The following is a 283,006-nucleotide window of genomic DNA, read 5'->3' as shown; positions in this document are numbered from 1 at the left end:
GCCCCTAAACTTTCCTGTGTGTCGTTCTCAAGTTTTAAAGTTGGCGATGCTGGAAAGTAAGACACACCGAGCACCCCACCGAGGGCCCTCACCTTAGCTCCATCCATCCCACAGCCCGATACTTCCCAGCCATCTGGATGGGTTGACAAGGGTGCTTGGGTTCCACCCAGCTCCTCTCCGCCCGGTTTTGCTCCCGTCTCCATTACTAGACCAGAATGTGGTCAGGGTACCAAAGGGGTGCAGGAGGCTTCTGAAAAAAGGAAGCAACATGGGGGATGCTCCAGACGGAGCAGGAGCACAGCAGCCAAGATGGAGAACCGGCTGAGCTGACGACGCTCAGAGGTCCAAGCTCCAGCTCCGCGGAAGCACCCCAGTCTGGGTTCGCATTCGAATTTTCCACGCGGTTCGCGGCTGACAATTGCGAAGCCCCGCCCATCACGATCGCCCTTCCCCTCCCCGTGACGCAAGGAGGAGGAGCCTCTGGGGCTCGCTTCGCCTCTGGGCAGATGACTTCCTGAGCTCCTCCTACGCACGCGCCGCTCGGGCACTCGCGCCGGCGCAGTTCGGCACCAGCCGGGCGGTCCCCTCCCCCCCCATCCCCTCCCTAGCAACGGCCTCCCGCTCCCTCCTCCGCCCCTCGGCCTGGTGTGCGCACGCGCATTCCTTCCGGGGTTCGCCCCTCCCTCCCCGTCACCCGTAACAACCACTCGAGCCCTCGCCGCGCCCCTCGGCGCTCCCGCCCCGGCCCCCGTCCCCGGAACCGGCGGTCTAGCGGCGGCAGCCGAGCCTCTGGCACGGCTCTCTCCCCGCGGAGCCGCCGGCATGAACGCATCCCGCCGCCCCGTGTCCCCGACCCGGTCCTTTTGACAAGAGGTAAGCGCGCGTCGTCGTGGAGAGCTAGGAGCGCGCCCGGGTTCCCGCCCCCGTCCGGATCCCTTTGCCGAGGTGGCCGCGGGCGCTCGCCCTCTCCGGGACGGCAGAGCCGGCCGGGTCTTCAGCCGCCGCCGCCCCGATCTGGCCCGCCCCCTCCTCCGTCCAGCCCCGGCCTGCTGGGAGGCGCTCCCCCGGGGCCGACCCTGGGCTGATTTTCAAACACCAATCATCATGCAATAGAGGCAGCCCGGGCCTCCCGTGCCATTTGGCGGTGGTCAACTCCGGATGCCCGCTTGGGGAGCGGATCTGGACCAGGCTCCCCAAACCGAGAACCTGCCCGAATTCAGGGAGCTGGCGAGCAAGCTGGTCTTTCAGTGTAGTCACTTTGGGTAAGAGTTTCTTAATACAGGCATCACGCAGTGCTTGCATCCTCTCCCCTAACCGTCTGCACCTGGTAATCATCCTCCTTTTATTTGGGAGATAACCCGAAAACTAATTTTCTCAATTAAAAAAATGTAAACGATGATTAGATTCCCCAGCGAGCGACAGCATCGTAAGGTTTACGAGAGTGAGTGGAACGCGGTCTCCGCGCTCCAGGACGCGTCAGCGCCTGAATCAAGATTAATGAAGGCTTGAGTTTGGAGGAGAACCGAGGAGTTTGGCTCACGGCCTTATGGTTTGAAAGCTGGGAGTGTATGATCATCTCACAGAGATGGAATCAGGAAAGGCGAATCGGGCATGCTTGAGGTCACCCAGAGACACTAGCCTTTGTAGTTTTCCAACTGTTGGAAGGGTGGTTTTCCAGCTTAACCTGCTTGCTTCTTCCTAGTGCTGTGCCAAGCAAACACGGAGTAGAGAAAGTTCCAGACCTGTTTAAAGCGTGTAAACATTGTAGAAGTGCAGCTATATCGATTGCAATTCTCTGAAATATATCAGCGTAGGCTTGTTGTTCTTTTTTTTTTTTTTTTTTAACAGCTGGAAGTTGGGATAGTTAGATGCTCGGTTTTGAACTTTTGAAGGTCTTTACACCGTGTTTAGATAAAATAGCATCTTTACTGATTGAACCTTAGCAGGACTGGCAGTCTCTCTGGGTTTTTCTTTCTTTTTCTTTTCTCCCTCTCTTTTAAGTAGGTGAGCAAAACGCTCCAGCTGACTCTGAACACAAGGGTGTTTACTGAGAAAGTCACCCTTGCCAAGCCCTGGAGTGATTTTGTATGCAAAGGAGGGTTCCTTGACCTCAGGCTGGAGCCTGTAATTGATTACCTTTGCAGGGCCAAGGCTTTAGGAGGATGGAGGTTTTTGGAGCCCCTTCAGCTGAAGCTGGGCAGCTTCCCTGCTGATTGAAGAGAGACTCTGAAATTGGATCATAGGGTTAGGAAACAGGAAGCAACAGAAGTTCCCTTTAAAACCAGTTCTTAAGTATTCCAAAATTTGAGAAACAGTGGTCCTGCCCAGTGTCTGGTGTCATCCCCCCCACAGGCCCGTGTCAGCTGCTTCCCCCACACCCCACTTTTTGTGTCATCCCCAAAGCTTATGTCTTAATATGTTACTATTTTTGTTTGGGTCCTTGTAGAAGTTGTTCAAGAGAACATAGTTAAATAATCGAATCCTTGAATCCTAGGATTTCATTGGTGTGGAGGACTAGATGCGGGGGACAGAGGGCCCCCCTCAGACCAGGGTGGCTCCATCCTTCCATGTGGGCTTCCTCTGCATTTTCTTAATGCCTTGTTACTCCCCCCACCCCCCGCCCCGTCAGACTGTTTTGGCATACCGACTTTAGTCTTTGTAGTGTGTTCTTAGGATTATAACCTGTGGTGGTCTCTTTAGGATGTGGCGTGATACGCGAGTTCCGACTCTCTTACTTTCTGTAATGTAGATATTTATTACACATATTTTTGTTTTTCAGGAGTAAGAAGATTGCTATTGAATTACAACCATGGTGCAGAAATACCAGTCCCCAGTGAGGGTGTATAAGCACCCCTTTGAGTTAATTATGGCTGTAAGTACCCCACGTTTCAGTTTACTCTGGCTTCTTTTTAAGATTAAATGTGGATGATCTGCAAATCTCTTCTTTGTTATCATTGTTTCCTTTGCTCTGCTCTTTCTGTGTTTGTGACTTGTGCCCAGATTCTTCTATGGTTTTTAAAATACAAGCCTCTGAAGCTGCAGATCTATGCGTTTGTGCTGTTGCAATGTTTCTGGGGTGATGGCTGAGAGCTTTCCTTGTTCCCCTTGGAGAACACAGAAGTGGGATCCTGACCCAGCACTTCCTGTGGATTTTGCTGGTTTTTCTTTGTTCAAGTAGCTGCAGACAGGGAGCATGGTTTCTTCCATGTGATGCTTGTTTGGGTGAGAACTCTGGTCCTGAGGGAAGTCACCTCTGGCGGTCTCAGGATTGAGTACTGTGTGATGAAGTTTTCCCTATGTGTTAGTAAGCGGCGCTGCTACCTAAGTTTTTCCACCAAATAATAAGTCCATGATCCAAACCCAGTTCCACAATGAGGTAGCTAAAGTGTTTATTTGTCATCTATCTGAGCTGGGCTGACAACATTCACTAGGTTAAGAGGCCGAGCCCTGCTTTCAGTCTCTTGTAAATGACCGCAGAGCGTTCATGTCGTTCTTTGATGTCACAGTTAAGATATGAGCCCCATATGGCCATACATGGCATACTCAGGAGAGTGCACCTACCGTGGAAATCACACACGAGGGTGTACCTGTGCCTTTGGCACCAAGCTCAGAGCATGCACCACCCAGTAGGGGATGAACTCTGCTCCAGTTGGGGCCCTGTGCCCATTCCTGTCAGAATGAGTATCCCAGGTTGGCCTGGAACTTATGATCTTGCTGCCTCAGGCTTCCAAGTGCTGGGAACTCTAACTGTGCACTGATATTCCTGGCTGCTGCCCTCCTTCCTGCCCCTGGGTGACTGTTACCTGTTTCTGCTCTGTATGTGGAAACGCTCAGGAGTTCCTGTTCTTGGAGCTTCTCCTCTGCAGTGTGCTCTGAGATCAGTTAGATCAATAGCCTTGAAATGCAAAAGAAAAACTAACATCCTCTCAAGGGAACATTGCTTGCTCTTTTCCCGATTGAAGTATTACCTGTGCACAGCGAAAGGGCCTCAATAGCTGTGCAGTTGATGAGTTTTAACAGTAGTCTCCGCCCACGCCTGTCGGGGTAGGACATTTGCATCCTTGACCACAGACGGCTCCTTGTACAGCTTTGTCAGGTGTGGGCCTTGCTTGTTGTTATGTGTGGGAGCTTTGTATCCTAAAAATAGTTTTGTATTTCCCCTAAATATTTTACGTGAATGATTAGACAGAAAGACACTCTTCTGTTCACATGCTGGCTTGGCCTCTTGCCCCCCTCCCCCCTTTCTTCTGTTTGCATGCAACTCCCCCCCCCCCCTGGACTTGAAGGGAGTTTTGTTAGAGGATGCATGCATGTGGTAGGAATCATACAGAAGTTCAGGAATTCCTGCTGGGACAGGCTGGAGCCTGGTGCTGGAGGGTGGCTCTTGGCAGCAGTTGGCTGTCGCTGGAACTTCTCCCTGTGGGACCACCTAGCTCCACCCGCCACTGACTCTGTCTACTCCTTTCCCTCCCTTGTGGCCTGCTGAACTGGCTTTCTTGTTGCAGTGGCCAGTTTGTGTCTCGTTTCCTTCTTCACATGCGGGAGAGAGGGACTGGACAGAGGCTGGGTTGTTCAGTGGGAAGTCACCTGACTTTGTTCAGTCCGCAAGGCTGCTGAAATCAGGGAGCACCTGTGTGGGGAGGCACCAAAATGGAGCTGGCAGGCTATGTTGGCCAAAACTTGGTGTGTGAAAAAACTTGATGTGGGCTGATAAGCTGGCTCCAGGGAGCGCTGGGGAGGCACTTGCTGCCTAGTTCAGTGATTTGACCCAAGTGGCGGAGAGAGACCTGGTGTGAGTTGTCTCTGACCTCCACACCCGCGCTCTGGCAGCATACTGCCCTTCTCCTAATAAATGTAAAGAGTTTGTTTTTTGAAAATCTCTGTGTGAGTCTGTGGTGAGAGGCAGAGGTTAGCCTCTTCTAGCCCTGGATTTCATAAAAAGGTGTGTGGGTTGCTCAGTGTCCAGACTTCCTGATTTCCTTTATTGCTTTCAAAATTAGGAAGTTTGCTTTGCAAATTCTATGCATGACTTTTGCATAAACTCAAGTTGGTAGCCACCCCAGTTTTAAAATCAAGCCGCTTGTAAACTGCTTATGTTTTTGGCAGTGGCTAACTTCCTCTGGGGTTAATTTTTTTCTTAGGTGTGAAAATAAAATATATTTCCTTCTTCCTTCCAGAACTGGGATTCTCTGTTATCCAGTCTTACACAATGCCACTCTCCCTTTCCTGCTGCGACTTGGAGCATAAGAGCCTCAGCATTTGCTGTGCTTTATTTGTTTATTACTATTATTAATATCATTAATTGGTTTTTCGAGACAGCGCTGGCTGTCCTGGAACTCACTCTATAGACCAGGCTGCCTGCCTTACGCAAAGATCTGCCTGCCTCTTCCACCCAAGTGCTGGGACTAAAGGTGTGTGCCCCATGCCCAGCTTTTTTTTTTTTTTTTCCCCACTGTAGCTCAAGGGGGAGGGGAGCGCTACCCAGGTGTGTTGTGGTCTCCCAGGCAAAGGCTGGGAGTAAGGAAGTACACCAGTTACAACTTTGTTCCTGTGAAGCCCGCATTTGTGACTGAGGGAGCATCGCCTAGTGAGACAGGAGCACACTTTTTAACTGCATCTCTATAGAGTTAATGAAAATTCACTGCTGGCTTGAGCGTCAACAACAAACAGAGCTGAAGTGACGGTCTTGACATTCTGAGGTGTTTTAGTCAGCTGTTAGCCTAGAAATGGCTGCAGAGAAAGGGCCAGCTTCCTACTGCGGGGCTGAGGGCAGTTAGTGGGGGAGAGGTAAGAGTTGAGTTCAGCTTTCTTTTCAGCTCCCACGCCCCTGATAGTGCGCATCCCAGCGCATTTTGTGACGGCTCTGCTCCTTGATGATGTCCACATCCTTAGGGCTCAGCCAGACACATTTCCTAGACTGGCTTTGTTCTTGCTTGGCTCCCTTGCCTGCACAAAGGGTTAATAGTCTCCTGGGAGGACCTGTGTGCTCCACAGATGAGGGGTCAGGACCAGGCAAAGGTTGACATTCTGCGGGGGTGGGGGGTGTGGGGAGGCGGGGGCGGCAATGTTTTGCTTAGAAATTTTAGGACAAAGCACAGGTTTTAAAGCTCGGCCAGGTATAGCAATGTGTGAAGAGAATCTCAAATTCAGCCTGGACTGGGTGCAGAGTGAGACCCTGACTCAGAGACTTAGGTTCTTCCTGAGCTGTGTTAAAGACCGCTGGCTGAGCCGGGCAGTGGTGGCGCACGCCTTTAATCCCAGCACTCGGGAGGCAGAGACAGGCGGATCTCTGTGAGTTCGAGACCAGCCTGGTCTACAAAGGGAGTTCCAGGACAGGCTCCAAAGCTACAGAGAAACCCTGTCTCGAAAAAAAAAAACAAAACAAAAAAAAAAAAAAAAGACCGCTGGCTGGACGGCTGGACTTGTGGAGGGAACTCTGAGGGCCAGGGTGTGAGGCCCTGCTGACTGGATATGGAAGAGGGAACTCTGAGGGCCAGGGTGTGAGGCCCTGCTGACTGGATATGGAAGAGGGAACTCTGAGGGCCAGGGTGTGAGGCCCTGCTGACTGGGTATGTAAGAGGGGAACTCTGAGGCCAGAGTGTGAGAGCCTGGTCTGTTTTTCTGTCAAGGACAGCTGTCCCCGTGGACAGCTGAGATGTGTAATGGAAGGGCTCTGATGGCTTCTGCGCACCCCGCACTCACACATGTCCAGTCCTGCTCCTGCCCCAGCCTCCCTCCCCCTTTCCCTCCTGTCCACACTCCAGCTTCTCTGTCCCTGGTAGGACTGCTTGCCACTGAGCGCAGACACGCTGAAGATGGTGCCTTTGGGTCACACAGTTGATCCCCTCTGCCTCTCAGTCCCAGCACCTGCCCAGCCTGAGCCTTTGTCCCTTAAGTAGCAGTGACCCAGTTATTCGTTCATTTTCCTCCTCAGCGGTTGAGCCCTTCAGGGCTCCTGTGGACCCCACCACTGTGGGTTCAAGAGGCGATTTCCCGCTGCCTGCTGCTCCTTCAGGGCCCTGCCTGCCTGTGTCCGGCCCTTTAAGATCAGTCTGTTCTGGCATGGTCTGTGAGCCTGGTGTCTCTGCCCCTCTATGTCTTTTTATATTCCCTTGCCTCACGTGTTTGCCTTCCCCATCTGTCTCTTCAGATCTTGTTCAGCGTGTCCTGCCCTGCTTCCCTGAAGCCTCTCAAGGCATGCCTCCTGTTCCCTTCCCTTTCCTTCCCCCAGATTCTTTTTTCTCCCGTTTGCTGCTGAGGGATGAACCCAGGCCGCACGCACCCTGGGCACGTGCCGCACTGCCTGCTGAGTCTCACCCACACTTCCGACTTGTTCTTAGTGTTATGTCAGCATTAGGCGCTTGGCTTGTGATTGCATTTGCTTTGCAAAGCTGCTGAGTGTTCCTCAGAGAGGGGTGTCGCCAATGTTTCCCTTGTCTGAAAGCACAGGCATGTGGGGCCTGAGTAGCAGATTTCTGCTTGTTCCCCTGTACCCCGAGGACGGGCTCTGTCTGGATTTGGTAAGAACTCAGATCTGAACTGCAACTGTGACCTGTTCTCATAGGCGTTTGTTTTCTCCGTGAGAGAGGCACAGTATCCTGGTCCTTAGGTTGTCCAGGGTGTCCCTAAAGGAGGCCCCTCTGTGACGATGAAGTGCTGTGCTTCTTTATTGTGTGAGATGCAGAGCCATTGGTACCCACAGGAGTGCAGTTGGAGAACAAGAAGCCTCCCTTGCAGGGTGGTTGTTGATCATATAGCCCACCAGACACATCCGCGGCTGCCCTCCTCCGTTTCTTCCCATCTCCCTTCCCATCTCACAGCCTCTCTCTAAAACAGCTGAAAGGAGGAGAAAGGTTGGCACAAGTCTCCATGCAAATTCTGCCTGCCCCAACTAATTTGTGAATAGCCAGTGATGGACAGCCACACCTCCTCGGCCTTTTTCTGTTACCCCTTCACCCACCTCCGCATACCAGACAAAAATGAGCCTCTCTTCAGTGAATCTTCTAGATCAAATGGCATTTATATTTAAGCTTTGTTATTCCAGCCATATGTAAACAAGACAAGGGGGAGCCCATGTTTCCTATTAGTCCCTGTGGACTCTGGGGCTGCTGGGCAGAATCTTAAGCTAGAGTGCGTCCTGAGGAGGTGGCTCTGCTCCCTGAAGGTGAGTAGCGTGGGCTGCCTGCTGGGGTCTGCAGATCAGTTGTAGTGTTGAGTGTGCAATGTTATCATCCAACGTTTTATTTTATTGTTTCTTAACATTTGTTTTTTTTTTTAATAAGACAGCTTTTTTTCTTTTTTCTTTTTTTTTCTTTTTTTTTATTTATTATGTATACAATATTCTGTCTGTGTGCATGCCTGCAGGCCACAAGAGGGGACCAGACCTCATTACAGATGGTTGTGAGCCACCATGTGGTTGCTGGGAATTGAACTCAGGACCTTTGGCAGAGTACACAATGCTCTTAACCTCTGAGCCATCTCTCCAGCCCTTAACATTTGTTTTTAATGTGTGTGTTTGCCTGCATAGATGTAGGTGCAGATGTGTGTGCTTGGTATACTCATATGTCAGAAGAGGGCATCAGATCCACTCAGATCTGGAGTTCAGATGGTTGTGAGCTGCCATGTGGTGATGGGAATTGAACTTGGATTCTCTGCAAGAACAGCCAGTGCTCTTAACTGCTGAACCACCTCTCCGGTCCCCTTTTGTCTTCTTGAGCTGCGTTTTCTTCCCTTCACTTTAGGTTTCATCCTTGGGTCTTTTTCTGTTTCTGATCCAGTTTCCAGTTTTGTGGTAATTAGACCCCATACTGCAGCTGGCTGCTGTTTGACCTTCAGATGGCCTGGTGTAGCGAGTTCCTCTCTCCTTTTTCTGTGGATTTAGACTCTCGATCTCCCTGCCTCCATCTCCAGAGGAGCTGAGATTATAGGGCTGCATCCCCATGCCTAGCTAGAGTTAATTTCTACTCTCACAAATGAGCACATTGCTCCAGAGGGGACCGCCTTAAATCACCCATGCAGCCCAGTTCTGGAGAACGGTCCCTTCCCTCTGGTGATGTCGAGGGTCCCAGTGGGTTGTGTGGAGGGTGTACTGTGCTCTCTGGTGAGGTTGCTGTTAAAAGTGGGCCATTCTAGTTTGCATTTGGGGAGCTAGGCCTTCCCCGCCTTGACCCCACCCCTTTGCGCTCTAAGTCATGTTTACTGTGGGGGCACATTGTGGGTGCTAGTATTTTTGTAGAGAAATGAGACAGGATCAGGTTTAACTCTGACAACAACAACAATGAAACAAAACAATAAACCTGCCAAACATTGCATTATGGGAACTGTCAGGAATACACAAATAAAGAGAATCGTAGGCTGCCATGTACCCATCACCCAGTTCCTAAGTGTCATCATCTTCAGTGATTTTCTACTGTTCTCTTTGTATTCAAAATCAGATTGCTTGTGTATTAGTAAGTATTTCTCCAGCTTTAAATAGACCATGTTTTGTCACTGCACTCAGTAGCCTTCCTTCCTCAGTATCACGGGTTCCATCTCCTCTTCAGTCAGTACCCATCTTTTCTTGGTCACAGGTTCTACCTCCTTTTTAGTTACCTAAAAAGAAAAGGTTTAGGGCTTACTTCAGTGGGTCTCAACCCCTTTGGGGTCTCTATCAGCTATCCTTCATATCAGATATTTACATTATGATTCATAATATCAGAATAACAGTTATGAAGTAGCAATGGAGTAATTTTATGATTGGGGGCCACCACAACATAAAGAACCATATTAAAGGGTCGTAGCCCTAGGAAGGTTGAGAATCACTGGCTTACTTGCCTCCTGTTTCCAGTAGAATGGTTTGCATTTGGGTGCCTGTCTCTCGGTCCCTATATGTTCCCTGTTCACAGCTCCTTTCCACCTTGTTTTCATTCTGCCTCTGATTTGCTAGAGAAACTGGGTCTTAACCCAGGAGGCAAAGGGGGCCCAGTCTGAATCCAGTCATTTAACATTTAAACATGTTTTCCGTCCTCCAAAGATGGGGCGGGGGCGGTTAAAACGTGCATTAAAATCACCGTTCCTGTTCATTCCCTTGCTGCATGCAGGTGCTATGGAGGTGCACGCCAGGCGCCCGGTCTTCAGGGTAAACTGGGCCGTCCTATTTTTAGTTTCTTTCTGACCCAGTGACTTGGGTGCACGCGTGTGCTCAGTGCCATGGCTTTATTGGCACAGTTTCCATGCAGTGTATTCTGGAAGCTCTTGGGGAAAGGCTGGTCTATGGGAGGTGGGTGTGACCAGGTGTCCGCTTGTGCTGGTCACTTGGACTCTGCCACTTTCTACACTTCTTTCCTTCCAGCCCTTCCTGGATCTGACTCTTGAATAGAGAGCCAGGTTAGAGTGGGCTGGCTGCTGTTACAATCGGCCTGGACTTCTTGTGTGTTTCTGTGGTACTATGGTAAATGTAACATGGCAGATACTGCCTGTCCCCCTTGGAAAGGGCTGCTTGGAGCCTGGGGTGGCAGTCTTCATTTAAGGGAAATTGTATGCAGTTCCTGAAAGTCCCAGCTGCTGAGGAAGCTGATGCAGGATGCTGGCGATGTCCTGCTGATGCAGGATGCAGGGATACCAAGTAGGATCTCTTGAGGCTAGAATTTGAGACCAGCCTGGGCAACATAGTGAGAGCTTGCTTGGAGGAGGGGAGGAAAGGAAGGGAAAAAGCTGCTTTTTGTCCATCTGTCTGTCTTTCACAGATGTATGCTGCTCTGTTTGCATCTAGGGGTTTGGACAGTTACTAAGGTCATCTTGCTCTTTATCCTGGAATGTACTAAACAGCCTTGTCTTAAGAATGAGTGAGTCCTGGGAAGGGTGCTGGTGTCTCGACGGAACAGGCGACTTTATCTTTTTCTTGAGAAATTGAACTGCACTAAGCTGCATCCCAGGCCTTGGTCCTGAAAGTTGTGACAGGGGTCACCTTGGAGCATCTTTTGGTCAGATGTGTTTGTGATTTACACTTGGGTCATGTCCCAAGAGAAGGATGCAGATCGAAGTTTGTGTTCAGGCTGAGATTGGTGGTTTCTGTCGCTGCCTGAGGAGCATGCTCGCCACACAACACACTGCTTCTCTGTGTCCTGCTGGGCACAAGGTTTGTTTTAAGTAACATTCTTGACTCAGTGAGTGGTAATCTGATCTTTATGAAAAGATCTGAATCTGAGAAGTTATTAGTGACTCTGTTTCCTCGGTAGCTGTTATTCTGTGATGCCAATCACAAAATGCGCGTTTCTCTTCTTGCCTGTGCATATATTAAAGCCAAGGCCTGAACTAAAAGTTGCAGGTGCATATATTCAGAAGTAAGTTGATAAGAGAATAATGGGATGCTGCAGCATTGCGTCCAGACCCCGCCACCTGCGTTTTCACTGGTTAACAGCACTGTTTAGAACACGGTCCCTCCCTCCCTCCCTGCCTCCCTCCCTCCCTTTCTTTCTGATTTTTCCAGACAGGGTTTCTCTGTAACTTTGGAGCCTGTCCTGGAACTTGCTCTGTAGACCAGGCTGGCCTTGAACTCACAGAGATCCACCTGCCTCTACTTCTACTAGTATTGGGATTAAAGGCATGCACCACCACTACCCAGCTTAATTTCATTCAAGACTGGATAAAATAATCCATTGTGTATATACACATCCATTTATTCATTGATGAACATTTTGGTTGCTTCTTTCTTTTGGCTATGAAGTATAATGTACATTTTAAACATTTTAAAAAATTCACCCGTGTCTGATGTGTGGAAGTGAGAAGACAACTGGCAGGAGTTTATTTCTTCCTTACACCGCGAGGTCCCAGGGAGCATCACCACGTTCACATCCTTTACCCTCTGAGTTATCTCGCTAGCCCTGACACTGTTCTTTTTGGTTTTGTTAGATTTATTGTTACTTTATGTGTATGAGTGTTCATCTACATGTATGTATGTGTACCACGTGTGTGCCTGGTGCCTGCAGAGTCCTAGAGTGTCAGATCCCTTGAAATGGAGTTGTGGCTCTTGTGAGCCACTGTGTGGGTACTGGGAACCAAACCAGGTCCTCTACAAGACAGCAAGTGTTCTTGCCCACTGAACATCTCTCCAGCCCACATTGTACATTTTAAAGACAACTTTTACTGTAATAATAACCAAAAAATAGTAATAATTGCATTCCTCCCCAGGTGTGTTGTTTGTTTGAGGACAGGGTCTTTCTCTGCAACCCAGTCTGACCTCAAGTTCATGATTCTCCTGCCATGGTTTCTTGAGCTCTGGTGTTATAGTGTGCAAGCAAGCCCAGCCCCAGCCCGGGCTTCACCTCGGGTGGACTCAGACCTCGGTCAGTCATTCCAAGGGCAGGTGTGATCATATCTCAGCTCATCTTTTTGTAGTGGATACTCAAACCCAGGGCCTTTTCCCTGTGGTACTGCTTCCCCGTTCAGCCAGACCCCTAGCGTGCTGTGGAAGTCGATGACAGCTGTCCTCCATAAGGAGAACTGGGGACCACAGTGACCAAACAGTGGCTTTCCACAGGTGGCCCTGCCCCTCGAGGGTTGGCGACTTCCTGTCTTTGAGACTTAAGCCTGAGCCCAGCAGGCTCTGCGATCAGCAGAATGGATGGATAGCAATGTCTGTAGGAACTTTGCCTCACTTCTACCAGCCCTGTCCCTGGCCTGCTGACTCTACACGGCTTTGATTCTGGTTCATGACACCAGATAATATTTCCATAGCTCACTGCATTCTTTTATGTGGGCAAACACATGACATTTTTAAAGCTGACAGCTGCAATTCCCTGGAACAGCAAATGCTTTTCTGAAGGCCACGGATTATCTTTTACACTGTGAAAAGTCAAGCAGCTCTGCCAAGTGAATGGGCTGGAACTTGACCTGAAGGACTGCGGAACTGTTGGAGGTGCATTTATATTGGTTTGTTCTGTTTGTTCCATTTCATCTTCTTTTTTGACACAGGCTCTCTCACCCATGCTGACCTCCATCTCAGCATAGGAGAGAATGACCTTTAGATTCCCATTGAACTTCCTGCCTCCTCTCAATACTAAAATTATAAAATTATAGGCATGTGCCATGCACCTGGTGTATGAGGCTCTGGACTGAGGCCAGGGCTTCCTACAGGCTCGGAAGCTAGGAGAGTAACCTCCCAACTGAGCTGCCCCCAGCCCCAGTGGCCTTTTGGTCTCTAATGGGAACTGGCTAGTGCTGGGCTTTTACTTTGATAATCGAGGAATGTGCATCAACACACAGAGATCTTCCGCTTTCCACGTGTGGCAGGCGCCGTCAGGCAGCAGCGGTTGCTTCATTGAATTTTCTATGAGCAGCAGATAATGCTCTTGCCATAGCCAAGCGCTAACACAAGGTGGGTTAGCATGCTGCTGCTGTGTTAGAGCCAGTACAGCGCAGGCTACTTTGTGGGCCTGAGCTGCAGGAGTGAGGGTTTAGACAGAGGGAAGGGGAGGGAGTAGTAATCTGTAGCCTGCTGAGCAAAGAGAGCCAGGGAGAGTGTCTTCTATCAAGGAGCAGCTGGGCCTGCATGGGTCTGTGTCCCAGTTATCATGTTCAGCTGAATGAGTGTTGCTACTTCAAGTTTGTCCTTGTGTAAGGTGCCCCTGCCCCCCAGTTTCCTTGCGTGATTGTTTTTGATGCCGCCTCTGGCTCTGTTGGCCAGCTTGACTCAAACTCCTGGCTGAAGCCATCCTCCCACCCCAGTCTCCTTGAGTGACTGGGAGCGCAGGTGCTGGTACACTGGGCTTCTGGTACACGGTACCCATTTAAACGACATCATAATAAAACAACCGCTCAGCACGCGGGATCGAAGGACTAGTCTATCTACAAGGGGTTGTTATCTGGGAGTAAGGGTGACATGCACCTGTAATCTCAGCTCATGGCATGTAAAGATGGAGCATCTGAAACCAGTCTGGGCACACTCTAAGACTCCCATCAGCAGGAACATGCCCCGGGCAACTCTAAGACTCCCATCAGTAGGAACATGCCCCGGGCACACTCTTAAGACTCCCATCAGCAGGAGCATGCCCGGGCACAGAGGTGTTGCTTTACTCTCAGGAACCCACATCGGCCAGTGTAATGACCCTTCTCTCCCTTTGGTGCAGCACTGGCTGCTGTGGCCCTCTGAGGTTGCTGTACCAGGAAGTTGGCCTCTCAAGAGCATGTAGCCCAGGCTGGCTTCAACCTTGTGGCCTTCCTGCTTCAGCTTCCAGAGTGCTGGGGTTACAGGTGCGAGCCAGCACGCATGGCTCAAACGCTTAGAACTTGAAGTAACTTAGAGAATATCAGTTCTGTAGCAGTAAGGCCAAGGAGGACCGTGTGTCGTGGGGGGGTGGGAAGTGGTTCTGTGCAGCCCAATAAACCACCTTCTGGAGAGGTGACACAGCTCATTTGCTCTGTGCTGGCTCGCAGGTGTGCAGTGGGCAGCAGAGCCATCGCCACAGGCTGTCTGAGAGGCCATCTGTCTTGGCCTAGAGACCAGCCTGGCCTCTTGTGTGGCTGACAGGGAGCCTGCTGCTGAACCAGCTTTTGCAAAGCAAAGAGAAAAGGTCCGGGAATATGAGGCAGCATGCGCGACATTACTGCCCAGGCTGCGCACACATGTAAGATTTGAAACTGCCCTCTGAGGGGCTGCCCCAGCCTTCTGTGGGCTGACGGTGTGCTGCAGACCAGAGTGAGCCCTTTGTGCACACAGCCTGAGCCCTCCTCCAGCCCTTTAGATGTTGGGCAGCATTCAGTTGTCCAGGGGCCAGTCTGCAGTCTTGCTTTGGGAAACTTGAGCTGGGCATTGGTGGCGCACACCTTTAATCTCAGCACTGGGGAGGGCGAGGTGGATCTCTTAAGTTCAAGGCCAGCCTGGTCTACAGAGCGAATTCCAGGACAGCCAGGGCTACACAGAGAAATCTTGTCTCGAAAAACAGAGAGCGTTCCCCACTTTTCTTCCCTTGGTCTCTTTCCCCCAGATCCCTCCGGGCTTACCTGTGCCCTGCTGTGCCAGTCAGTGCCCTCCTTCCTCAGTGTTTCATGGCCCCCTGGGTTTCTGTCTTCTAGGTGGCACAGCATGTGCCAGTCAAGGGCATTCGGAAGTTTCAGGCTCTGATTTGTCTGTCATTACCTTCCAGTTCGTCTTCAAGTGGCAGGCCTTGGAGGAGGGCCGCTGAGTGGCTTCCGTGCCAGTAGAGGGGGAGGGACGGAAGTAGAATTCATGGAGTCAGCGGGAGCCATAATGCTGCTGCTGGGGTCGAGTCTCTAGTACCAAGTCATGCAAGATTGTCCAGAAGGCGTTGTCTTGAGAACAGTTGCAGACTTGATGCAGCTCTGGGAACCCAGGCTAATGTTGACACTTATTCAGCCATCCCAGAGCCCAGTTCCCGACATGAGTCCAGATTGTGTTTCTTCATTGTGTGGGGAAATGTTAGTACCATCAGCAACAGGCCTGCTTCAGGGTGGTCTGTATTAGGGGCACATTCTAGAGGGCACCTCATCACTCAGAGCCCCGGGCTGTGTATCCTGAAAGCTCTCCCTGTCATCTCCACCGTCAGCAACAGTGACGTGCGCTAGCTCATTGTCCAGCGCAGTCCTTGCTGCCTTCACTGCTATGAAGACAATGTTTCAGTGTTTTGGTCTCAGTGCCGAATGAACAGGATAATGTGTCTGGCTTCTTCTTCTGATAGGGTAGAGACCAAGATGCTGATGTTGACGTCTGGTTTCTTTTCTTACAGTTGGCCAATTACATATTAAAGTAACGGTTTCCAATAAAGCCTCATGGGTTTTACATCTTACACTTAGGGTCATAGGGAGATCATTGCCATGTGAATTTGGTGACCACAGGTTTTTTATATGGTGTATTTTCAGAGAACAGCTGAGTGAAATCCTTAGTTTGGCCAGGCCCAGTGTTTTTAGCCTGAAATATCAGCTACTCTGGAGACTGAGGCAGGAGATTTGCAAATTCCAGGTTATCGTAGGAAACTTACGGAGACCTGGTTTCCAAATAAACAATAGAAAAAGAGTGGGGATATAGTGCCATAATGAAGTGTTTGCCTGGCGTGTGGGAAACCTGTCCAACATGCAACACTCCAGGGAGGGACCCACAAAGCAGAGCCTTAGCTTGTGAGCTGTCAGCAGACTTTGAAAGGCTCTCCTGGCTCTGCAGAGCTCTGCTGGCCCCCTGCTTCCTTTCCTGCGGAAGTTAGTGCAGTCATGGCATACTGTGCTGTGACCCTTTCCTGGGGCAGGCTCAGAAACACCAAGCATTTTCTTATCTGTCAGCAGTGCTTTGAACTGAGGAAGATAAATCGGCAGCTCATGAGCAGGTCACCTTTCCCAAGACACTGTGGGTGTCCCCCTCATGTGGGCATGCGCACACGTGTGTATGTGTGTGTCCCTTGATGCCAAGCCTTCTCTTGTGGTTTGAAATGGTGTCTCTCTATCCTGGGGAGAATTGAGCAGGGTCCAAATCCCAGAAGAAATTGCTGTAGTTTCTCACTTTAAAACGTGGAGGTGGTCGGAGCTCACCTTTAATCCCAGCACTCAGGAGGCCGAGGCATGTGGGTTTCTGAGTTCGAGGCCAGCTGATCTACGATTCATAACAACAAAATTAAGTTATGAAGTAGCAACGAAACAATTTTATGATTAGGGAGTCACTATACCATGAGGAACAGTATTGAAGGGTCCCAGCGTTAGGAAGGTTGAGAACCCGGCCCTGGAGCCTCCATTGAGCCTCTCTCCTGATCCTGTGCTTTCCCCACTAGTGTCCTGTGTGGTGTGGTTCTTGCTGTTGAAGCCTGATGACTTCCAGTCTGCTCAGACCCGGACTCCCCGCCCCAGGCACTCTGCTGTGTGTCTCTGGGCCTGGTGCATACTTGACTGTCAGCAATCTGCCATTCAAACTGTCCTGGTCATTTAAAGTGAACATTTCTTGGTGGTCTTACCTGGGAATTCTTTTTTATAAGATTAAAAAAAAAATACTCTGGGGCTGGGGAGATGACTCAGAGGTTAAGAGCATTTCATTGACTGCTCTTCCAGGGGTCCTGAGTTCCATTCCCAGCAACCACATGATGGTCCACAGCCAGCTATAATGGGATCTGATGCCCTTATCTGGTGTTCAGGCAAAAACATGCAGACAGAGCACTGTATACATAATAAGTAAATCTTTTTGGAAAATTATGCCTCTGTGTGATCGCCTACATGAATACATGCACACATATGTAGGTGCCTGGTGCCAGCGGCCAGACCCTCTGAAACTGAAGTTATTGATGGCTGTGAGCTGCCATGTTGGAGCTGGGAACTGACCCTAGGTCCTCTGAAGAGCAGCAACGCTCTTCATTATGGAGCCATCTTTGGCCCTTGCCAGAACTATTTCTGGGTGTGAGGTCGGTCCGGCTGCAGCACCTGTCACCCTGTTGCGAGCTAAGGTTGGTTTGGCTGTTGTGGCTCGCTAGTCTGATGTCCCCTTCCTACTACACTGCTGCATGCTGGAGAGGACAGTCTTCCTCAAACAGGGGAGGACTGGTCTTCCATCAGGGGCATAGCTGCACTCCCCTGCTAGAACTGCCTAACAAGCTCTCAGGAATGCAAGTAGTTCACGATGGACTATCTATCTAGACACCCTTGTTAAATAAGGCTTTAGCTGTCGAGTTAACTGGTCCTTATTCGGTTCAACCAGAAACTGCAGAGCAGTCTCCTGCACACAACCGTCCTAAGGAGATCTGAGTGGTGCTTGTCACCTGGACGCAGGGTGGGCAGGAGGTCGGGCTTGGCTGCATTGCAATTCTGTCCCCTTCCCCCCCAAAAAAAACAGGCACAGTGACTTTGTAATCCCAACACTCAGGAGGCTAAAGCAGGAGGATTGCCATAAGTTTGAGATCAGACTGGGTTTTTCTGTGTAACGGCTCTAGCGTCCAGGACTTCGAGTTATGAACCAGACTGGCCTCGAACTCACAGAGATCTGCCTGTCTCTGTCCCTGTTCCCGTCCTTCCATCCTGTCCCTGCGCCCCCTCCAGCACCCCCTCCAGTTAGTGCTGTGAGCCACCAAGCCCCCTGACCCCCAGCACATTCACATTTTAGTGGAAACTTTGGAGGGGGGGGCGTGCCCTGGAAAGCCCCTGCCTTCCCAGGCGGCCTTGTAGGTTGAGCATAGGACTTTTCTGAACTGGATCTCCTGGAGGTGTGCTTGTCAGCACCATAGCCTCTGTGTTTCTCTAGGATGAAGCTCATATTTAAACTTCACATAGGTTTCATTTTAGAGAAAATGGTTTGGGGTAATGGCTTGGTTTCTGTCAAGGTTTTATATGCATGTCTTAGTTTTCGTCTAGGACTGATGATGGCGCGAGGGGCCACTGTAGTCACCTAGCCAACTCCATATGCGTTTTATAGTTGTGAGGTCGGCCATGTAGAGTTGAGCTCGAAAATACGGCTGTTCAGACTGGGCTGCGTAGTGAGGTGTGCCGTAACTAATTAGGTTATGCCTTTCAAAGAGGCTCAAGTTTTTTAGAATTTTAGTTTCTTTAAATGTATTATTAAGTATGAACACAATTTGAGCGTGGGCTCAGCAGTCTGTCACAAGAGAATCAAGAGTTTGAGGCAAGCCTGGGCTACATGGTGAGCTTGAGTGTGAGCAGTCGGCAGCCCTGTGACTTGGAACCTGATTTGTTAGCACGTAGAGGTTCCACAGGGTCTTGACGTGAAGTCCTGGCTGGCCCAGCACTCTGTGTAGATTAGACAGACTGCCCTCAGAGATCTCCTGCCTCTGTCTCCCAAGTGCCACTGAGCCTGGAAAGAGGTACATTTTTCTAGTGGCTTTCTGTCAGGGACCACACAAGCCTATAGAAGAATGAGGTGTGACATAAAGCAGTTTTCCCTGGGGAGCTATCTAGACTTAGGTGGCCATAAGCCTTCAACCCTCCCCAGTGGCGCTGGGGTCAAACCCACAGCCTCGCTCTTAGGCAAGCTCTGCTTCTGAAACATTTGTGGTCCCTCAGGAAACCGTGTTTGGCGCAGGAATCAGAAAGTCTTCTCTGGAGTCCACCAGCCGCCTGCCGCTGTATTGTCTTTCCCGACAGGTGGGACTGGGTCTTTGGTCAGTCTGCCTCACAGTCTTGAATGTGTCCAGTGTTTCTTTGTTGGTGGCATTGGGTAGGTTATGGTGTAGATTATTTACTTACTGGGTTCCCCCCCCCAGGGTTAACCTGTCTGATAGTCAGTTTTTGTTCATATCAGGTGCCCGAGAACATCTCAGCTGTTCAGAAAACAGCTAGCTTGGTTTGTTAGCCAAACTGGGTGTGAACACAGTTCTTTTTGGGGTGGAGTGGAGCTGTTCTTTAAACAGAATTTCTTTGAAATAAGTTTCCTGGCACCGTGCAGCACTCAGCTCATTAATTCCAAGTCGATCCGCCTTCACTAAGCGCGGTTTTCTTTAGCACAGTGCTAGCTTTTCATATGTCAGCATCGGATCCAGAAGTTGGTTAAGGGCTGAAAGCTCTGTACCACCTCCTGAGCTGCCTCAGAACCCTGTGAGAGGGGAAGAGTGGGTGTGGAGGTGGGAGGGAGAATTCCCCAGGAGGCAGCTCCTTCTGGGCCAGGCAAGCTGATAAGGCCCCGGTGTTTTTATTATTGCTGCTTTAAACACAGTGTGCAAATGGTCGCAATAGCTTCCTCTTTCCCAAGCCAGTCTTCCTTTAAAGGAGCCTCAGAGAATTTCTTCTCTCTGCAGAAGTGATCTGTGTTAGCGAGGTTCTTCCCAGCCGTCCTGACTTTCATGTTGTTAAATGCTGGGTGTGCCATGGAGACTGGTAGGGGCAGCTCTGTGGCCTGCCGATGCCCCCTGGCTCCTATGTGGCCCTTGGGGTAGAATGGAGCTTTGGCAGTAGGAGGCTTCCTGTGCAGCCTCCATGTCCAGCCTGTGAACTGGAGTGCGGATGGAGACGTTGAGAGGTTCTGCCCTGCTGTCCTGCTGGGGCTGGGATTCTGACAAGCACAGGTGTGTTTTCATGTGTACTGTGTGGGATTGCTGCGTTTAACCAGTCACATGAAAGACAGGGGCCTCCTGGGTAGTGACTTTTCCTCCCTCCCTCCCTTCCTCCCTCCCTTTCTCCTCCCTTTTTTCTTTCTTTCCTTAAGAAAAGAAAAAAAAAAAAAGACAAGCAATGCCCAGGCTGGAGCCCTATGCCCTGGCCCTGGTGTCTGGGATTTTTGTTTTTGAGATGCTGGCGAATAGGACCTAGGGCCTCGTGTTTACTGTGAAGGTACTTTCCTCTAAACTGTACCCTCAGACCCGTTTTTTATGTTTAATTTTACCTTAGGGTCTCACTGAGTTGCCCAGGCTCACCCTGGACTTGTGATCCTCCTGCCTCAGCCTCCTGAGTGCCTGGTGTTACCTAGCAGGCAGGCTCCTGACTCCCCATTCGTATCAGCACGTGCACAGTGCACACGCTGGCTTGGTGTGATACAGTTTCCCTCTATAGCCACCAATCTGTTTTAGACATGTCTGTTGTCTTTTAAGACGTTGACATTTTGTTTCATTTTTATGTTTTATTTTATGTGTCTTAGTGTTTTGCCTACATATATATCTGTGTACCACATGTGTAAAGTCCCTGCAGAGATTAGAAGAAGGTACCAGATCCCCTGGAACTGGAGTTACAGATGGTTGTGAGCTTCCTTGTGGGTTCTGGGACCCAAACTGAGGTCCTCTGTAAAAGCAGCCAGTGCTCTTAACCACTGGGCCAGCTCTCTAGCCCCATGTTTTTTCCCTTAAAAAAATATAGAATTTTTTAGAATTAGGATTTTGTTAAGTATTTTTCTTAAATGAACCTCTCCGCTGACGCAAATAATCCCAGTCAGACCGAATTAAAAGACACCCATGTTTAATAGATGACCTTACTCCTGGGTGGCCCCAGGAAAACATGGAGAGGGGAAGAAAGAGAAGGGGAGACCATGTGTTCATTCTCTGGGGGCAGTTTAAATAGCCTGTGGGAGTGGTCTTGACCTTCCCTAGGAAGGGGTCACCCTTTAGTGGGCTTTCTCGGAGGTGGAGTTTGGACTGAGGCAACTTCCAGGGGAGGAAGCTTATGCCAGAAGCTGGGGTAAAGCCCCCAGACAAACATCCAGACTCTTTGTATAAGGGGGTGTTAGGGAGCTGAGGTGATGCTTCCCACCAAACAGATTTCTCTTGATTTCCTCAGGGTAGTGGCGGGTTTAACTGTTGTTTTGAGTACTGCCTGGGTCCTGCACTTACGATTGTATCCCGTTGCTCTTGCCTCCCTTAGGATAGAGGTAAGATGCCTGCTTGCGTCTGTCTTCAGGGGCCGCTTATCCACTAGGGTGAGAGCTAGCTAGGAGCCTCATCGGCTGCAGCTGCTGCTGAACGCTAGATGTTGGTGTCCCCAGAGAGACCAATTTCACACAACCTTCCCAGTCTCCTTTCCCTTAGCCCTCCCAGAAGTCAGTTTCCTGTGCTCAGTGTTGGGGACTCATTGGCCATGCTGAGTGAGAAACAAAGGCAGGAGCTGTTGGCTTGTGTGGGAAACTCTTATTCCATAATGTAGAAGTCTGGTTATTAAAGAGACCTCGTTTCAGGCATGGAGGTTCTTATTTTCATGGGAATGAAAAGAGAAGCAGGATTTGGTCCCTGCCCTGTGGCTGGTATTGCCATCTGTCAGGATGGAAGGAGCTGGCTGAGGGGGAGGAGCTCGGACTAGCACACAGAGAGAAGCTCTGCACCTTTTAGCCTCTTCTGAGCCTGAGAGCCTAGGTGCCACCTGGTTGGTCACCTAACGGTACAAGGGAGGGTCTCTGCCACGTGAGACTGCACAGGTGGGGGAGGGTCTCTGCCACGTGTGACTGCACAGGTGGGGGAGGGTCTCTACCACATGAGACTGCACAGGTGGGTGACCTAGGAATGGAAGGGCTTCAGTGTGGTTTCTGTTCCAGGCTCCATCGTGTGGAGTACACTCAGCTTCAAGACGGCAGTGGTAAGGCCAGGCGTATGGTACACACCTCAGAGCCCAGCACTCAGAAGACAGGCAGGCAGGCGGGTCTCTATGAGTCTTGCCATGTAGAAAGACCCTGTATCAAAATAAAATAGAAGAAAATAGAAGAAAGACCTTGTCTCAACTGCCACCTACTCAAGAAAAAAAAAGGTGTGTTTTGAAAGTGGCTATTTAGATATTGACAAAGAGCCTCCTCCCTCTGCCGTTTCTGGGTAGGTTCCTAGTTTGCTCTTTAAGAAGAGCTGTAGTTTGACAGAGAAACCCTGTCTCAAAAAACAATAAAGGAAAAACAAAAAAGAAGAGCTGTAGTTTGGAGCCTCATGTCCTTAGTTTCTTGGTGTGTCAGTGATAGAATGTGCAAGGCCCGCTCCCAGCCCTTCCTCCCTCCCTCCCTCCCTTCCTTTCTTTTTTCACTTTTTTGAGACAGGGTTTCTCTGTGTCTCCCTGGCTATCCTGGAACTCGCTCTGTAGATCAGACTGGCCTTGAACTCACAGAGATCCACCTGCCTCTGCCTCCCTAGTGCTGGGAAGAGAGGTGTGTGCTGACACTGCACAGCCCCAGCCCCATTTCTAGAGCAAGGCTTTTAGTATCACTGGGAGCCGAGCATGGCAGCTCTTCCCTAAACCCCTCGCTCACTCACTCGGGGCCTCCTGAGGTATGTCTGCGGAGTGATCTGAGCAGGTAAACGAACTTCTAGACACTGTTTGTGGTGACATGTGCATTCTGGGTGACATGTGAGATTCTGGCTGTCACGGAGCTCAGGATGCATTTGAGTGGAGGAGAGAATGAGCCCATGGGAAGCTAGACCTGTAAGCACCGCAGTGCCACATGCAGGCTCCCTTCCTGCCAAGCCGTCCTCACATGACTCCCTGGGTTTCTGAACACGGGACTCATTGCTATCGGCACTTCCTCCTCCCACCGTTCCTCAGCAGGCTGCCTTGTCCCTAAGGAGGACTTCACCAGCGATAAGGACCTATGTGTCCTTGTGTCCCTGCTCATTGCGGGCTCCCCTCCATTCTCAGACCCTTGGGATACCTCGCAGTTCCCTGTCTTTTCAGAGCGTGCTATTCCTCACTGCTGACTGTAAACAGCTCTCTGGGTCCCTGAACTAGTGAACCAAGGCCTGTCCTGTGTGTCTGCACACCACTGCACCACCAGGCTGGTGTCCTGGACCCTCTGCAGGGTGCTGCTCACTCCCTGCCTGCTCTTCCCGCTGACCACGCTTTCAGATGGAAATGACCTGCAGTTTCACAAAGAGCAAAACAAACGTCATGATCCAGGAAAGCCAGGACTGAGTCGAGCTGTAGCCATACCCAGGCAGAGGGGTTGATCTGCTGTGTTCAGGGCTGAGGTCCCCAGCATTCAGGTGGGTGGGCCTGGCGGGGTGAGTGGCCTTTGCTTCCCAGCACGCTGGTGCTTTGGGGGCTGCACTTGGTTGCAGAAAGTCTAAGCAGCAAATGTATTTTCGTAACCAGTGTCATATGTTTCCTCCTGAAATCTGCTTTGGTTGTGGTTAATTAGAGACATTGCCATAACTCCCTTTCCCTATTTTTAGTTAAATCTTACAGAGGCTTGGCACCTGCCAGTCTTGTGTGTTATCTGTAATACCTTCTTCATAGAGGGCGGACGGCAGAGTAAGTGTGGGCTATCCCGAGCCTGGTTATTACCTCCAGCAGTGTCCGTAGTTCTCCAGTCTCTGATGTAGCTGCAAACATTTTCAGTCCCCTGGTCCCCTGGACTGGGTTTTTTCCGCCCGCCTGTTCCTGAAGTGGGTTAATTTAAGATGTAAGAGCTAGCTAGAGATACGCCTGAACAATGGGCCAAATAGTGTCTAATTAATATAGTTTCTGTGTGATAATTTGGGTCTCGGTGGCTGGGAAACAAAAGTATAGTTTCTGTTTACACTCTAGATTGCTGCAGAGTCAATGACATATGGTGCTTAGATACTTTTGTAGAGTTCATAAGTGATGTACAAGTCTTTCCCTGAATTTTTGTTTTGAGATCATTGTTGATTCATAAGATATTAAAATAATACTATGGTGAGCTCCTATGAGCTCTTCAGACATGTTTCCACCGTGGGAATGCCTTGCAGAATTACGGTCCATCAGTAATGTCAGGTCCCGCTTAATGTGCACGGGCAGCGGGCAGCGGCACCCTGACAGCCACGCCTTCTTCTCCACTTCCTAAAGCCCCTCCCAACCTTTGGTTTTCCGTTGCTGTAAGTTTATCTTTTCATGAGTGGTACAGGGCCATCATTAGTTACATAGTTAGTTTGAGGCCAGCCTGGGATACACGAGAGCCCAGTCTCAGCTCAAAGCAAACAGTTCAAGTGGATTCCTGTGGGTGTGGCTGTTTAGATTGTGGACAGTGTGTGTGCAACCGTAGGGCCATTCCTTTTCATGCGTGTGTGCTTTCTAGAGGACGTGGTAGTTGCTGCTTTGAGCTTGTATGTATATGGCCCTACTGGGCTGCTTCTGGGTCATATGGTGACTTCATGTTCAGGGTTCGGTTTTGAGAAACATGTCTGCTCTCCAGATTGGTGGCATCAATTTACATTCCTACCAGCGGTGTCTGAAGGTTCTTCTCTCCATGGCTTTCTTAGTATTAGCGTGTGCTGTTTGTGTCCATCTGATGGCACACAGTGTACGGCACGGTGGTGGTGGCCTGTGTCTTCCAGTGACTAATCTCTTTGCTTCCCGTTTTTGTGTGGGGCTGTCTGCATGTGTCTACGCTCCTTGCTAGCGCCTGCTTTTCCCTGTTTTTGAGATGATGTTGTCACTGCTTAGCCCAGTCTGTACAAGAACTCATAATCCTCCTGCCTCCACCTTTTATATGTTGGGATTCCTGGCATACAACATAATGCCTAGCTTTTGCTCATGTTCTGATTGGATTTTGATTATTGAGAGGATTTTTCTTTTGTTTTAGATCATGGAAAATATTTAACAAAAAAAGAGCATCCTAATTTTTTCCTTCCTTAGAATTTCCACACTTGTCAAAAATGGTTTAGGCAGAACCTGAGGCGCAGTTCAGTCAACCCTGAGGTGCTCAGCATGCGCTGCCCTGGGCTCATCCTCTCACCCAGAAGGAAGAGGGAGCGAGCTGGTGTGTCTGGGTCTGTCTGCCCACTGGTCTTCTGTCTCTCCCAGCAGCGCTGCATGACCCTGATGCCGGGCCGAGTAAATCCTCCCCGTCTGTTGTTAGCTGTGATGGTTCTTTTGCCTTCCACATAGATTCGAAAGTTGTCTTTCATTTAATAACTACAAAAAGAGCCTGCTGGGGCTTGGCACTGTGTTGGACTTGCATACCCATGTGGGCAGAATTGCCATCCTCACTCCGCCAAGGCTTCTAGTCCATGAACTTGGATCTTTCCCCGCTTCCAGAAGATCTGGTGTGCTGCAGGCTGTGAACAAAATGCTTTCTGTCTGAGGGCGCAGCAGTGACGGCTGCCATTTCTTTTCTATCACTGCCGTTTGTCCACAGGCCTATGAGAGGAGGTTCCCTACATGTCCTTTGATCCCAATGTTCGTGGACAGCGACACCGTGAGCGAATTCAAGAGTGAAGATGGGGCTATTCATGTCATCGAGAGGCGCTGCAAGCTGGATATCGACGCTCCCAGGCTGCTGAAGAAGGTACTGGTGACGGACACTTTACAGGCGGGTGGACCCATGCTCACCCAGAGCTGTTAGTAAACGCTTTTTCTTCTTGTCTCTTCTTAAAGATTGCAGGAGTCGATTATGTTTATTTTGTCCAGAAAAACTCCCTGAATTCTCGAGAGCGCACTTTGCACATCGAGGCGCACAACGAGACGTTTTCTAACCGGGTCATCATCCACGAGCACTGCTGCTACACGGTGAGTCGCGACCCCAGTCTCGGGCTCCGAGGCCATGTGCGACCACTGTTGAAACAGGACGGCTCTTGGTGTTTTCACCAGCTGCTGCTTCTCCTTTGGGATGAGCAGCACAGTTGAGGAGTGGTGTAGCATGCTGTATCCTTGTGACAGTCAGGGCTGCCAGCTGATGCCGTGACTGTTGTTTCTAAGGCAGGGACTCACTCTGTGCCTCTGTCTTGAAAGTTGCCAGGTAGACCAGAGTAGCCTTAACTTGCCACTCTCCTCTTGCCTTGTCTCCTGAGTGCTGGGTTATAAGTGTGCACCGTCGCACTCGGCTGAGTGCCGGATTGTAAGTGTGCACCATCGCACTCAGCTCTGGATTAGATTGTATTTTCTGAAGCAGGGTCTCACCGAGCAGCCCAGGCTGGCCTGAATTCATCCTGTAGCCCAGGCTGGACTGGGATTCACAGAGGCCTACCTGCCTCTGCCTCCCAAGAGCTCAGACTAAAGGCAAGTGAGTAGTACAAGGCCAGCTTCCTGACTGGTTTTAAGTATGAAGTTGTTTGTCTTTTTCCTGGCCCAGCTTCTTGACTCTAGGTGTGTGTTTGAAGCCAGGGTTTGAGTATCCTTGCGTGTAGGGCTCTGACCATCTGTCCGTTGTGGTCCTCACTGCATATACTTACTTCAGGAACTTTTTTCTCAGAGTGTGAGAGACGCCCTTCCTGGTCCTTGCTTTAGGGGTTAGCCTCCTGCCCTGTCCTCCACACAGGGTCCACGCATGTCACACTTGTCTTCCCTTGGTTCAAGCCCACAACCTCCTCTTGTGCAGAGGAGCCCAGAGCCCTCACAGTCACCTGTCTGTCCCTCCTTCCCACTCCATCATCGCACACTTACAATCCCTGCAGCCAGCCCTGTCCCTTCTCTAGCCTTCAGCCCCACAGGCCTTTCTCCATAGTGCTCCTGTGACCTTCCCACCTGTCTGTGGCTTATCTGTCTCTCCGGGAGCCCGAGCAGCACACAGTGTGGCTCTTTTTCTTTCTTTCTGTTTTTTTTTTTTTTTTTTGGTTTTTCGAGACAGGGTTTCTCTGTGGTTTTGGAGCCTGTCCTGGAACTAGTTCTTGTAGACCAGGCTGGTCTCGAACTCACAGAGATCCGCCTGCCTCTGCCTCCCAAGTGCTGGGATTAAAGGCGTGCGCCACCACCGCCCGGCGTGTGGCTCTTTTTCTGTCCATGTTCAGCATCACAGGAGCTGGGTGAGTGGATGAAGGGCTGGAGCTGAAAGGCTCTGTGTGTGTTTGTCACTTCCAGAAAGTTGTGAGGTTGTGATGAGGGCCTTGGAGTGTCCGAGTCCATCTGGGCAGTTTTCTGCCCTGCCTTTCTCCTTCCCCACGACAGTGACACCATTAAACTTGCTTCTTCTGGGTCCTGGTCAGCTAGCTGGGGAGCGGATGTGATGTCTCCATTGCTAGCGCGGTAATGGGATTGGGTTCTCTGCCTGCAGGTTCACCCTGAGAACGAAGACTGGACCTGCTTCGAACAGTCTGCAAGTTTAGATATCAAATCCTTCTTTGGTTTTGAAAGTACAGTAGAAAAAATTGCCATGAAACAATATACCAGCAACATTAAAAAAGTGAGTGTCTTTGTTGGGATTTTATGGAAAAGGAGGCGGCAGTCTCTGAGAGAGTGACCACAGTCTGGTTGACTTTTAGCTTACTGTTTGCTTGTTGAGACAAGATCTCCCTAGTTCACGCAAATTCCCAATTCTCTTGCTTCAGCCTCCCATGTGTCCGGGTTACGGGTGTTTCCACTGCTCTCAGAATTATTTGGGGGTGAACAGGTGAGGGGTTGGGGGATTGAACTCACTTGGGGTCATGTGTGTGCTAAGTTAGCATTCCGCCACAGAGCTGTGTCCACAGCCCCCAGATTCTGGTTTGGGGAATGTCTTAGAAGCTGGTGAGGGTAAGATGTCTGGGTGGTGGACGCATGCTCACAGGATACCTGTCTTGTCTCGAAGGGGAAAGAAATCATTGAATACTACCTGCGGCAGCTGGAGGAGGAGGGCATCACCTTTGTGCCCCGGTGGACCCCGCCCTCTCTGCAGCCCTCGTCAGAAACACTGTCGTCAAGCAAGAGTCAAGCCACATCTTCCGCTGTCCTTGTCCCAGATGCTGCTGCCCTCAAGGAGGGGCTGAGTGGGGAAGGCATCAGCAGCCCAGGCCCAGCATCTGAGCCTGTGGTAGGAACCCCTGACGGTGAGCCTGGCACAGTCTGGGGACACGGGACCTCTCTCCTCCCCACGGCTCTGTCCGTGACTGTGTTTCCTGAGCCTCCCACTTAGAGAGCACATCTGTTTTATTCTTGTTCGTTAAATGGAAGTTATTTCTAGTTGTCCACTGATTTGGACCAGGAAGTGTTTTCCTTGTGTTTTGATTGATGATAGTGACAGCGTTTTCGTCACTCAGGTCCTGTGCCTCCTCTGCGCAGCTCCCACTCTCAGCCCCAGGGACCAGTTGGCTGCCTCAGTTCATGTCTACATTTGCTGGGCACAGCGCAGTTGAGTGGTCACACAGCTAGTGACAGGGCTGGGCCAGGGTTTGTGTGCAGTTTTCTGTGTGCTAAGCACATATATAAAAACACAAGTTTTTAATTTCTAGTTATAGAAAGTTTAGAAAATAGGGGAGGAATCAGAAAACATTGTTAAGATAATGGTGTCTATCATTCTTTCGTTCTGCTTGCCTTTGGACAGTCAGCTGGGGAGAGAGTCGGGGCTGTGCGTTTGAACTTAGGCCCTGTGTTGAAGATGAGTGTACATTGTATCTATTAAGCCATCAGCCTGTCCTTGTAGTACTGAAATTACAGGCGGAGGAGGCTCGGAACCTGCCTGTGTTTATCGGGGATCTGATCTTAAAGACTGCTTACTTACCTGTGGTTATCAGTGATGCCTCCCTAAAGGCTGCCCAGGACAGTTGCTGCCTTGCCCCGCCCCCACTCCAGCCTCACTGAGAGAAGGGTTCTTTCTCTGTGGAAATAACGCCATGTACCTTAAATTCCAGACAAGCTGGATGCCGACTACATCAAGAGATATTTGGGTGACCTGACCCCGCTCCAGGAGAGCTGCCTCATCCGACTGCGCCAGTGGCTCCAGGAGACGCACAAGGGCAAAGTGAGTGCTGGCTGCCGTCAGCACTGCTGACTGCGGATCCTGCAGTCTCTGGTCTCACTGGAGGCTACAGAGTAAAGATCTTGCCATGTCTGTTGACCTGTTCCTCCCACCCGAAATACCACGAGTGTGTCTGTGGCACCAGATCCTCATGGCAGGCTTAAGATGCCTTTCACAAGCCGGGCGGTGGTGGCGCACGCCTTTAATCCCAGCACTCGGGAGGCAGAGGCAGGCGGATCTCTGTGAGTTCAAGACCAGCCTGGTCTACAGAGCTAGTTCCAGGACAGGCTCCAAAGCCACAGAGAAACCCTGTCTCGAAAAACCAAAAAAAAAAAAAAAAGATGCCTTTCACACGCGGGTAGCTATGTTCCTTGCGTTTCACAGAGAAAGGTCTAGCTTAGAACCCATGACATGCCAATCAGTAGAACATAGTGTCTGTCTGTGTTGAGGAGCTGGAGCGTGTTTTAAAGTGCTGGCCTTGGGGCTGGAGAGATGGCTCAGTGGTTAAGATCATTGCCTGTTCTTCCAAAGGTTCTGAGTTCAATTCCCGGCAACCACATGGTGGCTCACAACCATCTGTAATGAGGTCTGGTGCAGAGTATTGTATACATAATAAATAAAAAAAAAAAGTGCTGGCCTTATCATACAAAGAAATCCTCTTCTCCGTGACACTCTAATACACGCATGTCATTATACTTAGTTATTCAGGAGAATGTCGCCTGCCCTCCCATCACAGTGGAGCTTTGATTCTGAGATTGGGGGAGACCCTAGCCCCACAGGAGTGAGGTTTATGAAAAACAGGCCAGATAAAAGGAGCTGGGCATCATGTGTGGCTCGCTTGGTCCCGTGGGCCTGGTTGCCTGGGTTTACAGCTGCATATCGCCAGTTGTTATGGAAGCAGCCACAGAGGAGCAGCTGCCCTGGACAGCTGTGTAGTGGCTGCTCCAGCTCCTACTGCCCTGTGGTCTAAGCAGCCAGGCAGTGGAGGGCTCAGGCAAGTAACTGAGGCCTTGGGGCTGCTTCCACCTTACTTTGCTCAGCTGAAGTCGGGACAGATTTTCCCAGTTCTGCTTTTTTATGGCACCAGTGATGACTTTTCTGGCACCTTTTTTGGTGGCACAAGGGATGGACCTGCTAGAAAAGCTTTCTACTCCAAGCTGTGCTCAACCGAGGAATGCTGCTTCTTGGCATTGTGGACAGTGTGGCTCACTGTTGGCAGTAGGTAGGTGTCTTAAGTAGGGTTTCTGTTGCTCAGAAGAGACACCATAACCATGGCAACTCTTATAAAGGAAAAACATTTAATTAGGTGGCTTATAGTTTCAAAGGTTTAGTCCATTATCATCATGGTATCACATGGAGTTCAGGCAGACATGGTGCTGGAGAAGGAGCTGAGCTGAGAGTCCTACATCTTGATCCATAGACAACAGGAAGTGAACTGTCTCACTGGGTGTGGCTTGAGCATATATGAGACCTCAAAGTCCATCTCCACAGTGACACACTTCCTCCAACAAGGCCACACCTCCCAGTAGTGCCACTCTCTATAAACTTATGGGGCCAATTACATTCAGACTACCACAGTAGGTAGACTTTCCCCCAGCACCTCCCACATAGCCTGGAAATATCTCTTCTCCTAGATCCCGAAGGATGAGCATATTCTCCGGTTTCTGCGTGCCCGGGATTTTAATATTGACAAAGCCAGAGAGATCATGTGCCAGTCTCTAACTTGGCGGAAGCAGCACCAGGTGGATTACATCCTGGACACCTGGACTCCACCCCAGGTCCTTCAGGATTACTACGCTGGAGGCTGGCATCACCATGACAAAGGTGGGGCGAACCTGACATGGTCACAGCTCTGTGCTTGTGTCACCCTATACCACGGGACTGGCTGGTGTAGTTAGAAGCCCATTCACCCAAGTCTGGACAGCCAGATTGGGACGTGGTGTGAGGGCCTTACCTTCCATTCTCAGGAGAGCACTGCAGGATATGGCACAGCTCAGTAGCACAGTAGACAGAGCTGCCTGCCCAGTCTCCTGCTGCAGACGGTGCAGAAGGGCTCACTGAGGGCCGAGGCCCAGCACCAGGGCATGCCAGCCACCCCTGGAACCTCCCCCAGCCCCTCACTCGCCTCAGCCTTGTGGGAGGATACGCTGTGTCGACTGACCTCTGGTTGCTGACCTAGAGCCTGCCAGCTGTGCAGGGTGGCACTGTGCTCACGCAGATGTGACAGGATACTAGAAAATGTGCCCCTCCCTCCGCTGAACATGTCCTTTCAGATCAGCAAGTCCTAAAAACTTGTTTTTTACTTTGGGAATGTAGGTCTCCAGATTAATTGTAGCTTTATTAATTTTTGCTTTTGTTTTTATTTTTTGGGATAAGGTCTTGTACTGTAGCCCAGGCTAGCCTTAAACTCTCTTAAATAGCTAATAGGAGCTTTTAACTCACCTTTTGATTTTGTTTTCAATATTGTATATAATTGAGTAACTTCTGGGTTTGACATTGGGTCTCTTTATGTAGCATAGGCTAACCATGAACTCTAGATCCTCTTACATTAGGATCCTGAGTACAGAGACACAATACTGTGTACTTTGATGTCCATTACTTTATTAATTTTTGCTGAAAATGTAATATTTATTTTTATTCCACTTTGTGGCTCAACTCTTGAAGGTTAAAAAGTTTTGGTAATAAGATCTTGACAGACCAGCTGTGATGCCTCATGCCTCTAGTCCATCATTTAGGAGACAGGCAGGCAGGCAGTGAATCCAGTCTGGACAACACAGTGAGTTCCAGGTTAGCCAGAGTTACAGCTGAGACCCTGTCTCAAACAAAAGATTTTTTTTTTTTTTTAAAAAAAAAGTGTTTTACTAAATGTCAGTAGAGTCAGGTGTGGTGAGGTTTGTAATCCCACCCCTTGAGAGGCAGAGGCAGGCTGATCTCTGTGAGTTCGAGGTCAGCCTCATCTCTGGAGCAAGTTCCAAGCCAGCCAGAGCTACAGGTAATGGGCTGCAGGTGATGTTCCCCAGGGGTCAGGTGTTGGTCCCAGGCAGGATGACAGCCGACCTGGTGTGTTGAGGTTGCTGGCCTGGGTCCAGGGTCACGAGTGTAGGATGTGCTCTGGCCTGCGGTTGTCTCTGCTCTGGTGGGTGATGACAGATTCTATCATGAGTTAGGTGGTCTGTTCACTGACCCTCTGGGCTAGGGAGCCATACACCCAGCACGTGTTGGTTGTGGTACTTAGTGGGTTTCCAGATGTGTGTCCTTAGGAAGGAAGGCTGACTTTATAAAAATCTTGACAATAACTTCTTAATAATTTATGGAAAAATTGTTTCATAATTTAAAAAAGCCTCTGTGTTCATAGAAAATATGTGGCTATGCTGACATCCCCTGCGGTGAACACTGAACTCAGCAGCAGCCATGGTCATTCATGTCGGGGAGCCAGGCGGCTGCACCCAGCTCAGTCCCACTTGGCCTGGCCCAGCCCAGCCGTGTGGGCCCAGGTCCTGTCCGTTGCTATCAGCTGACTTGGTTGCCCCTCCCCGTGGCATCCTTACACAGAAGCTAGTCTCCCTTTGCTCCTCAGAGTAGGCTAGGGCTCCACGTGTTTTCTTGCTTATCTCAAGCAGGAGCACAGAGCACGCTTCCCTGGGCAGCCTTTTTGTGCTATGCCAGGGACAAATACAAGGTCTCACAGGAGGAACCTCTGGTATGGAGCTGCTCCTTGGCCCTTGTGAATCCTCTCAGAGCCATGCCCTGCCACTCACCCCAGCCTCCTCCTTGCCTCTCTGCAGACGGGCGACCGCTGTATGTGCTCAGACTGGGGCAGATGGACACCAAGGGCTTGGTGCGAGCCCTCGGAGAGGAGGCCCTGCTGCGATACGTGAGTGTTATGGGGAACACTGGGCTGCATGCTGGCTTCATGCTTGCTACCAGCAGGACTGGGGCGTTGTAGCTGGCTACTGGGACAAGTACGCATGCTCTACGCTTAGGGAGATGTGTTCTGCACAAAGGCTTCTGAGGAGGACGCACAGCGCAAACCCCAGGAGACAGTTCCCACTTCACACCTCCTGCCAGATCTCTTTCTGTTGACCCTTCCCTTTTACAGGCTGATGGCCTCTCTCTTAGGCTGCTGAGCCATCAGCTGATTCCAGGCCACCCCTGTATCTCCCCAAATCTGCTGCACCCCTGGCCCAGAGAAGAATCTGTTTTTTCAGTTTGAAAACAAACTAAGACATAAAAAACCAAATCCCATCTCCCCCAGTATTTATACCTCTTGTTTTGATGTGTATTCTTTTAGGTGCCTGTGCCCCAGCCATGTGTGTTTTTATGTGTGTGTGTGTGTGTGCGCGCACACACACACACAGACACACACACACACTTACTGCTCTACCCAAGAATTCTTATACCCCCCCCCCCCAGCAGCTGTTTTCCCTGCCTCTGTCTTGGCTGATATGGGGAGACTAGGGTGTACCCACACTCCTCACCCATCTCCTCCTGTCCAGAATAAGTCTGTCTGCAAACACCCCCATGTCAGTTCTCCCTGCTCAGGTGACTCTGAACTGGTGTTTTCTTTGGCCTGCCTGCTTTCTCCTGTTGATGCTGCTGTTTACTCTGCAAGTGAAGCAGTCATTGTTGCCTTGTGAGGTGTGAAGAGGTGCCGTGGCCGTGTGTGGCTGTGTCTTGCTGCCTTAACCCCTCTGTTAAGTTTGATGTTTCTTTGCCTTTGGACTGACCCTGGCCATCGTCATTTGCTTACAGGTTCTTTCCATAAACGAAGAAGGCCTAAGACGATGTGAAGAAAATACCAAAGTCTTCGGCCGGCCGATCAGGTTGGTGGGGCCTTATCTCCGTCCATATAAAGAACAGGAACTAAGTTCTTTTAGTTGATCTTTGGCACCACAGCCTGATAGCTGACTGTTTCCAAGCAGTCTGGAAGGTTGGAAAACAAGTGATAAGGTCAGTCCCAGGGACAGTGCCAGGATCTCATATCTGTCAGCCCTGAGTTGCCGCTCTGTGGTCCTAGGAGTCAGGACCACGTGTGGTTTGCCCGTTGGACTTCTTCCTCCCACCCCCAGTTCTTCCTGATGAACCAGCTTCTAATTGTGGAATACTATTCTGAAAACGGGCAGAGAAAACTTTTAAAAGAAAAACACTTAGAAAAGCCAGGCATGATAGGTCACTCCTGTAATCCCAGCACTTGGGAAATGAGGCAGGAGGATAAGAGTTCAAGGCCAGCTTCAGCTTTGTACAATTCAACACCAGCCAGAGCTTCATGAGATCCTGTCTCGGGTTGAACAGCGTCGGTTCTGCCGGGCCAGGGTGTTCAGGGTCCTGTTCACAGTGCCTGTCAGTTCCGGAGGCGGCGCTGTACCTGCGAGTACGGTCGTCCTTGCAGTTTACACTCCGTGTGTCAGTGCCAAGTGTCTGCCTTGGTGACAGGCTGGGGAGGCAGCATCAGGATGCTCAGCACTGAGCAGGTCTGAGGGGGCCTTTTCAGAGCTGGGGTCTCATTAGCCAGGCTGTCCTTGAACTCCTGATCCTCCTGCCTCTGCTTCCTGAGCCTTGGGGTGTCAGCGGTTCATAGACTCACTATGCTCTGTCAGGACTTGACCTTGTGGGTCAGGCTTTGCTCCTGTCACTGCCAGTCTGTGCTTCATGCTCGCAGATAAGAGTGTGTGGTTATATCAAAAGAAGAAAATGAAATAGGACGCCATTTGCCAAGTTACCATCTGTTACTAAGACACATCTTGGTATTATCTAGCTCCTGGACCTGCCTGGTAGACCTTGAAGGACTGAACATGCGCCATCTGTGGAGACCTGGAGTCAAAGCTTTGCTGCGCATCATCGAGGTGGTGGAGGCCAACTACCCGGAGACGCTGGGCCGCCTGCTCATCCTCCGAGCCCCCAGGGTCTTCCCTGTCCTCTGGACACTGGTGGGTTTAGATGCTGTTCTGTAGCCATCGGGGCATACTCAGTACCTGCTTCCCACTGAGGTCTCAGCTAGGCAGGAGAAAGCAAATAAACCCAGATATAAAGTGCTTCTGATTCTTTAAGAGGGAAACAGGGGCGGGATTTCCCCGAGGGTCCTAGTGCTTTGCCAGGGATGTCACAGAGTGTCTGAGAGCTGCGACCCACCCACTACCTCACCCATGCGTGCTGTTGTGGTGCAGGCTTGATCCCCTGAACCGCGCAGCAGATGACGTCACTGTTTTGTCTGATTGGTTTCAGGTTAGTCCATTTATTGACGACAACACAAGAAGGAAATTCCTCATTTATGCGGGAAATGACTACCAGGGCCCTGGAGGCCTGCTGGATTACATCGATAAAGAGATAATTCCAGATTTCCTGAGCGGGGAGTGCATGGTACGTATTGGGCAAGCACCCATGCCAGGGCCAAACACTTGTTTGCACTGAAGGTTTTCTGAACTGGGTGGCTGCTGGTTTTGCTTGGTTGAAATAGACTAGGCCGCTGAGGAGTCTGTTGCTGACGTGGTACATTAACATTCAGGAGCATGTTACAGGGTCCGATGCCCTGCAGCTGCCTTTATTCACGCAGCCTGTGTAAAACACATCTTGACTCTTCAGAGAAGCTGTACGTGTTTCAGAACTACATTTTTTTTTTTAACTTATCTCTGTGTGATGTGAGCATGTAGGCCCGAGATTGACCCAGTTGGTCTCCGTCTTGTTAACTGAGGCAGGGCCTCTCATTTGAACCCAGGACGCACTAATCAGGTGAGTCTGTCTAGCCAGCATGCTCCAGGGTCCCTCCCTCCCACCTCTCAGGAAGTGGAGTCCAGCAGAGACGCTGGGCATCCAGACTCGGTCCTCAGTTGCATGACAACTGCCTCACCTATTGGCCATCTGCTCAGCCTTAAAACACCTGTGAGATGGAGAATCGACTCCCAAGACTGTTTCTCCTTTCCTTAAGTAAACCCACATAATACTCAAAGTTGAAAATAGAGGAATTGCTTCTCTCCTTTGTAGGTTGGAGTGTTAAGGGAATGAGGTATGGATAGTTAAGCAGACACTGCTGGCCTGCCCTGTGCTGGGTGCAGGAGTTTGATGCCAGAACATGGAGGTCGCGCCCAGAAGCCTGACGTGAGGGTTCAGGGAACAGAAGCCACAGAGACAAGTGCCTGGCTCCATGACACACAGTAGCAATGGAAGCAGCGGGGGTCAAGTTCTTAGCAGGCTCTTGTCATACTTGACCCCAATGGGGGTCTTCTGAGGTGTGTGTCCTGGAATTGTCTGGCTGTGAAGAGTTGAGCTTTCAGTGTGGTTTTTCCAAATGGCCGGAGGAATTTAGGAAACAGAAGGGCTGAGCTTTGGCTTTGAGGGAGATTGACGGTGCCATCGCAGTACAAAGAGCACGTAGTTGCGACCAGAGTGATCCCAAGCAAGGTTAAAGCATGAGCCAGGCTGTGGTAGCCATGAGTGCTGTCAGGACAAGAATTGAATTGGGGCAGAAGGCTCAGCGCCCTACTGTCAGTATTTACTGGTGCTGTGATGTGCTCAGAGTCAGGCTAAGGCCTCCCGAGGCCCGCTCTCAACTCTCCCCAGTGGCTCCTCAGGCTGCCTGTCAAGAGTCGTTCATGAATTCTGTTGACTTCCCTGTGGGCAGGGGTATTGAACTTTGGGCCAGGCTAGTGTGTGTTTGTTTTCCTTTGTAGTCTCATTAGGTAGCTACGCTGGCCCTGAACTCACAACCCTCCCGTCTCCACTCCCTCAGTGCTTTAGAGCAGGCCTCACTAGTAGCCTGTCCACACCACCGTCTGTGACCTTGGGTGACTGCAGGGACCTCCCTGCTGCTGCTGCTGTGCTACAGGCTGAGAGCTGCAGTTTTGCTCTCTGTGGAGTTACTTCCGGGTTGATCATCTTGGAAGCGCTTAGATTTCATGCACTTGTATGCGAGTTTGCTCTATTAAGGTCAGCTAGAGAATCTACAGTGAGAGTAGCTTCAGAGTCAGCCCAGCTTTTTCAAGTCAGTTCAGGTAATGGTCTTTTGTCAAGTTTTGGCTGATTCATTAATTGTTTGACCAAGGTTACATAGGGAGCTTGCTTTAGCGTATCTTGATTTCCTTCCTTCCCTTTTTGTGGTGGTGAGGATGAACCCTGGAGCCTGGTGTGCATTAGGCTGTGCCGCTGGGCTGTGCCCCGAGTGACTGTGGTTTCTGTGGGTGGCTGTTGGGAATGGATCTCTGCTCAACTGTTCGCGCTTCTTTTCCAGGGCGCTGTAAAGTCTAATACTCGAGTTCTGTCCCTCACGCATGTTAGTGTGAATCCCGTGCTAAACCAGCTGCAGCTAGTTCTCATTTATCCAAAGTAAAAACACTTGGATCTAAGTGGGCTGCACAAATATTTTGCTAAGTACTACAGAGTATTTGATAACATTGCCAGTGTCCTCCATAACCCAGCTGCCTCAGGAGGTGGGCATGTGGGATGAGGGGCTGCCTGGCCTCTACACGTCTCTCACTGCCATATTTTCCTTTCTAGTGTGATGTACCAGAGGGTGGACTGGTCCCCAAATCTCTGTACAGGACTGCAGAGGAGCTGGAAAATGAGGATCTGAAGCTCTGGACAGAGACCATCTACCAGTCTGCCAGCGTGTTCAAAGGAGCCCCGCATGAGGTGCCCACCTTCAGCTTCTCCCACCTACCACCGGACAGGCAGCACTTCCCTTAGGGTCCTTGGCTCCTTTGTCTGGTCTTGGCTTTAGGTTTTGTTGGCACTGGTGTTGGGAAATGGCAGCACTGAAGGGCAGAGCTGCCTCAGGATGCTGCTGTCTGACCAGAGTGAACCTTGAAAGCTCATTAGCCCATCGACTGCTATTTCCCTGAGATCCTTGACCCCGTGCAGAACAGGTCTTGCCTGGGGAGGGCTGTTTCCAGCTCCTGGATTTGGTTTGATGGTTTCATGGGACAAGTTTTGCTCGATAGTTTTTCTTGACTGGGTTCTGGTCATTTGTCTTTCTTGCAGTCTTTGCTGGCTTTTGTTGCTCTGAAGGGACTGCCAGGAATGAGAAATGAGCGCATCTTCTTTCCCTTCTTTCCAGCATGGGGTGTGGTGGCTAGGGTAGAAGCAGCAAAGCTCCTGTTTGGCAGGCCCTCCCCGTCCCTGTGGCGTGAGCATGGCTCCCCCGTCCCTGTGGCGTGAGCATGGCTCCCCCGTCCCTGTGGCGTGAGCATGGCTCCCCCGTCCCTGTGGCGTGAGCATGGCTCCCCCGTCCCTGTGGCGTGAGCATGGCTCCTCCGTCCCTGTGGCGTGAGCATGGCTCTCCCTGTCCGTTGGCATGAGCATGGCTGGCCCACCCTTTGCTTAGCTCTAGGCACGCATGTTGCTGTGTTCTTGGTGGGAGGCAGCACTTATACAGAACAGACCCCTCCGTCCATGGAGTGCTGGCTCCATGGATGGCTTTCTGCTGTGGCAAGCCTCTGTTCAGCTGCCGGGTGCTGTCCAGACAGCCGACTGATAGATACATAGAGGCACACTGAGAGTGAGCCTGGGGCTGTGCTGTGAACGAGCAGGCACAAATCCAGTGTGCCTCCCTCCCTCATGATCCCATGCAGGGGACCTTGGATGTTTGGCTGTCCCAAGAATCATTTGCCTTCATCTCTCATGTGGTGGGCAGGCTGGGGTGGATGAGCTGTTTACCAGGCAGCTGTCAGTCTTGTCTTTGTTGCAAGGCTCAGGGACTCACTGTGGCTTGAGTCGCATAGCACCTGTCAGTGTTGACAGTAAAAGCTCCATTCTGCCTTGGGGTGTAAAGAATACTGCTTAGAGTGTCCCCATTGCCGGTCGGCACAGGGCCCACGGTCTCTTGAAAGAGTGCTCTTGACAGCCACTCTGACGAGGAGAATATGCTGCCCTCTTTAGTGCAGCCTCTGCTTTGACTGGGGCCCTGTGCCTTCAGAGGGTCATGGACGGGTTGGAGGAGCAAGGCAGCAGACTGCATGGCTGCTTCTGCTTTGTAGCCTCACACCTTCCTCCCAGACCTGCCTCTTCCCTCTGGGACTTGAGATGAAGGATAGATGTCAGGCTTGGGATTGGCACTCTGTACCGACGGCAGTCACCCCCAGAGCACATCTGATCTCTCCACCCCATTGCATGCCTTGCGCCGGCATGAGGCTCTACCAGGGCGTCCTTCTGCCCATGTCCTCTTCTGTAGGGCCTGCCATGTCTCCCTAGCTGGAGGCAGTTCATGGAATCCCATGTCCGTGCTCACGAGCGTCCCTAAGCTGTGTTGGAAGATGAGGAGTGGGACTCTTCAGAGTCCACATGGAACTAGCCATTTGCCTCATCGGTTACACATAGTCGGAACTAGAGAGAGCAGTGGGTAGGCTGGTGGTGGGCATCTGGATGCCTAAGTGCCCTGAGGCAAAGAGAACTGCCCACTTGATCTGTCCTGCCCCTTTGCCAGCTCACACATCTGAGCCATAGAGCCAGCCCCTAGAGCCATTCCTGCTCCAGCTGAGGCCAGGCCTCGTGCTGTGGATTGCTGACTGATGGGATCTCTTTCTCCAGATTCTCATTCAGATTGTGGACGCCGCCTCAGTAATCACCTGGGATTTTGACGTGTGCAAAGGGGACATTGTTTTTAATATTTATCACTCCAAGAGGTCTCCCCAGCCACCCAAGAAGGACGCGCTGGGGGCCCACAGCATCACCTCTCCGGGTGGGAACAACGTGCAGCTCATAGACAAAGTGTGGCAGCTGGGCCGGGACTACAGCACGGTGGAGTCGCCGCTGATCTGCAAAGAAGGAGAGAGTGTGCAGGTGAGCCGCCATCTGCCGCCCCGCGTCACTGTCCGCCCAGCTGGGCCTGCTCAGTCAGACCCTGTAAGGTGCCCGGGCACAGTGGAAGGTCTGAGACCAGAGCAGTGAACCTAGTGAAATGAGTGGATTTCCCAGGACTGTCTGCACCCAGGTGCCACGAGAAACTCAGGAAAGAAATACTTTGTAGGCACACATCCAGGTCTCAGTGACCTCACTGAGTGGACTCGGCATGGCTTTGCCTCAGAGGAAGAGACCAGGCAGAAGCAAGAGAGGAGCGAGGCCACTACAGCTCTTGCTAGGACACACGACAGCTCTGTACTGTGCTGGGCTGGTTCCTGTTGTCCCTGGCGGGCCTCTCCCTTCCTGCTGGCTCCCGCAGCGCCTCTCGTAGTAAATGCCTGCCTTCCTCCCACACTCCCACAATGCCTCTGCCTCACACCGTGGCTGCCTGCTTTCCATCCCTGTATGGTTTGCAAATGCAAGCTGCCTGCACATCCGTGGTCTTGAGGCAGCTTGGAAGGGAATCCTCCCCCATCTTAAGGTAGGGAGCCTTTGAAGCTGGCTCTCTGAGTCTCCATCCGGAATGGAAGGAGTCACTGGAACAGATTGCCGGGTGTGACTGGAGTGTGGCCTTGACATCTCTGTCCAAAACACAGGCCCACCTGACAGCCACCGCCCTGTCAAGCACCTGCTGCCTAGTGGTCTCAAGAGGCTGCAGGTTGCTGAGGGCAGCAAACGTGTTGTGTGCTGCCTTCCCAGCACCTGGCAAAGGCCTCAGCACAGGCTGCATCCAGTAGGTAGAAGGACGTTGCCAGGCTGTTTCCTGATGGCGAGCTCTCAGGACAACCCTCCCCTTGAAGCTTGTCAGACCTGTTTGAAGGTTGGCAGGATGTCCTGAGCTCCCCTGCTCTCTGCTGCAGGGCTCCCATGTGACCAGGTGGCCGGGTTTCTACATCCTGCAGTGGAAGTTCCACAGCATGCCAGCGTGTTCCGCCACCAACCTCCCCCGAGTGGACGACGTGCTGGCCTCCCTGCAGGTCTCCTCCCACAAGTGCAAAGTGATGTACTACACAGAAGTGATCGGGTCCGAGGATTTCAGGTGTGTGTGTTGGGGTGGGGGTGGGGGGCTGCCTGGTCCCTATCTGGGCTCTGTGGGACTGTCGGAGAGGAGTGCAGTGGCGTCTGGACAAACCACAAGGCGTGCATTCCTCCCATGGGACATTCATGCCCCATTCCTACTTGGCAGGTGCTAGTGCAGAAAAGCAGATAGAGATGAGCCTGGGTCCAGCAGGCATTGTGGGCATCTGGGTGGCTCAGGGCAGTTCCTCACTCCTTGTTCTTTCTTGGTTTCTTTGCAGAGGCTCCATGACCAGCCTGGAGTCCAGCCACAGTGGGTTCTCACAGCTGAGTGCCGCCACCACCTCCTCCAGCCAATCACACTCCAGCTCCATGATTTCCAGGTAGTGCTGCGAAGCCAGTGCCTAGTGCGGAGGGACGGAGGACACCTCGGCCTCCTCGGCTGCTGTGCTCCACCCACCCCAGGATGCGCAGACTCCTCACCCTCTAGATAGCAGCTAGCTCTCCAGATGGTATACTAGCACTTGGTCCCAGACTATCATGGCAGGTAGCTTTAATTCTACCCTAAGTTTAACTCAGTAGCCATAGATTTTGTATGCAGTGTGCACAAAATCAAACCAGAGCACAAGGGCTCTCGAGAGAAAGGTAGTTTATCTACAGTAAGAGACTGACTGGTCTCACATGTCGATGCAAAACGTTTTTCCAACAAACTCCACCTTGTCCACTAGCGAATGACTTGTATGACATCCTGCAGAGACGAGCCGCCTCCTCCACGGAACTGAAGCTGCAGCAGGCAGCCCTTACACTGCGCCGGAGTCCTCGTGGCTCACTGTTAGTGGAGGTGGCCTGTGGATTCAGGACAGCCCTTGAGGTCCCTTTCCTCTGAGGACTCAGCAGCCTACAGGAGCACCCGGTCCTGGGGTGGAGCCAGCCCACTCCTAAGCAGACACGCTGCCCAGGAGGGGCTCTCAGACTCCCGACAACACCGCCATCATTAAACATTGCTTTCTTTTTCCTCCTCTTCAAATCTTTTGATATTTTTCAGAGCAAAATTTTTCTGTCCATGAACTTGGGGAAGGGGAGGGTTCTATTCTCCGCTGAATGCTGTTTTTCCTCCCGCAGGTGGGCAGCTCTGTGCCCGCCAGTACCTAGGGTCCTCAGCCCTCAGCACCCAGGATCCCTAGTCCTTAGCACCCACCCAGGGCCTTCAGCCCTCAGCACCCAGGGCCTTCAGCCCTCAGCACCCAGTGTCCTCAGCCCTCAGCACCCAGGGCCTTCAGCCCTCAGCACCCAGGATCCTCAGCCCTCAGCACCCAGGGCCTTCAGCCCTCAGCACCCAGGGCCTTCAGCCCTCAGCACCCAGGGCCTTCAGCCCTCAGCACCCAGGGTCCTCAGCCCTCAGCACCCAGGATCCTCAGCCCTCAGCACCCAGTGTCCTCAGCCCTCAGCACCCAGGGTCCCTACCCCCATAGCTCCCAGGATCCTCAGCTCTCAGCGGGTGTTGGAAGTAGTGGGTGACACTTCCTTCTGGAAGTGTGGCAAAAGAGACTCCAAGAATGCTCTCCAGGGTGGCGCATGGCTTGTAGTGGCCTTGGGCATGTGATGGGTGTTGGGGTGTGTGCAGGTGCCATTTGTGTGCATGAGGGACAGGGGGTGGGGTGGGGGAGCATGGTGGGACTTAATTTGTTTTATCAGCATTTTATAGAAGCAGACCAGAGGCTGGCTGGCTTTGTCTTTTTCTTTCTGATCCCCACTTCCCAAAGCCTGCTGTCTGAGCAGGCCCTGACTTCACAGCTTTTATGGGAAAGCTTATTGCTTACAGAGCTGTCTGGAAGTTGCAGGTGGCTGATCTCCATGAGAAGGGCCTGGGGTGTGTGTGTGTGTGTGTGTGTTAAACGTGTCTAAAGATGGGTGCCAAACCCACATGGCCGTGAATGTGTACGACAGGTGTGGAATCATGTGTTGATGCCGCTCGGAGGCATAGATGGATGTCTGTGAGCTTTGTAGAGGCTGTGGCATGTCAGCAAGCACGAGGAGAGTCTCCACAGCAGCCTGGCTTGGCCAGTGAGCCTGCTGGCTCCCAGCACTCGTGTTGCTGGCCTCTGTGGCCCTTCGCCATGCATTCCCTGTGCATGGGGCAGCCATTTCTAGACAGCATAGTAGGGCTATAGTTACTACGTCCACGCTGCTTCCAGTTAGGGCTTCCCAGCTCCAAGTTAAAGGACCTGAAGATGGCCCTGCTCTCTCTTTCTCTCCTGTCTCCCTCTCCCTTTCCCTCTCTCTGTGTCTCAGATGGCGATTTTGCTGACAGCCTCCAAGAAAACGCTTCACGCGACAGTCCACATGTGCCCAGAGATGCTTGTGGGACTGTTTGAGTTGCAGCCATGTCTCAGGCTGAAGATCTGTCCCCTTAGTCCGTTCAGAAGTGGCCCTGCTCAGCGCCTCAGAACTGAGCTGAACGCATGACCACACACTCACAGGCCTCTAGCCCCAGGCCACAGGGCACTGGCTGCCTTGGGAGGGTGACTGGGTGTGTGAGTGTGTGCCGTTCACGTGTCCTAAAATGCTGCTGTCTCGCCCTCCCACCCAGTCCCAGCTCTCTGGGTTCTCCCTCTGTTACTAGTGTCTTAATTCTCTCTCCTTCCTGAACCCACTATTTGCATATCAGATTCTGTAAATGTTTTATAAACATATTACCTCACTCTTGGTAATACAATATTGATAGTCTTTAAAAGATTTTTTATTGTTACAGTAATAAATGTGAACTGTTTAAGAGGAGCGTCCTTTTCTTCTTGGAAGTCTTTGCAGGGTATTAAGATTTGGGGCGAGAAGAGGCTCGCTGATGCCCACAAGCAAGGGAGGCCAAGCTGCTGAGTGGATGCAGCGGTCACTCTGTGCCCCTCAAGGTCCTGCTGTGCCCTTTGCAGTTCAGCATATCAGATGTGACTGGCACAGCCTGGCTCCCTCTGTCCTCACACTTGTTAGTGGCAAATGGATTTCTCGGGGCAGTACCTGGGGGGGCCTGGGTGACCTAATCTTTACTCTCCTGTCTCAGGTCTGCAGAGGCAGCAGAGCTCCGGACAGCAGGGCACACACAGCTCAGGAGGTCATCACAGGCATGCCAGGGTGAAAACTGGAACCTCCCCAAAGGGAGGGCGAGTTCTGGCCTACTCGGGTCCTTCTACATGGGATACAAGGCAGGAGGCTTCCAAGTGTGGTTCATAGCCTGGCATGGGGGTCCTGCTGGGGAATGATTTCCCTGGGCAGTGCCCTGATAATCCAACCCTCATGGCTGAACTTACAACCTGAGGTTCCCATGGTTGCTCAAGGCAAACCTGTCTCTCCTAGCCCTGGCTCCAGGCTCACGTTCTTGGAGAAATGAGACGACCTGAGGATAAGCAGGACTTCCAGGTGTTTGACCCAGGTCTTACCTGTACAGGGAGGACCACCCTCAAGTGGCCTGCCCTAAACTAGGCCAGATTGCCAGCCTGTTCTCATCCTGAATGAGAGCTGTGTAGCCTAGTGTAACCTGAAACTCATTCTGCAATCTGGGCTGGCCTGAAACTCCCAAGTGCTAGCATTACAGTATTTACCGCCATACCCAGCACCATGTTTTCTTTGATGCCAGATCCCTGAGGAACTCTGACCAAACCTAGACCTCGGGGTACCTGCAGTTCTGAAGGGACAAGGGAGGCACTCTTGTCAATAGATCTCGGGGTACCTGCAGTTCTCAGGGCTAGAGGAGACATTCATGTCGTGAAGCAAGCCAGCTGAGCTCGGCTCTGCTTGGAGTAAGGTCTTTGGCGAGACGGCTCTGGTGCAGTTGTGAGCTCCATTGTGGGGACCCATCTGGTGTAAGGGAAGAATGAACTCCCTCAGGCTGTCCCTGACCTCCATGCTTGTGCTGTGTCCTGCGTGCGCCCACACACAGCACATACAAATGTCATTTTGAAAACTGAAAACAGGATTTTGAGAGCTAGGCATTCTGGGAAGACAGAAACGGTGTTCCCACATAAATACAGTGAAGGTAAAACCTACCGCTGGCGGAGAACTAACTCTATGCTCCAAATGCTAGAACGACGGGTGTTTTTGTTTTTGTCTTTTTGTTTTACTTTCCCACAGTAATAGCTCCTGTGACTATCACTCTGCCACAAAACTGTATAGTAAGGTATGCTAGAATGCCCAAAACAACCGTGTCACGGGCAAATCACTAGTCAGGAGACTCCCCTGCACTCAGGAGAAAGCAGAGGCAGATGCTGTAACAGGAATGTCTCTGTAGCCCGGGGTCTTGCTGGACAGGTCCAGGGGCAGCAGCGGACTGGCCTACCTGGCCTGTTGTCCACTGAACAGCCAGGGGTGTGGGTAGCTGCGAGGCAGCTCTAGGAGCAGATGGGCCTACCGTTGTGAACTTCACCAAAACAGCAGGAAAGGGATCCGCGTGAACTGTGAGCGCCTAGAACACTCACATAAAAACAGGCGTCAGAAGGCACCCGCCAACCCCAACCACCAAGCAGATGACCCCACATTAAAAACTGAACCCTAAACAAGATGGGGGCACACACCTTTAATCCCAGCACTTGGGAGGCAGAGGTGCATGGATCTCTTGAGTTCAAGGCCAGCATGGTCTACAAAGCAAATTCTAGGAAAGCCAGAGCTGCACAGTGAAACTCTGTCTTGAAAAAATGAACAAAAACCCCAAACAAACAAACAAAAACCATTGAATTTTAGGCCTGGGATGTGGGTTGGCTCAAGGAGTGCTGGCCTAGCCTGTTGGAAGCCCTGGCTTCCATCCACGGCACCAGATGGAACAGGTGAGGTGGTACATGCCTGTGATCTCAGTACTGGGTGCCTGGCTACAGAAGACCTTGACTCAAGAAATAGCACACACCAAATTGTTTTTCTTCCCTCCGTCCCTCCTTCTCCTTCCCCCCCTTCCTTCCTTCCTTCCTTCCTCCCTCCCTCCCCTTCCTTCCTCCTTTCCCCCTTCCTTCCTTTTTTTTTAAACAGCTAACCACACAAACCAGGAAAGGAAGGAAACCTCTCCTTCCTGCTAGAGGACTGTAGTGATATTTCATTTGTAATTTTAGTAAATAAAGCTTGCCTGAAGATCAGAGAGTAAAACAGTCTCACTGGTCAGCTTTACAGACCAGGCAGTGGTGACACACGCCTTTAATCCCAGTGGCCACACTAGTTTGCCATAGAAACCGGTGCACACCTTTAATCTCAGCCCTCGAGAGGAATATAAAACAGGAGGAGTCAGCTCTCACACTGAGTCTCATTCTGAGGTTTCCTGGAGGCAGAATCACCATTTCAGACTGAGATAGAGGTAAGAGCCAGTGGCTGACTGTTTTGCTTTTCTGTCCTTCAGGTTGACCCCCATATCTGTCTCCGGGTTTTTATTGATTGTGCTACAGAGGGCATTCCAGTGAATAGCACATTTTTCTAAAGCTTTATTTATTTGTTATGTATACAGTGTTCTGCCTGCATGTCTGCCTACAGATCTCATTATAAATTGATCTCAGAACCTCTGGAAGAACAGCCAGTGCTCTTAACCACTGAGCCATCTCTCCAGCCCCTTGTTTTTCAATACAGGGTTTCTATGGAACTCCCTCTGTAGACCAGGCTGGCCTTGAACTTAGAGATATACATGCCTCTCCTTGAGTGCTGAGATTAAAGGCGTGTGCTCTCCCTCACCACCACCCCCACTAAAAAAGTAAACTAGAACATGAGAACATTAGGAATTGAGATAATCAGTAAATGAAAATATGAGGCGCTCAGAAGTGGGATATGAGACACTGGAAATGAAGTTATTTCACGCTGAGACACTTAACTCGCCAGGAGCACACGGTGAGGAGGAAAAACAGATAATCCCAAGCGAAGAGTGATTGACAGCTGAGAAGATGGAAGTGGGGGTGGGGATGGAGCCAGGACATCAAACAACCGAAGTCAAGAAATACTTCCCGGAAAGTACAGAATGAAGAATATCCTTGGAGGGCCGTTGAGAAAACTCAGCAGACAGGGCTTGTCACCAAGCCTGAGTTCCATCCCCAGAAGGAGACATCAACTCCTGACCTCCACACGTACTCTGTTACACGTATGTAGGCACCTACACACACACACTTTAAATATTAACAAAAGGCCTTGGTGCACGTGGGTGGGAGTTTGGTGTTTTTGAGGGCTGAACTTAGGCCGGAAGCAAATGAAAGACAATTTCTTAAGGAAAGAGAGAACTGCACACTTTATGGCCAGCACGCTGACTTTGGTACCTAAGGGCCCTGGGGAAGCAGGCCACGGGCCTGACTGGGGAATCCTGCACCCAGGGCCTTTCCAGGGCTCTGGAGAAGCTGCTGGTATCTCCTTGGAGCACTATATGGCTGGAGAAGTGGGTGGGATGCTTGGTGGCAGGTGTGTCTCACAACAGCCTTTTAGAATGTGGGTGTATGTGTGTGTGTGTGTGTGTGTGTGTGTGCAAACACTGTGTTTAGTAATGTTCTGAGCTTCTGCGGTGTCCTGATTAGATAATAAGGCAACCACAGGAAAACCTCTAATGTTTTGTTTTGGGATAGGGTCTGGTTCTAACCTGGGCTTGCCTGGAACTCAGCATGTGAACCAAGCTTTAAGCTCACAGCAATCCTCCTGCCTCAGCCTCCTGAGTTGCTCAGCTAATGATGGGCTATTTTAAAGTCAGGTTCCCTCTGCTCTTAGCACAGTTTTCAATGTGGAGGCACAGCAGGGAGAGGCTAGCTAAGGGCTCTGTAGGCACGATGTGTACTAGACAGTTAAGAGGGAGTCATGAGCTGTGGGGCAGGGAGTTCTTGTAAGTCAAATAGACTTACCAACGGTTTAACAAATGGCCCAGACTGGATTGTTTCATCTACACACACACACACACACCAAAACAAAACCCCACCACTTTAAAACAGGAAGAAGGGGCTGGGCGTGTGGCTTGGTGGGCAGAGCTTGCCTAGCGTGAAGGAAGCTCTGGGTTTTGTCCCCAGCACCACTAAAGCCATGTATAACTTCATAGTCTCAGCTCTTGGAAGACAGGCAGGAGGGTCACAAGGTCAGGGTCATCTCCTCCATGAATCTAGTTTGAGGCCAGCCTGGGCCATGTGAGACCCTGTCTTCTTAAAAACAACCAAAACCCACAAAGTGGCCGCCTATGGTAACCAGGACAAGTGCCTCCATCCAGCCCCCGCTGTGATTGGCACAAGGTGGATCCGCCACACCGTGTCTTGTCTCTTCAACGATGCAGAGCCTATTTCCCTTCTTACCTTATAGTGAGGGTGGGTTTCTCGTGCCTGTTTCATATGAGCTTTGGACAGGTCAGTGTGTCTTGAAGGAGGAACACAGCTTTTGTCTTCCAGTCCCGCGATCCAGGTGTTCAGGACAGACAGGAGCTGCTCTGAAACAACCCACTGTGGCCCCAACATACGTCCCAACCATGCCGAGGACAGCAGTGTAGGGCAGGAGCTGGGGTGGGAGCATCGAGCCATCCCTCATTTTTGTTCCCGAGGGCATCAGGCTGCCCCAGTTAGAGCTGGGCCTCACTGCCGCGTGCTGTTCATGGCTGTCCTTTCTTCACAGGGGAGGCTTGGACCGTTGCTCACCCTGACCTTGCCTTCGGGCTTAACCAGGAACAGCCAACCATGAGCTTTCTGAGTCTGTGCGAGCCTTTAGGAGGTAGGGCCTCCTGAGAAGTCTTTAGGTGATGGAGATCTGCTCCAGAAGATGGTGGGGTCTCCACCCCGACTCTTGCTTCCCGGCCATCAATGAGTGCTTTTGCATCTTGCCATAAAAGGAATGGGGCCTGTCAGCTCTGGGCCAAGTCTCCACAACTCTGAGCCAAAATGAAACTTGCCTCTTTCTGGGGTTGCTACCACAGGTCTTTCAGGATCATGACCCAAATCCCACCGGCAACAGGGGGATCTGTGAAGGAGAACTAATCTCTCTTGGTAGATTGTGTAAATCAGATATCCTCCCATGCCATCAGGCCAAGATCTAACTAAAAAGCTGGCATGACCCCCCCACCCTGCCTCCCTTGTGATTTTCCTGACCCTTCCCAACCAGAGCTCAGTCCTGCCTTTGGACTGGAATGCCAGCTCCTCTTAGCTTCCAAGCCGTCAGACACAGCACAGGAAAGCCATGTTTTTTCCTTTCTCTTCAGGGGAAGACATGAGATGGCCATGGGGAGTGGCTCTTTGGTTCCGGAGCCCCTGGGAATGAGAGGGCAGGCCATTTATTGGGGTGAGCACCAGGTCCAGAGCTGGGGGAGCTTACAGGAAGATGGTGGGGTGGCCAGGGAAAGCCGTACCCCGGCTTCGGGCTCTGCCTCTCTTGTCTCCCCCAGACTGGGCATCAGCCCCCTGAGGAGTGTGCGTCTCACCAAGCTGGGGTGTCTGCTTTGTTCGTGGCTCTGTCCCCATCTAGAGCTGGAGATGCTCTGCCCTGGGGAAGCAGCTCTGACATTCCAATGGAATCAAGTTGAATGATTTCTTGCAGGCCCTAGCCTTGTAAGCAGGAGGTGGTCTGACCTCGGGCCCAGGTACCTCTGCCTTCCAGGGCTCCTCCTTCCATCAGCATGTGTGAGCAAGTGTGTTTTACTGGTGTCTGTAGAGGGCCCTGTCACCCAGGCTGAACTCATGACACACTGGGCATTCAACAAACTTAAGTTTTTCTTCTGACTTGAAAAGAAATGAATATATTTCATGGACTCCTAAGAAAACCATGGGCCCCACGGAGAGGGCAGGCGAATCCCAGAGGCTGGGGAAGGAAGGCCCAGCACCCTGGAGGCCCCCTGGAGGGAAGGTGGGGGCACCTGCCAGTCTGCATCAGGATCAGCAGCAGGTGCCATGGGGAGGGTGTTATTTTCTTGCTGTGACCAAGTGCCTGGCAAATGTGACTTGAGGCAGGAAGAGTTTACCCGGGCTCACAGTTTGAGGTGCAGTCCGTAATGACGGGGAACCATAGTAACGGGCGTGAGGTGGCTGCTCACACGGTAATGGGCATGAGGCAGTTGCTCACGAGGCATCCATAGTCGGGAGGCAGAGAGATGAAGGCAGATGCTCAGCTCACTTTCTCCTTCTGATGCAATTCAGGACCCCAGCCTGTGGGACGGTGCCATGTAAGTTCAAGATGGGTCTTCTCCCCTCAGTTTGCACAGTCTAGAAAGTTCCTTGAAGACATACCCATCTCCTAGGTCACTCTGGATTCTGTCAAATTGGCTATATCTACCACTATGGGGAACAAGGTTGAACTGTTCCTGCCTGCTACCCACACATACCCTCAGCTCTAGGCAAGGACAGGGTGGAAAGAGACTCTTCCATGAGAGAGGCACCCCCTCTTCATGTCTCCTTCACCTCAGGTGTTGGCAGGGCTTCTTGTTCACCTGTAGCTACCTGGGTGGGAGCAAAGTTTGGCACCATGCCTCTTTACGGGAACGGTGCCCAGTGGCTGGCTGCATGGGGAAGACGGAGAGAGTAGGGCTTCCCCACCAGTGGGGCAGGGTGGCTAGTAAGCAGCTTCTCTCTGAGACCCGATCACCCTTGCACCTCTGGCCACAGACTTAGTACTCCCTAGAGCAGAGGTTCTCAACCTGTGGGTCACGACCCTTTTGGGAGGGTTTCAGATGATCCTTTCATGGGAGTCACCTTAGACCATCGGAAAACACAGATGTTTATGTTAAAATACGTGACAGTAGCAAAATTACAGTTATGAAGTAACAACATAAATAATTACACGTAAATAATTGTATACAAGGAACTGTATTAAAGGGTTGCAGCATTAGGAAGGTTCAGGACCATCGTCTTAGAGGGAAACCCAGGCCCCAGCCTACTGTGAGCATCTGAAGGACCCAAGACTGCTTCTAGAAGGCTTTAGAGACTTACACGGGGTTGAGCTTCACCCTCCAAATGGCTGGGTATAGCTGCAAGCCAGGGAAATTGGGTGGTGGGCCTGTGCTGGTGGTCCACAGACTCTTCAGTGGAGCTGGGGCTGGCGAGGCCACCTTATGAAGTGTTGAAGACCGGATGCACTCCCTTCCTAGCCAGTGTCCACCTGGTTCCTCCGTATCTCCTTCAATGTCCCACTTCTGTCTACATAAGATGCCCAACACATCAGGGCTTCCAGTCAGGACTCAGGGACCAGATTGGAGAGGAGGCTGGTCAGGGAAGAGGGATTGGGGGCAGTGATCATGGCTTGCCTCTCACAGCTGTCCCTGCCAGCCTGGCTCAAGGCTTCCTAGGGTCACTGCTGCCCACTGTTGGCACACAGGGGACCTCTGCAACACCATCTGTGTAAGATGCACACTGGCTGCTCAGCCACTCCCTTTCGTTCCTCAGTCCCCCCAAAGGAGCAATGGATAAGTTCATTTCTGTTGACTGCCCGGCATCTCAGAGGACTGCCACTAATCTCTGCTGTCTGTGAAGGCTTCGTGGTGTTTGTAAAAGGATTTGAGCTGGATCAGCGCTGACTCCAGCTCAGACAGTCCAGTGCTCACCCCTTCCCTGCAGGGGCCTTGCCCTGCGCCTGGGGAGCCACCATAACGCTGTAAGTCACTGGCCAGTGTCTTTTCATGTCCCCCGTGCCTTGCACAGACTTATGTGCAGCCCAAAGGTACTTGGGAAATTGGCTTGTCAAAGTGTCACCTGGAGCACCACCTTGCTCAGCCTGGCTGTCCCCAGGCCCCTGTCAGGACATGGCCTATTAGACAACCTAACCTACCAGCTTATTAGAGTCTTTCTCCAGGCCTGTCCTAAACTCATTGTTCCGGATCCAGCCTTATTACACATTAGGGAAACTGAGGCTCCAAGGGCCTGGGGACTATGCCCATTGTCTCAGCTAATAAAAGAGAAAGCAAGAACTGACCAGGAAGTGCCTTGGGACTGCTGGCCATGGCATTCTGCTCCACCAAGGTCCAAGAAACTAGATACCAGAGCTGGAGAGATGGCTCAGTGGTTAAGAGCACTGACTGCTCTTCCAGAGGTCCTGAGTTCAATTCCCAGCAACCACATGGTGGCTCACAGCCATCTATAATGAGACCTGGCGCCCCCTTCTGGCATGCGGGCACACATGGAAGGAATGCTGTACACATAATATAATAGATAAATAAATATTTAAAAAAAAAAGAAAAAAAGAAAGAAACTAGATACCCCCGAAGGCCAGCACAGATCCTAGTAGGGGACAAGGCTGCTCGGGAGGCAGGAGCCCAGCCCTGTCCCCCCCCGGCTAACATGGTTGCTCACCTCAGGACAGTCTCCACTTCAGGCAAATGAAGGGCTGACTTCATTTTCCCTCAGATTCTAAACACAAACACCCCTCGACCCCTCCCACCCCCTCGACTCCTCCCATCCCCCCTCGACCCCTCCTCCACCCCCCCTCCTCCACCCCCCCTTTGTTCCTTGTGCTCAGCAAGTGTAGGCACTGAGTGCTAACCAGTGCTTACCCCCCAGTGCTTACCCAGAAGAGCAAGATGGAGGGAAGACTGTCACCCACGGTACTGGCTGGGGAGGAGGAAGCAAAGCGGAAAGGCAGGACGTGCCTCGTGAGGAGAGTTTGACTGTGGCCTCACCCCTGCACCCCCTCAGCCAGTCCCCAAGCTTTGCCTAAGAGCCAACCTTGCTCTTCTTCCCTAGGACACGGCACAGTCCTTTGCCTGGGATCTAGAACAGTCCAGAAACAGCCGGTAGTGATGGTGCCCTGCCTGTCCCTGCCTGGGGCCACAGAAACAGCTGGTATGGACCAGGCCAGAGGAGCAGGTTTCTGTGTGGTCCCAGCTGGCTTCGGCTTGGAGGAGAAGCCTGTCTTTAGTGATCAGGATCCCAACGGAGAGCCCAGGCTAGCCTTGACCTTGTGACCCTGTGACCCACAGTGGTGGAACACCTGTCGTGCAAGGGGCCTCTTTTCCAAGCGGTCTTCGCACTAACGTTGCGGCCGCCCTGTGGGTCCTGTGCCAGTGTTTGTTTAGTCAGCAAGCGACACCATACCATCTCCGGGAACAAATGATTTATTTTGACTTCCTTTTTAAATGCGCCAGCATGCCTCCAGAGAACTGTGTGGTTTGAAATTCTCTAAAGAAAAACGGGAAAGAACACACTTTGACAGTGGGTTTTGTGGAGCCCCAGCTTAGCCCTGCTGCCGCCTGCTCTGAAGGAGGAGCTCCACCCTGCAGACTTGAAGAGGCTAGTGAGCTTTTATTTTAAATCCAGAGCCTGGAGAGATGGCGCAGCCGTTAAAAGTGTTTGCTGCTCTTTGAGAGGACTGGCGTTTGGCTTCTGTGTCTACGTCGTTCTGCTCACGACTGCCTGGTACTCTAGCTCCAGAGGATCAAACACCCTCTTCTCCATGGGTGCACACACACATGCATGCACATGCACACACACATGCACACGATTTAATTAGAAGCAAAACCAAATCAGGCATGCTGTTAATCCCAGCTCTCAAGAGGCAGAGGCAGACAAATCTCTTGTTTGAGGCCAGCCTGGTCTAAATAGTGAAACCCTGCCTCAAAAAGTAAAAATAGAGATACATAAACAGAAAATCACACCAGGGAAGGGGGTGTGTACCAGCACTGAAGAAATGGAGGCTAGGGATGACAAGATGGCTTACCAGGTAGACATGTGCCACCAAGCTTGATGACCTGAGTTTAATCCTAGGATTCCACATGGTGGAAAGAGAGAACCAACTCCCCCAAGCTGTCCTTCACATGTATGTCATAAAATGTGCACCCCACCCCACTCCACTACACAAAAAATAAAGTAAAATGAAATGGAGGTAGGTGGAACGAGGGGCACAAAGCCAACCTCAGATACATAATATGTTCAAGTCTAGCCTGGGCTATGTGAGACCCTGTCTCAGAAACACAGAACTCTCTCTTTTTCTGTGTATGTGTGTGTAGAAATCATGACTGTTGCTTCCTCTATTAATAGAGACATGTAAAGAGCCAGAGAGATGGCTCAGTAGTAAAGAACGCTCATTGTTCTAGACCCTAATCCACTCGGTAGCTCACAGCTTTCTGTAACTCCAGTCCCAGGGATCTAACACCCTCTTCTGGCCTCTGCAAGCATCAGGCATGCATACAGTGTAGAGGCCTCAGGCACACATGTGGTGTGGAGGCCTCAGGCATGCATGCAGTTTGTAGAGGCATCAGGTATGCATGCAGTATGGAGGCCTCAGGTACACATGTGGTAAGGAGGCCTCAGGCATGCGTGCAGTGTAGAGGCACCAGACATGCATGCTGGGTGGAGGCATGGGCATGCATGGTGTGTAGAGATCTCAGGCAGGCATGTGATGTGGAGGCCTCAGGCACACATGTGGGGTGGAGGCCTCAGGCATGCATGCATGCAGTGTAGAGGCCTCAGGCATGCATGTGGGGTGGAGGCATGGGCATGCATGTGGGGTGGAGGCATCAAGCATGCATGCAGTGCAGAGGCATACGTGCAAGCGAAACATCCTCACACATAAACTTTAAAGTGTAGGAAAAGCATAAATGAGCACTTCTGTAGCTGGCCAGCTTTACCAAGGAAACGGAAGAGGGAGAGAGAGGAGGTGGATGCAGGACGTAGTCACCTGGACATTTGGGGGAGCCCCTGTTAGCCCTCTCATTGGTGCACTGAGTTCCCAGTGTCCACTGTCTGAGCTCCAGGTTGGCCAGCACCTCCTTCCATCCTCCCTAAGGTCCCCAGAGGCAGGCTGAGTTCCCCACTGGAATGTCACTGCCCCTCAGGATCACCATCTGGCTCCCCAGTTGGTGGGTGGGGTTTATGTCCTTTCTAGTTTTCTCAGCTTGGAGCTGCTGGAACCCTGGGCACCATCACCTGGGGTACAGGGCAACCCTGGGCACCATCACCTGGGGTACAGGGCAGCCGTGGGTCCTGTGGGCTGCTCTTAAGTAGACAAACCTGCCCCTGAATTGAGACTCACTTATGAAATCCAACACCCTTGTCACTGTGAGGTAGAAAGTACAGCCTAAGGAGGTTGAGACATTTGCCCAGAGGAAGACGATGAGTCCAGGACTGTGGCATCGGCTCTGGGCCCCTGGTTCTGGGCTTGCAGACTGCTCTCCATCCTTAGCAAAGACTGAGGCAGGTGTGATGCGCCTGATTTTGAGGACCCTTCAAAGGCAAGTTCCCACGCAGCAATTTCTGAGACTGCAGGTGTTCACAGAGGCCCTGCACGAATCTCTTTCGCTCTAGAAAAGACACCCACAATTAAGTACCAGCTACCCCCACCCTCCCACCCCCGCAGAAGCTGAAGAAAGCTGGGCGTGGTGGCGCAGCCTGTTGTTCCCGCACTCAGGATGCTGAAACAGAAGAGTCACAACAGGTTTGATGCCAGTTTGAGCTACACAGTTTTGGGGTAGCCTGGGCTACAGGGTGAGCTCATGGGTTTCCATTTCTTTCCTTGTTGCCGTGATAAATACCCTGAGTAAAAGCAGCCCAGAGGGCCAAGGGTTTATTTCAGCCATGGTTCAATGTGCAGTAGTCCGTCACGGCGGGAAGTCAAGCCGCTGGCCACATCACGCTCACCCTCAGAGAGCAGGTGGCAGCAGGCGGCAGCAGAGTGCCCTTTCTGAATTTATACAGTCCAGGATCCTAGCTCGGGAGTGGCCCTGCCGCAGTCATAACCGGGCTCCTCGCAGCTGTTGAGGTGGTCAGGATGATCCCAGCCAGGCACGTGCAGAGGCATCGCCTGGGGGAGTCTAGATTCTGTAAAGTTGACAGTTATCTACGGTGTCTCAAACACAAACATTTTGTTTGTGCTTTCTGTGCCTACATTGACTCTGTCCCACCCAGCGACCCATCATTGGTGGAACTCCAGGGGCTCCTGAGACAAAAGTCCAAGCAAATGGGGACCAGAAGCAAAGGTCCCGCCTCCAACCATGCAGAGCCAGCGCTGCTTCCGACCGGCTGCTATGCTTTTTCCAGCACCTGTATTATCAGTGTTAACAGCAAATACTCAAACCTGGAAACCGTCGGACGCATGGCCAGCGCCTGTGGACCAAGCCAGCTGTGGTCTACTCATCCATCCCCGCCAGGTGTCTTTCCTTGTCTTCCGGGGGGAAACCATTGAACACCCTGCAGTGAGAGCCCTTTCGTGATGGCAGATCTCACTCCTGGTTACTTCTTTTTTTAAGAAAAAAAATCTATCTATCTCTCTCTCTCTCTCTCTCTCTCTCTCTATTTATTTATTTTACAATATTCTGTCTGTGTGTATGTCTGCAGGCCAGAAGAGGGCACCAGACCCCATTACAGATGGTTGTGAGCCACCATGTGGTTGCTGGGAATTGAACTCAGGTCCTCTGGAAGAGCAGCCAGTGCTCTTAACCACTGAGCCATCTCTCCAGCCCTCATGGTTACTTCTTGACTCTCAGTTTAATGATGGAAGTGATGCATGCTGGGAATTTTCTTTCTTGATTTTTTTCTTGTGTGTGAGAGAGAGTGCATGCGTGTAGCCGGAGATCAGCCTCGGGTGCCTTTCCTCGGGAACCACCCGCCCTGTTCTTTGAGTCTGGGTCTCTCACTGGGGCTGCCAGCGAGCCCCAGGGCTTCTCCTGGGTAATGTGTGGCCTTTTATGTGGCTTCTGGGACCCAACTCAGGTGCACCTTACCCCAGGAGTCACCTTCCCATCCCTGGGGAATTTTATTTAAAGCAAGAGCACATTTAGTTGGGAGTTCTGGAGGAGAGCGAGCGAGCGCCCAAGCCCCAAGGATGCGGTGTGTCTATTCTAGGAAGGGCACAGGAATTCATTCACGCATTTGATTTTATAATTGTACGCTTAGTGGCTCTGGAGCAGAAGATGCAAATCAGAGCGAAATTACATGCTAATGGGCAGCACATTGGTTCTATTTTCAGCCCCTCCTCCTGCCTCCTTGGGGGTCCATCCAGCCAAGCAGATGGGTGCTCTTCTCTCCGCTATTACCGCAGCCCTCGGGTCAGACCGAGTCCTGCCTTTTGACTGCAGATCGTGGCAAGCTGAACCAGTCATCTGTGGACCAAGTCACGGGAGCCTCAGTCTGGTCCCTTTCCCTCCAGTCCTCTGCTCTGCCTGTGACCACCGAGTGACCTTGAAGCTGCACGGGACCCTCCTTGGATCCCCAGCGTGTTTGTGTTCTCACTCAGGGAGCCCTCAGCCTCCAGCCTGGCATACACACAGCGGCACTCTGTGGTTAATAGCTGCAGCTGGAACCCGTGAGTCATTGCTGACATTAGCATTAGCTCAGGGAGAGTTGTCACAGGCTGTCACAGCCTGTCCTGAAGGGAAAGGACGGGGGGGGGGGGGGGGGATGCAGGGAGAAGGCCAGATCTGATGGCCCAGCCTCCACAATCATTCCGGTCAGCAAACTCCTGGTCCCAGGATGCACAGGCATGGTGACAAGCAAGGGTAAGCGGCGTTAGCCCGGCCACGTGTAGCTTTGTATTCCTGGAGGCCCAGTGAGGAAGTCCCTCCAGGGACACCAGAGACCAAGGAACACCATTCCCACAGAGGAGCTCCAGGGTGTGCAATGCCCACAGCTGGGCAGACCCCCACCCAGCTAACCGTACCTGCTCCCTGTATCTCCCACTGTGAGAGGTCTGTGCTTCAGCCTGGAGCTCCTTCTTCCTGTGCCAGGCCCCCAGGAATCCAACCCACCACCCTGAGCAGGTCCCATGGCCTCCCTTATAGACTGGTTTTACTTTTATTCGTGTGTGGCTATGTGCACATTGAGTGTAGGTGTTCCCAGAGGCCAGAAGGGGGCACCAGATCCCCTGCAGTTCAAGTTACAGAAGATTGTGATGGGCTATGTGGGTGCTGGGAATTGAACTCAGATCCTCTGGAAGAGCATTTAGTGCCCTTAACTGGTGAGCCATTTCTCCAACCCTTCACTGCCCCCATGGCCCTCTTTACCTGAGCTATGCTGAGCAGCTGTGGCTCGTCTCCATGGAAATGGGGCTATCACAGTGCGTGGAGATGGATAAGTTGTTTCCCCGGGTAGGTTGAGTCAGGGAGGCTGCTGAACGGCTCTGAGAGGTTGACAGACCACTGTGACGGAACGGATCCACCCAATATTAGCCGTGCTTCAGGCTCAAATTCTCGTTCTCTTCATAAAGGACAACGTGGGTCCTGTTCTTAGCTCCATGTTTCAGACTGAGTTAGTCATGGTGATTCCACGGGACTGCTAGTGCTGGGGACAGCGGTGAGATGGTGTCCACTCAGCTGACCAGGGAGACTGATTTTCTACTTCTGACCTTTGGAGGCAGGGGAGAGTGAGTGAGCCTTGCTCAGCCGATGCAGGCTGGCCATGTGCCCCTGCCATTCCCCGTCATTCCCTGCTCAGTTCAGCCTCAAAGAGAAGCAACCTATTACTCACTAAGGAGATTTTATTGTCTTTAAAGAAAAGTGTGTGTGTGTGTGTGGGGGGGGTGACAAGATGGTTATGGGTAAAGGCGTTTGCTGCCAAGACTTATGGCAAGAGTTCAATCCCTGGCCCCACATGGTCAAGGAGGGCACTCACTCCTTTCAGCCGGCTGTCAGCCAGTCGGGGCTCACAAAATACGTAAATGGAATGTAAGCTAACAAATACTAATCTCCCCTCCTTGAAATGGGAAGACACGCTGGGCAGTGGTGGCGCACGCACGCCTTCAAGTCTTTAATCCCAACAGTTGGGAGAAAGAGGCCCACGGATCTCTGAGTTCCAGAACAGCCAGGGCTATACAGAGAAACCCTGTCTCAAAAAGAAAAAAGAAAGAAGAAGAAGAAAGTGAAGAAGAGGAAGAGGAAGAAAAGGGAAGACATTAGTTAAAAAAACAAAACCCAGCTCTATTACAAAAACCTTAAGCAAACAGAGATTAAGAAGATGCCTGTCAGCCTGGATCTGTCAGCTACACTTAACAGTTGCTAACATTTTTGCTTTTTTTTTTCTTAAATTAAAAATAAGGTATCATTTTCTTAACATTTTCCTTTAAATATTTTTAGACTTTTTTTTAAAATGACATTTTAAGCCATGCGTGGTGGTGGCATATGCCTGTTATCCCAGCTCAGGCTACCGTGGAGACAGAGGGATCAGATGTTCAGGGTCCTTCTCAATTACCTTGTGAGCTCAAGGGCATGCTGGCTCCATGGGACCCTGTCTCAAAAAACAAAATCAAATTTAACTTTTAAAATTAAAAAAATATTGCTGAAGATTATGAAAACTGAAAAATGACATTTTCTTAGCTGCCATGCTATGTCAGAACTCACATGTACTGCCTCCACACCGCCTGTGTTCAGATCTGCCTTTAGGTGCTTCCTGACCATCCCACGGGACTCAGCCAAGGGCCGTGCATGGCCTGTGGTCATTGTATCTCTCACGTCACCTTTAGCCTAGGAGGAAGTCTGCGCTGTGGTCTGGATGTGTTTGCAGAGTGTCCACCAGCAGCTGTGTGCTAGAGGCTTGATCCCCAGGGCAGTGGTTGCTCTCAAAGGAAGCAAATCTCATCATAGAATGCTGGGATTCTGTCTATGGCCATACCACCTTGAACGTGCCCGATCTTGTCTGATCTCGGAAGCTAAGCAGGGTCTGTCCTGGTTCATACTTGGATGGGAGAATACTGGGATTCCAGATGTGCACCATTACATCTGGCTTTTATTTACGTGGGTCGCACGCATGGAATTCCAGTCTTCAGGCCGGAGTGGTAAGTGTGTTTCCTGTTGAGCCGTCTCAGCAGCCCGACCTCTATATAAGCTACCCGACCTTGAGGATTTGGGAGTAACACAAAAGTGACTAAGACAAGCAAGCCTCCTCTGCTGGGCGTTCTGTCTTGGAATGGCAGGGTGGGCTCTGAAATCTGTCCCCTGGCCTTCTGTTTTCACAGTGAGTAGCAAATGTGGTCATCGCGACAGGAAACAAGTGAGGTTCATTCTTCATCCCCTTTTCTCTTATTAAAAAAAGTATGGCCAGGCGGTGGCGCACGCCTTTAATCCCAGCACTCAGGAGGCAGAGGCAGGCGGTTCTCTGTGGATCTCTGTGAGTTTAAGGTCAGCCTGGTCTACAAGAGCTAGTGCCAAGACAGGCTCCAAAGCTACAGAGAAGCCCTGTCTCAAAAAGTAAAACAAAAAAGTATGATTGTATGTGAGTGAGTATATGTGTGCATCCTGGTCCCTGCCGCAGAGACTTTGTACACATGTGTGCACATGCGTGTGTGCATGCACACACACACATGCACACACACACGCACGCACACACACATGCACACACACACATGCACACACACACACACACACGCACACACTCGGCTTGCAGTGCTCTTTCCCAGACCCAGTGTGAGTGTGTGCATGTGAATGCATGTGTGTAACAGGAGCCTCTGGGATAGGTGCGGTGCAGGGTCATGGATGGTCTCAGTAGCTGCTGTCTATCTCGTCTTCCTAGCTAGGTCCCATGTTCCTCTCATCTGTGGGGAACACAGTCACACTCAACATATCAGAATGGGTCATAGCCCTGCCTGGCCCCAGAGTTAATGGCTTCTCAGCCTGGGGTGGCTCTTCCTGACAGTCCAGATGCTGGTGTGTCAACCTGGGGAGGGGCCCAGATGTCAGGGCCAGCCCCATGTTAAATGCTGGCTCGCTTTTCTCCTCACCCAGCTTCTCCGTGACACGATGTGTCTGGTGACCTGCCCCTCTCTCTCCATTAGCACACCAACCCCATAGAACCACATGACCTGCTCTGGGTCTCAGGGACAGCTAGGAGGAGATGTTGGGGTTGGCTGGGTTGAAGGGTCACTTAGGACCCAGAATGAGGGGGACAGGGATATACCCAAGCAAAGAGCACCTGAGGGGGGAGAAACAGTGGGTAACAATGAGAAACCTCCACAGTAAGGACCCCAGCAAACAGCACCAATGGATCGGAGGGGTAACAGTGACCAGGGAAGGGTCCATCTAGTGGCCTGTCCCTTGAGATAGCATAGTACAGTGCCCCCTTTGTCCGCTGTCCCTGCCAGCAAACACAGGCCCTTGTGGGACCAGCCTCATTTCAGAGACAACACCGCCACCTGCTGGAGAATGTGTGTATGTGCCGCTCAAGGAGTTCCTATAGCTCCAGGCTTCGGACAGCACCCCCAACCCCTCCAGGGCGTCCCAGGAGCTGGGGGACCTACCTACATCTTGCTCTGATTCCTACTGAGGTTTAAAGTCCAGAGAGCTGGAGACTGGAGGAGCACACGGGATCAGAGTCCCAGGAGGATGGCTTCAGAAGCGCTCAGCCTGGAAGATGGCACATCCGGGTCTCACCTCCTCCAGGAAGTCCTGCTTTATCCCCATGAGGGTGGCACTATTGCCCTGTGCTTACCTGACCGGTAACTAGTTTGTCACCAACCCTAGACCCATCAGCCTGAAGGTCATTTGGAATCCACTTCATTCACCGTCCTAAATCTTGACCAAACTTTGTTTGTGGGTCACGGTTTCCCGTAGCCCAGGCTAGCCTCAAACTCACTGTATGTGCTGGCTAGTTTTATGTCAACTTGATATAACCTAGAGTTACCTGAAAGGAGGGAACCTCAATTGGGAAAATGCCTCCGTGAGATCCAGCTGTAGGGCATTTTTTAAGTTAGTGATTGATGGGGAGGGCCCAGCCCACTGTGGGTGCTGCCATCCCTGAGCTGGTGCATAGCAGGTTTTCTCTGTACCACCAGCTCCCAAATCATGGCACGGAGACTTATTGTGAAATCTCAGCCTTAGCTTGGGCTTGTTTCGAACTAGCTCTTATAACTGAAATTAACCCATTTATAGTAATCTACGTTTTGTCTTGTGACCTTTTACCTCTCTTCCATCTTGCACCTCCTGTTTCCTCTCAATGTCCTCTCTGGTGTCTCTCCCCCACATAAGTCCCGCCTAACCTCTTCCTGCCTTGCTATTGGTCATTCAGCTCATTTTAAAGCCAATCAGAAGGCTCCTTGGCAAAGACGCTTCTTCACGGTGTACAAAAAGGTTATTCCACAACCCTGTTGGTCATGGGTTCCATAAGAAAGCAGACTGAGCGGGGCAGTGGTGGCGCACGCCTTTAATCCCAGCACTCGGGAGGCAGAGGCAGGAGGATCTCTGTGCCAACCTGAACTAGTTCTAGGACAGGAACCAAAAGCTACAGAGAAACCCTGTCTCGAAAATCAAAAAAAAAAAAAAAAAAAACAGACTGAGCAAGCCAGGGGGAGCAAGCCGGTAAGCAGCACCCTCCATGGCCTCTGCATTGGATCCTGCTTGCAGGTTCCTGTCCTGTTTGAGTTCCTGTCCTGACTTCCTTCTTTGATCAACAGTGATGTGGAAACATAAGTCAAATAAGTCCTTTTCTCCCAAACTGCTTTTGGTCATCCCGTTTCATCACAGCCATAATGACCCTGACTGGACAGCATGTACCCCAGGATGACCTTTAACTCCTAACCCCCTCCTACCTCCACACCCCATAGTGCTGGGGTTATAGGCCTGCACCACCACACCCAACTCAGGACTATGGTGTCACCTGCAGCCTTTAGTTTTTCACAAGGTTGAGCTGTGTGGAGAAGCCAGGTCAGAGGGCACTAGAAACCCTTTCTTGTTGGGGCAAACTGACGGTCCCTTGGAGAACCAGGGAGGTAAGCTGGGCCACACCAATGCCTTGTCTTCTCTTCTCATAGGGGTGTTCCATGACCCCTTTCCATCTGTGAGGTCCAGGGGCTGCCCCAATGCTGGTTACATCTCCGATGGGGGGTTATCTTGTCAGATGTTCCTTTTTGGGGGTGCTGGCTTGTTAACCTCCATGTCTCCTCCTGTCTAGGTGGAACCACCATGCCGTCTTTGGGTACCTCTGAGATGGCAACAACCCATGCTCCTGAGAACTAGATACTCAATGGTAGGAGAAGCCTGGGCAGCCTGACTCCAAGTCCCCCCGCCCCGCCCCACCCCTCCCCGCCCCCCGTGGACCTCTGCCATTCTAGGCCTTCCTTCCTCTGCATAGATGGATCAGCATCTAATTACCTACAAGGGACTCCTCACCTGTGTTTTCTCCACCTCTATGGTGGAAACTGTCCCTCAAGTCATTCCAGGCCCAGGTTCCTCCTTACCGGGAAACCTTACACAATCAGTTTCTACCTCCTGCCTCAAGCCTAGATGGACTGTCCTGGAAAACAAGTGTCACAGTATCTGATCTAAACGGGGAGCCAGTGCCTGGCCCCACCCCTCCTCCAGGTCCTTGCCTCTTGCCTGGCTTACTAGCTCAGGCTGCCCTCCCCCCAGGCAGCTTAGAGGCCACTTGCTGACCTTGGTCTTTGCCTCTGGGCTGCCTCCCTTCATGTGCCCCTTCCTCCTCTGACTTCTTGGCTTCTTTTCCTGTTATCCCCTTGACTGTTGGTATCCCCAGGCACAAGCTGACTGTGTATCCCCATCCCTTCTCGTGACTGTCTTCAGCATTGTAGATCTTGTCAGATCACAGTCCCTCCCCTCCAAGCCCCCCTCCTACAATCTCCACCTAGACTCCCCTGAGCACCCCAACTTGAGGCCGTCATCACACCACCTCTGCCCACAGCTGTGGCTGCACACAGCCCCTCCTGCTTCTCTGCACCCCTGTCATAGAGGGTGGCCCCTGCCGACTGTGTGCCTGGGCTGCTCTTGGACACACCTCTCCCCCTCACATCAGGCAGGTGCCAAGAGGAGGGACATTTGCCCTGGCCGATTATTCCCAGGGCTGCTAGTGGATTCCCTCACTGAGCACGCTGCCTGGCTTGCTTGGTGCTGGGGGGGAGGGGTTCGATATTGCACTCAGGAGAGAAGGGAACCTGCTTCTGCCACCCCCTGCTGCTGGTTTGTGAATTGGGCCCATTATCTCTTCCTGTTGGGTGACTGGGGGGTGTCAAAAATGCCCCACTGCTAATTGTCTCTGTGGGTTGCTATGTACCTAGTGGAGGGCTGTGCCCAGTGGGGAGGACAGGGAGAGGGGAATCTGCGCCATCTTGTCTCCATTGAGGGATCTATTTGGTTGTGTGGTCAAGTTTGGGTTTGACTACGTGAGTACCAGCACAGGGTCCTGGTGTTATTTTCTGTGCAAAGTGGCAGGGGCTTCCTCTACTGAAGTCAGAGGACACAGTCTGGCCTCCAGGGTCAGCGAGTCCTCTGGGCAGGGACAAATCTCTGCAGCCGAGTGGGCCACAGAGCTTGGATTCTTTCTGCTCGGAGTTGGCCAGTGTTGGCTCTTTCACGGCCCAGCCTGTGAGAATCAGCTGGACCATGAGAGACACTGGCTAAGGGAAGGGGGGCAAGTGCTCCATCTAGGGAGTGGGGACAGAGGGCGGTGGAGAAATTCTAGATAACAGACCTCATGGGAGGGGGTGATGGAAGTTGCCAATCTCCTGTATCCCCAAGACACCTATCTTTATACGGCAACCCAACGCCCAGTCGCTAGTCCTCAGGGACTCAGGAGATACAGAGGGGTTTAAGTTGAGCATCTTTTTTAGGGAGTCTGCTAGACACCCGTCAGGGCTCAGCTGAGGACCTGCTCAGCCACTGGGCGATGTGAAAACACTTTATTGTTTTTTGAGACAGGGTTTCTCTCTGTAGCCCTGGCTGTCCTGGAACTCGCTCTTTAGATCAGGCTGGCCTCGAACTCACAGAGATCTGCCTGTCTCGGCCTCCTGAGTGCTGGGATTAGAGGCGTGTGCCATCACCGCTCAGGGAAGTGATGCGAATTTCTTGGTAGAGCACTTGCCTAGTATGCACAGAGTCCATGGTTCAGTCCCCTAATACCTTATAATGTGGTGGTGCAGGCCTTTGGAGGCAGGAAGATCAGAAGTTCAAGGTCACCCTCAGCTCCACGATGAATTTGAGACCGACCTGGGTTGCATAAGATTCTGACTATAAAAAAAAAAAAAAAAAAAAAAAAGCAAAGCAAACTTTAAATTACCTCACATTCGACTCCATATTCCCTTGCAAGTATAGGAGGTGTCTGTTTATTTTTACCTGTATGGGTGTTTCACCTGCATATATGTCTGGGTACCTTATGTGTGCAGTGCCTATGAAGTCCAGTAGGGGGCATCAGATCCCTTGGAACTGGAGTTACAGACTATGTACTGCTATGTGGGCTCTGGGAAGCAAGCCCTGGTTCTCTGTACCAGCAAGCCAGTGTTCCTAACTGCTGAGCCATCTCTCCAGCCCCATGGGTTTTCTATGTCCCTGTGCAAGCTGGAAGGTGGGCTGAGGGCAGGCAGTTTAGTTAGTCTCTGCTTGGCCTGTTGTGACTTCAAAGCTGCTCTGGGGAGCTCAGCCTTTGGGGACTCAGTTGGTCTGTGGTAAGAAACCCTCTGGGTGCGCTGCACTGTAGACCTGGAGCACTCCCAGTACTAGAGCTACACTGCACCTCCCTATCATGGGCGCCTGACCCAGGGAGGGTGCTGCCCCCATCATAGGAAGGGAAACTGAGGCTCAGACGCACTTGGGACGGAGCGGGAGATGGAGCCAGCCAGACCCCAACTATGGCAAGATGAATCTCCCTCCCCTATGGAGGTACAGTCCTGCCCTACCCTGCCCTGCCCTAGCCTGTCCCCTCTTCTCCCCATCTCTCCTGTTAGGACCTGTTGTCCGCTGCTCCACCTTGCTAGAGCCCGTTTCTTGTCCCCCAGTCCCTCCTGCGGACGCTTGTCTATGGTCAGCTGTGGGCAGAGACCCAAGTTCTAGGTCCTTTGCATGCCCCCAGCTCCGCTTCTCCATCCCTAACCTGTACTTGGGCCCCAAGGCTGCCTCCTCTTCCAGGCACTTAGCTGTCCTGGAAGCCTGTAATCCCAGGGTTGAGTCACCCCCAGTGGCTAAGCCGCCTGACGCAGGTGCTGTGCTGGCGTGAGCCCGACCTTCACCTGTGGTCAGGAGCTCACATGCTCTTTCCAGGAGGTCTGGATGGTAAATACATCCCAAGACACACAGTCCGGCTCTTCCATGTCCTCACCCTGCCCAACCAGAACTCCCAGCTGCAGGAGGGACCGTCTCCACTCCCAGAGATAAAAGCTGACATCAGGAGTTCAATCCTGGCCCTGGATGAACTGAGGTAGGAAATAAAGCCGAGGTCTCTATGACACAGGGAGATTCCTGCCACTGGCTGGCAGCTGCCTTACTTGCATTAGTGAACCATGCGGCCTGGGGCAGGTGGCCTGAGGCCTCCCCCCCCCCCCCCCCGAGATTACAGGCTTCCAGAGAAACTAAGGGATTGCTTCCCTCCTGTAAGTGCGCATGAAGAGGTCAGAGAGACAACACCTTTTGCCCCGTGAGTTCTGGAGGGGGAGTGTCAAATTCATGTCAGTAGGTTTGGAGGTAAATACCTGTACCTGTAGGATCTCCCGAGTGACATGGCACCCAAATGCCAGCCCCTGTAAGAGGAGCCCCTGCCAAGTGCAGTTGTGTCTTTTTCTATCCAGAGGGGCCACCATCTTCAGGTCACTAGTGCAGTCGTCCTCACAGACAGTTCATAAATTCATAGTGTCCCACGGGCCTGTGGAATGTGGTCCCTGCGTAGCACTTGCCACCCTCGGTGCTCAGGAGAGTAGAGAAGGAATCACACTCCTCTCACTGTGTCTGGCTTCCCTGTCCCTTCTTCTGGCCTCCTCAGTACCTTCCAACGACCTGCCACAAGAGGAGCAGTGGCCTTCCGGACCACCTGGAGTTAGTTACTAAGTATCTCTAGCCTTTCTAGAAAGTTTGAACTTCTCAGAGAACACTATTTTGTTATTGTTTAGAATTTCAGTCCCACACAAATTTTGTTACGTTCATATTCGGTTAAATTTACCAGCATATTCCTGTGTTCATATTCGGTTAAATTTACCAGCATATTCCTGTGTTCACTATCTTTTTCTAGGAGTTCCTAGTGGGTTTTCTGTACCACGATAATAGGTTTCTCTGTGATAATAGGTTTCTCCAACACAGTAAGCCAGATCAAGCCTAATTGAAAAAGCAAAAGAACAGGCTTATTTGAGTGAAGCAACTCCCAGGTGAGTTTTCCGGTCCCTGAGGTGAGGGCTGGAGAAGTCACATGCCCGAACTAAAGCAGGGAATTTATACAGGCTGTAGGTGAGAGACGAGGCCACAAACTGGGTCAAAAGCCGAACGCTTTAAGTAGGGATTTGGGCTGCTGGCAACTTCAGGGGAGGAGCTGCTGTGGCTGCCAGGAATACAGAACTGAGCTTTTTGGCGCCTTTTCTTTATTGGAGATTCTCTGAGAGGGTGGGGTTTTGAGAGACAGACAAGCAAAAGTGACCTGAAGCCTGGAGGTTCCAGCCAGCCAGTTCCATTTCTTCCTACTGAAGCTCACCTCTCTCTCTCTCTCTCTCTCTCTCTCTCTCTCTCTCTTTTCCTCTCTCCTTCCAAAACAGAGTTTCCCTGTATAGCCCTAGAATTAGTTCTGTAGACCAGGCTGGCCTCAAACTCAGAGAGACGGACCTGTCTCTGCCTGCCGAGTGCTGGGATTAAAGGTGTGTGCCACCACCACCCGACATGGTGACGTTTTCTTTTGCTGTCTTCTTTCATGGTCTTCTCTTTCTCAGGAGTTCACTTCGCCACTCCTGAAGCTCACACTTTGGTGACTGTTTCAGAGACAGGTTGTAAGCAGGGAACTCTTTCTCAAGATTTTTCTGTCTGAACACATTCACTTAACCACACTCTGAAGAGATAGATTAGCTGGGTATAGGAGTTTAGGATGCTTCCTGTGTTCCCTTAGCCTTCACAATCCTGATCTAAGCTCCAGTAAAGGATGGGAATTCTATCCATCATTTCTTGCTAAGTAGCTGCCTTAGGGTGACAGCTGCTGTGAAGACACAGGATGACCAAAAGAAACTCGGAGAAGAAAGGGTTTATTTGTCTTATGCTTCCACACCATAGCTTGTCACTGAAGGAAGTCAGGAAAGGAACCCAAATAGGGCATGAACCTGGAGACAGGAGCTGATGGAGAGGCCATGGAGGGATGCTGTTTACTGGCTAGCTCAGCTTGTCTTCTTACGGAACTCGGGACCACCAAGCCAGGTGTCCCCACCCACCATAGGCTGGGCTCTCCCCATCAACCACTAATTAAGAAAATACCCTACAGCCCCTTCTTAAGGAGGCATTTTCTCAGTTGAGGCTCCCTCCTCTCAGCTGACTTTAGTTTGTGTCAAGCTGACAGAAAACCAGCCAGTACAGTAACCAGCTTGTTTGTTTGTTTTGTTCATTTTTATTGTCTCTGGTCGCTTTTCAGAGTTGTCTCTTTTTTAAATCTTTAAAAAAGATTTATTTATTATGTATACTATGTTCTGCCTGCGTGTATGCCTGCAGGCCAGAGGAGGGCACCAAATCTCATAGATGGCTATGAGTCACCGTGTGGTTACTAGGAATTGAACTCAGGACCTTTGGAAGAGCAGCCAGTGCTCTTAACAGCTGAGCCATCTCTCCAGTCCCCAAGCTATCTCTTGATCCTCAGATGCAGCCCAGTTTTGTCGAAATATATCTAGAAATGGGCGGGTATTCTTTTATCCCTGGTGGCATACCGCATCAACTTTCAGTTGTTGAGAAATGTTGGCTTCCCTCTTAGGAGCCGATGAGCATTTCCTTCTATTTCCTCTCAGGTCTCCATCTGTCTTCTGGGCTTCCTCACCCTCACGTCTGACATTGGTTAGGTGGGTCTGTCTGCCCAGCTCTGGGCCACATTCTTGGTCACTCCACCAGCTAGCTCACCGCTCTCTTCAGACTGTCCTGCCAAGTAACGTTCCACGTGCTGAGTTCTGAATCTTAAGAATCGCGCTGCTGACTTGTGGAATTTCCAGAGGGTTCCTCTCCAGGACCACCTGTTTCTATTTCGCTTAAGCCAATCAGGGTTTCAACGATTTCTTATGGTCTTTAACGACGCCAAACATTTTTATTTGAAAATCTTCGGATTTTTCTCTTCTTTCCGTCACATCTGGAGTGCCTTAATCACCACGTGCTCAAGTTTCTCCAGTTGTCCTTAGGATCAGCTTTGCCCGTGGGTTTGGGGGCTGGATCACCGCCCCCCCCCCCCCCCCCGTCGCCATCACATGACTTGTCTCTTCCAGGGGCCCCCCTCCAGGATGATGAGGTCATTACTGAGGGAGACGCAGGACGTCAGGGTGTCGCTGAATCCCTGGCCCTGACGCTGCTCTGGAGACTCTACCCCAGCCTGGGCGCAGAGCTCGGCTTCATCCCCTGCCTCATTCTTTTTTATTTTTGTGATTTGACTCTTCAGCTGACAAACCAGAAAGAACGATCTGGAGAACCTGCCAGAATGCCACAGGTGCTGGGCAAATGACCAACATGGATTGTTTTGGTGGTGGGTAACACTGGCCTCTTGGGTGGGCTTGATGCAGACGGAAGTTCTAGACTGTCAAGAGACAAGCTCTGTGACTTAAGTTTCTTTCCGATTTGTGTGTGTGTGTGTGTGGGGTGCATTTTGCTTGCTCATGAGTCTACACCCCACATGTGTGCATATACTCCATGGAGGCCAGGAGAGGGCATCGGATCCCTGTAGAACTAGAGTCACGGATGTGTGAGCCGCCATGTGGGGGCTGGGTCCTCTGCTAGCGCACTCAGTAGACTTAACCGTTGAGCCGTTTTTCCAGCCCCTTCGTTGATTTGTCTTTGTGCATGTATGTGTGTGTACATCTGTACTCGAGAGCATGTGGAGGCCAGAGCATAGCCCAAGGTTCTGTTCCTCATTTGCTATCCACCTTATTTTGAAACAGGGTCTCTCATTGACCTGGACCGCACCACTGAGGCTCAGAGGCAAACCCCAGGCAGCCCATCCGCCTCCAGGCACTGGGATTGCGAGTGTGCACCTCTGCCTGGCCTTTTAGTCTGGGCTCTAGATGTCAAACCCAGGCCCTCTTGCTGACAAAGGGAGCTCTTTAACAGCTGAACCCTTGCCCCATTTCCTGCTTTTGTGAGAAGCGTGGCCTCATGGTGTAGCCCAGTCCAGCCTTGAACTCAATATGTAGCCTGGGCTGTAATAATCGTGGATGCTGGGACAATAGGCACGCACCACTCCACAGGGCTTGAGAGACAAATTCTGGCCTGCAGCTTAACAGTCATTCCTGTGTCCTGGTCAACATCCCTGATCTCTGCTCCTGCAGCCTCCGCGGGTTTCCAGCTGGTTCTCCTGGACCTCTCCCCGTGTCTGTCACACTTTCAGCCTAGGCGCTACCATCTCTTCTCAGGGTGTGGGCTTCGAAGATGATGGCAGAGAGGCCAAGCACCCGTGCCTCGTTCTCTGAGAATGACTTACTTTTTATTAAGGCTGTGTCTTTTGGAGGGGACAGGGAGGTGTCTTGCTATATAGCCTTGACTGGCCTAGAACCTGCTATGTAGACCAGGCTGGGCTTGAACTCCCAGAGGCCCCTCTGCTCTGCCTCCTGAGTGCTGGGATTAAAGGTGCGTGCCACCGTGCCCAGCCCTGAGGTTGCAACTAAACATTTTCTCTTTAAAGTTTCTCTGGCTCTGTTCTAAGGAATGACCTGAAATATGGACTTTGAAATATTACCCTCTTTAATTCATTGACTTTTTTCTTTTACTATAAAAGTTCATTAAAAATAGAAAATCAGCAAAGTTTCCAGAGCCCTGGAATGTGATGAGTTTGAAGGTTAATTTTGAAAAACGAAACCGCATCCCACTGACCCAGCTCTGAGCCCAGCTGTCTGATTTCTTCTGGCCGACTGTGCACAGGCGACCAATCGTAAATTACCATTCCCTCTTAAAAGCCAGCGGCAAGGAAACTTCTTGCAAGTTGAACTGTGTTGTTTTCCTTTGTTGGGGCTTCTTTGTTCATTGAAGTTAATTGTTAATTGTTGAGAAACCATTTTATCGAATTATAACATTAGCGCAGAAACATGTACAAACCGTTAAGTCTGCAACGTGACCGGCGTTCACACGTGGCCACCCTCAAGTGGCCTCCTCTCGATGACGGGTGGGGGTGGGGACATTAGCTTCATCCTACAGCTAAGGAAATAAGGTTTGAGGGAGTAAAGTGAGGCTTTCCTGGGAAGAGGCACAGGAGAGGGGCAAGGCCAGTCGTGGGTCTGCTCAGTGGGGAAAGGGGCTGGGAGTAAAGAAAGAAGGCATTGGTATTTAGGTAGGCTGGGCCCAGGAGGAAGGAGCAGGGAGGAGGGGCTATACGGAGGGGCCAGCTGAGAGCCTGATGCCCCGGTGCTGGCTCAACTGCAGTATAGGGAAAGATGGACAGATGTGTTACTTCCCCAGGCCTCGGTCCTTTAAAAAAACAAAACAAAGCCCGAATCTTCCTAATGGACAGGAAGGATCTCATTATGTTGCTCACTGCAGGCCTTCATCACCTGACTTCAAGCAATCCTCCTGCCTCAGCATCCTACCCAAGGGGCGTACATTTCCACTTTATCAGAAATATCTCTACGTTTGCCTTTGTAACCGGTCGAAGCAAGGTCCTCACATGAGCTAGGCCAGTGCTCTACCCTGATCTATATCCTCAGCCCTCCAAAGACATATTAACAGACATACACCATAGCACCACTGTCTGCCTGTCTGTCTGTCTATCTATCTATGAATGACAGGGTCTCCCGTAGCCCAGGCTACCCTCAAATTCTCTGTGGAGCCCAGAATTGTCTTGGACTCGTGCTCCTCCTGTCTCTGCTTCTGGAGTGTGGAGATAAAGATGTATACTACTACACCCTGCTATCACTGTCTTGTGGGAGTTTTTTGTTTGTTTGTCTCTTGATTTTTCCAAGATAGGGTTTCTCTGTATAGTTCTGACTGTCCTGGAACTCACACTGTAGACCAGGCTGGCTTTGAACTCATAGAGATCTGCCTCCCTGAGTGCTGGGATTAAAGGTGTGCACCACCACTGCCCAGCTGTCTTTTATTTTTTAAGGACAGTTTCATACACATATATAAGCACACGAGTGTGCATGGATGCCCACACACATACACGGGGGGGGGGGAGAGAAAGAGAGAGAGAGAGAGAGAGAGAGAGAGAAAAGACCCATCATCCAAACATTTTCAGTTTTACAAAAGCAAAGCAACCCCCATCTTCCCTTTCCCTGTCCTTTTTATCTCATTTGGCTTGGGTAGGCCAGAATTGTCACTCAAGGGTCTGGTCCTTAGCATGGTGCTGGGGATGATGGCTAAGGAGTTGATGTACAGGGTCCCTTTCTAGGAACGGCTACCCAGGTCTAGGGGTAGTGGCCGCATGGAGTTTCCAGGGTTATCAAATAAAAACATACCCTGCTCAGTAAAGTTTGAATTCATTTACATGTACAGATGTACGGGTGCATGCATGTAAATACATTTACATGTACAGATGCATGTATGTATATACACATTTACATGTACGGATGCATGTATGCATACACACATTTACATGTACGGGTGCATGCATGTAAATACATTTACATGCACAGATGCATGCATGTAAATACATTTACATGTATGGATGCATGTATGTATACACACATTTACATATACAGATGCATGTATGCACACACACATTTACATGTACGAATGCATGTATGTATACACACATTTACATGTACAGATGCATGTATGTAAATACATTTACATGGATGGATGCATGTATGTATACACACATTTACATGCACAGATGCATGCATGTATACACACACTTACATGTACGGATGCATGTATGTAAATACATTTACATGGACGGATACATGCATGTATACACACATTTACATGTACAGATACATGTATGTAAATACATTTACATGTACAGATGCATGTATGCATACACACATTCACATGTATGGATGCATGTATGTATACACACATTTACATGTACAGATGCATGTATGTAAATACATTTACATGTACAAATGCATGTATGTAAATACATTCACATGCACAGATGCATGTATGTATACACATTTACATGTATGGATGCATGTATGTATACACACATTTACATGTACAGGTGTATGTATGTAAATACATTTTCATGGACGGATGCATGTATGTATGCGCACACATTTGCACAATCAAGTGTCGCTTGCCAGAGTTGTGCTTCATTTGGGCATCCTGTTCTGGGTCTCACAGCTCCTCCAGGGATGCTTGCACAGTTGCTGAGGACAGCCCAGAGTGGGCCGGAGAGCCAGAGCTTTCCCTGGAGGGTTCAGCAGACCCTTGTCACCCTTGTCACAAGTGCAGTGACCTTCAGCCACCTGCAGCTGTGGCCCCGAGGGCAGCAGCCTGTTTCCCAGCCTTTCTCCTTGCTGCTTGGCAGGCCCTTTATTTATCTATGTTTTAATGAAAACAAATTAGGATTTTCTCACCCTCCCAGGTGATGGCTCCTCTGTGATAAGCTCCTCTGTGATGGCTCCAGGTGTGATAAGAGGAGACACCTGGCTCCTCTGTCTGTCAGGCTCAGCCCCTGTGGAGAGGCCTGAGTGGGGCTGGGTTTCCAGCAGGCTGGCTCCCAGAAGCCACCTTTCCATCCCTCATTAACTCTTTGTTGTTTGTCTGTGCACTGAGAAAGGCTGGAGGGGCCTAGGATGGCGGCCAGGAAGAGAGCCACCAAATAATTCATGTGCTGTCCCGAGCACCACAGCTATGAGGTCAGTCTAGCTATCCCAGATGGTGAGGGATCGTGTCAAAAGTTGATTTGGGGCAAAACTATGATTTGGTCAAAGGCTTATCAGACCTGGGGAATGTTCCACGTCTCAACTGAGAGAAGCTTTTGGTTAACCCGAATAAAGTGTTCTGTTTTCTGAGACAGGGTCTCACTGTGTAGCCATGGCTGTCCTGAAACTCACTATGGAGACCAGGCTGGCCTTGAACTCACTGAGATCGGCCCACTTACTGCCTCCTGAGTGCTGGGGTTAAAGATGTGTGTCACCATGCTTGAGTCATGACAAGTTTTTGTTTTATGAAGCTCTCTGGGAGACACTACCTTTCCCTCCCTCTGGCTGCTCAAGAGTCAGGCCTGGGGCAAGAGAAGCCCAGACGGAGGCTGAGCTAGTGGGGTGGGGTGTTTGAAGAAAGGATATCTAACATCTTCAGGTAGAAGTTGTTCACGAGTGACCTAGAGAGCTGAGGTGAAGTCTGTGGTGGAGCGCTGGTCTCTTGATGTCACATGACTGTCACCATCTTGGATCATAGTTGTCATCATCCCAGACCTTCATAGGGTAGAATCCAGAACATTCCCTTCCAGCAGAGAGGGAGGTCATTAGACTTCTGTCTCCATTCTGCCCATCTGCAGGGCATCCTGCCCAGGTGCGTGTTATCTCGAGGACGCTGGAATATAGAGGAAGGGGAAGGTTGGCAGGGATGGGAACTCTTGGGATGCTTTCTTGAACTGTCACTCATGCTGGGGTGGGTGGGATTTGGGGTGATGCAGCTCCTGGAAAACAACCCCAGAAACAATGGATCTTAGGAATGGGAGAAAGGGGCTGGTGAGATGGCTCAGTGGTTAAGAGCACCAGCACCCACATGGCAGCTCACAACTATAACTCCAGTTCCAGGGGATCTGACACCTTCACACCAATGCATACAAAATAAAGTTAAAAAAAATGGAAGGGGATGGAGAGATTGCTCAGTGGTTAAGAGTACTGACTGCTCTTCCATGTGGTGGAAGGAGAAAACTCCCTGTTTCATACTGGTGCCAGGACGTGTGTACACGGACACACACACACAACACACACACATGCACAATTCAGTGTAATAAGAAAAAGGTAACAAGTTGGAGATTGATGTTGACCTCTGACCTCCACACAACACACATATGCGTACAAAGCCATTAGAAGCTAAGTGATACTTACACCTGTAATCCTAGCATTCAGGAGGCTGAGGCAAGAGGATTGCCATGAATAAACTCCAGACCATACTGGAGTACAGAGTGAGACCTTGTCTCAAAATAAATAAATAGATAAATAAATAAATCAATAAATCGAATAAAAAATAAGCCAGAAAGGAGCAGCACAGCTGGGGGTTCCCAGCGGTTTTTCTCAGGTCCCAGCTTCCCTCTAGGGGGGTACCGGGGAAGTGTCAGCATGAAAGGCAGACAGACCTTCTCCTTTCTCATGCCCTGGAGTGACATCACACTCTTTATCTCCCTCCTGGGAGGCAAAGGCGGCAGGAAGTGAGCAGGACCAGAGGTGACTGGGCCATGGGTCAGAGGCGGCTCCATCTGCAACTTTGAAGGTGTCGGCCAATGACCACCCTTGCCTGGTCTCCCAGGGAGGGACCAGAATGCCAGCAGGGAGCAGCTAGGTCAGAAACATAGATATCTTGAGTCTCTCCACTTATTGTAATTTATACAAGAATAAATTCACACCTTTAATCCAGCACTTGGGAGGCAGAGGCAGGAGGATCTCTGTGAGTTCAAGGACAGTCTGGTCTACAGAGTGAGTTCCAGGACAGCCAGGGCTATTACATGGGAAAACCTCTCTCAAAAAAACCAGATAGATAGACAGATAGATAGATAGATTGATAGATAGACAGATGATAGATAATAGATGATAGATAGATGATAGAAGATAGATAGATAGATGATAAATAGATAGATTCACAAGGTCTGTTTCAATGGCTCCAATTTGCCAAATAGTCCCAATTCCCCTTGACTTGTGGCCATTGGCAATCACAAGCTTGTTTATTCTAATCTTAATTACTAATATTAACTCTTAATTCACACACTAACATCACACCATGTCACAGAATGGCTAAGGAAAGATGGAAGAAGATGCCGGGTTTAAAGGTCATCTTCAAGTCAGAGGTAGTGTTGAGAAAGGCTGTGAGGGACCAGACCCCAACAGGTCAGGCACAGAGAGGTCAGAGGGAGGGCTGGGGACAGCACAGAGAGGTCAGGAGGGAGGGCTGGGGACAGTAGAAGGAGGGCTGGGGACAGTAGAGGGAGGGCTGGGGACAGTAGAGGGAGGGCTGGGGACAGTAGAGGGAGGGCTGGGGACAGTAGAGGGAGGGCTGGGGACAGTAGAGGGAGAGCTGGGGACAGCACATTTTGAGGGTCAATTCGAAGTGGGCTGAGTGTCATGGGCAGGGGACACTGTGCTCCAGTTGGAACCCAGGGACAGAGGCAGGAGTCTTTCTACATGGCAACTTCCTAGGGAAGACTCGTGAAAATGACCAGGTGGAGCCACCCTTTCTTGACACTTAGACTCAAAATGGAGGCAATGCAGGTCCAGGCTGTTGCAAGTTACTCAGGAGCAGACCTGGCCTACAGCAGATACTGAGCACAGCATGGAGAAAGCCAGAGCGGGGCCACCACCTTTCTGTACAGTCTCCCAAAGTAGGTTCCACAGAAGCTTCCGGGCACCCTGTGATAAAAGAGTTCTGGAGCCGGGCGATGGTGGCGCAGGCCTTTAATCCCAGCACAAGGGAGGCAGAGGCAGGCGGATCTCTGTGAGTTCGAGACCAGCCTGGTCTACAAGAGCTAGTTCCAGGACAGGCTCCAAAACCACAGAGAAACCTTGTCTCGAAAAACCAAAAAAGGGTTCTGGAGTCAAGAGCCCCGTCTGGCGGTGCCCACAAGTAATCCCAGCAGGAAGGTGAGGGGATGAAGGCTCTCTTAGGCTACGGCAAGACTGTCTAAGCAAAACCAAAGCAACAAGAAAGACATTAGAGCCATAGAAGACATTCACATAGTGCCAAGTTAGAGGTGCGGGGGGAGGGGGGGGTCCGTGAATGAAGTGCTTGCCAGTCAAGCATGAGGACTGGGGTACATGTGCTCAGAGCCCACATATTGCTGGGTGGTCATGGTGCACACACACACACACACACACACACACACACACACACACAAAACAAAACCAGGCATGGTGGCACACACCTTTAATCTCAGCACTCAGGAGGAGGAGGCAGAGGTAGGCAGATCTCTGTGAATTCAAAACCAGCCTGGACTACAGATTGAGTTCAGGACAGTCAGGGCTACACAGAGAAACCCCGTCTCATAAAACCTTAAAAAAAAAAAAAGGAGCACCCTGCCCCCCTCCTGTTTCCCCTACCGCAAGCCCTTTGCACCAGCTGCTCTGACAGCTGTTGCTCATGTCTCTCTGTCTCACCCTGCTTGTTCTGACTGTGCACACCCTGCTGCATGTTCTCAACCCCCCACTTCCACCCCCACCCTTTCACCTCCCACCCCCTGCTACTCATCTGGTCTTATACAACTGGTCACTGTCCATCCTTCTTACCAAAGCAGAGGCCCATGGGGCAATATTTAAGAAATCAATTTCAGATCAGCAACAAGAAAAAAATTAACTACAGAGACAAAAACACACGAGCGTCTTAAAGCTCTTCTCGTTTTTTTTTTTTTTTTTTTTTTTTTTTTTTTTTTTTTTTCTGAGTGTCTTCCAGGAAGGTGGTGTCGGGAGACACACCCACGGAACCTCCTGGAGAGCCTGTGCACAGGGTTACTGTAAATTTCACACTTCGGCAAGGCCTCAATCATCAGACCCTGCAAACAGCCGGAGCGGGAGCAGAGTCAGCAACAAAGACGCTGAGTTAAGCAGGCCAGAGCGGCAGCGCTTAGCTCTGACTACAGGGGACCTTCCCCGGGGAAGCCGCTAGGTGGGTTAGCTCCGACTACAAGGGACCTTCCCCAGGGAAGCCACTCAGGCGGGTTAGCTCCGACTACAGGGGACCATCCCCCGGGGAAGCCGCTCAGGTGGCTTAGCTCCTGCTACAGGGAACCATCCCCCGGGGAAGCCACTCAGGTGGCTTAGCTCCTGCTACAGGGAACCATCCCCCGGGGAAGCCACTCAGGTGGGTTAGCTCCGACTACAGGGGACCATCCCCCGGGGAAGTCTCTAGGTGGGTTAGCTCTGACTACAGGGGACCTTCTCCAGGGAAGACGCTCAGGCAGATTAGCTCCGACTACAAGGGACCATCCTCCAGGGAAGCCGCTCAGCAGACCGCCGTCAGGAGGATGTTCTCAGAGGAGTACGAAGATGATGGGGGCTGTAGGGCTTAGATGACAGCATGGGGAGAGCGGCTGAGGCTCTGCTACAAACCCCGCCCCTCTGCAACTGGACTGACTGGGAAAACTTCAACAAGGCCAGGACCTCGGATCGGAGCTACAGACTTGGGCCTTTCCCAAGGCAAGTGGCTGCTGAGAAGGCTTGGTGTGGTCTGCGTCTCCCACTCCTCACAGCCTAGGGTGACCCCCCCCCCCCAAGAAAACCAGGTGGGGAAACATGATAAACACTGGTGCCCTGCTGTTTAGATTTTTCCAGCCACCAGGCTTGCTACCCTCCCGCCACCCCGTTTTTTTTTCCTTATAAAGAACCCAGTTTCAGGTATTCTGCTAGTCACACAAAATACACCAAGCTAATCAGGCAGTAAGAGATTGTCCATCCCACATTGGTGGTCGACTTTCCTTGCTGTCACCGAAGGCCTGAGTTGCTAGACTGGGATGTCCCACTCAGTAAGGTCTTGGCTCTAACTGACTAAAAGCAGAAGCTCTTGGGTCTGTAAACTTGGTGGCAGATCCGGCTCCTGTTGAGCCCAGCCTTGGCCAGCTCCTGGCTGAATCTGAAGAAGCAGTCCTGGGTTCTGGCTCCCGACACTGAGGGTTGCATGCATGTGGCTTTAAACCTCGTTCTCTGCGTTACTACACTTCCCATGAGCCTCCGGCTTTGGATGAAGTCTCAGGAGGCCACCTCTTGCTGGTGGCTCATGCTCTAGGAGATGGGTTCAAGCTGACACTGAAGGCCACCCAGAATCCCAGGGAAGGGACCTTGGCCCCATGGTGGGAGATGTTTCAAGGTGACTGCAAAGCATGCCGGGTCCTCTATGTCCAGTTGGAATTATGCTCTCATGAAAACCTTATTCCCACCACGAAGGGCAAAAGGAGTCCAGGCCAGAGTGGCCAGAGAGTGGGACGGCCTCGCTTAGGCCTGTCATGGCGGGATCCTCAGCCTTGGCTCCAGTTCTGAGTCACTCCTTCCTCTTCCCCTGAGGTAGCAACCGTCAGGCCCTGAGCAGCCAGCATTCATGCTCCTGGGGGTGAAAGGCCCTTTCACTGCCTTCTGGCTCCAGCCCATGCAGGGCATGCACCCAACTCCTTTCAAAGGGAGGGCGTTCCCAATAGGTGTGCTGAAAACCCACCCCACCAGGAAAACATCTCACCCACAAAACGTTTTTTTTTTTTTTTAAAAAAAAAAAACTAATAAAACTTGCATTTAGAAGCGTTTCTGGTTTCCAGAAGAGTCGCCCAGAGCATACAGAGAAATCCCAGTGCTCCCCGGTATTTCTGTTTTCACACGCACTGCCTGCTTGCCCCGGTGATGCAGGCTGGCTGCTCTGGACGACAGGCAGGACTCAGGGTCTACTCCGGGCTCCATCTTCATGTTTTATAGCCTATGAGTTTCGACCAATGTGTCTATTGTGCTGGAACCACCTAGAAGAATGTCACTCTCCCTCCCTGACGCCTGATGTCCTCCCACTCCTTGCTTTAACAGCCCCCGCCCCCAAATCCCTGGACATCATTAAACCTTCTGAGAGAAACCCTGTTTCATCTTGGCCTTCAGGAGACCACTGGGGACTTCCCAAGACACACGAGGTGCTTTGTCCGGGGCCTCAGAAATCCTGTGACTGTCCGAAGTGTTCATGGGGCAAGAAGTTTTCTCCGAGTTTATTTATTTATTATTTATTTTAGAGGACGTCTCACGTGGCTTCCAATTACTGATCTTCATGTCTCCAACTCCAGAGTGCTGGGATAACAAACCTGCACCACCACACAGCTTGTTTTTTGTGTTACATTTATTTGTGTGAGTGTGCATGCATGTGTGTGTTCGTGTGTGTATATGTGCATGTGTGTGCACTCATCTGTGTATACGAACACATGCATACGTGTGTGTGCGCTCATCTGTGTGTGAGCACATGCATGTGTGCATGAGTGTGTCTGTGCATGTGTGTGTGCTTGCGCACCACATGAGTGCAGGCACATTCAGAGCCTGGAGGATGGCAGAGTGCTGGCACCTTCTGCATATACTGCCTGGAACACTCTGCAGCTAATCCTAAACTCTTAAGGTGACTGTGATGTCTGGGACCCTCACACAGCATGAGCCACCGGCAAGAGGTAGTCTTCTGAGTCACCCACTCAGAGGGCACCAAGGCCCAAGGCTCATGGGAAGTGCATTAATATACAGGTTTATTCATTCACTTCAGGCAATGGTTCAGCTAAGTTTTCTGCTACCACATGAGGAAGTGACCGCCAATGCCCAAGAGTGTTTCTTTCTGGCTAGCTCCAACTTCCTCCAGGCCCATCAGATTCTTCCTACTGATCTTGAAGCCAGTGCTATGTGCTTCCTGTTTTATTTAGAGCCACAGAGACAATTTTCTGTCTTTCTTTCTTTTTAAAGATTTATTTATTTATTATATATACTGTATTCTGCACTGGATCTCATTAGATGGTCTCTCCAGCCCCTCTTTCTTTCTTTTTTTCTTCCTTTCTTTCTTTTTTTTTCCGAGACAGAGTTTCTCTGTAGCTTTGGAGCCTGTCCTGGAAGACCAGGCTGGCCTCGAATTCACAGAGATCCACCTGCCTCTGCCTCCCGAGTGCTGGGATTAAAGGCGTGCGCCACCACCGCCCGTCTTTTTTTTTCTTTCTTTCTTTTCTTCCTTTCTTCCCTTTTCTTTTTTTGAGACCGAGTCTCAGTATGTCACCACAGTTGTCCTGGAACTCACTATGTAGACTACACTGGCCTCCAACTCTCAGAAATCTGCCTCAGAATGCTGGGATCAAAGGTGTGGACCTACACCCAGCCTTAATATCACTTAGGAATTGTGAGCTCAGCGTGGCACCATGTCGGGAATGTCATAATCCTTGTTTGTCACAGCAAGACCTGGATTGTGAAGAAAGCCAGTGAGGGGTCACCAACCACTCAGCAGGCAGAGGAACAGAGTATTGAAAAGACCTTTAAAAAGCCTGTTTAGTGAGTTGTAGCGGCATGTGGGCCGTCACCGTTGGTGACGTCAGGTATACTCACAGAGGCAGTGAATCTGTCTCACATTTTAAAAAAATAGCCATTTAAAAGATCCAAAATGAGGGCTGGAGAGATGGCTCAGGGGTTAAGAGCACTGGCTGCTCTTCCAGAGGTCCTGAGTTCAATTCCCAGCAACCACATGGTGGCTCACAACCATCTGTACTGAGATCTGGCGTCCTCCTCTGGCGTGCGGGCTTACATCGAGTCGAGGCAGAATGTTGTATACATAATAAATAAATCTTTAAAAAAAAAAAAAAAAAAAGATCCAAAATGAGAGCCGGGCTGTGGTGGCACATGCCCTTAATTCCAGCACCCAGGAGGCAGAGGCAGATGGATCTCTGTGAGTTCAAGGCCAGCCTGGTCTCTAGAGTGAGTTCCAGGACCCTCGCGTAGAAACCTCGTCCCTCTCCCATCTATCTCTTCAATCTTTTCCAATGCAGGTGTCCTAGGCTTTCGGAGATTCAGGTTCTCAGATGAGAGAGAGAGGAGGCACACCGGAGCTGCCTGTGCTGTAACTGAGCTGCCTGTGCTATAACTGGAATGGGCGCTCTCTCTCTCTCTCTCTCTCTCTCTCTCTCTCTCTCTCTCTCTCTCTCTGTGTGTGTGTGTGTGTATGTGGTGATGGGGGAAGATTAGTGGTCAGAAATCGGCTGAGCGCAACCTCGGTTTCCCACCACACTCAGGTGGGAAGCGGCAATTCCCTGCAAAGGAAAAAGGGAAGGGGATTTTAGGGTGATGTAACTCTTCTGTGGGCTTTTCAGAACGATGTGCCAGAGCAGCTCTGCCCCTACCTGGATCGCCTGCTCTTCCTTCCCAGTGCCTTGAGTCGGTGAGGCAGTGGCGCCCCAGGCTTCACCACGCCCTGCATACTGCCCGGAACCTGCACCTCCCAACACCGTAGCTACCTGGCACATTCACCTTCTCCGAAGCCCTGTTTGCCTTGCTTTGGTATAACCTCAATAGACCGCTTTCAACACCCTCCGGACAGAATTAATCACTTTCCCCTCTGCATCCGCGCGGGCGCGGGCGCACGCGGACACATACGCAAAACCAAAACGAAGAACGTTTTATTATGGGAAGACTTTTTCTTTTTCTTTTACTTTCCGTTTTATTTACTTATATTTGATCACTTCACATTTTGTTTACTTACCTGTGTGAGCCTGTAGTGCGTTGGGGGAGGGGTGCACGCCGTAGTTCAAAGGTGATGTGGAGGTCAGAGGACAATTTGTGGCAATGCCAACTTTTGGGGTCCACTTTGTGGGTCCCTGAAATTGAACCTAGGAGCAAGTGAATTTAATCTTTGAGGCATCTTGCGTGAGCCATGTGTGCGTCTGTGTGAGTATATTCACACATGTGTGCTGCTGGAAGGTGTTGGAGGAAACTGTGAACTCACCGAGTGGGTGCTGGGAAGGCAACTCGAGGGTCCTATGGTTAAGTGGCAAGTGCTCCTAACCACTGAGCTTTCGCTCAGCGTGCCCCCCTCTCCCCCCGCCCATTTCTTTTTCTTTTGGTTTTTCAAGACAGGACTTCTCTGAATAGCCCTGGCTGTCCTGGAACTTACTCTGTAGACCAGTATGGCCTGAAACTTGGAAATCCCCCTGCCTCTGCCTCCCAGAATGCTGGACTTGAAAAGCTTGAGCCACAATCGCCTGGCCCCTTTTTGTTTGTTTGCTTGCTCTTTTAAAGACAGGATCTTGGTTCATAGTTCTGGCTGACCAGGCACTCACTGTACAACCAGGCTGCTATTAAACTTGCAGAGATCCTCCTGCCTCAGCCTTCAACGTGTTGAGATTACATGCATGCATTTTTTTTAAGAATTTGAAAGTAAGAACTCAGCGCTAGCTGCGGAGTTCCAGATTCCCTTGCTGTAGAGACTCGGGGGCCCCTAGACATGGAGCCAGACACAAGCAGAGTGGGTGCTTCTTCAATATCAGATGTGACAGAAATGATGACCAGACCCAAGGTTCTGGAAGAAGACACGGAGGTCCAGGCCTATGGGGCAGCCAGCGCGGCCGGTGCGATACCTGTGGGTGGTAATCAGCCCGACTCATTTAAGCCAGCGTCCTGTTCCCCACTCCACCCCTCAGACACCCCGCGACTGTCCTGTGGTGGCCCGTGGGCGGCCCGGGTGCCTCCTCCTCGGCTGCTCCCGCCTAACCCGGGGAAAGTTGCAGTGGCTTACTCTCGGCTTCAGAGGGGTGGTGTGGCGGGTGGCGCGGGACGCACCTGCGTGGGGGCGCGGGGCGGGGCGGGGCGGGCGCGCACCTCGACGGGGCGGGGCGGCCATGCTCCCGCCTTCCTCCCGCCCTCAGGCGGCCGCGAATTAGCTACCTGGGAGCCCGCGCCCCGCGGCCTCGCCGCCACACTTTCCTGGGAGCGGCGGCCACGGCGGCACCATGAAGAAGTCTTATTCAGGTGGGCGCCGCGCCCGGCGTGGGGAGGGTCGGCGTCGGGGACCTGCGCGTGTCACCTGAGCCCTCGGCCACCCAGGAACCAAGTCGGTCCGGTGGCTCAAACCTCGCGGGACGTTGTACTCCCTGGACAGTCTATAGTCCCGGGCTGGATTGCCCCCTCCCCCAGATGGTGATTGTGGAGCGCTCCACGCGTGAGCTCTGTTCTCCATGCACTTGGCTTTTCCCTATGCTCAGACCCCCGGGGCCTCCAGGGCCTGGAGGAGGCCGCTGTGCAAGTCTCTGGCCCTCTGCGCCGCTGGAGTTTCTTCTGATCTTGCCCTTTCTCTGTCCCTCGCAGACCTGGCTCACCCTAGAGAGCGAGGGGCTGCTCTGGGGCGTCCCCCTCGCCCTGTCAGTGGAATGTTTGACTTATTGGTGGTGCTTGAGGCACCTGGCTGCGTTCCGGGTGTGTTGGTGGGGTGGGGCTGGATGGAGGGGTCTGGACCAGGCCCCAGCACCTCTTTTTGGTGGTAACTCCTAATAGTCATTTGCCCAGTGGGGCACAGGAAGGTCTCCAAACGGGGCCACCCAGGAGGGTTGGGCCAGTTATTTGGGTCTCGGGATGTCTTGAGTGTTCTAGCATGGCTAACTTCACTCTAACAGGTAGTGGTGTGTGTGTGTGTGGGGGGGGGGTTGCAGGGCTCTCGCTACTCTCTTACTTCACGCTTCCATTTCACAGACAGCCCAGCAAAGGCTGTGAGAGCCGGTTAAGGCAACCCTGATCTCCACTCTTCCTTGTGACCCAGGCTGGATCCTTTGTCCGCCTCCTCTAGCCTCACAGACCTTCTCTTCACGTTCCTTTCCTAATCTGTTTGGACAGGAAGCGTTCTGCCAAGAACCTGTGAGTTCATTTAAGATAAGAGCTGTGAATCAGGAGACTGAGTTAGAGTTGAAGAGGTCATTTGGGCCATCCCCCTGCCTTGAGGTTATGCTCGGTTTCCTCCTGCTTTCCATATTCAAGAACCAAAATGTCTTGACTTAATCTTAAAGAGGGTCATTTAGCTTGCCCTAAAAAGAATAGCCCTCTGGACCAGTAGCTCCCTGTGGTTTTTAGCTGTTTAACTTGACTGCTTGGCCCCCAGTCACTGGCTTCTTTCAGGAGAACTTGTTGATGGGATGGTGGGGGAGGTGGGGGCTTCCAGGTGGTGTGTGCGCTGGTTTGGCACTGGGCCCCTCTCCCTCCCCAGCATGCTCCAGATGCTTGGAATGGTTGTGGGCATTGGGGCCCTTTCCCCGGGCTCTCTGGCTGGCCTGGGGATGGCCGATGCCGGTGCTTTGGTTCGCGTCTCCTCACACATCCCGACTGGTGGGTCTGGACACTGAGGTACCCAGGTCCTCCCAGCTCACAGGTGCCTGGCTTGCTGCACAAACCCCAGAAAGCCACCCCCCAAGTCTGAATGGGGAGTCTAAAGCCTGGACTTTCTGGGGATGGTGTGAAGGCCAGTACTTGCCCCAGCATCTCTCCTATGCCTACCCAACCTTGACCAGGTACATTTTTGCAAAAATATGAAACTTTCTGTGATAGGTGTGTGGAAGTCCAGCTTCCAGCCCCTGGAAAAGCAAGCTCTCTGTTTCCTTCTGTTTACCAAAAGGGGTAGGGCCCCTGGAGGATGGGCAGAGGGAGGGTCTGGACCATATCCAGTTTGTTCCCTGCCTGGCAGGGTGCCAAGGGGTGCTTGGGTCACTCTGCTGCAGTTGGGTGGTAGGAGTTCAGCCCACACCAGTGTCCTCCAGCTCTCCCGGAGCCAGCCCTGTTCTGAGCAGGGTCTCTTGCCAAAGTCAGATTGACTCCTAAGAGCCATCGCCACCAGAAACTCAAGCAAAGTAGCAAGGAATGTTAAAAATCTCCCCAGCACCTGAAAATCCAAGGGCAACCAGCAAAGTTTGTGTCTTTCCCATAGACCCAGTGGGATTATCACTTCTAGACCTCTTTATGAAACACATGAACTGGCTGCCACACTGTGGTCAGGGAGCAGCCGTGAGCATTCCTGGGCCGCTCCAGAGGGGAGATGAGAAGCCTGTCTGAAGGGACCCCATGGCTTTACCTACAGCTACCAAATATGCCTTGTGTAGTGGGTGCCCATAGTCAGGCGCAGTAGCAGGACAGGCCCTTAGCTTGCAGGAGCTTGCCTTGTCACTGGGGAGGCAAGATCTGGGTAAGATAGCAGCTCACTGCTAACCCTGTCTCCTCTGAAGCAGCCCAGGGCACCTGGGAGGAAGGGGTGGGGCTTTTGGGGTGACCTCTAGGAATAAGGGGTCTGATGCAGTGGAGAATAAAAAGGATCTTCCCAGGTGGGGAATGTGCAGGGCATTTAGGGGACCCTCTGGCGGCCCTTTTAGAGCCTCAGCCCTTCCTGAACACTCCATCTTCCCTTTTGTTTCAGCGGCAAGCTGTATTAGTGTTGCCCAATGGTTAAGGTGGGAACTTGAAACTGTGAGGCTCTTGGGATTAAGTCCCCGGTGCTGCGGGGACCAGAATACTTCATCTCACGTGTCTCATTGTTAAACAGGGACAAAGCTTGGTTGTGACCGTGGTTTTCTACAGGAGCATGTTCAGAAGTACTTGTTCTAACTCTCCAACTGCTATCCAAGCATGATTTCCCTAGGCCATTAGGAGGGACCGGGAGGCCGTGTGTTACCCTGCGCAGGGGGACCTAAGGCTCCTCTCGACTCGCATGGTTTGGAGGCCCCTCTGCGCTGGAGCCAGCTGCAGGTCACACCTTTTGTTCTCTGGGGTCCTGAACTTAGTTACCCACAACCTGTGAGTCTCCTGGAATTCCCCTTCAGTGCCCTTGGCTTGCTTGGAAGTCTTCGGTGGCGGATGCTGGGGGACTTAGCTGCCAGCCACCAGACTGGCCAAGTGGATCTCTGTGTGCACTTTGGCGTTGTCTTGCGATTCGTGTGGCTTTCAGGAGACTCTCAAAGTGGCTGGCTTTGCCAGCTCTATATTGCACAGGGATTCAGTCCTAGGCGGTCCACAGGGATGACGGTTCATCCCTGCCCAGCGCTCTGGGGGGCTTTGGGAGGGCAGAGGATGCACCTTCTGAGGTCCCCTCTGAGTAAGCTACCCACGTGTTGGCAAGCGTGGGAATGGCGACTTTCTGGTTCCTCCACATTTTGGTGCCGGCTCCAGCCACCCCTTGTCTTCTCACAGTCATGCTCCCTTGCATTCAAGAGTCCTGGGGCTGTGTCCCAAACTAGCCTAGCTCCTGAGGTCCCTAGTCCCAGGAGAGCTTACTGAGCACAAGTCAGGAGACAGCTCTTCCCAGACCACTGGGGAGGTGGGAAGGCAAGTTCAGGCATGGTCGGCCATCTACCCTGCCTGCCCCTGCTTCCTCCTCTCTCTGACTTTCCACTCTGCGGAGAGGAGAGTGCAGTGTACTGGATGGAGTATTCAGTAACCCACTTTCTACCCGAAACCTGTGGGACCTGCCTAAACCAGGATGGCCGCAGAGAGGACAAAGGGTTGCCACTTAGGAGCAGCTGGCTTAGCTCGACGGCGGGCTGGCTGTCCATGCGGAGGGGCTCAGGTGGGTGTCTGTCGGGAGCCGTGGAAGGCCCATCCCGCAGCTGAACGCTCAGCTGCCCTCCTCTCCTCAGGTTGGCCTGTCCATCACGTGCATGGAACCTGCAGGCAGCCTGTTCCGCATGTTTGTCCATGGGCAGTGTTGTGTGGGCTCTACAATTTGCTAAAGATGTTTTTGATAAGAAAGATCTAGCTCAGACCAGCCCAGGGCCAGGCCCCAAGGCACATGCTGAGTGGATCTCTAGGGATGTCAGGGGCTCCAGAGAGACACCCCAGGCTCAAGGAGTGTGAATGCTTAGGTAGGGAGAGAGGGGACTCTCGCCTTTCTTAGACTTGTTTGTTGGGGCTGTTACCTTGGAAACAGCCCAGCTCTTGTCTGCTGGAGGGATTTATGGGGGAAGCATCAGGACCAGTGCCTGGTGAAGCCCCCTGGGGCTTGTGCAAAGACAGCTCTGCTGTTCTGAGGGATTCCTAGAGAGGCATCAGTGTCCTGACAGGAACTGCCACAGGTCATGTGATCCCAGAGTGCCAATTAAAAGAAGTCTGCCTTGCTGGGTATAAGCTGGTTGACACTGTAGTATCCGACACAGGGAGTCATGTGGCAGCCAGGCTCGCAGGGCGTCCAGTGTCTGTGGCAGCAACAAAGCCAGCCATGGCAGGTGGGCTGGTCTCCCCTGATGGGATAGCTTCGCTCTGGCTCCAGGAACTTTAGTTAGCCTTGCCAGAACAGCCCTGCTGAGCTGCGAGGGGCCTCTGTCTCCCCAAAGTTCCTGACAGTTTTTGTGTGTTCTGAGCCATTCATTCCAGAGTGTCTGCTGGGGGCCGCTCAGCCCAGGCTCCATTCTGCCTGCTCCCTGGCGGCTCTCAGCAACAGCACTGGAGAGACAGATGGCTGAGGGGCACTGTGCTCCCAGCCCAGTTTCTTGGTCTTATCTCTCTAATCCCGCCCTGGGCCCAGGTCCCCTTGCAGCCCTGGTGAAGATGACACCAAGTCACTCCAATCAGAGGGGGTGGCGGCCCCAGGAGCCTTGCTCGTCTGTGGCCTCTTGGCAGATGGGCAACAACCAAGCTTTGTTCGGGGACTGATCTGACCTGGTTCGCTGAAGCCTGACTTGGCAGCTCAGAGACCTCAGGACAGGAAACAGGAGCAAGGAAAGCCAATCCCAGCTTCGGGTCACGGGGTGGCCCTTGGACCCAGACCTTCCCTGGCAGGGTCCCAAGACACCAGTCAAACCCTGACCTTCAGTATCATTTGGAACGCTGGGAGAGGGGAGGAGAAGGACTCTCTGGAGCTGAGGTTTGCCGCAGCAACTCACCTGACCCTGACATAAGGATCCTGAGGAGAGGACCAGCGGGTGTGCCAGTCTTCCCTGTGCCAGATTCGGCTGCAGTCTGCCACAGTGGTCTCCCCGTCACTCCCCCTAGGCCTCCACTGATGCCGAGACCATCCATGCTCACACTCTAATGCCCCCAGCCCTAAATCTCCAGCAAAGGGTGGGCCACCACAGCAGACAACACCCTCTGGGTCCTTGCCAGGCCAGGCGTGTTGGGGCAGCCGCTGACTCGGGGCAGTGGCAACTGTGCCCAGGTTTGAACTGAGTTCCAGGTGAGCACGGTTACCAGGAAGGGCTGGGCACGGGTGAGCTGGCGGGCTGCCCAGGCCTTGTGCTGAGATCAGTGGGCCCTGTATCCTGGGGCCTCTTTTCTCAATCCTCTTTGTGAGAGGATCAGATCCCAGCAGGGGGATAAGGCTACTGTAACCCAAGATGCTTGGAAGTGGGTTATAGCCACTGCTTGTCACCTTCCAGCGTGCTGGGGACTTGGCCGGTTGGCGCAGGGAGGTCTATGGGAGCCATTTGTAAAACTCACCATAATTTTATATCTTTGGCTCGTATTTGTAGTGGGAGCTAGGCAAAGCTATAACTGGGGGTTCTGGGTCAGATGGCCACTGCAAGGAGCCCAACGGGCCTGGCAGGAAGGGATGGTGGCTTCTTGCCGGCACTGGCATCATACCGCCTCCCAGCTTTCCAAGGTGTGGCAAAACCTCAACTATGTTGGGTGAGTCACTCTGGATGGCAGAGCTTCCTGGTGGCTCTGGGTCAGCCTTGACTGCTGGACCCTGACATTACCTTTATTTGATTTCGCTTTTCCCGGAAATGCTTTCTGAGACAGACTGTGTTGTCTGTTTATTTTTATGTGTTTGCTTTATTTCGCTGTTGTTGCCCGTGGGCGATTTTTGCACAGTGGACTTCTCTGTGAACAAGGCGAACAGTAAATTGAATGGGAAACTTAAAACCCTAAGGGTTGTAACACTGTTACTCGCTCTCCCTGCTTGTTCCCACGCATGTGAAATGTATCATTCAGTTATCCAAGGTGTAGCCCATGCTTTCACGTTGCATATTCCTGTCGCTGGGCTCCTTCCACAGGCATCCAGACACCCGCGTGGCGCAAGGCCAGCAATAACGGCTCTTCAGAATAGACACCCATGTCTGCCACACTGGTCCCCCTCCACAGTGATGTGTGACCCTTGGAAGGTGCGGAGCTGAGCCGCACCCGTGTTTACAGCACCCATCCCATGCTTCTAGCTGTCGTCAGGGCTGGCTTCAATGCCGTTTGCTTCCCTGAACTCATCCTCTTGCCTCGGCCTTCTGCTTGCGGAGATTTCACTTGTGAGTCCCCTGGTAGGCTCTGTCGTCTGCAGCTGTCCCTGAACGTCTTCTTTCTTCTTTTACTCGTCTTCTTCTTTCTGTTTAACTTTTTGTTTTGTTTGTTTGAGACAGGGCCTCCTATAGCCCAGGTTTCATATAGCCTTGAACTCCGGATCTTCTTGACTCCACCTGCTGAATGCTGGGATTACAGGTGTGGGCCACTTCTCCGCACTCTAGAGTTTGTTTTCTCCGAGTGAATTGTTGTGCCCATTTGCCTCTGGGGTGCCCTTCTCTGTCCTGGCACTTTTTGCATGTATGTCCATTTCTTCAGGTAGATAAATGGTGACTCACAAGTGCTTGTTTGTTCCTGGCTGCCCAGACTGGAAATAATCACACAGAAACTATATTATTTGCAATACTGTTTGGCCAATAGCTTAAGCGTATTTCTAGCTAGCTCTTACATCTTAAATTAACCCATTTCTACTATTTTATATTTTACCACGAGGCTTGTGGTTTACCGGCAAGGTTCTAGTGCATCTGTCTCCTGCGGAGGCTACATGGCATCTCCTTGACTCCGCCTACTCTCTTGCTTTATCTCTTCCAGCCTGACTATATTCTGCTCTGTCGTGGGCCCATTCACTAATGACAATAAAATATTTGCAATTCCTGTGACTGTCTCCAAAGCCAGACGAAGGGACCCCGGTACAGCATTTTATTTTATTTTTAAATATTTATTTATTTATTTATTATGTATACAATATTCTGTCTGTGTATATGTCTGCAGGCCAGAAGAGGGCACCCAACCCCATTACAGATGGTTGTGAGCCACCATGTGGTTGCTGGGAATTGAACTCAGGACCTTTGGAAGAGCAGGCAATGCTCGTAACCACTGAGCCATCTCTCCAGCCCCCCAGCATTTTATTAAGAGGTATAATGGACAGAGAGAGTTCCCCCACACTGCCTGTCACCTCCAAGTGACCCCAGGGCTGGCTTGCTGCTGAACAACTTCTACTGTCTTGATTCCCTGCTAGGACTGGCACACGAGGCTGGGTACAGTGTGGCCTCTCCATCCCTGTCACCTCCTTCATCCCTGTGGGTCATCTATTCCTTTGACCAGCCTGAGCCCAGGCATGGGGATCAATTGGCGGCTGTGCCACTTGGCAAGAGTCATCTGCTGGCTGGTTACTTTGCAGTGATTTCTTCTGGAAACTTCATTTCCTCAGGCCAGTTGGTAATGGCTTTCTGGCCTTTCCTGCCATTAACATTTGGTTCCTCTGGCCTTGGTCTCCCTGCCATTTTCCTGGTCGGTCCTTACAGGGCCTCTCTACATGCGGTCCTCTATCTCCTCCTCTCTGCGGGGACCCATGCGTGTAATCCAGTGACCCCGAGGTGAAGTGACACCGCGTGTTAGCTGCCTTCCTGTTGCTGTGACGACATGCCCAGCAAAAGACATGTAGGAAGGGCAGGGCTGATTTTGGCTCACAGCCTGAGGGTCCAGCCCATCATAGTGGGATGGAGCGGCTGGTCACACTCCATCCACAGCCAGGAGGCAGCAAGAGATGAATGCTGGCTCTCATCTCGCTTGCTCCTTTTTATGCAGTAGAACTCCAGCTTTTGGGACTGTGCGGCCCATATTCAGGGTGTATCTTCGTTCCTAAGTTAAACAACGCTGACATAGACATGGGCAGGGCAGAGAGGTGTGTCTCCCGGGTGAGTCCAAGTCCAATCAACTATTACGACTCATACTGTCTTTGGTGACTTGGGGGCACCAAGCCAGTGTGTCCCCACACACTTGGGCAGCCATACATGGCTCTCCTGTGGTGTAAGTGGCAGTGTCTGATCGCTGGTAAATCTCACTAGCCAGAGTTTTCTTCTGTGCCCATTGTCCTTCCCGGTGGTCCCTTGTCAGTTGCCTGTGCCTCTTGGGTGTGTGCACTGATCTTCAGGAGGGGTTTTGCAATGAAAGGTTTAATTCTGTGTGTGTGTATGTGCGTGTGTGTGTGCACGCATGTGCACAGGCATGAGAGAGAGAGAGAGAGAGAGAGAGAGAGAATAAAAACCGCGCACAGACATCCTCAAGGGCAAAGGTCAACCTCGGGTGTTATTTCTCAGGTGGCGTGGTGGCTTTTTTTACTTGTCAGCTTGCCTACATCTGAGATTAACTAAAATTCAAGCAGCTGGGCACTCCTGTGAGGGATTTTTTTCTTAACTAAACCATTTGAGGTGGAAATAACCACTTTTCATCCAGCCCGTTTGAGGTGGGAAGGTCCACCTTTAGTCTGGGCTGCATCTACTGGCAGCCTGCATAAAGGATACCCAGGAGGGAGCCCTTTGCCTGCTTCTCTTCTCCTCTCTTGCTGGCGAGTCCTTTCCTTCACTGGCCATAGAGCCTGCTTCTCTGGGATTCTGGTGTATGCTGAAGACCAGCGGAGACGTCCAGCCTTACGGATTGAAAAACTCCTGGATTCTTGGGCCTTCCCTTGGTAGACAGCCATTGCTTTCTTTCTTTCTTTCTTTCTTTCTTTCTTTCTTTCCTTTTCTTTTCTTTTTTCGAGATAGGGTTTCTCTGTATATCCCTGGCTGTCCTGGAACTCTATAGCAATCTGGCCTTGAACTCAGAGATTTGCCTGCCTCTGCCCTCCTGAGTGTTGGGTTTAAAGCCATGTGCCACCACCGCCTGACTTTATTATTTTTTATTATGTGTGTTTATATCTGTCTCTCTGTGCGTTAGTACACATAAGTGTTAATGCCAACAGAGGCCGGGTGAACCAGATCCTCCCCACCCAGTTAGAGGTGTGGGCCATCATCCAGTGTGGGTGCTGGGACCTGCACTTGGGTCCTTGGTGAGAGCAGTAAGCCCTCGTAAGCACTAAGACATCTCTGAGGCTGGCCAGTGAGCCCCAGGGACCCTCCTGTTTCTGCCTCCCTGGTACTAGGATTTCAACGTACGCTGCTGTCCAAACCCAAGTGCTCATACTTGTGTGTCAAGCAGTTGATCAACTAACTGGGCCGTCTCCCCTGCAGCCCCTGGAATGCCTTTCAATATAGATGACGGGAAGAACTAAAAAGCCAAATAGGAAATAAAATCCAAATTGTGTGTTTAAACACTAATTTTTTTCTTTTAGATGTATCTATTTTGTTTTATGTTCATGAGGGTTTTGTGTGCATTGCATGAGTGCCTGGTGCTCTCAGTGGTCAGAGGAGCCCTGGATTCCCTGGAACTATAGTTGTAGGTGGTTGTGAGCTGTTATGTCTGTGCAGGTAACTGAACCCCGGTCCTCTGTAAGAAGAGCCAGTGCTCTTCTTAACCACTGAGCTGACTCTCCAGCTCTCTTAAACAGTTCTTTAAGAGAACATAAGGTAGGACTTATGAGGGCTGGGATTCATGAAGGTCAGTGCCTGAGCCCCCGCCCTCGGTTCCCTCGCCAGCACACGGTAGCAACAGAAATGCTGGGGCAGTTTCCAGTTTGCGATTCTGCTCACTTGTTTCACCTTGAGCCCCGGACACACTCTGTATTACTGGTTGGTTTGGAATTCTGAGCCGACCTCTTGCCTCTGCCTGCTGAGAGCAGGGATCACCTGCAGTTTAGATTGTGCCTTTGAAACAGCTATTAAGTATCGGAAGTATCACAGAATCTAGAAGAGTATCATTTAGCCTGTCACCTCTCCAAAGTAACATTTTTGTGACTTTCTTTTGGCTCTGCTTCTGCACCAAAACCTGTGTTTCCTTTTCTGTGGAGAGAAGAGAAAGTTAAGTCTTTCTGAGTGGCCACATCTTTTTCCTTTTCTTCCTCCTCTCCCCCTTCCTACCTTCTCCTTCCCCTCCTCTTACAGGCCCCCCCCCCCATCTTTTCAGGGGGTTTGAGACAGACTCTTACTTTATAGTCCAGGCTGGACTGGAATTTAAGATTGTGTCCTAAGGGCCAGTGTTTAAGGTTTGCGCCACCATGTCAGATGGAAGTTTTTATTTATTTCGTTGGCTGAGATTCCTACAGAAGGAGAGAAGGGGATGAGGGGGGTGCGTGTATGTGCGTGTTCCTGCCTGTGGGAGTGGATGGCCTTGTGACTGGAGGCCACAAACTGACCTTGAGAATGGTTCCTCAGTTGCTGTCTACCTTGCTTTTGAGGCAGAGTCTCTCATTGGCCTGGAATTCATCCATTAATCTAGACTGGCTGTCCAGTGCCTCCCAGGATCCTCCTGTCTCCACCTCCTCAGTGCTGGGATTACAACTGCACACCAGCTGAGTATGGATGCCGGGATGTGGGCACAGGGGATCTGAACTCGGGTCCTTGTGTTTGTGCAGCGAGAGCTCTATACCAGCTGAGCCATCTCTCTAGGCCTGGGGGTGCAGATTTGTGGAGAGTCAGTAGTGGGTGCAGTTTTTCTGTGCTGCCCTGGCAGCGTGAGTCCAGTCAAGAGCCAGTAGCACTAGAGAACAAACGTGTGTCATCATCAGATCTGTCCCCCCTGCTCTTGTGATCAGAGCTCCATCTCTGACTCAGGCTGCAGGAGAACAGAACCCTCTGTGTGTAGTTCCTCCCCTGGCGGATGGGATGGCTTCTCCAAGACTGCTCTCTCCTGGCTCTCAGCGTTTCAAATCCTGCCCCTCCCTACCGCCCGGGGGGTTCTGGCGACGAGAGCTGCAGAATATCGCGGTGTCTATGATTTTGGATTATGTACTGGAGGTGGAACTGGATCCAGAAGTGGAGAGAGAATTCCTGGGCTCCATTTCTGCCTCGGGATGCTGAGCCATAACCGAGCTGCACATGGAAACAACTGGGTATGCCATAAGCATCAGTGCCAAGTGGAATAGCTTTCTATTCCACTGAGCTGAGCCGCTCCTGCAGGAGTCCCCAGACCACCGCTTCCATTCAGAGCTCCACGGGAGAGTTCTGACACTAGATTCCAGGGCCCACCCTCAGCTGTGGGGGACTTGAGCAAAAGGAACTTCTGCAGTAGGAGCTAAAGCCACCAAGGGGGCAGAACCTGTTGCTGGGAACACCTTTCAAGGCAGAGAAGGGGAGAAACTCCTTGGCTGTCTCTTGTACTCAGCACCTCCTAGGGTCTCTCTGGTTGAACCCAGCCTAAACCCAGTAGATCTGAGGTCCCTGCCCTGTAGTCTGTAAGACATCAGCTTGGGCACACCAAAGAGTGCCCGGAGGTTCTAAGAAGGGTGATTCTAGGAGACCAGGACAGGGTGTATGGAGAAAAGCTGTGTCCTCTTGTTCCTGTACACCTGTCCCCCAACATTGCTTCGTGGTGTTTGAGAAGCAGGATGGCCCTGTTTCTGGCGTCAGCCACTTCATTCCGCTTGCTCTACCACCGCATTCTCGCTCCCCCTTTGCTCTAAGTGGGAAAGTCAGGCTGCAAGGTTAGTGTCCTCTCCGTGTGGACTCAGTTGTCCTCGTAAGTCTCAGTCACTGCTCTGCCGCTGAGACACCGTGGCCATGGCAATGCTCATAAAGAAAAGCATCTAACTGGGGTCTTGGTTACAGTTTCGGAGGGTGAGTCCGTTGTTATCATGGTGGGGAACATGGCCGCACACAGGCAGACATGGTGCTGGGGAAGGGGCTGAGAGCTTTACATCCTGATCCACAGGCAGCAGGCGGAGAGACACTGGGTCTGGCCTGGGCTTTTGAAACCTCAATGCTCACCCTCAGTGATGCAGCTCTTCTGACAAGGCCACACCTCCTAATCTTTCCCAAACAGTTCACCAACTGGGGACCAGGCATTCAAACATATGAGCGTGTGGGGGCCATCTTCATCCAAACTGCCACACCCGGCTCTCCCCCAAGTTCCACAGTGAAGTCTTAACCCTCAGTGGGACTATCTGGATATGCAGCCCCCAAGGGGAGGTGATTGAGTCCATAGAGCCAGCATCCTTATGAGAGGGGGAGGAGACACCAGAGTCCACATCAGGTGTGTCAAAAGGACCACAGGACAACAAGGTGATGAAGAGACTCCACAGGAAACCAGTTCCAGCTGCGTGCTGGTCTTACACGTTTGGTCTCCTGAATTGTGGGGGAATTGAAGTTCTGTTACCCTCAACCCCCAGTCTGGGCGTTCTGACACACTTGAGCACCTGAGATAGAGTCTGAATAGGATATGGTCATGTTGTGAAATGCCAGCTCGCCAGACCTTTTTCCTGTGTAGTCCAGACTGGCCTTGGGTTCATAGGGATCCTCTAGCCTCAGCCTTCAGAGTGTGTGGGGACCACAGGCATGAGTCACCTCGCCCAGCTTAACGTCAAGGAACAGTGAGGTCATCCTAAGTCTGTCTCGTATTTGGGTGATTTGTATGTTACAAATTTGCATTTTGCATTAATAAACTGTTGCATTTACTACAACTTGATAGTAGCAGCGAGCCTCTCCGGTGACTGTGTTCTCGCATATGCTTGCTGGAGCCTAGAACTGGAAGGTCACTGTCATGAGACAGTGGCTGCCCAGTGGACTAGAATGTGTATCATTCTCCAGGCATGAGAGGAACTCGCAGACTCCAGGGGAGCTTGCTCCACAGTCACTGCGGGTGCTTTGAAGTGGGCCTCCATGACAGGGAGAAAGATGTCACTGTCCCACCCCAGAGCAGGGGTTCTTGCCTGGGGTGTGACTAAACCTCAGGGGATCTGGATGCCCTGGAGGGCTGCTGGTCACAGGACTCCGGAGCTGGCTGGACTCAGCTGATGCTGGATTTTCCTCTCAGTCTGTCTGTCTGTCTCCAGTGTTGCTTCAACCCCGCTCCAGCCGCTGTGCTGGCTTTGGGGACTTGTGGTCCCTGCTGGTGACTATCTGTTGTATTCCAGTGGTTTTCTGGGGACAGGGCCTCCTGAGAGGGCTTACCGTGCTGACTTCTGTAGTTCTTGGTGGCCGATCATTGCATGGTCACTAAGGCTCCAGAGAAGCAGGCCTGAACAACTCATAGCTTCGCCTCCCTCCTTGGTAATGCCTGCCTGAGGGCCACTAAAGGCCAGCCGTCGCCAAGCCAAGCATGAAGCAGCAGTCTTTCTGCTCATCTGTCGCTACCAACCCGCCGCATCTCAGATGGGTTAAGTTTGAATTCTTGAGGATTGATCCAGGGCCACGGCTCAGTCAGTAAAGCGTTTGTCACATAAACATGACGACCTGGGTTATCACCAGCACCACATAAAAAAGTACCGCGGTGACCTGTGCCTGCCATCCTGATGCTGAGGAGCTCGAGACAAGTGAGTCCCTGGGCTCACTGGCTAGACAGCCTAACCAAACTGAGAAGCCCCTAGTTCCGGTGAGAGATCCTGTCTGTCTCAGAAAACAAGGTGGATGGCTGCCTAGGAGTGAGGTGGTCCTCTGGCCTCCACATGTGCACCCGTGAAGGACTGGTGTTTAGTATAAGAATGTCCCCCAAACACTTGGAATATACTTACACCTGAGAGGTGGTTTGCCTCACAACCGAGATTCAAGTTCAGCGAGGCAGCCTGTATTTTACACAACAACCTCAGCTGGGAGAGCAGCAGGAATCCAGACATTCACTGGGTCCTGACTTGTGTGATGGGTGTGACCGCCTCACAGCTGGAACGCCTGCCTCCTGGAACACACTGGACTCCTGTTCCTCATCTGTGAGATAGACACCTTTGCTGGCTTGACATTGAGCGAGGTCCCTTGTATACTCATCTCCTTGTGTGGTGCCTGGGGCAGCAGTGATGCCTGGTGTCTTCACCCAGCCGCATCCTGTTGATATGGAAACCATGCCTCCAAACGCCAACACCACACACACACACACACACACACACACACACACACACACACCACAAATCCACACAGTAAGAGCCACAGATTTTCTTTGATTTTTAAAAACTTTATTTAATTTTATGTATGAGTGCTCTCTGCATGTACACCTGCGTGCCAGAAGAGGGCATCAGATCCCATTGTAGATGGTCGTAAGCCACCCTCTGGGTGCTGGGAATTGAACTCAGGATCTCTGGAAGAGCAGCCAGGGCTCTTAACCCCTGAGCCATCTCTCCAGCCCCAGCTACAGATTCTAAAGACACAACACTGCCTCTGGTGGTGGGGTCTGGTCTTGCAGCTGGGCCCTCATGGTAAGCGCTAACCCCCACAGACCAAGGGCACTTCTTTTTGGTTGGCATTTTGTAGTGGATGAGCGGTTTGCCTCGCATGGCCTGCCAGACAAGAAGCAGGCCCTTCCCTCTACAGAGGAAATAGATACAGGGCCGGGATCTCCTGGTCTAAAGACCGGGCCTCTGGTGAGACAGTGTTTGATCTGTGCCCTCGCCGTCCCCAGCCCTTACTTTTGTGGAGGAAGAAGCTGTAGTTTGAGTCATGTTGCTACAGAACAAGGTCCTCCAGGCAAAACAACCACCACCATCACCAGACTGGCTGTGTCTGCTTCCAGGAGGGCCTGTTGACTGTTGACTGACCTTTCCTCACAGGACAGACTGGGGAAGGTCACTGGACCTTCACCAGAAATTCCAGCTGCCCCTCCCAGCCACTTTTATGAAAGTCTGTGCTAAATCACGTGGCCTTTTGGTGGGGCAGCGCCAGGGTATACAGGCTGAGGGAGGCCGACAAGGCTCAGAGCCATCCTCTGTGCTGGGCAGAGACTTTCCAGTGTGGTTGCTTTGACCAATAAACCCATTGGTTTATCCTGCCGGTGGTGGTTGGGGGACTTAGGCTTGTCAATGGGCTTAGGAGGAGGAGATTGTCTTATGTCTCCCCAGGTATGGTGGTTTGAATGATAAACGTCCCCCATGATCTCCAGCATTTGAACACCAGCCAGCGGCGCTGTTTGGCGAGGTCATGGGGAGGGGCAGCCTTGCTGGAGGAAGTGTGTCATGGGGGCGGGAGGCAGATTCAGAGAGCAGAAGACATCATGGTACTTCACGCACTGCTCTGCCTCTTCCTTATGGTTGGAGTATGGCTTCTCGGCTTCCACCATGGCCTCTATGCCTGCCGCTTGCTGTCACGCCTCCCCGTCATTCTGGACTCTCATTCCTCTGAAACCGGAAGCCAACACAAGTGCCCTCTTCCTTAAGTTGCTTCCGGCGACTTATCATGAGAACAGAAAAATAGCTAATACCTCAGGGAGGGAATTCTCACAGATTTACAGCCAGAGGGTGGGCAGAAGCCCTGGGCTGGCAGAGAGGCTCTTCAGGGCCTCTCAGCCCCAAAGCTTCATAGTGCACCACTTAGTCCCAGATTCAGAGGCCAAGGGCACATGCGGGTTGGGGGGGGGGGTTATGGACAGACAGAGAGTAGCTCCTCAGCTCCATCTCTGCTGAAGACAAGCCCTGAGTAGTTGCTGGTGACATCCCTAGAATCTGTACTCCAGGCCCACCTGCAGCCCTCAATGCTGGTTGGGCTTCTCACACCTGATAGCAAACAAGCCGCTGACCTAGGTGTGAGCTGGAGCCCCCATTCCAGGTCCCGAGGGGAAGGGCTACCTGCATTCTGTCTTGCTTTTCTGAGACAAAGTATCTCACTGATTTGCTGAGGCTGCCTGGTCAGGGAGCCCCAGAGTCAGTTTCTGCCTGTGCTGGTTATGTTCTGTTACACAGGCTTTTTCACGTGGGTCTTGGGATCAAACTCAGGTCCTTATGCTCTTGCGAAGCAGTTTATAGATTGAACTATTTCTCCAGTTCTTCTTGTCTGTAAACCTTAATGGGCCAGAGGAAGAGTCTAGTGGTGCCCCCTTTAACCTGGAAGCTGTTAGTGGATGAAGTCACTGTACCTGGGAGGTCTGATCTGCAGCCAGGCCTTATTCTCGGAGAACTCCGGTCACTTGCTCTGGGCTGACTCCAGATGGCAGGTTTCGTGTGTCGCTGCTCCTTCTGAATCTTCTTCATTTTAAAGTCACATAAAAATAACTCAATTCTCTGCTGGATCATAGTCCTTGGCTGCCTTTGACACAGGCCTGTGGGAGGAGGTCCAAGCCAGAGCCATTCCCGGTCTGGGGTTCCTTCCAGGACCATGCCTAGGCCTGGGTTGCAGAAGACCCTCAGCCCCTCCTGGTCAGCAGCCTTCTTTGTGGCTTCTCTGGCAGGGTCGCCTAGCAGGGATGCCCATTTTAGGAAGTCAGAAAATCAAACAGCATAAAGAAAATAAAAACTTTGCCCCAGAAACCCAAAAACATGCTGTTTTCCCAGTTGGGTTTGGGGAGAAGGGATCACATGCCCCGGGTTGCTTAACTCACTCAGATCCTCTTGTATTTCTGTCTGAAGCCAGAGGGCAGGTAGTCAGTGTGGGTGTTGAGCTGGCCCAGAGGAAGGACAGGGCACCCTCTGTCCCCAGCATCCCCTGCATAACTGTCTCATCCGGAAGTGACTCAGGCCACAGGAATGTCCAATGCCGCCCTTTTTGGCTGACTATTCCTTACCCCAGTTTCTATCTTGGGGACTCAGTGGCTGTGTACCAGTGCTAGGTGGTCCTGGACCTGGGTGGTGCCTCCTAGGAGTTTCTTGACTGACTCCATGGGGGTGGGAAAAGGTGGTGCTGATGGCATTCATCCACAGACACGGTGTCGCTCATCCGGTGTGGATGGGCTGTTGATGGTGGTGAGGTACCCACACTTTAACACACTCAGGAGAAGATTTTCTCTCCACTTCTCCTCTGTGTCCCTGGGCACCTCACCTAAATCACAGTCCTAGTCCGGAAGGTGTGTCTGTTCCAGGGACCGGTTCTAAGTTTCCTTACAAACCCCATTTACCTGTTCATTCATCTGCCTACCCATCCATCCATCCGTCCCATCTATCTACTCACTTATTTAACCATCCACCCATTCACCTACAAGTCCATCTGCTTATCCATCTATTCCCCCCATCCATCTTCCTAACCATACATCCTCTTCCTGGGAGACTGGCCAGGAATTACTGACTAGGTGAGTGGTTGAACAGACAGATAGATGGATAGATGGGTGAACGGATGAGTGGTGTAAAAATGTAGGAGTCTAAAGAGAAGCTGTCCTCTTTGACTAACAGCCAGGATGTGTTTCAGATGGCTGAGGGCACAGGGAAGTGCCTAGGTCTAGCCTAGGTGACCATCTTGCTGTTCGGGATGGGCGGGATAGCCTCTCTGGCCTAGGTTGGTGTGTCCCTCGTGACTATCTGAAGGATAGTTATGTGGCATTTAAGAGGGTCACTCCCTGAACACCGTGATCTGGTTATGGTAAGGTGGCAACATGGGTTCTTGAGTTTGCTCCTCTTGGCAGCCCCTGCGTGTGCTCAGCTTAGCACCTCACCAAGTCCTCAAGCTAAGGCTTGCCCACCACAAGACTCTGCAACAAGAGAGTGCCAGCCAAGGGGCACCTGTGGCTGGAGGCAGAGTGTGGCGGAGACTTAGCGGATCCAGACTCGCCTATGTTCCCTCTTGGGGCAGAGAGAGAGCATCCCACCTTCCCTCAATGCAGTCTGGAGGGAGGATGACTTGGAGGAAGAATGGAGCTTCTGGTCCTTGTGTCTGGGGAAACTCTATTGATTGAGCGGGTGTGAGTTTTTTTTTTTTTTTTTAAGACAATGTTTCTCTATAGTCTTGATTGCCCTGGTCATCCTGGGACTCACTCTGTAGACCAGGCTGACCTTGAACTCAGAGATCTGCCTCTGCCTTCCAAGAGTTGAGATTGAAGGGCTATGCCACCACCACCCAGCCAGGTATGGGCCTAAGGGGTTGGTCCAGGTCTAGCGCTAGCCCCTTTCCATCAGCAATCCGCACTGTGAGGATATTTGACCTGGACCCAGACATGGAATCTCACTATGGTTCCAGCTTCTGGTTGCTCTGTGGCCCCAGACAGGTTACCCTGAGACTCAGCTCTCTGATCTGCACAATGGGTCCTGTGTCAGTTGTGTGAAGTATCCAGGTGGGTGGCTGTCATCGTTCTGAGGGACAGGTGGAGACCTGTCTGGGTTTATTTGGTTCTGCAGCCCGTGGCAGGTGCAGAAGTGGGGATACTCCCGTGTTTGCCACCCACCAGGAGACGGAGCCTGGCGGCCTTGTGTGACCTTTTCTCTTTGTTTCTTCCTGTAGGAGTCACGCGGACCTCCAGCGGCCGCCTACGGAGGCTTGCGGATCCCACGGGCCCAGGTAAGCTGCTCGCACGCACACATCTTGGCCGCCTTTGAGACCTGACTCCCCATATGACTTTCCTGGCGGGGTAAATCCCCTTGCTGTGGTGCCTGTATTTGATGTTTCTATGCAGGTAGCCAGACTAGGGTCTGCCACAGCTTGCCCACCACAGATAGCCACCCCCAGGCACAGGATAGAGAAGTAAGGAAGTGGGCAGAGCAGGGTGACCTTATTTGCGGTGAATAAATCGTAGAAGGGTGTCTTTGACTGTGGCCCATTCAGTGTCTGTGGACAGCTCCAGCAGTGGGCTGTTGGTACAGGGAGGGGGGTGTCACGTGCTGTTCTTTCTGCTTCTTCTGAGTGTTCAAACTTCTCCCCAATAACCGTTGGAGGAGAAGAGACAAACGGGCCCTTGTTAGGGCTCTGGGATCACCTGGGAAGGAATTTCCTCTCCGAAGCGTGCAGGAGATTTTGTTGGTGGCCAGAGATGATGGGACCCGTTTCCGTAGCAAATGATACCCTTTTGAGGTCATGTTCTCATCTACGCAAGTGCGTTGGGGGCTAGCTGGGGTGAACAGAGGAGATACATGGGCAGAGAATAGGTAGTTACTGCAGACAGGGGCAGACATCGTCATGAGACACCAAAGGAAACCCACAGTGACAAATTGTCATCAACACTACCCCAAGAGCCAAGCTCTTCAGTCCCAACCCCACGGAGGACTCCCTCCAGGCAGGGAGCGGCCAGGGACAAGGGCATCCCACCACCTGGGCCCGCTGCCAGAGGAACACTCCGCTGGTTGGACGATCTTGCTTTGTGTTGTGGGGAGGGTGGCCAGGAGCCACGTGTGCCCATCGGCCATCGAAATGGAGGCTTTAGGTGTTGGTTTGCACAGAATTTACTTTCAATGAAATCCAACATAAATTGTTATATAAATTTGTAGCTATGGAAACAGACTATTCTGGACCAACCAGGGCTGCCCAAGGTTCCAGAATTCTAAGCATCCCCAAGGCTGTGTTACTTCTCCTAGCTCCATCTTCTGAGTGTGGCCTGGCCGAGGGTGACTGGCTCTTCGCAGGGTGCAATGGTGACGTCAGGGATGGCGCTGGGCTTAGCATGTGTGTGACGTAGATGGTGTGCCAATGTGGCCCTGGGGTTGAGTACGTGTGTGATGTGGATGGTGTAACCAGTCTGGTGCTGAGTGCCATGTGTGATGAGTCTGGGTGTCGGGAGTGGAGGGTGATGCCCCAGCTGGAGGTGGCTGGGCCGCTGAGCAATTCAGCGGTTAAGAGGCACCCCGCCCACCGTAGCCTCGAGACCCACTAACCACTAGCCAGCCCTGCTACTGCTGTGTGTCTGGACGCCTTGTGCTTGGGGCCCCTTGCTTTGCTCTGCTCTGCTTCTCCCTCTTCTTGTTGGCCACCTTGACCCAAAGGGTTGGAGATAGGCGGCATTTAGGGGTTCAGGTCTTGGAGAGTTGGTACCCTTGGGCTGCATACATGAGGTCTTCCTCTGCTGTTGCCTCCCCAGGCTCAGGCCAGCCAGTTCTGTGCCGTCAGCACTTGGCAGCCTGGACTTGCTCGGCTTGGAAGCCTAAGGCATAATTTGCAGGAGCCTGAGGCTGCGAGCAGTGATCTAGTTTTGCATGGGGTCTGCCTGCTGACACACACAGTCTTCCCCAGGGCCTCTGCCGGCTCCCGTGGGACACCCATTCCTGTTCTCATCTCATCTCTGAGGCCTGCCTCCCTGCTGCTGTGACCCCAGAAGGGTTCTCTGCCAGACCCCAGGTCCCTACTTGGGACCCCCCTTTGCCCCTGTCTTCTTTCTAACCTTGGTCACACACCCTAGCTGGTCTCCTGTCCAGGACATTTTGTTTGCTTCCCTGGGGAGAAATGGGGACTGTTGGGTCCATTTTCTGTTCTTTCTGAGTTGTTTAGGTCTGGGCACAAGTTACAGTCTCTTATCTCAGGTGACATCTGCAATAAAGCTTTGCATTTTCTCACTTTCCATATTTATTTATTTGTATTTTTGTGGTACTTGGAATTGGACCTAGGACCTTGTGCATATTAGACAGAAGTACCAACATTAATCTCATTAATTAAAAAAAGAACAGCCATGGTGGTTCATGCCCAATAATCCCCATGCTTGGGAGTCTGAGAGGAAGAACTGCCTTAGCCTGGCCACACAGTTTTCAGGCTAGCCCGGCTTTTTTTTTTTTTTTTTTGAGACCGTCTCAAAAGCATCCCAGACCAGCTCAGTGTGGTGGTACATGGCTGTTATCCCAGCATTTGGGAGGTAGAAACTGGGGGATCAGGAGTTCAAGGTCATCATTATCTGCCTAGTGAATTCAAGGTCAGCCTGGGCTATGTGAAACCCCCACCTCAACAAAACAACAATTGATTATAAGGAATAAGATACCCAAACACAGAGTTGCCCACCAGCCATCTCTAGCAGTGAGATGTTGCAGGGTACCCAAGTCTCCAGGAAATCTTCCCCTCACTGTATTCCTGCCAGGGTGACTGTGGAACCAGAATATAGCCTAGGTTTGGGATATCTATGTTTTGCTTCTGGATAGTCTACCTCCCCTGTATACTAACATCATCACATAATTGCATATCCCCTGTATACTACCAGTGTCACATAATTGTTGGCTGTTTGCTTATGTCGCAGCTTTTAGGGGTTAGGTTGGACTGTGGAAGCCCTCGTGGCTTTGGCTCGCCGATTCTTCCTGAGAGCCAGCCAGTAGTTTGTCTACCCTTTGCCCTGCTGGGCTTCTAAAGATCTTTTCTCTGCTACCCACCCTGCTGGGAAGGCTCTTCCGCACACCTCCTTAGGTGGGGGATGGGATGAACTGATACTCACCTGCCCTTCTGGACGTTGCTACAATACCCTTCCCAGTGGTCTGTTCTCCCACCCTTGTCTCCTTCCTATGCTCCAAGCGGCCTGCCTGGGCTGACTGCCTTCATCGACCTTTGCCCTGGTTCCCACGGCTCACACAGCACTTCCTGGGCTGACTCGGGGCGTCTCTACCTCAGCCCCAAATCCCTGGAGCCTTCTGTGCCATCTGGTGTGTGCTGGGAGCCTGCTTCTGCATTCCAGTACCTCCGAGGTCTGTGGCTTTGTGTCTGATCCCGCCATCGGTTGACTCATCTCTAAGATGCTTGTCTTTGCGGACGTCATCGGCCAATTACTTTGAGATAAGGTCATTCCAAGCTACCAAGTCCAGGGACTGGAGGAGAAGCCACAGGAAGGTGAAGCCAGGGGTAGGGACTAGAGTACTCCAGTCATAAGATGGCCTGAGAAGTGGCCAGGAACAGCTCCCCCTTGCTGCCCTTCAGGAAACGTGGCTTGCCTGCACTCTGATTTTGGACTTCTGGCTTCAAAGCCGCGAGAGAAGAGAGTTCCAATGTGTGAAGTGCCCCCATTTGTGGATTCGCGACACGGAGTCACTTAGCACTCGGACACCTTCCTGTCTGTCCTGGACAGATGTCCCTCCCGTGAAAGGGTCTCTCCCTGACATACTGTGTGGGGACACTGATGTGAGGAGATGGGAAAGGCTCCCCCAACGGCTGTGCTCTGCCTCCCTTGGTTGGTGCCCCAGGCTCCCTTTGATCCCTACACACCCCTCGTTAGGGAAGCCACCTTGCTCCCAGGCACGCTTGTTTGTAACCAATTGTCAACTGCTGCCACCCCTAGAAGGGGCCCTGTCCTACGTGTCCTGTTGTTTCTCAGGGTGTGTGTCCTGCTGTCCTGGGTGGGTGGGGGAGCTACTGTGGATGTGAGCATTGACAGCCGGTGACCCTGTGCCAGGCCATGTTAACTGTGTGCCACCTGAAGGGAGCGGGTGGAGGGAGAGGTCGCAGAGGGCCTTGCCTCTGGGCTCCTGTGGGCACCTCTGGTTCATCCCTTCTGCCCCGACCCAGTGGTTCCCCACGCCCGCTTTTCTTCAATGCCTGAGCCTCACCGCCTGTTCAGAGAGGTTTCTATTTCTGTGTTAAAACGCCGTGGCTAAAAGCAGCTTGGGGAGGAAAGGGTTTATTTTACCTCACAGATTCTAGTCCATCACAGAAGGAAGTCAGGGCAGGAACCCAAGGCCGGCACTGACGCAGGGCCCATGGAGGATGCTTACTGGCTTGCACAGCCTGTTTCTTACAGCACCCAGGACCACCTGCCCATAGTGATCTGAGCCCAATCATGTCAATCATTAATCAAGAAGTGCCCCCACAGGCTCGCCTACAGCCCGTCTGATGGAGCCCTTCTCTCAGCTGGGGTTTCCTCTTCCCAGATGTGTCTAAATTTGTCAAGTTGACACAAACGAGGCAGGATACTACCTACCCAAATCCTCAATGAGGCCAGGAGATTCACATCAGCCTTGGCCTCTGCCTCTTCGCCCCACACAGGCCAATCCCTGACTGTTTGCCCTCTGGGGACCCTAGGTGAGCCGACCATGTTTTGGGCCACGTCCCTATCTCCACTGTCTCCTCAGACCCCTGATTGCTCTTCCTCTTGCAGTTTCCTCCCTGTGCATAGCTGAGTTCCTGGTACCAAGTACCACGTCTGTGCCAGGGAGCAGCCTAGACCCCCTGGGTAGTCACCTCTGCCTGGGCTGCTAGCCTGCTCGCTTCTCCTCTGCAGGAGCTTTCTCTGGAAAATGGCTTCCATGTCTTGCTGGTTCTAAGCTGGCCTTGCCTGTTACGTTTAGTTAGGAGATGCCCATGGCCATTCTGTCCCCTATGCAAGGGGCACATGGCTGGCCATGTTGGATCGGACTTCACAGAGTGAGTGGGATTAGCCAAAAGAGCCAGTTTAAAACAGAAGTAGTAGACTTCTTTTACTTTGGCCAAGAAGTAGCCGTGTGTCTCCTAGGGCAGAAGGCCAAGGGAGGAGCAGGAGGAAACAGAGGGTTTCGGCAGTTGCTGTCCACTAGGCACTTAGGACTGTTTAAAAAATGTTTAACTATGTGCATGTGGGGGGTATGTGAGGGAAGGTGCCTACGGAGGCGCCAGATCCCCCTGAGCTGGAGTTAAAGGTGATTGTGGGTCACCAGAGGTGGGTGCCAGGACCCAAAACCAGTAGTCTGTGCTTTTTGTTATTGTTGTTGTTGTTGTTTTTTTTTTTTTTCAAGACAGGGTTTCTCTGTGTACCAGAGCTTGGCTGTCCTGGAACTCACTTTGTAGACTGGCCTCAAACTCATAGATCTGCCGGCCTCTGCCTCCCAAGTGCTGGGATTAAAGGCGTGCGCCACCATTGGCAGGCAAACAGTATGCGCCTTTAACTGCTGAGCCATTTATCCAGCCCAGGACTGTTTTAAAAATTATTTTATGTGTGTGAGCTTTGTGTGTCATTACATCACATGCATGCAGTGTCCTTGGAGGTCTGAGCGGGCACTGATCATCTGAAGCTGGAATGATTGGTCGTTATGAGCCCCGATGTACGTGCTGGGAAGCAAACCTGGGTCCTCTGTGCGGGCAGCAAGTGCTCCTCAACACTGAGCTCCCTCTCCAGCCCCCAATGAACTTACGTTTTTCAAATGTTTGCTTGTTTTTGTTTTTGTTTGTTTGGGACAGGATCTTACTATGTAGTGCAGGTTGCCTTCAAACCCGAGATCCTCCTGCCTCAGCCTCCTGAGTGCTGGGAGTATAGGCGAGTGGCACCATACTTACTATTAAGATTTCAGTTCACGGAACAGAAAGCCTTGGGGGAGTGCTGCTCATCAGTGTCCTGGCCACCCGTGTCTCCCATGCCAAGCAAGGCAGATGGAGCACATCTTCAACCTTGCAGTCCTTTTGGGAGGAGCTGGTTTGGACTGGCTGTGTGGTTCATTCTCAAATTCATTGTTTATCCTGCAAATATTTATTTGGTGCCTACTGAGCAAGCAGAAGGCGGGCTCCTCGTGGGAAGTGGAAGACTCCTGGGCTGTACCTCCACAACTCTTTCCGCTTCAGTTCCCGCTCTGGTTTGAGTGCAGCTGGGGGTGGGGTGGGATGGGGTAGGGTGGGGGCTTTGGGTGGCTGAGCGTGAGGACCTTTAGTGAGGAATATGGGCCTTTTGGATCTGGGCTGCTTCTCCCTCTTCTTGGTCCTCCTCCACACTGACCTGGAAGGGTGCCAATGTGGCCACTTCAGGTGGCATGGTCTGTAAATCATGCCACAGAGGCCCCAACCCCACCCCACCCCACCCCACTGCACTCCTGCACAGAGCTAGCCAGTATTTACTTAGGAAGGCGGATCTTGAGGTATAATAAAAAGCTGAGAGAAGCTTCTAGATAGGAATGTTATGGCCCTAGACTAGAAGCAGCTTGCTGGGGAAGCTGCAGCAGCCCAGCCAGGGCCTCTTCCGGCTGCCCACTCTGTTGGCAGGTACGATAGCAGGATAGTCGGGCTGGCTCCAAGGTGGCAGCCTCAATGCCTTTGTTTCTAATTCAGGGACCTGACTGGAAATGAAAGTATTTTATGTATTGATTATTATTTTTGCATAGACCCTAGGTATGTAGTCCTGGCTGATCTAAAGCTCACTCTATAAAGCAAGCGGGGCTAGAACTTACTGTAATCCTCCTGCCTCTGCCTCCTAAGGGCTGAGATTACAAGGGTGTGCCAATACACTTGACATAGGAAACTCTGTGTATGTGTATGTGTGTGCTCACGCATGCACATGTGGGCATGTATATGAGCTTGCACATGCATGCATGTATGTGGACGTGTGTGAGGGCGTGCACGTGTGTACATGCGTGCATGCGTGTACGTATGTGTATGTATGTGTGTGCATGTTTGTAGGTGTACGTGTGCACACAATTGTGTGCGTGCACATGTCTGCTTGTGTGGGGGGGCAGATAGCAAGCTTGGCTGTCGTTTACCCGATGCCCACTACTTTCCCCTTTTTCTTTTTAAAACAGGCTCTTTCATTGTACCGGACTATGTTAGCCTGGGCTGGCCAGTGAGCCCCGAGGACCCTCCTGCCTCTGCCTCCCCAGCACTGGGATCAGGTGTGAACCACTATGCCCAGCCTTTTTACATGGGTGATGGAAATCAAACTCAGGTCCTCGTGCTTGGAAGACAAGTGTTTTATTGCCTGAGCTATCGCGCCAGGTCTCGAAATGTCATTTGTTTAAGTGGCATTTATAGGGCCTCCTAACTTGGGTTTGAGTGCTCTTGAGTCCCTGCCCTGAGGGAGGGTACGAGGCAAGTGGCAGGAACCAGCCTACAGAGGTACAGTATCCTTTCTGCTGGGCTCTGTACCTTCCTCCACGCAGGACCTCTCTCCCCAGCACACCAAGAGCCCAGCCCCTTCACAATCCCTTTTCCCTGGGCCCTGTCATGTGGTCACAGCCATGTGACGGTCCTTCCTTTCCTGTTCCCCTGGGGTCTCCAGGTTACCGTCAGTAACTCGGGCTGCCTGATCACCTAGTACTTTTTTCTGCCCCCCCCCCAGTGTTGGGTATGCAGATCTGTGCCCCCCAGAAGGGGTTCGAGGAGCTAGGATGGCATGTTGGCATCCATCTTAACTGGGCATGCTGTCGGATGCAGTCTGGGAAAATCCTTGTGGTTTAAGGTTCCAGTTCCTGGTTGCTCTCTGAAGTCACCTGTACCCTTTCCTCTGGCTCCATAGGAGTTGACACTATAATTCAGGGGCCTGAAGGTCCACTCAGGAGAAGTCACACCATGAAAGTTCCAGGGGCAGAGTTGTCTGGGAGTGCCAAGTCGTGTTATGGGATAGGACAGAGAGGAGGAAGCAATCCTGAAAGGCTTCCTGACAGAGACAATAATGCCTGAGTCCCGATCTGCTCCTTCAGGTGGGTTTGTGCCCAGTGAGCTCGCCTGCAGCTTGGAGAGGGTTGTAGAATTGTGAATGACATCACAGCATGGTGTGGCTGGGGCATCTGGGGCATCCGGGGCATGGGTGTGGGTCAGTGCTTGGTGGGGGCCAGGATGCTGACCTCGGACCGGAAGGGCCTGGAGATGTGTTGACCTAACTTCAGAGAGGCTGGCGGTGAGAGCTGGGGCTTTGGGCTTGCATAGGGAGATGCTCCAGAGCTGTGTGCTGGGGTCCTGCCTCCGCAGAAGAGCGAGCCTTGTCCTCACTGGAAAACCTGTTGAAGCTAAGTTAATCCTCACGCGCTACCGCATTTCCTGAGTGTAAGCGCCACAGTTCCTTGTGTTACCATGGAGCAGGAGGGCTATGAGTGGCTCTTGAGTTGCCCCTAAAACCTACACACAGTGTGGGCAGTGGATCTCTTGTAGCCGGGGCTTGCCCTGCCTCTCACCCTTTCTCGTCACAGCCTCTGCCTATGACTAATGCAGGTTTCGTCTGAGCCATTGGCACTGCCAGGGTTTTGGTTTCAAATTACTTCCCTCGTTGGGCCAGAGCGCTTAGATTTTTAGGCATGGCTGGGAAACAAACTAGGTCCTCAAAAACTGAGGGGCACAGTGACTGCAGAGACCACAGCATGAAGGCGAGGGCGTGGATGGCCTGGCACCTGCAGGAGGCACCAGCCCCAGCCTGGGCCCACTTGCTGTCCTGGGCCACTGGTGCTCACGGCCTCTCAAGTACTGGTTTTCTGCTGCCCTAGGAGTTGGGCCTGGGGAGTCTCGTGTGGAAGAAATGATTTCCTCTTCCTATTTTTTTGTACTTACTGTGATAGAATGAATAGGCATTGCGTTTTTAAGCAGAAAAACCATCAAGGAGTCTGTTGTCAAAGTCAAGAAAGAGTAAATAAAACCAGGCCCGGGTGGTACACACTTGTAATCTTAGCACTTGGGAGGAGGAAGCGGGGGTTGGGGGGACAGGGACCCGCAGGTCAGAGTTGGGGGGGCCCGGAGCAAAGACTCAGCAGTTAAAGAGCCGTTGTTGCTCTTGCAGAGGACCCTGGTTCAATTCCCAGTATCCACATAGTGGCTCCCAACCATCCATAACTCTAGTTCCAGGGATCTAACACCCTCTTCCGGCCTGCTTGGGCACAAGGCACCGACATGGTACATATATGTACATCTAGACAAAACACTCAAATACATAAAGAGAGAAATCTAAATCTAAACAAACCAAAAAACCCATAATGTTCAGAGACAAATTCTGCTTCATGCTACATACTGGAGGCTAGCCTGGGCTATCTAAGACCTTATTTCAGAAAAGTTCTTTCCTCCTCAGGAAAAGAGGAGAGAAGGGGAAAAAAACCCCCAGCTCACCATGACTTTCCTCCTCCTGCTGTCCGACTGTTTGAGATGGAAATGGTCGTTACTGCTCAGTGAATGGCTGATGCGCTCAGCCGGTCTGCAGAGGGCACCTGCCTGTGCTCCCAGCTGCCAAAACAAGTTACCACAACTAACTGGTGGGGTAAAGCGATACAAATGTATTTTCTCACAGCCCTGGGGCTACCAGTGTGCTTAGCATCACCGTGGCTGGGCAGTGCTCTACCCTCTGGAGGCTTCCAGGGAGCCCCTTGCCTCCTTCTGCCACCTGTGTGGGGCTCCAAGTGTCCCTTGGCTTTTGGCCACATCATTCCAACCTGCAGACACGTCTTCAACTCCCCTGGATCTGTCTTGACTTCCTTTCCTTTGTGTGGCAAACTCTCTCTCATTTTAACACCTCCCCCCAAGAAGCAATTGGACAGCAAGCTATTGAAGAGAGTCCCTTAAAAACTGTGGTGAAGAGACTGATGTGTAGTTACTAAGTTGCGGGCTTCTGGTGGGGGTGGGGGTGGGAAAGGACTCTGTTTTCTTTAAGGGTCTGGCCACTGGGAGTTTGACCTTGCTCCAGTGAGTATATGGGCAACACAAATTAGACTTGGTATTTTGGGTTTTTTTTTGTTTATTTTGGGGGGTCACAGGTGGGAGGCTGGGTCCGGGAAGAAGGGGAAGTGAGTGTGATGGGGTGCATAGTATGAAACTCCCAAATAATTAATAAAGATATTATGCTGGGAAAAATACAAATTTTCAAGAATTCTTTCTTTACCCCCATCTCTTTCCCTTTAGCTCCTCCCAGACACAGCCCCACCTCCCTGCCCTCCCAACTTCTTGTGTTCACTCTTTTTCATTAAATAATTCATCAGCTCCAGTTTTCTTTGCCCACCTGTAGGCAGAGGCTGCTTGTTCATTTCCTGGCTGCCAAGACCCAAATAATAACACAGAAAATATATGGGGGGGGGTGTCTTTCTCCTTTGGTGGCTCCATGGCATCTCCCTGACTCTGCCTTCTTTCTTCCTCTATCTCTTTGGAATTCCTGCCTTACTCTATTCTGTCCTGTCGAAGGCCAAAGTGGCTTCATTCATTAACCAATGAAAGCAGCACGTATACAGAAGGACCTCCCACATCACCCACCTACCTCCGAGTGTGTGTGTGTGTGTGTGTGTGACCATCTACCGGCACACAGTTGGCCTACCAGGTGCCACGCCCTTTAGAAAAACCGACTCCACCCATCAACTGCTGTCGCTCCCCAATTAGGGGTGGGAGGCTCATGAAGCCCTCTCCCCTTTATGCTGGACACGTCGTCTTGACCTCTAGAAGGTCTTATGCAGACAGCTACAGCTGCTGTAAGTTCCGGGAGACACGGTTAGGATCCATCCTCCCTGACCTCCGCTCTTACCGCCTGCCTTCTCTTCTCCCCCTGGTCCCTGGGCCTTGGAGAGGGCGTGGGATGTTAAATGTCTGCTTGCAGCTGAGCGACTTTTACTCTATTAATTCAACCAGCTGTGAGTTTCTGTTTTAACCACTGTCCGCTGCACAGAAAAGAACTTCTCTGTTGAATTCTTCCTCTTTCTAAGAAGTTTGTTTTTTTTTTTAATTATTTCCGTGTATTTATTGTGTGCTTGGGAGTTGAGTGCTGCGGAACATGTATGAAGATCAGAGGTCAGGCGTGGGTGGCAAGTACCTTTCCCACAAGAAGCCATCTCGTTGGCCCCCCCTCACGTAGCCCAGGCTGGCCAAACTGACCTTGAACTCCTGATCCTCCTGCCTCCACCCTCCCAGTCCCGGGATTACAGGTGTGCACTAAAGCACCTGGTTTCTGTGATGCTGGGAGTGGAGCCCAAGGCTTTGTGTCTATGAAGCAAGCATTCTTCTAACTTAGCCCCATCGCCAGCCTCAAATGTCCCCCTTAGGGACACATGCTGTTGCCTTCGGGACACCTGAGTGGTGCAGGGACAAAGTCTTCATCGGAAGCCCCGTTCCTAACAAGGCCTCAGTCATGGGTTCTAGGATGTGAATTCTTAGGGGACCATTGGTCAACTCTTCCCGTGCCCCAGTCTCTCTCCACTAAGGCCGTTCCCAGCTCTCTCACGGTGTAGGCTGCCCTTTGAGGCTCCACTCCACGCTCCCTGGCAGGGACATTTCGCTTGATGTCTCCCAGGAGGCTAGAAATGATCTGCATACTCCCACAGGAAGATGCCTTACTGTCTAGGGAAGGGCATTTGGGGTCCTGCCCCAGACAGGGAGAGGATGGGCCTGAGGGGGCATCTTGGGCTTGGGGATGCTTTAGCTATGGGATGGAGGATGCTGGCCTTGGGAACCCGAGCACAGTGGACAGTGGATGGCTTATCTGAAGGCTGTGATGTTTGGGCTAGTGAGCTCCCAGTGGCCAGGCATGAGTGCTTTCCCAGGCTCGCCATGTGCCCTCTCTTTTTCAAGAGAGACTGTATGTCTGAGTGAGGCAGGGTGACACATGCCCGTAGTCCTGGTGCTCTGGATGAAAACCCTGAGGATCTCCACAAGTTCAAGGCCAGTCTGATTTTCTTAGAGTTCCAATCCCTGGCTCAAAATACCAACAAAAACCCAAATCAATAAAGAGATACCGTTTTTATAGAAACCCTGACATGGAATACATTTTCTTTAAGTAGAGATTGGACAGCAAAGCCCCTGCTTACCACCAGGTTTGAATGATCTTTTGGTACAAGGATGTCCTACACCCTGGGGTCCTTCCCCTAAATCCTCCTACTGGTACTGCTAAGTCCATCAACCCAGCCAGGGCTCTGAGCAGGTGCTGAGGGCTCCTCCTACCTCTACCAGGTGAGCAGCTCCTGGACCAGGTGGCCACCAGGAAATAGAGCTGAGCCCTGGGGCCAGCCATGTTCTCAGAGAGCCGCTGAGTCTGGGGAAATCGCAGCCGGAGGACGTGTTCCCTCCCTAGGGACTGCTGACTGACTCATGTGTGTGGGGTGGGAATCTTCCAGGAAAGCTTCCAGCCAGCTCAGCCTCTTGGGAGCATTGGGTGGGGGCAGCCTGTCCCTCTGATGCTGCAGGCTCACAGGACAAGGGGACCTTCTCAGGGTTTGTCTTGGGCAGGTATCTGGAACCTTCTCCCTGTCCTTCGGTCTGGGAGGTGACCACCGCCTACCCAGATAGGTTGCCCGTAGCGGGGTTGAGATCTGGCCCTGCAGAGTGAGGTGAGGCAGGCAGGAAATAGGCTTTTTAAACGTCTAAAACCCAAGAAAATCACAGCATCGCTGGACGGGAGGAAAATGAAAGCCTTTGGAAGTGGCCAGGAATTTGACTCTACGAGTTGGTTTCCAAGAGCCTAAGTTAGGCATCTCCAAGTGGATATTAAAAGGGAACAGCCAGACTCCAGCGGCGGGGGCTGGAGGGGGCGGAGAGAGGAGGCGCTGCCGGAAGCTGCACGCTGGACGGCTGAGGCCACCACACAGAAGGCCAGGCAGCTGGTCCCGCGCTCAGGGAGAGGACCCAGGGACTCCCCAGGATCCCATAGAGCCCCCTTCTGTTTTTCAGTTTCTCCCCTCGTGTTCCCTATTCTCCCCTGTGTGGCAGAGACAATGCTACTTCAGTTCGGAGCAGAGACATATGACCACCACATGGAAATGTGGTAATTTGGATCTGTTCGTGATTGCAACAGATTGAAGAAATTAGACCAGACAAAGAGTGTTTTTGGAGGAAGAGGAGGAGGCAGAGAGAGGGAGGGTGACACGGTGAGGAAGGGGAGGAGGACCCCTCCGCGCAGGGGACACCGGCATCCCATCTGCCTGCTGTAAATACATCCGTAGGAATGGAGAGAGATCGCATCACAGGTAGGCCCTCCTTGTCCCATGGCTCCTATCTCTGAACCTGACCCACGTCGAGCTGTGGCTTCACCGGTGATTCGGGAAGTGGGCACCCAGGGTCAAGTTCACTTACTTTTACAGAAATATTTCCTTTTTCTGCTGACTATTCCTCGTTGGTGAGCTGGAATGCCGCTTCCCACTAAGCCCTGCCGAGTCTGGCTTTTATTTAAACTGGGTTCCTCTGCTGTGCTATTTCTCTTTCATTTTCCGGTATGCTGCTTTTACGTCTGTGACCACTGTGAATTTAGAGACTCAGGAAGGGTGGGTGGTGGGGATGGGCTCTGCGTCAGGGCCAAGGCAGCCTGGCTTGCTTGCCCATCATCTGGCCTTGGTCTTCTCCTGAAATAGCCTTGCTGGGCCTCTCGGGCAGTTGATTATAGAGGTGGTGGCTCCCAGTGCTTGGAGGAGGTGTATGCACTCATATGCACCCTCGTGTGTGTGTGTGTGTGTGTGTGTGTGTGTGTGTGTGTGCATGTGGCCCCAGGGCACACTCGTGAGTGTACAAGTAGCCATGCACTCCTGCAGTCCCCTTGGATTCGGTAGAGATCCAGCAGTGTAAACAGTTCAAGGAAGAGAACGGGGTCTCCCCTTTCTTAGCCATCCTAGTCGAGTTGTTCCCAGGTTAAGCTGCCAGTTCCTGCTGGGACCATCCACGTCTGAGGTCACTACTGCCTCCTCTGCCTTGGGCACCATCTGAGTCACAGGCCCCAGGATACTGTGGGTGGGGAATTCTAGGGATGTGACCCTTACTCTAGACCCGTGTCCTGTGGTCACGGTGAGACTAAGCCCCACCCAAAAGTGTCATTGGCCTTTGGCTATTGGTTGCTTCTGTGTGCACGCACAGGGACAGGGGTCTCTAAGAAGTCAGATAGAAGGAAGGAAGGCACATCTCAGGGGCTCCTTTGAGGGATGGCCTGACCCCACCGATTCCAATTCTGTGATTTCTGATACCGTGTCAAGCTGGCCGGCATTCACTCAGATGGCGGTGACCCTGATGGGCACAACAGAAGACATAGGAGGGGAAACCTGCCTGTGTTGGGCTTGGCATCATGACCAGCTGGAGGTGATGGGTACAGAGATAAAGTTTCCTGTGCCCAGTTTGCAGGGGTGACATGGCAGAGAACGCCAGCAACTTCTGAGGCCTGGACAGGTGGTACTGTGTCCCCCTCAGATAGCCTGGCCCTACACCTCCTCTGTCACCAGCTGTAAATGACAGTTGTTTTAGTGTCTGGCTGGCAGGGGCCTACACTTTTTTCTGTGGCTATGCTGGGGTGTGGGTTCTCTGGAACACTAGGCCACTGAGCCCCACCTCCCTCTCCCAGCCCAATCCTCCTTCTGTGGATGACAAGACCCAACCCAGGTGGGTGACAGCAGGGTATTTGAGAGCCTCGCATAAAGGGGAAGCGGCTCCCTGGAGACCCAGGGGTGAAAGCTTGGAGCCTCACAGGCTGACCAGAGCTTTTTATACACCGGACAAAGCAACCTTTGAGAACCGTGCATCCTGGCCCTCACCACCCAGCCATCGCCGGTGCCCTCAGCCGAGGACCAGACCAGAGTGGGGCCTTCTCCTTTCGTTTGCTTTGAGGCAGGGGCCTGGCCTCAGATTCCCTGTGTAGCCCTGGGTGGCACCGAACTCCTGATCTTTCTGAAGCCTCTATCACTGGGGTGCGGGGGGGCTGGGGGGCTGGGGTGCTGGGGTGCTGGGGGGATGGGGGGCTGGGGTGCTGGGGTGCTGGGGGACTGGGGGGCTAGGGTGCTGGGGGGCTCGGGGGCTGGGGGGCTGGGGGGCTGGGGATGGAACCAGGGCACTGCACATACCAGGCAAGCACTGCCAATGACTACATGCCCAGGTGGGACCTTCTGTGAGGATGGGCCATGGCCGAAGGCCAGTCCTTCCTCCCTCCCTGTTTAGGGGAATTGGGAACGGTGCTCAGCACCGTGGCCACTATAGGCAGCTGCTCTACAACTTCTATGCTCCCAGTCATTTTCATTTCTTTTTCATTTTGAGGCATAGTCTTGCTGTGTGCCCCAGGCTGATCTTGAATCCATGGTCGTCCTGCTTTAACTTCCTGAGTAGCTAATACACAGGCGCAGGCCCCCATCCTAGGCTCAACTGGCACTTTAGGAGATTAAAAAAAAAAGCACCTCATTTGGATGTGATTTTCCAAAACTCAGCTGTGTACACCCAGACTAGGAGCGAAGAGGAAAATCCCCGCCACTCCTCCAGTGGGCGTGTTCCTCACCCTGGCCGATTAAGTGGGGTCGGGTGTAGCCCTGGCTATAACCCCAGTCCTTGCTAGGTGGCCTCCTGCAGATCACTGTGAGGTTTGGCCTCAGTTTCCCAATCTCCAGGGTGAGATTGAGCCCCTCCCCGTTCTGGGTGCTCGGTGTGCATTTGGGTGGCTCCCCCTTCTAGCTGGATGTGCTGAGTCCTGCCTTTCTGTCTTGGTGTTGGGTGGTGTGCGAGCTGGTCCATCCTCCCCTGCACTTCCGGAGGTGGTGGACTAGGGGTACACTTGTTGCGTCCAGATGGATGGAGACCAGGCTGGCGCCCCAAGGGCTGGTGGCTGAAGTGTGTCCAGGACTGCTGTCCAGGAGGTGTGGCAGAGGGTGTGGCCTTGCCCTGGTTAGGGTCATGGGAAGAGGCTCAGGACCAGAGTCAGCATCCTTAGCTCTGCCCCGTCCTTCCCTTTTCTTCTCTTCCTTCTCCTGCCTTGTGAAACTGGCCCAGGGTCTTCCTCGGCTCTCAGAGATTTCCGTAGGCAAATGCCTCTGGCTCCTCTGCGGAGCTGGCGTGAGTCACTGAGCAGGGGCAGGCCTCAGAGGCACGGAATGCGGCTTCTCCAGCCAAGGGTCGGCGTGGTTTCTTTTCTCGTTGTTCTGGATTGGCTCTGTGGCTTTTAGACATTAGAGCAGTTTTATCTTGTTCCAAGTGCTTGTGTTTCAGCAGGGGGGGGGGGAGGCTGACTCTCTAAGAAGGGAACTTTCCACTCATCCAGGCCTTGGGAGAACAGGGAGGGTGACAATGGCTGGGCCAGGGAGCCCATCACAGACAGGGACCCTGGACAGCCCTGCCCAGTAATGAGTCTACACATGGAAGGTCCCCACCATCCTGGCATTGGGGCTGTGCTTCCGGCTTGGGTCTGGTTTGTGTAGCGGACACACCAGGGTCCCAGTTCATCTCAGGATGGACCCCTGTCTTGGGATAGGGCAGGAACTGGGGGCTCCCTGGAGAGTATACCTCCCCTCTCACTGCCCCGCCTGTCTCCAGCTTTCTGTCCCTCCTCATCTTCCACTTCTGAGGAAGTCTTATCCAGTGCCCGGGGTCTGGCCTGAAGCCTCCAGCAGGCCCCAGCTGTGACTGATGTGGGACTCTGGTTAGCTCTGGGGTGGAAATCAGAAGCAGAAGGTGCCGCGTGAGCGGCGGGGGCTGGCTCCTTCCGAAGCTCCAAGAAGCTTTTTGGCCCAGTCCTCTCTGAGCTCCTGGTGGCTGCAGCAGCCGCAGCGTTGCTTGGCTCTCAGTCCTATCCCTCCGGCTTTTGCTTCTGTTGTTTGGTGACACATTGTATCTGCAAAGAAACTTTCATGTTTTCATTTCCCCCAAGTTGTCATATTTGCGTTTATTTGTGCATGTGTATATGTGCTGTGGCAGGTGTGAGGTCAGAGGACAACGGGAAGAGATGCGGTTCTCCTCTTCCATTTGGTGCGGAGACGGAACGCAGGTCCTCAGGTTTGGTGGTAAGCACCTTTACCAGTTGTGCCACGCCAATGGCCTAAGAGCCATGTCTCACAGACATGACTGTGTGGGGTGGTGGGGGAGTGTGGAGTGTGGGGTTGGTGGGGACACTGTTCACACTGTGCCTGGCAGGCATTGGTCTAGTTATAAGACTGTGCAGCTGAGAGAACCTTGACCTCCGGATCCTCTTGCCTCTACCTACCAAGTGCTGGGATTACAGGTGTATACCACCACGCGAGGCTCTTTGCCCATTTTTGAGTCAGATTGCTTTGTCGTTGAGTTGAGGGAGCTCTTTATATATGCTGGCTATAGTTCCTCATTTGCTCTGTCTTGTCAGAACTTTTTTGTGCCCCATGGACTGTCTTTTCCCTTGAGCACCCACCTGGTTTTGTGGCTTTTGGTGAGGAGTGGGGACAGCATTGCCTGTCACACGGTGCTGAGCAGATGTGTCTGTAGGTGTGTGCGCAGATGCAGGACAGCCTTTCTTATGGCTCCTCAGGCACCATCTGCCTTATGCTTTGAGACAGAATCTCTTTCTTGGTGTTACTGTTTTGTTTTGTTTTTGAGACAGGATTTCTCTGCATAGCTTTGGCTGTCCTGGAACTCACTCCATAGACCTTTAATCACAGCACTTGGGAGGCAGAGGCAGGTGGATGGATCTTTGAGTCCGACTACACAGAGAAACCTTGTCACACACACACACACACACACACACACACACACACACACAGTCACGCTCACACACACCCAAAGACACACACACACAGAGATTCTGTCTCTGTAGACCAGGCTAGCCTTGAACTCAGAGATCCACCCTCCCATCTCTTAGCCTGTAACTTGTCACTTAGATCAGACAGTCAGCGAGCTTCAAGGATCCACCATGTCTATGAGGTCAGTGCTGAGATTTGAACTCAGATCCTCATGTTCACAAGGCAGGTGCTTTACCAACTGGTGGAGATGTGAGTTTTGGGGGAGTTACTAGAAGCTTCTCTTTGAGGGTGGTCTGACTTGGGATCTGAACAGCTGTACGAAACCAACAGTTCAAAATCCAAAAGTGGAGAGGACATTAAGAACAAAAGTTCTGAGGTTGCATGAGGGCACAGTGGGGGTGAGGAAGATTTGGTCCCTGACTCACAGTGGTGTGGCTCAGAGCCACAATCTCCCCAGTTCCTGAGTTCTGGGGTCTTGGTGTCCTGCTTTGATTGGGTGGAAACAGAAGGGAGTGGCCACTGTCCATCTTTCTTTTTTGCACCTTTCCTTCAGGCTACCCCCTCCGTGTTCTGTTTGCCCCTGTGCTCGTGGGCAGCCCTCAGTCTGGACTTGGGTAAGTCCAGCTGACGTCCTCAGCAGCAGATTCTTCAGTGCAGGGCTCCCAGCCATGTGTGTGCTGACTCGTTCATGACAGATGTCACAGGGCATTGCTGTCAATAATGACGAAAACGACAGGGGCTGGAGAGATGGCTAAGCAGTTAAGGCTTCTTGTTTGTTTGTTTGTTTTTTGAGACAGGGTTTCTCTGTGTACCCCTGACTGTCCTGAAACTCGCTCTGTAGACCAGGCTGGCCTCGATCTCAGAGATCCGCCTGCCTCTGCCTCCCAAGTGCTGGGATTAAAAGTATACACTGCCCTGCCCGGTCAGTTAAGGCTCTTGCAGAAGACCCTGGTTTGGTCCCCAACACCCACATAGCAGCTGCAACCATCTGCAATTCCAGTAACTTCTCTTCTGGCCTCTGAGGGTACCAGGCACACACAGTGCACAGACACACATACAAGCAAAATACCCACACATATAAAATAAAAATAATAAATAAATATTCTTATTAAAAAATAAGAAAGTTTGTATTGCAGATTCAGGGTTCTGCCTAGTGCCCCAGCCTAAGGTGGATAGGAAGACGGGATTGGCAGTGGTGGGGGGTTGTTGGTGTTCTGCCTGGAGAGGGTAGCCTCAGTCTTCCAGTGGGTAGAGGCTATCCTCCAGGAACTGGATACTCAGTGTGGATATAGTGTGTTCTACAGACAGGCAATGCCTATGCATCAACAGCTCCGTAACTTGCTTGGTATTTGTTGGTGGCCCGGCAAGGGGCTAGCTTGCTATCTGCAGGAAATAGAGGGGCAACCGCAGTAATCCCTTCGTCCAGCAGGGGGCGGTGCAAGCTATTATAAACCCAGGATACCTGGGCGACACTTTCCTTGGATCTGCAGAAGTGGGGCTACATGTTGCTGCTGCTGCTGCTCTTGCTGCCTGTGCTGCTGCTCCCAGGACAACTTGCATCAGGCTGAGGGGGGGCCACCGAATTCCCATTCTAAGTGGATGGCGTCTGGAGGAAAAGAGGGGGGGGGCGATGTCTCTAGATTCTTTTTGTATTTTATTTTGTTTTTCTAGCTTTCGTTTGGCGTGTTTCAATCTCTCAAGGTTTTCAGTTCACTTTACTTTGTGTGTTTGTGTGGTTGGCGTGCATAAGTGTGTGGATGCCGACATTGTCTCCCGCTATCATTTCACACCACTGGTTTCAAAAACGACGTGTGTGTGTGTGTGTGTGTGTGTGTGTGTGTGTGTGTGTGTGGTGTGTGTGTGTGTGAGACACACACGGCATGGCGCATGTGAGGACAACTTCTGGGAGCCAGTTCCCTCTGTGTGAGCCCTAGGCAATACTAGCTCGGGCTGCCATATCTAGCTTTTACGTGGGTGCCGGAAATTGAACCCAGGTCCTGCGCAATAGGCTTTCTTTACCAACTGAGCCATCTTTCCAGGCCACATTTTTCTAACTTCCTGAGAAATATTTCAGACATAAAGGAAAGATGGGATTGTGACCACCCTTCATCCTTCATTTAGGTTCGTCCTCCGTCCGCCAAAAGTCGGGCTCTCTCCAGACATATTGTACTGACTGATTAATTAATTTGTCTTTGAGATAGAGTCTCACTCACGTAGCCAAGGCTACCTTCAAACTCATTATGTAGCCGAGGCTGGCCTTGAACTTCTGATCCCTCTACCTCCATCAGGCAACCGCCACCGGCTACGGAGACAGTCTAAATAAGTCACAGACATCAGCACACGTGACCTTTACTCCGCTCTGCCCATGTCTCTCGTGAACCACAGCGATTCTCTTTCCGCGTTTCTGTGCTGCTCAGATGCTGGGTGTGCTGTCCCGTGAATTTTGACTGGTAGATGCACTGTGTGGCCCAACCACAGCCACAACATGGAACACTGGCAGAGTCCCCTGTCCCTTTCTTTGTAGTTGCTGGCTTTGTCTTCTCCAGGGAATCTCCCCACCCTGGCTGATTCCCTTATCTGGTTCAAATGCTGGCAGAGTCCCGCTTGCTGCTGTGGATCCCCGTGACTTGTTCCATGTTACAACTGGGCTGTGCTCCTAACCTGACCCTTCTGTGGCTTTTACATTTTCCTGTTTCCTCTGGTTGCTTCTGGTCAGGACCCTATGTTGAGCGTCTTATCCCGGATGCTGCCTTCATTTGTTGTGTGGAAACGCCTAGCCTGATTGGCCTTAGGATCAGTGTCTGTCTAATTCTGGAAGAAACTGCTAGATCTTCGCCCAAAGTGGCCATGAGACTTCAGTCCCAGCAGCGGCTTGCTCTGTGTGCGTGCCAACATTTGCTGCTGTCACTCTTAAATTTTAGTCATTCTGGCGGGCGGGTGGAACTGTCCCGTTCTGGCTTTCATTTTGCATCTGTCTGGAGACTAATGTGGCCCAGCGCATTTTCATGACCTCCCTAGCTATTCCTATATTTTTCCTTTGTCAAGTATCCTTCTGAAATCTGTTGCTCATTTTCCAATTGGATGGCTCCACTCTTCCTCATTACTTCTGGATATCGGTCTTTGGTCAGACGGGTGCTCTAGGGAGAGCTCACTCCGGCCTGCGCCTTGGCTATCGGTTTTGGCTTAACCGTATTTTTTAATGAGTAGAAGGTGTCCCCTTGCTTTTGGTGAAGTCTCATTCTGTAATTTCCCTTTGTGGTTTTCACTCTCTGTGTACTGTAAGAACCATCTCGCGCCAGGCTGCAAAGGAACAGTCAGTTTTCTTCTAGTATGTTTGCAATTTTAGCTCCCAGGCCTCAGCTTTGGGTCTGGTGTAAGGTGGGGTCAGTGTCCACGTTGTTGGTGGTTTTTGTGTCCATGTAGTGGCTCAGCTCCTCCTACGGACATCTTTCCATGCTGTGTGGTGTGGGGACTTCTCTTGAAAAGCATTTGAGGACTGGGGACGCAGGAGGAGTCAGCACCATGGAACCCATGCATGGTGATAGACAATGCCTGTCCCCCATAACGCAAGGGATAGGAACATGAGATCCGTTCAAGGTCATCAGCTACACAGTGAGTTTGAGGGCACACTGGGCTAAATGAGTCTTGAATAATAAAGAGAGGAGTGGGGCTCAATGGTTAAGAGCACTGGCTGCTCTTCCGGAGGACCCAGGTTCAAGTCTCAGCACCCACATGGTGGCTCACAACTGTCTGTAATTACAGTCCAGGGGATCTGATACCTCCACACCAATGCACATAAAGTAAGTTTAAATAAATTATTTTAAGAAAATAAGGACGACGAGCACTAGAGAAACGACTTAGTAGTTAAGGACATTGGCTGCTCTTGGTAGAGGGCCTGACTTCAGATCCCAGCAACCACATGGTGGCTCACAAGTGCCTGTAACTCAAGTTCTAGGGGTTCTGGTTCTGATTCTCTCTCTGGCCTCTACAGCATTGCAAGTGGTGCACATACAAACAGGCAGGCACACGTACACACATGTAAATAGGATTTTTAATTTTTAAAAAGAAAGAAAAGGCCAACTTGGTTGTATGCACCTGTGGTGAATCTCTGTAAGTTTGAGGCCAGGCAGAGCTATAGTGTGAGACCTTGGCTCAAAAAATAAATAAAAATTAAAAGAGGGCGGAAAAGGGAGAAAGGGAGTGAAAAGGAGAGAGAGAGGGGGGGGTAGGGGCTGGGGGGCTGAGAGGGTGAAGATGCTTGCCACCAACTCTGACAATCTGAGTTAGATCCCAGAATCCACATGACAGAAGGAGAGAACTGACTCTCAGAACTGCCCTCCGATCTCCACACCCTCCACGCATCCACACCAATATAGAAATGCGAAGGTCTCCCGTCCCTCTGTCGAGAGAATCCATTGCTTGTGGTTTTCACAGAGGGCCTCTTGTGAGTGTTTGTTAGATTTCTTCCTGGGGCTGTAGCTTCTGGCGTGACTGTAGACTGAAGAGCTGTACATATATATTTGTAGAACAAACAGACCCTCTTATAACACGAGGGTGCTCCTAACACAGCGGGGGTGCTGGCTTCCCCGAGCACCAGGCAGCCCCCTCCCTGCAGGGGCCTGCTGCTCTGTGGGGCAGACCAGCTCTGACACCACCATTTGTCTGCAGGCAGCGAAAGCCTCCATGGCTCGGGCTTCAGTTCCTCAAGGCTGCCCTTCCTGGGATGCCACTCAGCAAGTCTGGTACTCTGGAAATTCTGACTAATCAGCCGTGAATTGGGGAACCCTCTTGGGGTTCAGCTCTCATTTGCTGAAGCAGTTCCTACAACATGGGGAGCCCTTTGCTTAAACTTGCCAGTCTACCGGGAGGATTGTTTTAATTTATTTTTGTTCTTTTTAAGTGTGCGCATGTGTGTAGTGTGTGTGTACATGTGCGTGTGCTGCCTGTGTGTGTGCGCATGTGTGCGTGTGTACATGTCTGCAGGTGCACAGACAAGGCAGATTCTCTAGGAGTTAGAGTTGTAGGTGGCTGTGAACTGCCAGCCAAACCGGGTTTGCAAGAGTAGTGTGATCTGAGCCGTCTCTCCAGCCCCTCGGAAGCCTATTCTGAAGACTAGAAATGAACGACCGGACACAGGGTGAGGTTTGAAAGGGTGCAGCGCTCATTGCTGAGTGCGCCAAGCTCCCCTAGTATGGATGAATCTAGTGTCTTCCTGTGTGTCCCTGAACTGAGTCCTTGTGGGGTGTCGTGGAGACCATGCCGTGTGGCAATGACGGCTTTAGTTGTCCAGCGTGGACGGCAAACCCTCTCAGGTGTCAGTCACCTTTTGCTGATTGATGATTGCACAGCAGGTGTGGTCACTCACACTTGGGGTTCACACCCAGGAGTCTGAGGCCAACCTGGAACACACCGGAAGTTCAAGATCTTCCTGGGCTTCAGAGAGAAACCATGTTTCCTGGCTGGAGAGATGGCTCAGTGGTTAACAGCACTGCTTGCTCTTACAGATGACCTGGGCAAGGTTCCCAGCACCCTTGTAGGGATTCCCAACCATGTGTAACTCCATTTCCAGGGGATCTGAAGCTCTCTTCTGAACCTCCACAGGCACTGAGCACGCATGCACATGTTGGACAGACATTTGTGTAGGCAAAACACTCACATATAAAACAAAAATAAATGAATATAAAACAAAAATGTATGTCTCAGAAATAAAACAAGCGGATAAACAGAAACCACACACAAACACAACACATCCCACACACAAGCACACACACACATGCCCTCCATCCCCCACACGAGCGCCCCCTTCCCCACACACATACCCCATGTTAGTTGCGGCTAAGATCGCTGATACAAGGCTGTTTCCTGACCAGGCCCTGACTAAGCCACCAAGTCAGTAGAAGGAAGGAAGTAATGATGATAAGGGCAGAAATCAAGGAAATGGAAAAAGAGAAAAAATAAGGTCATTCTTTGTTTCTTTAAGACGTACAGAGCCACGAGCTTCAGCTAGACCACTGAGCTGGCGAGGGAGCAGAGGGGGCATCGGGATAGAGATGGTCCCTGTTAGCAATTCGGGTCATCCTACTCCTGTAGAAGGGCAGGCCTGGTTGTGCACACCTTCAGTCCCAGCAAAAAATAACGACCAAAAATCAACATTGAAGGGGTCTAGAAGAAACCAGAATAGTGTTCTGTCTGTGGTGCTTAATGATGCCGGGCAATGATGGTGCACGTCTTTAATCCCGGCACTCTGGAGGCAGAGGCAGATGTCTCCCTTGGTGGATTTTATCAGACACTTACGGGGGAGATGATGCCCACAGTATGCAAGCTTTAGCAGACAGCGGCGAGCGGAGCCGCCCCCCCCCCCCCCCAGCCCGTTGCAGGAGGCCAGAATTACTCCAACAAAGACATTACCCAAACCAATAAACTAAAAAAGAAAACACTTGTCAGTATCCCCCATAAAATGTTTAACCCAAAGCAGGCAAATAAAAAAAAAAAAACCAACAACAACATTTGCAAAGGGTTATAGCTCACAGCAAGGCTGGACTCAGTCCAAGACTGGCTTACTATTCAAACCCAATTGGCGTGGTGCTGCAGAGTAAAAAACCCAGTACTTGGGAGGCTGAGGCTGGAAGGATCAGGAGTTCAAGGCTTTCCTTAACGGCATAACCAGTTTGGGGTTAGCTGGGGCTTCATGGGATCCTGTCTCAAAAAAAACCTAAAAAACAGGGTGAGCAAGAAGGCTCAGCAAGTAAAGGAGCTTGACTCAAGGCCTGGGACCCACATGGCGGAAGGAGAGAACTGACTGGACAAGCTGGCCTCTGACCTCCACACGTGTGCCACGGCGCAAACACACGTGCACAGTGACCACAGTCGTGGTAAGAAATCCTCAGACACAGGCACAGACTGTAGGGAGGAAGCCGCAGGGAAAGTTAAGTGGCTCCCAGGGGTCTGCAAACAAATTTTCCCTTTTACTTTTTTTAAAAATATTTATTTATTTATTACGTATACAATATTCTGTCTGTGTGTATGCCTGCAGGCCAGAAGAGGGCACCAGACCTCATTACAGATGGTTGTGAGCCACCATGTGGTAGCTGGGAATTGAACTCAGGACCTTTGGAAGAGGAGGCAATGCTCTTAACCTCTGAGCCGTCTCTCCCTTTTACTTTTTAAGATTTAAATGTATTAGGGGCTGGAGAGACGGCTCAGCAGTTAAGAGCACTGGCTGCTCTTCCATAGGCCCAGGGTTCAATTTCCAGCACCCACATGGAGGCTCACAACCATTCTAGTGGGATCTGATGCCCTCTTTTTTTTTTTAAGATTTATTCATTTTTTTTAAATTTATTTATTTATTAAAGATTTCTGTCTCTTCCCCGCCACCGCCTCCCATTTCCCTCCTCCTCCCCCAATTAAGTCCCCCTCCCTCGTCAGCCCAAAGAGCCATCAGGGTTCCCTGCCCTGTGGGAAGTCCAAGGATCACCCACCTCCATCCAGGTCTAGAAAGGTGAGCATCCAAACTGCCTAGGCTCCCACAAAGTCAGTACGTGCAGTAGGATCAAAAACCCATTGCCATTGTTCTTGAGTTCTCAGTAGTCCTCATTGTCCGCTATGTTCAGGGAGTTCGGTTTTATCCCAGGCTTTTTCAGACCCAGGCCAGTTGGCCTTGGTGAATTCCCGATAGAACATCCCCATTGTCTCAGTGTGTGGATGCACCCCTCGCAGTCCTGAGTTCCTTGCTGTGCTCTCTCTCCTTCTGCTCCTGATTTGGACCTTGAGATTTCTGTCCGGTGCTCCAATGTGGGTCTCTGTCTCTGTCTCCTTTCATCGCCTGATGAAGGTTAATATTCAGGAGGATGCCTATATGTTTTTCTTTGGGTTCTCCTTATTTAGCTTCTCTAGGATCACTAATTATAGGCTCAATGTCCTTTGTTTATGGCTAGAAACCAAATATGAGTGAGTACATCCCATGTTCCTCTTTTTGGGTCTTTTTAGGATAGTGTTTTCTATTTCCATCCATTTGCATGCAAAATTCAAGAAGTCCTTGTTTTTTACTGCTGAGTAATACTCTAATATGTATATATTCCATACTTTCTTCATCCATTCTTCCATTGAAGGGCATCTAGGTTGTTTCCAGGTTCTGGCTATTACAAACAATGCTGCTATGAACATAGTAGAGCTTATACTTTTGTTGTATGATAAGGCCTCTCTTGGGTATATTCCCAAGAGTGGTATTGCTGGGTCCAGAGGTAGGTTGATCCCGAATTTCCTGAGAAACCGCCACACTGCTTTCCAGAGTGGTTGCACAAGTTTGCATTCCCACCAGCAATGGATGAATGTACCCCTTTCTCTACAACCTCTCCAGCAAAGGCTATCATTGGTGTTTTTTATTTTAGCCATTCTGACAGGTGTAAGATGGTATCTTAAAGTTGTCTTGATTTGCATTTCCCTGATCGCTAAAGAAGTTGAGCATGACCTTAAGTGTCTTTTGGCCATTTGAACTTCTTCTGTTGAGAATTCTCTGTTCAGCTCAGTGCCCCATTTTATAATTGGGTTGATTAGCCTTTTACGGTCTAGTCATTCATTATATACACAATCTTCCTTCCTGCCTGTACACCTCCATGCCAGAAGAGGGCACCACCAGATCTCATTACAGATGGTTGTGAGCCACCGTATGGTTGCTGGGAATTGAACTCAGGACCTCTGGAAGAGCAGCCAGTGCTCTTAACCTCTGAACCATCTCTCTAGCCCCATCTGATGCCCTCCTCTGGAATGAAGGCATACATGCAGTTAGAACACTCATACCTAAAATAAATAAATGAATCTTAGGAAAAAAAAAAAAAGAATGGCCAAGAAGGGTTAAAGAGGCAGAGAGCTATTGGAGATGCAAACAGAAGCCGCGGGTGGTTAGAGGCCTCGCTAAGGATCCCAGTGGGAGAGCTGCTGGGCTTGCTGAGAGCCCAGACCCAGGCTGCAGGACCCTTGAAGGAAGCTCTTAGATCCTAGCAGAGAGAGAGAAAGGCACCTTGAAGAGGCTTTTTAGGGTCCCACCACTATCCTGTGCTGTCTGTCTGCTGATTCCTTGCCACGGTTTCACCACTATTGAACCAGAAGAGGGAACAGCGCATTCCAGCAACCCCAGATTTGGGGCTTGGCCTTCAGGGACTTGGGTGTTGTGCAGCTATGGTTTGGTTCAGGGCCCAGCCCCTTTCTCTTATCTTCTGCCCAGCACCAGGGCTGAAATGGCATCTTCTTTAGGCCAGGCTTCAGCACCCCAGGTCTGCTTTTCCCGGTGTGCCCAGGGCCCTAGGATCTGCTCCCAGGTATGGAAGGAGGGGGGGGGGTCCCAAGGGCACTGACCCTTCTGTCTTAGTTATGTTTGTTGGTGGAGAGAGACGCCTGACCAAGGCAACTTAAAAAAGGGAGGAGTTTTCTGGGGGGACCTGCTTACAGTTTCATAGGGGACCATGGCGCTGGTGCTGTGGCCGAGAGCTTACATCCTGTCTACAAGTTGGAGGCAGAGAGAGAGCCAACTGGAATGGTTGTGTTTTGAAACCTTGAAACCCAGCTCTAGTGACATATCTCCTCCAGTAAGTCTTCACCCCCTAATCCCTTGCAGTTCCATCAACAGGGGAGCAAGCATTCAAGCACGCCTCTTGGGGCAATTCTGTTCAAACCACCGCAGAGGGGGTTCTCAAAGGCACCGACCTTTTCCTCTCGTGTACTTCCCAGAGCAAAGGAGGGCTGGCGCAGGCTGGGGGCTTTCTAACAGAGGCCCACACATCTGCGGGAGTCTTCTGCCCCAACCCAGCCTGTGTGTGTGTCCTCAGGTCTTGTCCCTGCACCTCCAACCCCTGTACATGCACTGGATCCGGAAGGAGGCCCCGTCTTTCTCCTTTCCCCAAGGCACGCACGCTCGCCTTTGACAGAGGAAATGATTCACACCCAGGTTCAAAGGTTGGGGTCAGAGCAACCAGCGTGGGTGAAAGGAACCGAGGAGAGGAAGCAGGGTGGGGACAGGAGGCTGGGTGGGTCCTGGAGAACCAACTCCCACTCTTGGACGCACTGATGGGAATCACCCGAGTATAGGAGCCGTTGGAGTCCTGTCTCCCAAGTGTAAGATGCAGAGTCAAAGAAATGTCAGCGACATGTGTGTATGTTGTGCAGATATGGGTGTGTGTGTGCATATAGCTCATATTAATTTCAGTGTCTCCCTGACTGTCTGACAGAATTTCCACATACCTCTCCACCCTTCCAGGCTGCATTCAGAAGGACGTGCATGCCTGAGTGTGCTTGTGTACATGAGATCTCTCTCTCTCTCTCTCACACACACACACACACACACACACACACACACACACACACAAACACGCACATGCATGCACCACGCCACATGCATACGCATATACACATGTACACACACACACACACACACACACACACACACACGCCAGCTAGGGGCCAGAACCCCCATGGTCAGTACCTAGGCCTGGCAGGAAACCGGCTCTGGGAAGCTGTACGCCCCACCTTTGGCATAAAACCATGTTTTGTTGCTGTTCGTTCGCAGCAACAGAGCATGGGGGTGGGGCAGGGCAGCCTCAATCTGAAGAGCAGTTATGGGGGGCAGTTCAAGGACTCACCGCTGTCTCTGAAGGGTTTGGGAGACACTACTGTATCCCTAGGGGTCTCGTCACCACCCTGAAGGCCAGGGTGCCCTCTTCTCTGTGCACCGTGGGCAATGGGAAGGCTGACCTCAGAGATGGCCTTCAGTCCGGTCCCTGGAATCTCAGCCAAGATCAGAGCCTAGAAGGTTCCACGCCAGGAAGGGTTGGTCAGCAGCAGCATAGCCAACCTCCCAGCTGGCCCAGGAGCCTTAGGGAACCTGTTAGCTAAAACAGTTTCTGAGCTAAACATATTGTACTCCCAGCCCTTTAGCAGGCTGAGGTAGGGGGGTAGCTGACTGTCCCACAGGTTCTGACTGACCCTGGGTCCCCCGGATACCGTGAGGTGCAGGGAAGGGAACTGAATGGCCCTGTGAATGTTGGGGTGGTCATGTGGGGCCCCACGTGCACAAGTGGCCAGCTGCTGTAGGTGGGACATGAGAAAATCCACCAGGTTTTGCTGACCAGAGTGAACAGTGTGTGACCTGAACCATGAGACAAAATTGGGGAGGCAGAGTTTGTGGGCGGGGGAGACTGCCAGGTACTGGGCTACAAAGCAGCTGCCTAAAACATCAGGGTTGTCTTGTGAGTGTTCTGGGGACAGAGTCTGAAAGGAAAGTGTGGGCAGAGCTGGCCGCTCTTGAAGGCTCTGAGGGATGCACCTTGGGGTGGTGGCCAGGAATTCTTGGCATCCATTGGCCTGTGGCTGTATAACTCCTATTTCTCTTCTCTTTCATCTGGCTTTCTATGTGTGTGTGTGTGTGTGTGAGAGAGGGGGGGCACAGAGATGGAGACTACATGCTTGTGTGTCTTATGTATGTATGTCTGTGTGAATCATGTGTCTATATGTGAATGTGTGTTTATTGGTATGTGTCTATCTGTGTATGAGTGTCTGTCTGCATGTGTGTGAATGTATATATATATGTGTGTGTGTGTGTCTAAGCTACCCTTGCCTTCTCCGGTTGTCAGATCAGGCCCTCCCATTCTACTATACCCCAATTTTAACACATTATCTACAGATTACCCTATGTCCAAATAGGATCACAGTCACAGATACTGAGTTCAAGCCTGGACTCCTGGTACCTTTTGGAGGGGGGGTCACGGTCAGTCCTAGGAGAGGATTGTTGGGCTAGGGGGCGGGCAGGAAGGCCCCTCTGTGGTCACAGAGGTTGAGAGTGTCAGGGATGGGACTCTGGTGGGGCTGTGGGATGAGGTGGCTTCACCGACAGAGGATGCTGAAGGAAATTAAGGAGCTGTGGTCACTTGCCACAGGACTGGAGGTCACTGTGTCGGGCAGAGAGTGAGCCTTTGAACTCCTCCGAACACCAAATATCTAGCAACCTAGCAGTCTTAGATATTTGGAATGTTCTAGAAGGTGTGAAAATGCGTTTTTCTTTTCTATTTCTCTTAGCATCCATGGTATAGGTTGCTTCATGAAATAGTGCCTTAAAGTTTCAGGGAAAAGCTGTGGCCGCCGTGGATGGCTGAGAGGGCGGGGATCTCAGAGCAGCTGTCAATACAATGGGACTCTTAGCTCATAAGGGTTTGAGTTGCCAAGTGTCCCCATACTGATCTGCGCTCAGCGGGTCTCACCGCCAGGCCCCTCAAGTGTCACCAGGCTCTGTCCTGTTGCTCATCTCTCTGCTCTTTCTCCTTTCAACTGCCTGGGTGACAAGAAGCCTGCTGCCCCGGTTCCTATGGAAACAGAACCCCAGCTTCATTCGGTCTGAGGCCAGACTTGGAAACTGAATACCTCACAGGTTCTGGGACGGTGTGAGCAGATGGTTGAACATGCGTAAGCGCAGACGCGTGTGTGACTTGTGCACATACGCGTGTGCACGCAATCGTGAGCCTAGCGACCGAGTTGCTCAGGTTGAGGTCCCCCAACCTCTGGGCCAACACCGTTCTCAGCACATGACAGATAGAAACATGTTTTCATTTCAGGATATGAAGGAGATAGAATCCACCTCATTTTATAGATGAGAAAGCAAAGGCACCCCGGAGCCAAGGGACTTGCCTTTCTTTCCCTCATTCCACAGTTGCTGTCTTCTCTCTGGCATCAAGGGAGGTTCTAGAAACCTAGGCCCTTTGTTTTGGACTTGGTGCCTAGGAAATTAGTTTCCCTGAAGCTTCTGCTGGGCTTGGACCCTCTTTCCAGCTGAAGACTGAATGATCCCATACATGGTGGTTGGGTTGATGCCCAGCCTCTCCAGCCCTGGCTGCCCTCACGCTGTGCTGCTCATGGCTATGGGCTGGCTGGGGAGGGGCAGCTCTTCTGAAGCTGTCGGGGGTGGGGGGGGAGGAAGTAACCCTTGAGCTTGTTATTTCTCCTCCCTGGATATCCTGGGAAGAGCAGGTGAGGGCTCGGCTGGCTCCGGCTGTTCTTGCTATGTTCCTTACCATGGTGGACAAACCATTGATGGATCATGTCTGCTACAGGAGAGGTCTAGTGCCTTCTTGATACACAGTCATCAGGGACATTGATCCATGGACTTTGTGGCAACCACTTACTCAAACCAGGCTGGTACCCTACAGTGGCATCTCTCTGAGATGCGGACAGAGGGTCGACAGGAAGTGGCATTTAAAGATGTGGAGTTATATGCTGGCTCATTGAACTAACAGTGGCCAAGGTTCCTGTTCTAAACACCTCCAAATGCCAGGTCCTTACCACTGCACAGGGCCAGGGAGGGATCAAGGTGGAGTTTTGTGGTTTTAATTTAACTTAATTTTTTTTTTTGAAACAAAGTCTCTGTAAGCACAGGCTGGATTAGAATTCTTAACAGTTACCCTGTCATTAAGTTCTGGGTTACAGAGATGGGACACCATGCTCATCTCAAAACCAACAAGCCTTATCTACTTATCTACCTCCCTCCCTTCCTTCCTCCCTTCCTCTCCCTCCCTTCCTCCCTCCCTCCCTCCCTCTCTTAGTCTCATCTAGGTCAGACTGGCCTTGAACCCCCATGTAGCTGAGGATAACATTGAACTTCTTGATCCTCCTGCCTCCTACTGGCTGCTGGGACTAGAGACATGGACCATCACACCCGGTTTATTCTGTGGATTGAATCCCGAGTTCCATGTATGCTAGACAAACCCTCACCCAACTGAGTTCTACCCACAGCCTTCAAGATGGTTTTTGAGCTGGTTATCTGCACAACTGGTCATGCTTTGTTTATTGTATTTGCTCAAGAAAACACCTGTGCTTCCTAAGCCCCTGGTGGGTTTGACTGATCTCCCTGACCATATCCTATGCTACAGTGTCTCCCTTTGTGTGTCTAACCATGAAGACAGGGGTCTTTGTCCCTCCCTGGACGCTGACTCCATGTGGCATCAGGAGTGCAGCTGGAGATGACCGACACCCTGCTGCTGGTGGGCTTGTGCGCCCGATTCCCTGGCATGCTGTGTTGTTGATTGCCAGTCACATATGCGCGGAGCGCCACGTGCAGAGGATCTGCAGATGTCGCTCCTGGTGGGCGGGGCGGGCTCCTCCTCCAGCACATTGCCAACACTTGCTGGCGCCTGACGGCCGGCCGCAGCATCCATCTATGCCGCACAGCTGCAAAGACCCCGGGAAGGGATCCGAGTCTGTGTGCCCCATGGGCCTCTTACGTGTGGGAGAGACCCTTGGCCTTACACTGCACCAGAAAGGCCTTCTGGACAAGGGGCTGGGATCAGGCTGAGCCAGCCCGGGAAGGCTGAGAAGAACCAAGAAATCCTTGGTTCTGTCCCTGTGGTCCAGCCCTGAGTTGCCATCCTCGAGGAGAACTAACATGTGAAATATCTAGTACCCAAACCAACCAACCAAACAACCCCAACAAAATACCTACACTCCACAGGGCTGTGGATACAACTTGTTGGTAGAGTACTGTTTTGACCTCACCGATTTCTCTAATCCAAGACATCCTGGTGTTTTGTGGGACTGTAATGTGCCTCCCTGCATGGGAGGGTCCCTCACTGTGAAGTCTCTTGTCCCACTGACACCCCTAGAGACCCAGTAGGGATGGCCATGGGAGCTGGGTGTGTGGATCCAGACCCAGAGCTGACTCCCACTGTTAGGGAGCTTGGGGGCTCCTGCACCCTCTGTCCACACTGCACCCTAAGGAAGGGGGACCATGGGGCAACTGCCTTGCAGCCTGTAATAGAGCATCCATTAACCAGATGACGGGGGGGGGGTGGTGAGTCCCTGGGGACCAGGAGGCACAGGAAGCCCTTAGAAGGCATAGCCAGCCCTCAGAAAGGGGGAGTTCTGCCCTCTCTCATTCATGTTTCACCCTGCTTCCATTCCTTATATTTCTCCGTCCCCCTGACACCCCATTCTGCCCCTTGTCCCCCAAATGCCCTTGCTACCACTCTGGCTCCCAGCCAGGATGGCTCCCTGCCCTTGTGGCTCCTGGTCAGTGGCTTCTAGACAGGCCAGTCAGGTATCCAGGAAGCCAATTAGGTGCTCAGATGGGCTGGGGCCCTTCTCCGGCTCTTGAGGCGGGAGCTGCTGTTTCCTGATATGCGTGTATGCCACTCTCTGAGCACAGGGGTAGGATAGGGAGCTGACTTACACTGTCCAGAGAGTTGCTTGGGTCAGGCAGAGAGAAGGTGAGCTCAGAGTGAGGAAGCCTTGGAGTTCTGGGAAGAAAGAGGAGGCGCCCCTGGGGCTGGGCTGTCTCGCTGACACAGGCTCAGTTGTTGTGCCCACCCTGTTTCACACCTGCAGTGGCTCCCGGTCACCTTTCCCTGCTCTGCACTGAGTGTGACGAAGCTGAAATCACTGCGACCCCTCTGCTGCTCTGCGCTAGCCCCATACTGCGTTCATTTGCCCTGCGCACTTCTCTGTCCATTGCCGCGCACCTCTGGATCTCCTCGAGTTCAGTCAGGGTGTGTGAGTCACTTTTCTGTGACAAACCGTCCTGGGAAAAGCAACTTACGGAAGAAAGAGTTTATTTTGTTCAAGAGGGACACAGTTGGTCCCTGCTGGGAAGGCACGGTGACAGGAGTGTGAGTCTAGCTGGTCGCACTGTACAGTCAGAAAACAGGGAGAGAACAGGAAGTAGGTGCAGCTATAAACTTCAAGACGCATCCCTCAATGGCATACTTCCTCTAGCAAGGCTCCACTCCTAAAAATTCCACAGCCTTCCCAAACATTGCCACCATTCCGGACCAATTGTTTGAACACATGAACCTATGGGAGACATTTCACATCAGAACCACAGTGTAGGGGCTGGAGAGATGGCTCAGAGGTTAAGAGCATTGCCTGCTCTTCAAAGGTCCTGAGTTCCATTCCCAGCAACCACATGGTGGCTCAAAACCATCTGTAATGAGGTCTGGTGCCCTCTTCTGGCCTGCAGACATACATACAGACAGAATATTGTATACATAATAAATAAATAAATAAATATTTTTTTAAAAAAGAACCACAATGTAGAGTCTTGCTCTGTAGTCCAGGCTGCCCCGGAACTTACTATGAAGCCTCAGACTGGCAGCAATCCTCCTGCCTCAGCCTCCTGAGAGCTGGGATGACAGATGTGCACCGTCATGTATCCTGAACTAAGTTGCATTCTTGTTCTCTTCTGGAGTCTCTGCCAAATTCTTGAGTCTCGTTTTCAAGATTTTCCATTGCTGTCCAACTTTGCACAGCCAGAGAGCACAGGAGGTGTTAGGACCTGGCTTCAATCCTTGCTCTGACATTTATCCACCTGCACCCGCACCCACCCAACCGCTATCTTTGGCAAATCTTTTTACTCGGCTTAGAACAGGTCTCATGCCAGTAAACGAGGGGTCAACCATCTGCTTCAGATCCCAAAGCGACCACCTGCCAAAGCATGCTATCGTGGACCCCTTCAAGCTAAGCGTCGGTCAGTGGCAGTGCGGGAAGACCTCAGTGTCCCATGCATGGAGTCTGATGCCATGCTCGGGCCTTAGCACCCCCTCATGCTGGGGCATGCGTCCTCCCTGAAGCACCTGCTTCCTTCCTGCCCGCCAAGGTCCCATCTGGCCTTGCCTTCCTCTCTCATGATTCGAATGTCCCCTCGCTGCTTCTAGGGACACCTGTGCTCGTCACCTGCCACCCTTTTAGGTTAGCTGTGTTCTCTGTTAGGCGAAGGCTGCTATTTCCAGTCTGAGAAGACAAATCATGCCTCGGATGCACGTGGCTATTCCTTTTGCTGTTTCTTTTGTCATCATTGCTTGATGCTCAAGACCCCACCTTGTCCTCAAGCAGCTCCCAGCCTGGTGGGGTGGTGGCCCCATTCTGTATCAGCCAGAGGACCCTCTGACTGTGACTATTACTGCTACTACTGATGACGATGATGATGATCTAAAATGACAGATACTTGACCAAGACAGGTTGCTTTCTTCTCATGCCCTAGTCCAGGTTCGCGCCTTTGGTGGCCCAGAGCATCCAGGACCCAGTGTGACTGCATTCCAGTCATGGAGAAAGGAAGACGGGACAGGGGATGGGACTGAACAGTGCTTTCCATTTTTAAGAGTGTGGCTTGAAAATTCCATACTTTAACTTTTATTGTCCTTCTCCACTGGCCCTGACCTAGCCGCATGGCCACCCCATGCAGTCAGGGTGGCCAAGAAATGTCTTGCTTAGCTGGCCAGCTGTATGCATGGTAGGTGCTTCTGTAACTGTGGAAAAAGTTGGTCAAACAAGGCCAATCAAGAGTCTGCCATATGCACCAAGGCTCCACGCGTGTGGGCAGAGGTGGCAGTCACATGGTAGGCGGTCACTCTTAGCCTGCACAGTAGACTCAGGCTGCCTGTGGAAGGGCTATGGCAGCTGCCGTGTGCTGTCCAGTAGCTGCTGCTCAGCTGGTAGGTGGGTGAGGAGTGGGTGTCACAGAAGAGTGACATAGGCTCTGACATTTTAGGTTTCAGTATGACAGCATTTGAAGTTTTCCTAGATGAATATTCTAGATTATTCATAAGCCAGTGATCAAACCCTCTGCCTCCATGGGCCCTGCTGATGACTAGGGAGATCCTGTGCCCCTCGTGGGGTTCATTACTTCCTTCTGCCTGTGTGTGTGGGGGTGCTCACCTGGTGGCTCCCAGCTGGAGCACCCATTTTGATCTTAGGAAATGATGCCCCCAGTGCCCGAGTTTCCCCTTGGGTCTGTGTGCATCACTACGCTCCTGACCTTGAGTGGCCGCCACAAGTCAGACAGACTCCACCCTGCCCAGCTGTGTACTCGAGTGGCAGCCTGGGGCCAGGCCAAGCCACCGGGACTCAGGCTCTGTGGTCCCTACGTGGTCCTGTCTGGGAATGTCCCCGCCCTGCTCCTGAAGGTGAGGAATGTCTCGCTGGTGTAAGCAGCAGAGCAGAGAGTGGCCCATCTGGCTGGCAGGACCTACCTACTAAAGTCAAAGCCAGCTTCACTCCTGGCTTCTCGCTCCCCTGATCAGACCCTGCCTGGGGTCCTGTGCAGTAAGAGACTAAAGGGATGGGTAGCTCTGATTGTCAGCTTGACACAATTAGGATCATCTGGAAAAGACAGTTTCCATGAGGGACTGTCTAGATCGGGTCAGCCATGGGTGTGTTTGTGGGGGTGCTCAGCTGGTGGGTCCCGACTGGAGTATCCATTTGACCTAGGAAATGGTAGTTCAAGTGCCCATGGTTCTGCTTGGGTCTGTTTGCAACCCTGCACTCCTGACCTTGAAGGGCAGTCATCAAGCCCGACAGCCCTCACACTATAAGCTTGGAAGCCTGGAGCATCAGGTGAGGAGGGAGGACAGAATAGGGGTGAAGGACTTTGGGGAATGGATGGGGACAGTGATGGTGCTTCTTTTAGAACAAAAGATTTAAGCCGGGCAGGGGTGGCATATGACTTTAATCCCAGCACTTGGGAGCAGAGGCTAGGATATATCTGAGTTTGAGGCTAGCCTGGTCTACAGAGCGAGTTCTAGGACAGCCTGGACTCCACAGAGGAATCCTGTCTCAAAAAAAAAGGATTTTTTAAAAATTTTACACGTGTGAAAGTTTTACCTACATGTATGTATGTGCATCATCTATGTGCAGTGCCCACAGAGGCCAGAAGAGGGCGTCAGATCCTGAACCACCTCGTGGGTGTTTAGAACTGGATCTGGGTCCTTTGTCAGATCAGCCAGTGTTCTCAACCATTGGGCTATCTCTCCGGCCCCTTATTTTTATTTTTTAAAAAGATTTTTTCATGTCTAGCTCTATGTGTGTGCCATGTGTGTGGGTGCCCACAGAAGCCAGAGGGAATCACAGTGGGTTGTGATCCACCCAATCCCTGACAGTACTTAATATTAATTAACAAAGCTCTGAAGCCTGTCTGAGGTGGTATCTCCCAAGGGACTTGGACCCCAAAGTGTGACCGTGGTAATTGACCCCTAGAGGCCATGCTCTGTCACCTGTTAGGCCACTCACTCAGTTCTCTGCTGCACAATTCTCCAGTAAGACTGTCTGTTCCCTGCTTAGTTCCACGGAGCTAGGGGTTCCTTGGAAATGTGGAGGACCCCCAGGTATAGAGCAGCAACAGTGGTGTTTGTGTTCCCAGGCAAGGGGTCTGGTTCTTTGCCGTTTGTGTCGTCTCTCTCTACTCAGACTGCTTGGCAGAGCTGGCAAGCCTCTGGCAAGGGCCCTCCGTCGCAGTCATCCGGCTGTGACTCACGCTGGGGAACAGGGACAGAGCAGCAGTTGGGTGTGTTAGCAGCAAACTCATTAGTCCCGGAGGTCGCTTCACATGAGGGACAAATGGCTCATTTAGTCTGCCTGGGGCTTCAGCCACACTCAGGGCAAGGAAGGCACAGCCAACCGGAGAAAGCAGCCCCACATTATCCCCAGGGCCCCGCCTACTGCTCTCCTTCCTCCCCATCCTGTTTCCCAGGCAGGTCATGGGCCTGGACTGAGGCAGCCTGTCAGAGGGAGGCTGGCCTGAACCGGCTGCCACTCTCTCACAGAGCCACTGTGGGAGCCTAGGGTGTAATTCGTAGCAGGAAACACCAGTGTTTGGTAGACAGGGAACGTGGAAGGCTCCAGTGAGCGGCCAGAGCTAAGCACCCCACCCCCAACGCCCCTCCTTTGGGCCTGGCTTTACCCTCTGGGAAAAGCCCTAGAATGTTCTGGTTCCCAGTTCACTGGTCCCCTGAGTGACTTTTGTAACAGTGATCAAATACCTAAGGAAAGCAACTTAGGGAGAAAGTGTTTGGACTATCAAGGGGACGGTCCATCATGGTGAGAGCTCGCTGCTGGCAGCAGGGGCTCCGTTCAGCTGACCACACTGCACCAAAGTCTGGCAAAGAGCATCGGAGACTTGCGCTCAGCTCACTTTTCTTCCTTTTTTAAATTAATCAGTTTGGTGCGTGGACGGCGTGAACATGCCATTTCAGACATGTGGAGCTCAGGGGACAACTTGCTGAGTCCCTTTCTCCCCCTCCCACGTGGGTCCCAGGGGTCACACTCAGGTTGTTGGGCTTGGAGGCAGGCACCTCTGCCCACCAAGCCACCTCAGCAGCCCACCTCCTCCTTTTTATACAGTGCTGGGAGCCCACCTTAGGAAATGGTGCCACCCACAGTGGGCAGGCCTTCCCAACTCAACCAAATCAAGATAGTCATCCGAGGGACATTCCTGGAGGCTCTTCTAGATTATTCTAGGAGATTGTTCTCATCAAGTAGACAGTTGAGATCAGCCATCGCACTGGCCAAGGTAGAAACCCAGTCCAGATGTATCTAAGAGAGTCACCACGTCCAAGCCCATGCTATAAGGAGGTCTCCAAGGCTGTGTGGTGTAGACTCCAGGATCGAGGCCGTCTCCTCTGGACACCCGCAGACTGGATGCCAGTCCCTCTTCCTTTTGGCCTCCCAGGTTGACCTGGCACGCTCTTGTGATTGGATGAGGAGGGGGAGAGTTGAAGTTCCTATAGGCCAGCTGTCACTGCAGACACTTGTGCCATCTGATGTACTCCCGACTGGGGCACTGACACCCCCACATCCAGGACCCCAGGATGAGCTTTCATTAACGCAAGCTCCTACTTCCTCCCTATTAGCTGTTCAGCAAAGAGCAAAGTTGACGTCCAGTTCTGTCGGTGACAGCACCAGTCAGTCTGGTGTGGAGAGTGGAGTGGACGGCGGTCGGGGTCAGGTGGGGAGTAGAGTGGACGGCAGTCAGTCAGGTGTGGGGAGGTGGATTTCAGCAGAGCTGTGGAGGGCAGACAAACCTCGCAGCCCCTCTGTGTGGTGCAGCAGGTGAGGGAGGGTTTCTATTCTCTGCCCTTCCCAGGTTGGTCCCTGTTCCTGGCTGAGTCATCTCTCTGCCTGTAGGGGTCTCACCTTGGGACTGGCAGGGGCATTGTTAGGGTCCTAGGCTACGGACATGGGCGGGGAAGGGTGCTCCCTGGGGAGGTATCACTGGGGTAGCTGTGGCGATTTTAAAAACGAATGTTTTCTTCTCACCCTGAGCTACGCTGACGTGGAAGTAGGGCAGGCTGGTGACTCAGCCCTGGTCCCCACACTGCAGCGGTGGCAAGCTGCCTCCGGCCTCAGACCCCACAGAGCAAGGGTGCTTGCTTTAGAGAGGGTGTGTGTGTGGGGGGAGGCCAGAACACTGCAGGCCCCTGGGAACAGCCTGTTCTTCCCTGATGGAGATGGGGTCCAGCCAAGAGTCCTGGCAGTGCAGGGCGAGGTGTCTGCAGTTGGCACAGCCCGAGGGGCAAACTGGGTAGCTTCATTGCTACTGTCCTGAGACTGAGGGCCAGCCTAAGCATGCTTGTAGGCCCGTTGTGTGCCTTTGTGATCTTAGGAGGGGTCAAGGCAGTGTGTCCATTGCTGGGCCCCCTCCCTATCTCAGCATCCCCAGCCTCAGATGGGGGCTAGGATGCTGGGGACATCTCTCTATTCTAGTGTGTGATGGGGAGCTAGGACACTGGGGGCGTTAGTCCATGGCAGAGCTTGTGTAGGAAAGCAGGGTTGTGAGGGCTGAACAGAGGTGATGGCGGAGGATGCCTGAGACTTGGAAAGAAGGGTATCATGTCTCCCTGATATGTGGGTTATCACTCACAATGATGGCCCTGGCGTGGATGATGAATTCACCATCAATGCTCACTGGGCGAGCTATCAGACAAGCTGGGCTCAGAGCTCAGGGGCCAGGGCTCCGCCTTGGAAGGCCCTTTCTCTCTTGCTTCCAGGCTTTATGGGTTTCATGTCTTTTTTTTGTTTTGTTTTGTTTTTTGTTTTTCGAGACAGGGTTTCTCTGTGATTTTGGAGCCTGTCCTGGAACTAGCTCTTGTAGACCAGGCTGGTCTCGAACTCACAGAGATCCGCCTGCCTCTGCCTCCCGAGTGCTGGGATTAAAGGCGTGCGCCACCACTGCCCGGCGGTTTCATGTCTTTTTAACTTGACATTTTTTTTGGATAAGCTAAGCAAGGTAGCACATGGGTGGGCAATCCCAGCACAAGGCAGGGTTAGCAAGAAGATTGAGATTTTAAGGCTAGCCTGGGCTGTTCTGTCAAAAACAAAACAAAAAACCCCAAAAAAACAAAAACAAACAAAACTCTGTCAGAATTGCAAGGGACGCAAAGCAAGCAGTCCAGGCACTGCTGAAGTTTTCGGCCCTGTTAGAGTCGGGGATGTGAGGTTCTGTAAGCTGTGCACTGGGGTGGTGCCCTCGGGGACGTGGGGTGGAGGTGCCTTTGGAGCCCAGAGCAGAGCATTTGCTGGGCACTGAGGCCAGGAACCTCTGGGATGACTCAAGAGCCTGCATTTAGAAGACTTGCAAGAGGAATGAGTATTTTGTTTAAAAAGCCCCTGGCTGGGAGATAAGCGCCCAGGCGCTGTGGTCAGGCTTTTTTGTAAACGTTTAGCGTGAGGCAGGCCCAGCTGGGGACTGGGAAATTAAGAAAGGTTAGTCATGTGAATCTGTGAAGGGAAGCCTTATGTCTTGGGCAGATGGTGGGACGGGCTTTGTGGCCCGCACACGCTTGGCTGTCAGCTGTGCCCACCGTGGGGGCTGCCTCAGGGAAGGTTCAGAGTTGCAGCCCGTAGGATAGCTCGGTGGTCCAAGTTTGGAGACAGGCCCGACAGAAAGGGCCCTGGAGTGGCCCAGGTGCAAGCAGCACTCTGTCTGGCGTCCTGTTTCTTCTAGACTGGGGTGGCTCAGTGTGGTGTGCAAAGTCCGTGCGAGTGTTCCTCGTCCTTCGTGCCTGTTTGGACCAGTTCCTCCATCAGGAGTCCACAAGGATTCTGTTGTCTAGCAAAGAAAGTTGGGCATTGCCCTCAGTGGGATTGAACCCTAGCTGGGAGTCCCGCTGGCCTCTCTGGAGGTGAGGGAGCCACCGTGTCTGAGGTCTCAGTGGGTGGGGACCGTGGATGGCCATTTCTGTTGTCAGAGACTGAAATGACAGCCGCTGCGGGGAAGAGTTGCGGGAGAGGCCCATGTAGAGGAAATGACCGCCACAAACGTCCTAGGACAGGAGGTAGCGTGGGAACAGGGAGGGGACCAGTAGACTTAGTGAGTGGATGAAGCCAGGGCAGCTGGCAGAGGTGACGCGGGGCTTGTACAGTGTGAAGGAGGCAGATGGGACATCCCATCTAAGCTCGGAAGCCTGGTGGTGGGAGCCTGGAGGTGGAAAGGGAGAGGAAAGTGAGGGGGGGATGTCAGTCAGGAGTGTGGAGGAGCATGAGGGAGCGTGATGGGGAGCTTGGGGGGCCGTGGCAGGGAGCCAAGGCAGTCAGAGGGTGGTGGCTATGAGGAACAGGAAGCAGCTACTATTCAACTCTGTGTGACGATGTAAAATTACATACATAGTCATCTATGAACTAGAGGAATTTATCAAATTAGAAATAAATTACAGGAGCTGGAGAGATGGCCCTGTGGTTTAGAGTGCTTGCTGCTCTTGTAGAGGACCTGGGTTTGGCTCCCAGGACCCACATAGCAGCTCACAACTTCAGTTCCAGGGGATCTGACACCCTCTTCTGACCACGGGTTCCTGCATGCATACAGTTCAGGCATGTTCAGGAAACACTCTTTCTCATAGAGTAAGTTTAAAGGAGAGTAAAATATATGAGTTTTTGTTTAAAATTAAACTATGTAGAATTATCACACCACCTTGCCATTATACTTGAGTCTGCCCCCAAAGAACCAGAGGCAGGGGTGCGAACATACGTGCATCTCCATGTGTCGATTGCGATGACAGCAGCCTGAAGGCTGAAGCAACGCCAGTGTCTCCTGAGTGATGAGGAAACCGTGGTGAGTCCATACACTGAGATGATTGTCACAGGCTGAGGACAGCCTGGGCTACAGGGTGAGTTCCAGGCCAACCTGTGCTGCACAGTGAGGCCCTGTCCTTAAAACAAATAAACCAGAATAAGCACGTAAAGAAAACACGCATTACTTAGGAAAACAGTAGGCCAAGCCGGGCGATGGTGGCGCACGCCTTTAATCCCAGCACTCGGGAGGCAGAGACAGGCGGATCTATGTGAGTTCGAGACCAGCCTGGTCTACAAGAGCTAGTTCCAGAACAGGCTCCAAAGCCACAGAGAAACCCTGTCTCGAAAAACCAAAAAAAAAGAAAAAAAAAAAGAAAAAAAAAAGAAAACAGTAGGCCAGTGAGGCAGTTCAGCCAGTAAAGGCGCTTGCTGCCAAGCCTAACGATCTGGGTTCAGTCCCCAAAACCTACTTGGAGGAAGGAGAGACCTGACTCCCGTAAGTTGCCCTCTGACCCTCCACGCTCACGCTGGGGCTCACATGTATGCACAGCCACACAAAATTAACAAAAAAGATTGAAAATAGGTAAATTACTCAAAGTAATCTAAGTAACACTCCAGCTCGATTCCTGAGCCACGGCCCAGTCTGTTGTTGTTCGTATCCGTGTGGGAGAAGTCCCATGTTCCTGGCTTTGGTGAAGATGCCGCACTGACAGCTCGGAATTAGCCAAGATGGGAGCTCTTGTCTCGTAGGCAGATGCTTCAGGTCCTGCAAATGCTATTATTATTTTAAACCCCAGACTGCCACTGTTAAATAGCACCCAGCTAGAAACTAGAGAACGGTGCTTATCTTGGTCCCCAGATGTTCTAGGAGTACCCTGGCCAGCATTATGATGTTGAGAATGAAGGAAAGAATGGAGATTCTTGGCTTGAGAATCTGGGTAGGCCACAGTAGTTCCATTTTGCCAGGATGGTGATTTCCACAGCTTCGGGGCCGTGGACGGTCCTACGACCACTTGCATTATACCTGCAGCATGACAGGCCCACCCGGAGATGAGGCATATGGGTTCTGCCCTTGAGCAGTCTTGGGCTGTGAGGAGGCCGGTCCTGTCACTCACTGACTGGAGCATCCTGTCCAAAGGCGCAATAGGACTGGGCAGGGAGCCACGACCTCCCTGAGGAGGCCACCCCCACTGCTGAGTTGCTTCCGACTGAGGCTGTACCTGGACTCAAGGGTCAGGGACCCTGGTGCGCATGCCAAGCGACTGTTTCCGCAAGCCCTTCCTGCACCCTTTTTCCCAGGCTTTTTGTGCCCCGTACCCCAGGGCTGGACCTGTGGGCTTCTTCCCATCCCGCCCCCCCCCCACACACACAAAAAAAAAAAAAGGAAAGAAAAGGAAAAAAGTTCGCCGGTGCTTTCCTTTCTGCAAACCAGCTAGACTCTCGTTCTTAGCCCCACCCCCATGACAGTGAGCTGCCTGACCAGTCCAGGTCACCACCTGCACCAGGTGGCTTCTTTGTCATAGGACTCTCTGACCTGGTGGGTCAGGTGTGAGCTCAGGTCTGTGTACTAACTCCATACACGGGCTGGCTTCACACCACAGCCAAATTGTTCCCTCCAAGGCCAGCGTGTGCCACATACTCTCATGGTGTCTGCAGGGCTGTGTGCCCTGTGGTTTCAGGCGAGTCTTGGCCTGTGGCTGCCCCTCTCGGCTTCTGACTAGAGAGGGCTCTGACTCTGTTTTCTTTTCTGTCTTTGATCTGGTCTTTGGATCCCGGCTGATCCCAGGTAGCCTCTGGGATGTTCCTTACCTGTAGCACATCCACAGGGCCCCTTAGGCTGTGTCTGGTCACATTCTGAGCGTCTGGTAATCACATGTTGTCTTTGGGGGCACGTCTGTGAGCATGCCGCCGTCCTGTTGGTGCGTTCACCTGGCGCACAGCACCCCTCTGCTTAGGTCTCCTGCCACCTCTTGTAGCCTGGATTATATAACACTGGGCCCTACACTTCTTTCTTCAACCACTGTCAAGGCCAGAGCCCCTAGACCCTAGAAAGGGGACTGAGTGGCCAACCATCTTTCTGAAAATCCCAGAATGCCACAGCCAAGCATGTTATCTAGGGGACAGTTGGGGTGATGAAAGGGATGGGGGAGTGGGGGTGGGTTCAAGCTAAGCAAAGCCCAGTGGCAGTTGGGTTGTCCTGGAGTTAGGGGAAAGTAATTATGGTGAGAAGGGAGGTGCCCTCTGTTTCCCATGTCCTCTAGGGACAGAAAGAAAAGAGACACAAGGGTGAACTTCCTATTGGGAGGGTGGCCAAACCTGCTTTGGTTTCCTGATGGAGGAGTCCGGGCATCTAGCGGATTCCCAGGTCTGATACAGGGCTGAGTGGTTACAGGGAAGGGATAGGAAGCAGAGGGCTGGGTAGCCAGAGTTCCGCATCCACTCTGGCAAGGGGTGTTCTGGGGTCCCTGAGGGGAGCACTGCATGAAGTCTGCACCCTGGCTGGGCTCTCTTGGAACCCTGTGGTGTGCTTGGCTTCCCTGCCTGGATACAGGCTGAGCAACAATGAGCTTCCCTCTGCTAATCTGCACTTGCCCTGGGGAGAACAATCGCACGGGCGTGTCTCCACTTACCAGGTGCTTTTTATAAAAAAACACAAGCGAACAACGCCCGCCTGCCTGCCCAGGTTGGATGCTGTCCCAGGGACCCGGCATCTTCCCAGGGCTCTGTGCTGTGGGCCTTAACTTCTTAGATTGGACCCCAGCATCCCCAAATTCAGGACACACAGGTGACCGGCTGATGGTCAGACTGCCAGGCAGGTCCAGGTCCAGACAACAGCGGTTGGGGGTGCCCACTGCTCCTGGAAGTCAGGCTTCAGAAGGATGCCTGTGTGAGGGCCTCTAAAATGGCCGTGGTTTTGCAGTTCCCATGTCCACAAAGCTCACTTGGTTGAAAATAGTTTAAACCATCTGAGGCATGAGGGAGGGAGGGAGGGGTGGATTTTCTGAAAAAGGCCGGACTCTATTCCAGGAGCTTAAAAAAAAACAAAACAAACAAAAAAAACACCACATTAAACCTAGCTCAGGCTTGGCCTCTCCTACAGAGACCTCCAAAGCCTCACCTGCCTCTGCAGGTCTCAGCACCCCACCCCACCCCCATTACCACACTTTTATAGTGATGGAGGAAGCAGACCCAGAGCCAGGACAGCTCAGGGACTCACTTGTCACCACTGAGGACCAGGGGATGGGCTACCCACCCACTTGGCAGGGACTTATCTCTTGCTATGCATCCTTAGAGCCCTGTCTGCACAGAGGTCCTGAGTTCGAGGTAGCGCTCCGGCAGTGGACGTTCCGAAGGGAAACTGGTTGGCTCAGCCAGGACGTGGAGAAACACCCCGGTCTCCCTGGGGACCCTTCCTGGTAACTGGTGATTGCTTCTGTGTCTAACCCATGGTTTTATCTGACTGCCCAGGGATGTCTGAAGTGTGAAGGCTGCGTGGACAGAGAAAGGCCAAGCTGTGGGTACCCATTGATGAGGAAAGGGCCCAGGAGCAGCCCTCTTCCTTTCTTCTGATGTTAGGAACTATAGTTTCTCTTTTCTGCAGGGAAGGTCGCGGTCCACTCTCTGTACTCAGGAAGCCCTTACAGTGGAAGGGGGGAGGGGTGCGGGAACGACTCTTTGAAGGGCCGCCTCTCCCTGCCCTCTGCCTTCTGTAGCACCTACCCAAAGTGTGCAGCAGCGACCCCCGGGGACTCGAGGGGGTAGCAGTCCTCGATGTACTGGATGCTGGGGGACTCCCAGGACCCTCAGCCCTGTAGTCAATAGCGTGGGGTCTTGCGGACACGCACTAGCCCAGCGCTGCCCCTTAACCCTTGCAGGCCCTGTGCTCTTACGCGAAGGAGGCGTTCACGAACTTTAGCTGCGTAAATAAAGCCTCCGGCAGCAAGAACACTGCGCCCAGGGAAGGGGAGGAATCTCGTCCCCCTCGGCGCCCGCCCGCTGCTGTGGCCCGGCCTCCACATCCTCCACATCCGCCCACATCTGGCCGCGGAGGGGCGTGAGGGGGAGGGGCCGAGGCCGTGTCTGTCGCGGTCCCCTGGGCACCCGCCAGGAAGGGAGAAGGGGGGCCAGCTCAGGTCGTGTGCCTGGGACTCCGCAGTCCCTGTAGAAGCTGCTCTGGTTCCAATCCCCCCTCCGCCCAGTTTTGACAGGCGGGCGCAACAGCCAGTGCGGAGTCGCGGAGTCCGGCGGGGTGCGGGAACCTGATCCAGCCGGGAGGCGGGGGCGGGGCGGGGGCCCGGGTGCTTGGGTAGGGGCCGGCGCCCGCCTTCCTCCCCCATTCATTCAGCCGACCGTGGGGGCCGAGGGGCTCCGGCGGCCAGCTCGGCACTGGGAGCGGGAGCGCGCAGAGCCGGGGCTCCGCGGGACTCCCTGTGCACCAACCACCATGTCCGACCCCGCGGTCAACGCACAGCTGGACGGGATCATTTCAGACTTTGAAGGTGGGTGCCCGACCCAGCGGCTGCTTGGCGAGCTGGGCAAGAGCCTCCAGGCGGGCCTGGAACGGGACAGGGGTGAGCACAGGAGAGGCACGACCCCGGATTGCTCACCCTGGGGCTCTGCCCCCCAGACCCAGTGTTGCCTACATGAAGAGCCCTAATTAGGGATCCTATAGTTGATAGACCCTCTGGTTGGAAACCACGCACCCCCGGGGACCCAAGGTTCACATTGCCTCTGGGGTGTTCTTCCTTTTATTGTTGTTTGTGTTTGCCCAGCGACTGTCGCCTCCTCTGGGGCTGGCTTGACTTCTTCGGAACTACTCCGGGGAACGCAATTCCACCCTAGAAATCAGTGGGCTTTCTTCTTTGGGTGTTCGCCCTCAACCCTCTTCAGCGTGGGAGTTAGTTCCCCTCCTCGGATCCAGTAGGCGGCTGAATCCTCAGGGTGGACCGTCCTCCCCTCCCCCACGCCAGCTCCGGGGTTGGGGTTGAGCCCAGTCCCGGGCTGGCAAGGGCTGCCAAAGTTGATCAGCCGTCAGGCCCCTTGCATCCAAGGGGATCCCAGCCCGGCGAATTTCAGGGTCCAGGGTGGGATATCCCATATCCCAGATCCAAGCCTGGGACATCTTTATCTATCTGTGAGGGAAGAGCCTTTTGGGGCAGAGGGGCCCTGTGAGCGCGCAAGGACAACACTTTCGTCTCTGGTCCTGAGTTTACAAAGTGCAGAATTACTTGGGGTCTGTTTTCTTCAAGAGTGGGCCTGCCATCCCCGCCCTGGGCTTGCATGCGCGCGCTTTCCAGAGGCCTCGTGACTGCCACTGCCGGTGCGGTGGCCCCGAGTCCTGCGTCCTCCTCCGGAGTAAATAAAGCCAGTGGAAAGGGAGGCTTACACAATGGTGTCCCGCGCGCGTCTGGGGCTGGGTTTCCGAGGGGCGGGCCTGACTCTGCCGGGCCGCGAGCCCCCGCCCCTCTGAGGGGCTCTCAGGCAGCCCTGGGCAGAGCCCTCTGGTGGGCTGTGAGCGAGGGAGGAAGGGCTGCACAAAGTTAGCCAGGTTCCAGAGCAGAAGCCCTAGCCCTACAAGTGACCAGTTGGGGGTGCTCCAAGGCCCGATGCTGGAACCAGGGGGCTTGTCGTAAGCCCACCCGAGGTCTTCCGTGTCTCTGAGTTGGGTGACTTCTTTGGGGAGCAGAGCCTTTGCTCTGTATTGGGATGTGTGTGCAAAGTCTGGGAAGTTGGTGGTTGCTGGTGTGTTGGCAGCCGCTGGCCGTTGAGGAGCCTGGGATATCACATCCACTTGGTCATCTCAGTGTTGGGGGCAGTTTTTAGATTCTAGCGCTTGCCATCTGTGTGCCTATACAAGGCAGAGCTGCTTCTAGGCAGAACTTGTGTCTCTGACTGTGTGGACCTCCTGGAGTCCATGTCTGTTCTGGGGTCTCCCAGGCCTGTTTTGTTCTGTTCCGTCTTCTGCATGCCCTAGTGACTGTTCAGGCTCCTCTGTGCACCTCGCCTTTACTCTCGGGACTTTGATTTTCCTGGGACTGTGATCTGAAAGTCAGCCAGTCAGTTCCCTTCTCTCCAAAGTCTGGCGGGGAGAGGAGGGGCAGAGGGAGATGAGAGGGGTAGGGGATGTACCACCTTTTATAGGCCCTGGTCTCTTCTGTGTATGCTCTCTACTCCAGACCTGGGAGGCATTCCTGAGGATTTTCTGCAGGGGTTTCTGCAGAAGGTCTTGTTGAGGAGGGAGAAGTTTAGGGATGGTGCCCATCTCAGCAGCTGGTACCCTTTGCATTGTGGAAGTGGAGGCTGGCCGCTCCTTCCTTCCTGACGATGTCATGCCCTGACTGGGCTGCCTCCCAGGCCAGCTTCTTGACCCTCAAATCTAATCCAAGACAATGGCCTCATTGAGAGCACCCTGGTATAGGGGTTGGCAGTCTTAAGCGAGTGGGGCCTCCCGTCTGCTTTCCTGGGAATGCCAGTCTTCCTACTGGGGACCCTGACAGCTCAACTGGGGAATAGGGTCAGGCCTCTGAGTGGCCAGCAATTACTAGCCCCTGGCCATCAATAGTGAAGTTGTTGTTGGTGTGTATGTGTGTGCACGCACGTGTGTAAACATGCATGACACTTGTGCACTGGCTGTCTAACTTTGTGCATTGAACAAAGGACCCAAAAAGTGGCCCCTCAGTGTCCTAGGAGTATGGAGTTGAGTTGGTATGTGGAGAGGGTGTGCACATGGGGTTGGACAGCCCAAGACAACTGGACAGATGGAGGGACGGGGAACGTGTGACCCAGCCCAGCACGGGTGATAGAAGCTGGCAACACAGGAGACCAGCTAGCAGTTGGGATATGGGGAGGCAAGATCTCAAGTGCAAGTAGGGTGTGTGAAGGGGAGAAGAGCTCTCTGGCCAGCCTGCCCCCACAGGCAGTGAGCAGCAGAGACTCTTGGGAAGAGGGGCCAGCTTGTTCAGAGGAGCCCAGCCACAGAAGGTCAGGTGCTCCCTGATGTTAGTGTGACCAGAATCAGCTGGGGAAGCCAGCCGGAGAAGCGTCCTAGCTCATGCTTCCACCCACCAGGTATGTGGGCCTCTGCCAGGTAGTTGGGGAAGGGGGAGGGAGAAAAGAGCCAGGTTGACAGCAGCTACTGGGCCCCACAGTCCCTTTGTGAGCCTGGACAGACAGGCTCATAGCATGGGGCACTGTGGCCTGCTGAGGGGGTGGGACCCAGGTGCTCCCCGCAGGACAGGGTTAGCTCTGAGCTATGTGTATCTCTGGGGGTGTTTTTTTTTTTTTTTTTTAAATCGAGCAGAGAGCCTGCTGGTCCTCGTATCCAGGCAGTCTGGAGCTAGCAGCTGTACCATGCAGGAGCATCCTACACTACAGGACAGAGGGAAGTGGCCCTTGGTGGGTTAGGCTCCCCAGATCAGAGCAGCGTGCCTCCCTGCTAGGGGCTGGTGGGTATAAGGTGTGGTTGTGTGGAGTAGGAGCAGGTAGGGCTGTGTCTTCATCACACACCTGTCTTTTTGTTGGGCCCTCACATCTCCTTCCATTTTTTTCTCTGTTTAATTCCATCTGTCCCCGTATATCCCCATCCTGTCACTATCCCCCCAGGAACCGGGGGGGGGGGTCACATTGGTGATCATCAGGAGGTCTCGTGAGGATTCGAACTTTTGGTTTTCTGTCCCTTGGGACTGAGAGAGTGGCAACTTTCTGCGTCTGGGTACCTGGCCTTTGTGTCCTTTCAAGAAAGGTGCTCCTCTCCCCCTCTATCCCATTCCCTGGGAGTGGAAAATATTTCTTATTTTGCTGATGGAGGTTTTAATCTTGCTAGTTTCTCATCTGTCTGTGATTTTCTACTCTCGTATTTCTCAACATAAAGAGCTTTTAGTTGGCTTTTTAGCCTGCCCTTCCCCATGAGATTACTCTGGCACCCACCTCTCTGCCGTGAGTGACACCCGCCGTTCCCTGTGACTGGGTGGCAAGTGGAGTCACCCCTTCCCCTCTCCTTTCGCGCTGAAGCACGGGGCAGCTGGATGGTGTTCTTGAGCGAAGGCCAGAGTTGTTATCGCAAACACAGTTACAGGCCGAGCCCTTGTATAACAAAAGCCACTTCGAGTGCCAGCTGTTGGCCTGCTCTCCTCACCAGAGTTTGCTGTAACTAGTTTTGCACGCCTAGAACAATCTTGAGAGTCAATCCTTGATGTTTGTTGAAACAGATCTGGCCCAGAAGCCCGGACAGTCCAATCCGAGTGGCAAGGCTTTTCTCCTGTGTCCCGGAAGAAGCTCTTCCACACTGGGTCCTGGAGATCCTGTGGTCCTTCTTCCCCTCAATAGAGAGGTGGCCAAGAAGGCAGGGGCCGTGCAGCCACCTCTGGGACAAGGTGGAGGTGATGGCTGGACCCAGGTGCCACTTCGCTCCCTGGACGAAGGGCCTGTTGCTTGCAGGTAGCTGTAGCAACCTTTTAATTAAGACCCGTGGGCCTTCTGCGCGATGACTCCTGAGGTTTCCAGCCAACACTCCAGCTCCTGGGAACGCCGCCTTCCTACCATTAGCGCCTCTACCACCACTGAAGGGGCTAAGGGGAATCCCAGGGCTTCTTGTAATGAAGAGGGGCTGGCCTCTTCTGTGAATCCCAAAGCTTTTGACATCCTCAACTTGGTACACCAGGTGATTCCCATCAGTGGTTCCCGTGTGAACAAGTTCACTAGACATTAGGGAGGGTAGGTGTGTAAGTACCCCACAAAGGGTTACCTGAGTCAGACATCTAGAGGGGGTGGGCACACCCCCTCTGAGGGACATCAGCCTGGAATCCTTTCTGGAGCATGTGGCATTTCAGGAAGGGTTCGAAGGAAGCGCTGTGGCAGGGGGTGGGCTTGGAGGGGTGCAAGAGTTTATATTGAGAGAGAGGTCTTATGGGGGAGTGATGGTGGCAGCCTGGGCACTTGGTGACTGAGCCTGCTCTATTGTTTGGAAGCTGTGTGGCTCAGGGCCAGTCTCTCAGCTCACTTGAGCCTCTATTGTGATTGATGATCTTATAGGTTTTGGGGGGTGTTCTTTGATATACAGAACTGGCTTCATGGGGTTGGGGGGGTTGCAGCAGCTACTGGGACCGGGAGATGTTTGTACAAGACATATAGATCCTCAGTTCTAGAAGGTCTTACAGACAAGAACCTGTCTGAGCCCACTATGGGGACAAGATTGGATAACATAGTCACCCCTGATGGTGGCAAGTCTCAGGGGACTTGGTACCCATAGAACTCTCCTGGGAATCTCTCTGATCTTAGATGAAGCAGGGTGGGTGAGCCCCTCCTCCTCCCTGACTGATATTCTCCATGGAGGTCAGAGTCACATGGGGTGCAGGGTCCTTCTTCCATCTGCAGGGCCGAGTGCTGACAGTCCCCGGGCATGCACCTGGTGATGGGCTGTGAAGTGGGCCTCAAGGCTGAAAAGCTGGGGACCCTGTTAATGGAGGTGCATAGTGGCCTTGAGACATAGTGCACACTCAGCTCTGAGGTGTGATTGTCCATCCAGTAGGTACCGGAGGGCTAAGGAGCCAAATCTACACATCTTCAACTTACTTGGCTTGGGTACCAGTGGCAGCCGTGCACCCCCTACATATCCCTAAGGGACCCTGCGCCTGGAGTTGAGGCTTGTGGGGTACTTGGTACATGGAAAAAGGGATTGATTGCCCTGGCTGGAGTCCTCTCTCTTGGTCTGGCTGTTCTTTAGAACCTGGTTGACGTGTTTATGTGCTGAAAGTACCTTCCACCACCCAGGACTGGTGTTCCCAAAGAGAATACAAGCGCTCGATTGTGTGCTTGGTCTAGGAGCCAGGGAGTTTCCCAGCTGGTGAATGTGGCTCTGCCTGCCCTTCTTGGGGGACAGAAGGACAGAGCTGGGTCCCCTTTCCTTTTTCCACCTCCCATTTCAGAAGAGGTCACGCTAGGATTCTGACCTTGGTGGCTTGCGTGACCACCCACTTTTGTCTGTCGGGGGCTAGTCTGCTGCATGGAGGATCTGTATTGACACCTAAACCCAGGATAGAGTTCCACCTCTGTCAGACTGGCCCAGGCACTTTCTTCTGGGATCGGGGCCCTGTGGCGGAGATGTGTGTGGTCTGCTCACACACAGTGGCTGGGTAAGGGCACTGGGCAGCCACAGGACTCTTGGTGTGGTCCACCTTGAAACCCTAGGCAGTTTCATTTTGAGGGGATGTAGGATAGTTGAGACAGTTCCTCCCCCTATGTTGCCCATCAAATTCACAGAAGTCCTCCTGCCTCAGCCTCTTGAGGGTCACAGACATAAATCCACCCCCAAAGACCCATTCATTGGGAAGGAAATTCGTGTAGTTTCTTTAGACTGAGCCAGGGGTGGAAGGATTGGCCGAGCAGTGGCTGTCTTTTTCTAAAGGCCTCTAGTTTTTTTTCCCCAAATTTGGAGTCTCATGGAATTTTCTGCAAACACAGTCTCAGAAGCTCAAGGGTTTGTCATCTCTTTGGCTAGAGAGACCCGCCAGTTGGCCTCTGGACACCCCCAGGCACCCGGAGGGCATTTCTGGGCTCTGACTGTTTAATTTGGTCTGGACAGAACTTGGAGGCTCCATGCTGTCGGGAACCAGCAGATGTTTTACAAATTTCCAGTTTGTTCCCATTTTTTTTAAAAAGACAATCTCAAGAACTTACAGAAAGAGACAGCACCATCTTGTTTTCTATGGGAACCATAAACATTTAGCCCCCCCCCCACCAAACCTGTCCCCTTGGCTCCCTGAGGAACACCTTGGGGGGGGGGGAGACAAAGAGTAGGTGGGGTTTCTATTCTACCCCTTCCTTCCTTCCCTCCCTCTCTCTCCTTCTCTCCTCTCCCCTCCCCTCCCTTCCATTCTCTCTCCTCGTCACAAAAGGAGAAACTTTGTTACAGATTTGTTTTTATTTTAGGTGTGTGGGTGCTTTGCCTGCATGTTTGTGTGTGCACCAGTGAATGCATGATGCCTGAGGAGGTCAGCAGAGGGCATCAGATCCCCTGGAATTGAAGTTCCAGACCGTTCTGAGCTTCCTGGGCGCTGGGCACCACTCGTGGGTCTTCTGCAGGAGCAGCCAGTGCTGTTACCACTGAGCCATCTCTCCTGCCCCACTTAGGCTTTTCTCTGTCACGGTTTGTTCCCGGAAATAGCTCCTTTCCCACCGCACTCTTCCCTGGCATCTTTGGCCCACAGTCCAGGAACTGAAGGGTCCTGCGTGCACAGCCTCATCCCTGCCCCGTACAGCTTACAGCTTCTTGTGACTCTAAGACTAAGTGCTTGAGGCTACAGGGAGACTGTGCAGACACTTGAACACTGACCATCTGCTCCTTTGACTGCAGATGGCGGGTGGGATCTCTAGGGGCTCAGGCTGAACCTGCTCAAGGGGGAGGATTGAGGACAGCTGCCCCTTGCTGCCTAGATGGGGCCTGGCATTGTTCCCTGTCCCCTTTTACAGTGTCTCGCCTTTGAGAAGCTGGGACTCCAGAACTCTATACAACCAATGCCACACCTTTAAACAGGATCCTGGTTTCCCACTCCCAACCCACAGTGTGGGAATGAAGAGCTCACAGGCCCTTGCAGACGGGACTTGGACACCTCCTTATGGGAGAGCGCAGTTGAGGGAGCCTCTGGGAACGAGGGAAGTAGTCACTTTGGGTTCCAGGTGGACCCCTTCCATACCTCTAGGATGTTGACAGTGGTCATTGACGGTTCCTGTCTCATTTTCCGTTTAGACCGAGAGAGTGGTCAGTCTCAGACAGAGAATGTGGCCCCAGCCTGCTGCAGCCAGCATCCTCGTGGACTCTACGCTCTGTGCAGGGGCTCACCTTCTCAGGGTTCAGGAAACAGACTCTGATGGAGGACTCTGCCTTGCTTTCCATGTGGGTGGGCTGCTTCCCTGCGAAGGGAAGGTCAGGCCCCTGCCCTGTGTCCTCTAGGGACAGATAGCATCTGTGGTATAAACGGACTCATTTTCCTGACTCCAATGTCCCTTGCCTGCTGTCCCCCATCATGGATCAGGCTCTGGACTGCTCTGAAAATGAACTGGTTATGGGATTTTTCCTTAAGTGCAAAATGAAAACTCCCAGGTTCTCCACTGTTTCTGCAGAAGCCACCGGGTACCCGCACCTGGCGTGCTCAGCAGGAATGGGTGGGCCTCTTGTGCAGGCCAACCTGGCAGCATGAAAAATTCTCATGCTTGTGCCTGTGAGATGTGAGCTCTGTGCCTGTGCTCCCAGCCAGGAGGCACACGGAGCTGAAGGCCAAGTTGGGTGGGGGAGAGGTCCTAAGTGTGGAACCCCAGCCAGGGTGTGAGCTGCTGTAGGTGTGCAAAGAGCTGAAGATATGCAAGCAGCTGTAGGTGTGCAGGCAGCTGTAGATGTGCAAGCAGCTGACAGTGTGCAGGCAGCTGTAGGTGTGCAAGCAGCTGACGGTGTAAGCGTCTGTAGGTGTGCAAGCAGCTTATGGTGTAAGCATCTGTAGGTGTGCAAGCAGCTGATGGTGTAAGCGTCTGTAGGTGTGCAAGGAACTGAAGGTATGCAAGCAGCTGTAGGTGTGCCAGCAACGGTGAGTTTCAAGCCTCAAGCCGGGCCCTCCCTCCGGAAACCCCAGGAAAGGCAGCTGGTTTTTTTCTTTCTTTCTTTCTAAACAACAAAAGAAACCCTTGGCCACCAGGGGCCCCTGGGGGTGAAGTAGACCATAGACTGGGATCTTTCATTCTCTTACCACAGTCAGCCTGGCCTGGTACAGCTGAGGGTGGAGGGAGGAGGCCAGGTCCTGGCTCAGAGAAACTGGGCTGCAGACAGCGGGGTTTGAGGGACGGGGTAGGAACACTCCTCCGACCCGAGGAACAGTCTTGAACATCCGGTCAGGCTGTGGCAGCTCTCCCAGTTACCTCTCTGCTGGTATTTAAGTGAGGAAGCCAGGCTTCTGCGAACAGCTGCCCTGGAGCCAGCTGTCAGGGACTGGTTGTGGTGGGGAAGGGGACTGTGTCTCTTCCCGTACTTGTGCGTTCTTTGTCTCTGACCCAAGTCTTGGTCCTGGCCCTCGCAGCTGTTTCCTGGTAGCTCCCAGGCACATCCCTCCCACCCGCTTTTCCTCATTGTCATGCCCATTTCCTCTAACCGTGATGTAGCAAGGTGAACCCTTCTGCGGCTGCTGCTAAGGTGTGGGCAGGCACTGCCTGGCAGACCCCGTGTGTCCTAGCCATTTAGCCTCTGGCTGTCAGTTCCCGTGCTGAGACCTGCGCCCTAGTCCCTGCCAGGTGCCACCGTCATGTTGTGAATCTTTGCCTTTCTCATCTGCCTGGCTCTTGAGTATGATGGAACTCTCAGTCCCTTTGGCAGGAGAGCGTGGGTATCTGAGGTCCGGAGCCTAGGGGCTGATGGGGCAGCCTCCGCTTTGGTCCAGTCTTGCATCGGTGAAACAGGAGCTCTGCTCTCACCTGGCGGGCTGTGTAGTGGGGGCAGTTGGAGCTTTTCCCAGAGGCCTCAGGGGACATGAGGACAGAGTGTGTGACTCAACTCTGAGCTCAAAGAACTGCACAAGGCTTCCACCTTTCTGTGCCTCAGTTTCCCGTCTGCTGTGAAAGTGGGCATGTTGTCCTGGTTCTACATTAGGCCTAGAGACACCACATTCTCCACTATGCCCTGCCTGATGTTTCTTATTGCAGGTCAGAAAAATGATGAATCAGGGGCTGTAATATTTTACCCCCTCCTTTAGTATAAAAAGAATTGCCGGGTGGTGGTGGCACGTGCCTTTAATCCCAGCACTCGGGAGGCAGAGGCAGGTGGATCTCTGTGAGTTTGAGTCCAGCCTGGTCTACAGAGCGAGTTCCAGGACAGCTAAGGCTACAGAGAGAAACCCTGTTTCAAAAAACAAAAAACAAAACAAATGGCAGGCTTCTCTTATCTGTGCTAGAGTCATGTGGGGACAAGAGTAACTTACTGCCCTGGCTGCCGCCTGCGTGTGTGTGTGTGTGTGTGTGTATGTGTGTGTGTGTGTGTGTGTGTGCGTGTGTGTGTGCGTATGTGTGTGTGTGTGAGTGTGTGTGTGTGTGTGAGTGTGTGTGTATGTGTGTGTGTGTGTGTATGTGTGTGTGTGCGTATGTGTGTGTGCATGTGCGCACGTGTGTCTGGGGAATGAGGGCGTGTGGGAAGTACTCAGTCACCCCTGACTTGAGAGATTCCAGCCCCCTAGGCCTCCCCTTGCCAGGGCGCAATATAGAGAGGACAGCAATGAGGAAGCCAGGTTCCTGTTCGCTGGATGGTGACTGTCAGCTGGAGGAAGGTGACAGTGGCTTGGAGGATGGGTGTGTGCGCACACTGCTGCATTTGTGATGTGTTTCCTGCAGGAGGGACATGCAGTCAATTCCCTTTCAGGCCCTGGCTGTGGGCCACAACCTTGTGACTCACGAGCTCCCTTTGTCCCCAGCAGTGCCCCTTAGGTAGCTTCGTTCTGGGTGCCCTTCAGTTTGTGACTGCCTAGCGAGTTGTTGGGATCTGTGGCAGCTGAAACCGGACATTGTCCTCCAGTGACTGCCAGAAAGCAGGGAGTGGGGTAGCGCGTGCTGCTGAGCTGGTAGCTCTGGGGTGCCCACAGGCAGGGCCATTTCCAGGATGGTGTGGGCCACTGGGTTTGCATTTTGTAAGATGCCAGGAAGTGAATGAGGCTTGTGAACCCCCCCCCCCCCCGCAAGGCAGAGGTCCCCAGTTGCTGCCCCTTGGGAAAAGCCTGGGGTGTTCAGGTCCTCCATCCTCTGACTAGGGACTATGCTTTATGTTCTGAATGTTATTCTGATGCAGAATGTCTCATCTAGAGTGAGAAGATGAGAACTGTAGAGAATTTGAAAAACAGGACCCAGGAATGTGGGCGGCCTTGACCACCCGGCTACCTGGAGAAGTGCAAGGCAGCTCTGGATGTGCCTGAGATCACGGCAGAGTGAAGGACGCCTGTGAAGATACTGCGCGTTATCTGTATCGTAGGGTTACAGTCTTTCTTTCTTTCTTTCTTTCTTTCTTTCTTTCTTTGCACATTTCTGCCTCGTGCTTAGATTGTATTATAGTCAGGGAAAAAAGTAGCTATCATTTTTAAAAGTTAATTTTCAAAAAGAAAAGTAATTTTACTCAAACAAACCTCTCGTCTGATTTGAAGGTTGAGGGAGCAGAGGCCAGGGAAGGGAGTCCAGCCACGAGGACAGGAGGAGGACAGCCAGGGTGCCAAAGTGTGATCCTTGCAGTTCAGGGTTAGGTGCTGGGTGGAGTGTGTCACCTTTGCCCAGCAGTGAGGGCTGCTGGGAGCCACATCTGCAGGAGCAGTTTGGACCACCGTGTAGTCCAGAGTTGAAGTCTTCCATCTTGACCTGGGAGGGTGTGTGCAGGGCTGCTCCTCTGTGTCCATCCCTGCCAGGCTTGTGTCCAGTGTCTGGAATGGCTCGACCAGGTTGGTACAGGAGAGAGAAGTTGCTAGGGCTGGATCCGTTTGTATTCTGTTGTGTCTGGGATGGAAGGGAACTTCCTTTTCAGGAACCAGGCTAGAGGGCCCTGCTCCTGGACCACCGTGGGATGTAGATGGTCTTGGTTATTTCTTTATTTCCCATACAATCACCCCCCAGCTCTGGGCAGTCCACAGAGCTCCCGAGGACAAAGGACGACTTGGCTAAAAATTCCGTTTTGTTTTAGCTGAGAAAAAAATGGTTCCAGCAGCCCTGTGATCACGACAGGCTCTTCCTTCCTGTATTGACACTTCCCCAACACCTCCCTCAGTGGGGCTTCAGTCTGGTGGGCCTGGTCCCTGCTGAGACAGACTCTCAGGCAGTGTCTTGGGAGGACAGGAGGAGGTTTCTTCCTGCTTGACATCCCCTGGTTCCCAGCTGCCAGGTGCCTGAAGACAGGTCAGAGGTCAGGGGCTGCATTGCTGGACTCTGGGCTGTGGATTGGCGGCCCTGGGATCAGTCAGATTGCTCTCTGGCACCTCGGATTTCCATTTACTGTAAACAGGTCCTTCCAGGGTTTCTGGTACTGGTGTAAACAGTACAGTGAATGTGGGCTGGAGAGGTGGTCTGTCCACCTGAGAGGAGCAGGCAGCTGAGGGAAGGACTTTGCTGCCTGCATGGAAGTGGGGCGCTCCTGTGAGGCAGAGGAGAGGTCTTGTCTCCACTGAGGGACGCTCAGAAGCTCCCCGAACAGTGGCAGGGGAAGATAGTGCTGGGAGCCGAGGAGCTGGGACTGAGTGGGTGTTGAGACTGAACAGCTGACTAGGACAGATGTGTGAGATACAGAATGATCGGGGACAGCGGTGGGGACAGCGTGATCGTGATCGGTCCCAGGAGGCCCAGGGAAAGCTCAGCAGCTGAGAATGCAGCCGCTCGGGTCTGAAGGGCCGGAAACAGAACTGGAGGCCAGAAATGCGGCCCTAGGGATGTGTGGGGCAGGGTTCTTGTGCCACTCGGAGGGGTAGCCTGTGCCAGGCGTCTGCCCTCTCTGGGTCATGGTGACTTCCAGATGACTGGGTCACCCTTGGTGTGCAGGCATGTCCCTCTGCCTTTGCTTCAGCCTCATGGGATCTTAGTCTGTGCCTCTGAATTGTTTGCCTTTAATTTTTAGAAGACTTTCCCTCCTTTCCTTCTCTTCCTTTGTGTACACACAGTCATGTGCACACCCGTGTGTGCTGTGGCTTGCGTATGGAGGTCAGAAGGAAACCTGTGGAAGTTGGTTCTCTCTCTCTGTCTCTCTCTGCCATGTAGGTCCAGGGGATCAAACTCAGGTCGTCCAGTTTGGCAGCAAGCACCTTTACACACTGGCCCATCTCACTAGCCCCTGGCTTCTTTTTTTTTTTTTTTTTTTTGGTTTTTCGAGTCAGGGTTTCTCTGTGGTTTTGGAGCCTGTCCTGGAACTAGCTCTTGTAGAGCAGGCTGGTCTCGAACTCACAGAGATCCGCCTGCCTCTGCCTCCCGAGTGCTGGGATTAAAGGCGTGCGCCACCACCGCCCAGCAAGCCCCTGGCTTCTTGTTTTCTGTCTCCCCACTCTAAATCCAGGGTGATGTCACCTTGAGCTCCCTAAGGGCATTTGCAAAGGCCTTCATGGATACCTAGTGTTACTCTGACCTCTCCTTTGGGGATATATTGAGTCTGTAACATAGCTGATCTTACGGGCAGTGGAGTTCAGGCCCAGGCTGAGCAGTGGGGCACCCGGAAAACAGACCTGATGTACTAATGTTTTCCTTGAGTGGCTGCGGGCCTCCTGGTCTGTCTGATAACTATGATATAGCATTCTTCCTCTTGGCTGTTTGAGAGGCTGCACTTGGGAGGGACAAAGGGAATCAAGGCTCTGTCCCCTATATCTCTGTTGCTGCAGCACACCGCTGTGGTCCAACTTCCGCGTAGGTAGACAGGGTGGTGGGCGAGTTGTGGTGGAGGTGGACATTTTTGTGACAGACTTTAGCTGCCTTCTTCCTGCACCTGTTGTGTGAAAGCGTAGTCTCCAGACAAACCCACCGGCCCTTTTCCTCCCCAGACCCGCTGGCCCTTCTCCCAGGACTGCGCCTCGGTAGGTCCCTCTGGTCCTAAGTCCTCCTCCCTGAGCCTCGGCTCCTGAGAGCTGGTTAGTATGGGGACCCTGGACTATGGCCAGCTCTCACAAGGTTCTGTTCAAGAGGATTTCATGGAGTGTCCAGTGCTTTGCTGACAGAAGGGGACACCAGGGAGTTTCTTTAGGAGGGTCCCCCGTTTCCCCAGCCCTGTCTAGTTTCCACCCCTGACTGCTTCGTGCCAGCTCCTTCTGGAATCTTCTCAGTGTCCAGCTGGGGCCTCTCCTACACAGCAAACCCACCGGCACTCTCAGTTTCCCATGATCCTCCTTTGCTCTATGTCTTTGAGGCCTAACAGAGAATAAACCTACCCCATCCTCATGTTCAGTGGAACCCAGCCAAGCAAGGCTGAGCGGGGACAGGCAGGGCTGTGTGGTCCCCGTGGCTGTCCCCACCTCCAGGCCGCTGGGTGAACATTGGGTGTGATTGTCAAGAGCTGGCCTCTAACCCCTCCCCTGGCTCCTGGGTGCTGCTCTGACCGGAGCCTGAACTCTGCCCCCTGGGGTCACTGTGCCCTGTAATTAGGCCGCAGCTCATATCTGCCTGGGCCTCAGGCCACAGAGCTGAGCACCCCATCTGGCACTCTGAACATGAGGGCTGGTATGATTGATGGAGGGTCCCACCTGGGCCAAGTGGCCCCTGGTGGTAAGGGTTGCTTCTGCCTTTTGCTTTCCATTTTTAAAGTGCTTTTGAGACTTTCCCATGGTGGGTGAGGTAAGGAGGGAGGGAATTGCTCTAATCAGGCAGGTCAGGACTGGTCTCTACCCATGTGTCCAGGGCCTAGTGGCAGGACAGAGAAGGAATGGCTGTACCGGAAAACTGGACCCTGAGAACTGGTTCTTTCTTGCCTAGCAATTCTTTTCTATGCTTCAGGGTGGAAACAGACCAAAGTCTCCCTCAGGATTTCTGGGTCCTTCTGGTCCCCCAGGTAAGCATGGGAAAGGCCCAGGCTGGACCCAGTCAGGCCTATATCAGACAAGCTGACTGGTCTTCATTCCATGGAGGGTTCTTGGAGTGCCCCCCGGAGGATCATGGGAAATGAGACTTTGTGAAGAGCCTCAGAGTATGGGAGAGCAGTTTGGGGAGTCGGGGATCTTCTGATGGTGTTGGATGGTGGGGAGCAGATGAGGTGAGTGGGCTGCACTGTGCTCTGGCCTGGAGTTGGAGTCTCAGCTTTCTGTCCCCAGACAGGACCACAGGGTCTAAGTGCAGGAAGGACGTGGGCCCATTAAAGCTTAGGAGAGTTTGCCTCCTTCCCCGGGGCTTCTAACCTCTACCCTAAGAGCTTCAGGTGATGCTCTTGTTGAAGGCCTCCCGCGGCTGCCCTCCTGCTTTCACCAGCTGCCTTTTAGTTAGGAACCTTTGACCTGAGGGGACTCAGAGGTCACATGATCCCCTCCCCTCCCCCAAAGCAGGGAACGTCCAGACCTTCCTCCAGGGTTCTGTCCACGTCTGTGTCCATTCTGTGTCCACTTCTGGATGTGCACAGTGACACATGCCCCAAATCTCAGCACTTGGGAGGTAGAGGCAGGAGCAAGGGGTTCAAACGCCTGCATTGTGAGTTCAAGACCAACCTGGCAATATAAGGCTCTTTCTGATAAACAAAAAACAAAACCCAAACACTCGGTGTCATGTCCACCTCTGCACAGCTTTTGGGAGAGTGGCTTCCTCTTCCCCGCAGCCTCATCCTGAACCAGGAAGTTCTTCCTCAACTCTTCCACATCTTTTTAGTTTTGGCTCCTCTTTCTTTCAGCAGCTGGTGATTCCAGGTGTGTTCGAGTCCCATAGCTGTAATTTAGCAAAGAAGAAAGGGAGTCTGCATCCTGTAGCCATGTTTATGGTGAGCCTGGAATGACCCTGGGGCTCTAGGCAGGAGGGGCCAAGGTGGGAGGTTGGAGGCAGGAGTCTAAAGCCTACAAAGAGAGCACCCTTCACTAAAGCAACCTCGTTGAGGGGCTTTGGCCAGCTTTGGAAGAAGAAAGTTGGAAGCTCCCAGGGGAAGGGCGTCTGCTCAGGTCCCCCTTGAGCTCTGGGCAGAGGTTTCTTGCTGCCTGTCTGATATCTTTGTGGAATTGTGAGGAGCCTTCCTGACCCTTTATGTGGCCACCAGAAGTTCTTCTGTGTGTGTGTGGCCGGGGGGACATCTTCTGCAGGTAGAGTGACCCTGAAATTCACAGCCCCGCTAGGAACTCTGGGTTCTGATGGGGAGCCATAAGTCTGTCCACAGTGTGCGAGCTGGGGCGGGTGGACTGATAAGGAGGGGACCCCACCTCCACTGACGATCCCGGCAGCAAAAGGGTCATTGTTAATGGTGCTCAGTAATGTGAAGCTGGGCAGGGAGCATGGTGGGCTGCGAGAAGCAGGAGGCCCACCCAGGGCATAGTGTTCCTTCTCTGGACTTACAAGCCAGGATGGAGAGGTGGCTTCAGAACAGACAGAAAGCCAGTGGCTGCAGCAGGCTCAAGACCCTTTCTCCCTCTTCAGCTCTTTCCCTCCCCTTTTCTTTTTTTTTAAAAAATATTTATTTACTTATTTATTATGTATACAATATTCTGTCTGTGTGTATGCCTGCAGGCCAGAAGAGGGCACCAGACCTCATTACAGATGGTTGTGAGCCACCATGTGGTTGCTGGGAATTGAACTCAGGACCTTTGGAAGAGCAGGCAATGCTCTTAACCGCTGAGCCATCTCTCCAGCCCCTCCCTCCCCTTTTCTTAACCCTTTCCCTTCTCTTTCTCCTCGAATTTTGCCGTGCAGGGTCTCACACAGGCTCCGCCGTGGGGCTGCACACAAGCCTCCTCTTCCCTTTTCTGAGTTCTCAGGGGCACCTTCGTTTCTGGCGCTTCTGTTTCAAAGCATCAGATTCCGTGGGGCTTACCTTTGTCACGCTGTGTTCTCTCAGAGCCGTGTAGGCCAGCAGTCCCACCTCGAGGTATCTGTGGTGTTAGTATGTTCTCCAGGCCCAGAGGGAGGGATGGATGTTCTGCCCAGTGCCTCTTCCAGCTTTGGAAGCTGCTAGCGGTCTTCAGCTGGCAGACTCATCCCTGGCATCCTGGTCTCCACCCTCACGTGGCTGTCTGTCTATGTGTGTGGTTTTTCAGCTTTGTTTTCTCCCATCTTTTATGATGACGCTTGTCACTGGTTCAGGGTCCGCTCTAATCCAGGGCAGTCCTTCAGACCCTGACTTGAGTTAGAGAAATTCTCCCCAAGCAGGACCATAGTTGTAGGTTGTAGAAGATAGCACATAAATGCGTCATTTGGATGAGCCCTGTCTATCTCAGTGCCCCTGGCCCATTTTAAAGAAGGTAGGTGGAGGGGCTGGCGAGATGGCTCAGAGGATAAGAGCACTGGCTGCTCTTCCAGAGGTCCTGAGTTCCATTCCCAGCAACCACATGGTGGCTCACAACCATCTGTAATGAGATCTGGTGCCCTCTTTTGGTCCACAGGGATACATGCAGGCAGAATATTGTGTATATAATAAATAAATAAATCTTTAAAAAGAAGAAGAAGGTAGTGGGTCTAGAGGAGGCCATTGTGATTTCAGGATTCCAGGCGCATGAGCCTGTCGCTGGGTGGACCGGGGAGCCACTTCATCCTTCACCTTTGCTTGACTGGTTTTTCCAAGAAGAAATTAACAGAGTGAAGTTAGGGCAGGATGCCTAGGAAGGACCCAGGGATAGAGCACTTTTCCAGCCTGCCAAAGAAAAGCCAGAGGCGGGAATCCCGAGAGCTAGGTCTCCACCACCCACAGCTGCCCGTGGACTGCCTGGGCAAGGATTTCCACACTTGGCTTCTGAAAGGAGCGATGTGGGTCACTTGCCTTGTGGGCTGGACTGAGGAGGGGACCCCACCCCCATTGTGCCTCTATGTGTTTCTTCGTTGTTTCTCTTGGCCTTATCTCAGCTGCAGAGATGTGATGTCTCTGACCTACTTGTTCACGTGATCATCTCAGAGTGTGCCCAGCCTGCCTTTGAGCATGATGGTGAGGGGGACCCTGAGTGCCCAGAGTGACCTTGGCAGAGAAAGAAGTCTATTTCTGAAGTCACCGGAAAGCAGTATATGGAGCTGGGCTTGGTGCTACATACACTCGAGGCTGAGGCAGGAGGATCACTGAGACTTTGAAGTCAGCATGGGCTATAATACAGTGTAAGCCTCTGTCTCAAAGAACCAAGAGAGAAGAGGTGGAGGAGGGGGGGAAGAGAAGAGGCGGAGGGAGAGTAGGGAGGGGGGAGAGGACACAGAATTGGCCCTTAGCTTCAGTGGAAAGGCTTTGTCCTTGGAGCTCCACACCCCTTGGCAGATCATTTCTCAGGGATACCTAGAGGTGGGTGGGTGGAAGCGTCCAGCCTTTTCCTCACCCAGAGATTCAGGTTAGAGCTTTGTGAGTTTATGCCAGGTCTCCAAAGGCAGGCAGCGGGGATCTGGAACAGGACCCTCGGGGCCATGACCTTAGTGTCATGAGCCTCAGCAAGCGCCATCTGTGGGCCACGTGTACAGATAAGCCAGGGTAGTCAGAGCCCTTGGCTGCCATGCTGGAGCCCTGGGCAGAGGTGGCTTCTCCGGGGTCTGTCTGCTGGACACAGCAGGACCTGGCCTTGAGGAAGGTGCATTGCAAGCGGGAGGGGAGGCTCCCCTGGTGTTAGCCCCTGCTTTCTCCCTTTCCTTCCGGGACCCTGGACTTTGAGGTGTCTAAGGGCTTGCGCTCTCAGGAGGAAGAGCTTCCTCTGTCTTTATCTGGACTTGGCCTAGCCTTGTTAAATAACCCATGTGGTTGTTGGTAGGGATTCGTGGCTGGGAACAATAGCTGTTTACAGCCTTCCGGTACAGGCTCTGCTTACCCCGGCTATTTTTAAGTTCTTCCTTTGGGGCTGGTTCTGCTTCCTGAAGGGACATCCCTCCCCCTGTCACTCATCTGTATCCTTCTTCTTGTCCTAAGCCTGTCCCCTACCCCCACCTGCCTCCACTCACCCAGCCTGACTTTACCCACACCACCAGCAGCCCAGGCCTCCAAAAGTAGCTCCTGAGCCAGGGACCTAAGGGGGAGGTGGCCACGGGGGTCCCCATGTTGGGATAGGATAGAGAGGACAAGACCAAGAAAGGCAATAGTGTTCAGCCGGTCCTGGGGAGCCCTGCGGACTGTAAACTGGCCCCAGAACTTGCTGCCTTGGAGTGCTGATATTCCAGTTCGGGGAAGACTAGGGCGTGGTCTCCTTCAGACCCCAGGCGGAGCAGAGGCAGGCTACCTGAGGTGAGGTAAAGACCTGCAGTGTGTCTGAGCAGCAAGTGCAGTCTCAGCCAGGAGAGGAGGCCACCTGCGGAGCCACTCCCAACAACAGAGTTGAAGAGGTCTGTACCTGTGTCATGGTCATTGTCACCCGATCACCCAGGTCACTCTCACAGCTTGGTGAGGCCCTGCGTTCTAGCACACAGACGTTCCTTGTGTCTCCAATTGTTCTAAGTCTTCAGTTATCAGACTTGAAGGAGACTCACAAACCACAAGGTCAGCAAGGGAGGCCTGGGGCCCTTGCTCTGGGCTTCCAGTCCCAGTGCAGGGTGGGAGTTGCTGCTTCCAGTTCAGGAAGAGTAGGAGGGTAAGGCCTCCCAGCCAGCCCCAGCTCTGCCAAGGCCAAGGCCTTGCCTGCCGCCCCGCCCTGCCCCACGCTTTCTCAGAGTGAGGATCTGGACCTGAGGCCGGTTCTCAAAGGAGTCTGAGAAGGAGACAGGGCGGTCGCAGCCTGAGGAGCCTGCTGGTCCAAAGCCCACCTCTGGATACAGGTGCGTCCACAAACTCCTCATACAGGCGCGTTGTTACCTGTGGGTGGACCGCTTTACTCTGTTGCTGACTCTGCCTTCCGAGTGGCTTCTGTATGTTGCAGCTCCTGGGAAGAAAAGGCTTTGTTTGACCCAAGTCGGTGTCTTAGAGCCCGAGCTGTGCTCCTGTGCTGTTCCCTCCCACAGGGGCTGCACATGGCACTGTTTTGGCCTCCTCTGTATCCTTGCGAGACAGTGGTCTCATGCTAGAGCCTGGCTTTGCTGATTTCCCTGGCCTCCCCTCTCAGAGCAGGCCCAGCGCAGTCCGTGCACCAGGAAGTGTTCGATCCGGTTTCAGAAGCCGGCAGAGGTTGAGAGGTTCCCGCAGCCCGCGGTCCGAGCAGGGGCCTTAACAATGGTCCCTTGTGCTTGCCACATTCCTCCTTAAGCAGGCCCAGACCCTGGCTGCTCCAGCGTAGGCCCCCCACGGGTTCTGGGGAAGAAGGGTTTTACAGCTGGAAGGAGATGCTGGCCTCTTTTTGTGCCTAGCAGCTGAGACATGGTGCTTGAAGGACAAGCAAGGGGAGGGGCTTGTGCTCAGCCCCTGCTTTTGGAAAGAGCTGGGAGGTGAGTGTCGGCTTGGGGCCCGTGGGGCCGTGTGCAAAGTTGTCCGGAAGCACCAGAGTTTTTCCTAGCAAGGTGTGTCTTTACAAAATGTCTTTTGTTTTGGGCCTTGGATATTGTGTGTGTGTGGGGGGGCGTGGCAGATGTCGTCACCCCTGTGAACACCTGTGGAGGCCTGAGTTCCTCTCAGTTGTCTCTCACTGAACCCGGAGTTTGCCATTTTAGCTGGACTGGCTGGCCAACGGCCCCATCCTCCCGTCTCTGTGCCACTACGAGGGTTACGGATGCAGATCACCACACCTGGCTTTCACATGGTTTCCGGGGATCTGACTGCTGTCCTGTTGCTTAGAAAGCGAGTGCTTTACCACCTCCCCAGCTGGGGCTGGCTGGCAAGCTTCATCCCGAACCTAAGGTCGCAACTCTCACAACCATCTCCTCAGTCTTGGGTCCCGGAAGTCTTAGTGACCCACGTTTACCACTGGAGTGTCAGGCCCGGACCGGAGGACCTGAAGAACACCCACTGCCATTCCATCTAGAGGCCGTCATTCCTGAGTGGGTGCTAGCGCCTGTGTGTGTGCAAACGCACATGTGCGTGCAAACTGCATATGTGCCTGGGATGGAAGTTAGGATCTGTGTACGTGGCTTATAGCCTGCTATTTTTACTTAATATTCTCAGCGTTTCTCATCTTCCGTGATGTGATTTTGATGACTCTGGGATTTTGGTGTGTAAGTCTGAATTGTTTCTAGCATGTGCCGTGTTCGTGTTGACGTAGATGTCTTTGTACATAAATCTTCGGATTATTTCCATGGGATACAATTCCAGAAGTGGGCCAGAAGCACGGGATTCCTCAACAGGCGTTGACTCAAGTTAGGAGGGTGGAGGCTGAGGAGGCTCAGAGAAGAGGTGAGACTTGAGCCTGGCCTGGTGGGGGGTGAGCCAGTCCTCTATAGTGTTATTGGGTGGAGAAGGGCTAGGAGGGCCTCTTCCTGCTCTAAGGGCTGGTGGCACTGTTTTAGCTCCCATGGGCAGTGTGGAGACCTTTCCCGTATGGCTGGGTCCTAAATGTGTCTGTGTGCAGGAGCCCACAGTTTGTGGTGCCCCCTGCCCAGCTCCATGGATACACTAGCTTCTTGGGTCTGTTCAAGGCCACCCTGCTACCAAGCCAGTCCTTGGGTTCTGATATGTAGTCATGTCAGGGTCTCAGATCCGCAGAGGGGCCCATGGTCACAGATAGATGCTCCGTGGTTGAGCTGCAGTGTGGGGCACTGTGCCATTTTGGGGGGCTTCACAGAGGCTCTCCAGGAGAGAGAGGAAGGGCCTGATGGCCTCACACCATTCCAAGTTCATCTCTCCTACGGCTGTCTGCATCCCGGCTGCTGTAACGCAGTACCCGCGCCCTGCCTGCTGTAATGCAGTACCCGCATCCCGCCTGCTGTAACGCAGGGCCGGCACCAAGGCGGCATGTTCAGTCTCTCTTAGTTCCGGCGTTTACATTCAAGGTGTCAGTAAGGCTGCACTCTATCCAGGCCCTCCCAGGAGGTACCTCCTGCCTCTCCTCGCGGCTGTGGCCCTTGGCCTTCCTGGGCTGGGGGCTGCATCCCTCAGATCTGTGACTGTCCTCTGGCTTCTCTAGCTCTCGGATGATCCTATACCCTTCCTTTCCTAGGACTCTACTTGCTCGGTGTCTCTCCCAAATTCAAAATGTTCTTCTTTTTTAATATATAATTTATTTATTTTTATTTTATGTGCATTGGTGTTTTGCCTGCATGTATGTCTGTGTGAGGGTGTCAGATCTTGGAGTTACAGACAGTTGTGAGCTGCCATGAAGGTGCTAGGAATTGAACCTGTGTCAATACTCTTAACCACTGAGCCATTTCTCCAGCTCCCCCCACCAAATGTCTGTAAGACCCTTTCCCACAAGGTCCCTTCCACAGGCTCTGTGGGGTATCACTTGTACAGGTCTTTGGGGTGCTGCTTTTTAAGCCTCTATGCAACCTTTGAAGAAGTTTGGGCTTGTTGGGCTGGATGGGGTGAAGGCACTGCCTCCCTGCTCCCAAGGCTCATCCTCTGGGCTCCGTGCCCGCAGTTAGAAGCCCATGGCCGCACCGTTATAAGTTGGTGAGGTGACTGTGTTGCTGTGAGTGGGCCATATCTGGTTCTGAGTGTACTCGCTGAAACCAGTGGTGCAGGAAGGCGTGCTGTGGACAGCATGGGGTCCAGAAAGCCTGGAACGAGCTGGACGAGCTGGCTTGGTGACCTGATTCTTCTTCTTCTGAGGAGGAGGGCGGGTGCTATCTGGGGATGGTCTTACAACGTAGGCACCTCCTGTCTGTGTGCACATTGTATAGATGGCCAAGGGCCTAGAAACCTTGAGATCATGGCTGACTGGGGCCCATGGCTGCCATTTCGGTCGACTCCGCTGCGTTTTGCTTTGTGCCAACCTTCAAAATCCTCATGAAAATATAGACCGCTGGCGGAGTGCACACGCGGAGTCCAATGCTCCATCCCGATGCTGAGGATGGGGAGGGGGCAGTGAGGGGTGGGGGTGGGGGTCATTGCACTTTATGACTGGAGATGTGTCTCGGTGGTAGAGCACATTTATTTGTCATACACGAAGTTACTTTAAAAAACAACAAAACAAAACAAAAAACAAGAAGAAAGAATTCTAAGGGCTTCCAAATTTATTTCCTCGGCATGGTGGTGCACGCATGAAATCTGAGCATTTGGGAGGTGGAGACGGGATAGCAGGAGTTCAAGGAAGGTCAGCCCAACTACAGATTGAGTCTGAGGTCAACTTACACGATTCTGTCTGGAAAAAAAAAACCCAAAATATATCAATTAATAGCAGAGGAATCATAAAACTCCAGTGTTCTAGACTCTCTTGGAAGGTGAGAAGCTCGGATTATAGGTTCGCCAGAGACAGGTACCCTGGAGTCCACACCCCGCCCCTCAGCCAGTCAATCAACTGGTATCTGCCAACTGGTATCCATCAGATGGTAACCGCCCCTTCCTGCTTCCTGGGCATCTGGGATGGTTGAACACAGCAGCCCCAGGGCCTTGTTCCTTTCTGTGTCCCTCAGAAGCAAAGGGCAATCAGCACTATAAAGGGGACCCCAGTCTGGGGAGCCAGGTCCCAGGAGCTTGGGCTTTCTCTGCCCCTCGCCCTATAATGTGTCCTCACATGGCACAATGCTGCCTTGGCCACAGCAGTGCCTGCTTGCAAGGCCCATCATGAGTGTACCACTGACATTCCCTAGAGAAGGAGGGAAGTGGGGAGGGCATTGGCTCCTCACCTGAGATTTTAGCCTCTCCTCCTAGCTACTTGTAAGCAGTTCTTCCCCAGTTGCTGTTGGGGGTATCCAGAAGGGCTTAGTGTATATAGGCTGGAGAAAGTTAGCTGAGGGGGCTCCGTTTATGTGGCTGTGGGGACGCCATCATTCATTCTGGGTAAAGACTTTCTCGCGTGGCTGTTTTGGGGTCACCCATGTTTTTACAGGTAGCCCCTTACCTCACCAGTTCCCCAGGGGCAGCTGGGGAATCCTATTTTAATTTGTTGTTGGGACCTTGTGAGACATTGTTCATGTTTCCCAGGGAAGAAATTCTGACACCAGCAGTATGGGTGTGTGACTGCGTGTGTGTGTGTGTGTGTGTGTGTGTGTGTGCGCGCGCGCGCGTGCACGTGTGCCCCTGTGTGTGTGTATGCACGCATGCCTGCATGGGTGCATGTGTGTGTAATGTGCATATAATATACTTGCACACACATACGTGTGTGTGTGTGTGTATCTGTGTCCGTGTAACACGCTCATCCAGAGTTGACCTCTAAGTCGGTTTTGAGACAGGGTCTAGCTAACCTGGAAATCAGAGGCTAAATTCTGGGATCCACTGAGCTCCACTTCCGAGCATTGGAATTCCAAGGGTGTGTCCTGATACCTGTCTTTTTAAAATGTGGATTCTGGTAGCATTTTATTGACCAGTTTTTCAGTCCCAGCCTGTAATCTTCTAAAGGAAGTCTGGTACTTTAGCCCTGGGAGTGGGGATGGGAACAGGGGTGGGGACAGGGATGGAGAAGGCTGGAACTGGGGCCCTTCCATGTGACCCTGGGGCTGTGCTTAGGGGCTGGGCCAGCTCTTGGTCCTCTTTGCCATGGGCAGGAAGAGGGCACCATGGGGTCCCATGAAATCTGAGTTCTGGGCTTGGGGAAGAAGACTCTGCTTTGTCTGGAGCCAGAGCTGTTGAGTGTTCTGCCACGTGGGCCCTTCCCGCTCTGTGCCTGGCTAACCTACACAGCTGGTTCTCATTTCGCTGGTGGCTGCGTGGACAAGAGAATGGAGGCTTCCTAGCCGCCACACTGCTGCGATCCCGGGAGCAGACTCCGGCGGTGGGGTCAACCCAGCAGAGTGGGAACCGGGTGGTCAGCACCCTGGCTGGCCAGGAGTACTGGATGGATAGGGCCAGGAGCGAGGAGGTCGTTGAGTGTGTACCACTGAGTGTGCACCGAGCCTAGGGAGCAGGTGTGGTGGTTCCATCCCGTTGGGCACATCACAGGGTGTTCTCTGCCAGGGAAATAGTATTCTTTTTAAAATGGCATTTTGTTATTTAGTTATGTGTACATGTGAGTCAGAGGACAAGCTTGTGGGGGGGGTCACTTCTTTCTAGTGTGTGGATATTGGGGAGGCACTTAGGTCGTCAATCTTAGTCATGAGGACCTTTACACGCCAAACTGTCACGCTGGCCAGGCAGGGAATACTCCTTTTTTCCTAAATATTTACTGTATGTGTATGTGAGTGTGCCTGTGCAAATATGTGTGCACTGCATGCATGCAGGACACGGGATGCCCTGAAATTGGAGCCATGGGTGGTTGTGAGCTACCATGTGAGTGCTGGAATCGAACCTCTGCCAGAGCAGTACCTGCCCTGCACTTCTGAGCTCTATTCAGCCCCAGGAATAATATTCTTTGCTTTTGCTTTTGTTTTCTTTTTTGGATTTTTGGATTTTCGAAACAGGGTTTCTCTGTGTAGCCCTGGCTGTCCTGGAACGCACTCTGTAAACCAGTTTGGTCTTGAACTCAGAGATCCTCCTGTCTCTGACTCCTGAGTGCTGGGGTTAAGGACCTGTGCCACCATCATCTTGGCAACCAAGTAATAGTATTCTCTATAGCACAGCTGTCGGGGTATTGTCATGGGGTGTCACTGCTCATGGCTGGCGGTGCTCTGTTGACTGAGGGAGGCTGTGTGTGTTCAGGGGAGGAGAGGAAGAAGGAAGAAAAGCCACAGGAGAGAAACTCCAGAGTCCTAAGTCAGAGCATCCTATGGTTGTCTCTAGAGAGGGAGGCTGTGCGGTCTGGGCCGTGGCCACAGCAGAATGGATGGTGGGCCGTGAGGCTGTGTTCCTCTCAGTCCAGCCTCCTGAGAGTTGGTGCTCTGGGGGAGGTCCTCCAATGGACTTGTCTGTTTCTCTTATGGGTAGGCAGAAAAGGGAGGTGGCTTTCTGAACTCTGTGGCATCCTAGCAAGTGTGTTTATGTCCTTTCGTTTTTCCCTTTTGACTGTGTTGGGTCTCGATCCCAGGGCTTTGTACGTGGTGGGGAAGTACTCCTTTATGGAGCTGTATCTGCCCCTCGCTCTTTAGGGGACAGGTTCTCTCTCACAAAGGTACCTATGTTGATTTTGATCTTGGTCTGTAGCACAGACAGGCCTTAGACTTGAGATCTTTTCTCAGCCTCCCAAGTAGCTGGGATTCCCTGCCTCCCCTGGTCTGGCACCTTTACCCTTTTTATTGAAACGCAGAATACACCATGTACTGCAGGGCCCCTCTGCAAGTGTGCACACCGCATCCACTCTTCCTCTCTCTCTTTCAGCCTTAAAGAGATCGTTCGAAGTCGAGGAGATTGAGCCACCCAACTCCACGCCACCCCGGAGGGTCCAGACCCCTCTGCTTCGAACCACGGTGGCCAGCTCCAGCCAGAAATTCCAGGACCTGGGCGTGAAGAACTCAGAGCCCGCTGCTCGCCTTGTAGACTCCCTGAGCCAGCGCTCCCCGAAGCCATCCCTACGGAGGGTGGAGCTTGCAGGGCCCAAGGCACCTGAGCCTATGTCTCGCCGCACTGAGCTATCCATTGACATCTCCTCCAAGCAGGTGGAGAGCACAGGCTCAGCTGCTGGGCCCTCACGCTTCGGGCTTAAGAGGGCCGAAGTTCTGGGCCACAAGACACCAGAGCCCATCCCGCGGAGGACGGAGATCACCATTGTCAAGCCCCAGGAGCCAGTGCACCGCAGGGTGGAGACCCCTGTCTCCAAGGTCCCCGAGGTCCCTACCATGCCTGTCACTGAAGCAGCCCCCAAGAGGGTAGAGATCCAGGTGCCCAAGCCAGCCGAGGCACCCAACTGCCCACTCCCGCCCCAGACCCTGGAGAACTCCGAGGCCCCGATGTCTCAGCTGCAGAGCAGGTTGGAGCCCAGGCCCCCTGTGGCTGAGGTCCCATACCGGAACCAGGAGGGTGAGTAAACCCGGGCTGGGTCTTCAGGCTGCATACTTGGGATGGAATCTTTCTGTGAGATTCGTGAAAGAGATCCAGTGTGTGTGCGTGTCAGGGGGAGGGGTTGTGTGCTGTGTGAATGTGTGTGTGCATGCATGAGTGCACTTGGATGTGTAGTGTTGTGTCCCGAGGCTTAGGGGTCACAGCAGGCGTCTGCGGCTGGGAAGCACCTCTGAGGCACCAAGCTCCTGGTGGCCAACAGTTGGGCCATGCCAGATCTCTGTCATGTGATCCTGGGAGGCCTGGGAGGTGGGAGGGCAGTAGCTGGTGCTCTTCCGTGGGATGGGACAAGCCATGTGTTGGTGATGGCTAGGTTGCTGGTGGGCTTCTGGGAGGCAGATCTCTGCCTGCGAGGAACTGCTGCCTGAATGCCTGGTGGGGGCCCAGAGATGAGGACGGAGGAGGAGGAATGTGGGTCCTGAGGTTTGCACTGGAGGCCTCCTGTCCTCCTGCCTCCCTACACGAGTGGCTCTTCTTATTGCGGCAAAAATACCCGACCAATGCTTTAGGAGGCTCATGGTTCCAGAGGATGTTGTCATCATAGCGGGGAAAGCATGCCGGCAGCTGCACAGCCACAGCCAGGAAGCAGAGAACGCCCATCTCTGCTCTCTCTGCTTCAGTGCCTGTAGTGAGACACACACAGCAGACATTGGCTGATGTGCCACGTGTAGTGAAACACACAGCTGTTGTGTTGTGTTATTGTTGGCTGTTGTACTGTGTGAGAGTGTGCAGTTCAGTGCATAGTGACACACACAGCACACACTGGCTCTTGTACTGTGTAGTGAAACACAGCAGACGTTGGCTGTTGTACCGATATTGGGAAACACACACAGCTGTTGTTGTGTTGTTGTTGGCTGTTGTACCGTGTGAGAATGTGCGGTTCAGTGCTGTTAAGTACCTTCGGGTTGTACCACCAGTACCACCTCCAGGGTTTTCCAGAACTTTCCCACATGCCAGACAGAAACTCTGCTCCCTGTGAACCGACTCCTTATACCTCCTGCCTCGGGTCCTGACAGCCCTACACTTCGTTCTGTCTGAGGGTCCATGGCACTACTCATCCTGTCTGGCACAGTGGCCTCAGCACTCCTCCATGTTGTAACCTATGCCAGCACTCAGTTCCTTTTGAAAACTGACGAGTGTTACATGTGTAGTAAGAACACCTTTTTTCCCTGTAGTGGGATTTGAACCCCGGGACTTGTGCATGCCCAGTGAGTGCTCTACTGCCGAGCCTTGTGCCCAGGCTCAGGTAGAATCAATTCGTCCTTCTGTAAAGAATGCCTGCAGCATGGTGATGCACATAGCTTTTTAAAGCCCCCGCACTTTGCTTCTCTAGCTGGACTTGGGACCAGGCTGGGTTGAGGGTGTGGAGATTCCTCCTGGGAGCCTCTGGGTCTGGGGTCCTGGGTCTTGGCCACTTTTGAGTGCCAGGTGTCAGATCACAGTAAATACTCAGGGTCTCATGGATGGGTCCTTCCAGGCCTGTGTCTTTCTCCCTAAGTCTTAGACTTGACCCTGCTGAGAGTTGCCCAGACTCATTGTCCAGACTCAGGTCAGGGAAACAATTGTTGAGTAGAGGGGCCAGTGTCCTGTCTTTCCTCACAGTCCCTGATTGGTTCGAGACTTCCAAAGACACCAGATACATCTCTCTCCTGAGATGAGCTGTTCACACTGCTGACTCAGACAGGATGTGGTGGGAGAGGGAGACAGCTGCACCAAGCCGCCCAGCAGTTGATCACAGCTGGTGCTGGATGCATGGGAGGTGGTCCTGGTTTTGGGGTGGGCTGCGGAAGGTCTGTTTAAGGATGCTGATTGTCCTCTGGTGAGATGCAGCTCACACATCGCATTCAGGCCTGTGCCAGGCCCTGAGCCACAGCGAGGAGTCTACAACCTCTGCCCTCAGTAGCTTGTGGGCAGATGGTGGGTGGACAGTGAAAAGGGCCCCGTGGAAACTGTTGGGGAGGGCGGGATTTCAGTAGGCTAGGGTGAAGAAAGATATGTGTGTGTGTGTGTGATGTGTGTGTATGTGCATGTGTGCATGCATGCATGTGTGAGTGTGTATATGCATGTGTGTGCATGTGTGAGTGTGTATGTGCATGCATGCATGTGTGAGTGTGTATGTGCATGCATGTGTGTGTGTGTGTGTGTACTCACACGTATGTGAGCATGTGCATGTGTGTGTGAGGGTGGAGGCCAGATGTCATTCCTCAGGAGGCATCCACCTTCTTTCATTTTTGTTTTTTAGATCTATTTATTTTATTTTGCATGTATGATTGCTTTGCCTTCATGTATTTCTGTGTCCAGTGTACATACCTGATACCTGCAGAGGTCAGAAGAGGGCATCAGACCCTTCGGATTTAGAGTTGGGGTTGGTTGTGAGCCACCATGTGGGTGCTGAGGCTGTGGATAACTAGGTCCTTGGTCTCACATAGCAGCGTTTACCAATGGCTGGGGACCCTCTGCCTCAAAGGAGGCCTTTCGTAGTCGTCCAGAGCCCCAAGATGGTGCTGTTCCTCTTGGCAAAGGGCAAGGCTGGGAGGGACAGAGCAGGCAGAGCCCTCCCCAGGGAGCCTATTGGAAATCTATGGCATGCCTCTGGGGGGCCCTGCCCCATCTCCTCTGACCCCCAACTTGTCTGAGCAACATCTCATTCTCCATATTCCTCTGGTCACCCATCCATGAGTGTTGGAGGAGGAGGCCGCTTGTTGGTTCCTGGCTGCTCAGCCCTGAAATAATCACATAGAAACTGTATTATTTAAAACACTGCTTGGCCCATGAGCTCTAGCTTTTTATTGGCTAACTCTTACATCTTAATTTAACGCATTTCATTTAATCTGTGTATTGCCACATGGCAGTGGCTTACCAGGTAAAGTTCTGCCTGGCTCCAGCTGGTCTACATGGCTTCTCTCTGACTCCGCCCTTCTTTCTCCCAGCATTCAGTTTAGTCGTCCGTGTCCTCCCCCTCCCCCACCTAGCTCTGTTCTTTTGCCCTATCAGGCCAAGCCAGTTTTCTTTATTAATTAACCAGTCGTTCTCACAGCATACAAAGGGGAGTCCCACATCACATGGGGTCTCTTGATACCCCTGGCCTGACACCCTATAGCAGGATCCTTCCTGCTTTTTTGCTGTACCTGCTCAGTTCTTCTCTGGGTCTCCCACACCTTCCTTGCAAGCCCTCAACTCTGACCTCCTGACCTTTGTTTTTGTTTTGTCGAACTCCTACATACTCCTCAAACCCCTACCCATCCTTTCCTGTAGCTGGACTTCCCTTCCTATGACTCTGAGGCGTCTTTGTGTTTGCCTGGGATGTAAATTATTTGTGTACGAACCATCTTTCCTCTGCTAGCTTCTTTTTCCATGCAGAAACAGATTTCCATAGGACAATAAGTAGTTTATTATTTTTAAAATGCAGAAAATGTGAACATTAGGAAAAAGCTAAAATTTAACCATAGGCTTTCATTACCCTGAACATCCTGCCGTACGGTCTCAGGATTCTGACTGGAGACTGGTGTCCTAGGGGCAGCACTCAGACTGCTGTCTGTTTTATAGAGTGCCATAAGGAGATTAGTAAGTGACCTGGGCATCGCAGATGCCCAATAAAATAATGGTGACAACTGGCGGGTGGTGACAGCATTTTGGTGGCTGCTGCAGGCCCACGTGGGGATCCCACAGAACCCCCCAAGGGACCAAGAAGGTGCTCCTTGCTTCCTGCCCCACAAACTTGCCTGTCCCTGCAGTGCTGTGGAGTGCTCCTCAGGGTGCACTGCGGAGGGTGTTCCCTGGCAGAGTCTTAGAAGGAGTGTGGGGACCTAGATAGCAAAGGGAAGGGGTAGCCGAGGCTTCCGGGCCTTGTGCTCTTATTCCGGATCTTGGAGGGCTCTAAGCTCCCCCTATATACGGTGGGTTCCTGGTGTCATAGATCCCTGGGTGGTGATGGGTTTTGCTGTCAGGGCAGGGTGCCGGCTCAGCCGCTACAGCCTCCCTCTGGCACACAGCCACACTGGCGGCTCCCCAGGCTGCCTTATAAGGCAGGCATAGCACTTGCTCGCCACTCTCTCGTGGTCTGGTACCTTGCCTTCTCTGGCGCTCATGAGGCCCCGCTGAGTTCCTGGGTGTGTCCTGGCTGCACCCATGAGCCCACTGGTTCCCAACCATCACCTCCACTTCCAAGCCTGCCTCAGTTTCTGAAGCTCAGGGTGGTCTCTGGTTCCTTGCCTGGGAGGAGTGGCTGACTTCCTCTCATGTGTCCCTGGGTGTTGTGTCTACATCAGTCCTAGGGTCAGAGAGGGGAGAGGCCCCATGCAGACAGTGGGGCTCCAAGTCCTTTGTGTCATGGAGGGGGTTAATCATAGCACAGGTTCTCTGAGGCCACCCAGTGGGTCACAGAATAGGGAACTCAAGGACAGGAAAGTCCGACCAAGGATGGGGAAGAGTATACCAAGTCTAGCCTGGGGACTTGATACATTCACAAGTTTGGGGAGTGGGCAACCACCATGAGAACTGGTGAGGAGGCACCCCAACCTTTGTATTTTCAGGACACCCTACAGGTTATGGGAACCCCCTGGCTGACCATGGACTGTGGCTTTCCTCAGGATGGGTTTGTTCATCCACAGCTCAAGGCTTAGGATGAAAGCCTGCTTGTGCTTCATGAGGTCAGCAGAGAAGTTGCTTACAGGGGCCTGAGGAGCCTCCTGTGTTTCTTCTGGAGAGACCCAGCCACATCTGCAGGAAAGTTGTTCCCACTAGGACCCCGTCACACCTGAGTGACCCTCTGCTCCCTGCCACAGTGGTCCTGTCCTGGGACTGGATGTCTTTCCCTCCAAAGAATGGATGTGCTCAGTCTGAGCTGTTCCAGACTGTTCCCACCTAGGCCGAGTTAGGAAACTGGAGGACTAGGGGGCCAGAGCGGTCAGGCTGGTTGGGTCTCCTTCAAGGTAGAGGCAGACAGACCCTGTCTCCAGGGTCCAGGCCCAGTCCCTCCTTGGCTGCCTACCCAGCTGTCTGCCGCCCAGCTGTCTGCAGAGCCAAGGGTGCAGTGAAGAGGGAGAGGCAGGCCTCTCCACGGATCACAGCCCAGCAGCTGTGCAATACCTTAAATAGAGAGACAGCTGTGGCTGCCTGCCTGGGGCATGGGTCCTGCTCCACCCCTCCGATTCTGTGGCTGAGGCTCTGACCACCCAGGGTTCCTGGGGATTGATTGAGCTTGGCTACAGCACAGGGCACTATATACCCCCCCCCCCCCCCCCACACACACACACGAAGCAGTTGCCCAAGGAGGAACCATGCCCACATCCTCAGCCTCCAGGCCCTGGATGGCTGCTAGGATCCAGGGTCTGAATGGCAGTGGGGCTGTCAAGAGTGTCTGTGTGGCTCGAGGGAGGGCACCTTCATACATGGAGGAGTACACTGATGCTCTTAGCTGACACCCTGGGTGTGGCCAGCCCCTGACCAGACTCTGGTGGCCAAGGAAAATGTCACATGGCATATGCTGGTCCTGTCCCTAGAGCCTCAAGTCTGGGGGTTGCAAAGGAAGGTAGACTAAGGGCTCCACACCACTTCCTCTAGGGCTTGCAGTGGACCGGGTCGGTGCTGCCCCCACCCACTCCCACCTCCCATTACGGAGACTCATTTACCGTCCCGTGGTCAACAGACCATGGACGTTGGGACCCAAGACCTGGCTTCCGTCCAGTTCTCTGCAAACACTGGGCATAGGAGAGGGTGAAAAACGAGGCTGGGAGTGTTTGGGGGGTAGAGCGAGAAAATCAAAAGTGCTGCTCAGCCTGAGGTGTACGAACCATCTCAACAATAAAACCAGTGGAGGGGGAGCCTTGGAGAGGTAACTCGGTGGTGATGGCGCACGCCTTTAATCTCAGCACCTGAGAGGCAGAGGCAGGTGGATCTCTGTGAGTTCAAGGTCAGCCTGGTCTGCCGAGCGAGTTCCAGGAAAAAAAAAGAATGAATAAATAAATGAACAAATAAATTAGAAGAAAGGGGGGAAAGTGTTGTTTTTTGCAGAGGGAGGGGCTATTTTCAGTTCCCAGCTCCCATAGGTGGCTCACAACCACCTGTAACCCCAGCTCTGTGATGGATCTGATGCCCCCTTCTGGACTTCACAATCATTCTCTCTTTCCTCTTTCTCTCTCTCTCTCTCTCTCTCTCTCTCTCTCTCTCTCTGGACTGGAGAGGTAGCTCAGCAGTTACGAACACTTCCTGCTTTTGCAGAGGACCTGCGTTTGGTTCCCAGCACCCACATCAGGTGACTTTCAGCCACATGTAATGCCAGAAGCAGGGGGATTCCATTGTCTCCAGCTACCACCCAGACATGACACATAACGGAGAATTAAAAATGTAAAAATCCTAAAAAAACAAACAAAAATCACAAACTACTAACCAGTGAGCTTGGGAGGTGTTGGGGTGATAGGAACCTATGCCCTTTGTTTCTGACTACTTCACTTTCCCAAGACCAACAACTTACTGGGGAAGTCCTTGTGTGGGGGGCAGGTGGGTGCCTGCTGTCTCTCTGTCTCCCAGAGAGGGAAACGGGCCCACAACCACAGCGCCATACCTGGCCCATGCTGAGTTCTACCCAGTGGCTCTTGGTAGAGAATGTCGTCCGTCTCCCTTCGGATAGTTCACAGCGGCTCTGACAGAAGCAGAATCAGCTCTGGCAGACATTGCTTGTTCTCGGGGCCTGGGATCCTGTTCCTGCTTTGCCCTGTGCCTGATGACTTACTTACCCATCTGGCCCTTTTGTTTCTTGTGGTCAGAGCGGGTGTGACCCCTCATTATTACGGAGAGTGGCTCTGGGACCCAGCACCAAGGAGGCTTATGCTAAGTACAGATATGAAACTGAGCCCAGCCATTATTAAAGAAGCTGTGCCTTGCACGCAGACCCGAGGAAACAGAACTTTCAGGTCTCCCGGTCCAGAGGTCTAGTCGATGTGCCTTGCCCACCTACTGGTGGGTGTGCACGGGCGCTGTCTTGCTCCCTGGCTCCCGTCTTCTCCCTTACCCTTTTCTGTCAAGTATTCCAAAAGGTCTTTCTTACTCACTGCTAGATCATAAATCCTAAAGATCCCCAAAAGCCTGGAAAGGAAGCCACCTCCTTCCCCCGCTATCCTCATGAGGGTGCGCCACGCCGACAGCTGGGCATGCTGTCGACATTTGGAATTGTGTGCGTGCATGTAGATTTTGTCAAAAAGTCTGTGTAGTGGACTGGGGCGTTGGCTCAGTGGTCGAGCACTGGGTTAGCATTGGAGACCTTGGGTTGGATCCCTAACATGGCCAAGAAAAAAATAAAAGGAAGAAAATGTCTTTACAATCATCTTGAGAATACAGAGGAAACGGAGATCGCTTCTGCCTCTGTTTGGAACGGCACGAGCCTTTGTTTTCAGCTTCAAAGATTTAGCATGGTCTTTGTAGTGGTGGGACTTGAACCCAGGACATCATGCGTGCCGGGCACATGATTTTAACCCCAGCATCATGGGCTGTCTGCACTCGTTTTATAGTGGAGGGTAGCACTGATCTGATCTTCCTACTGATGGAGACCAGCAGTCTCTGGAGATGAGCACACCTCACCCAGTTTTTAAATTTTTATTTTATTTCAATATAGGGTTTCTCTGTCTGTCCTGGAACTCAGTCTGTAGACCAGGCTGGCCTTGAACTCACAGAGATCCACCTACCTCTGCCTCCCAAGAGATAGAATTAAAGGCATACGCCACCACACACAGCTAAATTTTCTTTTGCTAATGGGCACATGTGTGTGTCTGCGTGGGGGTGTGGGGGTGTTTGTGCAGGGCTCTTTGGAGCTGGAGTTACGCAGGTTGTCCCACGAGGGACCAGAGTCTCTTCCACTCAGTAATGGGGCTCAGCTCCCCCTAATGATATTTCCATGGAGAGCAGACTTTAACGCGTGGATCTCCGGGGGGCGTTTCACCTCAAAACTACTTCAGTCTTAGTTATATGTTCTCGCTGTGTAGACTAGGCTGGGCCCAAACTCATAAAGATCCACCTGCCTCCACTTCTGCCTCTGCCGGACTAAAAGGCATATGTCACCTGCATCTTTTATATGAGCTGGATTGTTCTTTTCTTGCTGATTAAAAAATAATATTTTTTAATTAAATTTATTTTGTACATATGACTGTTTTGCCCATACGCGTGTCTGTGCACCACGGGCGTGCCTGGCTCTTGTGGGAACCAGAAGAGGGCTTCGGTTTCCCTGGAATCAGATCAGTGTGAGCTGCCATGCGGTGCAGGGAACCTAACTCGGGTCTTCTGCAACAGCAGCCCGAGCTCTTACTGCTGACACCGTGCCAGCCTCGTGATTTGTTTTTAAGGGTTTTTTGAGCTGTTGTTGATGATCAGACTTATGGTTCCAGCACTTGAGAAGTTCAGCCAGAGAGCTGGCTGGTATTTATATGTTCTCGCTAGGCAGACCAGGCTGGTTAAAGCGGTACGGGATTTAAGGGGTCCCTCCGTTAACCCCACATAGTCACAGCTCTTCCAGGCAGAAAATTCGAAGGCTCGTCCTGTAAGGCTTCTGCTTTTGCTTTGGGCTTTGGGTTTCATGTCCTGCTGCTGCATTCCAGGATTACAGACAAGAATTTCACCCATGTTTTCTTCTAATGTTTCTGTGGTTTTATTTTTATGTACTGATGTCGTTAATCTGCTGGAATTTATTTCGGTTTGAACATTGTGGTGGGGTCTGGGGTTTTGGGTTTTTTTTCTTCTCTTTTTTTTTTTTTCACGGATGCTCGTGGTGAGCTGGCTCGGCAGTGGCAGTGTGGGGTGTGTGCAGAGCTATTTTTGTTTTTTGGTGACAGCACTGTGCTGGCTTAGCAGAAACACCCTGGATGCTTTTCTCTCTTCCTCTCCCTCTGGAAGACTTTCACAGCAGCACAGTCCTGTCTTTGTTAAAACTCTTAAGGCGCTCACTAGTGGAACCATCTGGGCCTGATACTTTTGTGGGCGTCTAGCACTTAAGAAAAAGAAAAACCACTTAAAGTTATTTTCCATGGGGCTCTGAGTTTAGAGAGACTCTCCCAAACTTATTTTTTTTTAGGGTTGAGGATGTAGCTGAGGATATAGCTTGGTGGTGTGGTGCTGGCCTAGCAGGCACAGCCCCAACATCCTCAGCTCCAAAAGAAACCTGTTATTGCTTAGTTGGGTGTGTAGTGATGCCTGTAATTCCAGCACTTGGGAGGCTGAGGCAGGAGGGTCGTGGATCTGAGACTAACTTGAGCTACATAGTGAATTCCAGGCCAGCTCAGGCCACATAAGAAGACTTTGTCTCAATATGTTGTGTGTACATATATACATATGTGTATTATTTGTAAAAATGTATCTGTAAGATGGCTCAGTGGGTAAAGGTGTCCGCCATGCAAGCCTGACGGACACCTGGAACCCATGTAAAGATGATCACAGAGGACTGGTTCCACAGAGTTCTCCTCTGACCTAACGTACACACACATATACGTGTACACGCACACATGCACATGCACACATACATACACACATATACACACATGCATATACGCACATATGCGCCCCCCCACATGCACACACATATACACACACGTAAAAAGCAACAATAATTTTGAAAACATGTCTTCGTATGTGGTGTATGCCTGTATGTGTGCCCAGTGTTTCTCTCTCTTGGTCCCCTTATTTGCTTGAGGCGGTCCCTCACGGAACCTGAAGCTCCATGGTGTAACTAGGCTAGGTGGCCAGCAAGCCCCAGCCCTCCTCTTGTATGCACCTGACTCTCAGAGTTGGGGTCACACACATGCATGTCCGTGCTGTTTTTCAATGTCAAGTCTGAGGATTCTGAATCAGGCCTCATGCCCAGGCGGCAGTCATCCCCCCAGAGCCCATGACCCCCCATTTTTTTTTCCTGTAGAAGATTATTCTTTCATATGTTTAAAATCTCCCAGGCCATTCAGAGTTAGGTGCTTCAGCACCTTCTGGGGGAAGGGTATGTAGAGGGGACCATTTGCGTCATGACTGCCCTCAGCATCTGTCCTGGATATGGTCCTGTCTGCAGGTATATGAGCTGTGTTGGACCAGGCGAGGCCCTGGACCACTCTGGATGCACACTTGTACATTAGAGGATGACACAGATTCTGAAAGGGACATGTGCAGAGGACCCCGTACTCTGAGAAGCGAGGCCACCTACCCACCTTCCATTGTTGCAGCCTTGGAGGAAGGGAAATTCTGCCTCGGAGAGGGGGGCGGACAGTGGTCTAGGCAGGATGCTAAGTCTCGGCAGCATGAAATCTGGAGTCTTCGGGAGAGTAACTGAAATACATTTTACATCAGAGCATAGGCACACGTGTGTGTGTGTGTCCTTGTCTTCCTTAATCTCTCTCCACCTTATACATTGAGGCAGGGTTTCTCACTAAACCCAGAGCTCGCTGGGTCTAGCTGGCTCCTTTGCTCCAGAGCTCCCAAGAGCTGAGATTACAGGTGAGGACCTAAACTCTGGTCCTCATACTTTGGGGGAAAGTACTTTATTCACTGAGCCTCTTCCCAGTGCCCCCATTTATTTAATGTTCAGAATTATGTGTACTTGTCTTTTTCCTTCCTTCCTCTTCCTCTTCCTCTTCCTCTTCCTCTTCCTCTTCCTCTTTCTCTTCTCTTCTCTTCTCTTCTCTTCTCTTCTCTTCTCTTCTCTTTTTTGGGCCCCAATCTTGTAGCCCAGATTGGCCTTGAGCTTGGTGGCTATCCGAAGATGACCTTGAATTCCTGATCCCCCTGCCTCCATGCAAGGCCACCATTTGCAGCATAGTTTTGTAACTACCACTCACAATCCCGAGACCCAGCAGCCTGCCTAGACCACCTACCTGTTAAGATGTGGTTTCTCATTTCTGCTTCCTCCATAGCCAATTTAAGAAAATGTTTACCACCCCAGAAGGAGGTGCCATAGTGCTCTATCTCCAGCCTTAGGCATTGCCCACTTGTCGCTGGGACTTTCCATCTGTTCTGGAGCTTTCTTATTCACAGGGCCACATGCTATGTATGCCCTTTTGTTTCTATTGTCTTCCATTCTTTTTTTCATATTTATTTATTATGTATACAATATTCTGTCTGCATGTATGCCTGTAGTCCAGAAAAGGGCGCCAGACCTCATTACAGATGGTTGTGAGCCACGATGTGGTTGCTGAGAATTAAACTCAGGACCTTTGGAAGAACAGGCAATGCTCTTAACCGCTGAGCCATCTCTCCAGCCCTGTCTTCCATTCTTGTAGCCCAGGCTGGCCTCAGAATCACTATGAGCTCTTGATCCTCCTACCTACACTCCTCAAATGCTGGAATTACGGGGTAATCCCGCATTTAACATACAAATACATTTTTATACATCATATTACGGCAAACTATGTTAATGTTCCTTTGCCATGACAAAATAAACAGCTTGTAAGAGAGAAAGGTTTGTCTCAACTCAGTTCAAGGGATTTTTGTCTGTGGCTGGTTGGCCCCTTATGGCCACAGAGGGCATCATGGTGGGAGCACATGGCCACGGACACTGCTCACCTTGCTGTGGCTGGAAGCAGAGAGTCAGAGGTGCTGAATTCTCAATGTCCCCTTTAGAGATCACCCTCTCCACCCGACCCCACCAACCCCCGTGACCTAACCACCTGAAGCTCCACACATGTCTACCTATGGTCAAGATCCAGACACTCGCAGTGTTCACTGCGAGCTTTTGAAGGTGACCTTGATCTTACTCCTTTCTAAGTCTTTGCATTTCTGTCCAGACTTCCAAATGCTCACCCTGCGATGAATGGTAGCCTTATTCTACCAATGCTTTTCAGTGGGGATCCATGCCGCGTTCTCTTTATGTTTGTGTACGTGTGTGAAAGACAAGTCTTTGGGGAAGTCTATGTCAGAACAGAGCTATGTCCTTAGAAGCTATGACTATGAGATTCAAATGTTTAAAAGGTTAATCAGGTTTTTACAAAGGAAGGGATAAAAGGCCGAGACCTGCCACAGGCTAGCCGTGTAGGGCGCCAAGGAATACAACAGTGATTGTCCACAGTAGACAAATTTGTGTCCCCAGGAGTGGCATGCTTGCCTGGGAGGAGATGAGTGACAGGCAGTGAGACCGAGAGTGGGAGGGGTGAAGAAATGAGAGGCGTGGTTGGGCTAGAGATGCCTGGTGGGGTGGTGGGCAGGATCAGCGTAAGCCTTAGGGTGGGCTCCAGATGTGCAGGCTGGGGGGTGCCAAGGACATCTGGAGGTTGGTGCGAGATGAATGAGGCACAGGCGCTGGGCAGAATGTACGGGGGTGTGCAGAATAATTCGGGAATCCAGACAAATGGTGTCTTAATACTGTTGGGTTTTTTGTGGTGCTATTGTTTTTTGTTTTTTTTTTTTTTCCCTTCCAGTTCTGGGATGGAACTCAGGGCTTTGTGTGGGACAAGTGTTCTACCATTGAGTTACAGCCTCAGCCCATTAATACAATAGTGTGTATGTATACATATGTGCATGTGTGTGCATGCATGTGTTCACGTAAGTGTGTGTGTGTGTGAGTGCATGCATGTACGTAGGCCATGAGTACTTCCTCAGTCACTCTCTGCCTTACTTTTTGAGACAGGGTCTCTCACTGAACCTGGCGCACCGCCATAGGCTGACTGGCCAGCAAGTCTCAGGAACCCTCCTATTTCTGTCTCCCCAATGCTGCGATGCCACGCCTGGCTTTTAACGTGTGTGCTGCTAACAAGTCTGCGTGCTTGGTTGATTTACCCACCGAGCCATGTCTCTAACCTCACAGGACAGTATGTTCAAAGACTGAAATTATACAGCAAGCTTCTACGGTGAACAAATTCAGAATTTCCTCTAGGCACAGAGTCCCGCCCTGCATGCACTTAGCCCCACTGTGCTTCCTTAGCCCTGGCCCTAACCTGGCAGACTTGTGGTGCTGGGCCTAGCTTGCCTTTGAAGCTGAGTGGCTTTCGGGGTGAGGGCAGGTCAGCTTAGCCCTGAGACCTCAACAGCCCTGTGATTAGGCTGTGGCCATATGGCATTGCTCGAGTATGGGAGGGCACCTCATTCTGGCCCAAAGCAGCCCCTCTGAACCTAAAGCTCCGAGACCAGGAGCCCAACCTCGAAGATGCCACCTGCCCCCGACCAGTGTCCAGGCCCCCACAGGCACCCACTCTCTGTGTTGTACAGTCCTAGGATTTTTGAGTCCCAGAACCCCTTAATTTCTGAATTTCTATTCACCTCATCCAGGGATGAAAAGGGAGAGGGGACCCCAGCCTTTAATTCTCTTATGTTATATCCATGAGCCCAAATAAGCTACTGACTCAGACTTCTGACTCTGCTTCAGCTGGGTATTCTATTTATTTATTTATTTATTCATTCATTCATTTATTTTTTTTTGCCCGTAAAAATCCTGCTGTCTCTACCTTCCCAGGGCATTGTGAGATGACCTGCGTTAGAGCTGGAGGTCAGAGTCCCCGGAAGGCTGGGGATGAGGTTCAGCTGGTAGAGTGCTTGCCTGCGTGAGCATGAAGACCTGGGGTACCACACGAGCCTGATGTGGTGGTGCATGCCTGTAATCCCAGCATCCAAGAGGCGGAGGCAAAGGATCAAGACTTCAAGGCCATACTTGGCTGTATGTCAAGACCAACGTGGGCTACATGAGATGCTGTCTCAAAACAAAGAATCAGTCAGCATCAGATGGTGGGGCTTTTCATCCCGCCAGCCCACTCCCAAATAACCACACAGGGACTAATTATTAATTATAAATGCTTGGCTGCTAGCTTAGGCTTGTTGCAAACTAGCTCTTATAACTTAAATTAACCCAAGTTTCTTATCTACGCTCTGCCACGTGGCTCGGTACCTTTACCCACCACGGCAACTTTATCTCCTATTTCCTCTGCGTCTCCTGGCGACTTCTCTCATTCTTCCCTTCTTCTTCCCAGCATCCTCTTAGTCTGCTTCTCCGCCTAACCTTATCCTGCCTAGCTATAGGCCAGTCAGCTTCTATGTATGTATGTATGTATTTATTTATTGTATTATGTATAATTTATGTATTATGTATTTATTGGTTTTTCGAGACAGAGTTTCTCTGTAGCTTTGAAGCCTGTTCTGGAACTAGCTCTTGTAGACCAGGCTGGCCTCGAACTCACAGAGATCCGCCTGCCTCTGCCTCCCAAGTGCTGGGATTAAAGGCATGCACCACCGCCTGGCTAGCTTCTTTATTAAACCAATCACAGGGACATATATGCACACACTATAAAGGAATATTCCTAGGTAAACATATCGCAACCTGCATTTGAATTCTGGCTCTGATGCTCTTGGTTTGAAGACTCGGGCCAGTTTCACGTCCAGTGCCTCAGTTTCCCCACTTACCAGGTTGTTGGGAGGATGAGAGGAAGGAAGTGCGGAGAAGTGTCGGGTATTGTGATGGTACGCCAAGCTGCACATAGTAGGCACTTAGTTGACGTGAGGTGGCGTCAGCGCTCTGCCGCAGGCGCGGTGAGGGACAGCTTTGACGAGGATTAGGCATGGATGCAGGACGTGAGCTTGCTTCTGATGGCCGGTCAGCATGAGCCCTGGCTTCCTGTGAGGCCCAAGGCAGCACTGTCTAGTCCAGCGCTGTTGTTTTTGTTTACAATTGTTTCCTGGTACACGTATGTCCGTTCATGCCTGAGTTCCCGTGAGGGTTTGTTTGTACCCGCTCACCCCCTGTTGTCCACTACTAGAAAGCATTTTAAATGACCAAGATCTAAATCCTTCCCTCCTAGGGGACACCAAGAGGCCAAGGGACTCCTGCCGCCCAGGTTGTTGGTTGGTGAGGTTAGAGATGGTCGTAGCTCCCTTGATGAGCACCTGTGGCAGGCTTGATTGCTAGGTGGGTTCATTCTTCTGCAGCCTGTACCCCCAGGGTGAGTGCTTAGGGGTTAGTGGCACCTGAAGTACAGAGTCCAGGAAGACAGCTTTTCCCTCATGGCCTCTTGACGGGTCCCCTGGCCTCCACTCTATGCTGACATGCCTCCAAGGCCTTGAGGATTCCCTCTTCTAATCCCACCAATGCCGCTCTGCCAAAACCACTTCTGCTCTGGGCCTTCATGAGCTGGCCAAAGGGCCCTGCTCCCTCAGCTGGACCAAGCCTTGGTGCACAGGACAAACTGGGGGTGGTGGCTTCCTCTCTCCTGCCTCCCAGGGTTCTGGGCAGACCCATCCCTGCCACGGGCATCCTAAACCTGGTGGAAGGCTGCCTCTAACAACTGTCTCTGGGCACGTCCTCTCATCTGTGCTTTACTGTTTTGCTGGGCAGAGGAAAGGGATGCAGTTCACACTGGGGCCCAGTCTGTGGTGGGTCTTCCCATGCCCGTCTTCAGGGCCAGTCCTCTTCGCATAGCTAATCTCCTGCCCTGCCAAGGACGGGGACCTGTATGTGCCCGTGCTGGGCATCCTTGCCAGTGTCTTCCTTTGCCACTTTCCACCTTGTGAGACAGGGTGGTCTCAATGAATACAACTCTGAACTTATCTGTCCTGGTTGGCCTGCAACCCCAGGGATCCCCACCTCACTCTCCTCCTCCCTCACGGTGCTTTTTTACACGGGTGTTGTGGTAAACGCTTTACTGACTGAACCATACCCCCAGCTGCACTTTGCTGTGTCTTCATGCCCTCACCACACCAGAGGGACCCAGCTTGAGGGGTGACAATCTCCGTGAGCAGCAGGCCGATCCCTGCAGGCTTTCTTCTGCCCAGCCCCGGAGGAGGCAGGGTCTGTATTCCACTCTGGAAATGACGGCTGTGGAAGGACCCTGCGCTTGACACTGCTCTGTCTTCAGGCCCTTCTGGGCTTGCTGTTCTGCTGACTAATTCTTATCTGCTCACTGGTGGGGGAGCCGGTCCTTGTCACAGCTGGCTCCGGTTACAGACGGTCGAGATGCGCCCCGAGTGAGGCCCCACACAATTCTACTGTCTTACCGACCATCCCGATTTCAGGAAACCCAGCCCCCAGAGCTCATCACGGCCCCCAGGTAACCTCAGCATGAGGGGTAGAACTGTGGGAGGCAAACCTGCCCGTGGGGTGCAGTAGTCTTCCGGTGTGGGGCGAGGCTGGGGAGGAGATAGAGGAGGAGCCAGGGCCTTGGTTGAGGAAAGTGGTCCTTTAATCCCAGACCCTCCCCCAGGCCTGTGCGCCGGTGTGACGGACACATGGTGACCCACGGTGGGGAGTCCTGTCCCCAGAGACCCTGTAAACTTGGTGGGGCCAAGGCCCTCCCTCATTCTTTAGCACTGAAGAACCAGGGCCCACGTTATCTCCAGGGAGGGTCTGGCTGTAGGGTCAGGGCCACCCTGGAATCCACAACCCTGCTTGGCTATGCCTACTTACCCAGTCTGTCAGGAGACCTTCTGTTAAGGGAAGGAGGAGATGGGGCATGGCCCAGGCCAGTGTGTGGGAACCTGAGCACCTGCCCTGAGGAGAACCTGGGGAGCAGGAAGTTCGCCTCCCCTCACCAAGGCCTGGCTCATTAAATGTCTCTTGCAATCTGCTTGACTGACCTTGGTACATTACATTCTCAGGAGAGGCCTCAGGCAGCTCCCAGCCTCTGCCTTTGAGTCTTAAGCACTCTGGGGTTCACTGGCGGGTGATACTCTGAGTTGGGGGCTCTGGGGCTTCTAAGCTCAGTGTGCTGATGGGGGGTGTTGCCTAGGGCATTTATAGACTTCTATCAGAATCCTTCTGATCTCTGAATGCTGACTGTCTGCCTGAGAGACTAGACGCCTTTTTTCTTTCTTCCTGTAACATCTAGCCAGGGGCTTTCCTATCCCTCAAGCATCAGGAGTTGGGTGGCTTTCCTGGCCTAGCTTGCCAGGACCCCAAGCCCTTCCATCTCAGGAGGGTGGAAGAAGTTGATAACTGACCACCATAACTCTAGGAGCCCCCACCACCATTTCCCACGTGGCCCATTTTCCAGATCTGGCAGTCCCAGAGGGTGCCCAGCACTTGCCTGTTGACATTCCAGGGGAGCCTGGCTACTGAGCTGCTGTAGGGGGGGTGGATGGGAGGCAGTGCCGGCCAGTGAGCAAGTAGTACCGGCCTATAGGATTATGCCTGCCCATGCATCTACTAGACGGGTGGATGGGCTGTTGCCGTGGGAGGTGGAGCAGGAGCTCCTGGGCTGGGTGGGGATGGGGTCCTGGTTGCTGGTTGCGCAGAGTGACCCTGCATGGTGACTGTTGTGCCTGTGACTGCTGCTGGGTGGCGTTGCCGCCGCGTGTCCAGGATGGGAGATCACCACATCCCAGCACGCAGTGCCTTCGTGTGGAGGGTAGACTTTGGCTGGCACTGGGCATCTCACTCAGGGCTCCTCAGTTATCCTGGGAATAGGATAGGCCTCTTTCTTGTCGAAATGAGCTGAATGCTGAGACCTGGGAAGAGATGGACAGCAAGTGTCTAAGAGATTGCACACCTTGGCCTCCCTCTTTCTCTGGGGTCTCCTGCAACCATGCCAGGGTGCAGGTCGCAGGATGCCTGGTCTCCGGAGACTAGCCACTTCCTCTTCACAATCCAGCTGCTCAGGATCCTATGAGCCCCCCGGGCTCTCCTTTCCATCTTTCTGGAACTGAGCTCTGTGTTGGGTATTTGTTGCCTTGAACGGCACCCAGATCTCCTGGGACTCAGCCCAGGCCCTCTGCCTCCACCCTAGGAGCCTCAGGTGCAGAAGCAGTCAGAACCCTTGTCATCTCCCTGTCCTGGAGCCAGACAGTGAAGCCAGGACAGTAGCCTGTGACCTGCTTGGCTTCCTAGGAGGCCAGCCAGCTGATGTGACCCAGGGGACTAGGAGGAGCCCCTGGCCTTGTCTCTTCATTTCCAGGCTCTGGGCTTGAGCAGGCCTCCAGAGCTGTGGGTGGAGGGGTTGAGGTGTGGCTAGCTTGGGTAAGAGAAAGAGGCCTGAAGGATTTAGAAAATGTGTGTCCTTACTGCTGGGCCTGCTGTCCCTGGGAGCCAGGCCTGGCGCTGACGGATGAGAAGGTGATGTTCGTGAGGCTAGATCCGGGAAAGGGGCACTGTCCTCTGCTGCCAATCATTTTCCAGATCAGAGAACTTCAGCCACCAGCCCGCAGCCCACAGCACAGGGAAGTCCCGTGCACTCCTGCTTTCCCCTGCGTGGCTTTGGATTCTGTGCGGATGGGTAGCCTTCTGGGGAAAACTCTTGTTTCCAAGAGCACCTCTGCCTGCAGAGAAAGTGTCCCCAGCTCTGCTGTCCCCTGGCTCTGCTCACCTGCCTCTGGTCCAGTGCTAGGGACCCAGATGGGAGACCCAAAAGGTTATGCTATGTCTCCACCAAGCTGTTAGCAGGAACAAGCCACTGGTCCCTCTTCCTGCCACCTGGCTGCAGACCACTCAGGAGAACCACACTACACCGGCGCGGCGGCCTCTCTGAAAGGCTGTGACCACATGGTTGGATTCTACAACAGCAAGCATGGGGACTTGAATTCAATGCCCAGAACCCTTGAGAAAAGCCAAGCATGGTCGCACTGGGGAGGCAGAGACGGGCAGATCCTTGGGGCCCGACGGTTAGTCAGCCCAGCCAACTTGGTGACCCCCAGGCCAGTGAGAGGCACTATCTCTAAAGCAAAGTGTCTGGTGCTGCCCTGAGGAATGACACTTGGGGTAACTTCTGGCCTTCATTCACGCACCCCAAAGAAGTGTATCCCCTAAAGGGGACCCATGCTGTGGAGGCTGGGTCTTCCTGGGGCGTGGGCATGGAGGTGAGCCCTGGCCATTTCCAGTTACCCATCTTAGCCCTCTCCCAGACTCTGCACCCCGAGACCCGAAGCCCCCAGTGAGTGAGCTCTCCTGCCACTCACGGCCTCCCCTCGTGGCTGCAGACACTTCCAGGGAGCCGCTGACACATTTGGACTGTGAGATTTGTTTCTGAACAGCCCTTAAAGGAGAGAATAAGTAAGGAAGCGTGGGGGAGGCCAGGGGGAGGGGGAAATGGCCTGGAAAGTCCAAACATGTGTTTCAGAAGCAGGTGCCAGCATGACATCATCAGGAGGGTGGCTGAGGGCCCCAGCCCAGCCCAGCCGGAGCTGGCCTTGGCTTTGTTCTGCCATGCTTAGAGCTTTCCATTTTAGGGACAGCTTGGGAGCCTGGCCTCTTATTCTTGGCCGCATTAATATTTAATTAACTCCGAGTACTTACTGTGTTCTTACATGTTCCAAGAGCGAGGTGGTTGTTGAGAAGGCACAGAGAGGGTGAGTCATGGACTCCGGGCCTCTCAGCTTGGAGGGTTTGACGCATGCCTCAGCTGGCAGGTGAAGAGGCTTGAGGTTTCCACGGTCTCTACACTGCAGGAGGGGGTAACCTCCGCTTGACTTTCCTGGCCCAACTGGAGGTATCCGTGGACAATCCAGCAAGTGACAGCCACTCTTCTGTGGCTCTTTGGATAGCTGGACAGGAGGCAGAGATGCAGGGAATGGTCGGTCCCTTCTGCTTGACCTTGGTCCATTGGCGTTGCTATGGTGTGAGACGGGTTTCTAAACTGCCAAACTTGCTGGTCCTTTGTGCCTCCTGCTCTGTTCAGGACGTTCCCCTGTGTCCCCCTCCCCCACACCCGCATGTCCCCAAGGCTGATTTGGGCGCTACCAGTTAGAACATGGTCAGAGGTAATCCTCCGCCCACCATATTTTCTGCTGACTTTGCAGTGTTTGGCGTTGGCATTCTCTTTGTGACTCAGTTGACGTGTCTATAAAGTGGGCCGACTGGCGTCTTCCTCCCTCCTAAGACTTTGGGAAGAATCTGGTGAGAGGCGTTTGCTGGAAAGTCCTTTGCACTGACAGGTTTTCAAGCTGGCCGTGGCTTGTTTGGTAGAGTGCTCGCCTCGCGTGCACAAGGCCCTGGGTTCAGTGTCCAGTGCTGTGTAAACCGAGTGCAGGAAGCTAAACATCCAGACTGATCCTTAACTACGGAGCGAGTTCGAGGTCATCCTGGACGGCATGAGACTCTTGCATCTAAATAAATAAGTAAAGCAAAGTGCTTTGCAGAGCAGTGCTAAGCAGTGGTTTGCTGGGGCCTCGAGCCAACAGAAATCTATCTAGGTCCTTCTGGAGCCTGGGTGCTGAGGGAGGGCTGAAGTTAGCACAGGCTCAGTGCCCAGGAGGAAGTGGGGGAAGCCGGGGCTGGGATCCTGCCTGTCAGGGTAGGAGCCAGCCTCGATTCCCCTCGGTAAGGAAGGGATAGGTGATCCGGATCTGTGTGGGACTGAGTGACACCGTATAACCCCCTGTGAGTCTCAGCCTGCCCGTACACAGTGGGACCTGGGCCAAAGCGAGCTCTTCACCCCCAGCCCACTCCCTCAGCCAGCTGTTCCTGGTGGCCTGCCCTCCCCCAGGACCCCACGGGCCCACACCACATGATCCAAGCATGGGAAGAATGGCCCAGCTGTGGGAGGTCATGCTGGCCGGGGACTGAGTCTGCAGCACTGGCCTCCCTGGAAAACCAGCTGCAAGGGAAGCAAGCCAGCAGCTCCGGAAGTCCATGCGATACAGGCTGGACTCCTGGCCTGTCTCTGTGACCTATTCCTTCTGTGGTTCAGAGTCACCATGGCCAGTCACTGCCAAGCTTGAGACCTGTCTCTGTGAGGCTCCTGCCGAGGCCCAGCCCTCCCCGACTACACTAACATCTCTTGCACCGTCCAGTCAGTTCAGACTGAGTAGGGTCCCAATGGCAGGAAGCAGCCTCTGGCCCTCCCGTGAATGACTGTCCTCACCCCACGCTGCCCCCTGCAGTCTGTCCTTTACAGTGACAGCCACAACCCCACCACACCACAGCCCCAAGAGAGCTATCCAGGCGATTTGTGTGAAGAGCGCCCCCTGGCTGTGTGTGGTGGTCTCACGTCGTTCGGGCAAAGCCACTCTGTCCATTGTGACTGGGGCGCCTCCAGGGACCACAGCCGGGGCTTACAGTGCCTGCACCTTGCTAGGGAGAGGTGGGCCTTTCCTTGGCTGCCTCACTCTGGTCCTGGCTTCATGGCTGTGGCCTCAGAGGGATTGTCCTTTCCAGCCAACACAGCCAAAGTTTCTGCCTATGGAGGCTCTGCAAGCAGCAGTGAGTGTCTGCCATCCCGGTCATTCGAATTTTATTTTTACATTTTATTTAGTGTGTGTGCACCACAGCACACATGTGAAAGTCAGGGGGTAGCTAACAGGAATCAGTCCTTCTTACCAAGCAACGGCCCTTGGAGACCTCTCTCTGGCCCTCGTCATGGGCTGTCTGTGGTGGCAGGGGGGTACTGGCTTGTCATTCATGCCTCGGGGAGAAGGCACTGCCGTGGGAACCTGAAGAAGCGGTCACAGAGGGCACCCAGGCAGAAGCGGCAGGTAGCCGCGCTGCTGTGACTGCAATGGATGGGTTGCTGGGGGGTCAGTTAGTGCCGGGGGTGAAGAGAGACTCTGTTCACATGGGTGTGTGTGAGTGAACCCTCGCACAGGCCTCTGGTGGGAATCACTGTGTGTGAGGGGTCGTGTGAGCTTACCCTTCTCCCTGCAGCAGCCCCTACATCGTGAACGAGGTGGGGAGAGGAGAGAGAGGCAGTGCAGGCCTGTTACTACCAACCTGATGGGAGATTGGGAGAACACAGAAGGAGGGCAAGGATGCTCTAGAACCACAGAAGAGGCAAGTGATGGTTGTACATACCTCCGGTTCCTGTATGTGGGAAACTGAGGAAAGAGAATTCGGAGTTTGAGGTTAGCTTGAATTATGTAGAGACACCCTTCAGCAGGTTTCCAGGGTTTGCTGTAGAATGTAGGAGGTGCCCGCCTCACCCTCCTTGTGTGCCTGGCAGGCATGGTGAATCAACGGTGTTTCTGCTGCAGGGTTGGCTTCCATCCCTGGCTTGGGGCTCCATCACTGTGTCAAGAATGCCAAGGCCAGGTGGCAGGCTTGTGCCGTGGATAGGTACTGTTTGCCTGGGGCGAGGGGAAGATGGTGGATAGGTACCTAAACTGCTCCATTTGGCCTTCCCGTACTGTACCTACCTGGGCAATGCCAGCTCTGATGTCACACTCTGTCCTGATGTTGGGGCCACGTAGCACCCAGGGTCTGGTCGCCTAGACCTGCCCAGGTCAGTATTTGAATTGGACTTAGCCTCTTTGTTATATAGTGACCACTCTGGTCAGCTCTGGTATCAAGGCACACCATTTGTACTCTGGCCGTCCTATCCTATGGCTGCCGCAGAACTAGCCTTTCATCCCCGCTTGCCCATCATTGGGCCGTCTCTACTGTCTCCTCGAAAACACTCTGAAATTTAGGAGGCCCAGAGAGGCTGAGTTGCTGGCAAATGGTCACACAGCAGAAACCTGGCAGTAATAGGATGCAAGCCAGACCTGTGACTCCCCAGATGTCTTGGGGCAAAGACATATGCAAGGAAGCTAAAGGACACCTGTAATGGCCTTGTCTGAGACACGGTGACCTGGTGCACCCTGGACTGTCGACAGTACCAGCCACCTGTGGGCATGCAGTCCCATTGATGATGCTGTAGTAAGAGAGAGGGCTGTGATCTATATGTTGCTCTGTGCCCACCCACAAACTGGTGGTGCTTTCTGGAACCTTTGGGTCTCCTTGTGTAGAAACAGGTACTCCATGCTCAGGGGTCAGTGGTGCAGGCAGGCCTGTGACTGTTTCCCCGTGAGGACGGTGACCATGGCTGCTGTGGTAGGGTTAACACCCTGCACACTGGTGTCTAGAAAGGGTGTGTTCCTGTCCACTTTCTTACCCGTGAATCAGGTGTCCAGTCTCCGCCAGCCTTCATCGTGGCCAGAGGAAGAGATGGCATTAGGGGCAGGAACTGACCTAGTGAGGGTGCAAGCCACCCTCCATCATCAGTCTAGAGCCCTCCACCCCACCCTCCTCTTCTGAATCACCTGTCAGTGGAACTAGCCGAGGTCTCGAGCGCCCCTGGAGGGCTGGATCCAGAGGACTCCACGGATCTGGCCGAGGACAGCCTGCCTTCCTATACCCTGAGTTCCCTCCGTGTCTGCGTGTTTTTCCTGGAGCTGTCGTGCCTGCCTGGGTGGGGGATCCCCAGCAGACTGGATGAAGCAGAGCATGTTGACACAAACCCTGGCTGAACCCCAGTGTTCTTTGCAGCCAGCGGTGGCTTGTGTTGGGATTGGGAAAGGGACCGTGGTGGCGCCTGCCCTACATCCAGTTCTTGGCGCGGGGATAGTTCTGAGGAGTGATTCCCGCCTCCCAGAGCTGCTGAGGAAGTCTTTAACCGGACCTGCCCTGCCAGCAGCGCTTGCGTCTGCTCTTTGCCAGGCAAGGCAGGGCTGCCGGGAGCGCTGTCCTCTCACTGGGAAGCCCCTGCTTTTCCTGATTATTTTTGTTTTTGTTTTGAGGTAGCACTCTGTGGGCCAGGCTGGCTGCAGACTCCAGACAGTTCCCCTGTCTCTGCTCAGGCCTTGGAGCCATGCGCCACCACACGCAGTATTTTTAATTCGTTCATTTTTAAATTTGAGATGGGCTTTCATATAGCTCAGGTTGGTCTTGAACTTCTGATGGTCCTGCTTCCTCTGCTAAGTGCTGGGGTTAACAGATGTGTACTGCCATGCCTGGTTGATGACCTCATGTGTGTATATTTTTACATCTTTTTGTGTGTGAGTGCACATGTGGCCATCTCTCTATCTGTCCATTTGTCTGTCCATCCATCCATCAGTCCATCTACCCACCGACCTGTCTATCCATCCATCCTTCCACCCATTTATCCTTCCATCCATCCGTCCGTCCGTCCGTTCACCCACCCACCTGTCTATCCATCCATCCCTCTCCGTTCATTCATTCATTCATCCATCCATCCACCCATCTGTCAGCCTTTCCGCCCACACATCTGTCTATCCGTCCATACATCCACCCATTGGTCTATCTGTCTGTCCATTCAACCATCCGCCCACCCATCTATCCATCCACCCACTCAAAGACTGCAGCCGGTCCAGGCTTCCAGCTGAGATGTGGGACTGACGAGCCACAGAGACAGAACAAAGGCCTGCTCGCTGGCTTCCTGTTTCCGATTGGAATGTGAAGTTCTTGGAGACTTATCCATGCTGTGTCACCTCTGTCCTTGGAGTGGGTGGACAGAGGAAGGCTCTCTTGCTGTGTATCAACATTTAGCTGCTTAACCCTTCTGTGCCCATTCCTGATTTCACAGATGGGAGCACTGGAAGAATTGAGTGGGGCGTAGGAAAGTCTTGGGGGGGGGGTAGTGATGTGAGGCACCGGAAACGGTGGCGCTCACCAGAGGCTTGTGTGACAGTTTCCCTTCTCAGCCTATTCTTGGATCTCAGGATGCTGACAGGGACTGAATGCTTTCCCTGGAAGCCATCAAGAGGGGGTGGACCCAGAGTTGCTGGCGTGGGAGCTGCTGCCATCACAGCCTCTGTTCTCACAGGGAACCTCTGTCCCTGTCCCCTCTGAGAGAGGACAGTCCACTGAAGGCACTGCTGACTCTTCAGAAGAGCCCCTCCCTCCCCAGGGCTCCCACCCGCTTTGCCTTAGCTGCTGTGTTAAGCTTCAGGCAGCAGAGAGCTGGGCTCCAAATGCCTTTAGCTGCGAGGGAGAGTTTGCTGAAATTCAAAATGATCTGTCCCTGAACCCGGGGCAGCCCAAGGATGTTACGGACGACCCCTTCCTTGCTGTCCTTGGCCCCTGGGCCCATCCTTGCTGTGGAGTTCTTTGCTAGCCAGAAACCCCCCTGGGAACCCCCTGTTGTCGGCACACCAAGACTGAAGTGCGAGCGAGTGGTGCCCCCCAGCTCCAACAGAGCAGGCAAGGGATTCCCTAGTCCACGAGGGGCTGGACAAGAGAGGCAGAGCAGTGTCTGTTCAGATGGCCATCCTGCAATGGAGGGAGCAAGGCCCCCCGTACTCCGACCAGATCTGTGCAGACCTCTCATTTAGCCGCCAGAAGGCACAGGATGCCAGCTACTTCCCAGTCACCCTCGAGCCTGGCACGGCCTCCTTGGACGCAGCAGCTGTGCCCTGCACTGACCCATCAGCTTTCTAGGGCCCAAGAGGGGTTGGGCTGAGACTCAAGTGTGGCCAGCTGCCCATGATGACTGAGAGGCTGACACCATGGGGTGGAGTGTGCGAAGGAAGAGAAGCGTTGGCACGCACGGTGCTGGCTGGTCCTCCGCGTCCACGGGGATCCCTGTCTTCTCCTCCTCGCAGGGACCTTAGCCCAGGCGCTGGCCTTCACGTCACCTGTGTGGATTTCTGTGCTGCACTTTCTCTCCTGATCATTTCCACTCATCAGGTAGTAATGAAGCCCTTCCTTCAGCTGAGAAGACCCCTTACCTAGAGGAAATACCCAGTGGGACTTCCGACAGTCTCGGCCTCCTGTGTGTTGGCAGAGCCAGGCCACTACACTTGTCTGCAGTTCCCAGCTTTGGCTTTGGTGGGCTGGTGCACCATGGGATTGCTCTGGGAGGCCTGCACTGTGACAGGGGCCTTCCCTCCGCATGGGCCTGCTATCCACGTGCATTGCTTTGGGACCTGAGCATCTTGTCTAGAGCAAGATTGGCAGGGGCTCAGCCTCTAGCCTCAGCATCTGCCAGCAGTGTGGCTTGGGTCATATGCTGCAGTGGTCTCTGTGTTTGTGTCACTTCGATCACCTCTCAGGACTCTGGGTAAAGAGGGCTGGCTGGCGGCGGGGCTGCAGAGGCTGGCGGAGGACCTCTGGGGCTTTGTGGCCCTGCTAACCCTGGTCTGGATGTGTGGGACACAGCCTATCAACTCCTGTTGAGGTGGAAATGCAAGGATGGCCCTGTACCCTACAGGGTCAGGGCTCAGGCTGCCATGGGTTTCATGGCTAGATCTGGAGCAGGGGAGAGAAGAGGGTTTGAGGAGGTCAGAGTGGTCACACAGCCTCCTCACATCCGGACACTGGAACAGCCCCAGGGGTCCCTGTACTCTCTGACTCAGAGAAAGGTCACCTTCTGCAACCAAGACTGAAGTCCAGCTTTGGCTGCTGCTGGAGGGGACAGGGCTGGCAGGAAGCAGGACTTACCCTTGGCTACCAGACAGTTGCCCATCCAAGCGCTAACCAAGCCAACACTGCTGAGCTTCTGTCCTGAGACGTGATCCATCACAGTCAAGTGGCTATGGTAACTAGAGCTTCCTGTGGCCCCAAAATGTCCTAAAGTCAGAATTTCCTCGAGTCCGTCAGGCCTGTCATGCTGGTTCTTACCATTATCAACGTTTCACAGAGAAAGAACAGAAGGCACAGAGAGGTTAAACAAGTCCTCTAAGAACACAGAGCTGTTGGGTAAGGCAAATGGATAGTTTAAATTTGAATCCCTTCCCTGGCCTTTGTTGCTGATCATGTGTTCCTGGTGCTCACTGCTGTCTCTGCTCTGATGGTTTGCACTTTTGCTGGGACCAGGAAGCCTTGAAGATGTGGCTCTCATGAAGGGGTTAATGCCCCCCGCCCCCCGCCCCAGCTTTCCCAGGACCAGGGCCAGAACAGAGAGGCCTTATCTGCAGAGGAAGGGCGGGCGGGATGTGGGACTCTACAAGCTCCTCTCCACCTCAGCTCCAGCACCTTCTGTGGGCCAGCTGTTGAGAGGACTGAGGGCAGAGGGGAGGGAGGCAGTCAATGTGGGATTCATTACTGGGGCTGGGCTGGGCAGAGAATCTCCTGAGGTAGAACGGGGGTGGGGCCTCCTGGAGAAGAGGCGTAGATGCCACCAGTGACTGGGGGAAGGGGAGGGTCCCCGCTTCCCCTCTTTCCTTTTCCTGTGCTTGAAGCAGCTGTCTTCCCTGCAGGGGTGTGGCCTGACCTTTCTGGCCTCTGCCACCTACTGCCTGTTGGGCTGCAGTGGCCCCGTGGGTGGAGGCTAAGCTTAGGAGGGTGCGGGGGAGGAACATCAGTTCCTCTATCTTGGAAGCAACTGAAAGCCGCTAGGCTTCCTGCAGCCTTGGGGCTGACCCCGGAGAAGGCCTGGGCAGCTGGGTTGGGGCCAAGCTGCAGCAAGACCTGAGGGCATGGTGTGACTACACCCGTAATCCAGCACTTGGGAGTCCTGGACTATACAGCTGGGCTCCAGACTGGACAGGGCACTGGAGGGCCGGGTTGGGGGGGAGGGGGGACACCCAAAGCCCAAATGTCATTACCTAGAGGAAGCGTGGGTGGGGGTTCTAGAAGTCTTGATTGTGCTGTGGAGCAAATGTAGGGTGTAGGGCTGAGGCACCCTGGAGGAGACTCCAGCACACATAGGTTATAGAAGACAACCTCTAGGAAACAGGCCCAGAGTGGCAAGGTAACTTTCCTGAGGTCACACAGTCTAGCTTTGATACCTCCGTCATGTAGCTCAGAACTCCTGGGCTACATCTCAGCCATCCAGCCCCAGCAAGGCCTGCTGCAGAAGTGGTTGGAAGGCCAGAGACAGGGAGAAGTGAGCCGTAGCCCTGGCCAGGAGCAGAACACTGCCCTGCCCCAGCCGGACCTCTGTGGGGAGTCAGTGAGCAGGGCTGGGAGAGGCTGTCTCCCACCTCCATGCAGGAAGGCCACATTTGTTCTCCTGGGGTCTCTCCAGTGGGACCTGAGGGCTCTCTGTCTGGGACGGATGAGGGGAGAGCTTCCCAATGGTTCCAGTGAGGGTTCTCCAGTCACCCTGCTTGGCGCCATTGCCTCACCGGCACCCACAGAGGCAGAGATCCTGGAGGAGGCTGAGGGACTCAGATCCAGAGTGGAGGCTGTCTCTAGGGAGCCTCTCTCTCTCTCTCTGGATTTATTTATTCTTATTTCATGTGTGTTAAGCACCCATGCCTGCCTAAGACCCACAGAGGTCAAAAAGGGCATTGGATCCCCTGGACCTGGGGAGGCGGGCTCTGAGACAGGTGTGGAGAGCCACCATGTGGGTGCTGGAAACTGACTTGGATCCTGTGCTAAGGCAGCCGGTGCTCTTTACCCCTGAGCCGTCCCTCCAGCACAGAAGACTCCTTTAAACCCTTTTATGCATTTATTATCATTATTAGCATGTATATATGTATGTGCACGCATGCCCATGCCGTGGCACACACATGGAGGTCAGAGGGCAGTTTTGTAGAGTCAGCTCTCTGTCCATCTTTATGTAGGTCCCAGGAGTTGAATTCAGGTCACCAGGCTGGTGCAGGAAGCCCTTTACCTGCTGAGCCATCTCTCTGCCCGGGGCCTCACTGTCTCCCAGGTCTATCCTGCTATACACCTGTGGGCCTGCCCCTCCTGCCCATGGGGCAGCCAGGCCCCTGAGACAGCATCTTCCAGGGCCTGCCCCAGGTCAGAGGTCACATTGGGAGCGGCCAGTGTGTGCTGGATGCTGACTAATACTAATGACATTTTTTTTTTTTCTGGACAGGGTCTCACTATGTAATCCTGGCTGTCCTAGAACTTACTCTGTAGAGATTCGCCTGCCTCTGCCTCCTGAGTGCTGGGATTAAGGTCGTGCGCCACCACTCCCGGCTTGACTCTGGTACAAAAAGAATTTCAGGCTGAGCCTATGTGAATTAGAGTTCATTAAGACTTTATCAGTGAACTGAACACAGGTCCTCAGTCGGCGGTTGTGGGCTACTCGAGGGCCCTGCCTAGCTCTCTTCCTGATAGCGAGGGATACGGCTTTTGTGGGAAGGAACTGAGGTGAGATCTCGGTGTGGCTTTGCAGGTGCTATAGGTTACAGCTGACAACAGGTCACCAGGTCACCGCAGGGACGCGCCTGAGTTAAGCGAGTTTTTACTGTAAATGGAGTTCTTAGTCTTGCCTGTGAGATTTCCAGAAATTTGGGGGTTCACTTCTGGGAACAGGGCCGGGCCATACTCAAAGGGCGTCTGCGCTCAGGCCTGAAGCATGTCTCATTGCTATCTTCACATTCTTACACGAAAATATCTCCCTATAAAAAGAATGTGGTCTCCCTGCTAAACCCGTCATTGCAATGTTGTTAATTGGGCAGAAATTTTGAACCGGAGACTGCAGACTCCAGAGGGAGGGCTCCCTCCCCTCCCAATGTCTCCTGGCTTTCTGGCCTGGTTTTCTATCCTGCCTCCGTCTTATTCTGGCATGTCCTGGCTGAGGAGCCCGCAGTATCTGCTCGCTGTATGGTGTGTGGGGCTGTAACTGCCCGCGGGTAGGGGGCTCAGGTGCTCATGGGATACACCCTGCCCGTGGGTGTCTTGCCAGGTGACCAAGAGAAAAGGTTTGAGAGGCAGTTTGAGACCAAGGGACAGATAGATGGTCACAGATCTGTCCTGGGCTCTGTTCCACACAGCAGCAATGAGGAGGTGGCATACCACACCTCATCTTAGAGACAGCAGGGATTGGAGTCCAACTAGACAGATTCGGGCCTGTGGTCCAACCCTTACACGTCTACTGGGATCAGAGTTGCCCGTGGCCATGCTGCAGTGGCCGGATGTGAGGCGAAAGCATGCTTCATGGGGTTACTGAGGGAGATACACATGGGCCTAATGCCACCCAAGGGTCCTTCGGAGTGGGAAGTGTCCTGGAGTACAGTATGAGAAAGGCCAGGCCGAAGGAAAAGGGAGGATTGAGAACCAGGAAGTTTAGGTAGAAAAGGCCAGAAAACAGATTCAACCCCAGAAGCTCAAGCAAGGACAGGCCTGTGGACACCCTGACCTAGTTCGACTACTGACCAACCCCTGACTCAGGGAGATAACACACCGTCGACTCTGTCACCACTGAGTCACCCAGTGTATGACCGGAAACACACAGCCAGGGAGGTGATCCTGTTCTGGAACGCCTGGAGGCGTTCTCCGGCAGGGCTGCAGCTCTGGAAGATTCTAGATGCTTCTAGATTCTGCCAGCTCTGGCTGGAAGAACTTGTCCTTCCCCCCACCCCCGCAACCCAGTAGGAAACAAACTGGGAACAAAACTGTTAGTTCCCTTTTCACAGATGGAGGTGAGGGTGGGCTAGCCACCTGTTTCTCTTTCGGCTGTGTGGACTTTCAGATTCGCGATTATATACCCAGGGTCATGCAAAGGGCACAGCCCCCACTGATTTCCTGCTCCTCATCTGCAATGTTCTTCTCCCTGGCACTGTGTGGGCCCCAGGAGGGCAGTGTGAGCAGGTCTGGACCCTCTTATTCCCCTCTCCATCCCTGACCAAGTGTGCTGTGGAATACTGCTGGCTCCTCCGGCTGGATGCTGAGCCTGTAGCAGGAGGTTCTCTTGGTCCCCTTCTCCCTTTTCCAGGCTCTTGACTGTGGCCAAAAATCAGTCTTTCACTGAGCTGAGTGGGTATGGATGGAACAGCTTCCTGCTGTCCGGCCTCTGTAATCATCGTGTCCCGGATTGGACGTGCCAAGGGGCAGGCAGTCTGTCACTTGCCATCGCCCATGTCTCCAGCCTCCTACTTCTCTATGGCTTGCAGAGGCCTTTACCCCTTCAAGTCTATTGTGTGTGAGGTCTGCTTCCGAAGGGGCACTGGATTCTGGGACTCTGGCTGTTCTTTGTACCACAGGCCCTAGCCAGGAGCTGCAGGTGACCATCTCGTGCCACTCAGTCTTGACTTTCAGCTGTGCACAGTGCCTGCATGTGTGTGTGCCCGGAGGCCAGAGGAGGATGTTCTGCCTCTCTCCACCGTCTCTCACTGAGCCTGGAGCTGGGCCAGCAGCCAGGGTGCCCCATGATCCTCCTGTCCGTGCCTCCCACAGCACTGGAGCCCGTGTGACCTCTCATGTCGGTGCTGGGGATTCACACTCAGGTCCTCACGGTTCTGCAGCAAGTGTTCTACCCTCCGAGCCATCTTCTCAGCCTCCCCTCTTGGCCCTTGGGTGAGGGCTTGTGTCTGTGAGGTACCCAGGGCCCTAGCCTTTGTACGCGGGGATAAAATTCTCCCAGCGCCAACGGTGTTAACACGGATTGCAGAGAAAACTTGCCCAGAAGACCTTTTGCATGCGACACCACGGTTTCAAGCACAGGCAAGCATAGCTGGAAGGCAGTCGCAGTTTCTGCTTATTCCTTTCTTGCTGCAGGGAGCCACTCCCTTCTTCCCAGCTGCCTGTGACCACACCCTCCACCTCCTCGCCAGCCAGCCCAGGAGGCTGCTCCTCTGGGATCCTCTGCTAAGCCAGTCTGCCCGTGCCATCTTTCCACTCTCCCGGGTATCCCTCTTCCTCCTTAGCAAACGAGAACCCCCTCTTAGAGATTAGGATGCTTGCCCAGCTACAATTCTCATGTAACTTGGTAGCTCATGAACAGGATCAGTCGCTCCATGCCAGGGCGCAACTTGCCCAAAGGATACGAGGTTATCTGAAGGGGAGGTGGTGTCGCCGCTCTGAAACGGCACCATCCCCTCGGGTCTCAGCACACTCAGCCAACCTTAGCACAACTCTTAGAAGTGTGTGTGCCCACATTTGGTCCTAAGCCAGTGGTTCTCAATCCCAGCTACATATTAGGGACTAGGTGGATGACAGGAACTGGGGTCCGCTCCCCCACAGGTGGGAGTCCCACTCCCTGTGTTACATGGACAGTGCTGTGCTCTTCAGAATGAGAGTGGGACTATACTGATCCCCCCCCTTTTTTTTTTTTGGATTTTCGAGACAGGGTTTCTCCGTAGCTTTTTTGTTCCTGTCCTGGAACTAGCTCCTGTAGTCCAGGCTGGCCTTGAACTCACAGAGATCCACCTGCCTCTGCCTCCCGAGTGCTGGGATTAAAGGCATGCGCCACCACCGCCCGGCTACTGAGCCCATTTTTAGAAGCCAAATAAATAGCTTGCCCTTTCTGCCCCTCCCCATCGCCTGGGCCTGGGGCGCCATCAGAAACACCAAAATAGAGTTTGGTCTAAAATCCAGCATCTGAAGACCTCAAGTGTGTGTGTGGGTACCGTCCTGACTGCAGGGTGGGAAGACTAGGAACTGCCCTGGCAGCAGCCCGGAGTACCCAGCCTGCCAGTCTTCTCTTGGCGCCCAGGAGCTCACAGGGCCGAACACCTGGGTGCTTTGGGACTTGTCGCCTTGGAAACCTGAGGGTCTGGTGGTTTTTTTTTTTGGCTGCATTTGCTTGGGGTGAGGTGAAGGACCCAAGGGAGGGAGTGGCAGAGGCTGGAACCAGGGTCACGCTTCAGGCTGAGATAGCATAGAGTTGCCAGGCAGTGGTGGCACAGCCCTTTAATCCCAGCCCTGGGGAGGCAGAGGTGGGCAGATCTCCTTGAGTTTGAGGTCAGCCTGGTCTATAGATTTCCAGTACAACCTGAATTCCAGGGCTACACAGAGAAACCCCATCTCAAAAACAAAACAAGACAAAAAGATAGCACGAAATATAGAAGACACGACCGATCCAGCCCTCTGTGTTCGAGATGGCCCTGCAGTATAGCGCAGGCTGGTTTCAGAACTCAGTCCTCCTGCCTTGGCTTGTCGCATTCTGGAATCGCAGGTGTGCACCACTAAGGCCTGCATGCATCTGGGTGCTGCTTTCTGATGAGGGGAAGGGTGGGGCTTCTTAGAAAAGCGGAAATGGGCCTATCCTGCCCTGTGGTTACCAAGGAGACCAGGAGGGGACAGGGCCTGTAGAATCAGCAGCAAGTCCTCCAGGCTGTGGAGGGACCCAGGTTGGGGGTGGGGAATGTCACCTGTGCTGGTGAACTCAGGGAGGGCATCCTGGAGGTGGTGGTGTCTGGGAAACCATAGAGCCCAGCTGAGGAGTAGTGCAGTGTGTGTTCTTAGAAAACAGCGCAGGCTGAGGTTGGATGAACCGGGGTACAGGGGTGCTCAGCCCCAAGGAAGAGTTCTGCTGTAGACATTGTATGGGAAAAGGAGGAAGAGGGGAAGTAGACTGAGGGGATTGCAGAATGGGCATTGCCACCAACTGTACGGGGTGTGGCAGGAAATGGCAGCTGTTACACTGGAAAAGCTAAGCATTAGGACTGGCGGGACAGGGCCCTGGGACCTGAGGGGATGGGCAGAGTCTTGGGACTGACGTGGGAGAAAGCAGGGCACGGGCAGCCAAAGCCGGGGTCTCAGGCATATGGGTTCTCCTGGGGAGGAAGCACAGGACCTGTGGAGGGAGGAGGGGTGTGGAGAGACACGTGAAGGAGGCAGAGGGGAGGTCACCCCAGGAAGCCACATTGAAAAGTGAGAGGGAAATAGGTCCCAGGAAGGGTCCTTCAAGGGCTGTCCTCAGGATCTCTGGGCGTGGACTGAGATGGGCCATGAGGAATCCTCCAGAGCCCTGGAGGTGTGTGGTTGGCAGAGGCCAGATGGCCAGGACCAAGAGTGAGTGGGCGCTAGGAAGAGGGGACATGAGTAGGCTCTTGAGAATCAACAGTTGGAAGAGCAGAGCAGGCCACTCAGCTCTGGAGATTGGGGCAGCATAGCTTCACCTGGGCCCACTGTTTGCACTGGTGAGACACGTCCTGGGGCCTCTCCCTCCCTAGCGTCACTACGTCTGCTCCTGGCCTTCCCTCAAGGCCTTTTGGCAGGGTGTTTCTTGCAGCTTTTGGTGATATAGGAGGCACACGACGGACCCCTGGGGCACCCATAGTGCCACACAGCCCACTTGCAAATGCCAGCCTTGCCCCTGGCCTCCCGCACTAGAGCCTCAGAGGGCGGGAGGGATATTTTTCTGGGCATTTGTTTGGAAGCATCTGCCACACTCGCTATTGCCTGGGTGGATAGAAGGCAGTTGGCAGGAGGGTGAGCTCAGTGTAAGCCAGGTGCCTACCGGGAGAGAATGAGTGTGTGTGTCCGTCCACACGTGCACCGCACTCACACGTGTGCGTCCATCCCTCTTTCCTGCTGGCTTGATTCTGCATATAGAGCGACGTGTGGGTGTCCTGCGCTTCCTGGCAGGTGTCAACCTCTGAAATGGGTCTGTATTGGCCTCGTCTTCACATTGGTTTTTCAGAGGAGGTGGAAGTCCCTGCTGTCACCAAGAAGGACTGTGGGTGCTGCTCCCACCGGGACAGCATGGACAACGACTCGGTGGGGGTGCTTTTTCAGCCAAGTGCCTGGCAAAAGATTAGGGGCTTCCTCTGCTTTAGGGTAAGACTTGTCGGATGTGGACCAGGCTTGGAACTATCCCAGGAGTCCACTCAGGGGCTTGAAGGATGGCATCCTGCTGCACTGCTTGAGTGTGTACCTCCCCTGTGCGCTAACCTTTAAGTTCTATGGATCAAAGGGGCTAGAGGGTCGCATTAGTTTCTATGGCTACTGACGTGGGTGCAGAAATCGTGCAGCTTGCAGCACCAGACATTACTGTGTTAAACCTGCCCACAGGACCGATGCCAAAGTGTTTGCTCCTGCAGAAGGCTCCAGAGATCTGTCCCTGGCCTCTTCTTGCTCCAGTGGCAATTGGCACACCTTGGCTTGTGGCCACATTGTTCAGATCTCTGCCTCTGTCACTTCCTGGTCACCTCATACCCTGTGATCAAACCTCCTCTCTTTCTGGTCAGGACAGCTGTGCTCGCATCTGGCCCATCTGGTCACTCTGTGCCACTGTCTGGATTCAGATCCAAAAGTCACCTTGTCCGGTGAAGTCGCAGCACCCTTCAGGCCGAGGATAGGACACCGGTCATTCTGGTGTGTCTCAAGACATTATAGCTTTAAGGCATAAAATGTTAAAATACATTGGGCCAAAAAGAGGAAAAAAATAATGTATTTAAGTCTTTAAAAATATTTTTAAAGATATGGTCTCACACGTTGCCCAGGCTTTCCTCCAAGGATGACCTTGAACTCTAATCCTCCTGCTTCTGTTATTTGCCACCACAGCTGGGTTACCATGGTACTGGGAAATTGGACCTATGGCTCTGTGTATGCCAGGCAAGCATCCTGTCGACTTAACCGTATTCTCAGCCCCATATTCAATTCTCTCTTTTCTTTTTTTAGAACACATATATTTCTACCTGGGTGGGGTGATATACATCTGTCACCATGGCACCAGGCAGGCTGAGGCGGGAGGACCTGGGGTTTGAGGCTATCCCTGGCTGACAGTGCAAGTGGAATGTAAACGGGTCTCTCCCACCCACCCCTGCTCATACTCCCCCACCCCACCCCTGCCCATACTCCCCCACCCCACCCTGCCCATACTCACTCCTCCCCACCCCTGCCCATACTCACTCCTCCCCACCTCTGCCCATACTCCCCCACCCCACCCCTGCCCATACTCCCCCAATCCCACCCCTGCCCATACTCACTCCTCCCCACCCCTGCCCATACTCACTCCTCCCCACCCCTGCCCATATTCCCCCACCCCACCCCTGTCCATACTCCTCCACCCCACCCCTGCCCATACTCCCCCACCCCACCCCTGCCCATACTCACTCCTCCCCACCCCTGCCCATACTCCCCCACCCCACCCTTCCCATACTCCCCCACCCCACCCCTGCCCATAGCAGACGTGGCCTGAGTGTTGCGCAGCCAGCACCATTCTGGTGCCAGCATCTTTTCATCACCGCTCTGGAAACCCCACATCTTAAGGAGCCAGCCCCATGTCAACCCCTCACCCTTGGCCACCACTAGTCTGCTTTCTCTCTCTCTCTCCGAATTCTTTTTAAAGTGTGCTCCTATGTGACTTTAGAATAAATAAACACAGCTTGATGAGTTGGCTGTTGGAAGGATACGCATGGGGCGGAAGCCAATGTGTGGATGGAGACCCGGGCTCCGGAAGGCCAGGGGTGGAAGTAGCCTGGGTGTCCGTCACCCCTTCCTCTCTCGCTCTTTTCTAGGGGTCTTGGCCCGAGTGCCCACTTGCTTTCTGAATCCAGTTGTACATGACCCCAGGTAGCTTCCTCACCTCCAAGTCTTCATCAGATTCAAGTTTTAGGGGCGTCTACTCAAAAAAAGTTCTGAGCTCCACACAGGGGAACATGCAGTGAGTCGGGCCAGCAGCTGCCCCCGCCCCCGTGACTTGGGCTAATTGTCTCATGTCCCTTCAAGCTCGTATGAATGCGAGGGCCATCCAGTAGAGAGCTGATGGTGTCTTTGGCACAGTCTGCAGGGTATGTGGCCAGGCATTCATTGAGTTGACTCCTTAAGAGAAACTCTCTTTCCTACAGTGAACTTGGGGACACTGCTCTGGGATCTGTGTTTGAGACTGTCTCGCATAGCCCATGCACATGAGTGCAGATGTGTAAGTGGGTACATGCACAAGTGCAGATGTGTAAGTGGGTACATGCACAAGTGCAGATGTGTAAGTGGGTACATGCACAAGTGCAGATGTGTAAGTGGGTACATGCACGAGTGCAGATGTGTAAGTGGATACATGCACAAGTGCAGATGTGTAAGTGGGTACATGCACAAGTGCAGATGTGTGTAAGTGGGTACATGCACGAGTGCAGATGCGTAAGTGGGTACATGCACAAGTGCAGATGTGTTAGTGGGTACATGCACAAGTGCAGATGTGTAAGTGGGTACATGCACAAGTGCAGATGTGTAAGTGGGTACATGCACAAGTGCAGATGTGTAAGTGGGTACATGCACAAGTGCAGATGTGTGTAAGTGGGTACATGCAGAAGTGCAGATGTGTGTAAGTGGGTACATGCACGAGTGCAGATGTGTGTAAGTGGGTACATGCACGAGTGCAGATGTGTAAGTGGGTACATGCACGAGTGCAGATGTGTAAGTGGGTACATGCACAAGTGCAGATGTGTGTAAGTGGGTACATGCACAAGTGCAGATGTGTGTAAGTGGGTACATGCACGAGTGCAGATGTGTAAGTGGGTACATGCACAAGTGCAGATGTGTAAGTGGGTACATGCACATGAGTGCAGATGTGTGTAAGTGGGTACATGCACAAGTGCAGATGTGTAAGTGGGTACATGCACATGAGTGCAGATGTGTGTAAGTGGGTACATGCACATAAGTGCAGATGTGTGTAAGTGGGTACATGCACAAGTGCAGATGTGTAAGTGGGTACATGCATATGAGTGCAGATGTGTTAGTGGGTACATGCACAAGTGCAGATGTGTGTAAGTGGGTACATGCATGAGTGCAGATGTGTTAGTGGGTACATGCACAAGTGCAGATGTGTAAGTGGGTACATGCACATGAGTGCAGATGCCTGCAGAGACCAGAGAAGTCAGATCCCCTTGGAGCTGAGGTTTTAGGCAGATGTGAACTGCTTGACATGGTTGCTGGGAACCAAACTCAGGTTCTCCTTCTGGACTGAAGTGTGCTTCTCCGCCCCCCCCCCCCCCCCCCCCGGTTTTCCAAGTCAGGATTTCTCTGTGTAGCCCTGGCTGTCCTGGACCTCGTTCTGTAGACCAAGCTGGGCTCAAACCCACTGAAATCTGCCTGCCTCTGCCTCTCGAGTGCTGGGATTAAAGGTGTGCACCACCATCGCCGGGCTCACAATATGTGTCCTTCCAGTCCCTCAATGTGTTTTTACGGGACACGTGGGTTTAGGTGGGCTGTGTCCCCTCACCCCAAATGTAGCTTGTAGATCTGGTTCCAGAAGTGACCAGGGACTCCAAGTAGACTCGTGAATCAGTGACCCTGCAGTGAGAAGAGCGACAGGGTGCCGCCATGCCCACTTATCCAGCACCCAGGGCTGTCATGCCCCCGACACAGGCCTGGTTGCCGCTGAGAGTGTACCAGAGGAGTCAGTCAGATGCATTCTGGATTCCAGGATCTTGGCACGGAATGGAAGAAGTGTGTGAAATATCTCTGCCATTTTCATGTCAATGACATCTTGAACTGATAATATTTTGGCTTTGTGAGATCAATTAAAACAGGCCATGTGGTTCCTCACAGTTTCCCCCTGTGGTAGCTGGAAGTGTAAGGCTCCTTCTGTAACTTGCATCTTGGGCTTTGTGCCAGAGGGCCGGATGGTACTTGGATCACAGTCAGGGAGAGCCGAGAACCTCTCAACTTGTGGATGGACGGATGAACGTTTGGAGAAGCGACCCTTTATAACCTGGGGCCCCCTTCATGATCTGGAGACCCCCATTTAATGGCGCTAGATGAGGGTCAGAGCGGTAGGAGGCGCTCACTTCCCAGGCCTGGAATCTCCAGAGCTGCCACAGGGGGCCTTAGAGAGCTGTGGGGGCTGTGTGAGGTTCCGGAGGGAGGAAGTTCTGTGTCCCCAGGAGGGAGAGTCAGCAGGACAGTGGGTGCTCAACTTTGACGTGGGTTGATAGGAGTCGCCCCCCCCCCCCCCCCCGCACCCCGCGCCATCTTTTTCTGTACGGACTGCCAGGGCTCGGTGACAGGAGGGTGGGAGGAAGTTGTTAGACAGGGAGCTCCTCCTGGTTTGAAGGGACCCGCTGTTCTAGCTGTGACTGGAGTTGATGTATCAGCTCCAAACAGGGAAGACAGATTCCAAAGATCTGCATGATGGCCCAGACGCCTGGGGGTTCCGTGTTTCACTGGTAGAGCAGAGCTGGACGGGGGTGGAATATGGTTCTGTGCATATCTCGGGGAGCCTTTGGGGCAGTTGTTCCTGCAGACTGGGGCACTGAAGTCACATGGGGAAATCTGTCACTGGCCCTGAGGCCCATCCAGAGTTACCAAAGGCTCCTCTCCACTTGAACCAATTGCTCCCTGCTCTGAGCAAACCTCCAATCCTACCCCAGCACTCCCAGTGTGGGAGCTGGCCTAGGGCCACCGTGGCCATGCCTGAGCCTGGGAGTGACTCATTCCAGGTCAGAGGTTATGGGGTCTGGCAGATCCCATCCTCCAGGCCCAGCCCTAGCCCCAGCCCCAGAAGTGTCAGCTCCTATCTTTGGACCCCCTGGCTCATCCCTCTCAGGGTCCCAGAACATCACAGGGGTCTGTAAGGAGTGGGAGGGGCAGACTACTGACTCACTGCCCAGCCCCCAAGGAGGATAGGGAGCAGTGGGAAGAAGCAGGCGTCAGAATAATTCGGAGTCCCTGAGGCTCCAGAGCAGAGAGTCAGGGTGAGCCAGCCCAGCCCCCGGGGTCTTGCCTTTTTCTCCTGCTTTCCCCTCCTTTGGTTGCAGCCAGCAGAGCCCTCTTAAGCAGGGTGCCTGTGCTGTCTCAGTTGCCCAGAAGCCTCTGGGGGTCAGGGCTTCGGAGAAGGAGGCGAGCCCTACCAAAACACAGAAGGCTGCCTGAAAACCAAGGTGCGTGCCTGTTATCTGATCGGGTGTGGGGTGGAGCCAGGCCTGGTACCATGCCCAGGGTCAGTGGAAAGCCATCCTGGCTGGGAAGAGGTCGCATGGTTCTGGGCTGGCACAGATTTGGGCAAACACAGGTTAAAGGCTAGGACAGCAGCAGGGCTCCAAGGTCCATCCTGTGTACCCTGTCATTTTCCTCTTAGTGGCCCAGACTGCTCCTTGGTGTGTTGAGCGCGGAGGCCTTAGGCTCACCCTGCCGCTGTCGCCTGCAGCCGGTGCGCCTCTCCCCGCCTCCTCGTCCCCTCGCCCTGCCCCTCGGAGCAGTTCCCCAGCAAGCCTCCCTCTGCAGGCCGTCCTGAGCCCTCCTACCTCTCTGCCCCACACTCTGGGAGGCTCCTTGTTCCGAGGCCACAAAGCCCCTTTGATCCTCTGCTCGGCTCCGAGCCATGTGACCCGGTGGGCGGGCCGCAGCGCTCCAGCGTCCAGGCAGCCCGACTTTCAGCTGCTGGGGTGAGTCCTCGCTCTTTGTTCTTCCACCCTCTCACAGCCTGCTCCGGGGGCCTCCAGGTGGTGGGGCCCGCCTAGCCAGCCGTGATGGGTGTAGTGGGACTGGGATCCAGGTAGCCCCGGAGCCTGGGGGCTCTGGCTGGCAGCTCAGCCCTGGGTTCCTGGGAGAATGGGTGGCGGGATGCCGGGTCTCCACGCGGGAACCAGATTTTCGATCGCAGAATAGAAGAAAAAGGGACTTTGTGTGGTCACAGCTATCTTTTTGTAAACGTTTGGCCAACTCTGCCGAGTGATGGGAGTGTCTTGAAGCACGTTGCCCCACAAGGGGCTTCTGATATCCAGCCAGGGCAGAAGGAGAGGTGAACTGGATGCTTCTTGCAAAAATCTCTCTACCCAGAGTTATCAGCTTCTAAGAGTGGGCGGCTTCCAGCTCTGGCTGGAAACTAGTTACTGCCGGCTCTTAGGTGGCAAATCAGAGACCGCAGGGGTGAACCGTGATGGGGACCCCACCATCAAATATGTGTACCGCCCGTTGGCCTGGGGTTCTTGAGATGTGCTGAGCCCAGGAGGGTGTTGCTGGGTGGGGTGGGGGTTTGGTATGCATCTGTTTTGCTAGAGAATGTGCGATGGGGGTGTCTGCCTTCTGGAGCCATGTGTTGGAACCTGTGCTGTGTGTCAGAGCCAGGGCAGGCAGTGTCCTCCAGCAGGGTTTGCAGCTAAGACCTTGCGAGGGACCCCAGCCAGCACTGAGAGTGGTCGCTGGCACCCAAACACAGAGGGACAGCAAATGCCGGAAGACCGCCTAAGCACCCCCCACCCCCACCCCAGTTCTTAGGAAAAGCTGCGGGCTCTTGGTCAGAGGCCTGGGGAGCAGTATGTCTGCTCCCCCAGAGGAGTGTGAGATTCCTTTCTTTGAGAAAAATGGACCGCCGGGGAGGGCGGGGGGGGGGGGGCAGGAGCGGGTTCTGGCCACTCTGTGTTGGGCAGAGATGGAATTTGGTTGGGATCTCATGTGGAAGATCCAGGGGACAGCAACGTTCCCTGCAATGCTGTGGGGCCTCCTTCATTCACAGTTGGCTTCTAGCTTCATGGGGCTCGTGGGGCATTTCTACACGATGTCTTTCACTCGCCTTGCTCAGCTTCCCTTGGCAGCCAGGGGCTCCTTTTCAGCAAATAGGGAAAATGTGCTTATTAATCCTCTGGATAGGCAGCCAGCCTGCACCCGAGGCCTGCTGAGAAAGGTAGCTCATCCTTCTCTTCTTGGGTCTCTTTCGTGGTGTGGGGTAGCTACAGAAGGAAGCTTTGAACTCATAGCAATCCTACTGCCTCAGCCTCCTGAATGCAGGGATTTATAGGTGTGTGGCACCATGCCTGGGTAGGACCCGAACTGGGGTCCTGAGTTTTGACTGACCTGGCCCGCCCCTTCAGAACACTGGTCATTTCCATATTGGTTCACCCCAGATTCTGTGCCATCTACTGTGTCTACCCGGTAGCCCCCATCACGGTGACAGCTGAGCTGGTACGAAGAAGAACCTACTGTGTGCGGGGTGGTGACGACCCTAGGTGGAAGCCAGCTCCTGTGAGCAAGTGTGAGACAAGACCCATCATGCCAAGTCCAGGGCCTTCTTTGGCCTATGGAGTCTTCTGAGCCCCAGACCCGCTATCCCTAGCTGTGGGAAGAGCTCTGGGACCTTGCCATAGGAGCCCGCTACTCATTGGGCAACCCCAGTGCTGTTGCCTGTGCTCCCCACCCCCTCCCTTCCCTGCCACAATATCCTCCCCGACTTCCTGTTATGTCAATGCTCTTGTCAGATAGGGTGGCTCTGCTTGGGGCCGAGGCCCCCTTGTACAGAGAAGGCCCCGCGGCCTGGGGGCGGCACAGATTCCCTGCCTGTGTCAAAGGTCTCTAGGAAGCCGGCACCGAGGCTCCATTTCCGCTCTCCCGTTCCCCACACAGCACAGTCTCTATCTGCTTTCCCACACCACCCCGGAAGTTTCTAGGCTTCCTCTCTCACTCCCTGACCCTGTGTGTGGGAAGAACAGCTTTATTTTAATGCAAATAGTCAAAAAACCCAGTGGCTGTTGGGGCAGAGGCTAGGTGGGCCTCCTGCCTACTTACCATCCCCCCCTCATCACCTTCACCATCACCATCACCTTCACCGTAGACTAGGCCAATATTGCCAGGTCCTCCACCAAGTGCGTCCGACTTCCTCCAGTTTGGTCTTTAGAGGTGTTTCCAGCCAACTCCCCCTGTAGCCGGCACCTCTTCAGACTCCGCTCCCAGCATCAAGCTTTGATTTGTTTATTGAGCTCCCTCTCTGTTCCTCCGGCAGGTAGAAACCTGCCCTTAGGAACTCCTGAGCCTTGGCCTCCTTCCCAAGGAGGACTTCTCAGGGCGGCTGCTCTGCAGAGCTGCATGCTCTACGTTTTGTGAGTGGAGTGGGGCTGGGGGCTCCTACCTGCATCTGGGGAGGTGTTCGCTTCTGCACTCTGCCCTGCAGACCTCTGCCTGCAGGGTTTCTGCCGCTGCAGGAATCCCCACCCCACCCACTTGGCTGCACGCTGAGCCTGCCTTGGTGCCTGAGGGTGCTGGTGGTTCTTCAGTCTGCTCTCTGCTATGCACCCAGAGGAACTCACCATCCCAGGCTGGGAGCCTGGTCAAGAGGGCTTTGTACTAAGACCACGGAGCCTGATCTCATCTCCCCGCAGCCGCCCTGATCTGCTGTCCGCACTCATCTGGTGCCACTGCCCACCCCTGCAAGATGAGCTCACCCTCCTATTGTACCCAGCTCACTTCTTCCCACGGTTGGGGCCTTGGCTTCCTTTAGGAAGGGTCGTGAAAGACACAAACTCCTGGGGCCAGTGAGATGGCCCACTGGGCCAAGATACTTGCTGTCACGCTGGGTCATGGTGGTATACCTCCTTTAATCCCAGCCCTCCGGAGGCAGAGGCAGGCAGGTCTCCGAGTGAGTTCCAGGACAACCAGGCCTACACAGAAAAGCCCCCATATTGAAAAACAAAACAAAACAAGATGCTTGCTGTCGGCCTTAACAGTGTGAGTTCTGTCCTGGACTCCACAGGGTAGAAGGAGAGAACTGTCACCTCTGACCTTTACACATGCACTGTGCCATCTCACACACACTCACACACACACACACACACACACACACACACGCACACTAAAATTTTTCTTTAAGGTACAAGGCTATTGACTGGCCGAGGGGCTAGGGCAGCTGGCTTAAGCACCATCTTACAGATATTCTAATATGTGTACAGTGGGTGGATCTTGCCCTGGACTCCGCCCCCTCCTAATTGCTTAGCATCTTCCTGAAGCCAAGAGCTGTTGGGGGGGCATCCTGAGGTGCTGGCCACTTGAGGACTGATACCAAGTCACTGACACCCAGTCTTCCTAATTGACACTCAGTCAATTGCAGGTCCTCATCCTGGGCCTGACATCGCCCTGATCTGTGAGTCATTTGAGGCAGGGACTAAACTGCCCTCTCTGCCCAAAGATGGCCTGTACTTCTGATCCTCCTGGGGACCGAACCCAAGGCTTCGTCCATGCTAAGTAAGCACCCCATGCTAAGTGAGGACCCCACTAGCTGAGCTGTAACTCCGCCTCCTTTTTGGTGATTCTGTGACCTAGGCCGGCCTCTTGCTTTAGCCTCCCATGTGCTGGAATGACAGGGACGTGCCACCATGCAGGATTTCCTGCGTTTGGGTGCTGGGCCCCGAGCATGCCTTGGTCACCAGAGGTCGTGGGGACAGTTGTGTTTTCACAGTGGAACGCTCTCAGAACTCTGTCCTTATCAGGATCTCTTATCTCCCAGGCCTCCTTCCAGGTGCCTGTCACCACTGGAGGGGGAGATAAGATAGGTCCTGCAGAGTGCCACACAGGTCTCCTGCTTAGTCTGGCCCTGAATGTGGCTGCAGCTGGCCCTCCTGTTCGGTGGCGATGTTAGTGTCCTGCCTGCCCTTCTCAGTGGGCACTAAGGTTTATCGATTTCTGTGTCCCCATTCTGGATGACCTAGGTGCTCACTTGGTTAATGTTTGAGTGAATGAATGGCCAGCCTTGTGTGACCTCAGATTTTCTGCTTCGATCCAAATGTTCTGTGGTTCCACCAAGGTTAGCTTAGGGACCTTGAGGGGGTTTTTCCTCCCTGCCTTTCTCCCATAACTGAAGCTTGGTGGCTTGGTGACTGATGTCTCTGTAGGGGTGCCTGGCTTTTCTGCTTGGTGTGTGTACATGTGTGCGTGTATGTGTGCACACACGCATGTGCGTGCCAAGCTCGGGGGCTATCTCACTGTATTTTTGTATTTTGGCATAGGCCTCATCACTTTTACCTGGAGCTTACCCACTCAGTCAGGCTGGCTGTCCAGGAACAAGAACCCACCTGCCTCCTTCCCAGTTCTGGGATTACTGGGATTACCAGGGCTCACCACACACCCGTCTTTCAGTGTGGGTTCTAAGGGATCCAACTCCAATCCTCATGCTTGTGCCGGAAGCCCTTGGCCCAGTGAACTGACTCCCCAGCCCTGAGCCTCTTCCTTATCAAAGGCTAAGCCAAGCTTATAGTACAAACTTGGTTAGGCTATGAATGAGGTTCCCCCATTGAGCCTCCCTGAGCAAAGTCAAAAATCCCCAACAACCTGAGAGGCTGATTCTTTGTCTCTGCCGCCATGTGGGAAGGTTGGCCTGGCTCCCAGGGACCCAATGAACCCAGTGGCATCTTGGAGAGTTGTGACTTCCTCTTGCTAGTGACTTCTGGAGCGTGCCCAGTGCAGAACGTGTGTTGGGAGGGAGGAGGCTGTTGTCCCTGCGAGTTGGGCCCTTGGCTATCAGTTCAGCCACTACCGTGCCAGGCCCTTCTGGACAGTGGCAGAGTTGTGACATTCTCCAGTGTATTTTCCACCCAGGTTTATGGGGTGCCCACCTTCACTCATATACTTAGTACCCCAAAGATGCTGAGAACCCTGGAAGGCAGAAAAGAGGGTGACTCAGCTCCCAGAGAGCGGAACATCCTAGGTAAAGCCTGAAACCTTGATAAAGTAGGGTTAGCTCAACATGGAAGACCTAAAGTCAAGACGTGGGAGCCTGATTTGGCTCCAGTGAAGGCTTGTTTAGGAAGGTGAAGAGGAGAGAGAGTGGGGGAGGGGCAGAAGCTTCCAAACCATTGCAGGGTGGTTGAGAGACCCATTGTGGGTCAGGAGACCAGGGTCAAGGTACTGGGGCTGCCTCTGCTGTGGGACACGCAACAGGTCCCTGAAGGACCCAGGCCAGTGTCTTGTGAGCTTCTGGCACCAAGCTGGCTTCGAGACTAACTCACTGCAAGCTTTAACACTGGAGTGGTTCACCCGTCACCCTAGCAGTCTGGAGGTAGAGGCAGGAAGAACGTGAGTTTGAGGCTGACCTAGGCTACGTGATGAGACCTGGTCTCAGTGCTCTCCCCCAAGGATATACATGACGTCAGGACGTAGACATTTCGGAATTGTGCGGCCAGGTTCTGTTCCTCTTGCTAACTTCATGTGGTTGACAGCTCTATGAAGCTTTCCGGGGTGAATGGAGCTAGTCCAGTCTATTCACATAGGATATGGAGAGTAGAGGTCTAAGTGCCCTGGGCTGCAGCTGCTGCTGAGCACTAAGCACACAAGATAGGTCTTCTAGAAGTTTCTGCACCTATTGGGCAATAAGTCCCAGGGCGTGACGTGGAGGTGGCACCTGGGGCCCTAAGATTTCAACTGCGCTGAAGCCAAGATAGTTCTGGTGTGAGACGGCAGGGCGGGGAGGGGCTGCTCTGGGTTTGGCAGCGTAGGTGTGTTCAGGGGGTGGAGGAGAACTTTGAGAGTGTGGGTCCCCGGATCCTGGAAAGCAAGTAAGGAAATGTCCGGGGTGCCCCCACAACCAACCGCTACTTTAAAAGCTGGTGTCCCAAGTGCCACTCCCCCACCACCCTCCCTCAGACCTTGCCTGCTTCCTGCTCGCCCGGGAACAGCCAGGCTGCTCCCAGACTGGTGCTCAGCTGTTTTCCTGCACCCGCTTCCTAGCCTGCTCAGTGTTAACTGTAGTCTGGACTCCTGGTGGCACCTCCTATAGCACCCCGAGGCTGCCCCGGGGCCACAGCCACCTTGCTCTGCTTTCCCTGGTTCACAGATGAAGGGCCGTGGAGCGTCTGTCCCATGTAGGACAAGCCAAGGTGACTGTGACCAGGTCTCTGTCTGGGAGGACTTTGCTGCCCCCAGCCAGGCCCATTATCAGATTCAAGAGGATACACGGGACACAGGTGGCTTCCCTGCCTGGGCGGCACTGTTGGTCTGTCTGCTGAGGCAGCAGCAGAGCCTTCTCCATTCCTAGTGCATGGGAGCTGGGGGTGCTGACCCCCCGAGAGGCCTGGGAGTTTGGGGTAGTGTAGGAAGTTATGAACGCCCCCACCTTGTGCCTTGTTAAGTCAGTCCCTCTGTTCATTTAACCTTGGACCATCCAGAGGTACCTCTCCCTCTGGTGTCATGTGGCCCTAATAGGTGGGGGGCTCACCTCACTCCTGGGAGGAGGTCATGCCCTTCTGGGGTTCAAGGCCCCTGTTGGGGGCCCAGCAGCCCCTGCTTCTGGATCCCTCGACTCTGGATGCAGAGAGCTGCAAGGCCTGGGCTCTTAGTCTTTGGAACAGGAATGAGAAGGAGGTTTTCCCTAGTGTCGTTACTGCCCAGAGACGTTGGAACCTACACTTAGCCCTTTCCTGTGTGCCTGGCTGTTTCTATTGCTGCCCTCCTTTATTTAAAAGTGTCTTTTGGGGACTTGACTGACTCCAGTCTATGGCACACAGGGACACTTTAAAATCCACAGACCTTTCTGAGCATGACCACGAGGAGGGGGGTGGTGAAAAGGCAAGCCACTCGGAGCCTATTCTCACGGGGGCTGCACATGGGGAGGTTGTCCCTGTGGGAGCCACACAGCCCTGTTCGTGGGGCTGCAGGCTGGGCATGGACAGCTATGGGTGAGGTGGACACTGCCCACTCGTGTGTTGAGAATGTGCGCACACTGCCAGGCCATCGTACAGCTGTTGTTTTTGTGACAGGGTTTCATGTAGCCTAGTTGCCCCAAACTCACTATGTAGCTGAGGATGACCTCGCACTTCTGAGTCTTAAGCGCAGGATTGTCTAGTGAGGCCAGCAGATTCTATGCACATCACAGTTCTCTAGAGAAGCAAGTAGAGAAAAGATGGACAGCCCCCTCACACACTCAGGGGTGCCCACTGGGTCCCTAAGCCTCCATAGAACTGAACCACATGTGTGCTGTTTTTTTCCCTGTGCAATTGTACCTCTTTTCGTGGAGGAAGGATGCTCCATTGCAGGGTGGGACTGTATTTTGTGTTCATGGCTGTCAGATGAGGACCCTTAGGCCAGCGTCCACTCTGGGGCACTATGAGTGCTTCTGCCATGAGTATCGAGCACAGGTTCTCCTCATCCCATGTCTGTTTCCACCTCTCTTGGGAAACTGCTGGGTTACATGACCAGTGTTTCTAAGCCAGGTAGCTGAGCATGGCCCTGGCCTGGTGAGGGGCACCATGCTTGTTCCAGCTGCCTCTGAGCAGCCCCCTCCCTCTCCTTCTCTCAAGGGGTCACCCTCAGGGTGCCCTAAGCTTCCCTGTATCCCCAGAGGCTGAGGAGTGTGGTGAGGGGCACAGGTGGGAAGCAAAGAGCAGGCCCCTGATTTCTGGATTCCTCTGCCAGTCCAGGGCCCAGAAAGTGGTGGCGAGGGTAACTGAAGGCTGCGCGTGTTCTGTCTTCCTTGCAGGAGGCGGTGAGCAGGTACAGTGGGAGAGAGACAGGAGGGCCTACTATGACTTAGGTCCCTGGTACACAGACGTGGAGGGAGAGGAGCCGCAGACACACAAGGACAGTCAACTTTCGGTTTCTTCCTTACACCGGAGATTTTTCCAACCTTAATTCTTTAACTTACAGAAAAAGCTCATCTGATCAAGATGTCTAGATGGGGTGGGGTGAGGTGAGGACGAACTCTCCCCCACACACCTTACAGGCTTCAACCCAGGGAAGCAGCCTTCCTAGGGGAGGTGCAGTGTATGTATGCAGGGGAGCTTGGTGTCCATGGGGCCACCGTCTATGGGGAGCATTTCTGGACTGTTTGGTTACCCTCATCATCACCACCACCACCACCACAGAGTAAACCAAAAAATAAATGAGAACCATCCAACCACAGGCACTGTGAAGTTCGTGCTCCCCCCTCGCTCCCCGCCACCTGCAGCACCCCCATCCTTCTGTGACTGTGCCCCACCCCTGTGTCCGCTTTTTAGGGACAGCCAACTTGGAAGGCCCATTGGGCACAGCTTCCAGAAGTTTGCCAGGGCTCCTCCTTCTGTCTCCAGCCCTTGTTGTTCCTGGAGAAATTACCATATGAATGTTGTTCCTTCCCAGAGCCAGGGTTGAAGGGGCCCTGGGAGAAGACAGGCTCCCAGGCTGCAGGTTCCGGCTCTGGCTGAGGACCATCCAGTGGAGGCCACACAGTTTTCCTGGAGGTCGGTTGCTTACATCCCGTAATAGGTCTGGCTCAGTCCTGGTTCTGGGAAGAGGTGGAGGAAGAAGCTGAGGGTGCCGGGGATGTGAGCTGGGAGGGGGCATGGTGGGCCCCAGCAGTTTGGAGACCCCTGTACCTCCTCATTGAGCGGTCTGTCATTGTTGGGTTCTGAGAACCGTGTTATTCGCGGCCTTCTTGTGATGTCGCTAATTACTGTTTGCATACGGACAGGGAGGGCGGCTGTGTGAAGCCGTGCAGTGACTGTGACTGGCTGGTAGACTGTAGAGAGCCACACACACAAGGCAAGTCTGCCCAGTGACTGTTCAGGCAGTGCCAATGGCCCGGCTTGATGTGTGTGTGTGGGGGGGGGGGTGTTTCCGTTGAGTTCTTTATTATGTCTCAACCACTGATTCACTTTGCAACCTGTGTGAGCCCTGCTGAGATCTGGGCTGCCAGACATACTGTCTCGTGGTTTTCCCTGCTCTAGCTACAAAATATCCAAAGCATCAGTGTCTCTGGAAGAACCAGGTAGCAGTGATATTTCTTCTAGACAGTGCTTCGTTGATGGTCATGTGACACAATCCCGCTATGGGGCATAGTAGGCCAGGCTTCACTGAATGGGACAAAAGTGTTCTCAGTGATGGAGGCCCAGGTGAGGACCCTGTCCTCCATTGCTGCCTGCTTGCCCTGCTGTGGTGTCTTCTCTCGCTCAGGGCTCAGGTCTGAACCCTGCTGTGAGTGCTTTCCTGAGACCCTGGCATTGAGCCCCCAGCATTGGCGTTAAGGTGACATAGAGAGGAGATAGGACTAAAGCCCAGCCAGGAGCCACCCTGACCCCCAGTCTCTCATCTCACCTTTGACCCCATCAATACTTCTGAGCAGTTTTCCTCACTAGACCCTCATTTAAGCTTCCTGGGACCTCTTTTCCTTAGTATGCTCCCTTCCTGGGCTCTATTCAGCTCCCACAGGTGACAGCATCCGAAGTTGTTAGTATCACATTTGGGTGCCGGAGCACATACAGAGATTCATGCGTGTGCACACACGTGCCCTGGGAAGGCACGAGTGAGCACTTTGTTTAGGAGGCCTGGGTGGGGGCGGGCAAGCAGGCTGATGGGGGAACAGAGAAAGAGAAGGTCCTGAGGAAAGGGAAGCAGATAGTCACGCCAAGCGCCCAGCCAGCCAGCCAGCCAGCCAGTCGTTCGCAGTGTCCTGCGACTCGGATGTGAGAAGCTCTTCTGTCACGAACAGTCAAGGCATGTTTACTGCGCACTGTGCAGCATAGGAAAGCAGGGAAACCCACTAGCATAGATCAGCAGCCCTGGGAAGATGGCGGCGGGGGGGGGGAGGTCCCAGAAGCAGCAGGGAAAGAATGTTCTAGACAGGCTGATGCTGAGGAGCCTCGTTTGAAGATCTGAGAGGAGACTGGAAGGCGTTTGTATGTTTGGAAAGTGGAGGGGGTGGAGTGTGCATTTTACTGACAACAGCTGCACGAGTCGTGGGTTCTGTAGCTGTCACCCTGCGTCTTTGTTGTCTCTTGAGAGGATATCGCCTCGTTTGATACGTGAGGATGCCGTGGCATGAAACTCAGTTATTCACTCAGCCCCACCGTCCCGTGGTATGACAGGTGGGAGAAGGTAAAGGGCCTGGATTCCTGAGTTGCCCTGGGTGCTTTGGACACCAGCTATGGTTTGAAGCAGAGACAGAGCCAGATTAGGGTGTGTGTCAGAACTGCCCTTCTGAGGCTGGGGCGACAGTTCTGTGGGTAAAGCACAAGCCGAGTTTGGCTCCCTGGGACCTGTGTCATATCCAGGTACAGACGTGCAGGAACGTGATTTCAGTGCACCTGGGAGATAGGATGTCAGAGCTAACAGCATACGCAGCCTTGAACGAGAGACCCTGCCTAGATTTGTGGTGATGGCAAGGAAGGGCACCATGATATAGCGGCTGGATGGCGTGAAGGTGCCGTTTCCAGTAGTGAGGGGATGGGGTCAGAGGTCATGCACTTTTCCAGGTGGTTCTTGCACACACAGACCTGGACGGGGCTGTAGCCATAGATAGCAAATGCCTCCCTTGTACAGGACCTGGCACAAAGAGCCCTGGAACTTGCCTACTGAGCCATGATGAGCATTTATCTATCTGCCCACCTCTCCACCCATTCCCCCACTCACCCATCCATCCACCCACCCACCCACCTATTCATCCATCTATCCATCTACCCACTCACCCATCCATTCATCCACCCACACATCCATCCACCCACCCACGCATCCATCCACCCACCCATCCATCCATCCATCCATCCATCCATCTACCCATCCACCCATCCATCCATCCACCCGTCCTTTTCCTCAGTTCAGGTAGTATTTGACACTGCTGGCTTGTCCTTTTGGGTACTGTCATAGGCTGTCATGATGCATTTGCCCCACTCAGTCCATTGACTCTCCTCAGAGAAGACTTTTAGGCATCTGAAAGTCCTCCCTGAGGCAGACACAGTTGGGTGGGCCACCTTCTAAGCTGAGACACAGGGATCATGTACAGAGGTCTGCAGGTCCCCAGACTAGTGGCTGGAATTCCTGAGTGTTAGAGCCTCCCTAAGACAGGGATCTGGGGCCACAGGTGGGAGCCACTCATCTCTGTGTTCTCCTGCCTTCTTGGACAGTCAGAGGTTTCTTCTTTAAGGGGTCCCGTGGTCAGGCTACCTTGCACCATACCAGACAAGCTTCTTTCTGCCTGGCCCTTAAGACTCCGTCTTTAGTCCCTTCCCCCCTCCGAGGGTGAGCCAGACATCAGGAAGTCTTCATCGGTCTCAGCAGACCTGCACAGATGGGACCTACTTGGTATCTCTGGGGTGAGGCCTTTGTCCACAGGATTTCTGGCAGGGGGACTTTGTCTGCTTGTTGTTATTTCAAGTGACTTCATAAATTGGGGGAGCCTTTGCCCATGTTTCACACCCCCCCCCAAGCTCTGGTGTATATCAACAGCTGACAGCCTGCTGATAGGAGAGGGGTCAAAGGGTAGGGAAGCAGTTCTGTCCCCTCTCCCCTTGGGGGACATCACTGATAAGAGGAAATTCTTGTAATAAATGGCCAGTGTCCACCAGTCCGTGGCGGGGCGGGGGTGATCGAGGGTGCTCTCTTCCACCCCCTTCTTTCTCCGTCAACATTTGCCAAGAGCAAAGGGCATCTGTGGTCCAGCAGCCAGAAGGACATTTCAGTGGGGTCCCGGGTAGGGCCGGATTGTTGGGTGCAGGTGTTGCAGTTAGGGATTCCTGGGGGCGAGCAGAGTCAGGGCCGCCTTCCTGATTCTGCCCTGTGGCAGACTACTGCGGGGATGGGGCCAGAAGGAGGGCCCTCCCTCCAACCCAGGAACCTGGGGGCTCCGCAGGGGCCTTGGTGTGGTGGTGGAAGTCTGCAGTGGCTTTTGAGGAAATGAATGAGGAGGGCTTGCAGGTTGGAGCCTGCCCTGAGCTAAGATTGATGTCTCAATAGGCCCTGCCTAGTGAGAAATTGAAAAGGAAGACCAGAAGAGGCCTCCTCGGAGGGGGTGGGGCGCCCCTGGACTTGGTCCAAGTTCGCCTCTGTGGATTGGGGCCAATTGAAACCATGTTGGCAGAAATACAGGACTTCTTGAGAGTCCTCCCCACAATAGAGGGGAGGTTGGGGGAAGGGAGCTTGGCTGGCAGCCAAAGTGGGGGGACCCTACTCCCATCTTTGGGATGCCTGGGCCTCTGCCTCTCCACACCTCCCCACCCTGTCCCCATTGAATGAAAGAGGAGCCGGTGGGACTGAGGCGAGCCTCTCTGTCCCTCCCAGGCCCTCACTGGTCGCAAGATCACGGGCATCTCCCAGCAGGGAACAGCTTGCGGAAACCACATCAGGGCAGTGTTAAGTCCCCTCTTGGAACTTGGACTGGGGAAGGCCCTCCAGCTGGGAGAGGTGGGAAGCTCTCCTTCTGCCCAGCCCTCGCTCTGCAGAGGCCAAGGAGTTGTGTTGGGTTTCCAAGTGGGGTCTGGTGGGAGGGGGCAGGGGGAGGAGTCTCATATTTCTGGCATTCATGTTCTTAACCAGACTCCAAGGAGACACTTCCTGCCCCAAACAAAGTGTGAAGTGTAATTCGATTTTGACTTACTTATCAAATTAGATGAGCCATTTGCTTTTTAAAAATCCGGCCTTTGAAACCGGGCACATGAATTTGCAAAATTCGATCATTTGTATGCGGTGTTTCCATCCTTGGAACAAGACAGGAAGCCGTCTGTGACATTTATGAGCCGTACAGGGTGCTCCAGGGAGTCAGCAGGGACAGGGCGCAGTGCAAGGCAGCCTTGAGAAGATGGGAAAAGACACAGTTCTCAGGGAGACAGCCCGGTGTGGGGACAGCCCAGTGAAGCCTGCCCTCTCTAGGAGGAGGATCAGCCCACCTTCTCCTTACACGGATTCCTCTGACTTTCCTCCCATGTTCCTTAGCTCTCTGTTTCTTCTTCATTCACCCTCCTCTCCAGCCACGGGACCCGCTGACCCACGCGGGACCCGCTGACCCAGATGGTCTGTGTGTGTGTAAAACGTAGGAAGCTTGAGGTAACTCAGGCAATGGACCCTTACTCAGCCCAGCCTGCCTGTACCCCGCCCCGCCCTCTATGTCCCCCACCCCCATCCTACCCCCTACTTCTGAGGATGCAGCCCAGGGCCCTGGGTGTGCAAAGCTAGTGCCCTGCTAACCCCAGGTGTTCTTGAGACACAGCCTTGTGATGTTGCTCAGGCTGGCTCTGAACTCACTCGTAGCCCAGAGCCCCCCTCGAACTCTCAATTTTGTCTTCGTGTCTGGTTTTACAGACATGTACCACCACGTGAGGCTTACAAGTTATCTCTTAAGTTGGGTCTATGAGCCTAAGTATTTTTCTGTTCCCTAAAGTGTCCGTGTCTCTGTCCGTGTGTGTGTATGTGTGTACAGATGTACATGCATGTATTCCCTAAAGTGTCCGTGTCTCTGTGTGCGTGTGTCTGTGTGTGTACAGATGTACATGCATGTGTTCCCTAAAGTGTCTGTGTTCGTGTGTGTGTATGTGTGTATAGATGTACATGCATGTGTTCCCTAAAGTGTCTGTGTTTGTGTGTGTGTATGTGTGTACAGATGTACATGCTTGTGTTCCCTAAAGTGTCCATGTCTCTGTGTGTCCGTGTGCCTGTATGTGTGTACAGATGTACATGCATGTGGAAACCAGAGGAACACATCGGCATCTTCCTGTCTGATTTTTGTGACAAGGTCTTTCAGTGATCCTGAAGCTCCGTCAGTTCAACTCGGTTGGCCGGCCAGCTGGTTTCTGGGCTGCCTTGTCTCCACGGCCTCCATCTCTGGCACGTAGAGTCATGCATGATTTTTACATGAGTGCTGGAGGCTTGAACTCAGATCCTTGTCACTCCATAGCAAGTGCTCTTACCCGCTGAGTCATCTCCCAGCCCCTGCGTCTTCACCTTGTGTGACATAAATTCCTGTACCACTGAGCTATTACCTGTGGAGGTTGTCCTGGCTCCATCTAGAGCCTTTGCCGGTAAAGCTCCCTCCACCCACTGCCCAAGCCTGACCTTTCACCTTCTTCCTAGTGCTTTAGGTATGTATTTCCTAAGTCCTTGGTATGTATTTGCTGAATGACTCGGTGTCGTGGTCCTGGACTCTGAGGAGATGGAGTCACGCTTGTCATGACTGTTGGTAGCTGTCTCTCCAGGGCAATTCCTGCTCTAGAGTCCCTCACCTCTGCATGTACCAGGTTCCCACCGTGTGGCTATTTTTTCCCCCCTCACCTTTTTTTTTTTTTTTGAGCTGGCTCATTCCTCTCTCTGTGCACTTCCGCACACCTGGCACAGTTACCTCTGAGCCTTTGTGGGTCTCCTGGAGTGGAGTTTGGCCCTAAATGGACACTTTGATGTCTGCTCCAGGTGTGGGTCCTATAGAGAGTTTTGGTTTGGCCTGTTTGTTCTGGATGTGTGATCTCTTAGGCCAAGAGAACCCTGGAGTCAGGAGCCCTATTTGGGGCCTAGAGTAGTTGGTGTTGAAGAACACATCCATCCCTTTGGCCCTGGGGTGTGTTTTCTCAGACTACTGAATTAAAGTGACATTACCCCGAGAGACCTGTCCAGCCAGCTGGGTGGGAGGTTCTGGCAATCCTGGGCTCTGCCTTCAGCCTCTGGGACCCAGAGAGGGGCTGAGCTCGAGACCCCAACAACACTGAGACCTGAGGCAGAACATCCACCCAGAGAGGATGTGGTATATTTGGGGGTGTTCATATACCACAAGTCCAGGTTGGTCTTGACATTTTGGCGATGGGTGCGGATTCTTCTCACCCCAGAGGCCTGGGAGGCCAGCAGATGGAGCAAGGACTGGTGTCTCGGTACTCAGTAGGCCCTGCTGGTCATGCCTGATGCTAGGCACAGGTTAGCTCTCTTTTCTGCTGAGCCATAGGGGTAGGGCTTGAACAAGGTGTGTGAGGACAACAGTATTGGCTCTTAAGAGCTGGGCATGGCTTGTGCTGACGCAAGATAATGGAATGACAATGACTTTCTGAGAGCTTTGTCCTGGGAGGGCGAGAGTGGCTGGGCTGTCCCTGGCACCACACAGATGCTCCTGCCCAGCATAGCAGTTCCCACATTTGGCCAGGGAGGCAAAGGTTCAGTTAGGGAGTGGACAGTTCTGGAATACTGACCAGCGAGGCCAGCAGGAAGGATGAAGCCAGATGGGTGGCTCCTGGGTGTTGGTTCCTGTCTGTCCTTACAAGCCTGTTGGCCTAGGCCTTCATTCTTGTGGCCAAGCGGGTCAAGGTCAGCCATGGCCCATCCTTTCTGGGAGCCCCTCCCAAAGATCAGTGGCCCATGGCCCTGTCCCAGTAAGTGTGAAGGGTGACATAATCCTGTCCTCTTTGGCAGGGCCTGGGGTGGGGGAGAATTTGTTACTCAGTGGATAAGTCTGTCTGCAGATGGTGGTGGCTTGGGGCCCAGTTGTACCTACCATCAACTGGAGAAAACGCGGGGCTCCCCGCAGGTGTCTGGGGCAGGATGGGGTGGATGGGACCTGTGTGCACAGTGGGACCCACAGAGACACTGTCAGTCTCCCAAAGGTAGCTGGCCACCCCCTCAGGAACACCCTTGGCTGGGAGATGACAGGCCACTTGCTCAGGACATTGCCTGTTAGCATCTGCCAAAGGGCCTCAACTTGAGTGTCAGCATCTGGGACTCAGGCATCCTGAGCTTGTGCGCTGGCCAGTGGCCTGACTGGACCCTTTGTCCAGCTGTGCTATAAACACCTGCCTGGTGCCTGGCCCCCTTCCCTCATTCCCTCGCCCCAACCATGAAGAGCAAACACTTCCAGGGGTGTTTACTCATGACGTCATGTAACCACTGCCTCTGTCTAATTCCAGTGCAGTTTTATCACCATGAAGGGAAACTCCACTCATTAAATAATCTCCTCTTCCACTGCCCCTGCAAATTTGCCTCTTCTGAGGGCTTCCTGTAGTCATTCATGCCTTGGAGTATCTGTTCTGTAGCTCAGTATGGTATTTTCTTTTTTTCTTTCTTTTAAAGATTTATTTATTATTTGTTATGTATACAGTGTTCTGCCCACATTTCTGCCTGCCGGCCAGAAAAAAACAACAGATCTCATTACAAATGGTTGTAAGTCACTGTGGTTGTTGGGAATTGAACTCAGGACTTCTGGAAGAACAATCAGTGCTCTTAACCTCTGAGCCGTCTTTCCAGCCCCTCAGTATGGTATTTTTCATTCGTAACTTTACCCCTCCTTGTGGATGAGCAGTGTTCCCTTAGATACGCCTGCCACGCCATTGTGTGTTGCATCTGTGAACAGTTTAGCATTCTGTCTGTCGTCTGTCTCTGTGTGTGCGTGTCTGCGTCTGCTTGTGCATGCACCCATTCCACAGCGCTCATGTAGAGGTCAGAGAGCCAGTTCTCTGCCTTGTGAGTTGCAGAGATGGCTCATGGGGGTTGGTGGCGGGTGCCTTCACCCCTGCTGGTGTGAGGATGCCCCCTGAGCAGGCTGCGGCCTTGGGTGGTTGAAGAGGGAAGGTGTCAGAGGACTCACTGTCCATACCCAGGTGAGGCACGGGGGAGGTTCTTGGAGGGAGAAGTTCAGCAAAGGTCTTACTTGTTCATCTGGCCATCCAGAGGTGTTTCAGAAAAGGGTCAGTGCATAGCGCTGTCCCCTCTGTGAAGTGGGGGTTCCGGGCTGCCTCGCACTCTTGCCGGGAACGTATGGGGGTTTAAAACCGAAACCAGGTACAATAGAGTCTTACAGTGCAGCCTTCCTGCACCAGCTCAGTCTCCAGTGCTTGGAAGTCACATGGATGCATTCGCTGGTTCCTCAAAATTCAAAATAGAACAGCTCACATTCGAGTGTCTGTCCAAATCCGTCTCGCTGGGCATGGTGATTTATGCCTGAATCACACTATTCAAGAGCACGAGGCAGGGGAGTCGGTGAATCTGAAGGCAGACTGTGTATAAGAGAGGGCCCAAGGGGAAGAGGTGCGGGGAGAAGGGGAGAGCCAGCCTAAGCTCGCAACAGCGCCTGCATACCCGTGTTCACACCGTGGTATTCACACCAGCCAGCCAGAAACAATCACTCAAATGCCTATAGATAAAAGACTCCCTGTGCTGAGCCCAGAGACGGCTCAGCAGTTGAGAGCACACATGCTGCTCTTCCAGAGGACTGAGTCCAACATCACATCTGGCATCTCACAGCTGCCAGCGGGGATCTGATGTCCTCCTCTGGCCTTCTTTTGGCTCCTGTACTCAGGCACACATACCCATACACAGACACACATGCATACATATAATTAAAAATAAGTGTCTTAAAAACTAAAATCATATGAATTGAGGTTTTTTAAAAAAAAAAAGACTAAATGTTCATTAAAGGAATATCGTCGGCCTTTAAAAGGCCATTCTATAGCATGGATGAACCTTAAGGACACTGCTCTGGATGAAACAGGCCAAAAGTCAGAGATCATCCACCCCTGCTTATCCAAGGATCTTAGACAGAATGAACATTGCCTGAGACTGGTAGGAGACTGGTCAGGGCAGTGTGGAGTGTCCTTACAAGGTACGAAGCCCAACCCTCATTACCTGTGCTAAAATGCTAAATTTTACCGCACGTTGTTCTAAAGGCGGAAGTGGTCAGGAGCTGCTGCGCCTTGGGCTGTGCAGGTTCAGGACGCGTCTGGTGATGTGGGTGATGATACGACATTGGGTCTGCGAAGGGCTCCGGTCACTCACAGTCCTGAAGACCTAGGGCTGGGATCACAAAGGCAACCCTGCCTGGGTGGAGGGTCTACCTCCCAATCAGGCAGGCAGGTGGATAGGGAGGCTCCCCCAGTGGGAAGGGTCACAGGGGTTTGCCAGAAGAGCTTCCAGAGCCCTGGGGGAGGCTGGGGCTCTACTGTGTTCTTGTTATTTCTCAAGCAGGGCCCCTGGCAGGCTGAGTGTTTAGTTTGGTTTGAGTTTCTGCTATGAACCTTGATGTATGTAGAAGGGCCACCTGGGGCTGAGGCAAGCCTTCCTTGACTGGGGGTGATTAGAGAGGGTTGGGGGACAGCCCTTCCTCCTCTCACCGCTCAGGAGAGAGGTGGGGGCAGGGCGAAGTGGGTCTCAGACAGATGGAAGCAATTTTCAGTCACGTGGAGGAGGCCTGAACCGCTGCCCGGCAAAGCAGGGCCCCTTGTCCTTCTCCAGGAAGCGGCCCCAAAGCCACAGGTTCTGGGGCCAGATGTTGCGCCGTCTTTGTTTATTTAAAGATGCTAGAAACCGAGAAGAGTGTTTCTGAGTGGGGAGCTGGCACTCTGGAAGCCTTGGGGAGAAAGGACTATGGCCCTGACCTGCACTGGGGATGCTTCTGATGGGAGGCACTAGCCCCTAGGGCCTGCCTGTGTCATTGTTTGGGGACACACACATGTGGACTCTCTGGAAGCTCCTGGTGTGTTTACAAGGTTCTCTTGTTTAGTGCCTCCCGCCCCCCAATGCCAGGAAATGAGGTGACTGAACCCTATGGAGGCAGAGAAACAGGAAGCGATTGATGCAGTAGAGCCACTGCCTTTGGGGTGGTCCTGTGCCTCCTTCCTGGAGCTGGCTTTACAAGCCTTCTCCTGTCCTTCCTGCCACTCAAGCTTAGGGAGCCCGGCTTTGCTCCTGGTGGCCACGCCAATAGAATGGAGAGAAAAGCCAAAAGTCCAGAGATGGCCAGGGCTGAGTTCGCTGAGGATGTAGGTGTCAAGTCAGCTTGAGTTTAGTGTTTCCCCTGGAGGTGGGGGGACAGTGTAACCAAGGCCTGCACAAGTCTGTGTGGTAATTACTGGCCCACCTTCCTGCTGCTTCCTGGGCCTGCTCACTTGAGAGGAGAGCTCTGCTGGGAGGTGGCAGGGGATGGGGAGTGCCTCCTGAGCTCAGGTCCCCAGCAAGCACCTTTGGTTGCCCCTCACTTCTGAGGAAAGATGTGTGCTTATGCATTGAGTTCCTCTTTCCATGCAGTGCGCCCCAGGGTCAGAGTTGGGGAACCCTTCCCTGGAGGTGGGGCAGGGCACAACACAGAGTGGAAAAAAAAAACCGACTTGGTTGGAGAAGGGAAGGGGACTTGGGAGAAGCTGGTGTCCCGTCTGTGTTGTCCATGTTTGGGGGACTGGACCAAGGGGTCTTAAGTTGAGAGTGCTGACATTTTCCGTGCAAGAGGCGACTTTAAGACTTTTTCAGGCCAGGCGGTGGTGGCGCACGCCTTTAATCCCAGCACTCGGGAGGCAGAGGCAGGTGGATCTCTGTGAGTTCGAGGCCAGCCTGGTCTACAAGAGCTAGTTCCAGGACAGGAACCAAAAGCTATGGAGAAACCCTGTCTCGAAAATCAAAAAAAAAAAAAAAAAAAAAAAAAGACTTTTTCAACAATGCAACATCTACACCTCGGCAGCCCCACAGCCACCCGGGTGGTTGCGGTTCAGAGCGGCACCTGAAGGATTCTCTCAGCATAGCAGTTCGGTGTACTATAAGCCTCTTGTTCAACCAGACCTGGGTGAACCGGCCTTGCACGTCCTTGCTGGGTGGGCACACCTAGCGTCTCCAGGGGCCACTGTCTGAATCGTCCCCCAGGCCTGGGCTCCGACCATGCTGACCTGCTGAAGGAAGCTGGGGTTTTCAGTTAATCCACAGACCTCCTAACCAAACTGACCTTTACCTGAGAGTGAGGGGCACTTGGTGTCCAGCCTGTCCTGCTTCAGGACTGTATCGGCCAGGTGCTTGGGAGTAGAGACACTCCCCAGTGAGGGTGTGTCAGGTCTGGAAAAGGCAGATAAAGATCAGACCACCCCTCCCATGACTGCTTGTGGTCACCTGCTGGACTGGGAAGGACTCTGGGTTGCACAGGTACTGCAGGCCATCTGAGCAGGCATGAAGGGTGTGCAGAGAGCTCCCCGTTGGCAAAGCTAGCAGAGATAGCCCCGAGGGACAGGTGGCTGAGGGGCGATGGCCTATTGGATGGAACCCTACAGGGGACTTCACTTCTGAGGTGTCCCACAGGACTTTCTTGTGCAAGTTGCTAAGCTCTGCAGCCTTGGTTTCCCCCTCCTGCCTGCACGTCCCATTCTAATGACTTTTTCCCTCTGCAGGCTCCGAGGTGGCTCCCAGCTGTGTTGGCGACATGGCTGACAGCCCTAGAGATGCCATGCTCAAGCAAGCTCCCGTGTCCCGGAACGAGAAGGCCCCCGTGGACTTCGGCTACGTGGGGATCGACTCTATCCTGGAGCAGATGCGCAGGAAGGCCATGAAACAGGGCTTCGAGTTCAACATCATGGTGGTCGGTGAGTGTCACAGGCCCTCTGTCCGCCACGAGCCCATCTTGCCATTCGAGGCCCTGCAGCTCTCAAACTGTGTTCCCAGCTGGGTGGGGGTAGCCCATGACTTTAATCCTAGCACTTGGGAGGCAGAGACAGGCAGATCTCTGTGAGTTTGAGGCCAGCCTGGTCTACAGAGCTAGTTCCAGGACACCCTCCAAAGCTACAGAGAAACCCTGTCTCGAAAAACCAAACGAACAAACTGTGTACCCCACTATAAAGTGGGGAGATAACTTTCATCTAATGACAACTGGGATGAAATACCAGATATGGGTGTGTGTGCTGGGAGAAGGAACCGTATCCACCAGCGACTCCTCAGAGCGCCTGCTACCTGTGTTAGCAATCTCACTAGGCAGTTGTAAGCCTTCTGTGACCAGTAACAGTGGCGTCCACATCTGAGTTGTGTTGAGTGTTCGCTGGTTATTGCCCTAAGCCCTGGCCTCTGGGCCGGAGTGGGACTCAGCTCTCATGTCCAGGCCTGGCTAGAGGCTTCTTGGAGGTTCATCTAAGCTTCCACCCAGGAAGTGGGGTCTAGTAGCCATCTTCTTTCTCCTGTGGCCTTGGAGAGCTCGAAGTCACCAGTGGTAGGTCGATAATTAGTGTCACCTGAGTGGGTTGTGTCCAGCAAGCTCAGAAGTCCCTCGGACCCCACACATGAGAACTCACAGAGATCTTACCACCTGTCTTTGCCTCTCGAGTCCTGGGGTTAAAGACATGCACCACCACACCTGGCCTATGGTCCGGTTTTTCATTCTTAGAAGAGGGCTTTGCTCAGAACAGGGTAGATGCCAGGGTGGCATCTGGGTAAAAACTTCCCATAGGCTGACGTCCTAAACCGAGTAGAGTCTGGTGGTTCTCCCATGGCAGGGCGTCTGTCTGTCTGGGGAACTGTGTCTATGTGTGTCTCCTCTGCCCTGGTTCACAGACAACCTACACCTGTCTTTGGGGCTGTCAGCTTCTTCTGTCTTGGTGTCTCTTCCTGCTTTGGGTGGCTTCTCTAGGACTAGGACGGAGCTGGGCCAAGTTAAACCAGGGCCCAGAGCCCCACACTGTGGGTTTAAACTCAACCCTGGACTTCTACTGAGGAGGTGACGGCCCAGGTGGGGCTATCTAAGGATGTTGTGAGGCCAGGGGTCTCAGTGGAACGTAGCCATGAGCTATGCTCTTGGAGAGCCTGCCAACCGGCCTCTCCTTCTCTCCCCAGGGCAGAGTGGCCTTGGGAAGTCCACCTTAATCAACACCCTCTTCAAGTCCAAGATCAGCCGGAAGTCCGTGCAGCCCACTTCAGAGGAACGCATCCCCAAGACGATCGAAATCAAGTCCATTACCCACGGTCAGTTCCATGGAAGTGAGGGCTGAGACTGGGCGTATGAACCCACTTTTCCCAGAGTGTAGGGTCAAGGGTGTCCCACTAGAGATGTCACCATGCCCCCTCTAGGAACATTGAGACTCTGAGTAGGAACAGTCTGGGCCCCACCAGGCTGAGGCACCATCCAGACTTCTTTACTAGAGGTCGGTTTCTCCCTGGTATAACCTCTGCTGCCATCATAGCCCATCCTGGGACACCCAAGGCTGGTCAGGCAACCTGAGGGCTTGAGTGATTCCTCTGACGTAGGGTGCTGTGGTTTATGCAGATATTGAGGAGAAGGGGGTCCGGATGAAGCTGACGGTGATTGACACGCCAGGCTTTGGAGACCATATCAACAATGAAAATTGGTAGGTGACCTCAAAGAACCTTCCTTCAGGTGGAAAAGCTCCCGGGGCTTCAGGATCTCAGATACCACTTGAGCTCAGACACCCAGATAAGATCGCTCCAAACCCTAAAGCCACGCCTTTAGGGTCTAACATTCCAGATCAAAATGGGGTCACCTGGGAATCACACCCTCCCACCCCAGGACAAAGATCAGCATGGGGAGTTTGGGCAGAACAGTCTAAGATAAGGCTGGCTTCTCTTCGCTACAGCCAACGGTTCCTGTGTGAAGTCAGATGGGTGTCAAGCCAGCTGTGGGTGGGGTCTTCGGGGGCTTAGAGAGGACATGCCCCCGCATGGGCACTGGCTCAGCTAACCCGGGTCTCCATGCAGCTGGCAGCCTATTATGAAGTTCATCAATGACCAGTATGAGAAATACCTGCAGGAGGAGGTCAACATCAACAGGAAGAAGCGCATCCCCGACACACGCGTCCACTGCTGCCTTTACTTCATCCCGGCCACTGGCCACTCGTACGTCCCATTCGGGGCCCTTGGTCTCGGTGGTGGGAGCCCCCGTGTCTAACACTGCTGCGGCTACATGCAGGATTCTGTCCACCCAGCCCTTGGGCACAGCGAGGGGGATGGGGGGGCATGGGACACGACGCTGAGTTGGGGCTGTGTCGGCAGCCCTTATGTGGGTGTCTGTGTCCATAGAGGGTCTGTGACCTCTGCACTGGGTGGCTCCCTGCCCATTCTGCCTTCTCTTTGTCCAGAAAGCTGAGGACTGGGTAGGCCCCAGTCTAGAATCTGGTAGACAGCCTCTGCAGATGGAATGAGACTCTCGGGCTGTGTGTGTGTGTGAGTGTGTGTGTGTGTGTGTGTGTGTGTGTGTGTGTGTGTGTGCGTGCAACCCTAGCAGTCACATGACCATCCATGCCTAGGGATAGCTCTTACCTCCTGGGCCCCTGAGGAACATGGCTGTGTGAGACACAGAAAACAGTGAATGTCCTCTGTCTTCTGTGCCACAACCTATCCTTGCCAACAGTGCTCCCGGGGCATCTGAGGTGTGGGAGCACCAGGTGCCTTTCAGAGTCTCCCTACCCCAGGGCAGGCGAACTCTGGCTGGTCTCAGTGACCAGGGTTCTTGACTCCCTGTGAATCGCATCTGTCCCCAGTACATAGGTTCCTCTCCCTGCTGGACACCCTTGTCACTTGTCCTGACTCTTTGTAGGCCGGTCCCTGTGGAGGCAGCAGGAGCTGGCCATGGCTCGTTGAGGGCTCCCAAGTTTGGTGCCTCCTGGCCACAGCTGCTGGAGGCTGTATACTCTAGGCTGTTCCAGGCTCCTCCCAGGCTTAGACTTGGAGGGCATCTTTCATCTTGCACCCTGTCTAGATGGCATGGGGTTCACTGGGGCCTGGTTGGAAAAATGCAAATATGGGTGTCTGAGCTTGCCAGTAGTGACTGTCTCTTGTGGGGCCAACAAGAGCCCATTCATGGCAGGGGTGCCATAGGCCTCCTCACCTAGGGCTGGCTCATTTGGGGTTCTGCAGCTTCTCTAAGCACAACCTGGGGCAAGTCCAAGATGACAGCAGGAGATAGGACTGACGTGGCTTCAGTAGGGAGAGCCGAGGGTGCTTCCCCAGTGATGACCCTCTGGGCTAGGGTCCCAGCTGGGCACCTCGCCTAGTTTTCTTCCCCTGACGCTCAGTCCCCGGGGACAGCAGTGGCTTCTAGCCATCTTTGCTCAGACTTCTGCCTGCAGCTTCACTTCCCACAGGCTGTCTGGGCCTGACAATACCGCTATGGAGAAAATGCAGTTTCAACAGGAAAATGATGCCCACTCTGGGTTCTGCCAGCCTCCTCCCCGCAGCCTCCTCCCCGCAGCCTCCTCCCTGCTCCTGTATCAGACCCTGGCTCTCTGGAGCCAAGCTGAGCTGGGGAACAGTCAGCCTGTCCCAGGGCCCATAGCTTCTGGACACCGTCTCCCCTTCTCCCTGACACTGGGAGCCCTAAGGCATGACTGTGAGCCAAGTCACTCTTTGGGCAGAGTCCAGGGCCAGTTGGGCTCTGACAGTGGCGGATGAGGGGACTTAGAGCCAGCTTGGCTCCAGCTTTCCAACCTCAACTCAATAGGGGAAGTGTTCACCCTGCACCCTTCCAGAACCCAACCGTGCCCCTTTACCGATGTGGCCTCCACTTTGATCCCTGAGACAGGGGACCCAAAAGCTGCGTCTCATTTTACTGTTCTGTCTCAGGCTTAGGCCCCTGGACATTGAATTCATGAAGCGCCTGAGCAAGGTGGTCAACATCGTCCCAGTCATCGCCAAGGCTGACACATTGACCCTGGAGGAGAGGGTCTACTTCAAACAACGGGTAGGATGCACAGCCTCTACTCAGCCCCCTCTCCCTCGAGGACTGCCTGGACACGTGATAGGGCCAACAGGGGACTATCCAGCTCAGGGGATACGTGATAGTCACCCTTCAGCCCTTCACAGTGTGTGTTCAGCCTTGGGGGACCCCCAGCCTGGCACCCCCATTTCCAGCAGCCTCAGGTTTGGAGTAGACTAAGGAGAGGCAAATGTCTGGGGGCTGTCGGACCCAGCACACTTGGGTTTTATCAGGTGGGAAGGAAAACCAAAAGGGCAAGTTTACCTCAGTGGCTCCCTCCCTCTCTGCCATGGTCGAGGCCACCGCTGGCTGGGTGACAGGGGTGTTCCTGTGGGCATCTGCAGTGTGACGAGTCCTGGGCTATACTTCAGAACCTCCTGGCAGCTCCAGCCTTAAATCCAATTCCAGAGGCTCCCAGGGCCTCCATTCCAGGTCATGTGTCAGGGATTTTCCCAGCATGCATAGAGGAGGGTAGTCAGACAGGGATGCGTCTGCTGGAGACTAGAAGGCTCTCCAGTGTATGAGAGCCTGGATCTGCTTGGGCAAATGAGACAGCTGTGCCCTGGGATGTCCTCTGTCAACGGCCACCCACCGGGGTTGTCATGAATGTGGGAAGCATCTCAGCAGGCAGGTACCCCCTGAGCTGCAGGAGGGGACCATGCTGGTCCTTAGAGGGTTCTAGGAAAGAGGACTCAGCAACCCTGAGGTTTGTTTGTTTTTTTTTCCGGGGTTGGGGGGAAGAGTGACGAGCTACACAGGAAACACGGGGAGAGATTCTCAGGACAGAGATTGCAGGGCCCCTTGGCCAGGCGGGTCCCTTCTTGATACAGAGGCACCAGGACTGGAGTGTCTGCGCGAGATGCAGCTCGGTTGGCAGAGAGCTTGCCTAGCAGAGAGAAGGCTCATGGCCCGAGCTTCAGTACCACATAAAACTGGGCATGGTGGCACAAACCTGTAACACCCACACTTGGCAGGTAGAGGTAGGAGGCTCAGGAGTTCACGATCACCCCTGATTCCACAGCCAGGTCAAGGACAGCCTGAGCTGGAGACTTTGTCTCCCAAAGGGGTGAGTGTGGGACTGGAGAGATGGCTCGGGGGTTAAGAGCACTTGCTGCTCTCACAGAGGACCTGGGCTCTATTCCCAGCACTCACACGGTAGCGCAAACCAGTTCCAGGGGATTCAACGTGCCCTCTTCTGGCTTCTATGGACAGTAGGCATGCATGTGGTGTGTGTGCATACACGCAGGCAAAACACTGAAATAAAAATAAAACGAATCTTTTTAGGAAATTAGACGTTTTCAGCGCAGGGCCACTCCGAGCTAGCCTCTGTAGGGTTCATGACTCAGGCACCTGGTGGCTGATAGCCTGATTCAGGGACCACACCCCTGTGCTCCCCAGATTACGGCAGACCTACTCTCCAATGGCATTGATGTGTACCCCCAGAAGGAGTTTGACGAGGATTCAGAGGACCGACTGGTGAATGAGAAGTTCCGGGTGAGCGGGTCAACGGGATGCTGGGGGTGGGGGCAGCGGTGGGTGGGATGGCTTTAAACCATGGGGGCGTAGCCTCCGAGCTGGAAAAGGATGGGGGTCCATACGTCCACCCCTGGTCCTCTCCAGCCAAGGCCTGCAGTTCTCCAGGTTCAGATCCTGGGGTCACGTGATTAACACACTCTTCCACCTCTTCTCCAGGAGATGATCCCGTTTGCCGTGGTGGGCAGCGACCACGAGTATCAAGTCAATGGCAAGAGGATCCTGGGAAGGAAGACCAAGTGGGGGACCATTGAAGGTACTGGCTGCTGTGCTGCCCGTGTGCTGACCTGTAGTTTAGCTTGGGCCCTCATCCACTGCACCGTGGGTCTCTGCTTCTTCTTGTCTTGTAAGGACAATGGCTGTGAGGTGCACCTGAGTTCCTTGAACGTAACTACTTTGTCATAGACTTAGTCACTCTGTCCCAAGTACTAAGGGCTAGGACTCTGGTCTTCTCTGGGGTCCAGGTCAGCACCTCGGTGGGACGGTCCCATGGTCTTTCTTTGCCTTTCTTTCGGCTCTTCCATCCTCGTTAGAAAGGACAGAGCTGCCTGGAAGATGAAAACCCAGTTTGTTCCTTGTGACTGGTGTAGTCAAAAGGCCCCACAGAGGAGGGAAAGTTGAAGCTTTGTGAGCTGGGGTGAGCCTCGGTCTGCACACTTTATCAATGAGGAATACGTCCTATGGCCTAGTTGACGGCCTAGGTGACATAAAAATGTTCCAGATGATTAGGGCTCTTCTTTTGGTTGGTTTTGGGCTCACTCTGTAGTTCTCAGAGTTCTGCCTTGCTGGGACGTCCACACCGCACCAGGCAGGCCGGAGCTCTTTGGGGAGTTATTTTCTCTAAGAATCCTGTAATAGTGTTTCCTGGCTCTGGGCATGGAGGCACCCAGCTCAGGACTGACCCCCACCCTTTAGTGGATTATCATTTAACCCTTTCAGCTCTCTGGGTCCCTTTCTTCACTCTCTGTGCAGAGAGGAATTAAAATTAGCCTTCTTTACGCTGCGACTCTTCAACACAGTTCTTCACGTTGTGGTGACCCCGACCATACAATTATCTTCATAACTAACTTTGCTACTGTTATGAATCATAATGTAAATATCTGTGTCTCCTGATGGTCTTGGGTGACCCCTGTGAAAGGGTCACTGGACCACCAAAGGTTTGTGAGCCCACATGTTGAGAACCACTGAATTAGAGGGACAAGCTCCATGGGCTGAGGGGCTTGGCTAGCACTGAGTTCCATCTCTGCACCACATGAGCCAGGTTTGCTGGTCCCCACCTGGGATCTTAGCATTTGAGAAGCGGAGGCAGGAGGATCAGGGATTCGATACCATCTGTCCTCCAGCGAGGGCAAGGGAGAAAAAGTGCAGCCTTGCCCTGGAGCCCCTAGAGTTAGGAGTTGTTACCTGGTCTTACTGAGGTGAGGCATTGAAGAGAACCCGTCTGCCCTTCCCGCCCACCGCCCTCGCCCCGTTCCTTTGCATACTGTGCCCTCCATGTGAGTCTGCCAGGTAGGGTGCCATGGGGATATTTTCCAAATATGCCCTGGGTATTTTATGTGCTTATGGCTTTCTGTAGCACCCCCCCCCCCCCGCCCCATGCACACACGGACTATGCCACAGAGGTGACCCTAGGGCTACGTTATTCCGCAGCTCCCTTTCCCTTAGTCCCTCCTTCCTGTCTCTGCTCGTCCTCCCTGCATCTTTCCACAAATAATGCAAGGCATGGTTGGCATGAGGAAAGTATAGGGTAAGATCCCCTGGGGATCTGAGAATGGTATTGGCTATTGGCACATCTCTTCTGTCCCCTGGTGGTCAGCGTGGGTACTGCAGACACCCAATATGAAATCAGGAAGTTAGCCAGGTTTACTGCCAGATTACTGCCCACAGCTGAGGGTCCACGTGGCCTTTGTGAACCTATAAAGCTGCTCCCCCCGGTGGTGGCTCCCACATGCAGCAGCCTTCCTGTGAGGACCTCTGGGGACTTATCAGAACATGGTGGGAGTTCCTGTCAGAAACACACACACCCTGTGAGTTAATCACTGAACAGGCCGTATCCAACTGTGCCCACTTCTTACCCCCTCCTTGGTGTACACCATCCAAAGTGCCTGTTACATCCTTGGAAGCTGGCCAGACTGCTGCCTGAGGACGGAAAGTTGCTTTGTTCCTTGAGCATAATGTACCCGACAGCCTCACAAAGTCAAATTACACCGCCGTTGGCGCATTTGGTCCTTTTGTGCCCCCCAAGGCATGAACCAGGCCATTCTCCCACTTAAATTTCTTTTTACATTTATTTACTAATGTGCTTGTTTTATTGGGGGACACTGTATCATGTACATTGTCTTGTACACTCCAGAACACACATGTGGAGGTCAGAGGACAACTGGCAAGAGTCGGTTCTCTCCTTCTACCCTGTGGTTCTGGGAGTCAAGCTCAGGTGTTGGGCTTGGCAGCAAATGCCCGTATCCGCTGAGCCATTAACTCATTTTATTGGGAAACTGGGTCAGAGAAGCCAAGATTCACCCAGGCCTGGAGTGTAAGGAATGATGGGTTTACTTTGGCTCACAGTTCCAGGGTGCAGCCTGTCAGGATTGGGGAGTCATGATAACTCGACAAGAGGCATTTGGTCACCTGGTACCCACAGTCAGGAAGCAGCCGTGAATGACTGTGGGAACTTCGCTCAGTTTCTCCTTTCATTCAGCCAGAAAGCCTCAGCCAGTGGTATGCTGCTGCCCACATTCAGGGCAGGTCGTCCCTCAGCTGAACCTCTCTGGATGCACCCTCATAGACACGCTAGAGGTGTGTCTCCCAGGCGACTCCAGAACTAGCTGGGTAACTGTCAGTCACAGGCCCCCTTTCTTCCCCTGCCCACTTTTGGGTGGGACTTTCTGGAGGTTGTTGCCATTACTGGATAGGAGAAGAGAAACTTCCTCCTCAAAAGACATTGAGCATCTTTCTCTTTCCCTCAGTTGAGAATACCACTCACTGTGAATTCGCCTACCTGCGGGATCTCCTCATTAGGTAAGTCAGCCATCAGCTCTGAGGGCCCCTTGCAAGGACCAGATCTGGGGTTTGGTGGTGGTAGACGGGTGGGCAGAGGCCCCACCCTGCTGGCAGCTGCATATTGTCAGCCCTGCCCTCAGGGACCCATTGCCTAAAGCAGAAAACAAAGCAAAACCCTCTTGGGAATGAATGAAGAAAAGGGGTTCTTCCTGGCCTTATGAGGTCACCAGGATAGAGGGGGCTGAATTCTGGCGCCTTGTGGTCTAAGCCTGCTGGGTTCAGCTATAGATACTAAGGGCACAGCCTGGGCTATATATGTCTTAAAACCTACAAAAGAAAAATATCATAATGAAAGCTATTATTTTGTATAATTAAAATATATCAGTAGGGAAAAATAAGATGCAGAACAAGGGACCTGAGGTGGGGGTTCCAAGAACAAGCCTTACCACCTTTGGGACTCCCTGCCAACTTCCCTTTCCAAAGTAAAGGGGAGTGGTAGAGCTTGCCTGGCAGGCACACCTACAAAAAAGAAACTAGGAAAAAAAAAAAAAAAAAAAAGCTCCGGGATGGCAGGGTGACAGCTCTGGGGACTCTGGGGACTGTGGTCACCTGCTGCCTCCTGCTGGCCACAGCCTGAATTTCTGTCTTGGACCACAAATACCGGAGTCCTGCCCACTGGTGGGGACCTTGGGACCTTTCAAGTTTGTGCTCAGCTTCTCCCTGACTAGCCACAGCATGGGCACAGAGAGGAGGAGGCATAGGTTAGGTTAGAATGACAGGCCCCAGAGGGTCTGGAGTCACCGGAGAGCAGGCTCTGCCTGGTCCTGCAGTGCATACTCCGTCAGCCTGCACCCTCGAAGGGCCGGGAGAGGCGGGGAGGAGAGGTGGTTGTGACCCCAGGCAGGCTAAGTGCTCACCCCCATGCTGGCCGCGTTCCCTGCAGGACACACATGCAGAACATTAAGGACATCACCAGCAGCATCCACTTCGAAGCCTACCGTGTGAAACGCCTCAACGAGGGCAACAGCGCCATGGCCAACGGGGTCGAGGAGAAGGAGCCGGAAGCCCAGGAGATGTAGACGCCATCCCGCCCCTGGACCCCACCCCCAAATCTTCTCATCCTCCCTGGCCCACCCACCTACCCTGTCTTATTTTATATAATTGTCTCCTTTTGTCACCCGCCTCCTTCTCTTTCCATGCGCTACCCAGTAACAAGAGAGGGCTTATCTCCCAAGTGTGCTCTTATTGGCTGCAGCAGGAGGGTGGGCGGGACTACAGCCTGAGCTTGCCTCCGTGCCCCATTCTCTCGGCGCTGGGAAGGCTAGAACCAGCTCAGCTCCTGAGGGCTTAGAAGATCTGTGTGTCCATCCCCATTCTGAGTTTTGAGCTGACGTCCGTGGGGAACGGGTCCTAGGGGTTGCGGAGGAGCCCATTAAGCCACAAGTTCCCATGGCCACAGCCTCAGAAGCAGGCTGCACCAGGGGAGGATGAGTAGCCAGGTCGTCCTGGAGCAGCCCCTCCCTCAGCTGCCTGCTCCCCACGGAAACTATAGACACCCACAACCAAAGTTGCCAATCTCTTAGACATAGTGACAACCGTGGCCCTTCTCCCTCAAGCTTGTCCCAGAGCAGAAAGTGCCTTGATCCACAAGAGCCAGTCACCTCTTCCCAGTTGTCCCTTTGGGTGAAAAGCAAGGACATGCTGGAGAGAGGGAGTTCTTTTCTCCCTCCCCTTGATCTCCCCCGCCCCGCCCCGCTCCGCCCCGTGCTGTAGACTCTGCTGAGACACCGGGCTCTAATTATCAAACCGAAACCTGAACGTTGCGCCCCGTCCCCACTCCCAATCTTAGAAAAGTCATCCCAGACCCAAGGAGCTGAGGGAGGGAGCCTCGGAAGAGGGCCAGGGAAGGTCTATCTGTTTGGCCCTGGGTTTGGCTCTGGTTACATTGTTACCCAGTTGCCTCGCCCCACCTCCCCACACATACTGCCCAGGCTCAAACCTGGATTCAGTGACCGCTGGGTGGGAACCAGGAAAATCTGACCATTTTGCTGTCCATATGTGCCTAACCCTGTGTCCCCGAACCCATTGGACTACCCCCCGCGGACTTCAGAGCACAGGGCAAGACTTCATGCAAAGCCAGGCTCCCTCGTCTTCTCTCCGAGGGAACCGTTAGGGACCAGCCATGCACAGCTGACCAAAGCCATGCCCTTTCTGCTTGCCTGCCATCTTTGTCCTGTCCCTGGGAGGAGTTTGGTGGGTGTAGACAGATTGGACCCGCTTGGGGAAGGCACCTCCATAGACCCCGGGCTAGCTTCTTGCGGCCTAGAAGTGCGGTGGGAGGGGTGGGGTGCAGACAGATGAGGGGTGCTCTTTGTTCCCTGTATTGAGCGTCTACTCCCCCACCCAAACGTGGAAGGCCCCCTCATCAAACCCTGCAGCCGAACAGTTCGCATGCCAGCTTGCCAAGTTCTTTTGCCAAAATCAGGACTTTGAAGGAAATCTCCAGCATGCTGGACCCAGGGCACCTTGGCCTTCCCCAGCTCCAGTGTCCCTGGGGACTTAGCAGCAGCCCAGTGCCACCAGGGTGGGTGACATCGTGCCTCTGTAACCAGCCACTGAAAACTGTTCGTCTCACCAGGCTGCTCCATGTGGCCTTTCGCTGGGGGCCTCCAGGGAGGGGGGGGTGGTCTCTTTTTGTATAAATAACTAAGTGTTGAAATAAATGTTTCAAATACAAACTGGCTCATTCGGGAGTGGCAATGGGTTCTCTTGCCTCAGGCTTGTCCCGTCCATTAACAGGTGGATGGATGCTCCTTCCGGAAGAGATGGGCTATGTGGGACCCCGAATTCAAACCTGCAGAATCAGTGGCTCAGAGGTGACAAGAGCTCTCCCAGAAGACTCAGTTAACACCCATTCAGGTGATTCACAACCGCCTATAACCCAGCCACAGAGGGATCTGGCGCCCTCTCCTGGCCTCTGATGGTACCCGTACACATGTGGCAGACACACAGACCCCATATACACATTAACACAAATCTAAATGTTATGTCAGGCCCTATGAACAATAATGTTATTTGAAGAGCACTAAACCATTTGTGGTTCTAATTGGGGGCCTGGTTGAGACAACTGGGATGACAAGAGGGGAGGAACCATGATCCCAGCCCCTCTCCGTGTGTGTGTGTGTGTGTGTGTGTGTGTGTGTGTGTGTGTGTGTTTATGTGTGCATGCGCACAGTCTAATGTCCTGCAGCTCCTGGGACAAATGACCACAAATGAGGCCACCTAGAACAAAGAAGTCTACATTCCTGTAGTTCTGGAAGCCCCTGACCAAGTGCCATGACCTTGCTCCATCCACCGTCTTGAGGATAGAGTCCTCTGCCTTTACCTGTTCCTGGAGACTGCCTTGCTCCAGGCTCTGCCTCTGTCTTCACATACTCCTTCTTGTATGTCTTGAGAGATGCTCTCCTCAGATGGAGGGGCACTTCGGCCCAGGGTAATCTCACCTGGATCTTTAATTATATCTCTAAAGATCATGTTTCCAAATAAGGCTTCAGACTAAGGTTCTGCACAGATGGGAATTTGGGGCAAGGCACGGATTACCTCACCACACCCCCTTCCTGCATCTTGGGGTTCCCAGAGCTACAAGGGGCAGCATGAGGAGAACCCGAGACTCACTTGCCTCCACCCAGCCGATGGTCTAAGGAGTGACTCCCCCTCTCTGCCTGCCTGCACTCTTCGAAGGTCCCCGAAGACAAGTGGGTTTCATTGGTGGTGAGCTGATGATCAGTGGCCTTGTGGGCTCTTTAGGTCAAGGATTCCGAGTTGTGGGTTCGACTGCTGATGGTACTGGTGGGAGGAGGGTCAGGCCCATGGAGCCAGCCTGCTGTGTTCCCCAGTTCTAAGCCTTGGCAGGTGCTCCCCCACCTTGAATTTCTCTTTCCTCAGCTGAACTGTCGCCATGTTCATCCGCATTGTCCTCCAGCCACAGACAGATGCAGGCAGTTGTCAGTTCAGTAACCTGACTGGTTACCAGCCCAGCCCAGATGTGTCCCCAGCCAATGATGGGGGGACCCTCACCTCTCACTCAAAAAAAGCAGATATTCCATGTAGGACCAGAGTGGCCAGTCATTCCCATCTGCCCAGGAGCATGGGCTTTCTTGCGCCTCCCATCAACTAACAGCCAGCAAACCCCGCTCTCTACAGTGCTGGGGTTACAGGCGTGCAAAGGGAAAAAATTGAAATGTAGGTGTTGGAGATCTATGCTCAGGTCCCCAGGCTCATGCAGCGAGTGCTCTTGGCCACTGAGCCATCTCTCCAGCCCTGAATGTGCCTCTCCATGAGACTGTCAATGCTAGAACTGGAGGTGGAGGGAAGGTCGGACGGAAGAGCAAGGTAGCTTCATGGCGTGGGACCCCAATGCATCAGATTTTCCTCCTGCCTGTCCGGCCCCAGCCTCACATGGAGCCAGCACAAATGGCTCCTGGAGCAGCGGTGTGGTCCATGTTGAACTGTCACCAAGACACGGAGGCCCTGCAGCACGCCCTGCTCATGCTGGCTTAGGCTTCTATGAAAGCTGGGGTGTCCTAGAAGATCTATGAATGCCAGCTGTCCCTTTCTTTACCCCAGGCCTCAGGGCCTGAAGGCAGAAAACAGATGGGCAGCCTCTGGGGAGTCCCTGGAGGGAGGCCTACCCAGAGCACCTGGATCAGGCCAGAGAGCCCAAAGAGCCCATTCAGAGTGGGCCCTGTTTGGGTGGCTTTGGGATTTTTGTTTGTGGGTATCTTCTCTCTTTTTTCTTTTCTTTTCTTTTTTTTATTTTAATTTGAGACGGGGGCTCTCGTTGGCTTAGAGCTTCCAAAATAGGCCGGTCTGGTCAGGTCAGTGAGCCCTCCATGCTGGGCTTTACCTGGTTCTAAAGAGCCAAGCCCAGGGCCTCCTGCTCACATAGCAAGCATTTTACCAATGGAGCTGGCCTCTCCATGCGCTTAAAATAGATCTATTTGTTTATTTATTTAACGTGTCTGTGAACCAGGTGTGTGCCTGGCGCCGAAGGAGGCCAGAAGAGGGTGTGGGATCCCTTAGGACTGGAAGTTACAGACTGCCATGTGGGTGCTGAGACTGGAAATCGGACTTGAATCCTCTGGAAGAGAAGTCAATGTTCTTAACCATTGAGCCATCTCTCTAGGTCTCTACTCAGTTTTAAACACCATTCTCAATATGGAAAATACCAGGAAAAAAAATTACACACTAGAGAAAATACTCCTGTTCACATCCAGTGATGCTGGCTAGCTCTGATGCTGGGGCATGGGTTCAAGCTATAGGGAAGATGGGGGCATTTCCGGCATTTGAGAGGCTGAGGCGAGAGTGTCAGGAGCTTGAGGCCACCACAGTTCCCAACCCCCACCCAAGTCCCTGTGTCTTCTGCCCAGAAGGGTTCCTCAGCCATTGGAGTGCCCTTCTATGGTGCCCCTCTATGCTCCCCCATCCTGCCTGTTAGAAGGAAAGGCAGGGAGAGGACTCTCGTCCCTGTCATCACCCCCGCCCCACACACTGCCCACGCAGCCCTTTGGGACCCAGCGTGGGACTGAGGGGCATTTCCTGAGTCGGAATAGAGATCCATTCCAGATGCTCTGCTGTCCAGAGCACAGACAGGAAGGGCTTGTGCAGCTGCATTGCCCCGCGTGAGGGATGCTGGCTGCCTCCACACCTACACAAGGCGGCAGTTGTCAGGAGCCTTGGAGAGCTCTGGCGTGTAGGGTGGTCTGCCTGGATGGCCAGAGGGTCAAGCAGCCTCTAGAACATCTCTCCACACTGCCTCCACGCCAGGTTTCCCACTGTCACAGACCTGTGATCCTGGCGGCCTGCAAATGAAGGCTGGTGAGAGCCAGAGACAAGCCTGGCTGTGTACATACATAGTGAGACCCTGTCGCAAAAGGATAAAGTAAGAAGTTAAATCCTCTTGTGACTCTGAATAAGTCAAGCCATGCCTGTGTGCTATAAAACATTTGAACGGTAGCCATGGGAACAACAAAAGCGACAGCCAACCAGCCTGCATGTGAGTAGGAGTTAAAAAATAAAAAAGAACCGGGTGGTGGTGGTGCACGCCTTTAATCCCAGCACTCGGGAGGCGGAGGCAGGTGGATCTCTGTGAGTTCGAGGCCAGCCTGGTCTACAGAGTGAGTTTCAAGTCGACCAGGGCTATTCAGAGAAACCCTGTCTCAAAAAACAAAAACAAATGAATAAACAAACTTTAAAATGTGTGCGTGTGAGGGTGTGGGTTCATGTACTCATGTGTGCACATGGGGAGAGGCCAGAGAACACTGAGATCTCTTCCTTATCGCCTGTGACAGGGGTTCTTACCGAGCCAGAAGTTCGCCATTTTGACTAGGACAGCTAGTCAGTTAACTGTCAGGATGCTCTTGTCTCTGCATCCAGGAGTCCAAACAGGGAGTCTCTCCACAGCAAGAGACAGGGGAGGCTCCCATGCAAGCTCCCCTCCTTCCTCCTGTCTCACAGGCTCATGGGTTTGAACACTTGCTCTCCAGAAGGTGGCGCTATTCTGGGAAGCTCTGGAGCCTTTTAGAGGTGGAGATGATGAGGCTGGAAGGTTACGGGCTGGCTCTTCCTGCCCAAGTGTCCTGATCATTGAGCTATAGAGAATGAGGGAGCTGTGCCACAAGCCCCTCCCCCAGCTGTCATATCTTCCTGCCACCGTGGGTGGCATCTCCGCCCTTAAGTTGCTTCCATCAGGTACTTGGTGACAATGATAATATAACTATTTCGCTGTTTTCCCTTTGCTCCTATCCAGTTGCCCCTTCCTGGCTTAGGGATAGCCATAGTCTCCCGCTCTGCTGGCGGTGTTTTAGCTCAGGGGTGTAGTAATGGTTAGTCGTCATTGCCAGCTGGATTTGGAACCACCTCGTAGGCGCCTCTGGCAGTGCCTATAAGCACATTCTAGTCTGTGGGCAGCACCACCCCATGGACTGGGGCCCTTCAATGAATCAATAAAGGAAAGGGGAAGGGAAGGCCTCCAAGGACCGGCACTCATCTCTCTACTTCCTGACTGTGAGCACCATGTGACCAGCCAACTCAGGTGCCTTCCACTGTGATAGACAGTGATCCCTCAAAATTGAGCCGAAGCAAGCCTTTGTTTACTCCCGTCTCTTCTACCATGTGTGTGTCACAGCAAGGAGACAGGTGGGGCTGAAGCGCTAACTCTCCGTCCAATGTAGATTCAACTCTGCAGCCTTGAACATGGGTCTACAGAAGGATCCCAGGGTATCCCTCCTAGGTCACATATGGAAGAATTCCTGGAGGCCAGAGCTGGGCTAGTGGACAGAGGGGCTGAGAACAGATGGCCCTCAGTAGTGCCTGAGGGTCCCTTCTATGTCAGTGTGACTCAGTGTGGTCCCTGGAGAGGCCAGGGATTCAATGGGACTGGGATGGGTGTCTCTTTTTCTTAAGATTTATTTATCACATACACCGTGTTCTGCATGCAGGCCAGAAGAGGGCACCAGATCTCATTACAGATGGTTGTGAGCCCCCATGTGGGGGCTGGTAATTGAACTCAGGACCTCTGGGAGAGCAGGCTCTTAACCCCTGAGTCATCCCTCCAGCCCCTTGGGTGTCTGGTTTTCTGCTATGTGGTCTTGAGCAAACTCTGTCCCACCAACAGGGACAACGGTCACTAAGGCATTCTCTGATGCAGGAAGGAAGCTTGTGTTCATGACAGTGATCAAATATCCAAGAAAAGCAGCTTCTAGAGGAAAGATGTGTTTTGGCTCACAGCCTAGAGGTGTCGATCTGTGCAGAGCCTAGAAGTGTCCTCAGCTTACTGCCTGCTTTTCAACTCACTGGCAAGGCAGAAATAAACCTCATGGCTAAAGGACATGGTAAAAAAAGGTGGCTCACTGCACAGTAGCCAGGAAGCAGGGAGAGAAAGGGAGGGAGAAGAGACAAGGTCTGCCCTTCAAAGTCATCTACTTCCTCCAACCAGGTTCCATCTCCTGGTTTCTACCACCTTCTGGCAACACCATCAAATGATGAATCCACCAGTGAACTGACCAGACCAGAGCCCTGTGAACCAGTCATGTCCCCCTTGGGGTCTGCAGTCTCACCGCTGAACACTGTGCTAGAAAAAAATAACTATTTTTGTGTGTGTGTGTGTGTGTGTGTTTCGAGACAAGGTTTCTCAGTAACTATGGAGCCAGTCCTGGAACTTGCTCTTGTAGACCAGGCTGGTCTTGAACTCCCAGAGATCTGCTGCCTCTGCCTCCCGAGTGTTGAGATTAAAGGCGTGTACCTCTACTGCCCAGCTAGCCTTTACCACATTAGTATCAGGGAGTACATTTCTGCAATGGTTAAAGAGATGCCCACTAGTCTCAAGCATTTGAATACTTGGTCCTCCGTTGGTGGCACCATTGGGAGGCTTGGGGGTGTGGCCTTGCTGGAGGAGGACTTTGAGGTCTCAAAGCCACACACCATTCCCAATGCATGCATGCTCTCTGCTTCCTGCTCGTGGATAAGATGAGAGTTCCCAGCTTCTGTTCCAGCCTTCATGTCTGCTGCTTGCTTCCCTACCTTGATGGACTCTTTCCCCTCTGGAACCATAAGCCCAAATAAGTGCTTCTCTAAGTTGCCTTGGTCATGGTGTTTTACTTGTTTTAAGATTTACTTCTTTATTTTATGCATATGATGCTCTATCTGCATGCACAACTTTATGCCAGAAGAGGGCATCAGATCCCACTTCAGATGGTTGTGAGCCACCTTGTGGTTGCTGGGACTTGAACTCAGGACCTCTGGAAGAGCAGCCAGTGCTCCTGACCTCTGAGCCACCTCTCCAGTCCCAGTCATGGTGTTTTATCACAACTGTAGTGTCATGCCCACCTCGACCAGCAAGGAAGACGCAACACCGGAGCTCTTCTCGCTAGCAGTTTATTCAGGACCTTGTTACAGAATCGCGATCTTTTCTTTCTCTCTCTCCCCGGACAAACCTCTCCTAGCCCTTAAGTAGGCGTGGGCAACCAACCCCAGATTGCCAGGTGGGCACTGCCCATAGGTCCACGCATATGCAAGCAGCTGATAATCATTGCGTGATGATAGCATGAGTCAGGCCTTAGCCAATATTAGGAATTGATTATCACAGAGAGCACTCGCTTTTGGGATCGTGGAGGGCAGAAGCCAGCACCATCAGGTGCGGCTCCATGCAGCTCTCTACACTGTAGAAAAGTAACTAAGGCAGTTTCATACCCAAACCCCAACAAGCACGGTGAATTCTCCCCTAAGCCAAGGGCCACTGGGACCCAGCACCAACTCACACCGGGCTCCATTCTCTCTCCATCACGATGACATTCCCTCCTCCAGCCCCAGCAGGTGGGCCCTCTTAGCATCACTGGGGCCTGGATATGTGCGTGCAAGGGAAAGCTCTGACACACTTGAGAGCCACAGCAGCACTGTCCTGCTCTGCAGGACTGGGTGACCCAGGGCACATCTGAAGCACAGTCTCAGCCTTCTAGGTCGCAGGGACTCCACCATTGGTGGCCAGGTTCTGTTGCACCATTGCAGGTTCTGTTGCGCCATTGCAGGTTCTGTTGCACCATTGCAGGTTCTGTTGTACCATTGCAGGCCCTGTAGCGCCATTGCGAGTTCTGTTGCACCATTGCAGGTTCTGTTGCACCACTGCAGGTGCTGTTGGACCATTGCAGGTTCTGTCGCGCCATTGCAGGTTCTGTTGCACCATTGCAGGTTCTGTCGCGCCATTGCAGGTTCTGTTGCACCATTGCAGGTTCTGTTGCACCATTGCAGGTGCTGTTGTGCCATTGCAGCTCCTGAGCGCCCGGATGCCACAGGGCCTCAGACACCTTGTAACCAAATGTACACTGAGCACCCTGTGGGAAAATCATCTTCCCTGCCCTTCATAGAAGATACTTATAAATAATTAGAAGAAAATGGGGCATGAATAATTAAGGCTGCCCAGAGTAAGTGGTTTTTGATCTGTCTGCTTGAATTAAAAAAATCATCACTTGGAGGGGTCTGGAGGCCAGATGGTTTCTGCAAGGTCTTATTACCCATAATGCCACTGCCTGCTCCTCTTCCTCTCCACTCCCCCCTGCCCCTCTTCATCCCTCTCTTGGGTGTCAGGGACATTGGCATTGGGCTCTTCACCAGCCCAGGACACCACCATGGCCTCTTCTCTTTCCCTGGTTAATACTTTCTTCCGAGTCCCATCCCAGCAAGAAATATGAGTCCCTAAAGAGAATGGTTTTGGGGAGGCTCCCTCCTGAAATGGTTTTGGGGAGGCTCCCTCCCTGGGAGACCGACTCCAAGGCTGGGACACTCAGGAGTTCCGGGAGTACACTCACCTGGGCAGCCTATGGGCATGCCTTAGGACGACGGTTTTGGTCCAGCAGAGGCTCTGTAATGGACTTGGGGACAGGCCTGCCACAGGACTGCCTCTGTCTCTTCACAGAGCAGTGGCGCTGTGGTTCCATCTGTAGATTTCTTGCCTTGGGATGTCCTTGCCTGGGATGACAGCTGCCAGGGGCTGCTGGAGAGGGTTGACATGGGGACTTAGGGTCTGTGTGTATGTCTGTCTGTTTTACAATGCTGGGGAATGGAATGTGGGGCTTTTACAATATATAGCAGGCAAGCGTTCCACCCCTGAGCTGCACCCAGCCCCTCTCTCTGGCTATTCGGATAGTCTCTATCTTGGTTGATAGTCTCCATCTGTTCACAGGAATCACCGTCCTCTCCCGACCGTTCACCCACCCTATAGGCCTCTTCACGTTTTCATCCACACCAGCGAGTCAAGACCTTGTCTGTTACTGTTTGTAACAGTTTGTAACAGGCTTGTGTGTTTGAATATTCGGTCTCCACCAGGGCACTACTCTGAGAGGTTGTGAAGCTTTTAGGAGGCGGGGCCCTTCTGGAGGCAGGGCGAGCTGGAAGAAGTAGGCCACAGCTCTTACTCTGGTCTGAGTATTCTCTCTGCTCTCTGCTTAGCTCCATGTAACACTGGCCACCAGGGTGCCACACACTGCCCTGCCTTTCCTGCCATGATGCACTTCTCTCTCTCTTTCTTTCTTTCTTTCTTTCTTTCTCTCCCCTCCCTCTCTCCCTCTCTTCTTTCCTTCCTTCCTTTCAAGGCAGTGTTCTGGTTGTCCCAGAACTAACTCTGTAGACCATGTTGGTCTTGAATCACAAAGATCTGCCTGCCTCTGCCTCCCGAGTGCTGGGATTAAAGGCATGTGTTGCCGTCCTGCTATAATGGATTTCCTAAACTGAGTTAAAACAAACTTCCCCTCCTTTAAGTTGCTTCTGTTCCGTGTTTTACCATAGCAATAAACAGAGAAATTGACTTTGACTAATAATCCCAACATCCCGACTTTCCTGGTGAAAGTTTTCTCATGATTATGTTTTCTTGCTTTTTTTATACTTCCTGCAACGTATTTACCCCTAAATCATGTATTAGGAAAAATATTGGAAAACAAAACTCAGATTTGCTTCATTGATGGCTACAAGTGGTTTGAAGGTGGGATCAGGTCTCTCCCTAAATCAATGCATAGGAGAGAAACGGAAGATGCCTGAAACTTTCATGTGGGTGGAACGTACGTCTGTTCAAGGGCGCGTAGAAGCTCGGAGGATGTGGTGGTTTACATTAGAGGGTCCCCATGGGCTGATATGTTAAATGCTTAGTCCCCAGCTGGTGGATCTCTTTGGAAAGGATTAGAAGGTGTGTTCTTTTTGGAGGAGGTGTGTCACTGGGGGGGACTTTGAGGTTTTAAAAGCTCATGCCACTCCCAGTTCTCTCTCTCCCTCTCTCTCCCTCTGCCTCCTGCTACTTGTGGGTCAAATGAAAACTCTCAGTTACTGCTCCAGCACCATGTATGCCTGCCTTCTGCCGTGTTAGCCACGAACACACCCTCTGAGTCTGTAAGCAAGATTCTAAATACATGATTTATATAAAGGTTGCTTGGTCACTGTGTCTCATCACAGCAATAAAACAGTAACTGAGACAGAGTGTGGCTCTCATCTGTGAACGTTGGTGTAACAACACAACACAGGTGCCATTGCTGTTGAGGGCTGGGTGGTGCCAGATGTTACAGACGTGAACAGTGACAGTCACGTTGGACGTCAGCTTGCTCACAGTTATTGTCTGTCAGAATGACCTTGAGAATGCTCTTGACACCCCCCCCCCCCATCCTCATTCCACTGGCTGCAGGCATCTGCTGGTCTTGTGAATTCAGAACACATTAAAATCCCCAGCTTCCACCTGGGCAGGCTCAGGCTGCGAGGCAACCCAGGATTCCCCAGCGGAAACCTGGCCCTGATCTCTCTGTCTTGGCCTCCATTGTAATGGGGGCCTCCGCTGACTCCCTGCCCAGATTCCTCCAGAATGTTCTGGCTTTTGTCAGTTCAAGGCAGGCCTTGGCAACTGTGGGAGCAGAGGGGGTGTGTGTCTAATAAAGTCAGAACGCTGTAATTTAGCAATTACTGAAACCCACACTTGTAATTTAGGGGGTTTCTTGTAATTCTCTGTACTCTTTATCTCTCTTCGAACAAATGTGCACTTTTAATAGCTTCCTCCTTCCTGCTCCCAGGGTTGGTATTTGCCACCCATCCCCCACTCGGCTCCAGTTCACGGAAGTGTCTAGACTGTGTGGAAGCCACTTTCTGGGGCTCCAAAAGGTTAATTTAACAACCAGCACGTCCCAAAGCCCCTGGGCTGACTCCCCACAATCAAGCATTGCCTCCAGAGCTCTGAGTTCAGGACTGGGGCTGATGGTCGGCGGATGCTGGAATCTGCTTCCTGCACCGTCTGTGGTCAGTCATCCCATCAAGGCACCTGGACTTCCGACCCCTTGCTCAAGCAGTTACTAGATAATTTGGCTTTGAGACTCTGTAGGGAGCCTGAGCTATCAAGGATGGGCTTGTCCTTTCTAGAGGTGTGCAGTCTAGCGGGGGAGAGGATGGTTATCTGTCAAGGGCGTCACGGGTCACAACAGAACCAGCACCCACAGCTATGGCAGGCAAGGGAGCCGCCCCTGTGAGGATGAGGTGTGAGAGGAGGAGATGGCTTCTGGAGTGGAGGAGAAAGGGGATGAAGCCTGAGAGGGAACCACCGAGAGTACATGGAGATTCGGGCTGGAAAGCATGTGAGTTCAGCAATGGCTCACGTCGGAGGGGCTGAGATCCTCACAGTTGCTCAGTCATTGAGACCGGTGCCTCAGCAGCAGAAGCCCTACAGTGGCTGTCTCTCTCTGAAATTGCCAGGCCACAAGCAGTTCCGCAGGACTCCTGTTCTTCAGTCCACGATGGAAGCCCAGAGAAGGCAGTGCTAGTTTGAAGAGATCAGCCATGGCAGCGACAGAGTAGGTGAACTCGTCAGCAAGAATGAAAGTCGTGCAATCAAAATAGTGAAACCATCAAATATGTCAGAGCTCACTGCGAACTGTCTCACTGCAGGGAAGGGTTAGGATGCCTGTGTCCCTTCAGACACACACAGGGGCATGTACCCACGAACACATATGCACACACACATGAAAACACACATACTATATTAAAAATAATGTATTCATTTTTTGAAATTACATACCTATATTCTTCACACATGGGTACAAGGGGGTGTGTGTCTGTTGTGAAGCTGGCTCACACTGAGAGAACACATGATTTGAAATCATTCATCTGGAGACGTGAGAGCCAAGAGCTGACATTTTAATCTCAAAATCAGCAGTCATGAAACGCAGGGGTCGAGTCAATCCAAGGGTAGGAACAGTTTACAGGAGGAGGAATTTGTCTTTTTTTTTGAAGACTTATTCATTTTATTCCATGTATATGAGTGTTCTGCCTGTGCCTGGTGCCCGCGGAGGTCAGAGTGTTGGATCTAGAGTTATAGAGTTATATTTGGTAGTGAGCTGCCCTGTGCATTCTGGGAAGTGAATTCTGGTCCTCTTCTGGACCGACAAGTGCTCTTAGCTGCTGAGACATCTCTCTAGTGCCGCCCACACTTTTTCAAAGTAAGGGTTTTACTGCGTTGCTTTGGCTGACCTGGAACTCATTTCACAGGATCCCCTGCCTCTGCTTCCCAAAAGCTGAGATTTAAGGTGTGCACCACCCTGCCTGACTTGTGGGATTTGTTCTTAACTTAGGGAGGGTCACTTTTTGTTGCAGGTGGCCTTCAGCTGGTAGGACAAAGCCGGGCTGCGTTAGAGAGGGCAGTCTGCCACAGGAGTCCCAGAGCAGACTCGCAGAAATGCCAGGAGAAGCTCACATGACTATCTGGGAATCTCGTGTCCCAGTCACACATAAAACAAGCTATCACAACACTCAGGAAGCGCCTGGCATTTTTTATAGACTTGCTTGGAAGAACCCCTACTAAACGAACCTAGATCTTGGAGCTAGGCCTAATGCAACTCTGGAATTCCAACTCATATTCAGATCAAGGAAAGAAAGGAAAACCAGGATGGTGGGGGCTGGAGAGATGGCTCAGTGGTTAAGAGCATTGCCTGCTCTTCCAGAGGTCCTGAGTTCAATTCCCGGCAACCACATGGTGGCTCACAACCACCTGGAATGAGGTCTGGTGCCCTCTTCTGGCCTGCAGACATACACACAGATAGAATGTTGTATACATAATAAATAAATAAATATTAAAAAAAAAACCAGGATGGTGGTGCCTGTAATCCCAGTCCTAGGGACACTGAGGCAGGACGCTCATGAGTTTGAGGTCAGCCTGGGCTACTGTGGTACTATCTTTCTGTGAAAATATAGCTCACCCTCAGGGACTGAACCTTTGCCAGACTCTGCTGCCAAGATAATGATATACTTTGGGATTATTTAAGCCCATGTGCTTAACCTGCTGTCCTAGTGTGTGGTTGGTCCAAGTTTAGCCTGCCTTTAAGAGGGCAATGTAAGCCAGATGGTGGTGGCACACGCCTTTAATCCTGGCACTTAGGAGGCAGAGGCAGGCAGATTCTGTGAGTTTAGGACCAGCCTGGTCTACAGAGCTACTTCAGGATTGCCAGGGCTACACAAAGAAACACTGTCGGGAGTATGGGGAGAGAGAGAGAGAGAGAAGTAACCAACCTCACTATGCCTCGGATTTCCCATGCAATCAGCCTTTATAACAGAAACTAAGTGCATGGTTTTAATCTTAAACTATGCACTCTTCCATGCCCCAACCCAGAATGATGTGTATGTGTTGGTGATAATCATTTGCTGAAGCAACTTTAAACAGGTGTGCGCCATCACACCTGGCCAGGGGGTGCCCTCGACAGCATCCCAGGGCCACTTAGGAGCGGCCCCTGGCATCTGCATGAAGTTCCCGCCTCTCGTCTGCAGGCTCCTTCTTTCATTTCTCCTGGAAGAGCCATTTTTGTTCTGCAGACGCTCTGTTGGCAGCGTCTCCTCCCTCTGGGCCTCAGAGCCAGAGAGGAGGGTGTCAAGTGGCTTCTGCAAAATATTTTGAAGGAGAACAATCTGCCGTCAGCAGTCGAGGACTCTCCTCCCCAGGCTGAGGCTCAGTCTGTGGATAGAAGGTGTGCAAGAGATGCACTGAGCCCACAGGGCCCTCTGCCACCTCCCAGGTCTGGCTATCAGCACAGTCATTTCAGAGATCAGAATGGCTTCCAAGTCCTGGGCTAGAGGGAGAGAAAGAAGATGGCGCCTGAACCATCCTCCTTCCTTCCACCATCCAAGTTGGGAGTTAGTGCCACTTACAGTTCACTCCTTCACCCTCCTCCTCCACCACCCTCCTCTACCCTCCTCCTCCTCCTCCACCCTCCTCCACCCTCCTCCACCTCCTCCACCCTCCTCCACCCTCCTCCACCCTCCTCCACCCTCCTCCACCTCCTCCACCCTCCTCCACCCTCCTCCACCCTCCTCCACCCTCCTCCACCCTCCTCTACCATCCTTCACCCTCCTCCACCTCCTCCACCCTCCTCCACCCTCCTCTACCATCCTCCACCCTCCTCCACCCTCCTCTACTCTCCTCCACCATTCTCCAACCTCCTCTACCCTCCTCCACCCTCCTCCACCCTCCTCCACCCTCCTCTACCCTCCTCCACCATCCTCCACCATCCTCCACCATCCTCCACCTCCTCCACCCTCCTCCACCATCCTCTACCATCCTCCACCATCCTCCACCCTCCTCCACCATCCTCCACCATCTTCCTCTGTAAATGGTGCAGCAGCATCTGTTACCTCCAGGTGAACCCTGGCCGTGTTCTCTCCCTCCCTTGCCATGCTGTCTCCCTCCCTGGTCACACTGTCTCCCTCCCTGGCCATGCTCTCCCCCTGCCTGGCCATTCTCTTCCCTTCTGTAGCCACACTGTCCCCCTCCCTGGCCATGCTGTCCCCCTCCCTGGCCACGCTGTACCCCTCCCTGGCCGTGCTCTCCCCAGGCCTGGTTGCAATCCCCCTCCTTGGCTGGCCCACTCTTTCCTCTGCAGCGGGAGAACTCTCCCCTGCCAAGCTCTTGAGACAGAGGAGAGTGCAGTCCAAGCCAATGAATTAAGCTCTGATGAATATGATATTAATTAGTTACATGAGGATCCACGCCTGGATCACCTCTCCCCTTCTTCCCAAATTTTCTTTCTGCTGGGTCAGGATTTGCTGGGTGGATAAGAATGCCAGTCGCCACCACCCCCTCAACCTGACCCGAGATTGAGTCCATGGTGTGAGGGGCACCACTGGGGCCACCTGGCATCACTGCAGGCTGGCTGTCTCTCCCTACACTGGGATGGCAGGCTGGGGGTCAGGGAGATAGAGGAGAAGGATGTTTCCAGAAGAGATGGTGATTGTCAGGGCAGCTCTGAGAGGGGAGAGTCACTGTGGCTCCCAAGATAGTGTCACCTGGTCCCTCCACGTCACAGATGGCTGGGGAGTCCTTCCCATTGGGGGAGTGGGCAGGAGCAGTGGGGTGCATGGTCTGCCTGAGAGACCTATGGAGGCTGCCTCTCCCTCACACTCCTGTCCACCAGTATGCCTGCATCATTAACCCTGGAAATCACCTTCCTGCCTCTCTTCCCAGAACACTGGGGCTTTCTGGGACATTCTCTCTGTCTTTGAAGGGCTTGTTTTATTTACTTTTATTCTGAAACCATCCACTAAAGCAGTGGTTCTCAGCCTGTGTGTCATGACTCCCATAGGGTTGAATGACCCTTTCACAGGGGTTGAGCATCAGATACTCTGCATATCAGATACTTACATTGAAATTCATAGCAGTAATAATGAGAATAATTTTATGGTTGGGGGTGACTACAACATGAGTAACTGTATTTAAAAAATTTTTTTTTAGAAAAGATGTATTTATTTGTGTACTTTATATACATGAGTGCTCTACTTGCATGTATGCCTCATGACAGAAGAGGGCGCCAGATCTCATTATAGACGGTTGTGAGCCACCGTGTGGTTGCTGGGCATTGAACTCTTAACCACTGAGCCCTCTCTCCAGCTCCTGGGGGAACTGTATTAAAGGTTCACAGCATCTTCTCCGTGTTCTCCGTGGATCAGGCTAGTGGCTGCTGCTGTCCTCTGCCTGATACAGGTCTCAGCCAGCCATTCCCACCTCCTGGAGCAGCAGTGGCCTCTGGTTTTGCTAAAGACAAGTGCAAGACAGGTTTCACATCCCCAGTTCATGTCTGAAATCCTTGACTTGGGACTCTAGGATAGACAGGGTCAGGAAAATGCTTTATGGAGGGTAACCAGGGTGAGCTGAGGTTCTAATTCCAGCAGGATTGTCTGTGTACAAGGAGGGTTTGTGACTGTAATGGACACCCAGAGGCACGGCCATGTGAAGACCCAGGAAACAGAGGAAGGGGCCAGACAGAGCTCCAGGCCTAGCCTCTGAGCCAATCCTGTGACTCTGTGACCTTGGGAAAGTAAATGTCTGTTGTGCTCTGTGAATGAATGGTGATGGTGCCACACAGATGGGGATGGCAGTGTTATCAGGCTGTCCTGGTACACAAATGCGGAAGCTGTTGGGCAAAGGAAGCCAAAGCTTGTTCTTAAAGACACCTCCTACGTTCCTAATGACATCTACTCTACTAAGAGGGCATCATGGCACCAATGATCCAGCAAAAACCTGCCGGTTTTGTAACAAGGCTTCCCGGCTCTCACCCCCACCCCATACAAATCATCCCTTCCACAGCATCTTCTTACAGAGCTCTTCAAAGGTGTTTACATGGTAGATAGATATTTAAATATACCTCTGAAAAGGGGTTATGGGGGTTATAGAGGCAGGTTACTGAAAACAAAAGGATGTTTGAAAGAGCCTTATAGACACTTAGTATCACACTAGCAAGGCCGCTAGATACTTAGTATCACACTAGCAAGGCCGCTAGATACTTAGTATCCCACTAGCAAGGCCGCTAGATACTTAGTATCCCACTAGCAAGGCCGCTAGATACTTAGTATCCCACTAGCAAGGCCGCTAGATACTTAGTATCACACTAGCAAGGCCGCTAGATACTTAGTATCACACTAGCAAGGCCGCTAGATACTTAGTATCCCACTAGCAAGGCCGCTAGATACTTAGTATCACACTAGCAAGGCCGCTAGATACTTAGTATCACACTAGCAAGGCCGCTAGATACTTAGTATCACACTAGCAAGGCCACTCGGCATTTGCTGTCAATCCTGCTGACCTGAGTTTGAGCCCCAAGACCCATGTGGTAGGAGAACTGCCTCCTCTCAGTTATCCTCTGACCTCCACACATATGTCATGGTGTAAGTGTACGTACACCACCTCCCCACGCACTAGAAAAACAAATCAATAAACGTTTAAAAACATTTGCAAGCAGCCGGTCATCCTGGAACACAACCGTAACCCCAGCACTCAGGAATCAGAGGTAGGCAGACCTCTGAGCTCAAGGCCAATCTGTCTTACATAGTGAGTCCCAGGCAGCCAGAGCTACCCAGTAAAACCTTGTTTTAAATTAATTTAAAAGAAACCTTCTATGAAATAAACTAACTCGGAATATAATAACAATAAAGAGTCACGACCAGCGAAGTCCCAGAGGCTCTCAGAACAGTCCGGGCTATTGTCCACTGCGCTCAGATGTCCCTCAGAATTAGATGGGTGACACTGAATACTTTGGTGGCAGGATACAGAGAGCCAGCTGGAACTGAGCCGGAAGTGTCCTCCCCGATGGCCAGCTGTCACAGTGCAAGGAGGTGTTATGGAAGTTGCTGGGGCAGCAGGGTGGAGGTGGGGAGAGTCAGCCACGGCCTTCCGCAGAGATGGACCCTGTGAGCTGCAGTACCAGCCTGCCAGGCAAGATATGCTTGCCTTAGTCACTGCTCCGTGGCTGGGAGGAGACACCAGGACCAAGGCAGCTTATAAAACAAAGCATTAAGGGGGACTTCTTATAGTTTTAGAGCATTTGCCCATGATCATCATGGTGAAGAGTGTGGCGATAGGCAGGTTGGCGTGATGCTGGAGAAGTAGCCAAGAGCTCACATCTGATTAGAAAGTTGTAGGTGGGAGGGGGGAAATGCAGAGAAGGGGAGAGGAGAGAAGGAGAGAGATAGAAACTGGGCCTGTTGTGGGCATTTGAAACCATAATCCCCCAGTGACAGATCTCCAAGTCCATACCTCCTAATGCTTCTCAAACAGATCCAGCACCTGGGGACCAAGCATTCAAACATACAAACCTCTGGGGGCCCTTCTCATTCAAATCATCACGGTGCCCACGGCGCAACAGCCGCACGACGGTTACAGGACTAATCAGCTGTTTCTAACTGAATTCGAGGCTTACTTCCCAAGAGGGAATTCATGCTTGGTACTATAAGACAAATCAGCACCCTTTGAATTGTGAAGCCATAGGCCCTCGTTGGAGACCTGCTACTGTTGCTTTGCTCAATAAGCGTGTTTCCACACTGGCTTCTAAGTGTTTCGTCAACACAGTAGCAGAGATGTATAATGTTGGTCACTCAGTTTTGCGATTGTCCCCATGTCTTCTACAGACTGTTGGCACTCATGGTGCCCTCTTTGGTTTACAAAAGATGGTGACGCCTACAGCTGGTGGTCCTTCTGCTCTTTGGATTTTAAAGCCTCCAAGATGGTCCTTACCATGTGCTGTAGGGTCCGACCCCACTTCTAGGCTCAAGAGTCCTTGGAGGCACTGTCTTGCTAAGGCTTAAATCTGAAATGTCCCCACAGGTTCATATTGAGTGCTTGTCCCCATCAGGTGGCACTATTTTGGTAGTAGATGAGCCCTAGTTGGGGCTGGGGTCATCAAGGGAGGGTTTTGAAGGTTCCGTCCGGTTCAGGCCCTGGCTCTGGTGTTCTGTCTGTCGCCCGATCCACTGTGATATGAAGATTCTTTGCTACATACTCCTGTCTTCATGGTCACACAGAGATGGACTGGAACCCCTGGAAACCGTGAAATGAAATTAATCTCTCTCTCTTTGAGCTGTGCCTGCAAGCACTTGGTCACAGAGACACAGTGTTGCCTGCCAGGTTCGTAGTGCAGCCGGCCGGAACCTGTGTTCACGGCAAGGCTGGGCGTCCTGTGCTGCAGCCACCAGGCTCAGCGAGGGCTGCGGCTTGCTTTGTATTTTGTGTAATATTTTGTGCCCTTAACAAATTAAAAATAAGGCTAGCTTGGACTACAGAGCGAGTTCCAGGACAGTCAGGGACAGACCAAGGAACCTTGTCTTGAAAAACAAAACAAAACAACAACAACAACAAAAAAAACAAAAAAAAACCCCAACCAACCAACCAAAACAAAACAAAACCCCAAAAACAATAACAAAAATTGAAAAAAAAAAGCCTCCACACTGGGCCATCTGCCTACAGGGTCACACATCAGGAAAGACATTATGGCTCTAAACTGACAGAAAACTTCGCTTTAGGAAATTTTTGGTTAAAATCTACTCACCAAGCTGTTGTGGGAATTCATTCAGCCAATAGCCTTTTGGGTACCGGCCCATTAGGGCGTGGACTGATAAGCACCGTTGGGAAGGGAAGCTTAAAGAGTGCTCGCTCGGCTCGGGTGGTGATCGGAGGAGTTCTGTTCACGGAATCCAGTGCCCGCAGATCAGAGGATCACTGCTCTTTACCCTCGTGGGTTTTTATTTTCCCAAATAAATATTTGTTATCCTTTATCCCATGCTCTCGTGGACTTCCTTAATTACGCCTACACCAAGTACATTCAAAACGTGGACCAAGAGATGACTCTCTGGCCCGTCAAAGGCTCCACCCTCTGGGCCTTGGTCCTCCTGCCTAGACGTCGATCCATCATACAGATTTCCCAGCATGCTGTGTGGCAGAGCTCCTGCAGCTCTGGAGGGGCGTGAGCCTTCGATTTTGAAAGTATGGAGTTCCTGGCCACCGACCTCTACAGTCTCAGCGTCTATAGGTCACTTGGGAGAGGGAACAGATGATTACATCTGCCTCAGATAAGCCCAGTTTGCTGAGAAAGAGAGCAGGTGGGTCTTCAGTACTCGAAGTCAGGCTCTGGTTTCCCCCAGCCTGCTCTACAGGCTGGCCCAGGGGGATGGAAGTCTCAGGCTGGCCCAGGGGGGATGGAAGTCGCCTCCCAAAACTCCTCTAGAGACACAGTAGAATGGTAAAGAGTATACAGAGGACCCTGACCCCAAGCTTGGCCTTCCTGACTTGAGGGGGTGGTAGAAAATCTGTCTGAGCTCTCCAAAGAACTCTCATTGGACAAAAACAGTGGGTTTGGTCAGCAAAGAAAGATCTGGAATCTGGACACCATCCCGGCTGGAGTGCCAGGTTGGACGTAGCAACACTTGCTCGGAGCCCTGGATTCCACACCTGTGCTAGTCTTGGCAGTACCTCTTTCGGGGCTGAGTCAGCCGAGAAAGCACCCCCCAAGGACTGAACCCCAAGGCACCCTTGGTCAGCTTGGAAGGAAACAAAAAGTGAAAGTCTTTGCCTGGGGGTGCCGTTTGCTCTTCTGCTGGAATGGGAGGAGGTGGGGGAGGCACGCTATCCAGGGAGCCTGTGTGGTACCAGGAGGCAGCTTTAGCTTTAAGCAGAGCCTGAAGGGGGGTAGGCCGCAGGCTCCGCTCTCTGTATATTCGTCTTTTTTAAATAAAAAGAATTCCCTCAAAAAAATTAAAAAAAGAAGAATTCCCTTTATTCTTAGGGTATGGGTGTCTTGCCTGCATGGTTGTCTGTGTACCACATGGGTTCAGTACCCATGGAGCTGAAGGGAGTGTTGATCTCCTGGGGCAGGAGTTATAGGCAACCATGAGACCCCACATGAGTACTGGGAACTGAATCAGGTCCTCTGCAAGAGCAGTCAGTGCTCTTCACTGCTGAACCATCTCTCCAGTCCCTGTATATGTGTCTTTACATTAACACGAGAAGATTATTCAAACGGCAATAAATCTACATTACAGGGAAGCCCAACAGCTCCAGTGGCGATAAAAATTAATCCTTTATCCTAAATGTTACTAGGCGGCTTTTAAAATGAATTGACAGGCGGTTGGGCTCCCGGTTTGGGCTATTATTAGTAATTAGTGCAATCAACAGCATCATCCATAATATTGTCTCTCCTGGCTCCAGCCTCACCGGCCCCGCCCCTGTGGGTGTTGAGTTGGGAACTGGGTCTATGAAGTGCCCGGGCTGTAGCTGTAATGTGAATAAGGTCTCCTCACACAGTCCAGCCTGGCCATAAACTCAAGGTCCTCCTCCCTCAGACTTCTAAGGGCTGGGAGTACAAGCCTGCACCACCACACCCAGCTTTGAAAAACTGTATTTTATTTACTTATGTATTTATGTGTTTGTTGGTGGGGTCTGATGTAGCCCTGATTGGCCTAGAATGACTTTGTAGTTGAGGATGACTTCGAACTGCTGATCCTCCTGCCTTCGCTCCCCAAGTGCTAGGGGTGTAGCTAGCTATCAGCATGCCCAGATTTGAAAGGCAGTTCATTGCAGATGCTTGCTTGTTCTTAAGATAGGGCCTCATGTGGCTGGGGCTGCCTTGGGGCAGGCTGTGCAGGCAAGGACAAGCTTGGGCTTCTCTCTGGTCCCCGTGACTGTTTTCCAAGCACTGGGAATACCGCTGTGCATACCACGCCCCACATATGCAGCACTGTGCGCTACCACGCCCCACGTACGCAGCACTGGCTCTTAAACCTGAGGTTTTATTCACACCAGGTGAGCTCTACGCTACATGTGCTACATTCCCAGTCCAGGGACTGTATTCCTGGAAACATTGTGATTTGTCTCTAGAGGGACCTGCTGAGTCGCTAAGAGCTCGGCCGGCCGTTTGTCTGGAGGGAGATACCCTAATGGAGGCTCCAAGGTGGGCTTCCGGGGGACCAGCGCACCCGAGGTTATCTGGAAAAGGTGACCAGGAGCAAAGAGGACAGTCGTGTTTTCCCGAGGATCAGGCTGTTCCTCTCAGTAGAGGGAATCCAGTGACAGAAGACAGGACGAACTGGGGTGCAGCGTGGAATTGGAGGCGTGACTTTGACATCAGATGTGTAGATGCAGAGTTTGGAGTTTGCCGGGCTGGTTCCGGGCTTGCTTTGGTGCAGTGTTTCCCCACTCTGCCCCCTTCTCTATGGTGTGGAATGGTAATGCATTTTCTATGCCATTATACAGTGGAAGTGTGATCTGCTTTTTGGTCTGACTTTACAGGGGACTAGTAAAAAGACTGCATGAATCTCGGAAGAGACTTTGAACTTTGGACTTTTAAACATTGTTGAGACTGTGATCAACTATGAGCACTTTTTAAATTGGACTAAATGCATTTTGCATTATGATATTGTTAAAGGTTTATGGGGGCCAGGGAGTGGGATGTGGTAGTTTGAATGTATTTGGCCCCCCCATAAGCTCATAGGAAGTGGCACTACTAGGAAGTGTGGCCTTGTTGAAGGAGGCTGGATAACACGCCTTTAATCTAGACCTTGAGGCTGGAGGGCACACCTTTAGTCTGGGGCACACCTTCTGTTGGAAGTGTGTGGCCAAAGGGACAGACTTTGAGGTCTTTTTCTCAAGCTTCACTAGTGTGACAGTCAGTAGACTTCCTATTTCCTGCGGTTTCTCTAGTACCATGCTTGCCCGCCCGCCCGCCTCCAAGCTCACCGCCATGATGGTGAACTGTAAGCGAGCCTCCTCAATTAAATGTTTTCTTTATAGGAGTTGCCGCCATGGTCATGGTGTCTCTTCACAGCAATAGAAACCCTAAGACGATCTTACTTTTTGAGACAGGGTCTCTCGCTGAATCTGTAGCTTCTGACTCAGTTAAACAGCAAGTCCTAGGGATCCTCCTGTCTCCACTTTCTTAGGGCTGGGATTACCGGTGTGGACCGCTGCGCCCGGCTTTTGTCGTGGTGGTCGCTGTGACTCTAAACTCAGGTCCTTGTGGTGCTGTGTGGTAAATGCTCCACCATTTGTATTCAGGAGGCTTCAGGGAGAACAGACTTCCTCCAAGCCTTTTCTCATCCAGGGGAGGGGGTGAGGGGCGAGATCCTCAATGTTTGCTGACACCTTTATCAATATTTAATGAGCGCGTAGTATGTGAGCTCCCTCCTTTCTCTGCATCCTGCAGCGGCTCTGCATCACCCTCAGCACAGCCTGAGCCTTACTCCGGTTTGCTAGGCCCCGCCTGGTCTGTGGCTCCTCCCTTGCACATGCCCTGCTGGGTGAGTCTTGGTTGTGCTGTGCTGAGGTCTGCCCGGACCTCACTTCCTCAGGTGTTTCTTCCCTCAGCTCCCTCGTGGCTGAGGTCCCTCGCCCCTTTCTCACTTGCTTGTTCTTTCTGTCCTGAATCTACAGCTTCTCTGTGTGGATCCTCCTACTAAACCAGTTGAGATATTTGGACATAGCCGGAGTCTGCCTGCGACAGCTTGGGAAACGTCCAGGAAAAGCCGGTGTGAGGGTCTTGCCATCCTCCTAGTGCTGGTGGACTCTGGCAATGCCGGACAGAATGAATTCCCTGCCACAGAAATGGCTCCTCTGTCAGGACGAGGCCAACGCCAGGTCTGTGCTGCAGGGTCCCGGAGCTCCCGGGTCCAGCCATCTCTGGGCTGCCCTTCTCAGACATGAGGCTCTCTTTTCGGTCCTTTCCCATCCTGCTTCCTCAGCCTAGTCACGGGGGTGTGTGGCTTGTCACTGGACGTGGACTTAAACTAGAAATCTCCAGTCCCGAGGCAAGTGAGCCTGACAGTGAAGTGGCCTCAGGGACCCTGATGGAGATGTTCACACCGTTCCAGCGCGGGCTGACCCTGCCGTGGGCACCTGCTGGGACCAATTAGAATCTCTCTGACGGGCCAGGGCTCATTTGCATAAACTCTCTTCCCCAGGACATTTTTTCCAAGAGGCTTCCCGCTCTGCGCTAATTAAAGAAGACTTCCAGTCTTCTTTGCCCATCAGGGCTCAGTCTGAGTCTCCAGCAGGTGCCCCACGTGACCTCTACTCTCCACAGCTCCAGCGGCTCGGAATTTTTTGAGGGGTGCGCGCGCGCACGCACAAGCACGCGCTCGCTTCTTCCAAGACTCCTGCCACGCCCCCAAGGCGTGGGGTTGTCATCTGATTGGCGTTGCAAATCCAATACCTAGTCTATATATGGTTTTTGTTCAATAAAGGAATTTTCTGGGGCTGAAGAGGTGACCTACTCAAAACAAATGCTTTTTGTGTAAGCTGATCCCTGGCACCCGTGTAAAGGCCAGGCATGGTGGTACACGTCTGTGACCCCCAGAACTAGGGGACTGGAGACAGATGGATCCCTGGAGCTCGCTGACCAGAGGGCAGGTCAGGTTCGACGAGAGACCCCATTGCAAAAGAAATAAAAAGACGAAAGGGCTGGAGAGATGGCTCAGTGAACAAGAGCACTGACTGCTCTTCCAGGGGCACCGGGTTTGGTTCCCAGCACCCACATTGTGGCTCCCAGCCAACTGTAACTCCGGTTCCAGGGAATCTGATGCCCTCTTCTGACTTCTGTGGGTACCAGGGATGCATGTGATACACATATATACATACAGGGAAAACATTCATTTATATAGAATAAGGAAAAGAGTAAGGGGGGAAAAGACTGAAGAAGACACCCCACACCAGCCAACCAGTCGCTCCCATGGTCCCATGACCCCCCCCCCCCCCCCACACACACACACACGCAGGAATTTCCTCATGGAATCCTCCTTCCCCTGGGTCCCATGAGATCCAGTCAGCATCAACCTGACCGTGTTTAACAAGCTGTCCAACTCTGGCTAAACCGGCTCTCACTAGGAGGTCTCTTTGCCTGTGTCCCAGCTCCTCCCCCACCCCCCACAGGAGCTTACGGCTGAGCCGCTGCAGTAAGACGTAAGTTCAAGGGGTTCAAGGAGAGGTTATTTCTATTTTTGGCAAGTTGAACGTCTGAAGAAAACCTCCCGGGAAGCTATGCGCTTAGGCTGGAGGTTAATGCCTGTCGATGGAGTCGCTCGAGTTTCCGTGAATCTTCATCCTTCTTTATTTCTGCAGAGGTTCGGCCATCCCGAGGTTAGGCTTGGGACAGAAGCAGGCGCCAACTGTAAAGGAAGGAAGGAGCCAAGGGTTGCTTTGAGATAGTCCCGGGAATTGATTTTGGGGGCTTGGAGAGGTTGTTGTGAGGAGGCTAGTGTCTGGGTCTGTACTCCAAGGCCAGCACAGCCCAGCTCCCGTTTCTCGGAGGTCCTTGCCTACAGGTATGGACTTGGTGATTTCAAGGCACTGATGGCCCCAGGGACTCAGTGAGAGGTACTATACCTCTGTCAAAGCAGAGGGTTCCCAGCGCTGCAGGAGACGGGCTTCCGCATTTCGATGGTGTGAACAAACTTCACTCGCCCACGAGAGGAGTCACAGACACTCTGATAGTTTAGGGATGGATTCCAGAGGTTTCTGTCTTTCTAGGAATCCCAGCCTAAAGAGCGGGGACAATTCACGGAGTGGCCACGGGGTGGCAGTATGGAATCAGAAGCCCTGCTGGCGTTGGCTGACCCTTAGTTTGAGATTTCCAAGCTCCTGGAAGCCGAGCCTGCAGGCCCGTGCTGGCTCCGCCAGAGCGCTCCCCTAATTTAATCGCCTGACCACCGAGCTGGGAACAAGCCTATACCATCCTTTCAGCCTGGGCAGTTCCTACTGTTCCGAGGCTGTCAAGTTGTTGGGTAGCTGGGCTGGGAACATGCTGATAAAACAGTTAATTTCTATTTGCTGTTGCAGCGTAATTGGATGAACATGAAAGCAATTAAATATTAAAACATACAAACAAATAACCAAGTCACCGTAATTAGCCAAAGTTTGATCACTGTCATATTTATTTAGGGAGAGGTGATATGTCTCAGCAGGTGACATTTTAAATACCCGGGGCCACTCTGGGGCTGTCTTTGGAGAATGCCGGATTATGTAGGGAGAATTTAATTAAACCCTGCTGTAAATCAGCTGTGATGACAAGGGAATGACAGCCACATGTTGAAAAGAGAATTAGTCCACAGCAAGGGATATTAATTAACTCTTTTTCTGAAGGCCTCTGGCACAGAGTGGCATTCAAAAAAAAAAATCAGCCCTTTGACGCAGAAAGAGGACCGCGCCTGCTAGTTTTACAACCATCATCACTATTTATGGATTGAGTTTCTTCAATAGTCGCTGTGTCTAATAGACACATACCATACACCGGTATTAGACAGTTCTCTGCTAGGAGTTCCCGATGCAGTGTGGGGGAGTGCTGCAGGGAGAGGGTTGTGGGGGGGGGGAGTGCAGGGAGAGGGGGAATGCAGGGAGAGGGATGCAGGGGAATGTAGGGAGAGGGGGAATGCAGGGAGAGGGGGGAATGTAGGGAGAGGGGGAATGCAGGGAGAGGGATGCAGGGAGGGGGGAATGCAGGGAGAGGGATGCAGGGGGATGCAGGGAGGGGGGAATGCAGGGAGAGGGGGGATTGCAGGGAGAGGGGGGATTGCAGGGAGAGGGGGGATTGCAGGGAGAGGGGAATTCAGGAAGGGGGTCGCAGGGAGAGGGGTGCAGGGAGAGAGATTCAGGGAGAGGAATGCAGGAACCAAAGCCCACTTGAAGGTTTAGGCTCCTGAAGATCTGAGGGTCCACAAAGAGGTCAGAAAGGGAACACACAGCCTGAGCCAGTTCACAGCATAGAGTGGGGCCAGTTCACAGCATAGAGCGGGGCCAGTTCACAGCATAGAGCGGGGCCAGTTCACAGCATAGAGTGGGGCCAGTTCACAGCATAGAGCGGGGCCAGTTCACAGCATAGAGCGGGGGCCAATTCATAGCCATAGAGTGGGGCCAGTTCATAGCCATAGAGCATAGAACGGGGTCATAGAACGGGGCCGTAGAGCGAGGGTCAGTTCACAGCATGTGGCCTCTCTGGATATTCACACCGTTTGGGGTGCACAGACCAGACCTTCTCTCCTTACTGATTGTTAGAAGTCAGTCAGAGTGGCGGGTTTGAGAGAGGGCTTGGTGCGTGTTTACTTTCAGAAATAAGAGAGGAGAGGGTTTCTTGACACAGGGTGGGTGGTGTTTGGGCCTTGGTGGAGCCTCTAGGTGGGAGACAGATTAGGAGGTGACAGCATCCTATCAGGGAAATTGTGACAGAGCCTAAAAAAAAGGTTTCCCTTTTTAAAATGTTTTTTAAATTCTATCTATCTATCTATCTATCTATCTATCTATCTATCATCTATCTATCTACTTTGAAACAGGGTTTCTCTGTCTAACAGTCCTGGCTGTGGGAACTCTGTAGACCAGGCTGGTCTCCAACTTAGAGATCATGTGCACCATCACCACTACCAGACTTAGGTTGTTTGTTTTAAAACCACTTTAAAAAAGAAATTTAAAAATTTGAATTATGTAGATGTGTGCAAGTGAGTGCAGGTGCGTGCAAGGCTAGGTTCCTGTGAAGCTGGAGCCACCTCTTGTGGGTGCTGGGAACATAGGAGCCAAAGGGGAAACAAATTTGGCTCCTCTGTGAGAGCCCTGTACTCCCTGAGCACCCTGCCATCCCTCCAGCTCCCTGAGTTGCTTTTTAAAAGCTTTTTTTATTACAGCGGCAGAAAGGAAGTGAGGACCAGGGAGGGGACATCTGTGATCTGACAGTGGCCGCATGACTCTGGGCCAGCAACTTTAGTTTTCCAAGCTTCTTGGCATCAGTGAATCTGAAATAATTCCTGGGGCCACGGAGCCTGCCGGAAGGGCAAAGCTTACACTTGTAGAAGGGTGCGTGCATGGTCGGGGAGCTGTGGACAACTCCGGGATGCTGGGCTCCAGATCTCTGAGATTGCCTCACCTTTCTGAGGACGAGATGAAACACAGCCAGAGAGACTCATCCTCCTGGGCAACGGGGCTTCTGTCCATCCCTGTAGTAGAAGAAAGGTCAGGACAGTGGTGACAGCCCCTAAGCAAGAGCGAGGCAGCCACCAGGAGAACCCTTCGCTCTGAGTGGAGGGAGAGCACGCGCTTCTGTGCTTCGGGGCTTCTCAGACAGTTTCTTAAGCAAACATTAGAGTTTATTTATCTCGGGTCAAACGGCTTAGAGGTCAGAGGGCTGGTGACCGATTTTCATTTGCAGCGAAGGAGTCAGGAGGTCATGTTTTCAGGAGCTTGGGTGGCCCCCTGTGGGCGGGGGATGGAGCTCGGCTCACGTCAATCATACCTCAGTCTTCCACCCTTGGACTGGGAAGGTGCGCATGAGCAGAAGGCCAGGACAGGTTGCTCTAAGTAGTGCCCAGCACCATGTAGACACCTTGCCGTAGACACTCAACTTGGATCTCTCTTCTTCACCCACCACCCCGCCATGTCCATTCCCCTCCCCCCCATACTTTTCTCACCGAAGTTACCACCAATCACAGGCCCCCTTTCATATCTTTCTCAGCCCTGATGGATGGCCCCAGAGGATGCTGGCACGGGTGAAGATGCCTTCTGTCATCTACCGTCTCAGGGCTGTCCCCGAGCCTTAGGCAGACACAGTAGGGTCTGCAGGGGACAGTGATGGGGTGAGGCTGGGGAGATGGCTCCCTCCTGCTGATGAAATTGGCTTGACATGGGGCAGAGGGTGAAAAGGTTGGATATAAAGTTTAGAGGTTACAATTGTGAGACAAGTCATTGAAAAAAATGACTCGAGCCAGTGTTTGTGAGGCGGGGGCATGAAGATGGCAAGATTGAGCTAGCCTGGGCTACGTGAGACTCTGTCTCAAAGCAAAACGATGCAACAGTGGCCTGGGCTACGTGAGACTCTGTCTCAAAGCAAAACGATGCAACAGTGGCCTGGGCTACGTGAGACTCTGTCTCAAAGCAAAACGATGCAACAGTGGCGCACACCTTCAGTCCCAGCACTCGGGAGGCAGAGGCGGGTGGCTGTCTGGGTCTGAGGTCAGCCTGGTCTGCACAGTGAGTTCCAGGCTAACCAGGACTACCGGGAGAAACTATGCCTCAAAAAACTACAAAACAACCACAGAGCATAGCCTGAGTGGGGTTACCTGACTGGTCTTACTGCCCTGACTTTTTTCATGTGTCCTCTTTGTGGATTGTAAGGCATGAGGTCTTACGGTTCATTTTGTAATAAAAAGTACTTTGAGTAGGGTGGCTATACCAGGGACGAAGAGGAAACACTGACCCATTAGCTAGGGCAAGAGTCTAGTTAGACTCTGCAGATCTAGCGATCCTCTCACCTCAACCAGGAATTTAGAGTAGAGAATGACTGACTCCAGCTGCCTAAAGACCTCTAGACGCGACGTGGTCTTGTGCCCAGTGAGCATGCATGTGAATCCACGGGCAGTATTTGTTGAGAAACAGATACTGTAAGCAGAAAGGATGACCAGACCCAGATGATGAGTCAGACTGTAGCTACCTTTGTAGCTGAAGCCAATATTCAATGGCTAAGAACACTGGCTGCTCTTGCAGGAGACCTAGGTTCAAATCCCAGCAACCACATGTGGCCCAACCGTTATTTATAACAGCAGTTCCAAGAGATCCGACGCCCTCTTCTGGCCTCTGCAGGCACTGCATGCATGTGGTGCACAGCATTAATGACTCATACACATAAAATTAATATTAACAATTTTTCTAGTTGTGCTAGTAGGTTTGCTGTGGATCTCAATGTGGGTTTTACCCCTCCTGTTGTAGTTTCTTTGAGACAGGGTCTCACTCTGTGGCCCAGCCTATGCAGCTCAGGCTGGCTTCAATCTCAAAGCATCCTTCCTGCCTCAGTCGCAAGTGCTGGATTAACTGGCGTGAGCCTCTGCCCCGTTTCTCGCAATTGGCCGTCAGGTTTGCCCCCACAATACCTAATGGCATTGGGCAGACTTGCATTGTTGCCGCCTGCATTTCTTTTTTAATGAAATATGTCTTTTCAAATCTTTTGCCAACTTTAAGCCTGAGTTTTTATTTGTTGTTATTATTTTAGAAATGTAACCCAGGCTAACCTAGAAGTCACCGCGTGACCCAGGCCGGCCTCTAATTCTTGGCCACCCTCCTTCCTCATTGTCAGTCTCCCCAGTGCCAGGATTACAGGAATGTGCTGTCAGGCCAAGCTCCTCATCTTACTAAATCGTAAGGGTTCTTTCCATGTCCTGGATTGAGTTCTCGAGCAGATTTGTTTTACAAGTATTTACCCACACTTGTGGCTTATTTTTAATCTTAAACTCTTCAAAAGCAAGAAGACTTTTAATCTGAAGATCAGTTTATAGCTTGGAAACCTTACACAATGTCCTTCTTTGCTTTGGGGGGCCTTAGCGCTTGGTGTGTGTGTCTCACTGGCTCTGTGTTCACACCTGGGGTCACACACCGAGGTGTGCGTCTCACTGGCTCTGTGTTCACACCTGGGGTCGCACACCGAGGTGTGCGTCTCACTGGCTCTGTGTTCACACCTGGGGTCGCACACTGAGGTGTGCGTCTCACTGGCTCTGTGTTCACACCTGGGGTCGCACACCGAGGTGTGCGTCTCACTGGCTCTGTGTTCACACCTGGGGTCAGCGATGACCTGAGATGAGCTTGCTTCGTTGTTGTATTAGGATTTTCTCTGCCACTTTATTGTCTAAGCAGGTGGACGTCCTGCCACCTTCCTGCTGCCATGTCATGAGAATGCTGTTCTTTCTCCAGTGGACTGTCTTTATTCCTGTGCGGGGAAAGCAACTGCTGCTGTAGCTTTGAAATCTGGCTTACTAGTTAGTGATTCTTCCATAATCTGTTTGGAACATGTTTGTACTTTTTTGTGGTCCATTTTTCCCCCCGCTTGGACCCTGGATCCAGCTGCTGGGACACACACTGCCGATGTTATTGGGGTCAGGTGTTCTCGTTTCAAACCTGAGTCCTCTGATTACAGCTGCTACCTGGGAAAGTTAGGAAGAGTCCTGGGCCTGATGAAGCTGGACCAATGGCTACTGACCCAGCCTGGCCACAGCTCAGCCTACTGGGTACCAGGTGTGTAAATGGAGGTGTCAGCCTCTGGGGTGGTGTGCTCATCTGCGGTAACAACCTTGCCACAGAAATGAGTTCTTCCTGGGTGTGGAGGGGGGAGAATAGGGAAGGGGACCAAAGGGCAGGAGGAGAGGGACAAGGAACCAACACTTGAGTGAGGAAAAGAGAAAGAATGGGAGTAGGAGGTGGAGGGGGAGGGAGGGAGGAAGGAAGGGAGAAGGAAGAAAGGAAGAAGGGATAGGGGAGGAGAAGCGGGAAAGGAGGGCAGGGCACAGGCACTCACACCCGCCTTGTCCTCTGGTACCCTGATCAGCCGCTGTTAAAAATAGAACCCGCTCCTTGCACAGATTCTCAAATGACACCCACCAAGTGCCCATTAACTCATCAAAGTGGCGATTCCAAATTGATTATCTCGAGTGTAAGACATAATAACATGTTCATCATGGGAAGTAATTAGCGGTGGAGTGGCCTGGTGGCTTGCCGCTACCGCCTGGTGCCAGCTCACGACCCGCAACCGGCTGAGCTGAGCGGAGTGGCCAGTCATGTTCAGGGGACCAGGCCGTGGGGTGGGGTAGGGGGTACTTGTCCCTGCTCCTCCCCCCCCCCCCCGCCCCCCACCGCCAGCCTGCAGGGACAGACAGGACTCCGTGGAGCTTGCTTGGATGTGGATTCCGGGCCCTTCCAACTGGCTGAGCTTGGGATGCGGGGCCTTGCACAGTTGCCTTGGAAACCGAGCAGCTCCACTGCATTCCGCTGACAGGCTCCCCACGCATCCCCTTCCCGCGCCCTGCGGGAAGACCAAGTGCTTCCGAAGCGCCCTTCTCCGAGTCCCAAACTTGGGTCAGTGCCCATCCACTTGGTGAGGCAGATGAAGATAATGCTGGAGGGGAGTGTCTCTGGGAGAACGACTCCCAAGGGTTCGCGGAGCAGGCAGCTTGTTAATGGGGGCAGGGATCTGGAAGCACCCTGCCGTCCTTTGGAGGGGGGCTTGGTCCTGCTCTGTGGCTCTGCTCTGCCTGTTCTGTCCTCTTCCCATGATCTCCTTGCCTTGGATCAGGAACCATTTGGAGGAGGCTGGGCTCACCCTGGTGTATGTTGGAGGGGGTCCCCAAGCCCCCTCAAGTCTGACAAGCTCGTTTCCTGCTGGGCTCTCTGCTGAGTTGCTCTCCAGGGGGCACTGCATGGCCTGAGGTCACATGGGCAGTCCGTGCTGGGAAAGCACCCTCTTTGTGGGCAGCCCCCTTCTTTGCTCCTTTAGAGACCTAGCATATGCCAGTTTCTTCAGAGCTGTTCTCCTGGAGGGCTTCTTGTCTTTTTGACTAGGGGAGAGAGAGAGAGAGAGAGAGAGAGAGAGAGAGAGAGAGAGAGAGAGAGAGAGAGAGGAGAAAGTGGATGCGGAAAACTCTCTGCAGAGCTAAGATGGGTCACATGGTAGGAACTGGACTGCTTTACTAAGTGGCCAGGAAGGGCCACTCTGCGAAGGTGACATTTAAACTGAAACTTGGTGACAGAGAACCAGGAACCAGTGCTATAACGAATTGGACGAAGAAACTTCCAGACAGGCAAATGATAAGACCTCAGGGGGCAGTCCAGGTTGGTACATCGGGGCAGAGATGAGGTCTCTGGGCGGCAGGGAAGAGGTGAGGGTGCAGAGCCCCTGGCTCTCCAGTGAAAGGAGCTTGGATCTGTTTCCAGGGACCATGGGAGGCTTGGAGGAGTGACCTGTTGTGATTAAAAACATGTTTAGTTTTTTTAAACAAATAAATTGCTTAGTATATTTAGTTATTATGTGTGTGCGCGCATGTGTGTGTACAGCGTGCACACATACGTGTTCCACCGTGAGCATGTGAGCAGAGGATAGCTAGCAAGAGTCGCTTCTGTTTTTCCCTAAGTGGGTCCTGGGGATGGAATTCGGGTCATTGGATTTGATGGTAGGTGCCTTTACCCGAGGAGCTGTCTCACCAACCCAAGGCAGGGTCTGTTTATTTGTTTGTTTTGTTTTTTAATCGTGGTGAAAAGTACATGACTTAAAGATGATCATTTTAATCACTTAAAAATATTAAATGACTTCAAATGCATTCAAAGTAATACTAGCTAACACCAGAGCCTCCTCAACTTCCTGCACTGAAAGTCTGTCTCTATTAAACACGGACCCTGTCTCTCTGCCCCTCCCTGCTCCTGGTTTCTGGCAGCCCCCACGCCACTCATCTGAATTCGATGACTTCTGGGAGTCTAAAGTGGACCCTCCAGCCTGTGCCCCTCGTCACTGGCTCACAGGAGTCACAGGAGGCCCTGAGTGGAATGGCCCCGAGGTCCATAAATGGGGCAAGGATTGGGACTTACAACCTGATTCCTTGTTCACTTATCTGAGATGGTAACCCTCCTGCCCCAACCTCCTGAGTCCTGGGTTTTAGGAGGGGGACACCACCACATCACGGCCGGCTTACATAGTTCTGATGTCCAAACCAAGACTTCATGCAAACATTCTATCCACTAACCCACATCCCTAGCCCACAATTCCATTTCTCCTAAAGTTGATACCCACATCTGTTCCGGACACTGGTCACTAAGCACATTTGACCCGTACTGTCTGTGCCTGAGAACCTGCAGCCTGGCCTGATCTCCACCCTGGGAACAGAACCTCTCTGAGGTCTGCCACATTGTCCTTCTGTAAACTGGATAGACAGCAGTGGCTGCTTCACAGGGATGTGGAACCCACTGAGACCTCGGACCCCGGAGCTCAGAGCGGAGATAAAGTGGAGCGCGCAACAGATTTGCAGTCTCCCAGAGGAGAGCGGATGATTGACACACATGTCCCCCATCCAATCATGTAAGGCCTTGGGTAGCCTTCTTGTACCCTAGGCCCTGGCTCCAGCAGCCTCTCCAGCACATAGTGGTCTCCGCTGTGGGAGCATCTCCTCGCGAGGATTTACATTTTCGGCTGGTGTGGGGGTTAGGTGGAGTGGAAGTTCCAGGCTGGATCACAGTTCAGAGGGACCAGGATGTCTCACTGAGAGGTGGAAGGAGATGGCTAGCTTTAATTAGAGTGGCATGCCCCTTGGAGGACTGGGGGGAGGGGAGCTATTGTTTATATTTATTTATTTATTTATTTATTTATTTATTTATTTATTTATTATGTATACAATATTCTGTCTGTGTGTATGGCTGCAGGCCAGAAGAAGGCACCAGACCCCATTACAGATGGTTGTGAGCCACCATGTGGTTGCTGGGAATTAAGCTCAGGACCTTTGGAAGAGCAGGCAATGCTCTTAACCTCTGAGCCATCTCTCCAGCCCCTGGGGGGAGCTTTATACCGTCGTGCACACACACACCCACACCCACACACCCCTCCAGGCCTTTGAGAGTATACTAGAAGACTCAGGATGACTCATGAAGGGGAGGGGCTGCCCAATTGTGGAAGATGCCGGTTCTGCTTCTCTCTGGGTTTGGACATCAGCACCCTTTGTCCACCTTGCTGGAAACTCTGAGGGGTAGTGCGCCCTAAGTTCAAAGGGAGGCCCCAGTTCATCACACAGGTACGGGCAGCCTCCTCCAGGCTCAGTACCACATCCAGCACTTGGTCCTGTTTTCTCAAGCCTGTGAGGCAGCTGTTGTTATCCACCCATTGTACAGAAGGAGAAAATGAGACCCAGAGAAACTGTCATGTCCAGTGAAGGCAGGACACGGATCAGATTGTCTGGCTCCAGGGAGCTGCTCCTGTGCCCTCTACTGTAGAAAGACTTCTTCTCTGGGAGCCTGGTTAGAATATCCAGACCTTTTGCCTGCTCCGGAGCTGGTGATTCCTCAGGATGGCCGCCATCTCCGAGCAGCTATCAGAGAGAACTGTCTTGCCAATGGTGCCAGGAACCTGGTTCCGTTACCCTCACCTCCAGGTGTCACCCGCACCTCCAGGTGTGTGCCAGCCTTCTTCAGAGACAAAGGGCTCGGGCTTCAGGAAGCAGCAGCTGTGGTGGTGACAGAAGTGGGAGGAGGTGGGGCGGTGGAGGAGAGGAGGAATAAGGGGAGACAGGGGAGGAGGAAGGACGGGGAAGGGAGGGAGGAGGGCAGGAGAAGAGGAGGAACTGGAGGGGTGAGGTCCTCAGATCAGCTTCAACCTGGCCTCATGCATCAGCCCCTTGCTAAACATTGCACACCCACCTTGCACACACCCACCTTGCACACACCCACCTTGCACACACACACACACCTTTTAGCTCCCCTATGAAACTATCTTCTATCCTCCCATTTACTGGTCGGGAAACTGAGACCCTAAAGGGTAAATGGTCTACTCAAAGTCAAGGTAATTATGGAGATGGGGCTGAAATCCACCTGGCCATGCCCAGACCAGACCGTTCCTTCTTCCCCTCAGCCACGCTGCCTGCCAAGGGTCACTCTCACAGACAGAGGTTGTTTCCGGGCTGCAGACAGATGGAACCCTAAGAGGGCCGGAGGACATCTCTGGAGGGTTCAGCAGGTCTCTTCCAGGCTGGAAGTGATGTTCACATCGTTGGGTCACAGGATAAGCAAATCAGTGTATCAAGAATGGAAGCCAAGCTGAGCCCAGGTCTCTAGAGCCATGGACTCTGCTCTGCATCTCCTTATGCCCTGGTCACTCACAAACCCTGTTCACTTTCTGCTCTTTGTGTAGCTGTTGGTTCATGGGAAGCCTGTGCCCCCTCTCTGCAACTGTTGGCTCATGAGGGGTCACCTTCATATCCCATGTTTCCTCAGAGGAGAAAGGATCTGGGGTTCGTCTATGAGTCACCTCTTCCTTCCTGACTCTGCTGGCTGCAGCTTGGTCTCAGATGTTCTTTTCTCCCACTGCCTGAGCACCAGTTCCAGCTACACGCTGCTCCTATGACAATGGGAGGCCCGGAGGACCAACCAGGACGGCCTGGGTGCCTCCCACCTTGCTGAGTCCTAAGTTTGGGCTGTGCATCCTCTGCTCACACCTCTGTGGGGAATAGGTCGTGCAGCTGCCTATCCTCTCAGGTCCATGTGCATTTGTCCCCAGGTTGCTGTGCCCCAGCCACTCCAGGCTCCTTGGAGATGAGGCTTGCCAGTATCTCAGAGGTGCTTGACAAATGCTAGTGATCCTTTGAGCGTGTACTCAGGTCGAGCATAGCACCGTCATATGGTCATGTTATTTTTGGTTCTTAGAGGACCACCCCATACTGGTTCCCATAGTGGCTGCAGGCAGGGACACCTGTAAGCATGTTTACTAGGGACTCACAAGAGTCAAGTTAATGAATTGGCCTAGATGCCCATCACCAGATGAATGGATAAAGAAAATGAGGTGCAGACACTGGACTTTTGTTCAGTCATAAAGGAGAGAGAAATTATGCCATTTGCGGGGAAATGGATGAAACGAGAAACATTCTCATGATGACATAGGCCAGTCTCAGAGAGACAAATAATATGTGTCCTCTCAGATGGGGAATCTAGGTTTTGAAAATGTGTGCACGCGTGCATGCGCGTGTGTGCACGTTAAAGTGCTCGTGTTTGCACACACATGTGTGACTGGGTGTGTGCATATGTGCGCGCACACACATGCATGACTGTGTTTATGTGTGTGCGTGAGTGCAAGTGCCTGTACACATGTGTGTGACTGTGTGTGTGAGTGTCCATGTGTGCACACACGTGTGTGACTGTGTGTGTGAGTGTCCATGTGTGCACACACGTGTGTGACTGGGTGTGAGTGTCCATGTGTGCACACACGTGTGTGACTGTGTGTGTGAGTGTCGATGCGTGCACACACGTGTGTGACTGTGTGTGAGTGTCGATGCGTGCACACACGTGTGTGACTGTGTGTGAGTGTTGATGTGTGCACACACGTGTGTGACTGTGTGTGTGAGTGTCCATGTGTGCACACACGTGTGTGACTGGGTGTGTGAGTGTCGATGCGTGCACACACGTTGTGACGGTGTGTGTGAGTGTCCATGCGTGCACACACGTGTGTGACTGTGTGTGAGTGTCGATGTGTGCACACATGTGTGTGACTGTGTGTGTGAGTGTCCATGCGTGCACACACGTGTGTGACTGTGTGTGTGAGTGTCCATGTGTGCACACACGTGTGTGACTGTGTGTGTGAGTGTTGATGTGTGCACACACGTGTGACTGTGTGTGTGAGTGTCCATGTGTGCACACACATGTGTGACTGTGTGTGTGAGTGTCGAATGTGTGTGTGAGTGTTGATGCGTGCACACACGTGTGTGACTGTGTGTGAGTGTCGATGCGTGCACACACGTGTGTGACTGTGTGTGAGTGTCCATGTGTGCACACACGTGTGTGACTGTGTGTGTGAGTGTCCATGTGTGCACACACGTGTGTGACTGTGTGTGTGAGTGTCGATGCGTGCACACACGTTGTGACGGTGTGTGTGAGTGTCCATGCGTGCACACACGTGTGTGACTGTGTGTGAGTGTCGATGTGTGCACACATGTGTGTGACTGTGTGTGTGAGTGTCCATGTGTGCACACACATGTGTGACTGTGTGTGTGAGTGTCGAATGTGTGTGTGAGTGTCGATGCGTGCACACACGTGTGTGACTGTGTGTGAGTGTCGATGCGTGCACACACGTGTGTGACTGTGTGTGAGTGTCGATGCGTGCACACACGTGTGTGACTGTGTGTGAGTGTCCATATGTGCACACACGTGTGTGACTGGGTGTGTGAGTGTCCATGTTTGCACTCACGTGTGTGACTGTGTGTGAGTGCTGATGCGTGCACACATGTGTGTGACTGGGTGTGTGAGTGTCCATGCGTGCACACATGTGTGTGACTGTGAGTGTCCATGTGTGCACACACGTGTGTGACTGTGTGTGAGTGTCCATGTGTGCACACACGTGTGTGACTGTGTGTGAGTGTCCATGTATGCACACACGTGTGTGACTGGGTGTGTGAGTGTCCATGTGTGCACACACGTGTGTGACTGTGTGTGTGAGTGTCCATGTGTGCACACACGTGTGTGACTGGGTGTGTGAGTGTCCATGCGTGCACACACGTGTGTGACTGTGTGTGAGTGTCGATGTGTGCACACATGTGTGTGACTGTGTGTGTGAGTGTCCATGCGTGCACACACGTGTGTGACTGTGTGTGTGAGTGTCCATGTGTGCACACACGTGTGTGACTGTGTGTGTGAGTGTTGATGTGTGCACACACGTGTGACTGTGTGTGTGAGTGTCCATGTGTGCACACACATGTGTGACTGTGTGTGTGAGTGTCGAATGTGTGTGTGAGTGTTGATGCGTGCACACACGTGTGTGACTGTGTGTGAGTGTCGATGCGTGCACACACGTGTGTGACTGTGTGTGAGTGTCCATGTGTGCACACACGTGTGTGACTGTGTGTGTGAGTGTCCATGTGTGCACACACGTGTGTGACTGTGTGTGTGAGTGTCGATGCGTGCACACACGTTGTGACGGTGTGTGTGAGTGTCCATGCGTGCACACACGTGTGTGACTGTGTGTGAGTGTCGATGTGTGCACACATGTGTGTGACTGTGTGTGTGAGTGTCCATGTGTGCACACACATGTGTGACTGTGTGTGTGAGTGTCGAATGTGTGTGTGAGTGTCGATGCGTGCACACACGTGTGTGACTGTGTGTGAGTGTCGATGCGTGCACACACGTGTGTGACTGTGTGTGAGTGTCGATGCGTGCACACACGTGTGTGACTGTGTGTGAGTGTCCATATGTGCACACACGTGTGTGACTGGGTGTGTGAGTGTCCATGTTTGCACTCACGTGTGTGACTGTGTGTGAGTACCGATGCGTGCACACATGTGTGTGACTGGGTGTGTGAGTGTCCATGCGTGCACACATGTGTGTGACTGTGAGTGTCCATGTGTGCACACACGTGTGTGACTGTGTGTGAGTGTCCATGTGTGCACACACGTGTGTGACTGTGTGTGAGTGTCCATGTATGCACACACGTGTGTGACTGGGTGTGTGAGTGTCCATGTGTGCACACACGTGTGTGACTGTGTGTGTGAGTGTCCATGTGTGCACACACGTGTGTGACTGGGTGTGTGAGTGTCCATGCGTGCACACACGTTGTGACGGTGTGTGTGAGTGTCCATGCGTGCACACACGTGTGTGACTGTGTGTGAGTGTCGATGTGTGCACACACGTGTGTGACTGTGTGTGTGAGTGTCCATGTGTGCACACATGTGTGTGACTGTGTGTGTGAGTGTCCATGTGTGCACACACGTGTGTGACTGGGTGTGTGAGTGTCGATGCGTGCACACACGTGTGTGACTGTTTGTGAGTGTCCATGTGTGCACATACGTGTGTGACTGTGTGTGAGTGTCCATGTGTGCACACACGTGTGTGACTGGGTGTGTGAGTGTCGATGCGTGCACACACGTGTGTGACTGTGTGTGTGAGTGTCGATGTGTGCACACACGTGTGACTGTGTGTGTGAGTGTCCATGTGTGCACACACATGTGTGACTGTGTGTGTGAGTGTCGAATGTGTGTGTGAGTGTCGATGCGTGCACACACGTGTGTGACTGTGAGTGTCCATGTGTGCACATACGTGTGTTACTGTGTGTGAGTGTCGATGCATGCACACATGTGTGACTGTGTGTGTAAGTGTCGAATGTGTGTGTGTCGATGTGTGCACACACGTGTGTGACGGTGTGTGTGAGTGTCGATGCGTGCACACACGTGTGTGACTGTGTGTGAGTGTCCATGTGTGCATACACGTGTGTGACGGTGTGTGAGTGTCGATGCGTGCACACACGTGTGTGACTGTGTGTGTGAGTGTCGATGCGTGCACACACGTGTGACTGTGTGTGTGAGTGTCCATGCGTGCACACACGTGTGTGACTGTGTGTGTGAGTGTCGATGCGTGCACACACGTTGTGACTGTGTGTGTGAGTGTCCATGCGTGCACACACGTGTGTGACTGTGTG

General features: G+C 52.7%; 2 protein-coding genes across 10 annotated transcripts; both read left to right on the top strand.

Annotated features, from left to right (window-relative positions):
- The first annotated feature begins 697 nt into the window (after nucleotides 1-697).
- Sec14l1 (SEC14 like lipid binding 1) lies at nucleotides 698-43,600 on the top strand. 4 transcript variants are annotated; one of them, XM_041635802.1, is made up of 17 exons: nucleotides 698-873; nucleotides 2,780-2,872; nucleotides 25,469-25,618; nucleotides 25,708-25,839; nucleotides 27,320-27,448; nucleotides 27,833-28,070; nucleotides 28,872-28,981; nucleotides 30,613-30,802; nucleotides 32,764-32,852; nucleotides 33,731-33,801; nucleotides 34,734-34,905; nucleotides 35,201-35,335; nucleotides 37,466-37,600; nucleotides 39,494-39,745; nucleotides 40,666-40,844; nucleotides 41,104-41,205; nucleotides 43,115-43,600. In XM_041635802.1, exons 2-17 carry the CDS (start codon nucleotides 2,810-2,812, stop codon nucleotides 43,128-43,130), a joined length of 2,163 nt encoding a protein of 720 aa, XP_041491736.1. In that variant the 5' UTR covers nucleotides 698-873; nucleotides 2,780-2,809; the 3' UTR covers nucleotides 43,131-43,600. The 4 variants fall into 4 exon arrangements, with proteins under 4 accessions (XP_041491736.1, XP_041491738.1, XP_041491737.1 ...); XM_041635804.1 differs by having other exon boundaries at nucleotides 41,551-43,600; XM_041635803.1 differs by having other exon boundaries at nucleotides 698-1,262.
- A 39,468-nt stretch (nucleotides 43,601-83,068) lies between these two features.
- On the top strand, nucleotides 83,069-244,482 carry Septin9 (septin 9). Of its 6 annotated transcripts, XM_041635759.1 has the most exons (12): nucleotides 83,069-83,155; nucleotides 101,374-101,430; nucleotides 172,531-173,169; nucleotides 232,903-233,094; nucleotides 234,332-234,460; nucleotides 234,762-234,843; nucleotides 235,211-235,348; nucleotides 237,074-237,191; nucleotides 238,605-238,700; nucleotides 238,899-238,995; nucleotides 241,706-241,757; nucleotides 242,683-244,482. In XM_041635759.1, exons 1-12 carry the CDS (start codon nucleotides 83,137-83,139, stop codon nucleotides 242,816-242,818), a joined length of 1,755 nt encoding a protein of 584 aa, XP_041491693.1. In that variant the 5' UTR covers nucleotides 83,069-83,136; the 3' UTR covers nucleotides 242,819-244,482. The 6 variants fall into 6 exon arrangements, with proteins under 6 accessions (XP_041491693.1, XP_041491696.1, XP_041491695.1 ...); XM_041635762.1 differs by lacking the exons at nucleotides 83,069-83,155; nucleotides 101,374-101,430 and adding an exon at nucleotides 113,844-114,416; XM_041635761.1 differs by lacking the exons at nucleotides 83,069-83,155; nucleotides 101,374-101,430 and adding an exon at nucleotides 146,771-147,202.
- The last annotated feature ends 38,524 nt before the right edge of the window (nucleotides 244,483-283,006 follow it).

The sequence above is a fragment of the Microtus oregoni genome, unplaced genomic scaffold (assembly GCF_018167655.1).
Source record: "Microtus oregoni isolate MIOR12 unplaced genomic scaffold, Mior012 000048F_ref0000485, whole genome shotgun sequence".
Classification (NCBI taxonomy): domain Eukaryota; kingdom Metazoa; phylum Chordata; class Mammalia; order Rodentia; family Cricetidae; genus Microtus; species Microtus oregoni.
The sequence above is the reverse complement of the archived record's forward strand: the minus strand, read 5'-3'. Positions and strand labels throughout refer to the sequence as shown.

Bases quoted from the DNA above. Each gene is read 5' to 3' on its own strand.
- Septin9 (XM_041635759.1), top strand. The intron at 101,431-172,530 runs GTAAGCTGCTCG...TCTCTCTTTCAG, and splicing joins TGCGGATCCCACGGGCCCAG to CCTTAAAGAGATCGTTCGAA. The intron at 241,758-242,682 runs GTAAGTCAGCCA...CGTTCCCTGCAG, and splicing joins CTGCGGGATCTCCTCATTAG to GACACACATGCAGAACATTA.
- Sec14l1 (XM_041635802.1), top strand. From the start codon at position 2,810: ATGGTGCAGAAATACCAGTCCCCAGTGAGGGTGTATAAGCACCCCTTT. The intron at 27,449-27,832 runs GTGAGTGTCTTT...CTTGTCTCGAAG, and splicing joins ATACCAGCAACATTAAAAAA to GGGAAAGAAATCATTGAATA. The intron at 32,853-33,730 runs GTGAGTGTTATG...ATTTGCTTACAG, and splicing joins AGGAGGCCCTGCTGCGATAC to GTTCTTTCCATAAACGAAGA.